The 271,557-nt window shown below is 38.9% G+C and overlaps 8 protein-coding genes across 11 annotated transcripts; 4 read left to right on the top strand and 4 right to left on the bottom strand.

Moving 5' to 3' along the window:
- The first annotated feature begins 9,939 nt into the window (after positions 1-9,939).
- LOC122396987 (putative gustatory receptor 28a) lies at positions 9,940-14,219 on the top strand. Its single transcript, XM_043395787.1, has 8 exons — positions 9,940-10,236; positions 10,436-10,608; positions 10,670-10,849; positions 11,169-11,418; positions 11,582-11,650; positions 11,890-11,979; positions 12,061-12,177; positions 14,211-14,219. The coding sequence occupies exons 1-8, from the start codon at positions 9,940-9,942 to the stop codon at positions 14,217-14,219; spliced, it is 1,185 nt and encodes a 394-aa protein (XP_043251722.1).
- Positions 14,220-14,669: 450 nt separating this feature from the next.
- On the bottom strand, positions 14,670-18,159 carry LOC122396756 (protein KRI1 homolog). 2 transcript variants are annotated; one of them, XM_043395408.1, is made up of 9 exons: positions 18,097-18,159; positions 17,773-17,968; positions 17,599-17,684; positions 17,130-17,531; positions 16,550-17,048; positions 16,208-16,467; positions 15,876-16,136; positions 15,646-15,803; positions 14,670-15,569 (listed from the first exon to the last, which is right to left on the bottom strand). In XM_043395408.1, the coding sequence occupies exons 2-9, from the start codon at positions 17,882-17,884 to the stop codon at positions 14,960-14,962; spliced, it is 2,388 nt and encodes a 795-aa protein (XP_043251343.1). In that variant the 5' UTR covers positions 17,885-17,968; positions 18,097-18,159; the 3' UTR covers positions 14,670-14,959. The 2 variants fall into 2 exon arrangements, with proteins under 2 accessions (XP_043251343.1, XP_043251342.1); XM_043395407.1 differs by having other exon boundaries at positions 17,773-18,126.
- A 300-nt stretch (positions 18,160-18,459) lies between these two features.
- Positions 18,460-20,166, bottom strand: LOC122396786 (DNA/RNA-binding protein KIN17). Its single transcript, XM_043395459.1, has 2 exons — positions 19,459-20,166; positions 18,460-19,354 (listed from the first exon to the last, which is right to left on the bottom strand). Exons 1-2 carry the CDS (start codon positions 19,862-19,864, stop codon positions 18,570-18,572), a joined length of 1,191 nt encoding a protein of 396 aa, XP_043251394.1. The 5' UTR covers positions 19,865-20,166; the 3' UTR covers positions 18,460-18,569.
- Positions 20,167-20,856: 690 nt separating this feature from the next.
- On the top strand, positions 20,857-25,109 carry LOC122397077 (transmembrane protein 214-A). The gene is made up of 9 exons (XM_043395939.1): positions 20,857-21,073; positions 21,267-21,460; positions 21,539-22,222; positions 22,300-22,510; positions 22,581-22,720; positions 23,915-24,041; positions 24,121-24,386; positions 24,451-24,602; positions 24,723-25,109. Exons 1-9 carry the CDS (start codon positions 20,947-20,949, stop codon positions 24,847-24,849), a joined length of 2,028 nt encoding a protein of 675 aa, XP_043251874.1. The 5' UTR covers positions 20,857-20,946; the 3' UTR covers positions 24,850-25,109.
- Positions 25,110-25,304: 195 nt separating this feature from the next.
- On the bottom strand, positions 25,305-28,072 carry LOC122397078 (putative deoxyribonuclease TATDN1). Of its 3 annotated transcripts, none has more exons than XM_043395940.1 (5): positions 27,956-28,072; positions 27,622-27,801; positions 26,774-27,167; positions 25,976-26,179; positions 25,305-25,874 (listed from the first exon to the last, which is right to left on the bottom strand). In XM_043395940.1, exons 1-5 carry the CDS (start codon positions 27,993-27,995, stop codon positions 25,769-25,771), a joined length of 924 nt encoding a protein of 307 aa, XP_043251875.1. In that variant the 5' UTR covers positions 27,996-28,072; the 3' UTR covers positions 25,305-25,768. The 3 variants fall into 3 exon arrangements, with proteins under 3 accessions (XP_043251875.1, XP_043251876.1, XP_043251877.1); XM_043395941.1 differs by having other exon boundaries at positions 25,976-26,125; XM_043395942.1 differs by having other exon boundaries at positions 27,622-27,856; positions 27,956-28,018.
- A 289-nt stretch (positions 28,073-28,361) lies between these two features.
- Positions 28,362-30,460, bottom strand: LOC122397079 (dolichyl-diphosphooligosaccharide--protein glycosyltransferase subunit 1). Its single transcript, XM_043395944.1, has one exon. It carries the CDS (start codon positions 30,323-30,325, stop codon positions 28,499-28,501), a length of 1,827 nt encoding a protein of 608 aa, XP_043251879.1. The 5' UTR covers positions 30,326-30,460; the 3' UTR covers positions 28,362-28,498.
- Positions 30,461-30,994: 534 nt separating this feature from the next.
- Positions 30,995-36,427, top strand: LOC122396986 (ATP-dependent RNA helicase DHX30-like). Its single transcript, XM_043395786.1, has 14 exons — positions 30,995-31,162; positions 31,222-31,293; positions 31,696-31,825; positions 31,918-31,965; positions 32,041-32,089; positions 32,210-32,601; positions 32,683-32,858; positions 33,120-34,109; positions 34,358-34,699; positions 34,771-34,976; positions 35,511-35,712; positions 35,791-35,980; positions 36,042-36,127; positions 36,202-36,427. The coding sequence occupies exons 2-14, from the start codon at positions 31,244-31,246 to the stop codon at positions 36,425-36,427; spliced, it is 3,087 nt and encodes a 1,028-aa protein (XP_043251721.1). The 5' UTR covers positions 30,995-31,162; positions 31,222-31,243.
- Positions 36,428-60,085: 23,658 nt separating this feature from the next.
- Positions 60,086-244,606, top strand: LOC122396800. Its single transcript, XM_043395487.1, has 14 exons — positions 60,086-60,272; positions 76,169-76,390; positions 125,132-125,207; positions 167,048-167,140; positions 211,746-211,807; positions 226,639-226,710; positions 226,803-227,006; positions 227,846-228,037; positions 228,657-228,891; positions 232,559-232,753; positions 233,318-233,420; positions 234,234-234,468; positions 235,686-235,864; positions 236,928-244,606. Exons 2-14 carry the CDS (start codon positions 76,346-76,348, stop codon positions 239,164-239,166), a joined length of 3,930 nt encoding a protein of 1,309 aa, XP_043251422.1. The 5' UTR covers positions 60,086-60,272; positions 76,169-76,345; the 3' UTR covers positions 239,167-244,606.
- Positions 244,607-271,557: the final 26,951 nt, after the last annotated feature.

Raw genomic sequence — 271,557 nt, 5'->3', positions numbered from 1 at the left:
TAAAAATGTTATACAATACAACGATTATCGATTTATTTCGCTTACGTGCCTTTTCATTTTTTCCTTCGGCAATTTCTTTATTCTATTAATATTGTAGAACTTACGTATCCAATTTTATTCCAATAAATTCATATTTTATTAATATGAATATATTAATTCATATAGATAAAAGATATTAAATATTTGTTTAGTATGAACGCAATTACTGCAAATGTTACGAACAAATTAATTGCCGTTTGAATTTTTTTCGAAATTCTAATCAGCAAATACATCAGAGTAAATGAATTGCCTTCGTATCGTATTTTACACACGCCTCTGGTACATTTTCTAATTACGCAAATGTTCCTGTAATGCTGATGGGCTTCCTATTTTCTAGTGCAAAGGAGAAAGGAAAACCAACGATATCGCACTTTGTACCATACGTCTAATTTATTTTATTCTGTAACGGTGTGACACGAAGTGTTTCTTAATTAACTGCGCCAAGTGATTAATAATTAATCGTCGCGTTCTTTCGATTGTTTCGAGCGGTCTTTCGCAATTAAAGAAGAAGGCTATCCAATGAAGATAAACAGTTTCGAGGATGCTACCGCCGTAGTAATTAGGGTTAATTCCATCGTGGCTCTACGGAACCCAGAAACTCCAGCGAACAAGAGGAGATTTCTACTCGTTTGGCTATACGACATTCTAATTCTATGCTCTATTATTTTGTGCAAGTTATGCATCGATGTACATTATTTGCCAATGGTAACTCAAAAAGATTCATTCGTGTTGTACATAATTTTGTCGATCATTTCCTATTTCACTTATGCGTGTACAATATCGTTAGGATTGTATCATTCGAAGGTGAGCGTCGAATATTTAACAATAATAACGTTGATTATATTCTGCAATTATACTAAACGTCATTCGACTACATTGACTCGTTTATTCTCCCTTTTAGGATACGTTGACGCTCAAGAAAACAATCGCCATAGTGGACGACATCTTGAGAGAACTAAAATCAGCGATTAATTATCGCAATATATTTAACCGTGTAATAGTAACTGGGATCATTTTCTCCTTTTATGGCATCTATCAGTTCGCATTATACATGGACAGAATATTACCAGGCGAGACGAGATTGATCTATTTTCTTTCCGTCTTTTTTTTCATTTTTTGTTTGAACAATGCTGCCATCGTCGTATTCGATTTCTTAACATATATATTGTACGTAATTATCCACAACTTTCTGGAGAACACTCGTGTACTTCATTAATTGAATCTAAGCGACTGTGCGACAACTGTGTTTTATATAAAACAATAAAAACTTGGACTATATTTCTTAGTTGGCTGGAACTGAGGTTCAAGCAAACGAACGATGTTCTGAAAACGTTCCACGTGGATGGTCGTAAAATTAAAACGTACGCGATTAAAGCTACAAGAAATCGTCATCGTCTTCCTAGGAATTTCAATGCGTACGCGTCTGAGTTTTTCTACAAAAAATCGCAAATCGTTCCACCGAATCGGTCCTCGAGTTTGGACGATGAATCACCAGTCGCGAAAAAAATACATTTCCTGCAAGAAATTAGGTAAATCTTGTCTTCTCCTAATTTCGAAGCTAGTTTAAACAACGATAAAAACGTAAAACTGGTTAACTGTTTCTTTACTTATAATGACTTATAATTAAAAGTAAATTAAAAAATTTGAACATGCAGCTATTTGTACATCAAAATATTTGTATTCTTTCAAGATTTGTGCATCTGCAACTATGCAACGTAGCAAAAATGGTGAACAAAATATTCAACGCGCAATTGATGCTTCAGTGTACCAGCACTATGATGTACCTCAGCGTGTTGCTATATTTGTGTTACATTGAAATCAGTACACAGTCTGGTAACGTCTTGCAACTTGTGAAAACAGTCTTGATGTATTTCATAGACTTAATAACTCATATCTGGAAATTCAGTCAGGCGAGCCTCTGCTGCGAACGGACAACAAAAGAGGTCTTCATTTCCTTTAATTTTTATTTATTTTCTCATTCAATTTAATATTTAAACGCTCAAGCCCGACACGCGAAGATATTCCATCTTGTTTTTAGGCGAACAAAATAAGAGAAACCATTCTCACGATGTCCGTGCACGAATTCGACGATGAGATCAAAGATGAGGTAAGAAACACCGAAGATACTGAAAGAAGAATTATTTTTTTATAGTCAAATATGCGAATGTTTTTTATACGACTCTTGTAAGTTCTCACCACACCCTTGTACGTATTAATACGTGCGATAAAGTATTAAAAAGTCTGACAAATTAAAGCCACGCAAACTTCTCGTCGTAGTTTCCCTTTATAGTGAAAATAGTTTCATTTAGAAATTGTGTGCTATGTGTACTGAGTTTAGATATAAATAACTTGATGTTAAAGAACTTGCTCTATCCGTAGATCCATCAATTTTCTTTGCAAATATCGCTCAATCAAGTATTAAACTCGAAGCCCAATTTCTTCCAGCTAAATTACTCCTTTGGACGACAGGTTAGTTGACTTTTGCGTTAAGGAAGTATATAAAATACTATTTTTCAATGTAACTAATTACACAAAACGTTGCTAATGCACCCAATTGTTACAGTGCTTAAGCTTTGTCATCACGTACTTGATCATTCTAATACAATGGGGCCCCAGCTTGCATCTCAATAATACAGACACGATTAAAAACGAAACCATCTATAATGGGAATCGAACTTTTCTGCAACGTTGAATTCAGTTTACAAAATATGGGTGGAAAAATTCTACAGTTTTATGGTATTTATGATGGACGAAATTTCAATAAGGACACTGCAATTTTGAATAAAAATGGCAAGAATTATCATATTAAAATGGTCTTTGTGATTTTGATTAATAAAACAAATCCAAATGTCTTCGTCTTTTTTCACTTCCGTCGTTTCTTATTTTCAAATTAATATTGTAGCAATCCATTTTATCCTGCGCTATTAATACCAGTGAACGTTCTTCGAGTGCTCGCCCAAAATGAAAGCAATTTTCCTAAATACTCTGGACAATTTAATCTTCCTTCGCATTTCCTCAATAATCATAATAGCCGGACAGTTCAAAGGAAATGAATTGCTTTGTAATGGTTTCCTGGGCACACACATCTCCCAAACTTTCCTAATTATGGAAACATATATACCAAGTTGGTGGCTTTCTTGTTCCTAGTACAAAAAAAGGAACCAAAAGCGACGATATCACAATTTATTTCATCCTCGATCGTTTCCAGTATTGTGTTTTTATGATTTTTAAAGAGAGTGGAGTACTCGGGGTATAACATTTTTATCATAATATAAAAAGAAGTGTCTCAAATCCATCGAGTTTTGAATTTTTGTCTTTCAACCGGAACATGCATCGATGTCACTAAAAATGACAACTATATTTTAGAATGTAACAATCTGTAGTATCCAAAAGAATTAAAAAAAAAGGAGAACCAAACTAGCCAATGAAAATAAATACCTTCGAAGAGGCTACCGCGGTGATAACTACCCTAAATTCCATCACAGGATTAAGGAACCTCGAGTATCCTGTAAACAGATGGAGATTTCTATTCACCTGGTTTTATGACATCCTAATCATATGCATGTTTAGTGCAACCATACTGGCCTTCGAGCCATATCATAATCAGCAATTATCGTTCCATTTAGAACGCATGACGTACATATTTCTAAACGCCCTGAACATGGTTAGTTTATTGTCCATGATAATTTTGGGTTTATACTACTCAAAGGTGAGAAACGAAAACATAAACTACACTTTGTTCACGAGTCACTCTTAAATATATAAAAAATTATTTAAGAATTAAATTTGGTAAATTGGTCGCTTCGAAAAACAGAGAAATAGCAATGTAAAGATAATTACTTTTTCTTCTTGGTTCATTAATCAATTTATTTTAGAATGTCCTCGTGAGCGAAAGAAAAGGAAATCATTTGTGAATTCATGACAGTATAATAAATAGTCTATCACCAAGCACGATTGATTGTCTAAATTGTTTCATTTTGTTTTTGTTTCAGGATACATTGGAGCTCAAGAAGAGAATCACGGAAGTGGACGAAAACTTGAAGAGACTAGGATCGACGACAAGTTATCGCGACTTATTTTACTGGGTAATAATTATTGGAACCCTCTGGACCTTTATTACGCTCATATCGTGTGGATTTTACGTGAACTGGTTGACACAACAAAATATGGGACTGTTGTCTGTAATTGCCATGGTTAATTACATCTATTCCACGAACATCGGTGCAATTATCCTTTACGAATTCGTAATATACGTATGGTATGTACATAATAAAATATGCTACTATAAAAATCGATAACAACCTAGACAATGTTTCTCAGTTGGCTGGGACTGAGGTTCAAGCAGGTGAACGATCTTCTGAAAACGTTTCTCGTGGATGGTACTCGAATTAAGACAGAAGAAAATCTTCATCAGTTTCCTAACAGCTTAAATAAACATGTGTTGGGGTATTATGTTCAACAATTGGAAATTTTCTCTCTAAATCCAGCTCCAAGTTTGGGATATGAAACGCAGGCTGCAAGGAGGGTGCACTTGCTGCGACAAATTAGGTAAATATTCTCGTTTTCGTAGCTTCGAAATTCGTTTGATATTTTTAAACAATCGATAATTTAAACGGATTATCTATTTTATATCGAATGGGGTAATTTATTATTTCCATCTACCCTCGTTCCAAAATTACTTCTATCCAAAAATAAAACTTCGTTAATCATTGAAGCAAGAAGCGACTTTACCCAGCAAAATTGGAAAAGAACGTTATTTTTATTCTATAATATTTTCATTTTCCAAGATTAGTACAACTACAGCTGTATAAAGTCGCAAAAATGGTGAACAGAATATTCAACACTCAATTGCTGATTTACTCCTTCATTACTGCACTCTTATTCACCATTGTTCTGTATTATATTTACGTTGAGATCCACAAAACGTCTTTCGGCTTCCTCACGGATTTGGGAATAGTTTTGATAAATCTCATCAATGTATTCTGCAGTAGTATGAAAATATGGCTGGCGGGTTACAATTGTGAAAATACCTCGAAAGAGGTAAGAACAAATTTCATAAAAATAACAACAATACACCAATTGGATACTAAAGATTTCATATTTTTAGGCAAACAAAATAAAAGAAATTATCCACGCGTCCACTGTGTACGAATTCGACACCGAAATGAACGATGAGGTAAAAAAAAAAACAGTTTATCGTGTTTACATGAAAATTTCTTTTGTTTACCTTTCACAGGTTCTCCAATTTTCATTACAAATATCGCTAAACCACCCCGGATGTTTCAAGTCTAATTTATTTCAATTGAGCTATGTCTACATACGGAGAGTTAGTGAACTTCTTTGCTAGTAAAAAATAATGAATACAGTGAGTCCTCGAGTTATGTGAATTTACAGATACGCGATACTTCTTTTCGTAAAGAAATTTAAACTGTATACTTACTTTATTGTAAAAAAAACCGAAATATCAGTCCTGTCTCACCCCATTTTGTATAATTCAATTTACACGGTATTAATCATGTAAGTTGAGGACTCACTGTATTATTTTTCATTGTCAGAGTTGAGCACATTTTACTAAAGGCTGACAAACACAAATTTTAAATTGATTCATAAACTAATATTCGTTTGTAAATTAAAATCTATTAACGAATATATTAGTTGGTTAATAATAAAATTCGTTCAGCTCTGTTCCTTCCAAACAAATGCACCAGTTGTTAAAACCATCCGTGATTCTTCCAGCACATAAGCTTCGTGGTATCGTACCTGGTCATTATGATACAATGGGGGCACTCTTATCAGTCGGAGAAACCACGTCTGATAAAAAACTGGACCAACTATAACTCGAAATAATCCTTTCTGGACTGTTAAATTCAGTCTAAGAACGTATTTAATCTGAGAACCGAAGAGGATGTGTGTTCGAGTGATGTACAACGATCTATATTTTTTAATATTTTGTAATCACATTACATGGAAGTGCGTTTTCGATTTTATACGAATATTGTACGAAATGAATGTTTATTACTATTTAATATACCTTTAAAAATGGTTAGTTCATCCACGCTATTAATATCGGTCGATATTCTCAAGCACACTTTTAAAGTGAACGATGTTTTCCAAATGTTACGTATAATCCATTCGTCACTCGCGTCTTTCTCAATCATCATAATCGTCTGGAAGTTTCAATCAAACGAATTGCCTTCTTATAGCTACCCGAGCTTAGACTCCATTGTAAATTTTTTATTTCGATACTGATGACCTTTCAGTGCAAGGAAGGAACCGAACGCGACAATATCACAAATTTTTAATGAGCAAAACTTTGACGGACACGTTTTGAAGAAAAGAATTTATTGAAGAAGAATGATCTCCCGCCTATAATATATTAATGAACAATCAGATACAACGATGAAACATTGCCAATACGTGCTTCGACAGTGCAGTTGTGTCGCTCGATGAGTAAAAAGCTCGTTCGAGTCTCGTCCAGCATAACTGTGAAGTTAGTTAAATCATTTGCATGCATACATTAATGAATAATCAGATACTATAATAAAACATTATCGGCACATGCTTCGACGGTGCAGTTGTCTCTTGTCAAATGGACCTTTATCGATATTTAAATTATAGAATTTGTATGTACGTTCAGCGCAAATAGAGAAAAATAGGAACAAGGCCAGACGATGAATAAAAACACTTTTAAAGACGTTTCAAGAGTGATAACTGCGATAAACTCCATTGTAGGACTACGGAACTTTAAGAATCCTGCAAACAAACAAAAATATCTCTGCACCTGGATCTATAACATCTCGGTTCTAGGCATCTATAGTATAGCCACATTAGTTTTGGATTTTATATACGTCCAACAGGCTACGTTTCGCGTGCAGGTTGTGATATACGTAGTCGGGGCGGTAGCATATATTCTGAGTTTCGCGTTTCTAATAATCGCAAATTGGTATTACTCCAAGGTAAGTCACAAAAGTGTTATGTCAACCATCACAGCGAAATTCTACACTTTTGAATCGATAGAGAGCCGTTTGAATAAAATTTTTGTTTTGGACTGTTCTACTTGTCGAGAGAATAAAAAAAGTCGTATCTTAAGTGTAAATTCACTTAAAGTATTCGAGGATGTCATAGCTTTTCAAACTTATATTTTGTTCGTACCATAAAATAAATAAGCAAAGATATATTCCTTCACAATTTATAACAAAAATCGTTTAATAATTAACAAAAGTATATCGTCGAGTGTCAGCTGTCAAGAACAATGACCTTACACGTCTACATTATTTCGTTTTCCTTTCAGGACACGTTGGCGCTCAGAGGGAAGATCACCAAACTGGACGAGAGCTTCAAAAGTCTAGGATCGGTGGAGAATAATTGCAATTTATTATATCGATTAATAATAATTGCAATCGTTTGGATCTGCAACGCGATACTACAGCTCGGATTGTACATAAACTGGTTGTTGCAACAGCAGATGGGAGTACCCAGTTTATATTACATCATTACGTACATTTATAGAAACAACACTGGTACAATCATCCTTTATGACTACTTATTACATGTAAAGTACGTTTCTTAAGTCTTCCTCTTCTGAGTATACGCATAAGAAAAACTATCGCTCAGAGTTCGAGAAATCTAATTCTCCGGAGAAGACTCTCGAGCGTTTCAGTAGTTTAATATGACTCTTTAACAACTATGGTAAAAATATAGACAATGTTTCTCAGCTGGCTGGAATTGAAATTCAAGCAAACGAACGATCTTTTGAAAACGACCCTCGTGGACGATCATCGAATCGAGACGGAAGAGTCGAAATACTCGATTAAACCTACGAGAAACCGCCATCAACAGTTTCTCAAAAGTTTCAATAAATACGCGCGCGACAATAAGTCTCATTTTCGACGGTTGCGAATTTTTCCACCGACTCACGCTTCGAATTTGAAGCAGGAATCGCAGACTGCGAAGAAAGTAAATTTACTGCAGCAAATTAGGTAATTCCTTCCTTTATTTAGTTTCGACTCTCGTTCAGTTAAAGCTAGTTTATTGTCTGTTCTGTTAATTATTACGCTTTGATCACCCCTCTCGTTTTGTCGCATTGTAATTACCAATGAAAAGTAAGATAAGAATCATCACTGATGTTTCACACCCTTTCATTCCGCGTAATTGGTAAAAAACGTTATTTTTATTTCTAACTGTTTCTCATTTTCCAAGGGTTATGCACCTACAACTGTGCAGGAACGCGAAAATGCTGAACAAAGTGTTTAACACGCAAGTGATGGTACTGTCATACACCGCTTTGTTGAACGTCTCCATGATTCTGTACGCTACGTACATTGAAATCTGCCTAGGGCCTGCCGGCTCCCTGATAAATTTCGTGATGGGTTTCTTAAAATCATTGTCTCTTGTCATTACATTGGCTACGACGAGCCACGACTGTGAACGTGCCGCCAGAGAGGTGAAAACTAATCATCATTCGATATCAATTTTACATTTCGTATAAAATCTATTATTATTTAGTACAATATTCGCGCTCTCGTTTGATCTGTGAAGCCATTCTGACCGATTTTTAGGCAAACAAAATAAGAGAGACTATCCACGGATTCTCTATGCACGATTTGGACAGCGAAATGAAAGATGAGGTAGGACAAAGATACTGTGTTCATAAAGATAATCGACTTTAGAATTAATAATCGACTCTGGAAAGTGCATTTCCTTGTTTCCGTAGATCTTCCAATTCTCTTTGCAAATATCCCTCTGCCAGTTCGGAACAGCGAAGCGCAATTCCTTTCTACTGAATTACGTCTTCATGCAAAAGGTTAGCGGATCTCTATGCTCCTGATAAATATAGAATATTATTTTTTATATAATCCCCTTTCTTTCAGTTCGTAAGCTTCGTAGTGACGTACCTGGTCGTTATGATACAATTCGGGCAATACTACTACTATACCTACATCAAACCGAAGAATATAGATCCAATGTTCCAAAACGAGACAGCTTCGATCTGAAATATCCCTTTCTAAAAAGTTGAATTCGATTATGTAATCCAAGAATTTAAGAGGAGATATATCGATGTATACAATAGTACTGTACGTCATCGTTTAGTGTTTCTGAGAAAAACAGGTTTAAAGATCCAATGATACTTTAAAATTGAATAAATAATTTTGACATTATGCCTTACACCGCTTGACTCAAACTTAATCTCGTTTACCAATAAATTCGACACTCCGATTTAACTGAATTGAAATTTGGCCCAGTAGAGATCAATTAGACAGCTTAGTAAAAAGAATTATTGCATTAATTTTTTTAGACTGAGCAATAATGGTTCCAAGTTATTATTAGTCCATTCGATACTACTTGAAAATAATAACATAACAATATGTGCCCAACATTCATTAAGTGAACGCGTTCTTCTTCTGCTATTATTAAAAGTATAATACGTTCAAATGAGTTAACGATAATGCATGGGTTTATTACACTTCACAGAAAGTTACTTAAATTTCAATGTCAGTAGATCGTAGATCTTATTCTTGTGACGTTTTCAACGCATTGTATTCCAACGATATCGTTTAAACTTAATTTTGCACCCATTTTCAAAGAACAACCGCGTATCGAGCTCTCTATTCTCCGATCCATCGTCTTAGATAATCCGGTAATAAGTGTCGTGCTGTGTACTAGAATATTAATCGTCAAATTGCTGACTGATAGAAACGTCATTGTGCAGGTACTCATAATAATTTCATCGTCGACGACGAGATCGACCCGGATGAGTCGCCAGTTCCTACTCGCCCATCAATCGACGCTGTTCAAGTACTACGCAAGGTATTAATTTGCTGAATAACGGACACGATAACCATCTGCCTCGATGCCGGATAGCGAAACGTCGTGGATAGTCGCGTTTCATTTCACTCCAGAATGTCCGAGCCGAAAACTATCAGACACGCCATTAGACCGTTTCTCGTGATAAATTTTGTTACTGGTTTGGGATGTTACGAGCTAAAGGAGAAACAACGGTTTAAGAACTGGATCAATATCGCGTATCCTACGAGCTTCGTGATCACTTTCAACTTTCTAGTCTACTACACAAACTCGTACTTCTGCAACTACCTGTACGATATATTCGGCCTTTATAAATCAATATTCTGGATGATCTTCTACTGCCACATGATCCTGATGACCTTGCTGATAATTACAGCAAACATGAAAATACAGGTACACGATCCTCCATTACTTATATTCGCGTTGAAGTATGCGCCATGCCTGTACAACGTATTTATCATTGTATTAAAAATCTTTTTATTGATCTCGTGACCAGACGTTTCGGGCCACCATCCAGCTTGTCGAAACGTGCGATCGACGAATGGAAACCATAGGGCTGCCGAAACGATATCGTATGCTTTACAAACGTCAGATTCGTATGTACGGAATCCTTGTGCTAATTCTTCTGGGATCCTTGGCGACGACTTACTGGTGGCAAATGGGGATAATCGCGCCGTCGATGGTGAAATTTTTAATCGCAGCCTCTCTGTCCATTCCAGTGGCCCTCATAGGAGTCTCCAATCTGTCTTTCATCTTCTGGATCAGGTACGAGGTTCAAGTTAAACGTCCGAAACATGAAATCGATTATAAAGTACAAAATGAACAGTTACACGAGAATGAAGTTCCATCAACTGAACAATCTGCTCCGAGCCATGTTGGCCAACACGCCAAACTCACCGATGCACAAGAGAATCGTCAAGATGATACACGATTACGACGGGAAGACGTTCAAAAACGAATCGATCCGCGGTGTCAACAGAAACGCGAACATGATGAGGGCGGTAAAGTGAGATTCAGCGGTGAGCGGTGAACGACAAAGCGTTTCCGCTCTCTTGGCTTTCCAAATGTATCTTCCCTTTTTAGCTTGATCAAATATTTAAATCCCCGTTGCAGCGGTTTTCAATCAAAAACGGTACAAAGTTATTTTTAAAAGGTTTGAGAGTCGCACGAAGTTTACTTTGCCTTTCAAAAATAAATTATTTCCTATTCACGGGCACCGGTGACCGTCGCTTCAGCATACGAAACTTGCAAATTTTTGAATATTTAGCTCCCGTCCCGTTGTTTAATTTTGTTGTTAATTTTGTATTCTTCCATTTTGAACAAAGACAAATTCACCTGGAGCTGATCAAGATCTCGAGAATCATGAACGACTTCTACGGAATACAGGTCCTCCTGACGATGTTCATTTCCCTCCTCTTGATCACCTGCCTTTTGTACGTCACTTACAGAATCATATGGCTCACTTTACCCGCCGATCAGTTTCTGCAACATATAGGTCCTCTGCTCTTCTGGTTGGTCCTCTACATGTTGAAGGTGTTCATCACGAACAACGAGTGCACCAAAACGTCCGCCGAGGTATCCAATTCGTTTCTATTACAGAATTACTTAACTCTATTCAGATTACAATTTATATCGATCCATAATGTTTTATCTAATCTTTTTGTTATTTGTTAGATCCGTTTAAAAAATTGTTCTCCCAGCGATGTAAGTTATTGTTCGTGTCTTTGATTTTCCGTAGGCAGCTGACACTGGCGATCTAATTTGCGAGCTTTACGAGCCATCGACCACCAAAGGATTTCGAGCAGAGGTAAGCTTTCACAATTTTAATTAATAATATTAACAATTTGACGTTGATCGACACTTAACACATTGACAACCTTTTGGAGAGGTTTTATTTAACAATATCGTATAATTATATTCAAAGGAATATTACTGAATACATTGATAACCTTCAGGAACTCGTCCAACGTCTGAATGTTTATAAAATGTTGAATTAAACAACTTCACGGAAACTTCAAAGTGTCAAGCGAGATACAATTGTTCTAGATTCGACACTTCACCCTGCAAATGATCCAGAACCCGTTAGTCTTTACAGCCTGCGGATTTTTTGACATGGATCACACATTTATCCAAGGAGTACATCAATCAAATCAATTGAAATCTAATTAAACCAGAATCCAATCTCGAAACATGTTACATTATCTCTATTTTGTTCAGGTTGTCGGAACGATCACCACGTATCTCGTGATTCTAATCCAGGTGGGTGATATTAGTCCATACGGTGACGGAAGCTCAACGGCGAATGCAACCAGTAATGCGACCGTATTGTCAATTGCAACCAAAAATATCTTTAATGATGTTAATAATTAAGGTAATTATAAAATATATAGTGTAAAAGTGTTAAAATATCGAGGAAATTAATTATATGTATAGAGTGTTGTATTTTAAAGTTTACTCGTAAGATAGACGATAAAACGCCCTTGAAAATGAATTTCGTTTCAAATCGATACCATAGTTAGTTAAAAAAAATACTGGCCAGTAACTATACAAATATTCTGCATACCAATTCAGTTTCACTTTCAATTAAATAAATAATTTTCAACCCAGTTTTATCGCACACCGGTCGTATAATCGAAAATAATTGCTGAAACTTCATTGGATATATAGCGTCAAAGTAAATTTCAAAATAAACATAGAAGATAATAAAAATTATAATAGCTGGTATAGTCATCGGATAGGGGATGAAATGCCCTTTAAAATGAGCGTTCGTACAAGTCGATAGCTCAATTAGTTCCGGAGATATGACAATTTTTGTTTCAAGTCGAGCGTCAAAGTAAATGTCAAAATAAACATAGAAGACAACATAAATAATAATTGTTTATATATTCATATGATAGGGGGTGAAATGCCCTTTAAAATGAGCGTTCGAACAAGTCGATAGCTCAATTGGTTCCGGAGATATAGCGATTTTAGTTTCAAGTCGATGCGGTGGCTAGTTCCGGAAATATAAGGGTTCGAAGCTTTGTTTACATTTCATTGCGCGCTCGCGAGCCAAAGAATTTCTACTACGGCCTCGGCAAGGTCGTTGACCGTACGTGCTCGTAGTACGTAGTGAATTCTTGGAAATACTACGCAACTGGGTCGCGTCAGTCACGACTCATGTGCGACAAGGAGGTACGACGCGTCAGACGGAGACAGAGATAGTGGACATCAAAAAATTACCCCTTCACATAAATTACGATATCTCGAAAACGAAAAGTCGGATCGACAAAAACCGAAAACCATTTCAAAGAGGAAGGTTTACCGCTTCTAACACTGGCTTAATAATTGATAAAACATTAGTAGTTTCGAAACTACACGCATGTAAAGTTTAACTATTTTTAGTACGCGTTAATAGGCTTTTCTAAGGCGGAAAGCGGAATTTGAAAAATTACCGTGAAATTTTTCGACAAAATTAAATAATTTCATATCGTTCTGGAGAAATTATTTTACAACGAGTTTCTTTTAACATTGCTCGACGTTTGAACCTTGTGCAACACAAGCGTCCACAGCTTCTCGGACACTCGCCCTAACAATTTTCCGCCAATTAGAACGTGGACAAGGATGATGCCTCAATTACACTATCCCGCTACACCCCATGCGATTCCAGATGGAGGCGTTAGCCCGTGAAATTCGGTAATCCTGAAACTCGATAGGTTGTAATTCGGCGAAGATCGTTCCTCCTTTGAAACGGTCCCTAACCGATTCTTAATTCGCGAAAATTATTCCGCTATGCAGCTCTAACGATCTAAACGGTATTCACGCTCGAACAGCGAACGAGAAACGGAACTAAAACTTGGTGTAAAATTTTTTTTAAATATCCACCCACGCGGACTCGTGCAATCTTGCGATTTATCTTCTCGACAGGGAGTACACGTTTGATCGCACGCGTGAAGAAATAAAAATTTTGACGAATCTGTGCATTATATTTTATTTATCAAAAATATTATTGCGATACCGTGACGACCACGCGGTTTCGTCGCATGACAACGCGATGGACGCACGACACGCGTTTACAACGAGTGTAACATTAATTGGGAATTAAGGGTGCGAACGACACTGGCCGTCAGGAGCCACCTGCTACTGTGGAACATTCACCGGGGAGGGGTAAGAAGAATTGATATATTGCACCCAAGGGAACAAAGAGTCTGTGTGCGGGCCAGTTTAGATGAGCGCAAGCATCCTTAATCCTCCCCCCTCTCGTTAACTAAAATTCGTAAGAGATACCGGCTTTATTGTCGATTAAATTATTCCAGTCACTGCAATTGCATCCCTGGTGCGGTAAGTGCATGTGTGCTGATAGAGATTTTCTATTTTCAATTGTTCAGGTTTACTAAATTGCAATCTTGTTTTTGAGTTTTCCATAATATATAGTAAAAATTAAACGCGATACTGTATTTAATAATTTACGCTCCATTAGTGCCGTACATGTTAAATAAACGGATAAAGTTTAAATGATAAACATTTATAAAATCTTGTGGGGAAGAAAATACTTAATTTTCCGAAACTGTTCCACAAAATTGCATTGAAGGTTCTAATCGCTTGTATTAACAAACATTTCTGAAATGCAAAAAATTATACTTGTCACTGGATTCATTGTCAATCGATATTCAAACATTTGTATCGGTGAAATGCTACTTTTAAATTAAATATTTATCCAGTAAAAGTAAAGAACTATTCGGCTAAAAGAACAGAAAGTAAGGCGAACTCAACGATTTTCCTGGCCAAAGCATATGGGTCGGATTAGAGATGGAGATTTTAGAGGAGTAAATGCAAACAGCTTGCTAGGATTCTAATAATCCGCAAACGTCGTTTATCATGTCGAAACGGATTTGCCCTAACAACATGGCCACTCCTACTCGAGGGTGTGGATATTCGATCATGTCGTATCCTCGCCGAACGTTTACCCCGTATGTTTATTGATATCAAATAGGGCGTGTTACGGTGCATCTCGCGTATTATGATTCAAAAAATAACATAAGAATGAAAAGATAACCAAACACGTCTGTATATTTAAAATCGACTATTACGATAGCACGTATGTACAGATTTGTATTTACAGGTGTATTGTTATTTATTACTGTTGCCTCTTTCCATACTTCAATTTATTTTTTAATTTCTTGGGATTTATTCCATACATCTTTAACCTTTCCGGATTTAACGAGGCAATACTGTCATCGGTTTCCCTCTGCTTAAAATCTTTACGCTTCATTTTGTTGAACTTCTTCTTCATTTTTCCTTCCACCTCCACCTTCTGTAAATGCTTGGAATTTGATTCATTCTGATTTCGATCATTGGCCTTTCTCTTTATCGAAGATTTTTTAGTTACAGTTTCTGTTTCCGAGCGTAATTTATTCCCCACGTTTAAACTCGTTTCTTGAATATTGTTAGTTTTATGTTTCTTCTTGGATGGCTGTTCACATTGTTCCTCAACTTGCTTTCGTTTTTCAGCTTTCGATTTTCTTTTTGACTCCTTCAATATCGCGTCTACATTATTTGGAATTTTCTCGTCATTTTCGTTATTCGCGAGTGCTTTATCATTAGTCTTAACATCGATAGGAACGTTATTAACTTCCTGTTTCTTTTTCTTCCTTCGACGCTTTTTCTTCGTTTCTGTATTTTCATCGTTAATAGTGGCGGCATTGTTCGCATTCTCGGGTTTATCCACCTCTTCATCCTCGGGATTACTGAAAAATATGAAATATATTACATTAAGTAATTTACATCAAATATAAAAAATATAACAATAAATTCTTTCCTTACGCGTATAAACTTCTAAGTGTCTTCATTTTGAGTGCTTCATTATTAGCTTTTTGCTTATACATTTGAACGTCATTTAATTCCGCATGTTTTGGTTTGTATTGAAGAGCTTTTTTTAAGGAACACCATTTGTTTAATTCTTTATCATCAGCCACGAGTATCTAATACAAAAATACATTTCTAAATATCATTATAAACAATTATTCGGCTCTAAACGTGATATTAAAATTAACCTCTTCGACACTCAAGCCATAATCATTTGGTACAACTTTCCTATACTTAAATCTACATGGTATATCTCCGATCATATCTTCGTAATCTAAGGAGTAGTATGTGTCAAAGTACTCCTTGTAAGATTTGTATTGTTTAGGATCAAATTTTGGCTTTTTTGTTGCTATGAGTTCAGCGAATTTTGATTTCCGCCTACGTCTTCGCTTCGTCGTACTTTCTACTTCATTCTGATCAATTTTTGATGGATCGTAATCCGCATCCATCTGAAATTATATAGATAAAATTATAGCATTTTACATGCAAGAAAAACAATGAAAAGCAATAAGTTACTGACATTAAAATCTGGATCCTCGCAGTGTGACCCTTTATATTCTTCTTTATCGTTCGTATCATAATTTTCTGCATTTGGATCGTAATTATCCCACGTGTCTTCAATTTCCAGTTCCTCATCAATATCCGGAAATTCAGGTTTAACATTTTCTTCGGGAGCTGCATAGTAATCATCGTTAAAAATTTCTATCATTTTTCGGTCGTATTCAGATGGATCAAAATCAGCATCCAAGCCAATATCATTCAATTTTATATCATCATTTCCTGCAATTATAATAATTTCAAAATATTTCTTCATTAAATTACATAGTATAATGTAGAAAGTAGATAACAAATGAAATTCTACCAGTAATCTCTTTTAACTTCATTAATTTCTCTTCAATTTCTTTCCTCTTCAATGCTTTTAATTGTTTCAGTTCTTCCTTCTTCTTTAGCTTCTCTTCTTCCTTTCTCATTTTCACTTCTGCTCTTTTCTGTGATCTCCGTGTATCTTTCCTTCGTATAGAATTTTCCATAGTACGAGGATATCTTTTAATAAATTCCTGATCTGGTTCTTCAAATCTAAAATTGTATTTATGTTCAAATTCCTCTTGCTTCTCTATATTTTTTTCATCCTCTGATAAATTTTCGTCGCTATCGTGAACTATATGCGCGTCATTTAAATCGAGACTTGAATATTCTTTATCTAAATATTTATTATTAAGCACGTAATCTCTTAAAAATTTCTCATTTGCATCCAAATTAGGATTGGACCAAAAATCACGCAGTGGTTTAAGCGCTTCTTGTTCTCTTTCGTTGATATTTGACTTTTGTCCTCTTAACCATTCTTTATAGTCTGCTTCTTCCTAAATATTCGAACATAAGTTCTATTTCGTACTTGAAAATCTAACTGAAAGTCTAACTGATAATAACTAAAAGTGACTTACTTTTTGTTTTTCGCTTTCAGACTTGGATTTTGGTTTTAACAACTCTACATTTTCCTCCTCCTCCTCTCCGTATAATACATCCTTAAAACTTTCTTTTAATTGTTTTTGTTCTTCTGCATATGTGAATTTATTGATTTCCCTTTTGTTCTTTTTTAACATATCCTCATCTTCGCCGTCACTGTATTTTCCTTCTCTGTCCACAATAATTTTGCGTTCATAATCTCTCAAATAGACAGCTTTCTCTTTCTTCGACTTAACAGTAGATTTCTTTTCGCTATGTAATTCCTGTGCCTTATTAGTATCGTCAAAAAATGTTACATTTTGTTCATAAATTTTTGGGTCCTTATTTTTCAAACAAGCTAAAGTTTTATAGAAATCTCTATCAAATTGCTCTACTACTTCCTGCAAAAATAGATGCAATTAAAATGCAATACAAAAACTTGTTACGCTTAGAAAATTATATGTGTACATTTTCTTCTTCCTCTGTTGAACTATCAGTATCAGAACTATCGTCTGATGTTGCATTTTCATTGATATCTCCATATTTTGTTTTCACTAAAATGCAAATATTTTCATTCAAAAACATTTTTTAATATGGTAAATAATAGAGATCCAAATTTAGCAGGTGTGCTCATATACATACATTTATTCAACTCCTCCCTTTGTCGCCAATTATCGTAATTTTTGGCATAGCCTGAGTTTATTTTTATTTCTCCATCCGAATCAGAATTATCTCCATTAAACAGCATGGACATGGTGTTAAATCATTCAATAGTTAAACAATCAACGACGTAAATATCGTGAGCAGATTTTTCAATTTTCAAAAATTCACACGACTTCTAATTGTATAAAAGAAATACCTTAGTTTTTATCAAATAAAAATTTGTAACTTTTGAAAAATAAACGTTCTTTCATTCTTTTCGTTGAATTACAAAATAGACTACAAAGGTTATAGCTCACAACTTACACGTGTGTTGTAACCCACATGTCATCTGTGTTGAATAGTGTTGAGTATCTTTTCGCATAAAACATTAATGCCATAAAATAATACTACATACACATTGTTAATACTTTTGACTTACTTTAATTGTATATAAACTATAAAGGGATTAAAATATAGTATTATTTTAATTCTACAAATTGATTTAGGTTATATAAAGTAATATGCTCATTGGTCATTTTTAAAAATGTTTAATTTATTTAAGAAATATCCTACACATAAAAAGAGTTGATGTTCTTTAAACATTTGACATAAATTTTGTACACAGATGCTCTCCTAGGTACATTAACGCCTATAAATAGGTATACAAATAATTTTTATTTATCGGTTAGTAAAGGTTAAAATACAGGGTACTTAAAAATAATTATATTTTATTTATTTAAAGTATCTTATTAAGAGATGCGGACAAATATACAATTTTCAGCCTCACGCGCAAACGATCATGTCACATATTTACACACTTGTTCATACGGTAGCTCTTTTTTAACAGACCTATCTTTTACAAGTTCTATATCTATACTATAATTTCCTATATGAAGTTTGTGCACTATTCCTTTCATGCCTTTGTATTTCCCCCACAGAATCATGACTTCTTTTCCAATTGCAGGTATTACTGTCTCTAAATATTCCTGATCAATCTTTACAACATGATTCTCAACTTCCTTGGGCGATTTTAATTTTACCTTCCCAACAAAGTTAGAGTTCTCCACAGACTGAATGACTCCTTTAGCTTTATAATATTTTTCACCAAGATTTTTTGTAATTATTTTCACCATTAAACCTTCCCTTAACCAACCTTCTACATTACTGTCATCATCTATGCGTTTAGATTTACGTTTTATTCCTTTATTTGTCAAACTTGTGTCTGGTTCTATATACTTATCACTTAATTTTTCTTGTTTTATACCAGAAATTATAGAACTTGATATAATGGTATTAGAACCTTCATCTTCAACCCTTTCCGATTTTATGACAATGGGAAGTAGCTTTGGTTTCTTGTTTATCTTCATTTCAAGAATTAGAGGTGCATCAGGATCTGTTCGCTTCAGTGGTTCTTTAAAAGTCTCCATTTGTTCATTGCCTTCTTGGTGACCCTTCTCTACTTGTTTTTCTATAAACTCCATCATACGTTCTTCATCATCTTTATCCATTTTTTGCTTCTTTGCTTTCTTTTCTTGAGCTGCCAATGTTTCTGGATCTCTGTCAATATATGTTACATACCAACCTATGAAAGACAGAAAAATAATTGAAATACAATTACAATCCATTGGAAATAGTCATGGGTATAGAATCATCAGATAAAATAAATATAACAACAATATTGATTACCCTTTTCTGTTTCATCGACAACGCATTGTCCAGAACGTCCGAGCCATTTAACAAATGCAGTCAAAGTAATCCAAATTGTAGCATTCATATGTATATGTCCTCTGTCTGAGATATATTCTTGATAAACACGATTAGCAGGCACACGTCTGGTGCCAAACTGTCTCTTTAATAAATTTAGATAACCATGCGAGAATTCCCTCGAAAATTGATCCATATAACGACTTGCATTGTCAGCAAACAGTAAAAGCTGTCGATGATGAGACTCTGACATAGTATGACACTTGAATCCATTTTCGTCCCTGCATTGTTTTTGACACATCTGACAATACCATCGTAATTTTTGCAAACCCTTAGCTTTAATTTTGTTTGCTATGTACTTTGGTGTTCCTACTTCGTGTTTACCCATTGTTAAAGAGACGCATGAACTGAGAAATCACTCCTTTAATGTTGATGAAATAGTACCTCAAATTAATTTTATTAAACAATAAATACTATCTCTTCAATTAATAACTTTACGTTACGAATCGTATATCGTAATTTAGCGACATTAAACTTTTTTCTTCTTCTTTCGACAAGACTGTATTACTGCCATTTAATTGTTCGTAATGTTTTTATTTCTAACCAAACTGTGTACACAGTGTGGCCAGATTTGTCATAATTGAGTGCATCGATGATCGACGGCGACACTAGTAACGACGAACTTCCACATGTTACTTTAGATCAGAACTTCACGCAACTTCGGGCAATCGATAAAAAAGACCCATGGCGAAATTTCAAATCGTTCTGAAAAAATTATTTTCGGTTGCGAGGGTCAATTGCAATCATTTTTGGTCAATAGACATACATTTTTCGTCTATAAGGAATTCATGATACGAAAATACTTTGAATAACAGATCTATTCTCTACTTTATCTGTGCCTAAATAATTAAATATCAACTGTCGACATAAATCTTTTTATCAACAGTGGCTATGATTCCAATCTATTAATTATTCTGTAAATAAAATGAAGTTACAATTAAAGTGTGGAAATACTTTTAAATATATCCTTAAAATAATGCAAACGTAAAATTATAAGATTGTACAATATAGAAACTGTTAAATGATTGACCAACAATTAGTCGAAATGAAGAGAAAGTTCGTTGCAAAGTGAAAGTAAAAAGTTCATGCTAACAGTAAGAAATTCTGAATGAATGGTATCTGTTAATAATCAGTGTTGTCTTTTAATAAGTAACCAAAAAGCATAGTATTATTCGAAGTTTCGAGATTATCTATGATATTTAAAATAAACTTTGCTCAAATAGTATATTTTCTGTCTATAAAAGGCCTGGCAAAAATACTGGACACGAGCAAAAATAGCGCGTGGCAAATTGTTAAATACGCGTGCGCGACCACGTATGATATTCGGTCACAACACAACTGCCAACAAACACTTTAGTGCCTTTCAGTAGTATTGATAAGTGTTAGTTTGTTTACTGCATTTATTACACTATGTCGTCCGGCGGCTGGGAATTAGTTGGAAGGAACAAAAAGGATAAAAGCAATGGAAAGATTAATAAACTCACTAAAACTGAAAAAAAGAAATTTATTGAAAATGCTCCAAAAGTAGAGGATTTTTGTAAGCTGTTACTTTTAACCTCAGTTAATCTTTTATTTTTAGTGAATATTGTTAATTAAAATTGTTACGATCAACAATCAGTATTGTTTAAATAAAAACACAATGCAAATATTTTTCTGGCACCAGAAAATGTTTAACATTGAGTTACGTTGTGGTTTAAAAGTCTATCACTGAAAGAATTTATACGTTTCAGTACCTCTGAGTCAAGTGAAGAGTTTGTACGATAATTTGGAAAACAAAGAAAATAAGAAATTGTCAAAGGAAAAAGAAAGTAAAACTAAAGAAAATGAAGAGAAGAAGAAGCAACAAAAACAACAACAATCAGAAAAAAAGAAACAAGAGCCTAAGGAGAAGCCTCCAAAATCTATAAAAGATGCATTAAATGCGGTATAAATACATACATTTTTAATATAATTTTTATCTAATTTGTGTAAAAATTTATCATTGGAGGTTCATTACCAACAGATTAATCCAGATGAGCTTAGTGATGTTTTGACTAGCGGTCAAACAATATTTCCAGAGGCACCATTAATTTGGCTAAAAAATCTTGCTGCATTTCTCAATGTAAAGTTACCTATTGACAAAGAAGATGCAATTTTCTCTGGGAAACCCAAAGATTATCCATTGAGTGTAGTACCTAAACCAATTTCTTCCACTTTAGAGAAAGCCATTGAGTTGGCAGGGAAAAGGACAGCACAACTTTTTTATGAAAATACTCTGACTGCAATGGCTACCGACATGGTAAGAAGATCAGCTGTTGTTGGCCACAAAATATTTTTACAACTTTTAGCATGTATTGACCCTGAAATGACTGTTGCTAACATTCCTAAACTAATCGCCGTGAGAAATTCCTATCAAAATAGAAAAACTATTGGATTATCTCTACTATGGGCTTTGTCACAAGCTGGTAGGGAAAACTTGGCTGTGGGTTTAAAAGTGTGGCACGAAGTAATGTCTCCCATGTTAGAAACAAAGAGTTACTCGAATTATGTAGCACAAATTCTTAATGATCTTGCTTTCAAGCATGAGAATTTCCATGATCTCAAACCAGAAATGTATCTTGACATTGTTGAAGATGTATATTCTGGAAAGCTTAATATACCTGTCACTGTAAGCAGAGAAATCGATAACAGTGTTGAAAGATTAAGAGTAAGTATTTAACATTTACGAATATTAGTAACTACTCCAAATTGTGAACTATAATATTTCTTGCATTCATTTTTCAGCTTATATTATTTAAAAATAAAAATATAAGTTACACAAAACTGTTTGAAATATTAATGGGTAAAGTTACACAAAAAGTACATGCAAACTATAGGGATGAATTAATTAAAGCTCTTGTAGCTTGTTTGACTACAGATCCTCTTTGTTTTTCTGTTTGGAGATCTCTTTATGCCAAGAATTTGTACCAGTCTCATCTAATTTTAACATACATCGGTAAGATTTAATAGCAGAAAATATGAACTTTCAGTTAACAAATTAAAAAAATTAAAACTTTATTTTTTAGATGCCAAATGGAGTATCTTACATACAGCTTTGGAAACAAAGTGTTTAAAAGAAACGTCTATAGTATTTCAGACAACTAATGAGAGGTGGAAAAAGGGCAAAGATGAAAGTCTTGCTGGTAGTTGCAGTAAAATATGCAAGGTAGGCACATAGAGAACATACTTTTAAGATCGGTATTTACATGCGAATACTTAAAAATTTTTAATTATTGCAATATAGCTGCTAATATGCATGGTATGCGAGCATTTGTTTAAAACTAAATTTTTATTTTGCTCTTTTATGAAGAAAACACATACAACGTTATTAGTAAATTATTAAAGTAAAACATCCCGTATTTTAGTTGGACATTAATCAATTAATTATTTTCAACTAATTAATTGATTAAACGATGCGATACAAAATTTAGTCGATTACTAAAATTCACGCCGAATGACGATTATATTAATCATTAATTGCTCACAACCTTTTTCTATGATACATTATTCTTATTGTCACTTGCGACAATCGTTGATTAAATTAATCAATCTAATGATTCATTATTCAATAAGAATAATGCAATTTTAGAAACATGAATGATTAATTCATTTTCGTGAGATCCATTTTGATTATCATGAATGATTAATAATTCGTTACAATCGCAGTCGTCAATCTTTACTTCGATTAAAATTTCATTAAACGCTATCCTGTACGGAGTTCATATCCAAAATTTTTTTAAATATCCCGCGTCTTGCTTGCTCGTAACGTTCTATGCTTCGTGTGCGCGCAACGACATTTAACAGAGTTACAATTTTCACGGAACGTGTAAGTTGCTTCTTGACTGATTGTGAAAAGGATTATTTGATCACGCATACAATTTTTAGTAACATCTATCGAAACGTTTATGTGGACATTGAACTCTCTATTGGAAACATTGCTTTCGAACATCTCGATAAATTCAAATCTCAGTTATAGCTTAGGTTAGGTAAGCTTGTTTTTTCGGGAGTAGCTATCGATCGCATATTGTCCCCTTTACACTACCAGTGACGACATTCATCGTTCATCGTCATCATAATTCTTTTTCAACGACAAATACGTATTTAAAATAATTGAAATAGAATAATTTAGAACACATACACCTACCGCATTGATTTCAGAGGTAAGAAATACGTATTCGCGAATCAGTAAATGTGTAAATTCATTTATTTAAATCGACGACGTAATAGTTTTCATAGTATTTATGGCAACCTTTAGTCCTTAAATTTGTTCTTAATGGAAACATTGTCAATGTTTTAAGCTATAAATAAATTGTCGCAGCGGTACATAGGTTTTTGTCAATATTATTTGACTGCTTTGCAGATTCTACTAGTGAAAATGACAGCTTCATCCAATAAGAAATTTCCCTGGGGAAAGGGAATTATTTTATTATTACTTCTGACTGGTGCTATTGTAGGTTACGATGTTTACCAACACGATAATTTTAAAGGTGACATAGAAAAGAAATATTTTTCTTGTTTAAACTGATTATTATTTAATAATAAATTATTAATATTGCGTTTGCACAGAGTCCAGTACAGGTAAGTTCTTGAATAGAAGTGGATTATCTGCACACGGACAAAAAACATGGACTACGGTGCAAGGATATTCTTTCAAGACGCTTCAATTTATAGAAGCTAGTTCACCAGAATACTACAAAGCAGCCATTGAAACATGTAAACCTTATATCAAACTAGCAGGAGACTTTTATCTTGTGATGAAAAATGTTTCTCTCAAAATTTATGATAATGCTGTGACGTATGTTAGAAAGAATCAGCCTGTGGTTCTGCAGACAGTACGTATCAAAAATTTGATGCAAGACGTGTATACATAATGTAATTACTTTATGTGGTTCGTAGATTGAATATTATACTCCAGGAATGTTAGATGAAATTCGTTTGCGGAGTAATCAGGGACTGGAACTTTTGAAAATTTATTCAAACATGTTCATGGAAAAATTTATTGAATATTCAAGTGCAACACTACGATGGTTAGAGTACAATGTTTTTGTGTAAGTATGAAAATCTGTTAAAAATTTAAATCATTGCGAATAAACTATAAAAATCTGACAAGCACAAAGAATTTATTGTGGCTTTAAATAGTATGTTTTATAAATCTGTTATTCTTTTAGCGGAAAATTAAGTCCAGAAAATTTGCAAAATTATGCCTTAAAGGCAATTGATACCACACAAACTTTGGCAAGTCAAACTTATAATTGGGTGTATGAAAAGGTGCAAACACTATCGAAAGTTCCGTAAATGAAATGTTTTGAATGATGCAACCAATTTTTTTAGTGATAAAAATCTCCTCCCACACCTCAGCATTTACTTTTATGATTCCAAAGTTGAACATTGTATATTTCCAAATGTATTGCGGCGGCCATTTCACCTGTGATATTTGAAGAATGTAACATGTTTCAATGAATCATGACATTTAAAAAATCAGAAAATTTGATCAGTGTTGATCTGTTTTTTTAAGTTACTGTTTCATGTCAAGCAAAGTAATTATTAAAGTAATATATAGACTACTCTCTACTAGTATCAAACTTGAATCTATTATTTTGTACATTTAATATATTTTCATTTAATGATCCTGGTATGTGGATTAAATAATAATATAACAAGTTAATGTGTGAATTGAACATATATTGAATAAAGTTATTTTTTTTTGGTATTTTTCTTATAAAAATAAAGGAGGAGTGGACAGTATAATTAATTTCTTAATATATGCAGAATATTAACATAATGCCATTGGATACATCAATAAGTATAACGATAGCGATGTTCATAGGAGTAGTAGAATAATGTTGATAAATATAGAAATAGTAATAATAATAATTATTATAATTATAAATATAGTAGCGCTAATGATGTAACTAATGGAGATGATTATGGTGGTAATGATAATTTTAACAAGAATATATTAAAGTTTTATATGGAAAGAGATCAATGGAATGTGACGCCAGTCACATCCATAGAACTATGTCACAGAGTAATATATGTTACTTTGTGGCTATGTATGTAAAAATGAGTATCGTAGTTTCCTTCCTTCTGAGAAATGAATTTGGTAGAAATTATCTTCCTTTCTTCCACTATATAGTTTTACAACATTCCTCCCTGATTATATGTGTGACCGTGCAACGTTAAAATGCACAATGGTTGTAAATATTAATTACAATTATAGTTCGTGAGGGAAAAAAACCTTCATTGTATTTTTATATATTTGATTGCATAGATATTCTTCTTCTTCATCCCTAATTCGTGCAAGTACTTCCAAAATCTGACTGTGAAAAGAGAAAGCAAACAATAATACACAAAACTAAAAACTAGATATTATTAATAGTTAAAATTATAATTAGATTTTCGACAGTTCATTAGTATTTACACTATAGTGCATGGTTCGTTCCTTCCTTTAACCATCCGATCGGGTTGCCACTTTTCTTTTTTAACAGACGGAAAGTTTGTAATTACATCTTTTGCAGAAGCATGAGTTGGTCTTATTTCACACCATGGACAATCAGTTTCTATCATCAACCTGTCCGAAGGAATTGTTGTAACGGAAAAAAGATTTTCCTCTGTTTTAAGAGAACTGCAGAATGTTATGAAAATCAGTTTTATTTTCATAAAAGGTTGCAAGTATATCGAGTAAATAACGTAACTTTATCATCTTAATTGTTTCCGAAATCACTAAATCAATTTGAATTATTTTTTTTCCCCGAAATTTTGATTCAAAGAGGTCTATAAGCCGATTATAATATTTTTGTAGATTAATTTTTTTCGAAGTTTCCATCGCTAGTTTGATTCTTTTTAAATAGAATGATAGTTATTTCATAGCTGAATTTAGTAGTAAAATTCTAGGAATGAAAGTGTTGGAGTATAATTTTTCAAGATATCTAGCTAGTAGGATATAATTTAACCCTGACTGACCATGAATCATGAATCACTGAACGCGTCCTCTTTTGAAAAGAATACTTCCTACAACAGCATTAGTATTATTATTTTGATAGTTGAATATCTCGAAAACTACTAAAACCATGAAAGAAAATTGATCTACAAAAAATGTACTATAATCGTTCTACTGAACCAGAATGTCGAAAAAAAGTTAATTGGTCTAGTAGTAACAAAAATAATTTAGGTGAACAAGTTATATTCACTCTATATACATATAATTTACTTGACATACCATCCATTAATGCCAATGTATAGTCCCATTTGTAATATAGAATTAGCTTCTTCTGGATTGCCATCAAAGGAGTGTACAACACCAGCTGTTAATGTGTCTTTGTGTTTTCTTAAAATTCTTACAAAATCTTCGCTAGCATTACGGCAGTGTAAAAACATTGGTAATTTTAAAGTAGAGCACAGTGATAACTGCATTTCAAAATACTTTTTTTGTACATCCTTTGAACAAAAGTGTAACCTATCATAATCTAGTCCCATTTCACCAATAGCAACGATCTTATCTTTATTATCTGCAGCTAAATCTGATAATGATTTGAGGTATGCTTCTGGATCACCACTTTCTTCAAATTCATTACAACGTGTTGGATGACAACCAATCGTTGAAAATAATCGTTCTGGAATATATCCAATGATCAATATGCAATGAAGTTTGATAGAATGCAAAAAATAATAACATAATATATACCTAGATATTTCCATTGACATGCATTTTTTGTTGTTGCAGTTATAGAACAGAATCACAGCAACCATTGCATCTCTCTTTCAGCGGTTTCTTCATATGCAATGATTGCATTACGATCTAATAAGACATAAATAAACAGTACATTATAATAATAAATTTTTACCCTCGCAGTTGAAAGCCTGCAAGGTTTATAAAACATTAAATGTTCCAAAATCATTGTACCCATTTAGAAAACGTCAATAGCTCTATTTAAAGAAAGAATTTAATAATTATAGACTACAGCTGCCCGTGATAGAGAGACGCGACAGTGACAATGTTTCGTTTGTTGAATTAATTTATATACATGTAATCTAATATTTCCAAATTTTTATATAAAATTATCTTACCATCTGTTCGTGCTATTTCAAGAGCCTTCTTACTCTCCTCTATATTACCGGCAGTAATTATAATTTTCGACAGATTGTTACTCCAACTTCGTTCTAATACTTTATCTAAATCCGGTTGATGTTTCTGCGCTCCATTGTAAATTCCTTGGTACATAGAATCCGACAAATTAGCCCCAATATCTGTATTAAAATTAACAACGGTAGAACGTATCAATCGTCAGTGTATAACCTCTCTCTAAATATTTGAAATCAACAGAAAAAATACGCTGCAGCATGTATAAAAATATCGAACACCGAAATGTTAACACAATTAACGAGGAAAGAGTTTGATTACCTATAAATTTTCGTAAATTACTCATTCTAGCTCCAAGCATTCGACGTATGAACGAAGTGACAGTTTTCAAGCACAGTAACTGTCTGAAAGGTTAGCAGGTGTCTTATTTAGCCGGCGTTGTGCACTGACACATGGGTTTATTGAATACTTGACGTTCCATGAGAATGGAAGTTATGTTTTCGTATTATTTACTATATGTGATAATTTTAAATTAAATTATCGTTTTCGTAATGTATTATCATTTTTATTCAGCTTATTAGATATTTCTATCCGTTTAATTCATATATACATATATATATATATATATATATATATTTAAATGTAACTTATATAATTCGAAAGTATAATTGCTTAAGACAATTAAATGTTATGATAGTGTTTAAATACATGAGAAACGTGTGGTGTATAATTTATACTTCTTTATTACAAATCTTAACTTATTATACAGGAAATGTTATGTTGTAATTTATTGTGAAAAATTGAGTAGGTAATTGTTTAAAATATTTTTATTAAGTCTCCTGCTTCCAAATTCGAAAAATTTCGTTATTGCATAGACTTGACAATAGAATTTATTTTTTCAATACATTCTTCTTTTTTCTTAGCAATGGCAGCTTCTGCTTCTACAAACTGCTGACGTCCAATTTTGCCTGGCACTAATTTGTCTACATAAAGTGCTTGCTGTTGATTATAAAGTTCTTTCAGTGTCCTATCATACTTCTGTAATTCCTGAACTCGATCGTAAACATCTCCAGATTCTCCTTTTAAGCGTTGCGCAATTTCTGCAACAGCGCTTGTTGCACTTTTGTAATCTTGATTAATGCCTTTAACAACTGACAAAAATGCATTGGCATCCTTATTCGATTTCAGATATGCTAACTGATCATCCAATTCATTGTAAGAAGTTACTCGTCTATCTTGAGCAGCTAAGATCTTTTCACATTGTCCAGCAATTCTCAATTTACTCTCTGAAATTTCATCTTTATCTATGGAAAAATCAAGCCTTACATAGGTAATTACTAATAAGAATAATAAGTATAATGCAGCTGCTACAAGTAATGGTTCTTGTAACATCAATATACGTGGAAATGTGTATTTAAGTTTGAAATTCTGAATATGATTTTCAACCAAGTTTTTCTTTGTGACAGCAATTACTGGACGGCCGGTAGTATCTAGATATGTGTAATGAAGAGAATCTGGCAAACGTGTTGCTGAATATGGGAGGATTAGTTCAATGTTCTTTGAACCCTCAGGTAAAATAATTTTTACAAGCAATTCGTCTACAATCATATCGTCAAACACATGATCCAGTAGTCTCATTTCCAAAGTGTACTGATCTCCAGAATGGAATAAATACTCATAGCTGGGTACATTGTATCCAACTATATATCGGGTTTTCCAACCACCAAAAAGTGGAAATCGTGGACGAAGATTCAACTCGACAGAATCTTTTTTAATACGTGTATGAGACGTTGAAATATTACCAATTTCATCCCTGTAATAAATATCAGAAGCAGCTGCTGGTAGAATAGTATCAAAGTTCTGAATACTAGCCTGTCCAGATTTTGATTCTCTCGTATATTCATAGCGTGAAAATGAACCTTTCAATAAAGCACCGGTATGCAATAAATCAATATGTTCTTCTACTGCTATATTTCCCCAATGAGATATTTCAATACTTCTTTCCAACCTAGTAACGGTCAGAAACTTGTTGTTGTTTTCAAAGTGTATGTTCAACTCTTCGTATGAGAAAGGAGGAAGTTTTTCATACAGACCATACGTGATCATTGAATCGCTTTGTAAAACTGGTTTAAACTTGGTATAACTTTCAACGTTGCGTGATGGTAGCGATACAGTGGTTGTTTGTTTCATTATATTGTACGGTGAATAAAGATAAATATTTCCTATATATTTTACTAATTGCTTCTCTTTCTGTGTGATCTCCTTAGGATGAGGTATCAGTTTGTGCGTCAATATTATTTCAATTTCAATAGACATAGTTCTACCAGGAGAAAGCGGATCCTTCAATTCAACTTGATAAAAAGTCTTATCTGGATGCGCGTTTACTTTCGTTTCAGTTAATTTTAGTTCAACTCGTACAGGTTCTCTGTAAGCAGCTATATAGCTGAGACTGTTTTTTTCTTCGGGTTCTAACGCAAAGAGAAAACTTCGTATGTGTCGATCTTTGCTTCCATTTCCCAATACAATTCTAGTTGTAATTTTTGTTAGCTGAGATTGCAAATCGATATGTTTGTCCACATTTTTAAGGTTTAGATCGGGATCAACGATGTCGGTAGCGGCGAGAGACTGGATATGTAAACCGAGTACCAACGAGGTACACCATATTAACGTAATTAATCTACACCGAGTCATATTCTCTCCTGTGAAAATTTCTTTTAATTTATATCACTTTTATCATTTAACCGTTTTAACTAACCGGTGAATGGATTACTGTTGTCGGCATATAATACAGACGTGGCGTTTATCCACGATCACCCATTACAAAGAGACAAGAAACTCGTGTGTCAGTATAGTCACAAAACACTCATGGTGGCTCATGCCCATTCCTGTTACTTTGTTATCCCCTAGAACAGTATTTTTTAAATTGTGGTTTGCGAACCCTTGGAAGAGGAAAAGAAGCATGTTATTTATACCTACATGGAATAAAAAATGCTGCCTTTTGTACTATTTTATTTTTATTAAAAATGTTCATTAGAAGATTTCTTACTGAAAATAGAAAAACCGATTTCATATGAAATGTATTCAAAAAGTTATCAATCACTCGCTTGGTCAGTGTTTGTCAGTCGAATTGTGTCTTTCAGTTATTCTGTCCTATTCTTTATTATATTTTTAAAAAATATAATGATTACATTTTGGCAATGATGTTAATAAAGTCATAAGTAAAGCGTATGAGCACAAGAAGGAAATTATACAGCGTTACAGTATAGTGGCTCATTTGAACCATGGGATATGCCTATCTAGAGAATTTATACACTCAACTCCACACATGCATGATATATTCAATATAAATACACGTACTCATTTACCGAATAACGTGGTTCTGTTTATTTTAAAAAATAATATTAAAGATCATAAGAAAGTTAATAATAAATGCAAGCAGCAATTTGTTCTTGCAGATACACAGCAGTCTAGTTTCGTATTATTTCTGGACAGTTGAATAATTATTACAAATTTTCGTCTTTAGAACAGGTATACATTTTTTGCATCTATTTTGTATAATTATAGTAACAGTATTTGTTTTGTTACAGATTTTTTATGTAGCGCAACAAAATGTTTCTACTTCAAGTGACATCTACTCTAAAAAAATCAATATGTAATTAGTAAGTAATATAAATATATTTGTTATTATATGTCGATCTTGCGCATGGTTTTAATGTATTTGTTGCCTTATAAGTAATAGAAGACACTTTATATTTTAATTTGGCAAGACAATACAAAATATACATGCAAAAAGTATAGTCGCTTAGCGTTTAATGATTAGCTCAATTAGATTGTTCATAGAAGAAACATGTATCAACGCCTGCAGTTATACAACTTGTTTTACGTTAAAGTTACTTTTACTTTCCTTGAAATATAACTCATTTATTGTTTGTAAGAATGGTGGCATGTTGCACAAAAACAGTACAATATATATGTTCATAGTAAAATTGTTTATTGTATTAAATCTAATGAAGAAATGTATGTGTAAAAGTATATAAACTAATGGTAGTTTTATTGGACAGTGTATTATTCCACCAAACGAGTAAGCTATGTAGAACATGTTTCAAAGAAATTTACATACATCCAGGAACGATTCATCGTTCTTATAGCAAAGAAACAGAAAGCCAGTTACAATCCAACATCGTTAATGACGTGAGATATTATAAATATTCATAAATTCGATATAAAAGTGTTATTCTATTTAAGATTAATTAAACTTAATAGAGTATTTTTCTGTTTTACAGTTAAAATTTAATGAGGAACAACAAACAGAAATAAATAATTCAAAAAATGTAGGTATAATAAATTTGATGAGTAGTAATGTATAAAATTAATAGATATAGTATTAATATAAATTAATGTAGCAGGAGTCTAAAACAAGGATTAACAACATATTTACATCTCATGATATAAATTGTAAGTACAATAAAACAATGATAATGATATACATAACATTACATGTTAATTATTTTACATGTAAAATATATGCTATCAGAATATTATGCTCTATAAATATTCTTCTATTATTCATTTTAGATATTGACAAATTGTTTCCAAATCCTGTAGGAAGCCTTACTAATATTTATACTATTGTGAATAATGAATTTAATTTAACAAATTCATTGTCCTACAATTATGAAATACATAAACAAAATTCCTCCAAGAAGCAGATGATTAAATGTACAATTAACATTTTATGGCCTTCGGAAATGTCTTTTACTAGTGTAGGACAAAACAGAAAGGCAGCTGTAACACATGCAGCAAAGACGTGTTTGAATTGGTTGCATGTTAATAAAAAAATTACAACATCGAGACCTATATTATATAGCAAAAAAGAAATTAATGAAAAAATGAATGAACTTGTCACGATAAATCTTGAATCAAACTTAAAAAATGAAATTAAAATTATAACAGACATATTTGACAATGTAAGTTTTATTAGCATTAGAAATGTACTTTTAATACTTTCGATTTCAATTTAACCTGCTATTCATAACAAATATTTCTAGGAAATAAAAGCCATAGTAACAACACAATCTACTGCTAATCCTGAAGAAAGTGTCTCAAAACAGGATAAAATGGGCAATTTTTTTGATTTTAAACGACTATCAAAAGATAATATACTTAAGAAAGAAAGACAATCCAACAGGGTAAATGATAAAGATTTGCCTATTGTTCACTACAAGTATGTAATAAAAATTCACGTATTATTAACTTCTTTAACAAAAAATTCATCCTTTACAAATATCTTTAATTTAATTGTTGGATTTTCCAAAGCAATATTTTGTTCTAATTTTTCAAAAGATAAAATATCGGAAAACTCAACTAGTTTTTGACAAATTAGAATAAAGCATTGTTATTGGTAAATTCACAATGGAACGAAAAGCAGTTTGTTTATTTCTCAAAGAAAAAAGAAACTTAATTTACATAATAAAATACTTTTCAGGAGAAACATTCTTTATGCATTAGAGCATAATCAGGTTCTTTTGATTAAAGGCGATACTGGTTGTGGTAAAAGTACCCAAGTACCACAATTCATAATTGATGAATATATAGTACAAAATAAAGTACATAAGTGTAATATACTCGTGTCAGAACCTCGTAGAATTTCAGCTATATCTTTGGCTAATTATGTTGCTGCTGAACGAAACGAGGATGTAGGCCAAACGATCGGTTATCAAGTACGACTCAAGCATATAATACCAAAGCTATCTGGTTCGATTTTGTTTTGCACAACTGGTATATTGTTACGAAGGATGCAGGCTAACCCTTCTTTGAGAGGAGTGTCGCACATAATTATGGACGAATCTCACGAGAGAACCTTGCAGATTGATATACTGCTTAATTTATTGAAAAAAGTGTTGAAGACTAATCCAGATTTGAAACTTATAATTATGTCTGCAACTATGAATGCAGAATTATTCCAGCAGTACTTTTCCTGCGTAGTCATTGACGTTCCTGGGAAAATGTATCCTGTAAAAATGCATTTTATGGATGATATTGATATCTTCAAAAGGCAATCGTTAAATGCTTTCAATTCGAAGAATATAGAAGTTCCTTTCAAAGAAACAATAGGGCTAATCCGCTGGATTTCCAAAAATAAACCACCTGGAGCTATTTTATGTTTCCTTCCAGGTTGGAAAGAAATTCAGTATGTCTATAACGGATTATACAAAAACTTTCATGATAGTGGTTCGTTAATATTACGACTTCATTCCAAACTGTCGCACAACGAACAGGACGAAATCTTTAATCCTGCTCCTCCAAATGTTCGAAAAATTATTTTAGCTACAGATATTGCCGAAAGTAGTATTACTATTAAAGATGTCAGTTATGTTATAGATACTGTGATTAAGAAGGAAACGTGCTGGAATAACACTAAGTGTTTATATGGTGTAAGCAATGTTTGGATATCACAGGCAAATATTTGTCAAAGGTAACTGTTGTCTTATTCAGGGAGTCGCATTTTAATTTTTCGACGTTATCTACGAGTCTTAAAAATGAACTTACTTGGAAAAAAGTGTACTGATCAAAACATCTCTCTAGAAACATTTTTTTGCAAACCACTAGATTTAGAGAGTGATGTGGACGGATTAAAATGGTACTCCTTGTATACAGTATTCTATGGTATTCTATCTAAAAAAAAAAAAACAAAAATTAACATATTTTTTTATTAACATTTAGAAAAGGAAGAGCTGGACGCGTTAAACCTGGTGAAAGTTACCATTTAATTTCGAAAGAAGCATACAATACATTACAGTTGTTTCCAGTGCCGGAAATAACTAGAACGGCGTTAGAGGGAGCAATTCTTATTAGTAAAATGTATAGCAATGAGAAAGTGCATGATTTCTTTAATAATATGATTGAAGTTCCTAATAAAACATCAGTAAATCAAGCTATACATAGTTTAGAACAACTTGATATTCTTGACGAGAATGAAAATCTCACAGCTTTAGGAAAACGTGTAATATATTTTTCACTGGAACCTAGGCTCAGTAGAGCACTGTTATTTGCTTGTGTATTTCAGTGAGTGGATATATGTTAATTTCAGTCAAGTTATATTACTTGTACTAAGTGATTTTTTTCACATTTTTTAGGTGTCTAAATCCTATTCTATCAATAGTTTCTCTGCATACTACCGATAATGAAATGTCTGCTACTTCGTTAAATGATAAATCTACCATGAGGGAAATGAAACAAAAGCTACACAACTCAAGCGATCATATCGCCATGTTGCAATATTATATGCAAAGCAAGAATTCTTTAAGTCGTAAATTGAATATGACTTTATATATACTATCAAGTAAGTGTATTAAATATTTACGGAATATATGTTAATTCTATCATAGGTTTCCACGTACGTCGAATTGTGTAAATACAATTATTTAAGAGATAATTAAAAATTAATAGGGTTATATGTACTGCTTTAGATGAACAAAACAAAAACTTTATTTAATATGTTATCACTAGACTGCGGATTTTTATGCAAATTCATATATTTATTAATAGAATTGATAAAATAAGAGCTTTCTAGAGGGTTGTTTCAACCCCTAAATACAATAATTCTTATCTTACTTGAAGTATTTGTTATATTTTTGCATATTAAGTGCATGCTATAGTTTTTTGACAATCTAAATTTCCCATAAATGCATAAATATCCGCAGTCTAGTTATCACAAATACGCGCGTGTGTGTACACAATTAATATAAATATACATATCTTGTACGTATACATATACAGGATATAAGTGGGAACACAACTGCGTATCTACGAAACTGTATAAATCCGCCGTATGATGTTTCATTTGATGTTTGAATTATCTATTATTTATTTGTAGAAATATGTGAATTACATTTAACTGAAGCAATAGATAGTGGTATAATTTCATTATCTCAGTCTGACGACATGAATACGAATTCTAAGCATAATGAGTTGATTCGGGCTATTTTATTTTCGGCTTCAAATCAGGTAATAAGGCAATCAAATTATGGATATAAAAATGGACATTTTACAACACATGAAAATACGCTAATATCTCAGTAAGTATAAGTTTTAAAATGTACATTAGTACATTATAGAATGAATAATCGCAATGTATGTATTTTATCTTTCTTCAGAGATAGGAAAAAAATTATTCTTTCAACAGACAGTGTAAATTATAAACGCAAATTATGGCCAAGTCCGTTTTTAACGTACCTTAATAAACTGGAGTACATTCAGCAACATATATGCGTGGTTCCCGATACAAGCATGATTTCACCTTTATCGGTTCTCTTATTTAACCAAAATGATGTTCGATGTTCGAAGGTATATTTCTTGCAATTGAATATCAATAGACAAAAGATTTGAATAATTATTATGTTTTCAGAGGGATCGAAATGATTTTGACAATGAGAATAGTGTTACCATTGAAATGAATAATTTGGAAAATGTACAGTTATGCTGTGACGAAGAGTTAGTAATTTTACATTCATTTTTTCCACGCTAAATTTGTGTAACATTTAATTCACATACAGACTCTTTTCCAGGACTGCAAACTTATTATTGAAGTTTCGAGATATTTTGTGGAATACTGTAAATTACATAATTCAATATGAGGGCGACGAGAAACAAACAGAAAATTTAAACACGGTTAAATCCTACAGAAGTAAATTGATGTCTGTACTAGTAAATTTATTAAGGGAATCGTCGAAAAATATAGACGCTTCCGAGGTATTATATAATTCAGTTAAATCAGAGACCAAAAATTTTTAATTGTAATGTATTGTTAGATATGTATTATAAATATAACTGTATTTAATATTGATAATCTTTTTAATTTTTAAACCATTATCAAATTTGTTCCTTATCGAAATACAGGCCTCGCGAGACATCGGAGCTTCTCCCACCTTGCTACCTAATTCGCGAGCGTCGCTGCGCACAGCGAGAGGTCCTCATTCGTCCTCTGAAAATTGAAGTAGTTAGACGTGTCGAGACGTACCGGCGTTTCGCGACCAACGTGGTGTATATTTCTAACCTGTTGCTATTTCGTTATTATTACTCCTCATGTTTACTTTCTATCGATGCTTTCGCACAATATTAATACATTTTTTATTATACATTCAATCGACATCGTGATAAATATTGAATTGGTTTCGTACTTCTTCTCCGATAGTCGACCGGTGTTAATTATTAACGTGTCCCTCTGAATTTAATTACTATCTCTTGCAATACAGTTTGAATTTAATTCTTACTCGATTCTAATAATCGTTCGTGCATTTTTAATTTGTTTCTTTTGCAGTCTTTTATTGGAATTCATCGAAATAGAAGCTTCGCGAGACAGCGAAGCCCCCCTCCCCTCTCCACCCGAATTCACGAAACGTGTTCAGACATGTCTAGACATGTCAAGACGTGTCGGCGTTTCGCGACCAACGAAGTACGTATTTCTGATCTTTTGATATTTCCTCATTATTAACAATTATTGTTTAATTATGATATATTTGATTTTAATTCTGTTGCAGTTTCCGATTGGAATTCGACGCCATGGAATGTTTTATTGGCGCGTAAACGACACCGCGATAGATGGCAATCAACTCGACAAACTTCGAAGGGATTATTGGTAAGTTTAAAATACTATAACCAAAATCGACATACATATTGATATTTCTATGTATATTTTTATCTAGTTATTGAGTTATTCGAGCATGATACACAATTTTATAAATATTAAAATCGTTAAAGAACTTTTTCAAAGTATGTACAAATGGCGTCGGTAATGGGACAATATTTTCGACGAAATTAAAAAATTTCAAATCATTCCGGAAAAATTATTTTCGGTTCCGGGGGTCGATTAGAATCATTTTTGGCGTATAGACATAACCCCGAAATCCTACAAATTTTCGAGAAAAAAATTCTTTGCTAGAACAATTTGAATGGAAGGTCGACACGTATACTTCGTATGAACTATGCGACTGAAACGCTAGATGGCGCCACTAGACGGTTTTATTAAAGTGCATCCCCCATTCGCGTCACCAGAGTACAGCAGTCTGTCTTTTTTGCAACTTTTCGCTCTTTTTTCGAGTACATATATCAGATTCGCCACTTTCCCTGTAAAATATATAGATCTCTGCAGAATTCCTAGGACTCATTGAATATTAGTAGTACTTTCTTAGAAGCTACCATACATTTTAATTGCTATCTAAAAATTCAAATGGAATAAAATTGGCCTAATTGGGATGACGAAGTAGACTCATTTCCCCACCACGATATTTCCTTATCCATGTTGGATCTGTGATATCCATTTCAGAATCTTCTCAGGAAGAAGAAGATCTATAAAAGGTTGGTATTCTAATATTGGTTAGGTGATTCTACTAGGTTTGTTCCTCGGTTAACAGGAGTATAGAATGGTAGTGGAGATATGAGAGAAACAGGACAGCTTAGAAACTTCCATCATACGATCCTATTGGATTTGCTTTGTTCATTACAGGAATATAGAATAACTACAGAGTCTTGGGAAGGAGGAAAGTATATGTGTAACTTAAATAAATATATAGCTTACTATGTTCGTGAAAAACTTAAACATTGAAACTTTTTTTTTATTTAATTTTTATTGTTGCATCAACCCATTAGGGTCATTAGCAACCATGATATCTTACAAACGATCGACATAGGAGTAGGTTAAATTAAATCAAAAATTTTATAAGCTTGATATAGAAACAGAGATTAAGTTAAATTAAATAAAATACTTTTATATGTTTAAGAAATTTTAGTACTCTTGAGCAAGAATCTGCAGTCAATTTTATTAATTTGTTTAATATTAAAGGTTTTAAAGAAGCAAAATTTGTGAATGCAGGGTAGAAAATGAGTTCACTAATTTTTTAACAAGATCATCCTATTGGGTCTAGATTTTTCATAACAGGAGCACAGAACTATAACTGTGTTTCTGATAGATAAGCATAGCAAATGATACAGATAATTTTGTATGACGTTATTATTGGACATATTGTTTAACAATTTATTATTTATTTATTATAATATAATCATCAGCTCGTGCATATTTACATATAATATTATAAAGCACAGTAGAATACAACTGCTTCGAGTAACACAGATATTACCTATGAATTTTTATCGCCTGTCGAGATTCGTTTACCGTAACAGCTTTTGGTTCCGATCAATCTTCGTCGTGGCTCCTATTGGCTTCGATCTGTCCTCGTCGTGGTATTTCTCAGCAACAATTCGTCTTTGTCAAAATTAAGAAGTATTACACCTGTGCATAATAGTCGCGTATATGAAACTAGCTGAAAGATACATCATTGCCGGAAGAACACTTTCGAGAAAACAACATATTAAATGGCGTGAAAAATAGAGAAGAGCGAGAAATTTATTTGTGGAACGTTTTAGCGCATAAAAATGTTAATCTAGCAGACAGGATTAATCAGAAAAGAAACGATATAGTACCGGTATTCTCGAAAAAGTTAGGATTACTCAAAAAGTAATGTTATTTTCGTAACAGCATTAGAAGGACTTGTAATATTACATTTATACAGGGTGTTCGGCCACCCTTGGGAAAAATTTTAATGGGAGATTCTTGGGACCAAAATAAGATGAAAATCAAGAATACCAATTTCTTGAATGAGGCTTCGTTAAAAAGTTATTAAAAAATTTAATGAAAAAATTTCAAACCAATCCGAAAAAATTATTTTCGGTTCCAGGGGTCAATTACAATCATTTTTTGTGAATAGACATACCCCCGAAATCCTATCCACTTTCGAGAAAAAAATTCGAGAAGGTGCCTACATTTTTCTACGAAATTGAAAAGTTTCAAAGCGTCCTGGAAAAATTATTTTCGGTTCCGGGGGTCAATTACAATAATTTTTGGTGAATAGACATACCCCCGAAATCCTATCCACTTTCGAGAAAAAAATTCGAGAAGGTGCCTAAATTTTTCGACGAAATTGAAAAGTTTCAAATCGTTCCGAAAAAATTATTTTCGGTTCCAGGGGTCAATTACAATCATTTTTGATGAATAGACATACCCCCGAAATCCTATCGACTTTCGGGGGAAAAATTCGAGAAGGTGCTTAAATTTTTCGACGAAATTGAAAAGTTTCAAATCAATCCGAAAAAATTATTTTCGGCTCCAGGGGTCAATTACAATCATTTTCGGTGAATAGACATACCCCCGAAATCCTATCGACTTTCGAGAAAAAAATTCGAGAAGGTGACTAAATTTTTCGACGAAATTGAAAAGTTTGAAATCGTGCCGAAAAAATTATTTTCGGCTCCAGGGGTCAATTACAATTATTTTTGGTGAATAGACATACCTCCGAAATCCTGCGCATTTTCGAGAAAAAAATTCAGTACGGGCGGAACTTAAAACGTTAATAAATTGTTAACGAAGCCATCTCCCATTATAATTTTTTCCAGGGTTGGCCGAATATGTATAAGGCATTACATTCTAGTAGCTGTAACGTGTCAGTCTTCAGGTTGTAGCAAGTTTATTTCACGCGTGACGTAATTAATCCATCTCATTACGCGTTCGTATATGGGGCACGGTTGTCTACACGGTTTGTTCAAGGAAATCTATGCATTAAAGATGAACAGGTGAGAATACTTACCCAATTTTTCACGAACGAAGTCGCGGCGCCTCTTGCATAAAAGATTTAAATTCATACGAAACGACACAGTTCTTTCGCTCTATTATCGCGGCAAAGTCTAACTTGTGCGATGAAATTTGATTTTTCTTACGTTACAAAGTCCTATATAATTTTACATTTATTTCATACCGTTTCGAGTAGCTATTGCAAGAAGGTCTATTTTAAAATCGATGGTCGAAGAATAGTTTTCGGTTTAGGAGAGTTTCTAAAATCTGGAAGAACCGTTAGCAGTTTGTAAACAGCATAACTCGCGTGTTTGCAAATATCTGAACTTTAACTTCAGAAATACTATACCGTGCAAGTACGGACATCGGTGTACTAAGTGCACCGGACCTGTTTAGATTGCAAACACTGACGTTACACCAGGATCCTTAATATCTCCGCAAACTGCGCTCTCAGCAACGCGTATACATATTACACGAAACATCGGCACCTAACAATGAGGAAATAGGCAACCTACGCGCACGTGAAATTAAACGAAACATCGAGCAATATAATAATTCTTTTAGTAGAAAAGTAAATATTGTTTCCTCCGCTGCTGTTAAATATAATTTGCATAGTATGTCATACGAGACAGGTAACGTGAACATAAAAACTTAAAAAAATTCAAAAACCGTACGTAATGTTTACCTACTCTATAATAAATTTCATCACTGGATTAATGGGAATCTCGTGAAATATAACTCAGAATAAAAATGTTAAATTATCTAAAGATTAAGCCCCCTTCGAAAGAACAATTAAATCTCCACGTTAAAGCAAATGTGTTTTAATATGAGGTATAAGTGTTTATAATTAATTAGAAGTTTTTGGAGAAGGAAGTAAAATGTGTTCGATAGGGTGTTAATATTTTTCATGAGGTATAGTGGTTGAAGAAAATTGTTGAAAATTTGAAAGTCAGTCGAGGGTAAATGGTTAAAGAACGTCGAGTTCTGAAGGCTTGGGGTTAAAGCGGATCTATGGGAAACGTACGCGACCATATTTACAGCTTTATAAATCTGCGGTGACTCATAGCGAATCCCTTTTCTTCCTGCGGTTTTCTCATCGAGAGAACTCCGGGAACGTTTTCTTGGCATTTCCTCGCGAAGGGTGCGCCGTGTCTCGCACGTGATCGAACACGCGTGTGTCCATGGAGATACATGAATATCTCGACACATGCATTCGCTGGCGCGGAGAAAGGAAATTTTCTAGAGATTCCAACGACGAATTTTACAATATTTCAAGCTACGATTACTACTTTGATATTAATAACGAAACATTTTAATTTCTATAATTATTAAATCCATGGAATTATGTAACGCGATGTTTATGTTCACAGTAAACGATTCATGAGTTATTTGAAGTCGTGTGTATTCGTTTATTTGGTTATAACTCGTTGTTCTAACTGTAAGATTTAGTAGCAGTCAAAATTCATTCATTTTCGTTTACAAACAAATATATGTTTATACGAACGGGCAAATGTTCCCTCGAAATGGGATTTCCAATGCTTCGAAAGGTACATTTCCGTAGTTTCGTAATTTGGTCCGAGTACTACGAACATCGATAATTAAATATATAATGCTGCAGTTGATAATTTACGATATATTGTACGTTCGGTGACCCGCGGTGATAATTTAACTGACCCGCGGTGAAAAATGGTTATTTATTTTTTTTTCCCTGTCGGATACCTAGCTCTGAACCGCTACGAAAATTTATTTCTTTTTATTCCCGACCATTTTTTATCCGGATTTATGAACAAGCTGAATAACAAGTATCATAGTTTATTCACTTTTTCAGTCGGGCAGCCTACAATGCAGTCTGATTTAAATCGGAACAAAGGCGCGTTAACGAATCCTCGAATGGCAAAATTGACCGTCTCATATAAAAGACTCTTACTCACCCACGCACAGAATAATGATGCAAACGATTGGCAACGATAATCCGTTTTCCTTAGCGTGGAATTTCCGTTTACTTTAGAATCGTTGATCCAATCTCCTAATTAAGAAATAAATAACTACAAAATAAGTTTCTCACGGTTCACTATTGAGTAATTTTCATAAATTTCAGTTTAACGTATAATTATATTACATCTTTGTGTAATTAGAGTTTCAGTTGTGAAATTGATAGAGCTAATGTAATTAGTATAATTTAACACCATACATATTTGGTGAATGCTCGATATTCAAGGAAGTATTAACAGATATTAATATTAGCTACATTTAACGATAATTTGAAAACGATATCGTCTTTGATCGTTAGTGACATAAACGTTCGACTTTATTCTCTGTGACGGTCACGTTACTGACAGTCAGAAGTTCGTTCACTTATGGTCGATAAATAAATATTTATGCAGAAGCCTTAAGAGTACATAATGCGACAGTTTTACGACTTCCATAGATGCGCGTTGAATTTGTAAAATCTTTAAGTTGCCCACTTTGCCAGCTAAATTGAATTATACTTATCCACATCAAACCGAAGAAACGAATGCTCCACATTTAAGAGACTTTGCGATCGTTTGCCATAATGAATCCATTGGTGTAGATGAAAAATTATTTCTACAGTAGGAAACACTGGAAACTATAAAGTGTTTTTTTGACATAGAACAACACTTTTCTCCAATCTTCTACAGTCTACCTTGTTAACCCATAATAGTCTACGTTTCCTCATCCAATCGACTAGAAGATGCTTCTTTTATGGTCGAACAGACTTTCTTTCGCATTTTACGAGCCTCTTGTGTACTATCGAGTCATGTACAATTACTCCAGCCTTGGTTAAATCTTACCGTAAATCGTAACTAGTTTCCCCGAGGTTTATTTCGTTATTTCTGATTAAAGAAGCTTCTTCTTTTTTCCTTCCACCAATTCAGTAATATTTCTAAGATAGTAGAGTATAATAAAAACTTATACTTTCATAATTAAAACGATAGAAAACATGTTCACATTGCCCGGGTCCTCGTCAAAACCAAGTTCGACTATACATTTACGTTCAAGCTCGTTCATCTTTCGGACCAAATTATTCTAAAAGCGTTCGAAGCGAATAAATGAAACTTTACGAAAGTTTCCCGTAAAAACTATGTCGCGAAGTTTTCAGAGAAAATCAACAGCAGTAAAAGCGCTCCCCGTAAATCGAGAAGAGCGAATAATTTGCTCCAAAACTTTCCTCGGGGGGGCTTTCAAAAGATTCGTTTTAATAATTCCTGACAAAATTCCATTAATCCTAAGAAACCATTACGAGGTTCCCCTCCGGAAGCTTCGAAGATGTTACGGTAGAAAATTGACGTTTTTAAAAATCTTTTTATTTCTTATTTCAACTAGAGAAGCGTCTCTCTATGGCGTAGCGTCGCAACTAACGTTTCTGAAAATATTTTCGACTCGACTACGCCGCTAGCCTCTTCCGTGCATCACCGACACACGACCATGGGGGTTGTCCAAGTACGAAACAATACCCGCATGGTTGTATAATGCGTAGGTGCACCCCGACACACGAACAATACCGATTCACTCGAACCACAGTCCCATCGAAGGGAGCGAGCACGGCGAACACCGTGCAAGCGGGCTTTGTGCGAACTGAGATCGTGTAGATGGAACATTGAGCCGACAATATGTCTGCTAAACCTTGTGTAACGCGATCACCTTGTTCCTATCTGTGTTTATGCATGTGCGCGAGACTGCATGCCGCCCGGAAATTGATCCTCCGATACGTTTTCCCCCCCGATTCCCCGTTTAGCGAAAGAAATCCATCTCCAACAATCTCGTTCGATGTGGAACCGCGTGCTTTTCGTTTAAAAGAGCCTACGATCAATAATATTCGATCCAGTTTGACAGCAACACTGACTCCGTGGTCGGACGTTTGATAGTTGCGTGACGTTTAATGTTAAAGTTACCGCTCGAGGCTTTCACTTTTCCTTTTTATCACGGACTCGATAAAGCGTGAATTACATCACGTTTTAACGAAGCAAACAAATCTTACTCCTGGAGTCAACTTTTATTTACAACGAGTGATTTTTTATTAAACGATCTTCTTCCACTTGGTCTCGCCTTGATTATTGGATGTTTCGTCTAATTAACGATTGAAACGAAACTTTGCACGAAGGATTTGAAAATTATTTGAGGAGAGTTTGAATACAAGTTTAGAGGTTTGAAGTACTTGCAATCATAGTTATGAAGATCGTTTAAAATCTACAGTTTAAACGCGTGACCTGTGCATGTAGCAAAGCGAGCGTATTACTTCCAACGTTCCAAGAGAATTTACAGTATCAGACATAGTTTAATTCGGACGATTTCAATAATTTAGAAGGATTTCACTCGACAGATTGAAGTTAACGTTGATGACCTTCTTCCACTTTTACAAATTTCTCCCCGGCGTTCTAACTCTGGTAATCCCTGACTTTCCAGAGGATTTGCCGCGCCAAAGGGGAAACGAAATTGCGCATCGCTTTGTCATTAATTAAACAAAAGTCTATAAATGTGGGACGAACGCGAAATGCATCTGGAATTAAAATTTAATAAAATTCTCGATCGCAAGATCAAAGAAACGTACGCCTTTTAAGTGCAATCAAAGGAAAAGAAATGTATATCTTATAAATCTGCAAGAAGTATTCTATTTTAACGATATGAAATTCTTCTATTTATATTATACGATAAATAGAAATTCTCTACGTAACGTTCACAAAATAGTTCTATGAAAGGAAACACATCTACAAGAAAAATTCTATTCGAATGATTTAAAATTACTGTAATGGAAAGAAACACATGGTACGTTGGATATTCCATGACCATTTCCCATTTGCATTACGTAGCAAAATAAAAATTTTGTGAACAATATTAACAGCACGTTTGCGAGGAAATTTCTATCCGAGCGATTACGGAAATTAAGAGGAAAATTAAGATTTTTCGGGTAGTATTGCAAGGAGAATGCCTGTAATGAAAATCAAGGCACAATATGGTGGATACTCCGCGAACTTTGCCCATTACCTCGCAGATATCTTCGTGCTTAAAACGAAGTAGGTGCCGGATAAAGTGACAGCAATGTGCACGGTATGTTAAAAACACCTGAGTGTGTGCATTCGGAGCATTGGACTCTGAATGTGTTTGCTAAAGGCTTCGTGCATGATATTTCCTCTCTTCAAAGGTGGCCTCAATGATGTATGGTAATCCTACAAAGGAAATGCGATATCGTACTAACGAATCCATTACTAAGAAGTACTATGCTCGTGCAGATCGACATTTTTGTACGCTCGATGAAGCGTCACGTGGTATTTTTATATTCAATTTTATAAGATTCTGTAGAAAATGTGTAAAAAATATTTAAATTCTGATCTTGATTCTGACGTCGAAAACGAGTGGCCATATACGTCTAAAATAAAAACATTCTCTAAGCAGCGTACCGAGACCTGTAATACGAGTTACGAGTTCTTCGAAAAGCACAGTTTCGTTTCTGGTCCGTTTGTTAGTACCTTAAAGTCACATACGATAAAAGAAAGCATTCGGGGACTGTAAATCACGGAAATAAGAAAACGTCTAACAGCGTGTTCAAAGAAACATTTGAAAATGACGTTATCAGCCAACGAGATCACGGTTACCTCGTACAAACTTTCTCCATTACGGCAACCAGCGATGTGCGTTCAGACGAAATAAGTGTCCATTGAAACGTGGAATGAAATGTAGGACGCATTAAGGACAACTGATTCAGGACGTTATACAGAAAATGTCTCCATTACGCCTTCCAGGACTTAGCGTTTAAAGTAAATTCCCGTAAGCTTATATTTCCAGCGCAGGACGAGCGATACTCTCTTGTGGCCATTCTGGTTATGGTGGTTAATGCCGAAATTTCTCGCGTTGAACAAACACTTTGTAAGAAGGCTTTACGCTTTACACCTGTTACAGCATAATGCTTGCGTTGATAACGGACCCTGCAACAGTCGAATTTCTGAGTAGTTAATCTCGTGCTTTGAATTTTGCATCATGTTCAAATTTCATGTTAATGTTCTAGAAATAGAGAACGTAAAGAAGAGTAATGTAACAGCTTCGTTTCTAGATTATGATACGTATATTTGTATCAAGAATTGATAGCAGCTCGGAACAAAGCACGAATAATTTACGTTTTAAAAAAGTCTCCGAGTGTTCAGTTTGCTTTATAATTGTATGCAAATGCCGTGTGAAAGGGTACTCGGAATGTTACATTTCTCTCAATTAACCTAGTATCAACAGCAAATTTAAGTTCTTTTTTAAAGCAGAAACACGGTCGGGGTGTGAAGTACGACGGGAGTAATATACAAAGGGCGCGAAATAAAAAATTAGAAGCGAGGTGGGTGTCAGAAAAGAAGTAATTCGGAGTAAAGAATTTTAGTAATGTTTTTGGTGAAACCACCTCGACCGAACGAGCTGAAAATTCGAGTCTCCTTTTTTGTTTGACACTGTCATTTTTAGTGTTCGAGTGTTTTTTTTAAATCAGAAACAGAGTCCTGAAAGAGAGCAATAAAACAGGGGGGCACGGAATAGAAAACGCGAAGCGAGATTGAAAGAAAAAGAGTAAGCGAACGGATAATAGTACATCTACCAATGAAGAAAACAAAAGACGCGGTCATTACTTAACAACTCGTGGAATCCGGTTGTCCTTCTGTCTCTAAGAATCTTGCACAAGCACGTTCCAGCACGGTTTTACTTTTTAAACGTCCTCCGGCTCATCGAGAGGACCTCCGAATTCCGTTCACGATTCCTTGTCGCGACAAAGACGAACGAGCTAGATCACGAACAAGGAAGGAAAGAAAGAGGGCTCCTTCCATCATGCATTATGCAAAATAACGTATTAATAATACGCAGCTTCCGAGCGGATTTTAAAGCGTATGCTAATCGACCAGGACGTTTGCTATGCCTTTTAATGTTCCGTGCGCGTAATACGTCGCGATATACAGCAAGGAACGCTGAAACTCGTGGGAAACGGCACAAAATTTCGAGAGACTGCGACATTTCTACACTCTGCACGCTAATCTTCGCGCGACGTTGAAAACATCCGTTCGTTCGTCCTACAGATTTTCGTTTCGTAAGTCTCTAGACTCGCATTTGGATCTCGAGTATTCAAATTGCTGTCGCGCGTTTTATTGTCTTCGCAAAGACTATACCCGGCAACTCCGAGATTATGATGCTCCTAATGGATACAGTGCAAGAGAGATGTTTAATGGGGCAACGAGAGAATGAGAAAGGGTGTCGAAAAATTGAGAGCTAGCGATGGGAACAAGGTCTTCAACATTTCAAATCAAAATAAGATACTTTTGACAAATTTCCGCGGAGGTTCTCCTTCAGAATTTTGAAATCGTACGGTTCTACAGAAAGTTGAAAAAGAATTAACGAATTAACATTTGTTTGGAATTATTTTTTCAACATTATGTTTTGGGAGAGTATGTTTGAAACCCATATTTTTCGTTGCTAAATATTGAAGTACGGCAGAACATGGATTAATGACTGGCACATATTGATTAGTAACAGATAATGAACGAAATATGTTACGAAAATTAACAGGGAATGATTGATGAGTTATAAAATAATCAATAGGTACTAATAGCCGTGCGCGGAGCGCAAGTTTACAAACCGTAAATTGACTAACGAAATTTAGAACTAACGAGCATAAACAGATACGCGCGACTAGACGATATTTGACATTCCTAATTTTGTATATCACTTCGTCGAGTATTTTTGACGTATTTTCAAAATATGCGAAAAGATCGTTAGAAATCCATTCCTTCTCCACTGCATCGACCGATGCATGTTCCGGGTGAACAATAATTTTATCGAAAATTTTGAATAATGCCTGTTTTGAATACCCATCGCTGACACTCGGGCGAAACACGCGATGTGCATCACCGTGAAAAAGCTTTCGACTCGACCATCCCGGATCTCGTCTATGGTTTCTTCGTCCCTCATACGAAGATAGTTATGTAAACGTATATATACGTTCTACTTGAATTGTTCCCCAACGACTAGACGTAAGATCGATTTAACATCTCCGCGAGTTCGCTTCGTCCTACGCGCTTCATCTCTGGCATTCCGTTCGTTGCATTAACATCGTTGGCGTCAATATCTACAGGACATTTTAATCTAGAATCATTGAAAAAAGCAAGCGACAATTTTTATACTCCTTGGTTCGTTCAATTTTACCCTGATTTACTATCTTTTCTATTGTATGTATCGTGAATTTGCAAATAAAAGTCGAGACCGTCGTTTTACAACGATATTGCTATTTTAATTACCGAATCTTCGTTAGTTAGTTTTATATCGATACTAGTAATGTGTTATGAGGAATCTAGTTGAGATTAGGTGTCCTATAACAGCATTTTTATTTGATATCTTGCACCTGAACATTTATATATCTCAGTTATGTTTTATCTTTGTAGACTATACAATGTTTCCCGTTAATTTTTGCAAGCTACTCCAAAATCTCAAGACAATACATGAAGGGAAGAAATAATAACCTTCCCTCTCCTATAACAACACCGTAACTCCCACAGTATTTCGTTATTCCGTACAACCAATCAATAACACACAATTTATGTTTACGTTAAGGGTTGGATTCACACTCCCCGAACAATTAGTCAAATAGACGGTACGCAAATATACTGAAAGATTCCTGAACCACGTGGAGCAAATAAAGTGTAACAAACTGTTTACTCAGGCATCGATGAAGATGTCGACTTCATTTTTGTTTTAAATTAAACGTTCCAAGGGGAGGGCTAATCTTTTCACGCGTAACAAATTCTTTTGGACTTTTAGGAGGGAAAAAGGGGAGCCCCTGCATGATTTATTAAGCGAAAGGTGATATAAATTGCGTGTTATTTAGGTACTTCGATCAGTTCTTTTATTATGTATAATTGAAGCATTGTGACAAACGATTAATATCTATTGTTGCTTGAATTTATCTATCGCTACCTGTTATTCTCCCATCATGTTTAATGCTCGACAATTATTAGTATTACAAAATTTATTTATACCAATGAATCAATCTTACGTTATTGGTCTGACCACGATAATTAATTCCTGCATCGTTGCGACAACGCGTGGCGAGATTTACGACCGCGCGAAATTCGTAACGAATTTATATTGTTATCTGCAGGTGTGTCCAAGCTGAGAGGGGCGATGTGTTCACGCAGCAGGCACGTAGATGATAATTTTTTAATTTTATTGCTTATCATTAATGCAATGATAAATGAGTTCGCGATTGTCCCAGTTCCATGTAGGCCTACGGCCTGTAGTATCGTGATCGTTATGCATTTTATTAATTCTTTTCATTGAAGTTCGACTTACTCAGAATTAAAAATATACACTATTTTCGCTGTAACGATTAAAAATCGTAAATCTGTCGTCCACGTATCGTTTGAACGAACTCGAAACCAAAAGAATGATGATTTAAACACCCCTAATTTTGTGTGGACCACATCACATATCAATTTCACCAAAATCCCTGACATTAAGTGCAGATGTGATCGCATCGGTGTCGAATGACCTCGTTACAGTATATAACAGAGCATGGCCATAACGCGGTTCGTGAACTTTTACGATGTGGTTCTTGAGGTTCAGAAACTACTTTTTTAAAGTGAGCAGTATTATAAATAAAGTAGCTTTTAGATTCTGGCAACTCTATTTTCATAATATGTACTTCGTTCTTACTAAGAGGATTATCAATCCGTGAAGTTAGTAAACTATATTTTTTACTATATTCTTGTTAGTTCGTCTGCTACATAATTTACTACGGCACTCGATGGCTCAAATATCCCTTTTATTTATTCATTCGTAATGAATTGTGGTACTCCAGTCGATCCAATCGTCAAAGTTCTTCTTGTTTTTTATTTAAGCAATTTTAATCGTTCTTGAGTTTTCAAAATATTTTATCATGTTTCCGTAATAACGGAATAAAGTATTCCCGTCTGTTTTCCTGTCTACGAGGTCGCAAAAGGGAAGGAAACAGGAATCCAAGCACACGTTTTTCCGGGTCCCGACGACCGTTTTGGGGATGCTCGACGACGATACGAATCCCTTTGTTCGCGACAGGAGATCGAAAGGAAGGTTTCAATAATGTTGCTGCGTTGCTTGGGGGCCGTCTCCATTCGGGCGCGAATAAATTTCCCAGCCAACTACTGTATCCATTACTTTCCTCTTATCGACGCGCGTTTCTTCGCCGTGAAAGAGCACGGCACGTGACCGTTTCACGGGGTCTCTGACGTTGCCGAAAAGTAAATAAGCCGTAAAATATTGCACCGTCGTGACGCGGGGCGTCGCGGCGCGTAGTAGCGTGACGCAAAGAGGGCGGCCTCTGACTGGATTTTCTTCGCGAAGGGTCGACCTTGCCTTCGGGGGGTTCCATGGTATCCATCATTAGGCCTGTCAAACCCACGTGGTATAAATGTAGCTTGTAAGACTCTCACGTCCCGGCGCTACAGCGTCGGGGTTTTCCTGTTACTTCGCCACTGTCCTGACGATTCGTGTTAATGACGCGTGGATATTATTTATGGCAGATGCTGTTGCTTTCAGCGTGGTCGTAACACCGCGTTGTTTCGTCTATTTGTCTTTTACGGGGAACGCGAACGCAGTGATTTATCGCGCAATGATCGCGGAGTGGATGTATCGGAGAATCAAAGCGTCGAGATTTTCTAATTACGGAAGAAAAACATTTTGAGTTGCTGTTACGAAAGATAGAAAAGCTGGTTGAACATTTTCTGTTTAATCCTTGGACGGTAGAACTTTTTTTTTTTAAAAGGTAGATATGTTTCAGTACATTAGAATTGCAAGTAAAATGTTCAACATTTATACACGAGACATGTTAAGATAACAATAGGGAAGAGAAAGATAATGTTGACGGGGCTAGTGTTTATTACAATACTTCTATGGTCCGTACATTGAAAAAAATTGTCGCTCGTCCTCGGGGTTGTTTAATTAATACCCGGGCACAGCGTGCGCGAGTTTCATTTTTTTTGTAATTTTAATTACTGCAGCATTCAGGCAGAGGTCGTATAAGCTAATATTTCATTCATGAGAATACACTAACATTCTTTTTCCCTGAAAATTCATTGTCTTGACTCTCGCAGTTAACACATTAGCGCCGTAACCCACGGAATAAACGAACAAGAGACGTATCTGCGTGTTTGTCGCAGCAGAAAATTAAACTTATCGTGGACGTGGAATATGTTAATTTATCGCTATGCTCGGATCAGTTAGAGAAACGGAACACTGTTTATGTTTCCGTGATATAATGAATTCTCGGTGTTTTCTTTATTTTCAGAAGACGCGGATGTTTCTCGTATTCCTTAAAAGTGCAACACACCTTTCTCGTTTTAGCGATGCTGAAAATATGTATGTTTCTGCAAAACGTGAAAGATGTACAAGGTAATTCGAAAAGTTTAACCGCGAAGCACTGTACGGACGCTAACTCAAGCAATGCGTCTTATTGTATAAGTTAGTTCGCGATGTTAGAGTCTTAAGTGCCCTCGTGTTTCTCAGTTACGTTACAACGATGAATCACAGATAACATTGGTGCACAGGTACAGTGTCTCCCGACAGGAGTTAGACATTCGACCATACTCTACAATTTCAGCCATTTCTACGAAACTCGTTTGTATGAATATGCATATTTGGCGGACCGCCGGAAATAGTATAGTTCGGGGAATTTCCTAATCTTGAACAGTAAAAGGTGAGTACACCAAACTTAAACTCTTTATACATTTCTATCGATAAATTTATTACAAAATTATGCGATGATAAAGCCAAGCATATTCTAGCTAGATCGTGCCAAAAAGAATTAACCGAGAGACAACTTTCTGTAAAGTAAAACAAAATTTACAAGTTCTCTAATTAGCCATGCGTAAACTTGATCTGTATCGTGTTTCCATAATTCTACAACACTCCTTACTTTATATCTCGTGGTATCCGTAAAGTTCCACAACAGCAGTCGTTCGACCCACTTACGTAACGCACATTGAACCCATTTATCGTTCTATCGGGAGCATAGGTAGTCGGCAATTTTTCCCCGCGAATGCAGTTAACTTTCGTGATATTTCTGCGAACAAACGCGCGGCTGGTACGCGATGTTTTACAGTAGGCGTGTCGTGCAAACAATCGTTGTCACGACAAGCCAGGGGAGGGAAAAGGAGAGAAAAAACAAGCAGAAAAATTGTAAATGTCAAGTGGAATGGTCGATCCCTGCAAATCCCAGGCACCGTGCGTGATGATAATAAAGAACGAATGTATACGAGTACGTAGGTTCGTAACTAGCCGAGTTGTTATGCTGTTTCGAGTACATCGATGAAAACTCATAAAGGAGAGATCGATATGCTGATATCAGGCGCAACTGGCACAATCTAGCGTATTAATGGCGTGCAATTTATAATCATTGCGAGCGGGCATAGTCCATAGACAGTTTCAATTCGTTTTCTTTTTCGGCGTGTACGCGGTGTCACTGCACTCGTGTCTATGAATGTTATTTCGGAACAACAAATTAAGTTAACCGGCGAAATATCGATACCAGAATTCGAAACAGTCGGCGTCGATATTTCGATGTTATAAAATGGGTGGACTGAATCACCATAAACATTCGTTTTTCGTTATTCAGTTACATTTGTGAAAATGACGTGTGCGAGTGAGATCACTTTACACGAATGTCATACAGCTGAATATACGGGGTGTTTCGTAATACGTGCTTCAGTGATGGATAGGAGACATAAAAACAATGAAAACAATTCGAACGTGTGGCTCGATTAACCCCGTTCCTAAATTATAGCCATTTTTATTTATGTTCTCTTCTTTCTTGAGCGTATTTCTGGTATTCGATGATTTATGTGGTTTTAATGGAGATCGTAAATAAGATTGTGAGGTAAATTTGCAACCATTAGTATGAGCTGAAATTCAAATTAAGCATTGTTTTCATTCATTCATTGCTAGATCGTCTAAAGTATATTAAATTATTATACTGTGCACATCGAACTTAAAACAAATTTCGAATTAAATCCCAAAACTTTGCAATTTTTATTTGTACGCTTTACGTGACAAAAATGAGAACATTCTTTGCTTTTTATATCAATGTTTTTATACCAAACAATTCTCCGCGTATAAAATATTGTGAAATTTTGAATAAGTTTCAAATGGAATGCAGAAAAACGTACTAACGCAATTAAGGCCAGCTAGTGATTCATAGCGCGTGTTTCTCTCGTTTTTATTTCGATATATTTTCAGCTCGGTTGACTTTCGTAAATTCGAGAAAGCAAGAATACGGCACCTCGTGTTCATGACTTGCGATTGTATTAAAAATAAATTGGAGAAAGTTCCCGCGCTGAAAGTGCACCTTACAAGCAAACGATTTTAGTTACGCACGTTCAAGGATGCAACGCGGATGTACCGTGAATTTTGTATATAGTAGACACAGTACAATTAAGGAAATTAATAAGAAATAATTTTTCATTTAAAAAATATAAATGACCTTACAACTTCGTAAAAATGGCCCAAGAAAAAGATTTGTCTATCGTTACACCCTTTAGATGCAATTTTCTTGTATAAAGTTTTTCATGCAATCATAAATAATGAATCTCGATAATTCTCATTTGTTCAAGCAACGTCAGTAAGTAGATTAACTACGCAAAGTATGCATTCGCGTCTCGACATCGGTACAAAGTAGTTTACTATTAAACGACGGAAGACTCGGAGTGTATACGTTCAAATTTGCATAATATGTGTATAACCTAACAGGAGGTAATAACCATACCTAACGGTGACGAAGTTGCGACATTTCAGGTTGACGCTCACGGCGATGCGATGGCTTTTGAACTGACGAGAGGCGTCGCATGCTTCGGGAGACGCCTCAAATTACTGACGTCGATTGCAGAGCGTTGTTTGGTTAACAAGTACATCAGAATTTCGGTTTATTATCTTCCAAGTTAGGTACATACACTGTTGTCTACAAGATACCAGCCACTTCCATGTTTGGCTTGGAAACTGCAAATAGGAAGAAAGATAAAATTTTTTCAAACAATCTTGTAACCTCGTTTTTTTATATTTATTTACGAGGGCTGTTCCACGATCGAAACTCCTAAATAATGATAAAATTCAAGTCGAATTTGAGCAATAATTGAGATTATATTTCGGTGAAGGTACAGGATCCGATTAACGTCACACGTAACACTCTAATGACGGTTTAATGTGCTCCAGATAGTTCGTATATACATGTACTGTCGTACTCATTCCAATGATTTCCCTAGAAAGCGGTGCACACTTCCTTGTTACCCTGTAAGAAACTGATATCCTTAATTTCATGGTAATTAAGTTCGAAAAGTATACGACCACTATTTCTAAGAACCCAGTATTTTATTCCTATTAGTTGGACGTGTGTCATTAAGTATCGGTATAATTGCCTTATAAATAATTTTCTGAATATAAATTCAGAACTTTTGGGAAACTGAAAATGCCACCAAACTATTCCATTTATCCTTTCCTTAATAGAAATTCTGGTAAATATTACCATACGGGTTCTTATTTTGTGGAAATTGATTTTATTATTGATTAGTACTGGCACATATATACAAGTACTAACGAACAAGAACAGCTCATATATTCTAGAAGTTATGCTTAGGTTAACATGATTTGCCTTGGAGCACTCATTGCTAAATTTAATGAAGCATAAGCAAGCCTAATCAGACTGAGTCACGAGCAACTCGCGTCGTCGCCTGCAGCGTTAACTCGTTGAAACGCGCCAAACGACTCCGTAAATTGCAACTCGACGCAGCTCGCGACGATCTTAGAGTTCCGTGAAATCATGGTTTATTCTACCGCGTCTCACAAAAGATGATTTTTTTTAATTAAGTGACGTGACTTCGAATGTACGCAGACAATCGAGAAATGTTTGAATCATTTGCCACGTTGCTACGTTAGTGCTTAATATGCATTGGTTTTGCTTTACAAGAAAAATAAATAAATATATGAAACTGGTTTGGTGATTATTGAATATTATATTCAGATAAATCATAAGTTAAAAGTAACTTGTTTCCTTCGAATCTAAAATTTCTTTTTCTCTTTCCTATGTAATCGATATTTCCGTTTTCGTGTCACATTCGCAATAAATTCTTCTTTTATTATTTTTTCCCCATCATGCATAATGTCGAATACACGTAGAACGAAGATTTATACGTTGGTTGGAGATTTCTTGTGCACGTGGTCTTTTGGTCTTCGAATCACATGCATAATACAGCTTTCTACTACTATTTTTCATTATTCAGGACGAGGTAGAATACATGTAGAATCAATATTTTTGTATTGCTTCGATATTCCTCCATTTCACGTAAAAGCAATGATAAATTAAGGTTTACTCCTCCCAGAATCGTACGAGGTTTACACGGTGCATGCTCAATTTATCACAAACAAGCACCGTTAAGCACAACCAAATACAAGCAAGTTTAATCAAGCTTGATCAGATGAAATTACGATTAACTCACATCGTTGCCTGGAGCATCAGTTCGGCTCATCGCATCGGATGACTCCGTAAATTCACCTAATTCGATGCGACGTGCAATTACTCAAAGTGTCTCACGAAGAGGACCGTGTTTGCTGACACGAATTCAAAACGTTGTAGGCATTATTTTGACCAGTATCATACTCCAATACTTTCAAAATAACGAATTCTTCTTTGTTAGATGTCGAGTTGTTACACAAATAACTACTATACTATTAAAATGCGCGACATTCGCGTGTAATACCGAGCAGAAGAAAGTCGTCGCGATGGAAAGAGTAATTCTTGACGCACTATAAACTATGCTTCTAAGCAAACACTTTCTTCGGTTCGATCTTACTTTCTTGTGTTGAATCTAACAGAAGGAGCTCTTCGAATAGGAATTATGCGAAATGTTGCGTATAAATCTTGAACGATACGACAGATACGCAAAGTGCTTCTTGACGATGCTCGTGAAATTCAAGTTCCGGAAAGAAAGTACGAATTATTTACCGGGGCAAATGGTGCACTCGAAAGATCGAAACAAAAAATGGGAAAACGCGTAAAGAATTCATAAAACGATTCTATTTCTTCGCCCTTTCGAAACGAGACAAATTTTTGAAAGAAAAAATATAAAATTTCATTGAACTTCATTTCAGTGAATTTCATTCGCTCTATTAGATAGTATATTAAAACGAAATTCCAAACTCTCGACGTCCGCGTAAAAAAATTTTGATTGAAAGTCCGATTATTCCTTTTTCAATCCGGACCCTTTGAGCGGAATCGTTCCAAAGGGCTGGACGGGAATTAAACAGGTTTGCAAGCGTTGGCGCGAGGACAATTGAAGAATTGAAATAAGTCACGATTAACGCGTGCAAGCGTGCTGGTACACGCCGAATGACTACGTAAATTGTAGTTCGATCCGATGCGTAACGAACCGATGTACCAGCCTCGGACCTGTTCGAAATGGTGTACGCACACGTCCCGCGCGTGTAATTAGGGAACATACGTGCTTCGCTTGACAGTTCGTTGTATTCGACGAAGTGTTTTCATGCCGATTCGCAAGGGAGGTTCCAATTCAAGCCGACCCTACAGAGTTCGCGCTCGTTTGCATAACCGATTGATCGAGATAAATTTTTTAAGGCTCCTCTGACGCAAAACGACAACAAATAGCGTTTAATTTCCTACATTCTTGGATTTACATTTATTCGTGTATTTACTTTGTTTCGCATTAATATAATACCTCTAACGAATGGAATTAATCTTTTAGCTACTGCTCCCGCCGTAGTACAAATTGCCATTTTAATATTTTCATGCCATTATCTCCGAATCTGTTTGTTCAACACGTGAAACGCGAAGCTAATTCTGTTTTACTTTCCATTTAAGCGGCGTGTAAATAGAGAAAATGCATTTGCGTGTAAACAAAAGACGAGCTGAAAACGGGTTTGGTTGAAATGTTTCGATGTAATCCATTGAAAATATGTAAACGTATTTTTTGATATCATATGAATATGAAAGTATAAATACCTAGGGAACGACGCGATTAAACATTTTCATCGAAATTTAAAACCCAAAATTCAGTTCGTTTTGGTCAGCCGTAATAATAAGTTAATAATAATAAAATAATAAGTTTAAAAGCACTTTAGAAATTTGAAGTATTAGTGGGTCGATACTGGCGCAGAATGCTTTCGATTCCATTTCTTTCAAGAAACTTTCATTTCAACTTATAATCGTGTCTACTTAAGAGGTTCCCAATAATGTGATGAAGTTTCAGCATTAAGAAAATAATCAGTTTTGAGAGAATACCGATAACTGCTTAAAAAAATTCCATTGAGACGGGTTTCACGGAAGTTGGTAAAAAATCATGAATTATTAATGGTTGAATGAAAGAGGTACCGAACTTTGAAATTAAAAGTTAAAGACGAGCGTCTGCTGGGAATTTTGGATATCATTAGTACAGTTTTTTCTTAATTAATTAATTTGTATAGGCGAAGGTCTCTATCCTTATTTTCTTCGACGATATTCTTTGCACGATTTTGTATAAATTTGTCGTCGTTGGAAAATGTAGAAATTTTACATGTAGTTACCGACTCCATTAGATTCGGAACACGACTAGGTGGAGATTGTGACAACCGGTTGAGAGGCTTATTCGACCTTCATTCCGGCCTTTACCACATTCCAACGAGAGCCAATGAATTCCAGTCCTCCTTTCGACGTGACCTCATAAACTTGAGGACATCTTCGGTCAATAGTGCCTTGAACTTAAACACTGACGATGGCGGATCAATGACACTGAAATAATTGGAGAACAGAGTAGAGTGGTACCAATTGCAATAATCCAATTTAAACAGTCACAACGCAATTACGGTGGAAGACTATTATAAATGGAAATATTTCTTTTCAATTTGCAAGTCCATTTATTTTTAAATATCTTCTCGAGTACAGAGAGAAATATGACTTTTGAAATACATTAGTGGCTAACATTGAAAGTTGCCACTATATTTGCCTTTCAAGTATTTTTTTACAAAACGTAACGTATAAATAGAATATTTTTTACATAAAAAAGCCGTATAATTGATAAAATATTGTATCCCTGGTTTTATCTTCGTCCACATGTTTTTCTTGCACGGTCTTTCATATCTTCCTCGGTTATCAGAAAAGAAGAAAAATTAATGACCTTTAAATGTCCTTGGCGTTTCCATCCAGAACCAAAAAAAACGTCTCCGCTCTATGTCTGCCATGAAATCAATCAACTGCTGCCTGAAACACTCTTTTCTATCTTTAAAAGTAAACGAGTTATCCGGCTGACTTGTCTTGAATACTCCACCCTATATATATAATATATATGTATATACAGGGGGTGATGCTACATGAAAAACCAAATAAAAAGTCAGGGATAATCATTTCATTTGAGGCTTCGTTTTTGTGATAATTGAATTTGAAAATTGAAGATCGAATACGAGTCGATCTGGCATGTCTGTCGCCGACTGACTGTTTCTACTTATGCTAAAGTCCAAGTCGTACGTTTTAACAAAATTATCTTCGAGTTTGAATGGATCTGCTTGGCTAAGTCAGATTCAATTACTATTGTTAAATTCAGTTATTTTTTAGGCATACTGTACAAACACACGTTGCAATCTTTTAACTTAGCATTGCCACGCAGTGCGTATGATCAAGTGAAACTTGATCGTTTCTAATAGTGCAAATTTCTCTTTTCGGTAATTTTTTATGTAACCAAACATGTGAAAGCGAATAATTATGAACTGTTCTGAAACAGATAAGGGTACTTACATTTCAGCATAGTTAATACACTGAAAAGAGTTACTTTGTATTTAATTTTAAGGCCAATATCAGCATAACTCAAAGAGATTTGTTATACGAGGAAAGATTTTAATTATATAATTTAAAGTCCTTTTTTGAGAGTGAAAAATTTAACAATACAACTTTTCATGTTTATTCAGAGTATTTTGGATATGCGATGTTTATTACATGACTATGTTTCGAACAGGAACATGGAAATAGTTTCTGAATTCATAATTAATCTCCCGGATAAATTAAACGTTCGGATCGCAACTTCACCACAACCGAGTATTTAATTTCTACAGGAAATTCTGCGTCACTTTGGTCGAAAGTTGTTACGCTATTTCAACTTCCATACACCTACACCTAAACGTGTAAACACGTACTCGCTTAAGTAAGAGATATAACATCGACGTTATAAACTTGAAGTTAGAAACCGTGAAAACGTAGTCACAAATCAGTGGGCACAAAACAATACATTGTGGCATTTGGCTAGCCAGATCCTCCACATATATACAAATAAAAAATTTTGACACAGATCTGAATTTGACTATTTTGCAAGTTCGTTTAGTATTGTTATTAGAGGCCAATAAATTCACGACTCTGAAATAGATAGATAGAAATCTGAATCCAGGGCCTGCTAGAAAATTGCAGAAGTGTCGTTTCCTGCGAACCTTAACGATAAACGTCAACGTTTGATGTACGCGCCACCGCACTCGTTGACAATCGCTCGAATATCGAAGGTGGCTGCAGAACGTTGAAAGTACCATTCACATTCGCATTGAAAGGTGTTGTCATCGAGCTATAGTTATCACAACATTATGCACAACGTCGTTGGCACAATATTTCGCGGGCCTGTAAAGTAAACGTGGTTTTGCAACGTGGTCGCGGCTGAATCCTTACGATCTCGCACGAGCGAAGCCCTTCGGCCGATTCGGCTAAAGTCGGCTGGCCTGCAGCGACTCTGCGACTCGGAACAGGTTTAGTCGCTCCGCGCGCGCCGTACTGTATGTGTTGTTTCTGTTCGTCAATCTGTCGTGGTCGGTCCGATCGTGAAAAACAGCGACTCTCGCGATCGTTTCGTGCGTTTATTGTTAACCGAACGTCCATTGTTTACGTGTGAGTTGTACGTGAATACGAAAACAGCGTGTTTTCATTATTGGTGATCGTAGTTTCATCGAGTTGCAAAGAGTTTATTTCGAACGTTCCGGCTCGGCCCATCGGCTGACGTGAGTATCGAAAACGCGCGATCTTTTTAAGATACGACGCAATTCGAACTGTACTCGTTTACGCCAAAACAATGCGTGCTTTTAACGTCGATTTCTATTATAGTGCTTACTTTGATTTTTCATGGATAATAACCGTAGAGCGATTTTGTAATAAATGTTAATAATTTGTGACGTTTTTAAAAAGTTCCGATTAGTATTTCTTTCTCTTGGCCATCGTCGTGGTCGTAGAGTTTCAGAAAATAATCACGGTGTTTTCATTTATTAGATTTGTTCGAGGCGAAAATGCTTTTATTTGGATTAAAAGTTATTGTGTATGTAACATTGTTGTAAGTGTGATGGTTCTCATCATTGGTTTTAAAAAATAAAATTGTGTTCGGGCAGGTAACTATATTCGCGATGTGATCGAAAATTTGAAAAATAATGAAATTTTCCTGTCACAGCGTTTGGTTTTTTTTTCACGCCATAACAATCTATCGTGTTGAACATGACGTGGAAATTTTGTAGAAAAATATTTAAAAAATAACTTTTTACTTTGTTTTGCCCATTCATATTTATATATTTTTAATAATTACACTTGTCATACGTACAGTAATAGGTTCAGTTGCAAATATGTAATGAGAAACAATTTTATGAGAAACTCTTTTCGGGTTATTAAACAGATATAAGATTTTTGCAAATATTTCTTTACAATACGATAGAAACAACGCGATTTTTGATCACAGTGTTCTATTGTAGAAGTAGGGATAAATACGAGTTTGATTTTTCACACTGAGTGTCCACTGACCATGAATTATTTGTATTTTATAAGGACATAAATTCTGTTTTGGCGCTGACGTTTGACAGTGTTCGATATATGTTCGGTTAGTTAGTTTTCCCCTGTGCCACTAATTTGGGGTTGTTGAACGTGTTTGGGGGAAAAATCGAAACCATCATTTTTGCAATACATCGTAATATTTTAAATATTGTCGGACATAAATTTAAAAAAATTTTTCTTTAGTGTACTTTCGCTGCATTCACATTTCTATAATATCATATTTTTACCACGGTATACATAATTTATCGTGATTACAATTGTCTAAATTTGAGTGATGAATCAAGGTTGTATCTGATAATAACTTTAGTAAATCTTGCGTTAAAGGGCGTAAAACTTTGAAAAGTTATATCCACCTCTCACGTACTGCAAGTAAATGTTTAGCTTTCATCTTCTTTCGCGTCCAGAAAGAAAGCACGAGACACGTAAAAGTTCGCTGGAATGATTGATAACTCGAGATAAAACGAAACAACGGAGTGGATTTCGCGTAAAGTTTCTATGTTTCTGGTTAATCGAAAAGAGCTTCTTATCGGGCAACGCAGAACCCGAAACTCAATTTCTGTCGAGTCACAATGCGAACTCGAGGTGCAGTTTACTTTTTGCAATCGCCTGTATTTCGAACTTGAAACTGTGCATTAATTTCTTTAGGAGTGAGTTATTTTGTCTGAGAGAAACAAAAATCCCAACTTATATTTACGATACCGACTAAATCCACGATATTTGTCAATCTTGTGTAACTTTCATGTTACAAGATTTAAAAAACTTAAAAACTGAACGTATTTGGGAGAATATCTCTGAATTGATTTAATTGTAGCTATCAGATATTTTGAGAAATGTTATTTAATTATTGGTTAGATGCTTAAAGAAGCTTAACAATAAATGAACTTTATCGAAGATTAAATTTTATTTGAAATGCAAATACAAAATGGAATTAAGACTCTAAAGTGGATGTTAATTCGTAGGAATATATTCCATATGAAAACAGAGTTAGAACAGTCGTACAAATATTTGGAAAGCAGAGTTGGGATTAATTATGAGCGTGCGATAATCAATATCGGATAATTTATGTTTCGATGTTCGAGGTCCCTGCTAAAAATACTAAAATGCTTTCATCAATTTAATGAAAAGCAGAAATTGTTGGTCTTAATATTTCTCTATTTCGTATCAGATATATATCGAACTATTATAGAATTTCCTTATAGCGTTTCTTTCACTAGTCGTCCAATAAAAACGTTTTTTATTTAATTTCTAAATATTCCAAGGCACGCATATATGTTTAAGAATATCTCCTGCGAATTGTACATTCCTCTATTTACTTTTATTTTTATTAGTTTCGTCATTAAACGTGGTTTCCCATGTTTATCTCGCGAATATTTTATAAAATTCCTATTCGAAGAATCGGAATCCGATTCCTCGAGATGTACAAAATAGTTTCCCTCTGTACCTGTCACTTCTTTATTTAATGGAGGTTTACGTTTAGCCAAGAATTCTTTCAACCCAAGGAACATAGAAAATTCTGTCGAAGGCATGTTATGGGAAAATAGGACACGCCGTTACCAATTCAAATCCGATTTCATGAATTTTCACTGTCGTCCGCATAATGCATTGTCGTGAGAAAATAATGCTGTCTTCTTTATCATGCCTCATATAAATCACCTCATTTTTTTTTTCTTTTGAAAAACAGCCCGCGTTGATAAATTTTCCTGAATCAAATTCAAAAAGCAGTGTGTCAAACGTAGATTTACTTTATGTTCGTGTTTAATTAGAAATGATCCATTATATTCTTCAAATTCACTTCAGGCAATGGAAGACCGAGTATAAAAAGTCGATGCACCGCTTGTGATATTTTGTTAGAGTATGTTTATGCATGTTTACGTGGAGTCAACGGTTCGTGTAGTTAAATACGCGGAGACTTATGAAATTAATATTTATTATACAAGTTTGCATCGATCGGAGCAAGTAGTAGTCAGAAGGCGCTAGGTCCGTTGAATGCACCGAGTGGGGTAAATCATCTCAGTCATGTTTCAACAACACGTTCTTGGTTAATCTCGCCACATGAGGTCTGGCATTGCCATGCGATAATTCGATCGGATGGCTATCATTCGCGTTGAATCCACTTTCTCTCGTTTTTAATCTTGACCGTTTCATTTAATAGAGTGGAAACTTGTGGTGTTATTTCTAACTGTTATGCAAGCTTCTTTTAAGAAAGAATTAATAAATCGTTCTTTCACATTTTGACAACAGTTTGTTTAATGAATACGACTAGAAGTTAAAGTTCTTTAAAGTTAATGAAGCCTCAATCAACAAATTAGTATCCTTGATTTTCGTCTTATTTTGGCCTCTAGAATCCCCCATTAAAATTTTTCCCAGGGGTGTATCTCAAATATTCCATATATATTATCAGAAATCAATGTAATATTATTATGCAGAATCACATTAAGATCGAAAGCGACCAACTTTCAATTAACGATGAGCGTTCTTTGTAAATGATTTTAAATTGGAATTGGATGTTCGACGTCCAGTTGCGAACAAGCCTCACCGAACATTTTTAAATCTTAAGAGTGTGGTTGGAGGGTAAGGCGGGTGCGTTAATAACGTAGCATCGGAGGCAACCCACAGGAGATTGCTTTTCCTATTTAGGAACGTCTTTTGAAGGCTTTTCTCGTCCCGCACTTTTTTGATTATGCAAATAAACCGTTGCACGAATATTACGTTTCGCTGTAAATAAGTACCCGACGTTTTAACTGATGACGTCTTAACTGGGAATTATCACCATGGACGGGGGAGGCTCCTTTTGACGCGATTGCTTTTAAGTTGAAAGCGCGCACCTGCGATTTTCATCGGCTTTCTTCGAGCCAACGGGTTTGGAATTTCGTACAATCGTCTCGTTGAAGGCAATTTAAGAATCTGAAAAGTGGTTTTTCGTTTAAGCGTGGCCACAGTTCCGAAGATTACACGTCCTGTTTTGCTTGTTTTTGCAATGCAATTGGAAGAGTTTCTTCCAATAGGCTGCGCAAACCCTTTTTCCCTGCGATAAAAAATTTATTTTGTTCGAGCGTGAAAAAGTTGGCGAACGAAGTTCTCCATCGTGGAACTTCAACGAAACTCCAAGCTCGCAGATTTTTATTAAAATAAAACATTTCTGTGAAGGAGGAGACTTGTTTTCAGTTTTTAAAATTAAGTTATTCTTATATAGATATCGATTGAAAAACATGTGCACAATGTTGTATTTTGTCCTTTTATATGGGATATTATTATTTTTTTTCTGTCGTGACCTACCAAAAAACGATAATTGAGATCGTTTTATTCGTCGCTTCGTACTTTAGTGCCCTCCCTTTCGAAGAAACACAATTGCACGTTCAAACTTGTTATTAGAAAAAACGCAATTTGCGCGATCCATTCCTACCGTGGTTGGTAAATTTATGTAGATCCCAGATCAAATTATGCTGGACCAGAAGTTGTTGAATGCAGACGACAGAACCGTGCATATTGCATTTACAGCGGCTCCATGAATAGCAATATAGTTTCAAAATGAAATCAAATTTTCTTATAAAGTGTAAAGTAGTTCGACTAGTTAATTCATGTTAAATTTTGAAGATATCGTATTGTATCAATTTGACTGATGACACCGAATCACATTTTTCACGATACAGACGAAGGCGTCAGGGCTTCTCATGTTCCTCGACAGTAAAACATTTGTATTTCAAACGTCCAGAGAACAATTTCCTTCGAGGTCGTATTCGTTCTCATCCGTACCCATTTTATCCCTTCGCGATTGTAATTTCCTTCCTTAACCAGAATGAATATTCGTTCTCATCGCGGTCTGTTTTATCGCTCCGAGGCCGTAATTTCCCCTCTTAAAGTATTATTGCATCGCTTCTAATCGCCGAATAATGGGAATAAAAACTATGGGCATAGTTATCCTTCCCCTTTTGTTTTTGCTACCGCGTGGTCTGCGGTTATTTCACGCTTTTTATAAAGAGAATTTCTCACCATAGTTTTCATAAAAATGTGTAAAAACGTCCATATTGGTAGATATTGCTAAACCCAGTAATTGTTCAAAGTAATAAGCATTATTGCGTTGTTCGATAGACCAAAAGTGAAATGAAAACAAATGTTTGTGACCCTTTGTCTCGAAGTGCTCTCGAACGTGTTTGTTTCAGCGGACCATTCGGTTCGGCGCGTGAAATGGGTGTTTCGTCCGTAACAGGCACGAAAACTGGTTGAAAAAAATCCGAAGGAACGTTAATCGAATGTTTTCGCTCTTAAGCCGATGTTGACCGAAACGTTTCGTACTCGAGTGCGGATCAGTTGCGGATTTATTTCATACGTTCGTGGGCATAAATCAAATCACGGTTGCTGTTATACGCGTGTTAGAATTGTTTCAGCTAGATATATCGCAGTGTGCGCTGCCAAACATGCAGGCGAATTGAAAAAATTTATGTCGGGCCACGGGTAAGCGGATTAAATATTCCGATCGTTGAGAAAACTAGGTGAGAATTTCAATTTGCGCCGGTTACGATTAAGGCATTACGAAAGTTTGAGCCAGTGGTAAGGTTGCAAATTTAAGACAAAAATTTAATAATGGTTTCAAACAAATTACAGAAATTACCAACATTTGAAACTTCCGATAGTAATGATAGTGTTCAGCGGGACATACATAAGCTCCAGTATAATAGTGCCTGATTAATTAATTGCGATCACATCGCGTTCGATTATTATCGATATCGTTTATACATCTTCCAGTTTTAAAATTGTTTACTGTATTCTAGCGGAAGCATTATCGCGTAACGAAATCGTACGAAATGTTCAAACAAGAAATATGAATAATTCAGATGATAGTTGCATTCGTGTCCAAAATTAACGCGAAACAATTTCATTTCCGTCGTGCTGTTCGGTAGTATAATTGAATTAGCTGTTTGCGTTGTGTGCAATTCGAGTTCGAAATAATGTGTAATCCTAATTAAAAGCTTCCGCGAAACTTTACAGTGTTCACGCTACTTATTGCTAGTTTCTTCATTTCATTACGGCATAATGCCAGAGCAGTGCGTACAGAGCAGAGTGCGTAAAAGTTGTCGGGTAACTCGAAAAACTCCCGTCAAGGAAATTGCACGTGGTTTTGTGTACATTGCTGTACGCTTTATGTTAATGGCGCAAAAAAATTCGTTTATGTAATTCTACTTACGTTTGCACGAGTTAAATTAATTTTTTATATAAAGTAAGCTTCGAGTTTAATTTCTTTGTGACTCTTAAGGATAATCACACTGAAGACTAGAGACGTGTATTTTTTTATTAGCCAATATTCGTGTTCAAGGGATGAAAGCTGCCCTCTTGATAGTAAAAGAAATACTTTGACCAGTTCAACTTTTAAGAAACTAATGAATGTGGTTTTTAAAGTGTTATTGCAACGTTTAATGATTTTGAAGATCAATAAAATTTACAGATATTATTAAATAATACAAAGATTGATTATCATGAAAAATTATTAGAGTTAATGTCATCACGAGGCTGTGCTTCTTTGTTGAAAATTTTAAAAGAAAGTCGTCGGTTCGAATGCGGGCATAATTATCACTTTTACTTTCGCGCGTCGTGAGCATGCACCGCGGATGCAACTGCACATATAGTGCATCGTCGCGATACTGTTCGTGCCTTTTCGTTCTCTTTTCCTTTGGAATTGAAACAAACAGAATATACGACGAACCTCTGGCAAGAATTGCGTAATTTAACTGCTTTAACGTGAACTCTCTGTTACCGTTTGTTTTCCTTACTCTCTCCCCATGTTTCCCTTTCGACGTTATTTTCCGCCGATTCCGCTTTCCCTCTCGTTTCTCCTGATCTTTTCACCATAGCGCAACAATATTCCCGACGCTTTTATGCTTTGCGAAGCAAATGATAATGCACCCTTTAAATGAAACCCGCGTTATCGATCCTCGTTCGAAGTCTGAGACTAGGCATTGATTGCGGCGAACATTCTTTTCTACCGCGTGCCACGAATTTTTGTCCACTGGAAACTGTTTTCCCCGCGTATAGACGACGCTGTCGAAGTTTCAAATTTATTATAGACGCAAAGTTTGCGTTTTTATTTTCGCCGTTGGATCGTTTCATAACTTTTTGCCAGCAAAAAGTATCGAACGCAAGAAGTATTAATTATTCATAGAGTGTTTATCTTCTTATATGATTTCAATCTTGTTTATCAAAAGTTAATAATAAACGATTATTTTTAGAGTTTTACAGATTACTTGGTTTTTTTAAACATTTGGTTTATACATAATTAGTCATTTCAAATGTATTATTATTTGAGTCACTGGAATACAATATTATCTCATACGAATTATTTATTTGATATAATAAATCGCAGCTTATTTCAAACAATTGATTATTTCGTGCATTGTTTATCAGTTATTGTTCAAATAGAAAGTTTAATCAAATTTGACAAAATGTTTCGCAGTACAGTTTGATCAGTGATGATAAATTATTTTTGTACGATACCTTCGTTTGCGATTTAAGTTAGCAGAACTTTTGTTCATGTATGCTTATAATGAAACGAAGGCTCGTATAGTTAAATACGCAAAGACTTAATATAATTGCCGAAAAATTAAAGTGGTCGCGGTGGTTATGCAAACTTTTGAAACCACTTTATAGTTACAGGAGCATTTAACTGTGTTCTGAACTTGTAATTAGTAAACGTTTCGAATACTTTTTCCTTCTAAAACGTAACACTTAAACCATACTGTAATTAGAGTTTTAAAAAGGAAAAGTTAAGATTATGTTTTTTTTATAGTTCACCCTTATTTAGAACGTACGGCTGTGATTTGCTTTCCGTATTATAACAAGCGTAAAGTTTTATTAGAGCATTTCAAGTTAATCACTTTAATGATCTATAATTGATGCTTATGGAGAGTACAATGAGTTTCTCTATAAAATTTATTTAATTGGGATAGTTTGGCGATAGTTTAAACGATTTAAAAAAAGCTAGGGCATAATATTCCTGAATGGGGAATTGTCTGAAATGTCAACATTACTTTTCGTTTAAATAATCCTTAAACAACTCGTCAAGATCTACGTATTAATCCGTACGACACGTTGAAAAGATGCTTTTTAACGTCCTATACTCTTCGCGTTAGTGTTACAAACTCCACGAAACATTCTTAGAATTCTTGGAATTTTAATTAACGGAATGAAACTTATCTCATCTCGCGGATCGCACGGAAAACGCTCGTTTTACGTTCTCACAATCTAACGGGTCTTCAGCATCGAATGTTACAAAGTCGTTTACCAGTCGCGTGATTATCGAAATTTGGAACGTTGGATCGTGGAAGACCTCGATCGTCGATCGACCAACACGATCGAAGGTCCTCCACGAACACTGAACTCGGTACGCCCACACGCAAGGGCCGCTGCAGGTGCATACACGTAGGTGAGGTCGTACACCACGAGCGTGTGTTACTGCCTGCAGGACATCAGGACCGTTTTATAACTGTTACGACAGAAGAGGCAGGACGACATTCCATCGTCGGCCCGATTTGAATGCGACCTCACAAACAAATCCCGATAATTCTCAACCGCGGCGCACCTTCCACATTATTTTCTCTCTCTCGCTTTGCGGATTCTTCTTCTCTCCGTGCTTGGCAAAAAACGTCATCGATCAGAATTTTCAACCGAATGTTTTTCATTTTCTATATCGTCGACGACGAGCCGCGCGAAAGAAGTTAGCCAGCGGCGCGCGATCAGGAATTTGTCCTGAATTCCACGAGGTACGCCTTTCTCACGGAAAAGAAGTGTTTTATCGGGTTTCTCGCAGAAAGTATCACCTCCGCTGTGCGCGGTGATACGGAAATCGTGTTTCCCAGCTTGGAAATTTATTGGACGTTCCTCTCTGTACGATCCGATTCTCCTCTTCTTTCCCAAATTGGTATTCCTATTTATTAATGCGACCATTCGTCTTCCAGACAACTCGAAAATTCGGTGGAATTCCTACGGAACGTTTAATTCAGGATAGGTCGTATCTCGCGCTTGTTTTATTGAACCTGCAGCGCACCTTTTTCCTCGAGTTACGTTTCAAGCCGTACGAGGCACAGAAATATTTATCGTGCCTTGGTCATCATTTTTATTTTCGTTGGAAAATTAGTGCTGTTAGTCACGGTGGTACTTTTTTCACTCTTTCTAAACTTTAGTGATTCGCTTTGTAGAATCTATTATTATTTAAATAATATTGATCTGGTTAATTACTAACTTTGTTATTAAATAAAAACGTAGCTAAATCTTCGAAATGCCTCCAGATACCACGCAATAAAAATTCATCCTTGGAGCCATGAACGCATAATTTACAAGGCATTCAAGGCGAACGCGTGTACAGCTCAGCCTGCGCATTATTACGTTTAGAAAATTGTTATTTTTAAAACATCGTACAGACGAGAAACGTTCGTAGCACGTTCGCGAGTAGATTTCATCTAAATCCGTCCGAAATAATTCAATCAGCGACCAACAGTTCCGATCCTACGCTGCGCTTTCGTTCTCTGAAACATTCTGGCCGAACGTTAGACTCTATTTGTTTCCTTCGACGAGCTGGAAAGAGTTTCTCCATTAATTTCTGCGCCGCGCGTTTCTACGCTGTCGAAAAATTCAGGCAAACAAATCGCGAGTGTGCTTTCCAACGAATTTCTCTAATTTTCTGTATTTTTTGCCCCGGAAGTTCTCGCTCCGATTGAATTTATTTCCATGGTCGCCGGGCAGCGTCTCGCACGTGCAACTACGACCGAACCCCGATGGAAATTCCGATTTTTCCGAAGTTTAGAATTTCCCTGCACCTTCGTTCACGCGTGTACGCGTGTATTTGAAACCGTGCGGTACGGGTTTGCGCACACATGCAAACGAGCGCGCGCATTGAACGCGCGCGCCGCCCCGCTCGACCAACAGGTTTACATTCTATAAATGCCGCAGGAATTACAAACTCATGGAATGTAACGGATACAGACGCAGTTGACGTCGTTTCAATTCAGCGATGCACCAGAGTTTACGTACGCGCCAAATAGAATGTGCCCGTCCCCATTGTCTTCGCGTGGACGTCGTCGCGTACGATACTAAGGGCATTATATTTTGATAGAGTTAGGTATTGTAAGGTAATATCTGTCGTTGCGTAATTCCCTTCACTCGTGTCGATTAAATTATAAACCGCGCGTTTCAAGGTAACCGAAACTTTATTTTTGTAACGCGTGGCACAGGTGTCCAGAGAAATTCTGATATTTCTCGTGCTGCACCTAATTCTGTGGTTATTTTAGTAAGGATTGTTTGTTCGTTAACACCAGTACATTTTCGAGAATTATTCCGGAGCAGTTTGTAAATTTGAATATTTTTGTGTCACGTGTTCTGGCTATTGAATTTGTACATTAAATTTTGGTATATTTCAGTCGTTGTCAACACTGCTTCGAAAATAAAAATTTGTTCAAAAGTAAACACGATGCAATCGCAAGATTTTAAGAAATAGGTATTCACCTTGTAGATAGCAGAAAGAAGTGGATACATATTTGTACAGCATTTTAATTGCGTACTCTCGATTGATTCGAGATATGACTTAATTTGTTCTCACGTTTAATATTAATAATTTATCACTTTGTATTGTTCACACGCAGGAAAGAAGAGCTTTCAGAGCATTTATAGGCGCGCAATATAGGAATGTATTTTACGATGACACTTTGTCAATATTTGACATCCTCGCAAATATGTACATAGTCTTTATCTTTAGGCTTGTTTGCACACGATATTAATTATCGCGTATTGTAAATATGAATTTTGGATATGTGTTTTACACTTTCACTTTGTTATATCTTTCCACTCCTTGAGCAATGCCCACTTTTATTTTATATTTCTGCTCGTAGAAACGAAAAATTATTCCTTCGTTTGGTAATTTCGTACAATCGTATAATTTATATAATTCAATATAAAAGTCTTTAATTTTAATAGTTTCATGTATTAATTTTTTGTATTTACGTTTAGAAAATAGCTGTATTCCTCTTAATATGTTAGAAGTGAAACGAAAAATTATTCAAGTTTCCCACATCAGCATCCACATAAAATTTCGTAGTCCAAGACTATTTTTACGATCGTTGCGTGAAAGTTTAACGCGTAGGTCATAAAATAGGCACGCGCATACGTTCATTTACCCGTTGAATTTTGAGTTTCGAACCAAACGTAGATTGTTTCCTGGTTCGTGAAAAAAATATTGCCAATATCGTCCCGCGTTGTGTAAATTCTTTAAACGCTCGAAGCACCGAACACTTTTTTCCCATTAAATTCCAAGCGATTATTTGTTCCGTAAAAACAGCGATTGTAACGCCGAGGCAACGCTGAATAGTACACGACGATTGATATGGCATAAAAGAATGCATTTCCTACACGGCTAATTTGTTAGAATGTCTAGAAAAATGACAAGGCTGAGTCGGCAAAGGATAGTGCGACGCTTGAGTCATTAATTTCCATAAAGTTGTCCGTTTTTGCATTTATTATTTCTCCTTAGCGGTTGTTTTGTTCGATCGAGCAGATACAATCGCGTCACGGGTTATTCTGTTCGAGTGCACTTTCCTCTCGCGACTGCATTCTTGCGCTCGCCTATGCGCGGCTTGGCACGCAAAGAGAAAGATATTGGTTATTTAACATTATGAAACGTCGAGAAGAGAAATTTATCCCTGACGGAGAAAGGTGGGGAACGCGTCTAGAAAAGTGAGAGCAGAGTGTGTTGATTTGAGAAGATACAGGTTATCGACCGCTCTAATAAATATATTCGCTCGCAGCACAGGTGACGTAACAATGATGCATTTCATAATGATGAAAGTAAAGAAAACAACACTCGTACGATACACTCTCGTGCAAGGCCTGGCGGGACTCCATGGCGTATCATTTGTTAGCGTCTTCAATAGTATTAATCATACATAAGGTTTATATATTTGCAACTTTTTGAATGGAAATAAACTTGCCTTCTCCATTGACTTTAAAGTAGATAGAATTGTACTCCTCAGGTTTCTGTAGTACATTATCCTTCGATTTCGTTAAATATTAATTTTTATTCAGGATTGATAGTCATTCTATAAACTATATAAAAGAACAAATATTATAGACTTATGATTTCTATATATGTTCGTGTATCTGAGAAAATGGCCGGCGATAAAGCCGGCGGAAAACCCTACGCTGCTAAAATTCTTGAGAGAACGAGGATTCTGCATTTTTCTTAGAATATATATTTTTCTCGTTCGTCTTCTTTTCGCGCGTGACTTTGTTTCGCTTCGATAAGCAAGCTTCTTTTCCTTCTCTAGGAGTTGGTCAATTTTTTAGATTCCATTTCCTCTCCGTTTATACATTCAATTTCCATTCTGCGGGCAGGGCGCGGTTAAATTCGTGCAACCGTATTTCGGGAAATTTATGGCCCGTAGAATCGCAAAGCCGCCGAAAGGCAGCTCGGTTTCTAGATCTCGCAACGAATTGAAATCATTTTTAAACGTTAACTGTATAAATTATTTTTGTAATTGTGTTTGTTTCGTTCGAAGAATTGCATAAAGTCTCTGTGGGATCTATTTTATTTATTAAACGGGATACGTTTCGGTGATGGCCGGCGACGTTGAATTTTTCCCTCGATAGAAGTACTTTTCGTTTGAACGGAAAGATATATACTTCATTCTTGCCAAACGAAATATTTCAAGTTCGGTACGAGGAAAACATCGAGCCGTCGCGCGCGTATCGAATGAAATTCCCAAAGTTTGTATCATACGTGGAACAAGCCTAGCACATGTGATTAGAGAGATTAAAGGGAAACATTTTATCGCAAACGTTTCGAGAGAATTTAATTCACCTGAAAGCTTTTAGAGGGTATCGCCACGTTTGGAAAGTTACTGCAAAATTCACTTTGCAACGGGGGAGTCGTGCAATTGAAATATATTCGATAGAACGATTGAGTTTTCGTGCTTTTATCGTATTCCGAACATAATTGAATCCATTCGACTTCGTTTTCCGCAAATGATCAAATCATCCAAAGTAAATACAACGCCAGTGATACAATTCGAAGTGTGTTCATTTACCAATTATAAAAATTCTATGCAGTCTTCGCAAGCTTGTTATTTTTATTGAGCTTTTGTCGAGCTGTATATTTTAAATATTTTTAAATGCACTAAAAATGGCCTTGCATGGGTATATAGTATCGAGAATTCTTCATTTAAGAGCCATATACTTATTTCTGAGTAGTTATTTCTAGTAGGTCACCTCATTAAACTTATCTGCCCAATATCATACACCTACGTGCGATTATTAATCTTTTATCTTGCTATTAGTCTCTTACACTTATCTTATCTCGTATTTATTTTACTTAAACTTTAATATATTGTCCTCCATATCTGATTCTTAAAATTTTAAGTACCAATGTTTATTTTTAAATATATCGAGAACCAATTTTCTCTCGGATAGAAATCTTTCACGAGTGAAATAACGCAGGGTCCATTGTGTGGTCTCTGAAATTTTTCCATGTCGTTGCAACTAAACTTTCAACCGGCTCCATTTTACTGATAACGCGAGTCGCAAGCGTACCGTGAGGAATTGGAGCACGGAACGTCTCGATTCCGATTTTAATTTTTTCGCTAACCGACGGATTGAAATAAACGAGAGTGAGGGAACCGTCCGCGGAAGGAGAATCGCAATAATTACAGCGGGGCCCGGCGTTAATTGAAATATCCGCGGGCACGTATTTATCGCGCGATCGACGCTGCGTTTCCGCGATCGTATTGCTCGGTCTCGCGCGGGAATATTAATCGAGAAATGTTTCCTATCTTCCGCGGGTGATCTTTTCTTCGTCATCGCTCGTGCGAGAAGTCACGCGACAATGAGCCGGTCTAGGACGAGAGAGGCGGGCAAAAACCAGAAAGAGACCATTAAATCTTCTTCGTCGTTGGCCGAAGCGCGCGACGGCGGCCATGCTTTCACGATTTCTCGATCTGGAACTGCTCTCGAATCAAGTTGAAAACCGAGCGAGTGACTCTCGATCGTCGATCCGTGACACCTTAAGCGTGCCTATGTGGACACACGCTTAGCACACATCCGCGTCGAGAAATAAAACGGCAAAGTTATGCCGCTTTTTCCGCCCTGCTCTCCCTCTGCGCGTTTACGGCGAACACATACCGGGTGTCCTTGCGGAATGAAAGTACCCTGGAAAACGTGACCTCTCCTTCCACCTATGAGTAATGCTAGCCGCGAGCCCCGTAGTCTCCGGTGCACGTTGTCGGATCGAGGCTGCCTCGAAGAAACACTCTCAGCTTTCTCGAATGGAAAAGTTTTGAGATTTTTTCCCCAACCGGATACGGTTCAATCGCGACCGTCCCGTGCACTTGAACTTTTTCATACTGTCAGAGTCTACTAATACTTTCCGCGCGATGAATCGCTAACGCCACGGTACTTCCGGGAGTGAAATTTGTTTGCATCGTTATGAAAACGAGCCGCACGAGAACGTTCAAGCAGAGATTCACCAAGTCCTATTTAGATAAAAGTTTATTTTAAAAGTTTGAATTTTTGATCGCACGTTTTAAAAAAATTATATTTTGTTCAAGTAAAATTCGAAACGGTAAACATTCAGGTTCAACCGAAGTAGCGATCCCATACTGAAATGCTAATGCAATTACGAGAAAGTGTGAGATAATTATACGTGTCAGACGTCATGCGCGTCCCCGATATACTAATCGTCGGTTCGATAACGCAATTCGTATTGATTGTAGCAGAAGAGGCGAATAATTTTCTCCTAAACAACAATACACTCGATACCGCCGCGAGACACGGTTTACGCTGGAATCGATGTCACCGATGAACGATCGAGGAACGAAAAAGGAAGTTGACACAAATGAGTCGCGCGATTCGAATTCGAACGGAGTTCTCCGCGAATGGCGAACGAAATTTGCAATGGCTACGTTCTTGCCACTCGTTTTCATTAAGCACGCAGTACGAGATGCTGCGAGTCCTTCACATTGTGCGATGAGAATGTTAATGCGATAGAATTAACATAAAAACATCGTAGAATTCGTCTCGTAGGATTTTGTAAATTGTTATTCTAAATGCGGCGGTTACACGTGAATTATGACGGCCAGTCTGGCGTCGCTGCAGAGATAATTCGTACAATATTATTGCCCTTTACGTACACCGACGAATAGCAGTTAAATTCACTTAGCGCTGTATCAGCTTGATGAATTAGCACCGTTGGCAACTGCTTCGACTTTTGTTAAGCCTCTTTATATTAATTTGAATACAGCGGGCTCCTCGTGAATCGCAATTTATGTACGGAGAACCGGCCGTTTCCATTTCACGGACTTTTTTCAAGATTTGTATAATTTGCGAGTTGCATAAAGTCGTCGAAATTGAATGGTCCGGTGCAACAATGAGCGAGAGAGAGTTCATTTATGAAATATTAATATTGTTTGAAAGAAGTGAAATTGTGGAAGGATAAATTTTTAAAAATTGAGGTCGTGGAACTCGACACTAAATATTCAAGGCCATTTCTAAACAATTCAGCTATACTTTAGTCATCATGAATTCTACCCAAGGATTGTCTCGATCCTACCTCAATTGGCATACGTCACAATCAAGAATACTCAATGACGTGTGCTATGCAGGAGTTAGGAATCACCAGATGTCTGTGGAATATACGAGAAGGCAATTGTTATGTTTACACAGTTTCTCGCGATACGTCTTAATTTTAAAGGTACTATAAAATTAATTAACAGAGATTATAGTACTTTGACTTGGAATTTAGATGCAGTTTTGAGTGTCCAACTCATCCAATTTTTTTGATAAGAAAATTCTTGGCTACTACTATTTTGTCATTCGTATCCTTGTATTGTTGTATGTACATTGATGGGATCCCTTTTAATGGAGCGTGTTTTGCTGTTAACATCGAAATTAATAGTGAATTATCGGCACTGACGTCAGAAGCGATCCGAACATGAATAAATTAGACACAATTGCCGTTTGATAGAACGTTTCAGCGCACTGGGACCGGTTTAATCGATCAAGATGGCGCATGATCCTCGTGAATGATTAAGCTAACGTTCCTCTTTAATTTCAGGTTCGGTCGAAACACAGAAGCGAATCAGAAGGAAACGTGTATTGGCTTCCGTTCTGAGACGGTCGACTTCGCGAAAGTGGAGCGACTACGTGAGATCCGGTTTCGGAAGGACGGAAAAATATGAGCATCTCGTAAAGTCGGTTAAAGTGCAGCTTTCAGACACCGAAGGGGTATACCATGGAAACCGAAGAACTCACTAGGCTCGTAGATGAGATCTACAAGGTAAGCGTCCAAACGTATCGATCGCGAGATCGCCTCACCTTGCCGGTATTGATCACGACATCGCTGGTTTCTCTTCCATCGTAACGCGAATAGAAATCAGACGCAGAAAAACTGGAAAGTTCTATCATACTTTCGACGAAATTAATCGATCGAATCGGAATTGCGTTAGGTTAACTGAGCAATTACGCGACAGTGTCGTCGATTAGAGCTGCTTCTTTCTGTGTCAGCGACGAACCAGTCGTGGTTTGTACTGGGAAGTGAAATTTGTGTTAACTCTACCTCCAACGATAGTATGGGAGAGGAAACTAGTAAATTTAGTCTTTGGCCTTTTCCATTGATAAAATTTTCTATTACGATAGTTTCGATTTAGAATCAATTGTCTTTTATTACTCTTAATAAAACGAGAATGAGAAATGTTTTGTACAACGGATCTCTGCTGTTGAAGACTTTGAAGCTTTTAGTTTTTAGATTCATTTTTCATGTTTTCACTACTGACGTTATGAAACTTTTTAACGAGTATTTTTAACAAACATAAAGTACTTCAGGAAGCATTCTGTTATATTCTGTTATATAATGTTATTTTAGTTTTAATTTGAAAGCTCGTATACCCCTACTAACACATTCGTGGACTCTCAAGTTTTATATTTAACGTAGACTCTCTTTTGTATATAACTTAAAGCTATTAAATTTTATACAATATATTTTTAACCAAAGGAAAATTATCGTAGTAACTTTATTAGAATCGTAGTCGATTTGTGTTTAACATAAAAGGCCTCGAATAAATAAAAATCTAGGCAAGGAACTTTAATAGTTTCTCCATATCATGCAAATGTTTGCGAACGTATGTTAATTTTCGCTTTGGAGTTCCAAATGGTATTTCAATGCTTTAGTAAAGAAACTCTGCGGAAGTTCTTTGGTACGCGAACTGTTTGTGTTTGCCTGTCCGCAACGGTGCAGGCTGAATCCTCGAAATTCGTTTTCTCCGTTCTAATTCCATTTTGGTACATGTTTTCTTCCGTCTCGCGGAGAAATGGGAATTGCCCTGACGCGAGTTTTGCCCCGTCCACGGATATCCTCGCGATTATTCTTTTGCCTCGGGCCAACGAATTTTCCACCGAGTTTCATCATGCGGACGGGAACATCCGTGTAAACACCAAGATATCTCGGTCACGTGTCACTCAATATACGCAGAATAATGAAAAATGGGTTTCCGCTCGTGTGCCTTCCCGTGGATACGAGCTTCCTTCCGAGTACACGCGTTTACTTTTCAAAAATTGGCATCGTAGATTTTTCCTCCAAGACTACGAAAACTGAGCTTCCTTGCGCGTGTATTTCCAAGCGTAATAAGTTATTATCTCATTAATCTGCTGCATTGTTTATCGAACGTGGACGATCTTTGCGTAAAATTGGCAAAAAAATTGAATGCAAAATCAACCCGTTACGCGACTGGTTCTTTTATTCAATGGAAAATATCTTCTTTTAATTTACTTTCGAATATGATTATCAATAAATAAAAAAAATAAGTATGGATATAATTGTAGAGAATAATTTGCTTCAAAATGTCATTTATACGTACACGTACGTTACCGTCGTGTCGAGGACGGTACCATAAATCCACAAGCAACAATTTTCAAAGGATTACAAGGGGAACGATTCGGGAATAAGAATTAACGTTCCCCGGCTAAACGCGGGGACCAGTTTCACTCGAAATTTATTTCCGGACGCGAAGCAGTCAATTTTCTTCACCCGTGACACAAATAATCCAGCAAGAAATACGAGCAGGACCGGTTTCCTTGCGTTTGAAAATCATAACGAAAAGCTCGATCCGGCTGAGTGTACAAGACTCCCTCGCGGTGCATCCCCGCAGTTAATCCATCTATTTACCCCGCCACTTATAAAGCTGTCTGTCTCGAAAATGCGCGTTTACGCGAAAGCCCCCCGTAGACACGTTTACCGCAGAATTTCCTGATAATTAGGTGTCGCCTCGGAAAATTATTCGTTGCGAATACAAACAGGGGCGAACGAGGCAGGGAAGAGAGGGTAAGAGAGATAGTCGTAAGTAGTGGATGGCGCTCACGGGAGCGAGAATGATTAGGCGGAAGGTAATCTTATTAGTCGTTCGGCAGTCAAGCTTTCCTTTAAACTCTGACGCCCTCCTCTTCACCCTTGTCCCGATCGTTCGCACTACGGAACTCCGGTCTCTCCCACTATCCCTACAGACTCACCCCCTTACGCAAATAACGACAGATATTTCGCGGAACATGCGAAAACTAACGCGTTTGAAGTGACTACTTCGTAATAACGACGGTCGACGACTTACGCAGCTTCCTGTTTTCGACGATTCGTTATTACAGACCTCACGATCACTCGTATCTCAGTACGATTAAAATTATTTCTTTACGTATTTGTGGCTTAATAAATTTGCCAGGACGTCCTAATATTATTAAAGTTACTCGCGAAGTCTCAAAGAAAAATACACTTAAAAAGTTGCAACGACGTTTTCTTGCCCATCCATAAAGATCACTGATTAAATTCCTCGTCAGGATTATCGAGGATTCTCTTGTACAATGTTTCGTTTATATTTTAATCTGTTTCAAGTAAATATTTGCATTGCCCAGGTATTAAAAGTTTTAGCGCCGACTGTGTTGTTTCCCCTCTTGAGCTTTCAACGGGGTTTTGAGCAGTGAATTGTGAGGTATTGATTATTGATGGGGCTGAACGTTGTAATTAAACCGATCGAGCTTTGAAGTCGATTTGAAGGTAAACATTGTTTTTGTTACTCTATTGAAATCTATTTAATGTTTATAAAGTCGACGACTGTTAGTGGCCAGTTATAGCGGCGAATGTAAACAAACGTTTTTTCGATCTCTGTATTTGCACTTGCTTAATGAATTCCGCTGAAGCAAGTTACTATATCGAGTTCTTTCGATTCTGCAAATAGTAACGGTACGATTACTGCAGCATATTAAAAGTTCGTAACGATTTGCGTATCGATAAATTGATGAAACTTCGTCGAAAATACAGTCCGGAGTTCTCGTTCGCGCGTTCCGTAATTCTCTGTGTACTTTTTTTTAGGAAACGATTCTTCAAGAATAAATTATGTAATAAAGTTATCGCGTAACTTGAATATTCCGCGAACTTTCGAGGCGTGAAATCGCTCGCTCTCTGATATGGTTTTAAACTTCGGGTTAATTTATCCCCGTCCACTTTCCCGGCGTTTTGCATTTCCGCGCGAATGTACTGTGCAATTTTAAAATTGATCCTGTAATTATTGCTCCAAATGCTACAAACGATTGGCGTCTCTCGGAAAAAAATATTTTTAATACATTAGTCTGTACAAGCAACGTGTAAAACTTTTTCAACTCCTACGATTGGGTCCTTTTCTCGATACTCGAATCTTATAATACTTTTGAACGTTTTAAGAATTTGCAGAAATAAAAAAGAATTATTTACATGTAGAGAGTCGGAACGATTCTTTGTTTTGCGTTAAGATGTCATAAAATTCTGTAACGTAAACGATGAAGGAAATGTGAGTCGCTTTGTAAATTTCGCAAGAAAAGATAATCAAACTCTGCAGTTAATACAGAATTTAATGGCTTGCCGAGTACGGCACGAACTTCGTTGCGATTTAAAGATGCAAGTCCAGCGAATCTTGAGTCGAGAAAAAGAACGTGCTGAAATAATGCCGAGGCCTTTCAGGACTCGCTTCGTCAGAAACAAGATTTGTATGGAGCTTATTATATTCTCTAACATAATAAGCAGTTCCACTTTGTCCGGCCAGGGAACGATATAAACCCTTCGAGCCAAAGAAAGCTTTTTTTCAACGTCTTTGAATAATCCTTTCGGAGCGTTTAATGCGAGGAACGAAATTATTTACAGTAATTGTTGTCTTCCATAATGAAGTTTCTTATTTACCGGCGTGTTGGTGTGTATCTTCGATGAAAAGAACGATTCTCAAACTATTAAACCGTTCTCTCATCTAAGCTATCAGGAGAAATGTTGTTGCGAGGGAGGATAATTCGGCGACAAAATATCTCATTTATTAGGTTCAAATATGTAGGTTTATTTATTAACAGTTTGAAATGCAAGCTCTATTAACTGATGTATTAAAATTAAAAATGCCCAATAAATAATTCTAAACTCGAGAGAGACGAAGAGTTTCGTTTTCCTCGATGAATCGAAAATCGTTAATAAACTTGGACAAATTAGGGGGACAGGACCTCGGGAAACTCACAGACCGTTCACTGAAATATGATCGAACGAATTAATGTCGCCACGAATAGCTTCATTAAGACGCCATTCCGGTCGAATTAGTAGCGCTGTTTCCCGTGCTTTCTCTATCTTTTCACTTTCTCCGGGACGGATCGCGAGGGTGGCACAGGGTACGCCATAAATTCAGCAACCGCTAAAGTTATTAAACGTAATTACCAGTGAAAAGCTCAAGGGTTGGCTGGACCGTGGTATGGACTCCCCCTTTCGCGTCCCGGTAATCGATCTAACGTTCGCCGGTGCTGCAGGAAATAAAGGATACAAATCGGTTTTCCTCGGTGCGTGGGCGGGGGAGGTTGGGGGAGGTTGCAGGCGTATTTGGACGTGTTGAAATTAAACTGCAGGCCGACGATCGCGGCCCGGTGGTTACGACGCTGTCGCCGCGCGTAATCCCGGATAATCCTTTAATTTTTGCGGATTCGATTTTGCTGGCCGGCTGCTGCGTGAGCCGCGTCCATACGAACAAGCTCGAACTTGCACACGACACCTCGTAAAGGCTTCTATTTGTATCTGCCGGCGCATATATTAATCATACGTGAAACCTGTTTGTACGAACACGTGCCCGTGCACGTGTATCGATACATAGATCGGCATAGATCGCGTATTGAGCCGTACGGGGAACGTGTATTGATCGTCGGACTGTGTTGTCCTGCACATCGTATCCCGGCCATATGTGTATCGGTGTGAGCAGAAATTTACAGGTGTACTCGTCGTCGTGTTGCGTCGACTTATTTGTGTACCGTACGCGCGGTCGGACGTTCGATGTTGTTACGCGATAATAATAAATGAGTACTGTTAATCAATGACGAAATTGCCGGATTACGAGTAACTTAATAGGTTCGGCATTATCACGGAGTAATCGTTTGCAGATCTCCTCGATCGATATCCATTAACGTTTCCGGTTGCTTTTATTTGAAAATTCTGATCCTGCGTATACCACGGTGGCAATTCAAGATATTTACATTAAATTTGTTCCAATACGATTAAGAGGATAAGAGTAGCAATGGATGTAATAGCTTTATTCCAATTTGGAATAATTTTATTTATTTATCTCTCGGCTATTCTCTCTTTGCTAAAATTCTTTGTAGAGGGTTGTCTCAACCATTAAATATAATAATTCGTATATATATTACCGCATATTTCACAGTATAGTTATTAATAGTACTTCTTTCGAGGTTTCTTAAAGCTCGCCACGTTAATAACGTCGGTTCCTTTCGCCGCGTGGGCGGAGAGTTAATTAAGAATTAATCAGCACCCTGTCTGCAGTTCCTTGGCCGGTGAACGGTCCGCAAAAATACCTCATTTGTGTCCGATTGGATTATTACAGTTTCGCGATAAATTACTTGCGTACTCGAGCACATTGATAATTGTCCAAACACCCGTACACTTCTACACACCGATACACATTGGCTAGGGGTTGTGACGCCTCGCGGGCACCTGTTTCGAGGGGTGTCTCGATGGTGGTCTCGATGTGGATCGGAAGCCAATTAATATCCACTGGCGTCCTCCCGTTTCCCTATGGTGAGCCACCGGAATATACCTCGTTGAAACATAACTGCGCGGCTCGTGATATACTCGTGCCATGGGGCTCACTTGTCGACGATAGGACCCCATAAACCCCGTCATGCGATAACAGCGTTAACCTGTAGTTACTTCGTTATTTTCTAACGGCCTCCGTCTCTGGGAAATCGAGATGGTAACAAGACGAGCGTTCCTTTTTCGTCTTCTTCTTTTCTTTCTGGAATCTTTCGTGTGATTTACTCCGGTCTGATTTATCGCGGCGATTTCCAAGGAAATTTATTAGCGCGCTCGCGGAGCCCGGGCTTCGCTTATTTCGTCTTATCGGCGCGATACGGATGCATAGAGTGTCGCGCGGATGGTTTATGAAATTTATTAGATGGCCTTCTTCTTTATTTAAAACGTACCGTATATCGTGGATTAAAGGGTCTTGAAGTTTCGCTACATCTCCTCTTCAAAACGGAATTTGGATAATAGTCTCGACGATAGGGAGGACTCTTACTGTTCTATTTACGCGAACGTTAGAAAAGAGTAACGTAAAAACAAATTTTTAATGAGAAGAAAAAATAATAGTATAATATTTTAAAACTCAACTTCCTCTTTCGATACACAGCTCAAGAAATTGATAAGAATATAAGCGTGCAATATTTTTAAATTTACTTTTGAAGACTTCCAACTCGTAAGCAGAGTACCAAACAATCGCGAGACGTTATTATCGCACTTTATCGGCCACACTTGATCCCGTATGGTGACACCGTTACGTCATCCTCGTCCATGAAACTAACGTCTCAGCGTTGCATTATTCGCACTCCCGTGCACTTCGCCATCTCAATTAAAAATCCGTTGCGATTAGCCGGTTCCCAGGGCGGAGGTTCCCAAAGCCGGCTGCTGCAACACCATTAATAATCTTTAAAAAGGTGAGCAGGCGCCACCGAGGCTGGTAAGCCACGACTAACGTGGTTTAGTTGGCCAAGTAAGTGCAGCACGTGTCCTAACGAGGGTCTGTTCATTGTGCATATTCATTAGGACGTTCATTACGACCACTTGTCGTCCACGACATCCCCTCTCCATCACGGTCGAAGGGATTCATTTTTAATATTCCCCGTGGCCGTCGGCGTGAAAGGAAGTCGTCTTGCGGCCACCCCGTTCCGGCTGTCCTGTCAACGTTTTGCTCCTCGTGATCAATTAATTTTGTTTCGCTTCCTTTTCATGCGCTGGTTCTCTCCTCCCCTCCCACTCCCCTCCGTCCCTGGTGAAAAAATTCATTACCATGTCGCAATATGGCACGTCGCCATTCGCGGGGAAGAAAATTCCTGGCCACCGACACAATGAAGGCGAACGATGTAATTCGGTAGGGCAGGGTTCGTCGCTGCTCGTTTATATCGAGGGATCTCTCCCTTCTCCCTTTTTAATAAAGCCGCTACCCGATTTAATTGTCCCCGGGCCCGTGACAGTGATAAGAAACATTTAGACGATCCCATTCGATGTTTATCTCACGAAACTGCGGCTTAGGCGGACAGTTAAGGACGATATTGAATTTTTAACGCCACGGGTTTCCCAGGAAAATACTATAGGATTCGGTAAAATATCTTTGGGGACAAAGAAAAATAGGTAACAAGAAGTAGAAAGTTTACTAAAGAGCTATCTGTTGGGTGTGAAATAAAGTATCTATTTGATTAATTGCACGGTCATAAATTCCATTGTATTCGTTGAAATCCTCACACGATCCTCCACGTGGCAAAAATTCACACGGTTGTCGGAGGGTTATGGAGACGCATTCGTTTTTATGAAAAAAATGTTGGAAATTGCTGGTTTAAAATTCTGAAAGCATCGATTGTACGATGATAATATATCGTAATAAAACGAGTAATCAATTTTGCAGTTAGTGGAATTATTTATCGAGTTGAGCGGAAGAGGCTCGCAGATATGCATAAGGTAATCGAAATCGCGTGGAAGAGGAATTAAAAACTGGTGGCTGATTGGTAAAAATAAATATTGCGGTTCAGTCTACTGGAAAAACAAGTCTCGCATCGTAAAATCTTGATACGGGAAAGGGTGCGCGTGCATTCGTTCCCAGCTGGGGAATAGTTAATAATGAAATCTCGATGCAATTTCGATAAAATATCTTCCTCGCGCCGGCAGGCTGCCCGGTTTCCTCGAACCCGCGCTATTTCTGTCCGATGGTTAATATCACGGATAATTTTTTCCGTTATCTCCTTCTAATGTGGTTCCGGCGACGTCGCGTCGTTAGCTGCGCAAGCTCGATTAATGAGTCGCGTATTTTTTAAAGAAGCAGACGCCGAAAGGCGTGTTTCGTGTCTCGATATTTTATGTCGTTAATGAGATAGAAATAGTAATGAAGCTCTATGGGTCTGCTAAGTACATCCCGCGAACGAGGGGAACGCGCATCTTTCTACTTTCGCTCCTGTTCTATTTATTCTTCTTTGAATCTTTTTCACAGGGTACTTATCGAGTTTTTCTAGCCTCCACCGGTTCTGTGCATCGTGCATCGTTACGATGTTTGGAGTATGTTAAAAAAGAGTTGCATAGAGGCGTGTTTTAGAGAGACTACGTTTCGAGACGGAATGGTTCATAATGATTATACACCGTACACCGACGAACAATTTGCGTTAATAATAAAAGTAAGAAATACATTGCATTTACTAATGGAGCAGAAGCAATACGCATAATTCGAATCTTGCAACAGAATTTCATTATCAATTTCGATTCAGAATTAATTAATCCAGGATATTTGAACGACGATTATTAATTTTGCGGAAACAATTTTCAAGAAATAATTTTCTTTATTTAATACACCGAATACATTTTCATCAACGTTGCTTTTACATCGTATAGTTAATTACGTTATACTTGATTGCAACCGGTTGTAAATTGCAATTAATAAATTCTTGTTATAATTCGGGATCAGTGGAACTAAATATAGACAACAACGTGAAAATTCATATTCCTCTCGTCGAAACGAATTATTCGATGACAAGCTTAATAATGTAACGATAACACGATGAAAATAAATCCTCCGTAATGCAGCTGATACGGAATTCAGAGTACAGCGTTTCCCTGCGCATCATTTTCAATGTTATTAATCTCATATTAGGATCCCATTAACGCGTTCTTCTCAAATTAAATGATGAGGTAATCGCTTTCGATTCACGTTACGAATATGCGATATCAGGGTCATCGGATTTATGAAAAATTGCAGATGATTTATCGAAGTTGTTTTAAAATTCCTTAAACTATAACCGATACATATCGATTATAATTTATCTTTGTATAACAGAAATTTCGTTCTAGAATTCGTAAATTTTTGGCGATGCTTTCGCGAATCATACTCTGTAACACGAAATTCCGTAGGTAATGTTTCGTAGATGATAGAGGAGGCACATGTTGAAATCGATGCGCATACCTGGCGTTTCGCGTTATCGTTCCGAGGCACATTGTCGTCAATCGAGAAGGATATAGATAGAGAAGGGAACTAGAAACGGCCAATTAAGGGCGAGGATACCCAGTTCTGGTGACTGCATACCTCTGCAAGTGGATACAAGCCGACAAATTCCACGGCGATGGTCGCGTCGATTTTTTTCCATCGATTCCACCTGGGAATGCCTGTAAATTGGTCTTCGATAGAATCGTCCGCAACTACTACAGATTGCTGTGTCGGATCTTTGAATTTGATTGCCTCGAATATGCCGTCGAAGACATAAAAATCGAAAAGGAATCTTTCTTGTCCCGCCTCGGTCGGCGGGAAGCTATAATGGGAAAAATTTAACCAACCAAAGCAAGACCAGGGAAAAATCCAGCCAACCGTGGCAAGGAACGACGCTTGTGTTTTTGCCAACCCTCCTCTTCGCGTGAATAATGCACAGGGACCGAGGTTTTAGTTTATACTGCGTTCGTAATTTTTTAACAAGAAAACCTTGTTCGTGACGCGCGAATCGAATATTTCTAAGCAGCAAATGGCCATATTTTTAATACTCGAGAGCCTATTTCCAGACCTCGTGTCTACGTCAGAATAAAATCTACGCGAGAAGAGCGAATGTCGCAGTTGTTTTATCATACTAAATTTCGATGCTTTTGTTCGAAACTCGTCGGGATTTTGCAGACATCAAAAGCTTGTTTCGAAATCCTCAACGTTTATGATACTTGCATACCGCGGCCCATGTGTTTTAGGCTTTCCCTGTTATTAATTGTCTACGTTTCCCAGTCATGTGTCCACGTGGAGAGCAGACTTGCAAGTGACGTTGCCACGGGCTTCGCGGGCGAAGTTCACGAACAGCCGCAAACATTCGGAAAAACGGAAACTAGCCCTCCACTCCCGTCGAGTGTACTAAATCCACCGTGAACGTGACCCTGACAAAGCAAACGCAATTCCTTCCGTATCGCGATACAGCCGCTCGATCCTCGGTTTTCACCAAAAATAACCGATCTTTATCGTTGTTTCCGTATAATGGTAAACCCAATTTGACGAGGATGTAGCCAACGGGTTATCTTATCTCGCTACAATCAGATTAACGGATTTATCGTTGATCGTTTCGACGATGACGAATAGACCCTGTCTGGTAAACGCGATTTACGGTTAAACTCTCTGCCTCGCGAACGTTAGATAAAAGCCGCGTGAAATTCTCGGCACGGTTTCAAGTTAACGGTTTTTCGAATCACCGGATGGCGCGTACCGCATCGCACAGTGGGACACATTTCTCGAAACGTGGTCGAAATTTCAACAATCGATTCATGAATATTCTTAATACGAACGCAATTATTTATTAACACAAACAACGCGGCAGTCGAAAATATAAATAGTAATATATTTCTCTGATTCGATTCTAAGAGGTCTTCGGTTTTTTGGGAAGCAACATAATTTCAGGGAAGACCTATTTCTCATACAGCGTGCAGGGTGACGCGAACAACTTGTGACAGGGTCTGTCGAAACGTGTGGCATGTGCAACAGATCATCGTTTGTAACTGTCGTTGTAGTTTACTAAGTGAAATTTCAGCAAAATTTTAGATCGTTTGTGGCATCCTGAGCTTCGTCAAATAAGTAAGAAAGTTTGAGATACGATGGCAGGGCAGACAAAGTATCTCATAAACAGGAACAGTCAAACAATAATTGGATTATCTTTTTGATGTAGGTTTCTTTGTCTAGTGGTAATAGCTGTAGAGTCTCTAAATATTGTAATCGAGTCGCTAAAGTTATCTTATCTGGGATCAATAATTCTATATCTCAGATAAAATAATGTGAATACTAATAATAAAAGTAACTTTTATATTATAAGAGTTTTCTCAGATATTTAACTATATGGAATTAAAACTTTTGTTCCCCCACAGACTACTTATATTTCCCTTTTTCCCAACGAATGCTTCGAATATTATCTATGACGGCGACTTTAATGTTAATAAACGTGGCTTCCTTGTATTACACATTCCTGCTTTGAGTATGGTATTTTTCAAGTTATGAACTATTTCGTATCTTGTTTGACTAGATTGACGTCCACGGTCTTGCTTTGGTGCTATTATTATACGTGAACGCCTGCATTACAAATTTCTGGTTTAATTGCAGTCAGAATTAGTCTCAACCGTTATAGAAGGACGTTGTAATAGCAGGAAGGATACATTATAAAGCGTGTTATGCGAACATTATATAGGTTTGCATAGTAAAAAATAAACCGTTCTCATCGACGTGTTCGTTATTTTGTATTTCGAGTTCTTTATTTCGCTTATTTCATGGACTAAACGCGGATATTAAATGCAGAGGTAAAACATCGTACGCTCGTTTATAAGTTCCTGATAAGGTATTATTTTATGCTCAGGAAATTATGTATTTACGACTTAAATAAAATTAAATATATACGAAATCTGTGTCACGAGGCATCCCTAAATTGATTTGGTATTTATGATAATTATTGCTCGTTAAAAAAGAAGCTTTTTTACAATAATTTCTGTTCATGATTAATCAAATTTCCTTTGTTTTTCTACTAGTTTTTCTACTGCTATATTACTGTATTTATTTCCTTTCTTCGTTCTATAAATTATACATTATCAAACTTGAACTTGAATTCATTAAAATGTAAAATTTTGTTATTCGTTAATTCGAATATTAAACGTTCTTATTGATCATCAGAGGGACATTCGACACTTTTGGCTAATATTTTGGGATTCGATATGTTACAAATATAAAATTGACCGGCATTTGAATTTGTAAAAGCCACGTTTCACCATCGGCTGGATTCTTTCGAACGGAACGGTCGTGGTACGCCGATTGAAATCAAAATTCGGGGCGGACATTGCGCGATCGAACGGGAATAAACGTCGCAGACGTTGGCCCGTGGCCAATTATAAATTTGCCTTTATGCAAAAGATGGCCCTGCGTGCGCGCCTCTTGATGCAAATTTCGAAGCGCAATGCCAAGCCGCCACCGGGGGTCCGGGGAAATTGTTGTCCGTCGACCTCGAGTGGAAAAAATCGGCGAACAACTACAGGAACAAAATGAGGAAAGACCTCTCTACAGTTTCGCGAAATCTGCCGAATACGCGTTCACCGTAGATTTGTTTCGATGAGGTCATCCGTATTCGCATTTTTTGTCTCCCCCCCTATCTTTGTTTCTCGTTTTTTTCCTTTTTTCTCCCTGGAACACGCGCGTTTTCTCGCGATCTATCCCAGAGATATTTTTCTGGAAAGTTCGTGGGCGAATCAACGTCCGCGCGGAAAGCAAATAAAAGAATACGGCGCTTCCGAGTAAGTGTGTAAATACGAACGATAGAATAGTATTCGGTTTACTTTCTGCTCCGCGACACCCGATTCTGTATATATTGGAATACGGAATCGATGTGGGAAGATTGATACTGGCGTGCATGGTAGAAAAAAAGCGTCGCGGATTATTTCTTTGTCGTGCACGAACGAATGAACGTTTTGTTATGTAGATTCGACGAAGGAAAACACAAGTTGTTCTTGTTGCCAGGATATACTGGACAAAAGAAACCAACAAACATTTTTTTATCAGTTTTTAATTAAAAGCTTCCCAGTGACGATTATTATTAAATTCTCTAAATTTTCTCATCTCGCTAATTGGATGATTTTCCTTAATTATTTCGGACCGACGAAGCTTTGCTACAATTCCTCGACATTTTAAGTACGAGTGGAAAGTATTTGAAGCTTTCAGGCGATTGAAGTATTTCCAGAATGATTTTTTCGCTACCGGTTTCGCGTTGTTGGAAGTACGTGTACGTGCAAGCATTTTGTTCGCAGTCGGCCGTGTCGCGAAAACAAGTAACAGAGTCAAACAAGAATGCGGAATATTTTTACAGGTCGTTGCGCGCGAAATTTTCTATCGTGGAAATACAGTTGGAAGGAACGGTACACGCGCGATTTGTCACAGGCCTCTCCCGAACGGTGCATCCGCGGCATTAAAATAGTCAGATAAATTTTACGACACATCATTGCGCGCGTTGTTTGGCAAATAAGAATACGCGTCGGTCGATTGTCGTAACTTGAATCTCTTTATAGCCCTGAATACGATGCTTCGCTTCTCGGAAGCTTAATAATATTAGTAGCGTTATCGATGCTTGGAACGAAACCGTTGCAATAATTTTTTAGATATCGCCGACAGGATGGTTCTTCCGTTTTGACTGATTACTCGAGGAGGATTGTTGAAAATGAATCGCACTAAAGAAGCAATTTTATCAAAAGCAATTAAAAAGGGTTAAATCTAAACCAGAGATTACTCTATTTTTATAGTTCAATCACTTTAAACATCGACGAAGTTTTATTCTTTAAAACACCTGCTATTTCAAATAAATCAATATTTCATTTACTTCGAACGGGAACTCTTGCAAATGAAAGACTGAAATGTTATTTCAAACAGTCACTTCGTATTTTCGTTTCGAATAAAGTCCATTTTCGCGTATGAAATCGTGGAAAAATATATCGGCTTTCGCAGTTACATTATATAGTCTGCAGCGCCTTTAAATTCGAGCCTTTTTCTACAATAATCGTGAAATCTCTTCTCAATATCTGTCACGGGGGTATCGGCTACGTTTTCGACGACGGTGTTACAGCCGATCAGGAATTGGCCTATGGTAATTTCTCTCGTTTCTCTTCATCGTTGAAGTCGTGCTGGGGTAGATCCCACCGTCTTTTTTTTCATTTGTCGTTCACGAAATTGCCGAATGCGGGGCGAGAAGGGGGGACACACGCGCGCGCTCTTCCAGGAATGGATGTTTTCCTGGCTTCAGGAATTCCGTATGAATATTTATGAGCGACCATCTCGACCTGGGCGCGGTGCATGGAATCTCTATTCCCGTCTCTGTCTACCTTTCACGGTTTCCTCCATGTTCGACGCGTCCTCTTCCTCCGGTGGTCGCACTGGCCTTCCACGTTTCTCTCTTTCTCTCTCCCTCTATCTATCTCCCTCTATCTCCCCTCGATCATTATAAAATCGTAGTTGTACATTTATAAATATCGTCGAAACCGAGATCGAAACAGTCGCTCCAGGGAGATGGAATTAACGGTAGAGCAGTTCGAGAGGTCTCGAAGCTTCTTCTTTTGCCTTTTCGTAGCTCATGAGATTTTTTGTCCCCCCCCCCAGCTTTATCTTTCTCGTGTATTAAAGGCGGACCTTTCTCGCGTGTTATCGAGGTATCGGTCAATTATGGATATCTCGGATGTGTTAGGCGATTTTCTTAATTGCCCGTCGATGGCACGTGTAGATAGCCAGCAAATATTGGATAGCGGGAAAGCATCGAGCAAGGGGCGGATTAACGCTGTATCTAAATCGAATTTTATCGATTCTTTGTGCTTTGTGTCGGAAATAATTGATACGCTCGCAATTAAGTTGATCACGCCGGGAGATGACACAATTTCTTCCAAGAATTTTATCTTCCGTTTCTCGTTGCTTTGTGCTCCGTGCTTTTGCGAGACGTTTAATTGGCTCCACGGCACCCCCCGACAGCGATAATTTATCTTGTTATTCTTATTCGATTGCCCCTGGAAATAAGTTTGTAAATCTCTGCTTAACGCAGCGGATTCGTAGGCTACTCTTATTGTTTATTAAGCGTTTTATTAGTTATCAAATGAGCACAAACGCGATCTAATTCAAAGTGTTTTTCTTTATTAATAATATCAATAATATAAACTTTTAATTTTATATTTTATTTATACTTCGAACGGTTTTCTTTAACCTTGAATATTGAATAAATAAATATTCCGAAAGAAACTCGTTCATTAAAGAAAAATAACGCTCTCGTTAAATTAATAGTTTTGCATGTTTTATTTATGCAGTAGCTTTATTGGATCGGGCTTGAAATTTAGAAAATGCGCGCAAGCAGTAAATCAAAACCGGAAGATCGTTTGATTATTATGAAAAATTAGATTCTCATCAAGTTTTCATTCGTTCGCTTCCGCGTTTTTCACTTTCTTTTTCACAGCCGTTGAAGAACCGGATGTTTTGAATTGATCGTTATACTTGAAGGGGTTACATACTTTCTCGACGCCAGAAAATTAATTACGTTTACGAAGTTCTCCTGGCAAATCTAATTAAAATATAAAAGGAGCAGGGAACTCGTAGGACTAATCTGTTTCTTCATATTCTTAATACTCTAAAGAACGATTTACAGTAAAAACACAAAATGATCCTTTAATTATTTGAAAGGTATGTAACCTCTTAAGCTTTTTAAGCGTATAACTCGATTTTCTACTCCTTGTCGATTTCCGCTTCTCTTGTTTCATTGACGTGTTCTTAGAACAACGTTCTCAGGAGGAAAATGGAACCTGCTCCACTTTCTTCTCCTCCGAAGAGACTGTAATTGTTTTACACCGAGCTCTTGTTTATAGTATAGGACGGTGGAATAATAAGGTTCCAATTTCCCATTTTCACCGATCTGGAATTAATATACTAATTATTTTTCACATTATTTGTAACTTTACCAATTTCAAGATAACGCGACGGTGGTTGGTATTCGATGTGGCAAATAATATGACATCCTCACTCGGATATGAAATCTGTCCGTGTGTCATATTTGGAACTGATATAAACTGCTCGAAGGCAATTCGGAAATAAAGCATCAGGGTCTTGTTTCCGTCGTGGGAAAAACTTTCGTTGATCCTCTTTTTACGACCGTCCTCCTGAAACTTATTTCCAGATATCGATCGAATTTTCAGCGTGTCGTTTTGCGAGTCTTTCCTACTGGATCCAGTTCGATTTCAAAACCACCGTAGCGGTATCAGTTTTTAGGTCACGAAAAGTTCGATGGAAAGTATCCGTCTTATCCGATCTCTTCCGGAAGAACCGTTCTGTCGTTTTTTCGGAGAAAATTTAGATAGCTTTTCTCATCCGCCATTTTACGAATCTCTCTTTACTTATCTCGACATGAAAATTTATTTTAATATCTCCTCTGATCGTACTGGATATAATTAAATAATTAATTCTTATTTCAATAAAAATAATTCTTGTTGAAAATAAAATTATTATATCACTGGTTTGCGAAGCCTAAATCAGTAAGGTTGACAAGTATTTTTTTACAAGACCTGCTCTATTTAAAAAAAACTTCGCATAGCTGCCAAGCACACTAGGTTCTCTTCGAACGAATTTTTCTGGCCTACTTCCGCTTATGTTTGCTCTAGAGTCTATTTCTCATTCAACTCAAAGCTGGATGTTCGCTGTGCTGGAAAATGTTCGTTCCGTTTCACTTGGTCCATGCAGAGGTAAATTCATAAAATTTAAGACGATCATGCTCTGCAATCTCCCTCAAATCGTGGGTAGAAAGCTGATCGTATTAATTTCGTTTTCACGGAAGGATACATTCCAATTTAATTCAGCTTTTATTTGCCACGGTAACGTATGGGCCAGTACCATATTCGGTAACCATATTTTTTCAATGTCCGACAAAAATTTGAAACTGAAAATCGACCTACGCGAAAACTAATTTCAACTGTTTTTGTTCGCGAGAGATCGAGGCGCAAACATTTCGGAATAAAATTGTAAACGTTCGAATGAAAATAAAGGATTCGAGTGACTCATTCGCATAGCATATCGATCGTGATAATGAAAACAACCTTTATTATGCTACCATGAAAGTGTTCGCGACGCTCGTAAAAAATATTACAACGTGAAAGCACATTTTACGTACACTCGGTGCGAGTTTAATTGCACACTTTCTACGCTTTAGAAAATTTTACCGCAGTTATCGCTAATAAGGGAAATGTAAAAAGTAATGCTTTAATCGCCGGTGAACACGTGTAAAAATAATGCATCGTGATAACAACGGGCGTTCGTATCAAAGCAGCGCTTTCGTGTGTGTTTTCGCCAGCGAGAGTCTGTTGAAGGAATAAGCTGAAAGTTACTATTCTCTTTATGCGCGAAGAATATAAAATTTTTACTGTTCCCGATGCTTAACATTTCGTAGCTTTCAATTAATAATATTTTTAAGCGTTTATTATCCATAATTTTAACGATACGTTACATTGTTAATTGAACGTTTTATTCGTGTAGATGTTAGTAGTTTCTATAAACGATTTGTCGTTCAAAAGTATAAGAATCGAAAACGTTAAATGTTTTATTAGAGACCACTCAAACATTTTATTACAATTGAAATTTTAATATTTCAGAATATATTATATTCAGCAATAATTTTCTGGCTTCTACCAATTTAAGGGCTTACACTTTACTTTATGGTTACAAGTTTATATACGGCAACAACCACTATAACTTCCGTAACATTGTTTTCTCGTTACCGGTTTGTTGTGTATTGCAAGTTTAAGTACAGGATGATCCGGGTAGTTCGAATTGCAAACGAACCGAACTTTCTTCTGACGCGTTTACCGTCGGTGCTTTCAGAACGAGAATCGAACATGCTGGCAGTTTAAATTCCGCGTTGTTATTGCTTGTTTTACCAAATTGTCCGTTTTAAAAAACTTCCCTATCGTTCATAATTTTCTGCGATAAAAAATAAAAACGCTATATTTTATTCGTTACATTTGTCAGTACTTCGATCTCGAAATCCTCCCGTACGTTGTAAGACGAAATACGTTCAGCGAGTAATAAAAATGTAGAAATAGCCGACTGAATGGATCGCCTCCGTGTTCCGTGAAGCAATAAAGGAAAGCAGCAGCGAGGAAAATAATAGAAAAAAAAAAGAGGAAAATCGTAGAAGGATCGAGGGAAGATAAGCGAGGTTACGTTGAACGAATCGAAGTGTAATTCAGCCGGTTAGCGCAGTAGAAAGTTGCGTAAATTTGCGGTCAAAGGCTTTGATCCAAGCGAGTTGCTCGGAGAAGAAACGATCTGCTCCCGGGGCGTTCGTTTTGAATTCTTTCGTTCTCTGGAAAATTGTATAGATGAGAGGGAAGAGGGAACTATTAAGGCTTATCACGAGTCGCCCCCGAATCCCGTGAAATTTTATACCGCCGTCTGCTTTTAAATGCCGCGGGTCGTCGGGCGAGGAACTCTTTTGAGGGCAAGAGGAACATCCAACCTTAATGGGAAATAATAAGGAACGTGGTCGTGCGCTCGATAGCGAGTACTTCGCGAGAGATACGAGCAGGGCCGTAGACAACCAATCTCCTGCCCTCACACGACGACGAAACTTGATTTTGCTCGATAAAGATAAATATTGATCGTCCGGAGGAAACGGTAAACGTGTCGATCGCACAGAGTGCTCCGTTATGCAATTTATTGCATACAAAAAATTTGGTATCGTTACGCGAAGCTTGTATTATACAGAGTGTTCGATCATCCCTGTCAAATATGAATTTGTTGATTGAGGCTTCGTTAAAAAGTTATTAAAAAATTTCAAATCGTTCTGGAAAAATTATTTTCGGTTGTGAGGGTCAATTGCAAGCATTTTTGGTGAATAGACATACCCCCGAAATCCTACACACTTTCGAGAAAGAAATTCTTTACCAAAAATATAATGTCTGACCAGGAACGTTCTACTGACACTTTTCGGCGAAAAAAAATTTTTTCAAATCGTTCTGAAAAAATTATTTTTAGCTGCGGGGGTCGATTACAATCATTTTTGGCCAATAGACATACCCCCGAAATCCTACGCACTTTCGAGAAAAAAATTCTTGACCAAAAATATACTGTGTGGCCGGAAATGTTTCTATAACTTTTTAACGAAGCCTCAATCAACAAATTAATATCCTTGATCTTTGTCGTATTTTATGGTTGAAGTACATAAAATGTTTATAATTATGATATCAATTTTACACTGATAGATAACATAGACTCGTAAAGTTCCTTCTGCTTAACCAAGCTCCGAATTTTTATTGTCTGTTGCTGTTTGTTCCGATTCTTAAATTCCATGAAATTGCGTAGGTTGTTATCGCTCGAATAAATTTAAACGGAGAGTCTTTATACTCTCCTGCGAAGTTTTTTATACCGTTTCGCAAAGAATCTCATGATAACACGTTTTATCTTGGAGAAGTCGCTGCTCATTGCCTCCTTTTATTACAATCGTAAAATTTGATCGATCGATTACTGAATATGGGCGCGCATCCATTTGGAAACCATGAACCTCGATAAGAACCCTTCTTCTTATTTATCTAGGAAAACCTTAAATATTATTTCAAATTATTAATTTCATATAACACTCAATTTCTCCTTTTGTTTTATTTTTTAATTTTATTTTTCTAAATTTGTTCAATTTCGTTATGGAACCGTGTCAATAGTAAGAACATTGCTCATATTTACGTCGATTGACGAATTTTGGTGTCGTTGTTGGAGTGAAGTTTCGGGGTTCAACGAACCGAGATTGCTCGATCTTGGGACGGATGAGGAAAATGATCAGAATTTCCGTTCGGTGCCAGTTTCGACGACGGCCCTGGACTTACGGTGCAGCGCGTTTTAATGCCCACGAGAAGTGGCCGATCTCCTCTCGAAGAGTTGAGCGAAAGCAACTTTCTCGCCGTGCCGCGTGATCTTTCGCTTCACGAGTTCCTCCGCGAACGACAATCCTACGCGATTTTCCATTCGGTGAACACGTAGTTTCAGGAAACGCAAGACCACCGCTGTTGCTCCGCGTTTAACATTTGCGTTCGTCGTTGCAGTGGAACAGTCGATCGTCGGAAACGCCGATCGCTCGAAGCTCAGTTACTCGAAGTAGGACTGAAACTGTACGAATAATTCGCGAATTTCAATATACTGTTATTATCAGTGATTTCGAATCCCCCATACAACAAGAATTTAGTATTACCTATAGAAATTTTGTAAGAAATAATTCGACTATCGATCATGCGAAAAACTGGTTGTCGAAACAGATTTATTTTCCTATTATTTTTCATTATTGATGATCCATTATATTTTCGCGCCATCGTGATTTTCATATCGTCAACACGGAGGTAATTAACTTTCCATCCGAATGCATTAATCACGCTGAGCCTATATCTCTCGTCGATCAATATATTTTTTCCCCGTTTAAAAAAAATGTCCAACTTTTTTGGATTATCGCTCGATAATCTTAGTCACGCTCGAGAGCAATAAAAACGCTTTTATCGCGAAAGGATAGGAAAATTTCCCCGACTTTTTAAAAGCAAAGATACCAATCGATGGTACGAAGATCTCGATAAATAAATTTCCGTTCTACTTTTCTTGTCGAAGATCCGTGCTGAAATCTCGTTGTATGTAATTGCTTTTCAGAACAAACCACTCAAAGTTCACGAGTAAAAATGTTTGCAATCCCAGTGGTTCGTTTTCACAGAGGAGAGAAGGGCGGAGTCCAAGTTCCAACCGAATTAAAATCTTGTTCTTTCTTTTTTGCAATCTCTTCTTTTACTTCTCCCCTCGAAGAAAACTTGGGAAACTTGTCGTTATTTGTCTCTGCGAAACCACGCCATCGGTCAAAACTGTTTCATCGTTTGTTACACGTGCGTTTGATAATAAAAGAAAACAATTGTTATTTGACAACTTTATTGTCATATTACATTTTATTAAATTTCTATTAAAGTATACGTATCTGTTTGACACGATCGAAGTATTTTATATTTTTTATATACTGTTATTATTGTATTATATGTTTGTCAGGATCGTGTTCGAATTTTTTTAAAATAAAGTTTGACACGCGTCGTAAATAGAACGAGTTGCAGTAGTTCCTCCAATCGTGACTTTGTAGCCACGTTGCACCGATGCAGTTGTGCAACCGGAGGTGCACCACTGCGTTGCTAGAAGGTCGTAGGTGCTCCCAGGTAGGTTAGTCGCCCAGCAGGTTTCTATCGTGACCAATGGTCTCCTGGAAACAGCGTGGAAAGTCCTCCGCTTGCCATTGGAGGATACTCGAGAATGTCTTCCGGTAAAGACGATCTCGCATAAATTTACGCTCGAGTGGAAACTCGTGGGAGACCCCATTTATAATACGAAGGGTTACGAGGAGATTATGCTCAGTGATCGTGCATCAACCTAGATATTTTATCAAGTTTCCAACGATCGATTTTATGATTACTGGTGGATCCATTACGGAAAATTAAATTAAAAATCTGATCATTACCAAACTGTTATATTAAAAGTATGTGTGACTTTAAACAATATTTACAAACTTTGTTCTAACTATTTTAGAAGTGAAACTAATTTCGAAAAACGAATTAATATTCCAGAGTGAATAAATATTTTACTAGTAATGAAAGATATATTTGCCTACAAAAATGGTGTGTTTTATGAACAGAAATAGAACGGTTCGTGTTAGTTTTCTCGGTCATGATTGTCGAATGTCGATTAACGTTGTGCAACCACGATTGCAATTCTTGCAGAAAGGTCTAAGGTACCTATTTGCAGCTAGGTTAGTCGACTGACGGGTTACTAACGCAATGATTTTCATGGAAGCAACGTGGGCGATCTCCACCTTAAAACGATGATGATTGTTCTTAGATAACGAATTACCTTCACAGTCGAAATTTTATTTCGTGGAATTTCTATTGTAATCACATTTTCCATTTCTTAATTTTACTATTGTTTGGTTCACCGATATTACTTTTCCCGAATAATTGCATCACAATTAATATTCCCTGTCCAATATGTCTCGAGCCCTCTGTTCCAGCGCGCGGTGCACCGGAATAAATCAAATCCAATAGGTTAGAATTCAAGTAGATTGATATAGGAGCGGGAACCGAGGCGTGAAGTAAGATTTATACCTATATAGAGCCCCGTTTCGTACACGCATATATCACGGGGACGAAGTTTCTTGGACCCTCGATACACACGTAACAGTGGAAATTTCAAAATTATCTGCTTCGCGCAAACTACGGTCTATGGAGATCAAACGATGTCTCGGCGATGTGCAAACCGGTTCACATAGGTACCACTGGTACCGAAGTAAGCCTCTTTTATAAATGACTAGACATAAAGCAGACACGAAAGGGCTGTAACATCCAATTAAGATTAAGTGCGCCGATACTGGCTCCGTTAACCAATTATGTTAACTTACGAGAAACCGGCGCATCTGAATATTTATTAGGGGGATTATTTATCGGTAGACATTTGTTTCGCTTCTTTGCTCGGTTTCTATCGATAACAATTTCCAATAAGATTCCCTTCTACTTCGTACAATCGGTGGATAGCTTTTCTCTAATTTAGAAACATTATTTTAACTACGCAGAACTGAATCCAATAAATTTTAGTGTCCAGTTTCGTTGTGCAAGATCCATTTTATTTTCCGTATTTTGCGTTACCGTGTTATACTTTTGTTATACTCAAGATACTCATTAATCTATCTATGTTAATAATGAATTTCAATTATATTTTTTTGTACATATTTGAAATATCAACTTCGTATATTTATTAAATCACGTACAATATGTTTACGCCATTAAGAAGTGGAATGAATATTTTAACGTTTCACAAAATTTCTCTGCACCTTTCATTCTTCTGTTATTCAACTACTGTATGTTGAATAATGGTTTCACAAGTAGACGAACCTGTTTCTCCCGCGAGATGGTTGTACGTTATTCTCGTGTGGTCTATTCTGAATCTTGTTCCAGACAGCTGGAGTTTTGCAGTGGAAATATTTTTTATAAATTCATACACAACAGATTGTACCATTCGATAAATTTTTAATTAAACGTTCAACCTGCAACGACTGGGTGGGCACTGTTTTTTTTCGTATATCGCGGTAGTATTTTCATATCTAGATCGCAGACATTATCTCTTGGACCACAGGCTCCATGGAGTCTATCCCTGGCGTGACAGAATTCCGGACAATGTCGTGGTTCGACCAGGGAACACCATGAATCCAAAGGATCATATAGATCGTGGTCTCGCTACGGGCGAATGCAATTAAGGATTACGCGGGCGAGCGTAATCGTTCGAACAATGCCGGACTTTTACTCCTGATATTATCACGCTATTGTACTATTGTATCCTGCGCGATACTAAATCGAGAGATAAAGGTAAAGGTTGAATGAAATGGGGAACTAGAGGTGGCAATGGCGAGAGCAGTTTTATAACACGCTTTGTATCCGTAAATCGTCGAAAAGTTGTCCCGCGGAAACGTTTGATCGCGTACATTTTGATTATTTCCGAAATCACTGTTTGAAAACTGTTGACTAGCGATACATTATTAAGTTTACATATCTCAGATAGATTTTATTTTTATACATGGGACGATACATCTAATCTATGTCTATTCAAAATCAAACTTTGTTCGGATTCGAGTCTTATGCCATTCGTTCATTGCGACATCTACATCTGTACACGCATCTTCGTAGTTTCTTCTAATCGTATTGGCAATCAGATGTGTCTCTCCTTGGTCTATAAATGTCAGTCAATCCAGAAAGTTGCCTCACTCCTTCGTTTCAAATTACTCCATCCTCAAACCTGGTTTAGCTCATTGTTGGAAATTCACGCAAGTTAATTGTAATTTTCAGGTCATATAAATTTATATAATTCTAAAATATTTGTTCGATATAACGGGCTAGTCAAATCAATGAATTTTTTAAATTTCATTAAATTTGATATCTGTCACAGGATCAAAAATAAAATAATAAATACGGGGGCGTAAGTTTCTAAATTTTATTTAGCAATAGAAGTATGTTGTGTCAATATTTCAATGTTTATCCTGCTATCTAGTAATGTCTCGAAGATAAAAATACATTGCAGTAGAATGGCGGGAAGCACAGAGAAAGGTAAACAGCGCGCACACGTATGTACTTAACATCATTCGAAGACGATTAATCCTTATATTATTGCATCAGTTTTCGCTGTGTACATGTTTCATAATCGATAACTATCATTCGATAAAATTGCCTGCCAAATTTTCATATCATAAATTTCTCATTATTCTTTCTGTCGATGGATTATTAAAAATGTTTTATTTTCCTATCGTTCCCTATAGTCGATACTCTACCATCCCTCGAAAAGTGTTTGTCTTTCAGTCTTCGAGGAACATTTAATTTTAGCAATCCGTTTTAGCCGTACAGTTAAATGGAGGCTACGTTAAGCAGATGTGACACGGTTTCCCTTCTGACTCTCTAATGTTACCTCGAAGAACCTTTCCGATTCCGAAAGACGTACAGATCAGCTTTCTACGAGTCCGTCACATTGTTCTCGATCGTTTTACCGACACGTCCGGGCCACTAGGCGTTTATCAAAAGAAAATCTATCCCAAGGAGTTATCGTATGTTATCGACAGCCGCTCCGACAAAGTGAATTCCTTCGATCGTTTGGTAGAAATGAAAACGTTATTGCAGGATTGTAATGGTCCCTTTGACAGCTGCATCTCTCAGACTTACCTACCACCGCTGTAAATTGACGCGAGCAGTTTGATATTGTTCCGAAATCGAAGTCGAACGGATCGGAGGCATTGTTGCTAGTTGGTAACCGTGGTTGTACAAACTTACTATCGAGCAAAGAGAACGAGGAACAGTGGCAGGAGAGTAGCAGGGAACTATAGAATGCGTGCAAGGGTGACGGGAGAACAAAGAGGAACAGAGAAGCAAACTCGCAAGAGAAGGGTATATCCCTTTCTCTAGCGATAGTAAAGTCTAGTTGCTCCAGGGCACTTAAACGGTTGCGTAATTCTGCCAGAGCATTCCACAGGTCCGCTGTTAGCAATCTGTCTGACTATCCGGATCACGATTGACCGATTGGCAAACACGGATAGGCACTGCTGTTCACTTTGTGTCCCAGGTCCTCCGAAGAATCTGTCGTTAAAGCAGAAAATCAAATAAAGAGCCGACGATCGAATGGTATGAAACAATAACGCAGCCGAACGATTCACTGTGAACACAATACGAGACAGAAATATTCGTATTCCCTTGACTGTTGACTTCGATTGGTTTGTATGAATTTAGAATCGATCGTGGAATTTTTATGGATGTAATATAAACTGCATTGATTTTAATCGATAGAAGACAACGGTCGAATGTAAAGTTTGTGAAATGATTCTGTATATGTAGAGTAGGATATTTGTTGCCTGTGCTCGAATCTATCGAATTTTTCTGTGATTGCGAATGAAAAAATTGAATTTCGACCGGATGCTTACCGTACGATTCACCAATATAGATAGAGAATAAATGTAGAATCGATTTTTCGAACATAACGAAATACTAACTTCGGCGTGATCTCGATAGTACGACACGGTACATAGAAGAACGCGTTCGCAGGGTTTTTTTTTCATCGTGCAGGGGTTAACTATCGTGTTTATTCGAACGTAGAAACCAGTGAAATTTTTGGAGCACAGTTGTTTTAAAATGATCGCCATACCTGTTCCGAATCAGGCACCGTGGCGCGTTTGAAATGCGAATAAACACGCGAATGGGAAACGATATTTATTCTCCAGTCGAAATTGACGCGATATTGTCGGTATAGATGTTTACACAAACAAAACAGCCCTCGCGCAATTGAATATTCTCTTGTTACAGTTTTATATCTTTTATTTACGCGTTTTTCATTGGACTGGAAACTGTGCTCCTATGTTTGCGGAATATGTTGGCGTACGTGAACGAAATAGAAAGCCGCGTGTTGATATAGAAGTAAGTGTCTGCATATTGCGCGCAACGAATAAGGCAGAAGATGTCGAAGAAAATGAAAAAGAAGGCGTATAAGAGACTTCGTTTTATCGGTAGTAATTTGTCTTCGAATAGAGAAGTTGTTACATGTTGCGTATTTAATCAATAAAAAGTGCATGACACTCAGTAGAGTTCCAATTATCCGGCAACTTTATATATATTATTTTTTATTAACAACTTGTATTATTGCATCATCCATGGTTGAGAACTTGCAAGCATGTACTTACGATTTTTAAAGATAGACCTTTTAGTTCCTTTTTCTTATATTATTTTAATTTAATTTCTTAATTTGAAATTGTTTCACACTAAAATATCAAGTAAATTACTCTTGAACATAATGGGTTTTCCATTCATAATACGGTATGAAAAATGTGGAAAAAGTACAGTGCTTTTTATTCAGGTCTCATTTGCATGCTTTAAACGTCAGATGATATTAAATTAAATTTTAATGCTAGTAAAGAAAGTTTTTATGAATATTTTCTAAATAGGACACTGGTACTTAACGCGTCGAGCGTCTGGTTGTTTTTACGTAACTTTCTATTCAGGCCACGTGTACTGCCGACGACATACGCTGGCGCATTAATTAAATGTGTTTACAACGTATAATTTACAATAGATTTAGGATCGAAAATGATATTATTATCAAAGTAAACAGATAGCGTGCAGTACACTGTACAACATAATCAATAAATTTCGTAGGATAATTTACTACTAAAGAGAAACATACGATGCTTTGGGGTAAATGCAATCACACAATATCGATATTAAACGGATCGAATGTTTCTATTCTAATAATTTGCTTAGGATACAAAATATTAGTTCAACGAAGAATAAGAAGACTTCCAAGTCTTTTACATTTAAAGGGTTAACTTTTCTCAGAATAAAATTTCCATTGTTCGAACCATTATTGCGAAGCATCGTTCAGTTAACAAGTTATTGTTTGACATTTTTCGAACGTTTCCAGCCCCAAAATATTACCTAACTGCTTCCGTCAAACGACCCCGCATACATAGGACACTCGAAACATTTCTTTGGCAATTTTTCACTCGACAGCGTTTTCTTGGCGCGCTCACGCGTCACTGATATTTATACTGCCTCTTTTCTCCCTTTCTGTTTCCTTCGAGTCGATCTTTTCGCCGGAGCCCCGTCAACGAGAGGAAAAATCCTAGCCCCGTTGAAGATGTGAAAATTCTCCGAACCGAAAGATCGCACAACGCGATTTCGTGACTAATTAATTGGCCACTTCTGGGCCTCGCAAAAAGTTGGCGATAATTAGCGCGCTGCCTGAGTAACCGACCGTCCGAAATTTGCCCGGTCAGCGCGCGAATTTAAGTACGGGTCTCCGGCAGTCGCGCTGTTTCGACTCGAGTGGTTGCTAATTTGCTTATCGCGTTTAAAGTTCGCCGAACGACACGCCTCCGCTGTCGATAGACGCGTAATTTACGCGGAAATCGACTTCGTGGCACCGACGATCGACGCCAAAGTTTGCCCCAATGTTTCGAAATACAGGAAAACGCGAATGCAATTACAATCGCCACGGCTGGTCCTGTTAATACGGTTTGAAAATCGGTTTCCACTGCTCCGATGCTTAAAGAATTCTAAGACTTGCCACGAATGAAAAAACTGTTGGAAATATTTTAGCAAATTACGTCTCAACAAAGTCTTACAGTGTTTTCTACGAGCACTCTAGAAACGTATGTATATTTTGTACTCGCTGTCCAACTGCTTATTCGCAATTCTAACGCGGAGGACACGATTTCGTGAATCCGATCGATCGATGGGGGAAAAATCGTGTGTCGTTAAACATCTCTAAATACCGTGTTGTACATTTTTACGGTAAAGGAACACATTTGGTACACGCTTAGATGACCGATAACGTCGTACTCGTCGAACTCGCTAGCGTGCAAGATCTTGGCATACTTTCCCTCCTTCATTGTTCTTTGTAGAGCATTACCGACGAATCGAAACCGCTGCTTCGAGAGTCTCGAGCTTCGTGATAAAATCGTCTACAGGCTTCGAGAATCTTGATGCCTTAAAAAAAAATCTGTACTTTGGTCAAGTGGTTTCCACTCTGTATACTGTTCTTCTGTTCATATTGCCCCTTTGGGGAATATCCAACTCGAACTTCTACGTTTTGCCGCGTTGAAACTTGAACAACCCAATGTCATGGCATGCACACGACTTGGTTCTCACGAGTTTAGATCTGCTTGCACTTGAACAGCATGGATTTATGATTTGATATTCGTGAGCAAGATCTCAATCGACTGCATCTACTGTTCTGATATCTTGAAACCCAACAAACCTAATAACCTACATAAAACACATTAGAAAGATTTGCATGAACTTAGGTCTTTTCTATCACCTAATATCAACAAATACTTAGAATAAACGAACCAAATTAGGAACATGTTGAAACTGTATTCATTATTCCGCAAACGATGGTTAAATCAAAAGAGTAAACATGTTATACTTGTCTGAGCAAATGCAGAGATCTGTTACGTTGACACGCGTCAAATAAGGAGACGTTTCTTGGCAGATGGTCGTATGGAAAACACTGAGTAATTCTTGATAAGAGTCTGCATCGCGACAAACGAAACAAAAGAAATAATACCAATCATAAAATAGGCCTCGTGTTAAGACAGAATGACACTAACAAATGGAACAACAGTACACAAGAGACCAGACGTATCGTTAAATGACAATGTAAATACGACGGTACTACTTCAGTGATATTTTGTTATTACACACGCATAATATCCAGACAATATGAATACTTCCATGGTTCGCAATGTTTATTATAATTGATGATCAAAAGGTCAAAGAAAAGTTTTGGATTTTGTCGAGTCCTCCTTTTCGAAATTAAGTAGTTTTTGTTATTGATATTTCTACTCCAGTTACTGCAGTACTATAAGGTTCTAACACGAAAGGTTTTGTGTAGAAAGGAAGTAACTGCGGCGTGAGCTTGGAGCAACGGTTTCGCAAGAACTTATTACCGCGGTCTTGCCGCAATTTATCTCCGCGACTTAAAATTGTCATGTATTTTGCAGTTGCCGTTGGCGTGGAAATGTAATTCCTTTAAAGCCGCGTGGCAAAACACCTGCTTTTTCATGCCGTCTCGCGCACCACGGAAAATTTATGTCACTTGGCCAACTCAAAACGATCCTCTCGCGTCTCCCGTCTTTTTCCCCCCCGTCGTTCCACCCGTCCGGAAACATAACAAAATAAGACCGTACGTCCATCCGAATCTGTTCTTTTCCGAATTTTATACCGTCCAATAGGCACGAGACCATGGAAAATTGTGAATACCGTATCGTATTTCTCGCGGAAAATGTCATTCTCGCGTGGTCCGATGTATAGCCTTCTTGGAGCACGAGATACGAGGCGCGGTAGAATTTTACCTCGCACGAGTAGAAAAATATCGACTGTCGTACGTCTTCTAAAATTATCTTCCGCGTAATACACTCGAGAGGCAAAATGAAATTCTTACTTTTCGCCGTGGAAACTCACATGGTGGCGTGGACTCGTATTTAAACAGTGTTTCACGTTTCATAAAGTAACAATTTTTTGCAAAACGTCACTGAGACTTTCTACTGACGATTTAAATCGTGGAAAGGTTGCTTTAATATTTGGAGCGATTAAAACCGTGATAGGTGAAGGATAAATGTCTTTCGCTATTTCCTCGAACGTCCGCGCACGAAGGAATTCTCCCGTGAAAACGAAACCTTGATTCCACTTCCGGCTGTCGCGAAAATGATTGCAAGGGCGCGGCACAGATCATTTATTACGAGCATTCTCCCGCGTAACTTTCCGTTGGCGTAAACGCGGCAGTAGCTCATCCTGAAGTCTCATAGGAGCCCCTCCGACGTTTCTTCGTTCGTTTCTGATATTAATTGCCATGTTAGCACCTTGTTCGCGAACTTTCGCAACGTCACTAACTTCCGGAAGCACGAAGAAAGGGTTGCCAGCTACTTTAGAAATTATTTTACCACCCGCGCCACGAAAGTAATTTAATTGATGCGTAAAAATATTTATTAGTTGGATATTCTGCAAAATACATTCAACATTTGTAGCGCAACATTAAAACGACTCGATGGAAACACGATTACGAAGGACAAATGTTAATACGAGTTTCTTTATTAGTTTTGGGTGCTGAAGTGAACAATGAAATTCGAAAGAAAATTTTATTGATGTCATCTCTGGAGAGGTGTGAAAGAGGAGTAATATGTTACAGTCTTTGTTTTGAGTAGAAGAAACTGAAAGGAATAGAGTAGAAGGATCAGCTGGTTCAGACGCATGAAGCTTTCAATGGTCTTTATCACCCTTGCCAAGGGTAGTAAAACACGGAGGTGAATCACGCAACATATAAACTGCCTGAAATAACAATCCCTCCTTTTTCGAAGGATTTGAGACTGTTGTGAGATTCCTTCCATTTGCGCTTTGTTCTTTTCGTTCATTTTGTTCTTTTACAAACGCGTATCTCTTTTGTAGCTTTCGATTTCTCGTCCAACGCGCAGGATAAAGTAGTCGGAAGGATGTGTACTTACATCGTACCTCGTGTTTCGTCTTTCTAGTGTTTTCGGTTTGCTTCGACAGCGAGTATTTACATAAAATATTTTGCAAAATACATTTGCTGCTTGTTCACATTCCTCCCTTCTCTTCCCCGTTACGTAATCCAGATTTTATGTAAACACGTTCCTGTTTGAAGTTGACTTGCTTCGCGATCCGTGAAGGGGGAACGCAAAGTCACGAAGTGGCAGGAATATTTTTGAATAAAATATAGGTGTATTCTCATGAGTTCTCTGTACAAATATCGATTGAATAAATTAACATAATTTTAATATTCCCATGACCAGGGACTGTAATCGAAATAACATATTAATTGTCCTCATAATTAAAAAAGGGCGATGTTATTTTATTTAATCAATCACTGTTTTCCCTTTCTTCTTCTAAATTCATTTACTGAACTTTAAAAAAATATTTCCTGATAAAAGAAATTGATTTTCTTTTAATCATAACGTTCTTCGATTCGTGAACAAATCGTGTGAATATATTTTCCACCATATATTTCAGGAACTTTGGAGTGCACTGAAAGAGTTCAAACAGTTTTTAATGAATGAAAACGTTAAAATCATAGATATCCCTATCAAAGGGTTTTTGCTCTACAATCGGAATGTTCCGATATCGGAATTATGGAACAGATTTTTTTCACTTTGACAACTGTGCTTGGGATTTTTGTACTTTGTGCGGCGTGATCGCCAGTCGTTTGAAGCTAGAATATAGACATCCTGTTTATTCTAACTTTTTATTCGCGGGTAAAAATTTTATTGATTAAGTATTCGCTGCAACAGGAGATAGTGAAACGTACTGCATAATTTACTAACTCTGTTACTGTCCTTTTCAATTATATGTTTGCCAATTATTGATTGTTGGTAATATTGTTGTATACCATAATTTTCGATGCAACGATTACCAAACGCAATGTCGAAATAAATTGATTTTCGAGGATAATTCAATTGCTCACGTGTGCACATCATATGGTTCAACCTGTTCAAGAATATTTTTCGGGTACTAAATGACATCATCGAATGACAAAATGAACTTAATAGTCCACTTTAACGTTTTACGAATATTTCGTTAAAAACATACAATAGGCACTTACGAACTTTACATATTTTTCTGATTAATACAGAAGTCTAGACTGAGTTCTTGTTTTTCTTTTTTTTAAAAAAAGCAATTCCTGCATGTTGTGAATCGTACACACCTAACAAAGAAGACAGAAAAAAATTCCTTTAACCCGTTGATTGCTACGTCATGCATATGTACGACCGACCATAATTATGAAACCATTTAATTACTATCCATATTTCTTACGGTGCATGCAGACTGATATTAATTCTGTAACAATTAAATTCTGTCTGCGTTTAATGCAAATATTTCATAATTATTTGATGAAACCCAGTTATTGCTAGATTATATATTTCGTTCACGGGCAATGGCACCGATCATAAACGTATTTCAGCATTTTTAATGGAAGAAATAAATTTGATGAGCAATTTGTATTTATAATAATGGTCGTTGATAATTTTTAAATGAAACAAGAAAAACGGAGACTCGTAAAGTAACCTGGTAAGTGGGAGAAGAGTGTTTCCCACCACCTCCACTCAACAAAGTAGACACCTTGAAATCTTTCGACAAGACCTCCCATTAGGTTGCAGCAACTACATAGTTTCTAGTTTATTATACCGATCTGCATTTTCCACGAGTGTCCGGATATCCTGAAAAAGGAGTTTCATACGCAGGAAAGAGTATAATTTTACACTTAATAAACTGTCGTTAATAAAGCCTCGCCAGTGAAATCTCGTTACACGGCTAACCATTTTCCTTATCCGTTCGATCTCTTTCTCCGCCCATATGGAACCGCTCATCGTTTCGCTCGAAATTATCACGTCTAGCTCCTAATAATGGACGCGTTCCTCGGAAGATTTTCAATCTCGATTTCGCGGACGCGTCATCGTGCTTCTTCAGTTTTTTTATTCCCACTATATCGATCAGTCACGCGTTATTAAATTCCACCGAAGTCGAAGAATAAAAGTGAAATAGTCGAACGAAGTTGACGGCCTTCAGACTCGGCTTTCAGGAACGAAGGATTCGAGCAAACTTCATAAATATGAACGCAACGATCCTCGCGGCGGAGTCATTCGTAGCTGGGACCGGTTAAAATAGAAATGGAGCAGTAACTTCTTCGCGTTAGTTGAATTTAATTAAAACTTTCCCAGGCCCGTTGGTCCGACGAGGATGGCGTCTAATCCGATAGAGACGTCTCTGGTATTCGGTGGCTAACCATCAACCAACGTGGAACAATCGGTTGTCGTTGGAGCACGAAGTCCAAGGAATAGTAATCCGCTGCTGTTTACGTTTATATTCATGCCATGTAAATTGGAGAAGCGATCTCTGGATCGTATTCGAGCTCCTCAATTTCGAAATTGCATAATTATAAGAAGATTGCTGGTCCACGGAGGTTATCGATTTTGGGAAACTTTTATAATTTGAAATTTATCCAATTCGGACTGGTAATTTGATTGATCATAGTAGGGACAGGTATACACGAAGTCTCGATGGATTTAGTGTTAAACAAACATAAAAATGTCGAGAATATAAAGGAGAAAGTGGCCGTGTTAATTGATAATCTCTGTATTAATATTCAGAATTCTGATTGCTTCTGTTCATGATTTATTTTCATTTGAAATTTCACTGGATGCATGATCATAATCGCCGTGTACTTGGATTCAAGGTTCCACGAATAGCTGGAATAGTGTTACACGACCGCGTTCTTCGCGATTAGCATAATTATTCATAAGCCGCATCGGCCAAGAGTAATCGGGCAGCCTCGAATTAGTTTTTCTCCAAGCGGTTTGTAATTCTAAACAGGCAACCATGTGTAATAACTTTATCATCAATATTTATGGAACAGCGGGCTGTGGATAATGCGCGTTAGGCATTTATCGATAAATCATTCAATTTGTTACCATATAAACCTGATAATAAATTCCGCAGATATTTGCGGCAAGTAAAAGAGGGACAGAAGGAATTAGCAACAGTATCTCGACGTTTCTCTTTTATCTGTTTGCAATTACTTAACTGTGGTATGCACGAGATAATCTGTTATTGTCTTCAATTACTACAATCTCGGTTTCCCAAAAATTCGACCGGTTTAACTAGTTGGATTTCCATGTTCCTAACGGTATATAGACTTCTTATCGTTTCTTTCGTTCCTTTTCCCTCCGCCGATCGTTCCAACCGAGTACACGAGAAAACGTACTTCCTTCTCTTTGATGTACAATCGACTTCTTTCATCAGTATGCCGTTTCTCGATAAAGGCGTTTCTCCTTTCACACATATTCCAGAACTACGAAATGCGTTCAAGGAGTCTGTCCAGTCCCGAGGTAAAATAATTCGACTTTTTCCCGTTGCATTTCCTTCAATTTTGCAAGTTGTAAAGCACTAATTTTTCTTATGGAAAAGAATAAATAGAACCAAACAGGCACGTTAATATAAGCGTGTCATACAATAAAGATATAAAATAACGTAATAAAGTAAATCCTAAGACCTTCGTATTGTCTCGAAGATCGAGGAGACAGATCTTTGTTCACGGATTTCGAAGATAAAGGGATTGTTTTCGTAATGCGCAACTGAGCCGCGGGCGATGGCGATCACCGAATACATTTGCATTAAACAGTTGATGCAATAATTAATTTTGCGGGTGCGGGCTGTTCCCAAGTTTATATTCGACTTCCCGTGGAATCGAGGCAGATGTTTCAAGATCTAAACAGGGTCGGCGCGCTAGTGTGTACGTTTCCTTCTAACTAACTTCAACAGCTTAGTTTAAGCGTTAAATGGAGTTTAGTCGTGAAGTCCTTAACGTTAAACGAAGTTTAACTGTGAGGTTCTTGGAGCTGATTGGCTGAGCTGTCAGTTAAACTCCGTTTGATACTTAAACCAAAGTACGGGAACTGCCATTGAGGCGAGTTGGATGGTAGTTTGTAATTGATTCGAATCTCGTACCGAAATTTATGATATATTATGCGTGTCTAAGGAATCGTTTCCTCCATCTGTGCATTGAAATCCAATGGGTGACGCGCTTAGAAAGTTCAGGAACCATTCCGAAGGATCGTTTAAATGTTATGACTTATCTGAAGCGACTTATTTTTCAATTTCTATTCACATATCGTTGATACAAACGAAGCCACTGAATTTCGTTTATGTACTACATTAGTTTGTCGACAGCCATTATAATCTCGCGTTAACAAAGGTAATTTCTTCTTGCAAGAACAAGTTGCTGAATAAGAAGCACGACGGATAACAGTAATAGCAAGGCGTATTCATATTCCACACATTCTCGATTACAGTAATGCACAGCAGTTTGCAATTAGACGAACGCAAAGCATCCTTACGGATGTAATTCTCGCCTAGGAACGTGTAAGAATTTAATTAATTACGTTCGTAATTACGAGTGTCTCGCCTTTATTCTTAGCGCTCGTTGCGGCGCGAAAGATTGCGTTAAACAGTTTATCCCTGGAATTTCTTAATTTTAGTCACTCGTGTCCCGTCTTCTAACTAATGATTTTCAACGAACAAGAGCGAGATTAAATAAAACGAGGAATCAAAACAAGCAGGGGCGAGCATAAAATTCCGGCCCTGAGGGAGACGTAATCCGCGTTTTATGACGACACCTCTTTTAAACTGTTCGGGAATCGCGTCGTCATTCATCGAGTAATCCTCACCAGGGTAGCAATTAACGGTAATTATATACTATATTAATTATATACCATATACTATATTACCCGCTACCCTCCTGGATGGATTATTTTGTCGTTCGAGTTTCGTTTCGTGTTCAGTTTTCACGCTGACGTTCAGCCTATTTAACCAAGTTTACATGTCTTTATTGCTAATTTGTTAGTTCCTTCTATCTATCGGAAAACTAGGACTGACTTCTCCCGAAAGACGAAAAGTAGTACATATTTTCCTTTATTTTGTTCTCGTTTGCAGCAAGGATAACGTAGCGAAGTTGTATTAATTATTCGATAGCTAAAGACTTTGGCACAGAGTAGTGCTCCAAGGCTTCGTTATTTCATTGTTTATGCGCTTGTTTCGCGTACTTGAAAACTTTTCCAGATTATAGCACGCGATCCTCATAATACACGCATGTTCGCATCGTTACGAACAGTATACAATTACAATTGAATTGTATAATGATATTACGAAAGAATCGTCCAGACAACTGGATCATAATTATCAATGTTAGTTTGGTTATGTCAGGCGGGAAGAATGAAATTTTAATCGCGCGTTTTCACTACAATCTTCCGAAAAAAGTTTACGAAACGTACAAACTTACAAGTATCGCGATTCATTCGTTACGAGTGTTTTAAGGGAACATTGTTCGTCTATGGCGATCACCATGGTCGTCAAGGTGTTAATTCGAGTTTACAGTACGGCATATTTGATACCCTGTAAAGAAGCACGAAAACTCGTAACTATAAACCCAGAATTTAAAAGTTTACTACCGTCTGCATAATATACTCGGGTACCGTAAGTCGAAAGTTAGCACGTTCGCAAGCAGTGCGTTAATGTTTTCACAGTTATTCTATACTTTCAACTACGGTAACTTTTTTCAATTAAAACCGCGGCGTAAATAGTTAAGAACTCAGCGCGCAGCTTTCCGGTATGAATTTTAGAAAGTTTCACGTCCTTTGTGCAGTCGCGTCAAAAAATACATTCTTTGGACGCGTCGATGCAGTGGAAAATTACGCCCGATAGTTTCCCGGGGATAGTTTCGAGCATTTTATAATCACGGCCCATTTTAGCGGCGACCGCGGGGTTGTAAATTACAGGCCGGGGAACTTTCGGAAGATTTATTTCGCGCGGACGGAACCCACGACAATCCCCTCTTTTCAAGTTGGAGGGGTCAAGAGGTCGTGCCCAGGAGACCCACATTTCTCTCTTCGTCTCTTTTACCGGTTTCCTTACCTCCTTTTTTCGCTGTCACCTTACATACCACCTTATCACGTTCGTCGACTCTTTCAGCTTCCACTTATCGTTAGTCCCGCATTTTAGGAACCGTTCCACTTATCTCTCTTCGTGTATTCATTCGATAATAATTATCAGGTTGGTGCATATCACATTTTTCAACGTTCATTTAAAATAAATTGTGTTAAATTATTATTTATAGACGAGTTCAAGTCATTAAGAGCCCCGAAAAATGTGTTTGCATTTTTAAAACATTTCGTGAAGAGTACGAAATTGTCAAATAATCGAATCAGAAAATAATAACGTTCCGCCGATTAAATGGAATACTTTTATTTTCATCGTGTTAATATAATTTCGTTTAGCGCCAAAGCGTCCCCACAGTTGTTCACCGTCCATCGATTCGTGTTCGCGGATATTTTATAAAGAAATAATGCGTTAGAGGGTGGCGGTGTTATATTAAACCTCTTGATCCCTGCTCAGTCTCGTTTCGGCAAATTCGTTCAAAGCCGCACGTCGGACTTGGCCCGTGCGCGTCCTTGTCGTTATTTAATTTAATTCCGAATTGGAGTTAGCCGGGACGGGTCGAGTAGAAATCGACGATGAGAAATTTCACGAACGTTCTCTGAAAGCCGCGCTGTTTCATGCAGACCGACGGATCGGTGAAATTGAAGAGGGTAATTAAGCGCTTCAGGCTTTTCCGTTTGACTGTGCTAAATTTCTGCAGCTTCGATAGAATTTATTTCCCATCGGGAATCGTATCTTCGAGCGTCGTAGAAAAATGGCGCCTTACTCTCTTACACGTACTCGCCCCGATGTAATTCGCGATTTACCGGATCGAACGTTTCTCGTGCACCCCGCACCGTGTAAATATAATAGTATTTTAATCAAAATTTCGTTATTTTTACCCGCGCGATTCTACAAAGCAAACTTAACGAGGGAATTGAGATACAATTTGGTTGATACAGGTTTGCGAACAAACATCGATGCGTATTTATTCTAGTAAAACCAATCGTAGCATATTCGAAAAACAAAATCGAAAATCTTTCATGTATACCTTGTTGAAAATATCATAGTGAAAATAAATTAATTCCCGTCGTGTTTGCTCGAGGAAGTTGGTTGCTTTAGAATTGCACGGATCCACATAGATGCTACACGCTAGTCGAATGGTGGTGCAGCTTTTTTTCTTCGTTTTTCCCCCGACGTTTTGCTTTTCTCATCCGTAATATGAATAGGAATCATTCCGATGCACGTTTTTCCGTACTTCGATATTTATGGGTACACAGCGCATTTCTCGCTGCGATTCGTTTTGTATCGCAGCTGCGAAGGACGGTTCCGCGAGGGTCAATTTTTATACCCGCGTTTTTTTTCGGCTTTCCTCTTCGTCTGAAAGCTTTCGCGCGTTTCGCGGAGGTAAAAGTCATTGTCGCGCGAAACTTCTGTATGTATTTGGCGTGAAATTGACGACGAAAGAAAGCCGGGAAACGAAGCCTGGGTCTCGTCGACTCGTCGTCGTTCGTTACGTTTCATCGTTCCGAGCCCGGTATTCGCACGTTCGGAAAATAGTGGAAATCAAACGGGGCGTGAAATCACACGACGGTGACCGTCGAAGTAGCTAATTTTATCAAACTGTAGTACAACGTATTTATGTTTCAATTTGTTTCGACGATACCGAAATTTTATACCCGACTGGAATAAATTTGATTTGAAACGAGAATGAGAGAACAACACTCAGAACAACGTTGCAAATATTTCGAATAAAGTTCGACGTATCGAATGTTCGAAATAAATTTTCAAATAACAATTTAATTAGAAGATATTTCAATCAACTTTGAGATAATTGGTATTTCAATTGGTTATTTAATATGTGTTTCATATAACGCATATTTCGAGTAATGAAACGATTTAATTATTCGGTACAACGAATATTGCAAATAAAATTTGAAACATCGAGTACTTTAAACGAAATTTTAGATAGTAAATATTTTAAGTAACGAAACTATTTATGCTTTATATCATTTTGGGAAAGGAAAGAAATAATAACAAATTATTATGTAAATGATTTTGTAAATATTTTCATCTCACAGTTTGGACAGTTTTACTCCTCGTTACTGTAGATAATCGTGGTTCTATTGTACGTAGATCGTATCGGTTCGTATTCGAAACTAGCTTCGACTGAATTTTCTTTAAACAAGAACCGGTTCATTTCTCTTTCTCCATAGGTCCTCGTTTTTCGTTTATAGTCCACGCGATAGCAAGTTTACGCCTTGCGTTACAAGATCGTAGAAGGGATTTGCTTCGAGTTTTCTTTGCTTAGACGGCTACAGACTGCGCCGTGAAACGTATTTCACGAATGCGTTTCTGGCCCGTTTGCGATTACGACTGTTTCTCGGCCAGCGGGATCACCTCGGCTGAATCGAGTTTACGAGGAAGAATGAATTTATACCACGAAATTTATTCAACATCGAAGGAAATCGACCGTCGGCGAGCCAGGCTACAGATTTTTCTGTAAAGAGCTTGACTCGGAACGTAATTGAAACGCATTCGTGCAGACTCTAATTCGTGTGCTCGGATTTTATTCTTCCAAACGGTTCGTTAGATTGTACTTTGAGCGGCGAGATGTGTTTAACTGCGCGATTTCTGGCGTTCTGTTTCAACTTTCTTAGAGTGTCTCTGAATTTAAGGGGATCTGATCGCGAAACTTCCATTCGAGAGAGAGAAATCGTATGTTAAATGCAATTGCTTGTATTGGAATAACAAAACGTTCCGGAGTTTACGATCTTACACAAGTAAATTTGTTATTTTATTTTAAAAAAGGGTGAACAAAAATGTGGCAGATAATAAAGGAAGAAAATTGCATTTTTTACTACATCGAACACTTTGTCTCGATAGAGACAATTTTCATTGCGAAACGTGCTGTCAATTATCGCGTGACTTAACGATTGGAAAGACAGGTCGAACGTAAGGATACTTTTATTTTATGTCGCGTGTTACTTGCAACACGTACAACTGGTTGCTCGTGTAAAAATTTCAGTAATTGACAACTTTCGTTTGCATAATGGCGTATTTACGAGCGCAGGCGACAGTGATCATTATAGAATATTGAACAGCTTTAATTTTAATTAACAGATAACGAATTAAACATCAGATATCGAGTCATAGACATAAAATTAATAAATCTATAACATGATTAGGGTCTTGGAGAAAATATTACAGTTTGAAAATTGACGGTAGATGGATTTTACGATAAAAAAGAGAAATGTTTACGTCGCTTTCGCGACGAGCATCGAATAAAGGGTGGTCCGTCAATGGTCGCGGTATAAAGCAGGAGATACCGTCGATGGCGGGAAAAGTTAATCCCAGAAAGTCCTTTTAACAGCTCGTAACTCATTCCCGGTTTATTGAGAAACGCGAAACCACAAAGGCGTACTGGCGTGTCGCATCTATCATCGCTATTATAACGGCAGCGAGCGACCGACACTCGAAAAATTACATTCGTTACGACTACCGCGCTGACAGATCATACGTTTCAAGCCCCGAACATTACTTACCGTAGCGCGGCTCGGGGAATCTGAAATTCAGATCGACCGATGGCGTTCACAGATAGTCAGGATGAATTCACGGATAGACAAACAGAGAATCGAGAAGCCCAACGGGAGAGAATCGGACGCAAAACGCGAGGAGAAAGACAAAACCTATGTATCAGCGATTCGTACACTCGGGATCGGTTCAACGATATGTATTTTCTTTCCTTTGAAACAAATAATCGAACCTTTGCAATAGCGGACATTTTAACATCGTACCATAATTATTTTTTACTCTCTAATGATTTCTTTTAGACTCGAAATCCTTGTAGTCCCTACACGTATCCATCATCGTTGAGACGTCCTGTATTCTTTCAATTTTTCGGTAACCTTCTCTGTCAGTAGTGCCTCGTTTTTCGTTGCCTCCTAAAATCATCAACCGCTCGTTAGAAAGCTGCAAGCTTGTCTCCTGTCGTTCCCATCTCTCAGACACTCGTTTGCGTATTTTAAAATTCAGTTTAACTCAGAGAAATTGACAGCAACTATTTCCTAACGTTGTAAGGCCATATCACTCATCATAATCGAATCCATCATCATCGAGGCAACAATTTGAGTCATGTTCCTCTACAGAAATCTCGTCAGATGTTTTCGAACAAGCAATGGCAATATATTACTCTTCCACCTAACAGTATCTGTCAATTCTTTTATTTTCCAATAAGAATCTATCTTTTTTGGCAAACGTTACGGGACAGCCTAGACGATGAGATTATCTTTGTTTCGAGCCGATAGTTTCTTACCATTGTGACAGCAGTTCCAAAATATCTGCTATCTACTTTTACACTTGTCGTACGGCATTCACAAAGTACGTTGAACGTGTATGCACGCACCGATACAACGGCGCGCATGATATTCATGCATCGCGTACCGTTAGTCGACATTCATTGGCTTCTTCATCTCCGCCTTCTAGCCGGGTTCAGCTTCGTTTTCTCTCTTCTCCTTCTCGCGCCGTCTTTCTCCGTCGTTTCTCTTTCCCTCTCCGTCTGCTTTTTATTCCAACCGAGACCAACTGGTTGCCAATAAGAGAAACCTTCCTGCTCCCTCGTGTTGCTTCCATTTCCTTGCTCAGCGCCGGTTAGGCAGCGAGCTCAGTTATGTGGACTATAACGGAATCGGTACCGGGTTAAATTTAACCTTGTTGCGCCCGGTATTGACCTTGTTTCTGCTCCTGCACCCCTTCCGGAGTCCTTGCAGAATTTCCAATTGGGCACGAACGTCTGCCATATACAGTCGCTTGCAAAAGTTCACGACCAGGCAGATTTCTCACCTTGCACAGCGATAATCTAAAAGGAGGGTAATTAATATCGAGTGCACGTGTGCGGGAAACGAAAGATATTTTCATTTATTAATCGCGGTAGCATGCACGTAAGTTTTCTGTTTCCTTTACAATTTTTAATTTTGTATTTTATCAAATTATGTTTACTCATCGGCAACGATAGAAGTTTCTGGTCGACCATGTGGATCATCATCGAGGCTCGCATTGTCAGAATGTAATTTAACCGTTTATTAACCGTGCTTTCACCGTGCATTCGAATTTCATGTTGCCCCGACTCCATTGTATCCACGTTTGAACTCATATAGGGGAATTACACGAATGTCGGTTTTATCCATTGTTCGCTTTAATCGATATTTAATTGCGTACGTGATTTTACGAACAGCGCAAAAGCAGTTTTTACGCTTCAAATTAATTAGGAATACTATCCGCTGACACAGTTATTCAAGTAATCACTAAAATACGCACAATTACAACGGAGATCGTAAACAACGCGTATTTAATATTAATTTCTCTGACGCGGTAATGGGACGCAGACGATTAACCAGCCACTTCTAATAAGTGGATAATTGTACGTAATGGAGCATTAACCCATTAAACCAGGTGTAAAAGTGCAACGGTGATCGTTCTCAAGAGAGCCTTCGTCTGAAAGTATTCATAAGACACGACGAGTTGCTCATCGCAGAGGAATGCAGGCACAGATACTTTAGATTGCCACATCGGATTATCGAATGTTTAATATCTGACGATAATATACGTCGTTCCTTCGCCTCGGAATTTTTGTGTCTTTTTTTTCCTCTCGATCGATACCCGTAACTCGGTCGAGTTCGTATATTTTTATAAAATATACTTTTGTGCGTTCGAGCGAACTTGGTCATACGTGATCTGTTTACCGGGGAATCGAAAGGGACCGGGGAAAGAAACACCAGGAAGCGGAAAGACACTTTTATTGCGGACAAAACGTTTTCAATGGAGGCCATTGTGCTCGGAGTATAACAGTCGTACTTGTAACGGTATTGCTTGAAACCGAAGTGTACTATTCAGTTCTGTTCCATTTGATTTCATAACGATCCGTGTTTTATTCGGTAACAGGAAGCACGACAGGCAATTTTAGTGAACGCTGAGATCCGTATTTCGTCGATATTTCTGACAGTAGACGTTTCTGCCGTGCAGTTGCGTTGCCGCGCGTACCACGGAATTGATTCGAAATGTTTTACATACTTTCGATATTTCAATCGCGGAAAAATATCACGCGCAACGGATTTTATTAAACCAGCGCAAGGGTTAAAATATGAGCCGGAGTTTTCTGTACGTCGCAGTGACGCGAGCGATACGTTGTCCCGTTTATAATATAAAATTTTGTCTAATGTTCGTAGTGGTAAAAAATAACTCGACGGTCCGACTAGCCGGTGAGATATTGCTCCATTACTTCACTGTTCCGGTTATTACAGAGATGTAATGGAACACGTCGTAAAAATACGTGTACCCATTTCTAACGCGAAATGATATTTTACGCGAAATTTGCGATGTCCAAATTTATGCGTTAGAATATTCTGAGATCGATGTTTCCTTTCTTTGGTTTGTTTTTTAAACCATAAATCATCCTGGGTTTGAATCTCCTCCAGAGGATTGAAATAATCGATTAGACAAAATGCAAGACTTCTTTTAAATTCCTTAATTTATCGTTAAAAGTATTTCACAAAAAGTGTCTTCTTCTCAGAAAGAATTTTTCATAATGTTTTCAGACGACACAAGGTTGCCTCCATCGATGGCTTTTTTAAATTCTGATATATTTCTCGCCAGGAATGCCATTTCTTGGATTTAGAAACGTCGTAAATAATTGTACACTTTTTTTCTGGGAGGCGTCCGTCGAGAAAAATAGGGCTATAAATTTGTATTGCCAGACGACATGGAACTTAGTGGTTATAACTGACGTACGGTACTTGGAGATATTTTTTAATGCTCGAGAGGTCAAGGATGATATGCTTACCGAGAGAACCGGTTTGATGAAAGGATCGCGAGTAAATTTGCCGACTCGCGTGGCAATTGACGTTTCACCGTCCAACGTATCCTGGAACTGTTTGCAATTCATCGTGCGATGCCAACGGCTTCGTAACTTTTTTCATCGGCCATATTTAATTGTTTAATGGCAAAGGTGCAGTAGAAACTCTTATGAAATATTGTAAAATTTTTAGCATCATCGTTATCAAAATCTTGTTTTTTCTTTTATACTAATAGCAATTTTTAATCAGCGTCTATTACATTTGACTCAAGTACTCGTAAACACACATTACACTATGTCCAGTTACAAAAAAATGATCCTCTGTTCACCTCTGGAAAAAAATTGTTTGGAAGACTCTAGAGTCCAAAATAAGACAAAAATTAAGAGTACCAATTTGTTGATTGAGGCTTCGTTAAAAAGTTATTAACGTTTAAAGTTCCATATCAATCGGAAAATTTTTCAACGAAAAAAAAATTTTCAAATATTTTTGAAAAAGTTATGTTTGGTTCCGGACGTCAATTACAATCATTTTTGGTGAATAGATATACCCCCGAATTCCTACGCACTTTCGAGAAAAAAATTCAAAAGGTACCTATAATTTGTCGGCGAAAATAAAAAATTTCAAATCGTTCTAAAAAAATTATTTCCAGTTACAGGGGTACATTACAATTATTTTTGGTCGTTAGACATACCCCCGAAATCCTACGCACTTTCGAGAAAAAAATTCATTACCGAAAATTACATGTCTGACCATACCGTTGATCTGTTTCACTGAAATTTCATGCGTATCTTTAAAACGTCATAACTTCTGAACGGATTGGACGATTTTAATTTTTAAAGGGGCAAACGACGCGTATTTTAATGGAGAATATGTAGAAATTCTGAGAATATTGGAAAAGTTGTTCCTTAACACCGTAAAGTTAGAAAAACCCCATAAAAGTGGTCCCAATAACCATTAACATACGATTTACACAGCTGAATTTGCCATAAGTCGTTTGATTGGTTTTGACATAACGGTTGAAGTGTAGAGCGATTAAATCTGGGATTTATAGCTCATCTACTACATCAGTGATCACTAATTGCTATAGGTATTCTCGTTTTGCAAGTAACCTATTAACGTAGTTTGCTTTGTACCGTTTCTGAGAGAATACGATATTGATTGTAATGGAGTTTCCAAGTACGAGCACGATACTCTAAGCGTGGCAAGACAACGGCACATAACTTCTTCAAAGTAGCGGGAATACGGAAATATGTGGATTTACGTATATGGTGGAACGATGTTTTAGCCTCTGATGCAGTTTACAAAGTTGCATGTGAAAATAAAATAATCTGAAGTTAATAAACGAAAGAAATGATGTTTATCGAGGTTTTGGTATGTTTCTTTTCAAGATAGAAAGAATATACGCGATAAACTATTTTTCATAATCATATTAGAAGTTTTTTCATATACACAAAGTTCCAATTCCGGTGTTTTAATCGTAGAAAAAGCGTGAGATCATTAACGTACAGTGAGAAAGCTTCAGATTTATCATTGCTGCAATTATTAAATAGAAGTGGATCAAACTGTGAGACTTGAAACGTCCAAGATGAAACATTAACGTGCCTGGAGAACAAGTTTGATCGTTTAACTAATTCTGTTCTATTCATAATGTCATTAGAAATCCAGGACGGTGAATTAACTTCAATTTCTAAGGCCTTTGGCTTACGAGTTACGATGGCTTTCACACACGAGCCATCGTGGCCTCTATGAAGCGTATACTACGCTCAATAAAATTTGTTTTACCCTTCGTAATTATTAGAATAAGAAGACACGTTGGTCTTAAAAGCAACGATCAGTGTTACGAGTGTTGCTCAGCCTTTTTTTGCCCGCGAACCACCCTTCATTACGAGACTTTTACTATCCACTAATTTATCTTCGTGGATCTCGCGTTTAATGATCGCTGCTCGTTGGTAAAAGTAATACTACGAACAGTGCATGCAACGTTTCAAATTTAGCACGATCTACCGAATAAGGTGAAAATTTCCAGTCACCGTTGGAAATGAACGTAATCGTAAGGTAAATTCGAACGCAAACAATGCTCTCGCCAAACAATACCTTTTATAAATGCTGCTCAATCGGTGGGATCGAATGTCAGCGAGCAAACAAGTCATTTCTCCGATGGCGATAGACCATTTGATATCTATACCAGCGTTCGCGTTCGCCTCGTATGCGTTCTTTGCCGATACTACTTTGCCGGAGGCCGATTCGAACGTTCGAACGAACAGTTTAGCGATCGTGCTCGCCATCGCGATTGTTTTTCGCCGCCGTCGATCTCCTCGAGCGGATTAATGGCCGTCGATCGAAATTCTCAATGCTTTAACGACTCTCGTGCAGCGGAATCACGTTTGACGTTCGAACGATTTACCATGTTTCCGTGAATTAAACGGATTCCCGTGAGCCACGGCAAATGTTTAGCTCATCGTTCCCGACAATTAATCCTCTTCTTTAACTGCGAGCAACATTTTCCCGCGAGCACGGACGCACAAATGGCGATTATATAAATAGTAGAAACGGGTTTGCAGCTCTCGAGCCGAACTATTCTTTTTAATTTTAATTTTTCGATCGAATTAACTGCAATTATAAGTTGTATCAGTCTCCGTGAGATCCGGGAACTATCGAAATGCCGATGCACTGATGCTCCCTTTACATTCGACTATAATCAGCTCCAGATCCTTTTCACCCAGCATCATTACCCAAATTCCAGATCACTTTGAGAGGCTGCATCCTCTGTGGAATATCATGGCATAACGCAGTTGACATAGGTACAATGAATTTAGGATCCCTCACGGATTAGGAAGTTTGAATTCAAGTCAGTCGATCGACGCACCGGAGGGACTGGCCACGCAAGTTCGGTCGGGCCTCTGATCATGTCACTGTTCTCGTTACTTCGTTTCCGGCCAAATTACATAACGGCGATAAGCAAAGACGCTTCCTGTCGTGGGACCCGCCTCGTTATTTTGTTGTGCGAGGGTCTGGGTGCCATTATCCGACTCGAGTCGCGTTCGTGTCGACCTTCGAACTCTGCGAGCCTTCCATCGTAATTTCGTTTCAACTTTGAACCGTACGGTCCACTTTCTACGATTCGATATAATAGCTCACTGATTTTAATATCTCCCAACGGTACATTGCGAGACTGACTTTTAAAATACGAAGGAAAATTTTATCAAAATCACCGTTAGTTTCTGAGAAAACAACTTGCAATTACGAGGTAAGTACATCCTGTATAGAACATAAAGTAATGTTTTATTTCTATTGGTTGCTTCTACGATGAACGAATATTATGAAATGGTCCAGTGACTTTTAAAATAGAAAAAATAAAGTTTTATTAATATTGGTTTCCGAGACAACAGCTTTGCAATAGTTTACGAGGCTCGGAGCATAAACACAGAGACTTTATGTATTTCAAGTTTCTCGATAAAATTTAATGGGAAACAACGACAGCGCTATCCGGTCCGCCCAATATAATGGACATACAAATCACATCCAGAGAGTCGTTTCTTCGCGAATCTGGAACAGTCGTCGACCGCCGGGAACGACTCTCATAACTACTCCGCGGAAGTCGTTGGACTTCCTTCCCAGGAAGGACCGAAGTTCCGCGAACCTGTTTGTTCCTGGCGTCGGTCGGTCCACTTTTCGAGTACACGGATCATTACTCACGGAGCAGCCCGTTATTAACATTCTGTCTGTGCCGATCGGTTCCTTTTCCACTTTGCGGGAGGACCGGTGGCGACAACGGACGATGGATGCCGCGGAGGATCAGTCGCATCGTGACAAATCGTCACCGGGTCCTTATTAGCCGTTAGAATTTCGGTGTTTTTGGGCGTTAAACGCGCGTCTCGCCAACCCTCGCAAAACACGGTCCCGTTGTCCCAAAGTCTTGAGATACCGAGCAGTCCGGTAGACCGTTGGCAGCCAAAAGGCGTCGCCTTGAACGCCGGTTGAAAGGGCCGCGTGGCGGGAGGAAGAGGGTAGTTGCAGGAAGAGATAGACGCAGGAAGACGACGGAGGTTCGTCCTCAAAGCTGGAATGCCGGAGGCGTTCGTACACGGTCTCGTGATAGCTCCAAGTCCCGCGCCATCTCTCGTTATTCGTCCTCCGGGGTCCTTCAGGAAAATCCTGTTTATTCGGCTATCTGTCCGCTATCAACTAGCCGCAAGTTTCCGGTGACATTGTTTCCGTTTACTTTTCGGCTCCGTTTGATGGTTTCTGCTTCTGGATGGCCGAGTACCGGACGATCCCGAGGGCAAAGTTCTCGAAACCGTGGCCAGGAGTCTGATATTTGGACCCCGGAGTTCGGGGACGGAGAATTGTTTTAGGATGAATTGGAGTTCGGTGAGGTTTCTTAGTTCTCGACGTTTTTTCGTGCTTCGTTTTGTAGGAGATTTCTCTCGAATGAGCGAAGACACGATTATTAAATGCTTGGAATTTGTTTGCCTTGAGGGGGTATACTGTGAACAGGGCGTATAAAAATGTTTCATGTCTCTGTATATATACAAGTACTACATAGATTTAAGTAATACGTTTAACGATAATGTGTAATGTATCGAGGCTGTCGTTAAAAACAGGTTGAAATTTGCAAGGACAACATTTACAAGTGACAAATGGGAGTTCCTTCGCGGACTATAAAAGTCGACCGCATTCCAAGACCGAAGGCTGACACGTATTCGAGCACGAGAGTCTAATTCGTCATAATGATGTAATCCGATTAGCTCATGCACGTTAACAGTCGCCAATACGGATAGGTATCGATCGGTGACGAACATGTCTCTGATTGTCTGTTTAAAGAGACTCTAAGAGATTATAATTGCGTGGATAATAATTGTTATATCAGACGAAATTATTAAGTATCGTAATATTAATTTTGTACATCAGTTATTTACTTCTTTTCCGGAATGAAAGACGCACAATGTTTCTTCATATGCAACCCAGCCACCGGAACCTGTTCTCGAATCCAAGTTTTTAAATGATGTTGTTCCGGGAAACCATCTTTCATACTTTACAGAACTTCCATAAAACAATTGCAATAATTTTTCTTTACATGCTGAAGCATCTACTTAGTTGCAAACTTGGGCGCAATAATTTATCGTTACTATTCCGGAGAGGCCACTGAGGACTATCTATACCTTTATCTCTTTGCATTCGTTGTTTCATAACGCGTACAGTTCGATGATTTAGCTGTCGAGTCACGCCAAATAAACCACAAATTTATTCGTAACATAACCGATATTCTAAACTCGTTAATAAACCTTAAGAAAGAGTACTATCATGATACGACTGAATATTTATGTTTAATTTCAGTAATTTTCGAGATAACGATTGAATAATACTGTTTCTGATTACCAAATTATGCTCTTCGTTGCTTACTCACTTTTTTGAAATTTTTTCGATTTCTGAAACGACCATTCTCTTAAGTATTTCAAACACTGATTTCAGTTCGAACCTATTCATTGCTTTTTATTTAAAATTATTTAATCAAGAGCTCATAAAGCAAGACGAACGAAACTCTAATCGCGTTGTGCTTTAATGATTGCAGAATATTCTGGACAAGTTCAACCCAGGAGCGAGGCAGCTGATCAATGCCGGGAAAGCATATTTGAAGGCCCTTCATGGTGAGTGAATTAAATTGAATCTTTAACAGCGTCAGACAGAGGCGCGGGGACAAAAAGAACGAGACGCTAGCGAGACAAATAGCGACAGACGAACGATCGTGAAGTGTCGAGCCGGGTTTGGGGGAGTTAAAACGAAGGAAGAAAGAACAAACGAGCCTGGAGTGAGCTTTATGCCGTCTCCTGGGTCCTGTTTCAGGATCGAATTGCCAGCTCGTCAGAATTGCACACCGGAGGGGTGTCAGCTTCTATTTCTTTCTCTCTTGTTCTTTGCGTGTCCGTTACCATACGTGCACTTCTTTTTCTGTTCTCTTCGACCTTTCCAGCTACGATCGATTCCTCTTTTTTTCCCCATCGAATTCCACGTCCGTCTCTTTTCGCGAGATACGTAAACAGGGTTTATTCAATCTGTCCCCGTCCCCTTCGCTTGGTCATTCAATCGAGCCCTTAAACTAACTTTTCTCTCGACGATTCCGACCGATCCAGATAAAATTATTAATCCCCGGCGGGTTTATTAAATTTAGAACTATCGTCTGGTTTCGTTCGTCTATGGGTGTTTCGTTTTGTCAATTTTTGGGGTTGTTCGTTAACCTTTAACAAGAGTTGCATTGCAGTTAATTTAATCACGGTTTTCAGTCGAACTTTCGAATCGAAAATTACTCACAGATTGTCTTTCACTATAAAAAAAAATACTATTATGTTAACGAATATACAGACGTGGAAAAATTTTATTTAGAGTAATGATAATAGAACGTTCTATGAGACAAATTCTATTTTCAGGAGGCCCTTCCGTCCTCCTTTTTTTATTTTCTTTTTTTCACGTTCACGATGAGCGGTTATTTTCGTGAATTAACCTACTGGCCTTGAAACCATTCCTGTTTCCAAGAGTGTAACGAAGAGAAATGCACTTGCCGCACTCTTCTTGAACTTGATTTTCCACTACCTCGAGCGAGATTAATCTTGAAACAGGTGCACGTAACAGAGAAGTATAACGGAACTCGAAATTGTTAGTGTTTTTAAGGCCGAAGTGGAAGACGTGTTCCTCACGGATAATTGAGTTTGGCGACAGTACTGCATTTTTCACAGAAACGGGGAAAAAAGCGAATAAAAGACACAATTGTTAAATGAAGATGAACAATTAAATTATAGAATTAAATATTTCATAATTTTTATTTTTTCAACTCACAATTTGGATAATGGTTCCTATATTCTTTTTTAAAACTGATATTTCTTTCGTATTGACAAACGTTCGACGATAAATGAACGAAACGTTTGAAATATTTTTATATTTAAATTGATATTTGTTTTTGCTTAATTTTTCCCTGCTTAATTGATATTCATCAAAATTGATTACATTCTTTCAAATTTCTATTTTTATAAAATCGTGCGAGCAGTGTAATATTCATGTACAATTTGTGTGTTAATTTGAGTAAAATAAACGCTGAAAAGAGAAACTCGGCGATGTATTGCGATGCACGCCGAGATACCTTGTTTCGACAAATTAATTCTTATAATTAACGGGTTATAAAGTTTCAAAATTGTGGGAAACTTTCGTTTGGAAATGCACTTACGAAACACCTAATAATAACTATGACAAAATTGTCTTGCGCTTTCTCTCTGAATCAATTCGGTCATCTTTCTCATACTTGCTGTGAACATAATACAATATCTTATTGGGAGAACATAAGGTACAAGATTAAGTAAAAAGGTAACATCTTTATCGGTATATTTGTTACATTCATAGAACAATAAGCATTTTTTTATTCCTCGAAGACTTTTTTTTCCGTACCAATTCGTTGGATTTTATTCGAACGGATCGTGAAGTCGAAGATATCGAATTCTCGATAAATCCGCGAAATCAGGTGAGATAGCAATCGACGATCGGATTCCGTGTAATCGTAACCTGACCGTTAGGTCCGAGCTCTAAAAACCGGGTAGAACTCGAACGATTTCGTTGAATCGCCGTATAATACGAGCCTAGCTATCGATGGGAAGGATCAATGCACCAAGATTGTAATACAACACCCGATCATTTATTCATTAATCTTGGAAACGAATTTCTAGATTTCCTGAAGTTTCAGTTTTCTTATCAAGCAAACCATGTCAATTATTCCAACGAGACAAATTCCACGGTAAACCCCTGATCATGAATCGAACATTGATCTCCTAACGCAAGTGATCGCCTAACATTGGCGTCCATACGAAGGCAGAATATCTTCGAAGATTCAAGAATCGCGTCGAACAGAAAATCTCAGGGCAAGTATCGGTTTCAGCGTAGCGCGGAGTTGTTGGGAAATATTTGGCGTGCAGACACAGTCTCGCATTACGAGACGCACAATGGACGCGGTCATTGGTATCTTTTTATTCGATGTTCGCGGGTACATCACGGTCGTCTCTCTAAATCTTCCTGTTCGGTTCGGTGCCGCGGAACGCAGTCTATTATGGCTGATAACAAAACGTCAGGGAGAGGAAAATCGTTATAGAGCAACGCGTTGCGAGCGGATCCCGGCGAATTCGAGCCAGCTGGAAAGCTCCGACTCGTAAGCGGAGCTTAAATCTGGCTTTGTCACGGTGAAAGCGCACACGTGGAATCGGGCGCCGGTCGAGAGGTGATGCTTGCACCCTGGGCGAACGACGGGGGTGGACGGTTCACTGGGTTGGGAATGTCTATGGCGTTTCCGAGCGATCGCGAAGGGTGAAGCCAAGGGGAGAGAAACTGAAGGGGGAGAACGGGGAGAAATGGATGTGGGGTGGGGTGGGAGTGTGGGCATAGGATTAGCGAAGGGAGATGCGTAGAGACACGGATGGGGAGAGAAAACGCGCGAGAGGGTGGAGTGGAATGTACAGAAACAAAGAGCAAAATGGGTTTGGATAAGGATAAAGAGAAACGGTGCTGGAAAGAATAATAAAACGTGTGGGTTGGTGTGTTTTAACTGTTAAGGAGGAACCAGCGGACGCGAAATAGAAGAATCCATCCCGAAAGTAAGGTACGATGTTTGGTGTGTTTTCTTTCGTTTATGTGTCGGGGTTTTCTCCAGCGGGTGTAACAAATTTCTGCCAACGTTTGCTCCACGCTTCGAAACATTTCTGATACTTTGGCTCGTTCGGTGAGCTTCGTTTTACGCCTCTGACGTGGTCCTTTCGTGGCTTTTTTCTTTCTTGGGTAGAGGAAACAGGGCGTCGAGGTATCTGGCGAATAGAGTGGTTAGGGTGTTATTTTTACGCGAAGATTTTAGGACAAAAGATGTCTTTTATTTTGTTAATGGTAGCCCAGTATATTTGGCTGGGTAGAAAACGAACGTAAACGAGGAATGATAGTGCTTGAAGAGTAGAAGAAGACTGCTAGCGAAGGAATAATGCAACAAATAAAAAAAAATCAATAGAGGAATATTTATATATGTTCTGAATTTTAGTGATTTCTGTGTTGTTATAATATTAAATACATGTGTCAGTATTGTTGATGATTTTTTGAAAGGCAAATTTTAAAAGTGACACAAAACATCTACAGTACTGGATTTTAAAGAAAGAAGGGGACAGACGTAATCAAATAGATAGTGGAATGAACAAAAAAGAAAAAGTGAACACAATGGAACGGGAAAAAGAGTTTAAAGGGTGTGCTGATGAGACAAACGAGAGAAAATAAAGGAAAACGGAAACCCTGTTGCAGGATATGGATCCGAGGAGAAGTGAATGGATCGAGAGAGGGTGGAAAAAAAGGGTATATATAGCGAAATATCAGGAATACAAGGTCGGGATTTAAGATTCAGCTGACGTCAACCAAAAATATAGATTACCAGTAAAATATTTTCGGACGAAAGTTAATAAAAAATAGAATTCCTCGTGCCATAGCCTGATACTTTTTCATACTCGTGTGTTCCAGAGCTGTAATCCGCGACACTTTCTATCTTTCTTAGCAGCTCGCTCGTAAATATCTTTCTTAAACGTTTCCCTTTCCAGTGTATTTACTCCGCAAACATACCTAATAAATTCAGATTGCACTTGTCCCGTTTTTGCGAATTCACCGTTCCGCCACGAAACGTTCGAAGTCACAACTGAAGTAAAGAGCAATAATATGTACCTAAATACACGAATAGCTTTTTGCTGGCATGACAACTTTTTCGAGTCCTCCATTTATTCAACGTGTCGCGGCACCTAATTGTCTTTCTCCTCCATTTCGCAGTTCCTTAACTTGGCTTCTGGCTTGAAACGCATTTCGCGAGTTTGCGATAAATTATGCAAAATGTGGAGCAACTACTTCGTAGTTTCCAACCTTGTTTCGCAAGCTCTTAATCGTAATTCCCGAAATTCTCCGAAAGAAGGGATATAAAGTCAGCGCGCGAAGGCATCGTGTCGCTATAGTAGGCTCTTCGCGGATCCAATTAGGCGACTCGGTTCTGTCCTCACGGAGTGATTTCGATTCGTTCCTTTCTCTTTCGACCCGCGGTCAAGGAAATCATTAGGCGGTTCCTGGGGACAGCGATATTTCAGAGAGCATTAATTAGAGAGCACTTTGTCAAAAGCGGTTTATGCAGCTATCGATCCTAGCCGAAGACGCTAGAAAAGATCCACAAGTTTGTTTCTTCATAAGTATTCAAATTTAATTTATCAAGAAACGATTACACATATTCTCTCTGACATCTCAAAAATGTATTACAACGATAATATTGGTCAGATTGTTCGTAAACGAAAAAGTGCAGAATATGAATTCTTCTTAAAGTTGAGAAAGATATTTATTAGTTGATCCTGATCTTTCAGGCGCCTTGCTGTTCGTCAATATTGAAAAAAAGCAGTTCAATCATAGTACACGAACGACAAAATACACATCCTACGTGAAATAAAATAAATACAAAGCTCGACGCTGCAAAATCTAATGGGTCGAACTGTGCGTTTGACATGTCTGCTCTGTGGGATAAAGGAAGTATACAGGGTGTTCATTCTAACGGCTACCTCGATTTTTTCGGCGTTCACGCTATTTTGGTGGAAAAATGTTTCCATCAAAAGTTATTCGGTGCTTCCATGACAACCAATTGCAACAATAAACGTTACCGAAAGATCTCTAGCGTGGTATTCTTTTTGTATTCGAACGAAGCTGTCGTCGATATCGGTTTAAATGTAAAAGCGAAAGATACAATTTTGTCAACTCACGAATCAGACTTATTGCATTCGGATTAGTGCTCGATAAATCGTTGCAATAAATTAACGAACAAGAAAAAACAATTAATAGACGTAGGAGGGGTGTAAAACTTTGGCGCGTAGGCGACGACGAAGTGGGAAAGATGGAGGCTCGCCACTGTATCAGCAGACTAACAGAGATAGCCCTGTGTAAGCGTCCCCCGTTCGCGTCGGGCTCTCGAATCCAATTGCGTCCTTTGAATCCTGCATCTTGTCTTTGTCCTCGAGTTTTCGTCCTTACGGAATTAATTCATTCCGTTCCTTCCTTTACCAGTCGGAAGGAACTTCGCGATAGAGGATCCCAACCCCTCGATCTTCTCCTCCGCGCCATTACGTCGCGTTTCTGTGGAATCCAAGACGGAGCAGTCGACGGCAATTTATAACGAGTCGTTGAGCTACTTTGAGGGCTCTCAGCCGATCGTCCTCGAACCTTTTCGAACTTGGATCATCCGCTGATCCGTTAGACGCGATCTATTCGCTGCGACGTCACTTACCGCGGAATTTTTCTACGCCTGTGGTCGTGGCGATTGCGCTCATGCACGCACCACGCATAGGAGGCTCCCTTTTAACGAGCTCATTAAATTCTTTGAACGGTCGGACCAGCGATCCCAATACTTTTCGAAGATATTTCACGTTCGTCGTTTTTTATTTGTCTTTTTTTTTAATACCCCGGGGGAAACATCTCGACGTTAATTGGGTAGTTTGCGAGATATATTTCCCTACAAATTAATTTTTGATTTCATTTTTTTACGAGCACTTTGCCTCCCCGCTTGCGAATCTATATTGCTCCGTGTGTAGCATAATATTTATTTATATTAAAATTATATTTCACTAGGTAATTTTAGGCAAGTTTAACGATCATCGAAGCGATCTTGTAATCTTGTCAAAGCGTTCCCTTGGCCCGCAATAGCAAACAGAAGAGTTTCATGAATAAAATTTCGCCGTGCACGAGAAACGTGTCGCGTTACTTTGCGTACAGGGAATTAACACGGCGAACTTTTTCAGTTCGCTGTAACACTTTAAACCCATCGTCTCGCTTGCATTGCCATTATCGCGGCACGCAGCAACGCCGTTAAAAGTCTAAAATGCCATCGTACAAAAGCGACGTGCCCGTCGAATGGCAGTTTACGTTCTAACGACGCACTCGGCACGACTCATAGCACTTTCATATTCAAAGCGCGAAAGACTTTCCGCGCTGGGTGGAGAACTTCGCGCCAAAAAGTCCTCCTTAGGCGTTAAGTATGCAGAATCTTCGCGGGCTTAAAAGGAGATTGGAAACGCATTTAGGGCAGCATCTAGGAGCGCGTTGGCTCCGTTTCAGTCGTTGGAACTGCTGCTGGGTTCATCGTCGCAAATTAGGCTCGCGATTTCATCGGAAAGTTCAGGGATATTGCTGGTAGAAACGATTTTGTGTTAGATTAATTCGATAATATTTTTGTATAATCCAAAATTTGTCTTAGTATTTGCATTCGTAACCTCGCTGGAGTTCATTGATCTTGTTAAATTTATTTTTTTCGACGTCTCAAGTTGAGAATTAGTTTTTTATTAATTAGTGACGTACCAACCAAAGTGTTAAATACCTACCGAGTGAAAATACTAACTTTGCATAATAAATGTTGTAAACAATTCATTTTGACTCGATTGTGTTAAGAAACACACACCTGAAATGTGCATCCGCGTTCAACGCAAATCTTTTAGTTCTCGATCAGAGTACCGTCCCTTCTCACAGATCGTAGACGAAAGATTTGCATTGCAATTGCGAAAGCAATGCATCGTGACGGCTGTAAATAAAATACAACGCGTGCAAATCGAACTCGTTTAACGAAAGACGAACGATCCTCGATCAGACGGGAGATAATAACGTGATTCATGATTCTCGCGCGTCATGGAACGTCGCCCCTGAGAAGGGTAACTTTATCAACAACGAATACGTTCAACGATCAACGCTCGATCAGTATTTATCCGGACGCGATAGAAAGAGGTCGAGTCGGGAAGGGTGGGACTCGGTCGGACAGCGTTATTCCCGAATTGGAAAATTGCGTCTGTCTGGGAGGACCAGCCGCAAGGAGGGTGCGCGACGGAGGAGTCGGATAGATGTCAGAGCCAGATACAAACTGTTAACACCGGTGAAACACCGAAACCGTAATTACTGCGGCCCGTTAAAACAGCGAAACTGACTTTTCTATTTGGACGGACACTCGTCCCGATTCTCTGTTCTCGTTCCAGCTCTCCGCGCTACCCTCTTTTGCCGCCTGCAATTCGCGTCCTCGGTCACGCAGGTCGTCGCCATTTTCCGGCCGTAGCGTTTTACGCGTTGTACACACTTTTTTCTGACGTTTTCGTGCGCGTGCAGGGGAAAAAAGTAGGCTGGTAATTTGGGGCGGCGACCGTGCCGTTATTTCGGATTCGCTCGACGGCTAAATGGTTTCGCGCTTTGACCGGTGGACCGGCCGCAGCGATAAATGGATTCTTTCGTCCTTTTGACCCTTTCGAAAGGCGCTCGACTCGTGCGGATAATTGGAGGACTACCCCTATGTTTTCTTTCGCTCTTTACCGGTTGTCATAATTCTTTTGGTCGGACGAGCGCTCGAGAAGAGCGTCAGGAACAGAGCCGCGGCATTATTTCGATAAAATTATTTCACGGTGTCCGTTTCGGGCGGAATTTAATATTTTACGAATTTAATCCTCGTTTGTATTCGGGTCTTTTCGGATTTATTGCTAGAAGGCGTCTAAATTAAAATACCAAACATTATGGAGGTTCTATATTGATTGAAAACATCAATCGTTTGGAATTTATTATAGTATAAAATTCGAGTATATTAATACATATTAATTTTCGTGACTCAATAACGAATGATAATAAAATTATTTCAATAACAACGTACTACTTAAAGCTATCATACTTATTGAATCGTTTCCTTGTCGGTCGTTCTAGACAATTTGTAAAATTATATTAAAATAACGAGAAAAGTGAATCCGACTAAAATGAATATTCGGTTCCATTAAAAAAAGTGTGCCTGCACTTTGCAGGTGCATCAGTGCACCGACGAAAAAAGTGACGTTATAGAAAGGTGCATGTTATACCGTTCAACTTTTTCCTTTGCCATTTTTTCTATCTTCGTCAAAACGAGAGCCACGAATCCTATAAATTGCGCGTCACATCCTGCACGCAAATTTAATCTCGCGCGTCGTTCTAATGTAATTAGAACAGTTGTCCATTCTCGACGCTCCTTTTATCGTGCTTTGAAGCCAACCTTGTTTCGGGCGAGGGGTGACGATGCAATGACGTCATAGTTAGTTTCGCGTCAAACTTCGTTTATTCAACCAGTTTGCTCACAATCTATTTCAAAAATTTAATTTTGTCTGCGTGTGTCTTCAAACTAACCGTGGGATAAAAAAATTCAGATATATTTTAAAATGTAGAAGGCAGGTTCACTACGGATGGTGATCATTTCCAGTTAAATGAACAATTCATAATTCAGTTTTATCGTACACCAGTCAATAGAAATTGTCCAAACTTATTGCGGTGCATAGTGTCAAAGTAAATGTGAAATTAAACTTAGAAAACAGCATAAATTAGAATAGTTTTTACATTCATCAGATAGGGGATGATACACCTTTTAAAATGAGCGTTTGTACGAGTCGATAGCTTTATTAGTTCCGGAGATATAGCGATTTTAGTTTCAAGTCGAGCATCAAAGTAAACTTCGAAATAAACATGGAAAATAACATAAATTATACTAGGTGATATGATCATTAGATAGGGGATGAAATGCCCATTAAAATGAGCGTTTGTACGAGTCGATAGCTTTATTAGTTCCGGAGATATGGCGTTTTTAATTTCAAGTCGATGCGGTGGCTAGTTTCGGAGATATGAGGGTCCGAAGCTTTGTTTACTACGGCCTTGTCAAGGCCGTTGACCGCACGTGACCGTAGTAAATAGTAAACGTGACGTCACTCATTCATTCGGTCAGTGGGTCAACGTGCGACAAGGAGGTCCGACGCGACGCATTAGACGGAGACAGCGATAATCGAATTAAGAAAAATTACCTTTTACATAAATTACGATATCTCGAAAACGGGAAGTCCGATCGACAAAAACAAAAAAGCATTTTAAAGGGGAGGCTTTACCGCTGCTAATGATTGCTTAATAATAGAGAAAACACTAGTAGTTTGGGAACTGCACGCATCTAAAGTTTTAGTATTTTTAATACGCGTTAATGGGCTTTCGTAAGGCCCCGAGCGGAATTAAAAAAATTACCCCTTTACATAAATTACGATATCTTCAAAACGAAAAGTCGGATCGACAAAAACCAAAAGCCATTTTAAAGGGGAATGTTTACCGCTTCTAATAGTGGTTCGATTATTGATAAAACACTAGTACTTTTGGAACTACAGGCATCTAAAGTTTAACTATTTTTATACCCGTTTTAAACCGTTCTAGGACAGTGGGCACTGAAGATTATCTTTTTTCACCTTCGCTATATATTTCCTGCTTACATCGGAAGCTAACCAGAGTTTGATACCATATTTTTGACTAGATATTTTTTACAGAAAACAAACATTAAGAATAAAAGTGAATTTTGAAGAATTCATTATACGTGTCTCATAAAAAAAGTCGTGGTAGGTTTAATGTAAAGTTGTCGCGCGACTGAAAGAAGCGTCAGCCATTTTCCAATGCGTGAAATAGGGTTGAAATCGTTTCGCGATGCCTCTCTGGTATCTGCGTCCCCAGCGGTTCGCGCTATCCTCTTTTTCGCCGTCGTTACGTTACGAGAAACATGGAAAAGTCCTCGAGATCCAACCGCACGCGGTCCGTTTGTTGTTCCGCGAGCACCGACGAATCGTAATTTGACACTCCCCGATATTTTCCTAGGGTCGGAGTGGAAATCGATCGCGCGCAGGGTTAACAGAGAGGGTGGTAACGCCACTACTAGGGATTTGGGGGGAGAGACTGCTAGTGGATTCGATTGAAATTGCCGAGCCGGACCAGGTGGAACGGAAAAGGGGACCAAAGGCAGCGAAACGATGGAAAAATTGAGCGTTTTACCTGCGCGGATTCCATAATTAAAATCAGTTGTGCGTCCGTCATTGTTCCCGCCACCAGTCGTCCACTTTGCCTCTGTCCGCGGACGTTCGGCGTCCCGTGAACGCGCACCGTTCGCGTTTCACGCAATTTAACGAGAAAACTTTCCAAATTACATTTTACGTCTGCTATCCCCTCCCGCGAACTGCTCTTCCTGTCAACTTTTTTCTTCATTTTCCTTCGCCGCTGTTATCCACCCTTCTTTTCACGTCCGTCTTGCTCCCTTACGCTCGCGGTGCACGCTTCGAGATTTATCCGCGAACTTGCCTGCTTATGATAAATCTCATTTGTTCGCGAAGGTGTAATAAGGTAAATCCCCGTAGCCGGGGGAACCGGATAAGTGTTTTCGAGAGTTTCGCCACGAGAATCCTTTCCTCGAGAGGCGAACGAGAGGATCGAATCGGTTGCAACAGGGGGGGGCGGTCTGTTTGCTCATAATTAGTTATCGAGATATCTTGTTTCGGTCGATTTCCCGGATCACGGACGAGTGGCTCTGATTTCCAGGGAATCGTGGAAATCCTCGTGCTCGTCGGCGCGTCGCGAATCTGGCCTAGTTTCGCTAACGGGATAATTTCGCGCTGTAACTTTATTTGTTTTCTGTTTATTCGCGAAGTTGAACGGGAATTTCAAAATATCGTTCGGGCTGAGTGGTTGGTTAGTTCGTACAGGCACGGAGCACTTGAGGTAATTAAAAAAATTCAATCTTGTTGCTCTGTATTCCAGTGCTGGAAGGACATTTAATTTCGAAAATTAATTCATAATTTTGGTAATTACTTTCATGCTAGAATATTTAAAATAATTCTTCTCTCTGAGTTTAAGTTATTATGAGAAGGTTTAAAATAACAAATTTTTTAATTGATATTACAATTTACTTAAATATCACGCGATTTTTGGAGTAAGTTATTTAGTTTAAAATTGACAACAGTTTTTAAATAAACGTAAAATGTCGAGTGTGCTCGTTTCGAAACTGTATTTAAATAGTGGTATAACACTATTTCAAGATCCTTGAAACGATATTCTTTAAAACGTAGTATGCTTTCTCGGAAAGTACACCTTTGACCGCACTGACGTTTCATTCGAATAAAATATAAATTTATTGTGGAGATAGAGGTTAAATGTAAATATACGGCGGACTCGTCTTCCAATTTTGCCGGTGCCGGCCCGGGGATTTCTTGTAACATGCAAATGTGCTGGAAATGGAAATTTTGATTCGGAAAATGTAGCAAACTCGAACGTCATGCGCATTCGGTGAACTTTATGCACGAAAGTATTTAATCCGATATTAAAGGCGGACCGAAAATTGGGTGGCTGTAATTGTTTAAATAATAATAATTGTTTTGAATATAACGAAGAACATTTCACTTCTTCGACCCTTGTTTAATTAGATCGGTACTTGAAACGAAGACATTGTCTCTAGCGTAGCAGAAAGTTCCAAAGAATTTATGGGCTGAAATTCCGGTATTTAGTGAACATTTTGAACGGTGATGATAGAGGCATGTAGCTCTCGCGGACTTAATTAGAATCGCCGCTAGACGTGGATGGTCTGATTAGTCATAAGTGATCGATCTATGGACGTGCGTGGAATCGGTGTTCATAATGATTCCATTAGTACATCTGGTATGCGCGTTGGATGATATATGTGGCTACGAATATGTAAGGTATTCGGGATTAACCGAAATTGAAGCAGATTCCTAAACCGTTGCATTGGATTGAGACTTTGATGGCGTTGCGTAAAAGCTTTGCCAGTTGGTCGGAAATTTCGATCACGGTGAAGCAATTTTTCTTTCTTGTAAGAAATAAAGTCACAGTAGTAGTTTTTCTCCTCAAAATGATTCCAAATATTCACGTGAAATTACATTTTGTATACTATTATTAATTCTTTGTAAATTTTCATTTTTTACAAATATTTTTTCTTATTTATGTTTAATTGAAATGCTGTCATTTATGGTTATTTAGTTTCTGTATTAAATTTAGTTACTTAATAGGAGCGGAAGAAAATCGATGGTAATATTATTTGATTAATTATACTCAGTGGGAGACAAAACATCAACCTGTTGCACTACGTCTTTTGAAGCAACAAAAGCAATTTATTTCTTTACGTGAAGTATTTTATGACACGTTGATAGAATTTAGATCCATAAATTTGTCGAACGTTTTACAGAAATACTTATTACGATTCCTTTACTTAATCTAATTACAGGATCGACGCATTAATTAATGCTTCTATTTTATCCGGCATGTTTGCCCTCCCCGGTTCTGAGAAATCGACTAGATGAAGTAAACATAATTAAAAGTGATTTCCTTCTGGCAACGAGCTCCCAGAAAGAGAGTGAAATATTGACTACTGTCTTTCCGGAAGTATTTGTTCAGAGCTTGTTGGAGCTAAGAGGGCCGAGGGGAGGAAGAAGAGAAGCAGCACTGGAAAAGTAAGACGATTCGTTCCTGGCCAGAAGTTCTCGATTCACACGTAAGAAAGTTCGAAAGAGGTTCTCGAAATTATCGGTAATACTTTTTTAATGATATCGAAAGTCGTAGTTCTCGTACTCGTGAAAAGAATTCCGTTATGAATTTTATGGAACTGGATTTTCATCGTTAATTTCAACGTGAAATATGATACCGTCCTAGTTATGAATTGTTTATAATTTTTACGTCGTTCCAAAGATTTCTTTCGTTTATTAAAATTTCACGCGGGCTGTCTCTGTTCTACGGGGCTGCTGAGATCTTTGCTGGCGAGCGAAGGATTTCTTAGAAACAATTTTATCCTTTTTTCCGAATCCATCGAACGTCTGAATTTTCTCTGATTTCTTCGCTACGTCCCCGCCCCCCCCCTTCCACCACGATCAGAAAAAAGGGCCAAGTATCAGCTACCGCTTTCGACGAAGTATTTATCCGAATCGGGAGGGTGAACGTGCGAGGGTTGAAATGTAAAAGCAATCAGTCGCTTTAAAAGATTCAAGAACGTCCAAAGGGATTCCAAGATGCGCCATTATAGATTCTATTATGCTCGGTTTTGAAGGGAGTTAAAGACCATAAATAATTCTACCTGTACGAACGTGTAGACGGAGAAAATGTTTAGTACCTTTTTCCATTATCGACGCTTTCCTCCAGTTTCCATGCGCAGCTCCTCTTTTCTCGACAATTTCGTTCTATGTAACGATTCCGGAATACTTTCACGGTGTTTACGATATTATGTTGATTTAATAAAATAGTTAGTCGCAGAAACGGCGCACGAAACTTCGTTATTCGCAGCGTTCCGATAAAATGTATCGATAATGCAATTTCATAAATTGTTTTTACTATCGAAGATATATTTTGTGGAGCATTCGACTCGGTTGTGGCGCAAAATTAGTGCATCGATCGAGTTTGTTCGTTGTCCGAGTAGTTTGTGACGGCCAAAAGAATAATCGTGGTTCGTTTAACAATGGAGATGTCCTTTCTGTCGCTTTCATGCGGCAATACTCAACGCTTATCCGTTATACTCATTCGAGTGTTTGTCCGCTGTCTGAGGGAATCGAGTCCACAGGGGTGGAAACCTCGGAGTGGAAGCACGTTTCCACAAAGGGTTTGAGAGTAACCAATAAGTAGTGAGGATTCAATTATGTTCGGTCGGTGAACACTTCAAAGTGGCCTTTTTCATCGCCAGAAGAGGCGAAAGATTCGTACCATATCCGGGTCTCATCCCCGCGAGCGATGAAAGAAACCCAGCTTTTGATTCCGTACGGCGGTTCTCTCTTGACACAAAGAGCTATTTTAGCGGAAGATCTATTATTTCTTACTGACAATATTGCATTGTTGCTAGGCATTACACTACGAATAATGCTTTCCATTCCTTTCTTTCGGCAATCGGATTACCCCGATCAAATCAAAATTATTTCAGCGACCACAAGATGCTTCAGGCACGTTCCATTGTGTATTTTATTTCGATTTATTTATTTCGATTTTGGACTTGGTATGAACATTATAACTATTTTTGCTATCTCTATTAAATTGTTTGTGCACAATGGTTGGATAATTCTTTGCCTTTTTAAACGAAAAATATTGTATCGGTATCTTTAAAAAAAGAAATTATAAATTATTCTAAAGGACGAATTTATTCGTCTAAAAGACTACCCGGTGTATTCCATATAACGTCAAGATAAATTCAAGAGTGTACACGATCTTGAAGTTTTCTTGAACTTTGGAATTTCGAAGCAAATCACGAGACTTTTAAGACCCAGAGTGCAGTACTATGTTCCTAAAAACTCGATCCTCGACGTTCAAAGTAGTTTATCAATCGAGAAACGCGTTTCGCCACGAATTACGCGAAGGCAGATAAAGTGAATCCGGTTATACAAAAATCCATTTCCTGATTGAAATTATTCAGTTCTCCGATGTACTTCGATTTAATGGAAAAATAAAAACTCTCTTATAACGAACGATCCGTTGCGTTTTCACGCTCTCGTTGCTTGAAAATAAATTCCTACCGATTTCACGAATGTTCATAAATAATTCAAATGTATCGTCGATTGAAAGACTGGAAATTACCTTTCGAAATATTCAATCGCCTCTTTTCACTTGATCTTATTTTTCTACGAAACGACGAATGAAAGTTGCAGAAAATTTCATTAGTTTTGTCCGTTCGTCGCGTCCTCGTTTTCTCATCAAACTATTTAATTACCGACTGATTTTACGTATCTCTTTAAAACTGCTTCCTTTGTGATTCGGGATCGTTAAACGAGTACTTGCCGGCGGTGCTGTCTGATTCGGATTACAAAACCGGGAAGAAAGAAACGTATTTTCATTTACGTAGCTTCTGTCACGATAGATCGATTTCGTTCGCGTGTATTTGCAGTACGTCGCCGAACGACTGTTAATTGATACATTCGGGACACTGGTTCGTTTAATTGAACTACGGGGCAACGCGCGGACGTTTAGCAAATTAACATTTAATTACCGGATTCGGGTGGCTCGCTGTTTCTTTCCCTCCGAAACTTTCTCTGCTTCTTAACTGGTATAAAGTGCACGCCATTCAATTAGATTGCAATTCGTTTGGACGTTCATCAAGACATCGGGGAATTAAACTGTCCTTTTCCCATTGTGCTACTTCAGATTTCGCGTGAATTCTTATTATTCAGAAGAATCAATACAACTGCAAACTGGATCGAGTTTAGACGGCGTACCATTGAAATATTTTATTTTCAATTTATTTTTATATAAATAAAAAGAAACCAACCAACGTTGCTACATCTCGAAATCAAGTTTGTAATCGCACAAATTGAACATTTGTATTCAGAGAACAGAACTTCCAGTGAATTGTGACTCATGTCCAAAGGATTAAATCGTCTCGAGGTAAATCGATATCGATCGATCAGATTTATTGGAATTAATTCGAATTTCTTGGACAGTGTTCAGCGTCCAGGTTGTCAAACGTTCGCGAAACAAGGTTCTTCGTGACAATGGGCTGCTCGAACGTCGCGTAAAATGGCGAAAGGATCCTTTGTTCGTTCGTCTCGTGCGACGATTGCTTCCACCGCATATTTACGGAATGCGAAAGCTCTTTTTGAAGAACGCTTTGGCGGTGTTTTCCTTTCGCCGTGTCCGCGGGTACTCGGCTACATTATGATAAAGCGACGAAAGGTATTTCCCAGCCCTTTGTTCACTCAATCCTATGATAATTTGTTTAATTCGAATAATTGTTGTTGCTCTCGTCTCGTCGTTTCTGTCTCTCTTATTAAATCTGTTCCGTCGACGAGACGCCCTTTGTCACGTGCTGCTAAACGATGTTAAGTAAATTGAACGTTGCGGAGGGTCGTTTAGCCGACTGTGAATTTATTTTCGTAGAAACATTCGTTCGCGCCTTCGATCGCGTCGTAGGAATTCGTCGCGCGAGCGACTTTTGTCGTTGTAATTGATTTATCGATCGCCGGTGCGTCAAAGTGATCGGACGCAGGTACAATTTAATTTCGTTATAATTTTCTTTTGAGAGCACGCGCCTCGTTCCTGTGTAACTCGTTATAAAAATTTCTTTGCCCGACATTGTCTATCATGCTTTTTCCCCCCACAAAGAAGCTATTAACTTGTCAGATATCAAAGTTTCTTCATCGCGGAGTACAGCTTCCTCCTTGCTTGACAAACTGCTAGACCATGAGATTAAAAATCCCGGGGCGAATATAAAAAAATCTTTTAAATTTCCTATCTGTATAACACCGTGGGATTTTTTTAAGGGCCGTGCATATCATTAACTTTTATGAAACTTAAATGCACGTTCGCTTTAATTTGCATTCTCGATGTAATGAAATATACTTATTCATTTTCAAGTTTAAGAGTTAATAATTTCATGTTAGATTTTTGTGAGATAAATTGTATTGTTTTATTCGAATATATCGATTGGATGATAATAGATCGAAACAACGTGAATTTCTTTTTCAAGCAGGACGGTTTCGAGGGCTGGTTCTTCTTTCGATCTTCTCGTTCCTTCGCGAGATACTGTTTCTTCCCTTTTTCATTACGCAGACCCTTGAGCGATTAAGCTCGGCAGAGGAGACGAGTGGTATAACGCCGAATATCGCCGGGAATGTGACGGGAAAACGATTTTGATTCTTCGTCTTTTTAGCGAGTTAAAGCGACTTCCAATGGCAGCCGACTCTCTTCGCAGACACGATTAAACGAGCCGATAAATTTGCCGCGGAAAATTCTCAGGCATGCAAATTAAAGGCGGGTACGATCTTGGAGACATTTCTTCACAACATCGTCTCCCAACACTTTAAAATAATTTTAACGCAATCGTGCTTTCTTAGCCTAAAAAACTATAAAATTGGGCTCTTCTTGTCCTATTACTTCTTTCATTTTGTAATTCGTAGTTCAGCAAAGGTAGCAAGGTAGTCCGGAATGTCCGTAAAAGCGGTATATTTAATTTTTAAGAAAAATCGACAGGAGGCAGATGGACAAATTTTTCGGGGAAATTAAAAAATTTCAAATCATCCTGAAAAAATTATGTTCGGTTGCAGGGGTCAATAACAATCATTTTTGGTGAATAGACATACCCCCGAATTCCTACGCAGTTTCGAGAAAAAAATTCATTACCGAAAATTACATGTCTGACCATACCGTTGATATGTTTCACTGAAATTTCATGCTTAACTTTAAAACGTCATAACTTTTGAACGGATTGGACGATTTTAATTTTTCAAAAGGCATACAACGCGTATTTTAATGAAGAATATGTGGAAATTTTAAGAATATTGAAAAAGTTGTTCCTTGACCCCGTAAAGTGAGAAAAACCCCATAAACGTGACTGAAACTTCAAACGACCATGACTCCTACAATAGTGAGTATATTTCAATGAAACTTTTTTCTGAACTAGACCTCATGAGTACTTACAAAAACGTATTAGACAAAATTTCTGTACAGTGTCAAACAAATGTATCAAAAATCAAAAACTAATTTAGGTGCCTACTTTTTCGTCAAAAACAAATTTTTTCAAATCGTTCTAAAAAAATTATTTTTGATAGCGGGGGTCAATTCCAATAATTTTTGGTCATTACACATACCCCCGAAATCCTACGCAATTTCAAGAAAAAAATTCCTTCAGGCTGGTAGAGGAACGATAACAAAATTTCTGAATACTCTGTTTAAGAAATTTATTCAAACATTAATAAACACATTGTAATTAAATCGACACATTAACCTAGATCGTTTAAATAAATAACAAAACGAGTGGAGCGAATCGAAGGGCTGAATGCGTAGGAAGATACCGTTCCCTCGAGCGTCGAGACAATTAACTCGTTTCAATCGTCTCTTTCTTCAGCCTCTTTCGAGTAAACCTTTATCCATCCTTGAACAAAGAGTAAGGCAACAATTACGGTTTAAAATAACCCTGCATCCGCTGCACGAGGGTTAAGAAAGGGAATCCAGTGCCCTTGGGCGCCCCGACCAGAAGGCGACTCGTAATTTGTCGGGCCGATTAAACTGATTTGTCGATCGCGATTGCCTTCGAGACGCGGAGGCACATCCCACGCCGCGCCGCAAAAGGAGCAAATTGCGGCAACGACAAACAGACGAAGGCTGGTGACGTCGTGCAGTGGCGTCGGGGGGGGGGGGAGATAACGAAATTAAAAGCATCTCCTGTCGTAGTCTAGCGAGGGTTGCTTCGGGGCTACCCGGTAAAGCCTGACGGTTCGGTGAAAATAATAGAATAGCACCACCGACTGGCAGCATTGTCCAGAATAAAGTTTACGTTCCGTCCATCGTTGTCGTCGTCGTCGTCGTCGTCGCCCTCTCGCGACACTTTTTCCTTTTTCCTGGTCTTTGTCGCCACACTTTCCTCGGAACAGGACTGTACAGACGACTCCCGAACCCTTCGTCTAATATTTCTGTTCTTTCCCCCGCGGTGTTTTCCACCGCGTCCCACCTTTGTCGGCGGGAGAGCTCTTCCTTTTCTTAGCGGTCGGGCATAGCCGCGAAACTCCGACGGGAATGCTGTTCCGTGGGAATAATAAAGGAATGGAATGACTTTAAAGCAGACGGGAGGAAAGAGCCGCGACGAGATTCCTCGTTTCGTTGCTCGTTTCGGGCAGATATGTTTTTCCCGGCACGGTTCCGGACCGCCGGAATCCGCCAGCGCGTCTTTTGTTGGACGGTTTAGACGCGCTAGTGGATTCACGCGCTAAATTATGGAGTCCCGCAGGTTTGCCCCCGAAGTTGTTGCGGCGACACAGGAATCTGGCGCGTTGCGCGCGGTCTGCGTTGTTCGCGGACGATGGTAGAACTTCTTAAACCTCACGTTAAAGTTGTACCGTTGCAGCGCTATGGAAATATATAGAACACCGAATTTTGATGGAATCTCGATTACTTCAGGAAATCGGGAAATGGTTGCAGTTATCAAGGTTATTCGAGTTAGGAATCGAGGTGAAGAATCATCAAATGACCGTTTTTAAAATTTTGTTTACACTTTACGTAGACAATGAATCTTTTAATATTCACTTCTATTCTTATTGTTTGTTTTCTGTGAAAAATATGTAGTCACTATTTTTCTATCCGTCTTAGGACAGTCTAACAACAATTATCTCAATATCGATGACTTGAAGCGTCAAACAAAGGGTATATTTTATACATTCACGCGAGAAAAGATACTTGCAGTTCGATCATTTGACAGGTGTTTTTCCCCCCGCTTAAAATCAGACGCGAAACGTCGCCCAATTAAAATACAAATAGAGCATTAACAAGCCGATACCAGCGAACGATCAGCAAATAAATCTCGAGCTCGTTACGAGACAATTCGTGGAAAAAGCAGGAAGAAGGGAAGAAAGACGGGGGATGATTCATCGATTTCGCGTGACAGTTTACTCGCAAGTGAATGCGAATGTAACGATATTACTGGGAACTCCACAATTGCGGTATTGTTAGGCTCTCAGGGTACAATGAGTAGACTCACAAATAATGTGGGGGGGGAAACGTTCGTATGGTAAAGCGTGTATGCACAGGGTCCTATAGAAACCAGACGAGGGTGGAAAAGTACAATTTCGTCGTATATATGTTCTATGCTAGATACCCGACACCGTGACGGGAAGGTCAGGGGGTGTAAAGTGATTCGAAATGGAGAAAGAATGGCAGACATTTCGGGGCTCCGATACGCGAGATACTAATGGCGTTAGACGAGGCTTTTTGCCAGGGCTTTAGTGGCTCTGCAACGCGCTAGGGGAGTTTACATGAGTCGCAGTCAAGAAATTGATTTTCGTTGGAACTTCGGATAACTTTGGCCGTGATAAAGCGAACGATGACTGTTCCGTTTAAGTCGCAGGGAAGGAGCGCTTGAAAACTGGAGAAAATCAGTTTTCTTCTGTGAAAAGTCTGCGTAGAAACTTCGACATTTTATCAATAATGAATAGAAGTTTTTGATAATAACAAACTTTAGTTCGAACGATAATCGTGTAAAATAATAATAGAAATTTCTTTTTTTGTTTGTCGGTTAAGATAATGGGCTTTTATATTGTGATATATTTAGTGGTTTATCACATTGAAATTATTACATATGAAATGTTAGGAACGTTCCAAATCGGATGTCGAATGAATTGGTTTCCGTGAACGATATATCGTCTTACAAACGTTGGTCGAAGTTCAAGATGAGAACGGGAAGCACGAAGTCACGAGTCTGGAATAGGGGATGATTTAAGATTTCCCTTCGCTACTTCGATCCCACCCTCGAGCACGATATGCATATTATCGCGCACAACACGTTACGCCAGCAAATTACCGTTTTTAGGTTCGAATCGTCGATTGATATAAAAAAAATTAAAAATCGAAAATTTTCATACTGCTCTTCACCATTGCACACTGTCAATGATATATAAATCCGAATAAAAGCTTGGATATTTTTTCCATAAAACGATTCTTTTATTGCATCTGCTGAATCACAGCATTACGATGGAAATTATACTCACAAATGTGTGATAATTATTGACAATTATGTGCATCTCTCGGTAAAAAATTATCGAGCATTCCAAGTATTCCGAACAGAGAGATCGTCGTTCAAAGTTTCTGAAAAGACCCGACGAACAAACGAATCGAGCAGAAACGTCCGTAAAGGCAGAATTTATTCGCAGAACGAATTCATTTATTATTTCGTTCTCTCTTCCACGCTCGATCTTACGTCACATAAATTTCTGAATAGACCCCGTCGACAGAGCGTATTTAGCGAAATTTATTCATACCCGATCCACCAGTCATCGGCAAAGAGTACAAGTAACGTTCCCTGGCTGGAACGCCATCGGAAGTGTTCGTAGGGCAGCGAGTACGTACCCCGAATATTAATTGGTCTTAATTATGCGCGACGGAGGGCTCGTTTTAACACCGGCAAAGTTTTTCGCGGCCCCCAAACCCCTTCAAACCTCTTTCTCCTTCTTTCATGGACCCTTCGTTGATGCAAGAGTACATGGAAGGCTTTAAAGGAAGTTAGACGGCGCGGGATGAAAATGGTCCCTTGACGAGTTTTGCCATTGTGGTTTATCGAATTTTCTCTTCTTCCGCGAGAAGTTTCGAGTACCGGATCGCAGTTACGCTCGGGACGGACAAATTTCAATTAACGTCCGGTTCTTTTAGAAATCCCTGAATAACTTTGCCGCCTGTCGATTAATGAATGATGATCGAACGGGGATCGAGGGAACTTTGACGCAAGCTACGATGATTCTTTCAACATTACCCTTTATCCGGAACTTTGATTATCCGAAGATATTTATTTTCAAATTGATAAAACTTCAAGTTTGAGACGATCCAGAGTCTTGCAGATTGTATTTACACTATAGATAATATGTTGCAGAATTGTGTATCGAAAATATTTTTGAAATTTGCAGAATGTACGCTTTTTTTTCTGGTTAGAAACGGGGGTAGGTTCTGAACTGCTCGCTTGCCTGGTTTGTTTTTTCTGGCGTTTGGCGGTCGTTTTCATAGCACGGGAGCGTCTTTTTTTTCCGCGTAGAAAAGCCTATTTAGCGAGCACGCGGATACGATGTAAATGCGACAAGTTACGGGAGTGGCTCTCGAAAGTTCCAATCTCCCGAGGCGAGAAGGAATGCGATTAAGCGTTGATGGCTTCCTAAATGCAAACAACCCCCGAAACCGTAATCACCGGAGACAATCACGACGCGACAAAGGGTAGACGGTGTTTTACCGTAGAAGAATAAATGACAGAAGCAGTCAGGGAGGATGTCAATTAAGCGACACCTTTGAATTTCCAGTCCCCCCCCTCGGGAAAACAGGGTCCTTTATCGATGTAACCGTTTGATCAGCACTTTCAATAGAAATGACCCACTTTGAAACTTTTTCTACTTTCGACCGATCGCTCGGAGAAAGTAACACGCACGCTACGGATCTCGAGTCTTAGGAAAGTTACTACATTTCACGTTAGGCTGAGCAGAATTGTGTAACCGCTGAGATCTTTAGAGAAACACCGTTTCAGGTTTTCTGGGGTAAAAGATGCATAGGATTACGTGTTTTAATATTTTAGCAAAACTTTTGTCTTTATTCCAATATTCTTTTCCGTGGCTCATCGAAAGAATATTCAAATATAAATGATAACGATCCCGAATTTAATCGTGAATCACACACGTGGTCCACAGAGACGCGAGGATAATTAGTGAATTATGAATTCTCCTCGTGCTTCAGTGTCTACGTGTTGGTCGATTTATATCGGTATTCAAGGTAAAATTTAAAATCATTATCGTTTTAATCATAGTATTATCTTCTAAAGAGGACCACGGAACGTGGTTGAAACGTAAAGAGGAATACATTAATTTTCTCATATCCAGTGATTTTTCGAGCGAACCATGTGAATTTCTAATTAAATTATTAAATGAATCATTATCACATACCAGTTAAACCAAATACTAGAGTTTTATTAAAAACGGTAAATGTCCCGGTGCATATTGATAAAACTATCTCATTTCGCTTGGAGTTACTTCATTCCTTCACTGAGTGAATGAAGAGTTATATAAGGAGAAGTTGAACGAAGAAATGACTGTTTGAGGAAATGCGAAGAAATTTTGATTTAATGGGAAAAGTATGCACGTTCTAGAAACGAATGGCTAAACGAGATTTTCTGTCTTTAACCCAGCATGAAAGTGAGTTTCTTTTCTGCGAAGGACTTTACCATAATTTTCTGCGTGACGTTCGCTGTAACTACTATTAAGCATTTCAGAAAGATCCACTTCTATAGAGTTTCTGAAAGTATTCCGGCGAATTTTCAAGCCGACTGCCGCGAGATTTCTTCAGCCACAGCTATGAAACTTTTCACTATCGAAGCGCATTCTGCGAATGCTTAAACGCTCTAAGTGAGTCCGGTAAACTTGCATCCCCATTCACTGGGGGGCACCTATACATAGAAATTAAAATATTGAGGTCGTATAGGACTAACTACTATTTAATGAAAGAAAGATATTTTTAGAACGTTTAATTCTTTAGGAAAATAATTAAAAAGAAAATTTTAAATTTTAATGCTGTTACACGAGAATCCTCCCCTAAGCAACGAGACAATTAAGTCGTTTCTGTGGAGTGTGGACACTGATTGCGTCTCTGTATCAGATTACATAGACGGGAAACGATGGAAAGGCGCCATCGTATGTGATGTTGCGTATGATATGCTCGACTGTGCAGCGTAGCTTATCGTCAGCCGGAAGGAGGAGGGTGGCTGGAATTCGTGGGTTACTTGGTCTCTCCCTTGAACGTCGCGCAGCATTTCCCGACGTGGCGGCATTCAGCCCCGACCACCGACATCGAGGTCTTCGTCCTCGTCGTTGTCCTTATGCCGCGGCATCGCGACCCCTATATTAAAGCCGGGCCACCCCTCGTGACGAAGTCGAACCACCCACCGTGTCCAATTCACGTCTACGTGCCAGGAGTGACTTATAGATAGTCGGAAGGGTGTTTGGTGTTTCCGCGCGTAGAAGCCTCCGCTCGCGGTTTCTTTGCACAGGCTCGTTCGTTTTTAGTGCTGTTATTTGAAACACTTTGCCCCGCGCCGGCGGAGGAGACGGTAAATATTGTAGAATATTTCGAGTCGCGTCGGAAATCAGTTTGAATTTAATATGCGAACGGTGCCTGGGAAGCATCTCTCGCGCCGCGGAAACTCTAACTTTTCTTGGGTAGTAACAGCGAAATCTTAGAAGCACTCTGTTTCCATTAACGGGCTGAAAATATTTAAATTAAATTTTAACGTTTCCTCGAAGAAATCTAGATTTCATGAGTGCAATTGTGTTTTTAAAAATTGTTATTATCCAACTGAATCTAGTTTTTGTTGGATGATGAACGACGAAAAAAATTATTTATGTGATTGTAGTAATTAGAAATAGTAACATAAATATAGTAGAGGTTGCAAGGATGTAGTAATACGGTACAGAGTATTTAAAACAAAACTAGTGGAATTTACTTCGCCGCAGGCAAGCTAATATTGGCTCAAAAACGGAGGAAGCTTTTGCCCCTCTTTCTGTTTGCAGACTTGTTCATACATATCGTTCTTCGCGATCTTCCTCGAAGCGGAAGCTCTTTGACTAGAAAGAAAGGCTGTAAATATTACAGAATATCCAGAATACGATAGGGAAACAGACAAGGGTTACGAGAATCTGTTTGGGGGCAGATTTTAAGGTCACGAGCCTAGTTTCACCCTCGCGAAAATTCAATTAAACTGTACATCTTGTACGATTTGTCTATATTTGATAAACAAACATTTCGTATAACATTTTTCTTCGACTTCAAAAGCAAACCGGAGATATTCAAACGTTCTTTATATACAATTTAACGAAAATAATACGCTTTGGAGGTCTGTGTAAACTCAATTTGCGGGTACACGGTGCATCGATCTTGCAACTTTTAATCGTTAATTAGATTCAAGATGTTTATGTCGTAAAGTAAACGTCCGAAGTTCGGATTCTCAATCGCGAGAGAATGGCCGTGGTTAGCGAAGTAATAAGAGAAGTTTTTGGTATCGAAGATTTCCATTAATCTGCATTAATCCGGCGCGGAAACCGCGAACCAGCGTCCCGGTCGACGGTTGAACAGCCCGTGGCAAGCCACGATCAACACGACGATAAGTAATTAAGTCGTTTAGAAGCTCCTTAGGGATTTCTTGCTCGTTTGTTATCCTCACTTTCTAATCAACGCTCTACGAGCGTACACGCGATGATAAACGACGCGCGCCCGGTGAAATTATGCTTTTGCGCTCGGAGCCGCTCGAAATCGCTAAATCCGAGAAAAATGAAGCTACTCGCGGCTGCATCAGAGCGGTGTTGGGGCTCGAAACTTACGATCATTACTCTTTATATTGAATTACCGGAGCTTCGACTGTACTCCGTATTAATCCCCTGCAGCCGGCTCGCGGAACGTATTAAATTGGAAGAAGTTACTTCGAGCAAGATGATGAATTTTCGTGAATTAGGACAGGTGATTGTGAAGTTTTCAAGAACAGGCATCGCTGTTTGCGGAAAGCTCTTGCGAGAAATGGAGTCTTAATTCGGTAATGGGGGAATCTTTGTTACAGAGTACTTGGGCTTTCTCTTATATTTTTCTGAAAAGACGTTAATGTATATTCAAGTAAATATCTGCTTGTAATTAGCGTCGGACTTAAACCAAAATTGTTCTCTGTTGCTAACTCGATTTTTACTTTTTTTGTTCCAGGTAAGTCACGACAACGTAACATAGACAATCACTGATCGATTTGCAATTGAATGTATCAGGTATTCTTTTTTTTAACTTTCATACTATTTTAGGTAAAGTTCGATTATTTTTTAGACTTTAATAAAATTTTCTATCCAATTTCGGTATTTTTATTATTAGTCTCCGTATTAAAATCTTTACGGGCTGTTGGAAAAGCATACTTCGAAGGCGAAGTGTGAACTTTCTCACGCGTTCTTTCATCGTTCACGGAACGTCTTTTAAAACAAGGGGGCCCTTTCATCCCCCCGTTACGGTGTTTTATTACGCTCGCGGTACGTTTTACGGTCCTCTTCACTTATTATTTCTCCCATAAGCCGCGTGGCTCTCGAGCGTGCACACGTATGCGCCATAGACGCGTTTCATATCCGAATTTTACGATTCCGGATTTCGCTACGGCATCAAAGCGCCCCGTTTGCCAGCTGTTGCCAGCCTGTCGCGCGTCTCGATCGTGTCCCAAGATCCCGGTGCCCGTATTAAATCGTGAAAAATGGATTTTTTTTTCTTTTGACACGAAGTACGACAGATCGCCAGAACTTCGTTAGCCTCTCGTTCGCGTGGGTGATTTATGGGACTCGCGTATCGAGTGTATTACAGAAAAAAACAATATCGGCTATCCGGCGTGACTCGCGTCGTGCGTGCGCGAGTAGAAATTCAACGGATACGGAAGTTTTTCAGGGTGTCGTTAATTCTGAAGTTTCTTGCCAGCGCGGAGAGATTTATGAGAATCGAATTGCCGGTTGACTTAGGTAGAAAGTATCGATTTATTAACTCTTTGCGAGCCTACGTCGTGTTCGACTCGATGCGCGGCGAAGCACTCCGCATGCCAAACGCGGTGAAACACGACTGAAATCATATACCTGTCCATGTGCGTCTTGTTTTTTCGTTCTATGGTGTTTTTCACTTTCTCCTGTTACGATTCCATCGATATTATTGTTCTTTTCCCTCTATATGAAGTAACACAACAGTGTCAAAATATATGTATTTTAAAGTTCTGCGTGGAAAGGGAACAAGAATTATTATTTACTATTAGATCGGGGTTTCACAGTTTTAAATGAAGAGGAAAAATGGATTGACATGGATCGATAAAAATTTGTGTTACACTTAGTTCACACATATCAAATTCTATCTTTTTTACCCTTTTTATTTTAGCTTTCTGGGCCATAACAATACAATCTAGTCACTTTCAGCTATCCTTAAATACAAAAATACGAATATTTAACTTGCTGAAATTTTACAGTATTTTTTGATCAGATAATTAAAATTATCCTGTTTCATTGGGTCACGAACTATGTCGTCCATGATTCAGAAGGTTTTATCGCATCATTCTTAAGCTTTTGACTTGGTTGAAATTATTTTATTTAAAAAAAAGTCGTTTCCGAAGCGCTCAGATAGAAATGGTAGGAAAGATTGATTCGAACAACGACGTATGATCGTTTACCCGCGGGAATTCGAATCGCCAGGAACCCTCGAACTGCTCTTCGCGTTGGCGCTAGACATCAGCGGCTTAGCTTGCCAATCAACGACCGAGTCGCGTTGTTTTTTCGATCCAGCCGCAGGAAATCGATATCCCCGACCATCGTATCCACAGTGCATCGACGGTCGTTGCTCGACGGAATTGAGAAGGGAAAACGAGTGTGACGGATCGGGGAGGAGACAGGACCGAATAAAAGGGCGAAAGAAAAAAAAAACGCACGCACACACACGTACCGCCGCCATTTATTTCCGCGAAAGTTTCGTGCTTGAGGAATGGCTCTCGTTATGCAGCCACCGAACACGTCAACGTTTTCAATTGTACCTTTCGTCGATACTCGCGGGTTTTTATTTCGTCGGCGAGCGTTCACCCGCGAAATTGAAGTGTTATAACCGTGCGTCTCGATCCGAACGGTGGAAAATCTGTTGCCAGCAGAGCGAATCGGTTTTTGCCCATCGTGTATAATCGATCTTGCTCGAGTCGCGTGTCATTCCATCGTTCGCTCGTCGACGATAGTCCATTTCAGGAAGATCCTCAGGCTCGGGAGAAGCGTCTCTCGAAACGTGTATCGAATTCTCGTCGGGCGTTTCTGGTATTCGATATTTCGGAGGGCTCGATTCGCGAACAACGTTTCGGCTTTCACGATTTCGAGTCGAAGGAAATCTGCACCGGATCACTGGGGGATTTTTTTTTTTTTATTTATCGATCATTTTTCAAACTGTAGACGAGTATTTTTATTTTCCGATGCATAAGTGGTGGTAGTCGCGCATAAACATTTCTCTGCGAATTGTTGCGAATTTTTCGTCGAAAAAGCGGCAATTCGTTGACACGAGCAACTGCATAGTAACGGAAGAAAACAGTGTCGAAGTAAAAACAAGTAGGTCAACGATTCTTAACTACCGTGGCGCATCGTCATAAATCTAACTACACCGTGTCGCGAATCTTCCTCGATGATCTGTTGAATTTTTGTCGTTTATAGTTTTTTAAATTCTTACCGTAATTATTCGTGGTTAACAGCTGTGCCACGCTTTTTGTCCAAACTGCGGCGTTAGCTCCGAGAGATTAAAAGGCTTCTTGCAAACTGTGTTGTAAGCTTAAAAAGGTTAAGAGCCACTGAACTAGATAATCGACCGCCGGAAGAAACCTATTCAGCAAAATGATCAGACTCGCTACTTTAGGTCTCCGCGAGGAATAGCGGTTAGTAAACGTTTCGTGTTTCTTTAAAAATTATATACGATATGCGATTTTTCACAGCTAATAGCCTTTTAACGCGAAAGGGTACAATTTTCAATAAAATGAGGGCATATCTATAAAAGATTTTTAATTTTATATGAAAATTGAGATGAAAATTCAAGTAGCAGAAATGGAAATAATTCATGGATTATAGCTATTTCGACATTCTGATTAAACTTTAGAATTTTTTGTAAGAAAATGAGATGTTGACTCGGAGAGTAATCGAAACAAATGGTCGACGCGTAAAGAGATAAGAGTTACCTTATGCTTATAAATGTGTCGTATCGAATTGATCTGTTCGGCGGAGATGGACGAGCGTGGCATTGACAAATTGCCGTGAACAGAAGAGAATACCGAAGTGGGCGGACGATATTGCGTGTTTGAGATATCGTAGGAGTGTGACAGAATTGTTCATGCAACGACTGTGCCCCTTTCAATATATTGGAACCTTTGTGTGTTTCTCGCTGCAGGCAGAACGGTACACCAAAAACGAGGATCAGTAGAGTCTGCAGTTTTTGTTCATAAAACTGTCGGTCCCTTTATTTTTACACCGCAATCCTTTTTCCTATCATTTCTGTATCGAAGACAGAACATCTAGCAATTATAACTTAGCATTTTTAATGTATTACTATTAATTTAACGGTACCCCTTTGTTAAAGTAAAAGATAGTATAAAATACAGAGCAGCTAGCAATACAAAAAGAATTATAGAAAATTATAGTTTTTATTTGTTCGATGAACAAATCGATCTTTATACAATTTTTTTTTTCTTTTTTAAATACTCAGGACGGTAGGACGTAAATAATACTTACTGTCGGACTTATTCGCGTCAACCCTTCTCCTTCTAAAGCCTCGGACGTTTTCTACGTTTCTGCAGGGAATAAAATGGACGAGCGATTTTCACCTTGGCGTTTCTACGGTGAATTTACGACGTACGATTTAATTCCAAATAATTTTTCAACCGTTTAATTTTGTTTAAATTTGTTCGTACAAGGAACGATCACGAAAAAGTATAGATTAAAATTAATATGTAAAACTCGATAACAAACCAGTAGTTTCGTGATCGTGAAACTTTCACTTCTCAGTTATCTACCCAGGTAAAAACATTGCCTCGTCTCTAAGAGAAAAACGCGAAAAAACGTCTGTTTAGCTTCGTCTCCGCGGAGGCAGGTGCGTCCAAGGATTCCAGCGTTCTCCAAAACGTTGGCAGAAAATTTGCAGAAACAATTTCCCTCCGTTTCGATGCCCCCCCCCCGGTTTCCAGACCGCTCAATTTCCAGACGCATTCGAAATCGACGTGCACCGCTCGGAATGGCATTCGATTAGACTCCCCGGCCTAAGAATGCAACAATGCCACCCGTAAGCGTCGCGATTTCGCGTACAATTTTCGCATACCGAACGTCGGTTGCGAATTCCCGGGACTCGATATCGAAACGTCTCCCGTGGAAGATGGCCAGTCGCGATTGGCGGTTGATCCATCAGGCCAGGACACGTCCGTTCCAGGGCGGCGAAAGTTTGCCGATAGTTGAAGACAGACGAACGAAGACGAAGGATGATTGGTTGGCTTTGGGAACAACTCGGGGACGCGGCTCGAAGACAGTGTCCACGGACCCATATACAGCTCTCGTAACTTCCGAACGGAGGGGAGGGAGGAATCGCTCACATTCGTACCGATTCCAATTCCTGATTCCTTTGCTCCCCCGTCAGCCCTCCGACGCTCGGCGGAACCACCCTTCGCTGAGTTTGCCGCAAACAAGGAGGAGGGGCAATTTCGGGGTTGCTCAGCGTTTCTACCCCGTTGGATCGTTTCAGAGAACCGCTCTGGCTCTCTCGTTCCTTGTAATCTAGCCCTCAGCCGTCCCTCTTTCTCGTGATCAACCGCAATGCTACCGACCAGATGCTCCCTTCCGCATTCCTCGAGGACGAGAACTTCATTGGCGTTCGTTGCGAACGGATCCTACTGATTTCCAAACTCGATCGACGTCACGACTCGTTGGACCCCTTATGACATCAGGGTCGAACCTTTTTTGGAGTACTCGATTCAGGGTCACGCGATCTGGCCGATTCTCCACGAGTGGCAAGTTTCGAACGATTTTAGTTAATTCGTTGGGAAGGAAATTTCTGTTATTCGTAGGTGAAAAGCATCTATAGGAAAATTCGTGCCTCCTGGTGTTTACACTTTTGATGTGTCTTTCTTTCTGTGTGTTTTCTAGTAATTTCTCCAATAACACGAGAAAAAGATTCTAATACTATCTACACATGACTCCTGAAAATTTCAATAAAATATATTAATTATAAAAATACAATCGTAGTAAAAATACTTTTTGGGAAAGCATGGAAAATAAAATAGGACCTTTGGGTCTTTATTAAAGTTCCATTATTTAGTCTTTCAACCAAATTGTACTGAATTCATTAATTTACCACATCGTGCAATTAATTCAATCGAACTGTAAGTGCACGACGAACATTGTCGTTGCCGGAAAGGTGCTTTTTTTACGACGCAATAAAAATAGTCGGAGAGGATGGCGCTTAGAAATAATTCGGAACAGTTGCGGCACAGTCGGAGCCATTTTCACGTTAGACCTGTACGCTGTAGCCACCGTCTGTGGATTATTCTGTTGGTGCAAGTGTACCGGAAACCCTGCCACCGTTCGTGTTCCGGGCCTTAACGTTTATTGTTATCCAGGTTAATACCTAAGCTCCGTGTTGTGGAAACTCACGAAATCCCAACGTGGCGTCTGGCAGCAGCTTTGTATCTTCTGTTTTCCGTGTCTATTTCTCGTTTTCTATTCTCTCGGTTCCCCTGGCCTCTTTCCCGCCGTTTCAATCGCGCGACTCGCTTTTCCCGCCACCATTGTAGCACTTTGTCGGGAAAGGGGTGGGGGATAAAGGAAATTAAAGGGAGGATGTTGCGACAACAGCATTATCGAAGGCGTCGGAAGAAGTTAATCCAATGTAATCTCCTCCGGAACACTTAAAAATCTGCAACACCTGACTTCGCGACGAGTGGAATATATTTCGAGCAAGACAACAGGAGAATTGCGCGAGATTATGGTTGCACGATACTGTGTAAATAGTAATCTTTCGATCATTAAAGATTCTCGAGTGTGTTGCTCGGTATTTACAAAATTTTATTCTAACTTTTACAGTAAAAAAGTCAATTTAAAAGTGTTTAAAAGTACGTTCAAAGTTTTAGTTCCGTTTATAAATGCATTACAAAGTTTGTAAAGTCTGTTATGTTTTCTATTGCACCCCAAGACAGCCTTAGAGTTGTTTCTTAAATCCTGCGACGTCTTCGTGTTCTGTTACGTGAAATCCATAGGAACGTTGGCATTGCACTAGGAAACAAGTCCATAAATTCTGTCCTTTTGTCTTGTAAGGGCTTACGGCGTGTCAGTTGCAATGGAAACTGGCATGCGAGGACTATGTTCCTCGAGAAACTGCTAACTGGTATTTTTCAAGCATTTTCCAAGCACAAGTCTAGTCATGTATCTTCGAATAAACATTAACAAATTCAAATGTTATCAGGAATTTAACTTTATTTAGATAGGTATGTCGATATATTTCTAATATAAATCAACAGGAAATACGATTGTTTCGATAGAAAACATTCTTTTTATCTTTAACGTAAAAATAGTACAATTTATTGTCTCATTTTTGTAGATATCGCCCGTAATAATTCGTGTTCATCCTATTTTATAGAGGCTAGATTAAATATAATAAAGTGGTGGAATTTGGTGTGTCCTGTTTGGTCAGTAAAGTATCGTCCATCTTGTGATCGTATAAAGTAAAAGAGGAACGCTTTGAGCCCACAAAATACGGTGCAACATTGCGATTCTTGTTGTTTTATATCCCGATGTTTATCGTTGGACGGGCTAACCCTGTGAAAAATGTAACGGTCGCATTTTGTACGTTCTTTATTTACGCTATACTCCTTACTTCACTTCCTTCCGGTCGATAAATAACATGTTTTAAAGCGCGCTGAAAAAAATCGGCGAAGCAATCAGAAAGATGCTTTCAGTCAACGAAAGGTACGGAAATAATGCTATGAAATATTGATACTGATTCTTCTCTGTTCCATGAACGTGATCATGATTATTTATTTATTGTAAAAGCTACCTTTTCTTCGTTCGTTTAACTTAACTTGTTGCAACAATTTATTCGAATGGATTTTTGCAAATATTTATTTCAACTATCTATCGTGTTAATTTCTTGGGTACAAATAAATACACCACGATTGTCAATAGTTCTAGTGTTCCATCGCCTTGAAAAATTTCATTAAAATCGGTAAGGGTCGTCCGAGACATCGCTCGTCAAACTGTCGCTTTTTCCCCCATAAAGCACGATCCGTCAATGGAACAGCTGACGACTGTCAAATCGCTAAAATTAATTTCGTCGAACGGTCAGATTAAAGATGAAACTTTGACGCTACATGACAGACACGGAAGCTAGAATTTCAACTCGTGTAAAGCATCGACTAAACTAAATTTCTCATGGTCAGTGCTGGTTACAGCGAGCAAAGAAACAACGCGTCGCTTCGAAGCGACGAAGGGCAGGTACGTTTCCTCCATTTCCCTCATCTGGTCTCCTCTTTCCTTGGCGCCCATTTGCCCCTTTGTCTCCCTTCCGTTCTCCATCTATCTCGTTCCGTCTCTTTCCTCGTCCAAACGGCTTTTCGCGCTGCTAAACGTTAAGTTTCCTGGTTCGCGGGGGTGGAAGGAGAAACGGAAAAAGAGACAAAAAGAAGGGAAGGCGCGGCTGAATTTATGCTTCATTCGTACACGTTAGGTATACACGAGGAGGAAACGAGTGGAGCGTAAATTATGGTACTCTTGAACGCGAACTCGCCCCCGCGCGCCCCGACCTTCTGTACTTCAACCTCAACCGGGCGTTCTCGTTGCGAGAGGGCCTGTTGTCGGATAGGGGGGGTGGGGGGTGGCAGATGGGAGCGGTGGGACGACGGTGTGCGTGTCTTTTATTTATTGTTCCCGGGCAGGCTGCGCGAAACCACCCTTCCGTCTCTCCGACAGCGCGAGAAATTTAATTTTAAAAAATGCCACCGTCTTTTCCTCTCCGACCCGCGGACGCGTCTTCGTTCCGTCTCCCTTTGCTCGCCTTCTCGCTTCTTTTTTTTTCTTTCTCCTCTTTTTTCAGCTCGCCAATGAACACTTATCACCCGACTTCACCGCGCGCGCGCGCGAAAGAGAAGAGAAGCCCGCGGCGAGTAACCCTCTTCTTTTATTTTTCATCTCACCGGGTTCCACTTCGACTCTCTTAGACCCTCGTTCCGGAGCATCTCACTAGGCTGTTAATAGACAGACGAGCTCGGCTCGTGAATTGGAACGGTCCTGAAAGGCGTTCACGCGCCCGTTCTCATCCTCGAGCGCGATTTGACGCGCCGCGCTTTTGTATCGAATTAACGCCTGCAGTGGAGCTTTTTCCACCGGGGTTATCCGAACGACGTGTTTCATGGTTCCAGCGTATACTTTGTATATACGATTTGATCGCGATGCAACACAATTTCGAGCCGGAAACACGGATTTCGCAACCTCGAGATGACGAATTACTCGGTTGTCTGTGTACTTTTTTTCCATTGGTATCGAATTTTAATGAGCTGCAAAAATGGGCAGGTGATTTACGTCGAGCGTTGCAATTCTAATTAATTTTCGCAGTGTGCTAGTTAAAAGAAAGTTTTATATTAAATGCCTAATAATTTCTAAAAATAAATATAATATTTATGTCATTTTGCATTACAATGAAAATGAATGCTATAGTATTCATGTCCATGAATGTGTTAATAACGTTCACAAGATCGTGAAATAATGAATGAGGCGTAATTCATTTTTCCAAGTAATCCAGTTTAGTCTCTTAGCTGCGTATAACTTCGCTAGGGAAACTATATTTTAACTATTTAATAAATAAATAAACCTTCTACGACACGAAATATAATTCCAGACAATTACAGATAAAAATAATCCGCGTAACTGTTCTACCTCGTTAAATTTACGAAGTAAAATTCGTGTTCCGTTCGGAAATTTTCCATCGAACATCGGAGACTGAAAATATCTTGGTTTTCGCGATATTCGCAATTCTTCGCCTTGGAAGTCGAGCAAGAAATCGTCACAGTCGTCGACATCGTTCTTAAATAGCTCGATGGAAAAGCTGGTATTTTCGAGACGGCTTTCCTCCCCCTCAGGAAGCGGGGGAGCAATGGTGCGGGCGAGTTTTTCTCGCGTCGCTCGACAGAATAGCGAGAGGAAAGCACTAATTGACTGGCTCCGTTGCCTCCGGTTTTTGAAACGAATTAGTCGACGACGAATCCGATTCAGTCGCATCCTTTCAGACCCACCCTTCCCCCGTCGTGTTTACCCCCTCGTCTTTATGGTGACAGGGCTACGATTTTCAGACCCCGCGCCTCGTTACGGTGTTCACGGATAGACGGTTGGCAGCGATGAGAATGGGCGGAAGGTTTTTGTCAAGCCATCGAGAGAATACGAGTTAATTCGTCCCTCCCGAAGTCGGAACGAGCGCATTACACGGTATGGGACTATGCTTAATTAGCCCGCCATCGAGCACACGATTTAATACGAGTTCCCCATGGGAATGGTTCGCGTTACGCGTCTGTGTTCTACGAGTCCATCCAAAGCATCTCAAATTACGACAGGTGAAAACAAATTCCAACGTTTTTCGCGGTCGATCTTGTTTCGGGTCTCGTTTACTTTTTATCTGGTGAACGTGCAATATTCGTTTCTCCGACCGGAGATTGGAATTCACTGGTTTCAGGCATTATTTTGGTTGTACGAAGTCCTTGAAATTAAGAGTTGGAACGTTTATATTATCACTGTATATTCATTTATGTATAAACTATATTTAATATATCTATAGCTTATTTATATACCGTAGTCACACGCCAGAAACAAATTTCTACTCGTTGAAATTACTGTTTTGTTGAATAGGTAATTCTAATTTCGTGTATAAGAATGATAATTTCTTTACATTGTTAAATGGGGTTTCACAATTCCATTATTTTATATTATTTTAATAAGATACGCAGGGATTGATAATTTTGTTAACTGTTTTCACAGACAGTTTATATTTTTCTCCTCGAATCAGCGACTCCTTTGGGTCGTTTCTGCGATTCTTTGCAGACACGCCCTGAAGGTGAGGGCAATGGGGTGTCGAAATCTGAACCCCTGAGTTTTACGAGAGCGGTTCGGTCATAAACCTGTAGGCTAAAAGCCTAAAATCGCGATATATTTTCTGCGAAGAAAGTATTTGTTAAAGCAGACGTTTCAAGACGTGAATTTTATTTGCTGATGCTTGAAAATAAATTCGTTCAGGGTTCCTGGTACGTACTTGCTCGAAAATTTGACAATATAAATTTAACAAAGAATCTATCACCTGCTCACATTCAACAATTTTGTACAATAGATTTCACTTCCCTTTTTAAGAACTGTGAATAACTTTAGAAGGAAACATTTAACATCATATAAATTTCCAATTAGTTTGAGTACTCAATTTTCATATTTCATAATGTCAGTTTAGACTTCGTCTTTTCTTAAATGTATTTTCATAAAGAATCTAAGAGATTAATAAAGCGTAATTAAATATACAAATAATTGTGCATCGTTTCAGGAATCGCTTCGCTGTCAATAGGGAGAAATTAAGTGGCGTCACGGTTTAAGGAAACAATTTGCACGATGTTTCGATGTAAATGGTTCGATTGATCTCTTCGAGAGGGGTGGGCAGAAGTTCGTAGCAGCAGACGTCGTATTTACATTCGTTGAAACGAATATCGAACGGTAATCGAAGAATTGTATTCACCGAAAGTTTGTCGCGAAGCTTAATTTTCAATTATCGGCCGATATTTGAAAGCGAACGAGATGAAATTGTAACGAATCCGTACGCGAATCAATCTTTCCGTGATTCGATCTTTTTCAACGTAAATTAAATTCCGACGAATTATATTCTGGAGCGATATAATTCTGTGAATTGAATTAACTTCGTTCGAGTTTAATAAGTAGAGATTAAAATAATAACACTTCGTAGATAATAATGGAAAATACGTATCTTCAATTTTTTAAAAGCTCTATTTCACTATTTCTATGTGCACAATATACAGGAGCATTATCTTTGAATAACAATGATTTTGTGCTTGAAACGTTAAAACAGAAACATTTCGCAGATAGTAATATGAAATACATTAATTATTAAATCATCGTTCTGTCTTGTTTCGAATGTATTTAATAATCACAAAAATGTGCTGTTCAGATGTTTCTGAAAATAACAGAATTAGATATTTCCAAGTGGATCACTTTTTATAGGGTTAAATGTGCCCTTCGAGCATAATGGCATTAATTTTTCAAATTGTGGAGTCAATTTTGCCCGGATCAGGTCTGTAATAAACACAGTTATCGGTGAATCTAACTACCGCGGTGGCCAGACGGGTTTTCATGCCGGGGATTCGCGAGCAGGGGAAACCAAATGCGCGGTTGAAAGGAAGGAATCAGAGGGGTAGGTGCAAAAAGAGGAAAGATCGCTGAACCCCACCCTCCCCCAAGTCTGAAGCATTCACGCAGCGACTCCGTGTAAAGTCAGAATCCTCCGGTGCGTCTGTTATAAAAGACGCGTGGAGCTGTCGGTGGTTATTGAAGGGGTTACTAATACTCTGAAAATCCGCTCCCTCCGCGTCATATGTGAAACTTCCCGATATCGGGCACCCTCTTCGAAATTCCGCGTCGACATCCGCTTGATTACACGCGTCCCTCTTCCGCTTCATTTCCGAAGAGGGACCACCGGCTGTCGCGGAAAATTTCTTCGCCCGCGCCACCTTTTCAGGATCTCGAGCCTTCCGGATCGAATCCTGAACGGTTTCCCTTAAACGATCCCTCTTCATGGAAACCGATTTCGCGGCGCGCGCGGATCGGAACTGAATTTCTCCGGAGAAATTCTCTGTCATTAAAGGATTCTTTGCTTCCCCCGCGGTTCCACGAATTATCGACAACATAAATAAAGCTCGAGACGCGATTTCTCAGCGGTTCTCTTCGAGGCTGGTAGCATTTTGTATGGACGAAATTGGAGAATTCCCCTTACAGGAATTAAATAATAAACCAACTTAATTTGATATATAATTTTTTCTCTTTGTGTACAATTTAAAATAATACGTAAGGCAAAATTGTATACTGTTGTATATATTTTTAAACGTGCATTCGAATTTATGGACTGACATACATTTGAAATTAATAGAATTTCTTTGATGTACTGTTCCCAGTCGATCACGCTATGTAAGATTTATCAGTAATAAAAGAAATTCTTTCCTAAATAAAAAGTAGACCGTTACATCTTTCCAAGCATAATTGAAGTTTTCAAATCACGGAGTTAATTTTGCGTGAATCGGTCGATGGAAGCTGGTTTCGCGATATAAACGGGAATTAATTTCTCCAGAGGAATTCACTGCCATTAAAGTTTTTTTGTTTTCGTGGTGGTCATTTGAATTATCGATAATTTCTATCTTTTCAGAGATTGGAAATCCACAGCGTACGATATAACCAATTTTAAAACTATTTTTTTGGTGTACGTATGAATACCAAATCCGATTCTATTAGAATAAATTATAGACGCATTCGAATGATACGAATAAATTTCGAAAATTAGAATAATTATGTATCGTTATTGATATTCGTTTGTTATTATTCCGATTGAACGTAACGTGGATTACCCCCCGAAGCATAGTTTAGTAATCAAAGCATTAACAGAAATCAATTTTTATTCGTAATATAAATTATTGCAGTGGATATTGGCAGTAGAATTTTCGGAGAATTTCGTAATAAATCGTCAGTATGATCAGTGCCTCCGTTATTTTCTCGATAATAAATCCTAGAATACTTGTGACTTTAAAGATAACCTTTGAAATTAAATGAGAATTTCGCAAGCAATCGATAACTAATTTCGTATCACCGAATACTCGTTCGAAATCCTGGGAAACAGCAACCCCGGGCACTGGTCTCCCGGTGTTGCACACTCGAAGGCGAATAAGGTCTTTGCTCGTGGTACAGAGTGTAATTACCGGGAACGACCGAGAATAACAATTAACACCGCAACGGGCGAGGGTAGCCTCCCCGTCAACCAAAGCGTTTCGGACAAGTACCACTAAACAGGACGAAGAATGAGTCTGCGATAGACGTTATATGCTTCAAGGTCGTTTGAATTTCCACACGTTTTACACGGGTATGATTTCCGAAAACATAATTAACGCGTGTATCCCGCACACTTCGAGGGGAAGAAAAGTAACACGATTAATGCTTAACCAAGGAACGTAATCAGGAAAGTAATACGGTTTGCGTTGATAGCTTAATCGAGAATGTAATAAAGAAAATTATTATTGCATTTTACTTGAAGGAATTTCAGTGTTATTTTTTGTATTTCGCTTTTTCGAAGTTCCGAGCGAAATATCAATGTTTTGACCATTTAATTTTCATCGAAGAATGGCACGAAGAATATTTAGGAGGGAGATGAAATTTTTGTACGGTTTAAGTAGTTAGCAAGTTCTAATCCGCGGTGTGTTCGCAATTAATGCAATTTCTCGGGACAAAACAGTATGGATTAAAGCAGAGAATGCGACTTAACGCCAAAGCTTTTCGGTTGCTTAGCGCATTGGTATTCGGACGGGGCGCTCGTCTAATGCCCTGCTTTTGTCTCAGAACGGTGAATGGGAAGGACAGACGATTTTCTTCAAGGAGAACGTAATGGACAGACCGGATCAGTCTTTTCGTGCTTTTTTATTCTCCATTCTAGCGGAAAGTCCTTCGGGAAAGAATTTCACTGCTGCGAAAGGATGGAACAAGATAGGATACGATTTATCCCGTCGTTTGAAAAATCTCGAACAACATTTCAAAAAATTACAACTATTTCCACGATTTTAGTACATTATTTTACAAATTGTACCTCATAAATTATTACAAAGTTTCAACCTGGCAAATTTGCGGGGGCCAATTACAATCATTTTTGGTGAATAGACATACCCCCAAAATCCTACGCAGTTTCGAGAAAAAAATTCGTGTAAATGTTGATATTTTTCGACAAAATTAAAAAATTTCAAATCGTTCTAAAAAAATTATTTTCAGTTACAAGGGTCTATTACAATCATTTTTGGTCATTAGACATAACCCCGAAATCCTACGGACTTTCGAGAAAAAAATTCCTTACCGAAAATATAATGTCTGACCATACCGTTGATATGTTTCCCTTAAATTTCAGGCGTATCTTTAAAACGTTATAACTTCTGAACGGATTGGACGATTTTAATTTTTGAAACGGCAAATAACGCGTATTTTAGTGTAGAATATGTAGAAATTATAAAAATATTGAAAAAGTTGTTTCTTAATAGCGTAGTAGTTAGAAAAATTGTAATTTATTTATCGTGTAATTCAAAGGCGAAGAAATGACCAGTCTCGTAGACTCCAAAGTTTTCAAATATTGACATTCTATAAAATTACACGTTTTCGCGGAAAACGGCGATAATGCGTTTCCGCGAGGCGTTTCATATTCTCGAAATAATTTTCCGCGTATTAAACTTTCTCGAATATTGAACGAGGCGAAGGGTCGAGCGCGTCGAGTATGTTTTTACTACTTTTCATGGAAACGCGAACGACGTTGGAAGGTTATTGTAACCATGTACGACTCCCACCTTCCCCGGTTGCTCCACAAACATAATTCATAGCAGATTCCTTTAACGTCGCAAAATAGCGTTTACGTTACCAACCTTTTTATGTCCGTTTATTAATTTTTGTTTTTAGTTCCTACACACCATACTCGATTAACGTTCGCTCGAACGAACAGTCGACGAAGAAATCCGCGTTTTCGATTCGAGAAAATTTGAAACAAAGCCCGTGGAGATTCCCCGATTCCTCGTCTAGTTTGAACAAAGCTTCAAACGCTTTCTGTCCTGGGTCTTTCGTTACAGTTAAATCCGAAGTGTCCACTTTTGCCTCGGATGAACATACTGTGATCTTGAGAGGACAGCCGGAGAACGATCTGCTCGTAGTTCGCCATAAAACAACCCCCAGGCTTTTATACAAGTTCGTTCGTTTCGAGATACACCACGCTTCTACCCTGCACCACTCGTCCGAGCTCTCCTCCTTCTTTCGTCCTCTTTTCTCCCATCACACGATAGCCAGTTACGTACTATACAACTCCTGTATTTATGAGGGATTCTTCGAAGGAGGAAACAGAGGAGAGTACACACCACCAATTTCCACCGAACCCGCCCCGCCAGCCTCGCCCTCCCATTTCCTTGTTCGCCGCAGGACCGTCCCAATTTTTCTGCCCCATAGGTTTTAACGAGGAGCTTTCGTGGGAAATGATCGTTCTTTATTGATAACCGTGGGTACTTCGAACAGCGTTTTTATTCTTCAGCCTCTTTGGCGCGAGCCGCGCTTTTTGCTCGACGTTTTCGTTATACCGTGAACGAGTGTGTTGTTCCCGGCGCGCAGAAAAAGTTAATGAAGTTTTTTGCAGTCTGTAGTTACGCCACTGAGTCACTCGTTATTTTTCGTTTAAAAAGAAGCTATCGGCGCATTGGTGTCGCGAAATTTCATATATTCGGATCGATATGCACACTCGTAACGGTACAAAAAGTTTGCGAAAAATGAACAAGGATTTTTATATTATAGGATGTTAATATATACTTTTGTACCGTCTTTTGTCGAAATATATCTACGTTCACTTTGTCATTTAATTTACCATTCTAGATGGTCTAATTAACATTCAATAATTTTCAAGCAAACAGAATTAATTATACTGCAGAATTATTGAGAATTTATTAGCTCTCATCAAACTAAATAATATTGCCTTGAATCGTCATTTTGCTTTCCTATAAATACGTTTAAAGATATAATAAAAGGGGTCACGATAAAAGAAAAAGATTCAGTTAAGAATATGAAAAGAAATATCTTTATTAGTTTCTGATAATTTGTGAAGTTGAATTACACGGGTAGACACCGACGAATTTATTAACGGTCCAATAAATCGATAAGAAACAAACGGACACTCCTCTCATTACATTTCACATATTTGCATCTCCTGAAAGTTAATTTCTCCGCGAGCGTTATTTAAACGTTCTCTTTCCGATAAATAAACCTCATGTTTAATCAATTCCGATCATTAACCCACAAGCGTAGGTTTATAGACTTAATAAGCGGGTAAAAGTATATTACAAAAGCGATTTAAATTAAAACAAACTGTGCACGATCGTAGATAGAGCACCGCCGGGGGTCGGAGAAGGTATAATTAATGATTCCCGAGAGAAAATTAATAAATTCTCTCGATCGTTGGCCTGCATACGCGGCTCGATCGAAAGGAGTACGTTCGGAACGTTGAATATTCATCGATTAAAGAAATGAGGGTATTATAAACGCTTAGAAAACATTATCATTAACGCGCGTTCGCGTAATTAAGGATTGAAGGCTAAAAGTCGTCGATTGCTAACGATTCCCGGCAGAAATTGAAACGCCGGGTCCCTTTTTCGCGCGAATCGATAAAATTTCCAAGCGATTAAGACTCGCCACGGGTCCACCCCTCTTTAATTAAATAGAACGCGGCGTGCCGGTTGAATTATCGCCGAAGGAAAATGAGAAAAGATAGAGAATCGCGATACACCTGCTGTTCGGCTGCTACAATCGCAATGTGTTTCATTATTTTCCAGGTGCCGCAGCCGCATCCCGCGTCTACGTGGACGCATTGTCTCGATTAGCACGCCAGGCACAACTGGGGACATGGGGTGGTTCCAAGGATGTCGGTAAGTTTCGCAATTTTCTTATTATCGCTCGCGCGGAACTTCCTCCCGTTGTTTCTCGTTGTCCCGCGGGATATAAAAACCCGGAAACTCTCGTTTAGAGGGAACACCGCCACGGAGGTTTTAGAGAATCGATTTTCTTGCATCTTAATATGCGCATCGTACACTGTACCCGCGTGCAACCTCGATTCCCCCACGTTTTCGTAAAATATATTTAAAACGGGGTAAACAAATTATTTGGCACGGTATTTTATCCGATAAAACATTCGTGCAATCATTTCTCGAACGATGATGCTTGAAAACATGAATTACCATTTGTATTATTTTTTCAAAAAAAACCTACAGTTTGTCCTACATTTTAGAATCGTTCTGTTAATGGATGAAACCAGTATTTTTGGGAATTTATCCTTTTCAAAATTTCTTACGCGGTATTATTTCACATATTAATATCCTTTAAATAAACAAAAGACTTTTACTGTACGCCGGAATGCACGGTCGAGCTTGAAATAAAAAATTTAAAGCATTTTCATTAATATGAGTGTAACAATGGATTTGGTGCAAAAAAGCAGTCACTCGCTTTTATGAATTTATCTCTGATACGATTTTGCGAAACAAACAATCGTTACGCGAAACGATAGACATTTTCGTTGTTAAATATTGGTTAAAATTTCAAATTAATCGGATAGCTTTCGAAACATCCATCGAACGAGTGCTATGGTTTTGTGAAAAACCCTTTTAAAATTTCACCGGCAATCCGACGCGCTCCGCAAAAACGTTTGTATCGTCTCGTCGATTTTAGTCCGATACGAATAAAATATTAGAATATTTTCGAAACTGCTGCAGGTTTTCTCTGCCCGCGATCGCGTCCCATCGCGATAATTACGGTGAATTAATTAAAATTTGTCACGTAATTATCGGCGAACGGAACGGGAACCGGTCGATTCTTAAACGGCCGACCGCGTCACGCGGGGTTAATTAATTAGCGTTCCGCGCATCATTAGACGCGCGAATAAATCGTCGCGTCGCGGCGAGACCGTCGCCGGAAAATTTTGTTTGTCCCGATCGACGTTTCTGTTCGACGATCCGCGGCGAATTTAGAATCGGGAGTTTTTCAGTTTTGTCCCGCGGCCCGATTTTTGTCTTCGTTCTCGGCGCGTCCCTTAATTACCAGATCGCCCGCGTCGCGTGGTGATCATTTCAATCGGGCGCGATCGTGACATTCGTTGTAAATTAACGAAGAACCCGGGCGCAATTAAAATCGACCGCTCGCGATTTAAATATCGCGAGTTTTTAATTGCTCTCGGTAATTTTAACGATTGACAACGGAAGATAGTTCCGCAGATAATGGGAACGTCGGGGCTAATCTTCGTAAGAATGTTTTACTATAAAGAATCTTGAAATGGCTCGAGTTCGAATAACCGTGACCCCAATTTTTTTTTTTAAATTTCCATTTAAAAAATATAGAATGTCTCCCGTGGTTATACTATTTGAAAATCCTCTGAAATAACGAGCTCGACGCGATTCGACCAAATCCAACCGACTCTTTCGGGGTCTTCGTCAAACGGTCTGCTTTATGGCCAAGCGACCTGTCCGCTTTCAAGCAAATATCGTGTCTGCGGGAGCGCACTCGTCTTCCTTCGACCCGGGAAATAAATTAGCGTCCGTCGGGCTAATTTTCGAGGGGTCGTCTCGCGCTTTTTTTTTTATCATTCTGCTTTGGGCAAAGTTTGACCCGTCGACGCGAGGATACCGCGAACGGGAGAGCACTCTCGTGGCTTCCAAAGCCAATAAAGGTTCGCTCGTTTTTATCGTCTCTCTTTTTCCGTCTATCTTACGGTCGCAACGGCGGGTGGGGCAGGAGGGGGAGGGGGAACGGAAAGGGGTAGAAAAAAGTTGCTAACAGGATCATTGCAGCGTGATAAGTGTACGTATTAAGTTCGGGTCGGCGGCCTCCGTGGCCGAGCTCGCAAGTTTCGAGACAAGAAAGGAACACTGGGCGAAAAGGAGTCTTAGGAAGCCCCGGCCAAGTGCGACGGAAGTTTTATTTGTTTCTCAAGCGGAAAGAGAAAATCCCCGGGTTCGATACGAAACGAATCGCGGGGGTATTTCGGTCGGTATTTTCCTCGCGAGGATCCCGTGCGCTTTGTGCCGGCTGAATGTTTAGCGCGGGAGTTTTCTCGCTGCTCGCTGTGCCTCTGCTCTCCTTTGACCGCGAGACGCCGTTGCAGGATGAGAAACGTCGAGTTCGATTCTAATTTAATAAATAATTTTGCTTCCGACACATGGTTGGGACTGGTTTCAGATAATTCATCCATCTGGAACAATGTTCACCATCAGATTCCTGCACAGAATACACGACTTTATGTTTATACTTACAACTTTTATGTACATAAAGTTATTTTGATTTTTCTTCTTTTTTGTTAAAGAATATAGAATAATGAATGAAAAGAAACAAAAAGTTTCAGTTTACCTCTATTTACTACTTCACAATTTGCGTTTGAATAGAGGTCTATTTTTGGGCTGTCAAAGGTGTCTAACCCCCTTAATGCGTTGGAAGGTTTCGAGCAAATAGCAGAGTACTCGTTGGAATTTTCTGTGAATCTTTTGAAAAACTCCTCGTAAATCGAACGGATCTTCAAAGATTCGAGGAGGAGGATTCTCGTGGACACGGTCCTCGAAAGCATTGTTCGATTTTGCTCGTTGTCGAGAGCGAAGCCTCTCTAACCAGTACGACAAATCTGTCTATGGCTGCAACTTCGCTAGATATTTCAATTTTGATACACTCGTTTCACTCGATACTATGAATTTTTAAATAAATTCACTTCTCCGAATCGAATTACGAATATCTGTAATTTTTGTTGATATTCAGAACGTCTTAAACTAGCAAAGAGTACTGTTATTACTAGACTGCGGATCTTTATGCAAATCTTCCAGCGATGTAACCACGATTGCGTGGATAGGAGGCAGTAATTAAAGGGAAAGATTTGCACGAGGATATTTTGAAAGATAATACAAAACGAGTTCCGGGGCATGCCTACACCGCATCATCCCCCATTTGGATCGTGGCCGAAGTTAACTGCAATCGATGGTTGGGTAGAATGTCCGAGACTTGGATATAGCCCTTGTTAACTGCATACGAGACGCCCTGGGGCACCTTCCAATTTAAACTCTGCCCTGTAAGCTCGAAATAGGGTTACCGTATTATTATTTGTCGTCCCGAACCAGTCTCGGGTAAGAATAAAGCGGATAAATTATTGTTCCGGGCAACCTCGTTGCTATTTCACAGCGAGCGACGTGTAATTAGTTTATTTCTTCGTCCTCCTTTCTAACTGCAGTTAGCTAAATTCAAATTTTTCCATCGTCGATTAATCTTAATTTGTGGTGGTTAATAACCGACCGTAATGAAACTGTAGTTAACGAAGTAGTGCGTGAAATTACATTTTACCTTTCGTATATATTTCTCTTGGTCAAATCGAGTAAACGTTGAAGCAGATCCTTTCGAAACAATATATAGACTGTAGAGGAATTTATCAAAATATTACGTAGGTATTTATTAAAATTCGATGTATACATTTTGTTAATTTTTATTAAAAAAAAATCATAATTCAATGGTTATTGGACGTAGTAGCGAGGTTTTGTTATTTATTAAGTGAGATACACTTATAACAAGCGATAGCGAAGGAAATTCCTGGAAAATTGACTCTCATCAGGAAAGTGTTACACTTGGAAGACACTTGGGGGCTTCTTACAACAATCGATGGGTAGCGGACTGGAATATCTTATTACCTCTATTCGGCCGTTTGGCAGTTTTCCAGTGTACGCCAATTTGCACTCGTTAAAGAGACGCCTCTGAAACTTTTCGTGCAGACGGTGTTGACTAAACGTTCACCCCTTTGCAGAACTCAATTTTCATTACGGGCACGTAGTTCTATATCAGAATTTAGCATATCCAATCTTATTATTTTATTTAGGGCACGAGCATTCGTGTCATTTTTCTTCTTAATTCCCTTAACAGCCTTTCCTTTAATTTTTTAGATGCTAGGGGACAGTAAATGAGACGAACGAACCTCTTTCTAATAATTCATGTAAAATAGAAAAATTTGATAATCTTAATGTTCAGAATTTCAACGATTATTCACAGAAATACAGAAATAAAATTACAAAATTGATTACAAAGAAGTAAAATGTTTGCTAACTAAATGGAGATCGCTTTGAATATTTGCCGTCGAGATACGTAACAATTTAAAGCAATCGTATTTTGGAAACAAAAGGTTTGCAAACCGATGTTTATCGGAGCGTTTTGCCCAACTTTAAGACGCGCAATATCAACAGCAAAACTTTATGAAAACACTTTTGTATCGCAGCCCCGAGTACGGCATTGTTATCATTTCGTATTGTTGACCGATTCGCCGTGAAAACGATAAAATGTTTCGACGATACTTAACCGATACCAGTCTCCACCCTTCAATTATCGCGCGGTAACTTTTCCCGATTGCTTCGTTGTTGCGCTTTTCCAATTTGTACGCAACTGTTTTTTGTTTTCCATTGTTCGGGGCAGCCCTTCGAAACCTGACAGTTTCCCGGCGGCTACCAGGTGTATTCGTGTCGATCGGGTAATACAAACTTTCGAAATGTTGTAACACGCTTAACGGGTTACGAATCGATTAATAACAACAAACGTTATCTATCGTCTCTGTGGATTCTCTGCCATACTCGATCTCCGCGCGATATATTTTTGAAACACGGCCTTTTCTGGTTGGGGAAATATGTACTATAACTGGACCAACAAATTTGCCAGTTGGTCGCGATATTAATGTTTAATTAATTCCATTTATTTGTTATTTGGTCCCTGCTCGAGTAACGATATTAATATGTGAAATTAGTGCAGAAACGTGATGAACATTTTCAATCTGACTGACGAGATACTTTGTGGCCTTCAGAATTACTATTTCAACTATCTTTTATTGACTCAATTTTTCCAAAATATCTTCAAAAAATTTAAATTCTTACTATTCATATAATAAACATATTTGCAGTCAACAATGTAGTTTTAATTTAATGAAGAATGACTTTATTCAAGTTGAGTTCGAGCAGGGATTCGTGAAACTTTTCGCAGCATTTTAAACGACATTCTGTTCAACGTATTCGACGTTGTATCGATTACTTTCGATTTACCCAGTTGACTAATCAGATGCCTCGAGGTTTTGGGGACACGTGTTTCAGTTTGTGTCGAGAGTTTGTCGCCGAGTGACGTTTTCCCGAATAGAGCAAGGATTGCCTTTGCCGTTGGGACGAATTTTTCGAACTTGCTCGTCGAGGAATACGAGGACCCGAGTTTAAATCGACAGACTTTTGTCAACTGCGAAAACGACACACGTAGACGTGCAAACTCGTTCAATTTAGGCACGACGTTTTCTAGTTTCCAGACTCGTCCAAACTAAATTAAACTTTTAATTATTTCACTGGACCCGGGGAAAAGAACGAATCGGTAACTCTTTCCATCGGCGTTGACCAAACACATTCTTCATGTAACGCTCCTACATTATCCGTTTCTTTGAACGGAGAAGGGTTGAATTGTTTTTTTAAATAATTCATTTATATCGAGAGCTATCTTGTTTAATTTATTTAAAACGTAAACTATCGTTCTACGAAGTGTTTCTGACGCTAAAATTTCATCTATTTGTTTATTGATTCCCTGTAATAAATATGTACGGAGTGCTCGGGATGAACATTAATTTCTCAAGATTGATGGGAATCGATACATGCATATTCGAAGAGGAAATATTGAACTGGCTGTAGCAGGCTAACTGCATTCGATAAGGGAATCCTGTGATAAGACGTATTTACCGAATCCAAGTGAACTGAATAGTCAAAGCTCGTAATATTGTTCCGTATTTACCATAAAATTATCATCCACGATTCCTGTTGTTGATCATAATAAGCGTCGTTGTAGATTTCGTTGAAAATTTTAATATCAGTCTTTGTAAATTATAATAGATTTAGTGAATGAACAAAATCTAATGTTTTCTTTTCACAGTAAAGAAAATAACTGTAAATTTCTTCTAAAAAATTCTGTTTCCAATTATTCAATTGCTGAAATAATTATTCTCTGCAAGGAGTCGATCAAGTTACATTATTCGAATTTTATTATTACACGCGTGTAGTTGAATATCTTTTTAAAGGCCTAGATTCGATCAGATCCCTTTGACAACCAACACAGGATTTTTTTCCAAACAGTTTCTCACTGATATTCCATGAAAGGTCAGATTCTAATAGTCAATATTTCCTGACGTCTTTTACACTCGAAGAAGGAGGCCACGATTTCCATAAGTAAATCGACAAATTCAAATACTACAGATTTTGGGGATCTTTTCCGGAGTTCGTTTGCCAATAGACCCGACAATGGAAGGTTAAACGCAGTGTAGTGGCCGGACTGGTTGTGAGCTTTTCAGTAAATCAAGTTACTATAATACGCGGTTCGATTTCGAGGTACTCCAAACTCGGGCATATCAGGCTCAGCACAGTGGCTTGTAGTCGATATCGATCACTTGAATTTGTAATTTGGCTGACACGGCTCGTTCAGACGGAAATTTCTCAACTCGACACGTTTTAATAACGTGATTGCCCGATCGTCGCTTAATGGCGCAAATTAAAACAATTTAATTACTCCCGAAAATGTATTTCATTAAAACGAAGTGTACCAAAGTTCTTCTTTAGTCTGCACATTCTACAAACAATTTCGGGAAACTGGTTTCAAAAGTGGTGCACGTTGATATTCCGTATGCAATTTTTATTTGTATGTTTGGTTTCAAACCATTGAAACCCTTTAAAATATTGTACACCATAAAGAATACGTCTAAAACCATATCGATATTTCACCCAGAATTTTAGTATTCTTCTTTTTTAATAAAATACATACAAGGAATTAAATGTTCCTTTTTACATTATAGAATCACGTTAACTTAATAAAGGAATATAGTTTGGATAGCGAGTACGGAACGTTCAAATTGTGGTGTAACGCGAAAATTTTCAGTGGAATGATAACGATCGGGACGCATTAGCGTTTCCCTCAGTGGGCCACTCGATTCAATCAGCATGCCAGTGCCCAGTCACCCCCGTCAGTGAGATTTAGCGATGCCCGACGCGATCCAACATCCATCGTTTGATTCGTTAATCCTTTCTAATCCTAACTCTGAGTCAGCTCTCGGATTTCCTGGCAGCGGTCCCTTCTTGGGGCTTCGCTCGATCTCGATGGGTGGCTCGCAATCTAGGTGCGTGCAGGAGATTGGAAAGTTGTGTTCGACTGATCGATAAGTCGTCGATCAAGAACCCACCCTTCTTTGAATACCTTCCTCCTGACCTCGATTATGGGGGCAGTCCACTTTACCGCCTGGCCTTTTATCGCGTTCCTTAAACGATACCTTTCAGCGGTTTCCATTTGAAACAAAGAGCGGACTGGTTACTCTGTTATTACAGTCTCCTTGGCGATTCGTGGCCTGTAACGGTAACACCACTTTGCGGAACGTCTTTTTGTAATGAACTTCGAGCTTTCAAACAAACAATTATCGATCCAAAGGCGAGACAGAGAAAACGAATATTATGAGGAAGATATTACAGCGAGGTTTCGAATTTATTTTTCAATGAAAAATAGTATATAGATGAATTCTGTTAAAATAAAATCGGTAATACTGTTGCGATACATTAATTTCTATTCGTTGCGCCAACGATGTTTGCAATTTCGTTAAAAATTTCAGCCTTCCTCGGTTTATTCATGATATTAAGATTTACACAAATGCGTCTACAATTTCGGAATTTACCGTCGCGTATTTACATTATAAATTATGTTATCGCGGGTTTATCTGGAATTTTGTTAGCAAAATACACTGGTTCGCTGAATATGTCTAAATTTTATTTAATTATGGACCGGGTCTGTGTCCAAATTATTTGTTGCATAAATATTTATTATTCGATGCATTGTTTGCACGCAATGTGCTACTATGTTCGGCCGAAGTTCGAATACTTTATCTATGGTTGTGGTTTTCCCACAACACGATTAAAATCTTTAATTATTCGCAACGACTCGTTCGGTATTTTCTGTATTTTCTTCCGTAATTATCGCAAATGTATTCTACAAATAAAACAAAAGCATAATATATTGATCTATTTTAACACAAATTATTGCTTCTAATATTTGTGCTACCTCGATGGAAAAACCTGACAGATATTAATATTTGATCACTCGTGTTTAAAATTATCAAATAATTAACGTGATATTTTGCACAAAAGTAGGCGAATGGTTTCAGTTATTCCACGAGGGGGACATAATCTCGGATCGAGACCGTAACTATCGACGTACGTTTTTCCTACAGCCGATAGAAAACAGGTCAGGGGCTTTCCATAATTCTCCGGATCGAGCATACGTCGAGACGAAAATCCTGTGAAACGTCTCACGCGCGGTTACCATAACATAACGCATCGGGGAACGCGTGTAGCAAGGCAGAGGGCGATGATAGCGAGGAAAATTCGTCCTGGCCCCTCTTCTTCCGGCTGGGTGACGAGCGTAAAACGAAAATTCGATGCTCACGATGTTAGCGCAGGGTGGTGCCCGAAATGAAAGCGTGATAGCGAAATTGGCAATATCGCGACTTTTCCCTCCCGCGTTTCTCTTTCTCTCTCTCTCTCTCTTCCTTGGAATCGATCGGCGGTGCCTCCTTTTCAACGGCGGTGAATTTCCTTCAGTTGAAAACCCGTTCAAACCGCCCTTCGAAGGCGTAACGAGATTGTCGTCAGAGATTCGATATTAATTCTTAGAACTACAGGAAATTCCCTGTCGTCGGCTGGCAAATTGTTATTTACATTTCGCGGAGGCGGGAGACTTTGATTCCCGCGGATGGAAGATAAGTGGTCCTTGGCGGGATACTGTCACTCGCGCTAGTCTTCATCCGTCTAATGTGCCATGAAAATTTTAAAGATCCTGGCAAGATTGTTTATACTTAGAAAGGAAGACAGAGTATTAATGATGGAAACGATTTTTTATACACTTCAGTACGAAATGTTAAATGAAAATATGTAGAATGTCTTAGTATCGATGGTAGAATACAGTACGGGTTGATGGTACGCGAAATAATAAGTCGAAAATGTACAGTAATACTTGTCCCCTGATGCTTCGTTTTCGACATAATTGAATCTGAATATTTGTGTCGCGTGCGATTGAATACGATTTGGCTGGCGCGTCTGACCATTCGTATCCTTTTCTACTCGCGCTGCAAGCCAAGTCGTGCTCTATTGCATACCCCATATGTAATAATAATTTTTTATCAATTTTATTATACTAGTAGTTATTTTTTAGAGAATCGTAGCTTCTATTTAACAATGAAACTCGCTGGGAGATATTTTTATCCACCATAATGAAATTTCTGTTTATTTTGTGATGGTACTTTATATTTTTAGATACACATTTCTTTCTTTAAGAAAATTATTTATGAATTCTTCTCTTATTCATTCGGTTTCTTCGCAGTCGGTAAAATCTAATACAATTACAAAATTGTTATGTATTTTTTTGATTCTTCTGACAGTCGTCCAGATCTTGTTTCGTGTTTCTTAACGCGCGTAGGAAGCACGCGTGCGAAACTATTGCTGTGACGCGTCTGTCATCCACAGTGGTCGGGAAGAGATTGTGTTGATTTATTGATAATGTTTATTTGCAACAAACACGAAACTCTGTTGGCAAACGTTCAATGGTTATTTGAAAGTTCACGCTGGTCTCGTTTGCTTGCTTTTCTCTACAATTGGCCCATCGCGGATTGCCGTGTAACAAGGGGACAAACAATCAGTGTACGCTGAGTAATTTCATTAATAGCAAATTATTGTAAATTCGCCCGCTGTGATACGCTTAACGAGCTACCGGGATTTCGCTAAAAATCCACCTGCCTCGCGTACGTCGCGACCTGTTAAAAATAATATGCATGGCATTAAAATTGAGCTAAAATTAATAACACGTTTTAAATTATTGCCATTCATTTTAATAATTTGTTAATTTTTTGTAGAGATTTTGTTGAAAGTATCGTAGAATTTTGTCGTATCAACACACGTGAAAACTCTTATAGTTTTATTAGTGTATATTTTTAACGAGTTTAAGATTAATATTATCAATGAAGATTATGTTCTAAATAAGCTCTATCGGATAATAATGGATTACTAAATGGGGAACGTATTCTCAAACAAGTCTGTAGTAAACATAGACAACGGTAATCTCGCCGAAGAGAATCAGGATAGATTGTGTATTGATGACTAACGGAATCCACATTGAATGCGGATGGTCTTAATAGGGTAAATTGAAGCATAGCCGCGACAATCCGATCGAACCCTTTCTGTATAGAGAAGTAGGGGATTCGAGACGTGTTTGAGATCGAGACAATACGCATTAACGGGGTCTACTGTTGCATACGTGAATATTTAGTGGTAACTTACTGACGCGTTAACGCGTATGGTTGCAAAGTCAAGTGTTTCCTTTCTGTTCAAACCTCTCCTTTACGAGCCCATGAAACTTAATTAGCAATATTGAAACGAACAATCAGATATTCCAGGAAGTCCTTCCTTTCTCATTCGATCGTGAATATTGATATTTAATTTCGTTTACTGTGAATTTTCAATATTCGAATCATTTCAAAGATGTTTCAACAAACTACAAAATTAGACGAACCATAATAATATTTATTATTTATAAAATAATTATTAATCTATAATTTATCTTTTTTTCTATAATATAACTAAGATAATTGTATATAATATAAATATTTATTAATATATAAATATAAAATTTATTGTTAATAAATTATGACCTATATATTAATAGATAATTTATTTATTTGATGAAATCATAGATATTTATCGTTATAATCATTGTACTCTTAACATTAATTCTATTTTACTTCTTCGTTTTTATTTTATGTATTTTCATTATCATCTTTGCTATTGTATCTTCATTACGTTCTTTTTTCAACTCTGTAATTTTCCCCCTTTCAGTGTGTAAGTATTATGTATCTCAAAAGGGTACCAAGGACGTCGACCGAAACTTAAATAAAGGATTCGTTCACAAACGTAAGGTCCCCTGCCATTAAATATTGATGCTCTCAAATATTAATAAGAATAACAGTGTTGGCTTGTCTGGACTATTCGCTCGGTTATTTGTATTTTAAGAGCAAACGTAACGAAAAATGTCGATTTTAAGTTGCATTGAAATCCCAGCGAATATTTGAACAGAAAGTTAAAATATTTAATACGAATAATACAACATAAATTATGAATAATATTTTAGAACCGTGCATGTTTATTTGCCGAGAAAAATAAATTTAATAGTTCTCGAATCAAACGGTGACGCCTGTGCGTGATATCGAAATCGACGATCGATAGGAGTGGACGAGCTGCCAGACTTAGTATATTGAAAATATTATAAAATGTTTCGTCTGTTCAAATATCGCGTGAAAACTTCTTTTCCCGTTTATCAAACTGATGGTATACTCTGCTACACATCGTGCATACACCCCACGCGAAACACAAACATCGCTGTGCATCGAAAACCTCGTCTACCCAGCGCCCGACCGAACCATCGAAAATACGTGCGCAGTAAACAAGAAGGGCCTCGCGAGCATTCGAAGCACAGGGTGGGATTATTCGGACGCATTGGATTGATCGATGAATTCTCACAGATTTATTACTGGTCGTCGAATTTTTTGCTTTAAAGTAATCTCCACTCAAGCTGGATTCCTTGTATTAATTCTGTTCTAAAAAATGAAGTCCACCTTTAAATTACAAATCTCTATAAATAGTTTATAATTTGTCATTTGTCAGAAAAATATTTTTCTAGTAAACGTGTATGGTTTGGCCACCCTCTAGAGGAGAGAATCTAAAAAGATATGTTATTAAACTTCATGGAATAATATTGTAGAATTTCTATAATATACTGTATTTATTATTGAGGTTTATGGTATAGTATTTTTCTGGAATTTTTTCTAAAGAAGACCACATATTATTTAAAAGAGATCATTTCTTTTATCAAGAATAATTTATTATTACTCTATGAATAAAATGAGCCATTGGTGTGTTAGTAGAATAATAAAGTCCTCTTAGAAACGACGTTGAGTGAGGCTTCTTCATTACCAAAGAACTTTGGACTTGTTTTACATTTAATAATTCGCGAGGGCTCGTCGACGAACGGAATACTTCACAGGTGAGGCAGGCCGCGTCGTAATCGGTGCTCGTTTAAACCGTCCACCCGATAATTTGGCCACTGTCCTCGTAATTTTATGCAATTATGCGTATTACCCCGGCCACGCAGGTTTGTACGTTTGTACGCGGACAGACGCGAATGGTGAAACGCAGCTGGAATTCAAGGGGCGGATTTCAGTGTCCACGTGTTCGCTATCCTCCGTGAACCCCTCCCCTCGTCCACTCCCCGCTTCTCTGGTGACCGTGTGCCGCGTCCCTGACGATCACCGTCGCCCCGACGTTGGAAATGCCGCGTCGCCTCGTTTCACGGTAAAGTGACCGCGCGTTAACTCCCATTCGTTACGCGTTTACATTATTATTAAAGCGCATTTACACGGCCGTTGACACGAGCACCTCGTGGAATTTTAATTTCCAAGTACGTGCGGCCGTGTTTCCTATCTTCGACCCACCGCGGACGGGATTAAACGTCGCCCAGACTCTGGAATTTCACTCCCCTTGCATTGTAGTCCGGATCATTCTTCGTTGCGTTTGTGGTTTCTTGTGAAACGATAACACACGCGTGCTTTCTTTTTAATAATTAAATAATTGACAATTGGTCGATGTAGAGAACATTGTAGCTCGAGTGCTCTTAAACAAGTTATTTTCAAGAGTTTATAAAAAATTATTGAAATACAGAAAGATAAGGAATACAGGAAATCTGTTTGAATTATTTACGAAAAAATGCTGGCTAATAATTAAGCAAATATCCTGTATTCAAACTTAAATTTGTTTTCAATTTATAATCTACGTTTATCGCACACCAGAATTGTTGAAACTCTTTCGGGTGCATAGTGTTACAGCAAATGTGAAAATAAACATAGAAGACAGCATAAATTAGAATAGTTTTTATATTCATCAGATAGGGGAGGAAACACCCTTTAAAATGAGCGTTTGTACGAGTCGATAGCTTTATTAGTTCCGGAGATATGGCGATTTTAATTTCAAGTCGATGCGGTGGCTAGTTTCGGAGATATGAGGGTCCGAAGCTTTGTTTACTACGGCCTTGTCAAGGCCGTTGACCGCACGTGACCGTAGTAAATAGTAAACGTGACGTCACTCATTCATTCGGTCAGTGGGTCAACGTGCGACAAGGAGGTCCGACGCGACGCGTTAGACGAAGACAGCGATAGTCGAATTAAGAAAAATTACCTTTTACATAAATTACGATATCTCGAAAACGGGAAGTCCGATCGGCAAAAACAAAAAAGCATTTTAAAGAGGAGGCTTTACCGCTGCTAATGATTGCTTAATAATAGAGAAAACACTAGTAGTTTCGGAACTGCACGCATCTAAAGTTTTAGTATTTTTAATACGCGTTAATGGGCTTTCGTAAGGCCCCGAGCGGAATTTAAAAAATTACCCCTTCATATAAATTACGATATCTCGAAAACGGAAAGTCCGATCGACAAAACCCAAAAGCCATTTTAAAGGGGAAGGTTCACCGCTTTTAACGATGCCTCAATTATTAATAAAACACTAGTAATTTCCGAACTGCACGCATCCAAAGTTTGACTATTTTTAACGCATTATTAGATCGTTCTAAGACGGATAGAAAGATAGTGGAACTATTAAACAAGACTACATATATTTCTCAGAAAACAAACAATAGGTATAGAATATTGAAAAATTCATTTTACGTACACTATAAGAAAAGTCGTGAAATTGAATGGTGCTAAAATGACATTGCATATTAAAAATTCTAATGGTAATTTTAAAAGCTGTTCACCGGACATGGTGAACTTTTAAGGTTTACTTTTAAGGGTTAATAAATTGAATTTCTTTACCAATGTACCGTGAAACTTTATATGGGATTTACTAGCAATTATTCGCCGTTGAAACGAAATTTTGGAAACTTTGTTACGTTTGAGACTCTCGAGTGTACTTTAGGGAATAAATTAGAATTGCAGTAAAAATCATTACGTTTAATCTCGCAGAATGTATTACGCAACGCGTCGCCTTGCTTGCCTCCGCAAAGTTGCAGCACGAGTAAACTTGCATTTGTCACGCGTTTGCATTATCTTTAAAGCGGATTTGCTCGGAACAGGGCTCGAGCGCTTTACACAATTTTAATTCCGCACTTAACATCCAGGGGTACTTTTCATCAACGGATATCTCTGAAGAACAGCCGTTCTTAAGCACTTGATATACAAAGTGTTACGAGTATTACTTAGGTTTCTTTGTTCCGTCGCCTCCGGTATTGTACTCTCTTAACGTTATCACCTTAACATTTGATGATAATAGTCAAATATTGACCGATATCGGTGAGCCATATTTTCTAGTTAAAATCGCAATTCAAATGTATTACGAAATTAACTGAAATGATTTCTACTAGCAGTGAAATTCAAAAACATAAATTTTCCTTACAGAATATTTCGTATGTATATTTAATATGTAAAGTATCTTCAATTCGATCGGAATACCATTACTATCACGTGTGACTGATAATTTCGGCTATAGTCGTTGTACAATCGGTTCTCGAAATAATTCCAGTCGCGTCAGTAATGTTCAGCGTTTACCAACGTGCTGGAAATAATTGTAATTTGTCGTTGGTCCGATCGTCGAAAAATATACCTAGCCGGTGAGAAAATTGGAAACCCGACGAATTTGAATCGCAAAGTGCCGTTAACGCTTCTACAAATGAATCCACGTATCATTCGTCGATATTTCCAAATCAAACGAAATCAGAGTTACCTTTGATCGCGGTGAAATCATTATCCTCGATCACGTTGCGCATTCATCGCGTTCTGCGAGGATCCTTTAACGTCGTTCCATACTGTTAATCGAACAGAAGCACGAAACTGATACTGGACGTAAAATCAAAGCGGATAACGATCGGGCCCACACGACCGACCGAAATAAAGTACATCGCATAGAGAACTTCCCTGGAATTCTCAGTGATACCGGTCAGCATTCACACGGAGCTGAATAGTCACGCCGCAATTAACTCGTATTCAACACTTTGATGTTGCAACCCCTGCATTATGGGCGTCGTCTCAATTGCGGTGGTGATCTGAGCCACCGAAAGGATCGTCCGATGGTTGCAGCTAACCTGCAGACATGGCCGTGTTTATCGAACGCTTTTGGATACCTGCACTCGGATCGAATATTGGCTCTCAGGCGAAATCGATGTGCAGCCGCACGTTGCACAGGTTTCAGCATTGTTAGTCCGCCAATTCCGTTCTTCCTATTTGGTAGTCAATGCGAGCTAGTTGGGTAGCTGATGCCTACGAATTGGAACTTTGCTTCAATCTGAAAATTCGAATACTTAATGACATTTTCTGGTTGAAGGACCTTCCTTTCTACAAAGAAACTGTTTCATATCTATACAAGGTGTTCGACCACCCCAGGGAAACATTTTAAAGAGAGATTCCACAGGCCAAAATAAGACGAAAATCAAGAATATCAATTTTTCAATTCAGGCTTCGTTAAAAAGTTATTAAAAATTAAATTAAAAAATTTTAAATCATTCTGGAAAAATTATTCTCAGTTGCAACGATCAATTACAATTATTTTAGGTGAATAGACATACCCTCGAATTCCTACGCACTTTCGAGAAAAAATTCGAGAAGCTGAGAAATTTTTCGACAAAATTAAAAAATTTCAAATCGTTCTGGAAAAATTATTCTCAGTTCGAGGGGTCAATTACAATTATTTTTGGTGAGTAGTCATACCCTCGAATTCCCACGCACTTTCGAGAAAAAAATTCGAGAAGCTGAGAAATTTTTCGACAAAATTAAAAAATTTCAAATCGTTCTAGAAAAATTATTTTCGATTGCAGGGGTCAATTACAATTATTTTTGGTGAATAGACATTCCGCCGAAATCCTACGCACTTTCGAGAAAAAAATTTCTTACCAAAAATGTAATGTTTGACCATACATTGACATGTTTCCCTGAAATTTTTCGGCGAAAAACAATTTTTTCAAATCGTTTTGAAAAAATTATTTTCGATTGTAGGGGTCAATTACAATCATGTTTAGTCAATAGACATACCCCCGAAATCCTACCCATTTTCTAGAAAAAAATTCGAGAATGTGACATTTTTTCACAAAATTAAAAAATTTCAAATCGTTCTGGAAAAATTATTCTCAGTTACAAGGGTCAATTACAATGATTTTTGGTGAATAGACATACCCCCGAAATCCTACCCATTTTCTAGAAAAAAATTCGAGAAGCTGAGAAATTTTTCGACAAAATTAAAAAATTTCAAATCGTTCTGGAAAAATTATTTTTGGTTGCAGTGGTCAATTACAATCATTTTTTATGAATACACATTGGTACGTCGTCGTGTGATCGGTACTTTGAATGCATCCGTACATATAAATGCATTCGAGTGACGTCAGTTAATTGTACGATACTTTGCCACGCTCTCGCCGGAAGCACACTTAATATTTAGCTTTTCTTTTCGAGGCTCGTAACGTGTGCGACAAACAGAAAGCACGCGCACACCTGAGCATCACTTTGTTCGCTGGTCTAGACGCTCGTAACGATTTCAGTATTGTTTATCGAGCCATGCTAGAAACACTGTCGAGTCGAGTAGCTCGGCAGAATAACCAGAAGTAGGAGTGTACTCCGACCGCGTCAGTTGCACTGAAAATTTTTGTTATCAAAGCACAGCGTCCGCAACCTCTGATTATATGAATTAGAATTTCCCTTCTATAAGTTGTTCTTCATTTATAAATATTTCTATTGAAAATAATAGAAAGTGATAATACGTAGATCGTTCTTTTATTTGTTTAAATGCATATAGTAAATGTAAACAAATGTTTCAAATTTGAAATCATTCAGATAATCAAGATCTCGGTTAATAATATTTTTTTAAATATAATCTTGTTACATTCGCTTAATATTACGATACCACTTTACGGTATGCATAGTTGGAATACTACCTTAATTCGATAGTAAAACTTGATAACCACTAATTGATATTTCACGTCATGGTGGAGATTTAATTTCCATGGAATTTCGATAACGATGTGAAAAACAGAATGTGTAAAACTTCTAAACTTCATTGATCGGCCGTTGGAGCAAAACGTTACGCGCGGTATTTTAATTAAGAGAGTTCTATCGAAATATCAGCGAAACAAATTTTCAAAAAATCGTCGATGCTAAATTAAAAACGAAAAAAAATATTTCACCCGGCGAGTAATTGCAACGTTCGAGAATTTTATTGGATAATTAACGTATATAAATTCGCTCTTTTCGCGTGTAAGTAATTAGTTCGTTTTATTTACAAACTTGTTTATCGAGGAGGCTAACTTTGTTCGTGGCAACGCGAACACTTGCACGCGATTCGAAATTCGTACTGCGTTAAACTATTCAACGGAAAACGAAACGGTTGAGCAGTTGCTACGTCCTCGATCGGCCACTCGAGGTAGTTTGTCGTTCTGGTCGCGAGCTGAAGTAGTACAAACCTGTGCATAGTCAGCCAGTAAGTAGTTCCAACCCGAACGCGGCCGAACAATGTCCAACGGCGGAGACTCGCTGATATTTAAGTATTCGAGATTCGTGCCAAATTGTTTCGCTGCGACATTTCCTACATAATGCCCACGGTTAGATAGAATTTAGATTTCAAATAAACTTTTCGACCGTTCGCTGCGGTAAATGTGTTTCCCTTGAAACTTTAACGAACGCAGTTTAACGAAAAGTGTTTGCTCGGGGCTGTGCACGAGAAAAAAAAACGATTAAGAATGGACGTGGTTCCAGTATATTGCAAATTGAAGTATAAATTGTACTTGCACGGAAATTGAAATGCAACGTAAAGTCTCGATAATTCACGAATAAAGTAACGAAGTTAATTCGAAGCTGAGCGACGCACACTTGACCTCTTCGACTTGAAATATACTTTTTTAACGCGACTGCAATTTGTTTTTCTTTCCATTACATTCCGTTGCCTTGTTCTATCGTTTAATTAATTCTTGCAGTATGCATAGAGAGTATTGAATTTTTAATTTTGATAAACCTATTAATTTCGAGTTCGTTTTCCTTAGACTTGAAACGCAGAAGTTAGCTACTTAATTAAGTATTCTTCTTCTGGAAAATATTGTCAAAGACAATTCTGATCGTTTCTCGATAGAGGAATGTCTGCTTTTATATGGAAAGGTTAAATAATTTTAAAATTTATTTATTTTTTCATAGGAACATTTAATGATTGTAGAGTTTAGTTTGCACGAAATACACAGAGGTTATCAATAGATTTTGGTCGATTTCGTTCTGAAGGAAGGGACACGACGCATTTGGAAACGCAAATCCCGTTTATTATCCTTCTTAGGACAGATCAGGGCTCGAAGTCTACTCCCGACCGCTCGTCCGTTGTTTCCAAAGTAAATAACGTTTCGAATGCAGAGCGTGAGCAAACAAATCAAGGAATTTACAGTGGCACCGGTGTACCGGAATCGTTGACCGTCCAGGGGCTACGACGATTCTGGTAGCCGCGTTCGGCCAGACAACAGGATCCGTTTGACACGTCAGAAACAGTGGAGCCATCGTGCAATAGAGTCGAGCGAGACCTAGTCGGACCATAAAGGATATCGGCTGCGTCCTTGCTCCTGGCACGTTCCACCAGAAACCCAGCGAGATCCTTCCGTGGAACGAGAATGCTATCTGGTGGTGGTTCGAGGCCCACTTAATTACGTCTGGCCAGCATTGCACGTATAATGGGCCAACCGTGCCGGGGGTGGTCGACTGCCTTGGCAGATAAGGCTGCCAGAAATGACCAGCCACGCGAAAGGGACGAGTGCAGATTCGTTCCTTCGTTGCTCAGTTCGTTCGTTCCGACGTTGTCCTCGTGCCTGTCCCGGCAAATCCGACGCGAATGCTAGTTTTGCCAACCGAAACCCACTGTTCCGCTGACTTTGGTCTCCCGGTGGCTTTGTTCTCACGGCTCTCTTCTTGCTTTCTTTTATCTTCCTGGACGCTGACCTCCTTTTTTCGTTCCCTCGTTAATAGCCCCCGTTCGTTCTATTTTGGAATCGATATTCTTTTATGTTCAACCCATAACGGGGGCAAGGATTGGTCGTGCAAAGCAAAGAAATATAAAATAGCTTTCGAAAAATCTGTATAAAATTTATTTTTTCAATCTGTCTTACAAGAATCCTCGTCTTCTAAGATTTCGGGCGACGTAGAAACGAGTTTCGTGTCCCGAAAAATTTGATAAAAGCTACGATAAGAATCCTTGCTACCCACTGGTTGCAACGCGTATTGTTTTGACTTTTGTTGCACGCGGTTTAAAGTAACGAATAATCAGTATGATTTAGCATTCCCGTTCCCAGCGAACAACAAGTCCAGAGGAGGCGAGGGCGTAGAAATTGGTCGGGCGTGTGACCGGATTGTGGCCAGAACCCCAAAACCATCCCTCTGCCGGGTCCCTAGGGATGCCGGACGCCTCTCTCACGGCCGCTTTTAATCCACGTAAATGACTGGCCTATCCCACTACCGTGAACGTTGTTTAAAGCCTCGATTTAGCGCTTTCGCGTTCATTCGTGTGCCTGCCGCGGAAAAAGAGCATTTTTTCCTGGTTCGTCGCGACCGTGCGTTCCTAAAACTGCCAGTTTCGACGATTCTACAATTTCACTTCCTTTTTCATCCCGCATTCTTCGATGGGCGAACGCGATGAAGGTTTCAAGGGGCCAAGGTAACGCGAGAACAGCCCGCGATCGCGTTTCGTGTCCGTTTCACGCGGTCCGTTTAACGTTTCGAGCTGATGAATTGTTAATCGCGAGCCTCGTGCATTATTCCTCTACCGCTATACATCGTTATTCCATCTGTACGATTCGTTCAGATTTTTCAAACCTTTTCCTTTCATTTATTTAGCTTCGCAATTTCGAGCCTTGCAAATCGAAAGAGAATTTTTAAACGTATCAATATTTTTTCATTGGTTCGATCAACTGTTATGGAAGATTACACCCTAAGTTTCGCTTGTCGGGCATTCTTGTAGCTTCCTGCAGTGACCGGTCTTCCGATACAGCAAACTCGATTGGTCAATACGTAAGGCAGACCGATGAGGCGTCGCCAAACATCGTACGATCCCCTTAACGCTTCGTCGATCGCTCAGAAGACGGTAACTGAACACCCAGTACAGCGAGAACGGAGTATTGGAGGAAAGAAGTCCCGGAAACGTGATCTCAAAGGACCCTCGATTACGTTATTTGACCCGGAGTCCAATGTAACCCGGAAGGTCGATTTCCTCCCCGGGAATGAAAAAGGCAAACATGGGATGGTCGTTAGAATATAAGACGGCTGTACGTGATCGAGGGTTCGTGGGGGCAGTCGTGGTCGAGTTATGGAAGTCACAGACGTTACAATTTATCGCACGACGGGACGACAATTTGCACAGGTAGTTGAATTGTATGTTGTTTTCCTCGTTGACGTAACAACCTGTTGTCGAACACCGGAAAGCAAGACCTGGGATGTTGAGTATATAATTAATTTTCGTCAAAAGTCGTCTTTGATTAAATGAGTGTACTAATAGATGAGAAGAACATAAAAAGTGGGATTTAATCGTATTTTATAAAAAAATGTGTAATTTTTTTTCTAGTACATGTACAAAAGTGCTGTCAATCTTAAATACTTTGTGTAATGTTTGTGAAACTATTATTTGAAATTAATCCTTGGTGTTCAAATATTCTAAAGTCTGTTTTAGCAAAGTTTTGCTATAGTTGACACTGTGTCCCTGAGCAGTAGGTAAATATTTATTGTACACGCTATGCGTGGCGTATACAAGATGTCTGAAATTTTGGAAGCCCCTCGCCGCAAAGACAAACAGTGGAATCTGTCAGGCTGACTCGGCAGTAAACCATCTCACGGTTCCTCCATTCGTCCGTGGCGCAAGGGAAGCAAATTACTCGCGGATGGCAATTAATAAAGCTCGTAATAGCGTTCGCGTCGGTATCGTACTATCCACATTCTCCTGCTCGTTAATCACATTAACGATTGCTTTTGTTAATGCCGTTTTGACGTCACCCCTAGCCTCTCCTAGCTCGTGCTACCTGCTGAGGAACTGGAAGTCACTATTTTCCAAACAACATCTGTCGTTTCGTTCCTCGTTATATTAATCTATGTTCACTTTGTCTAAATCCATTATTAAACACGTGGTACTATTCTTAAACAAATTTTTATTTTGCCTTTGCTTATCGTTTAGAAATTTATAAAAAAAAAATATTTAATGACATTGTGTTTTTTTTTATAATTGATATTATTCGTATTCCAATGTGCTAGTTTCAAGTTTGATTTATCCCTTGACGAATGTGACAAAATTAAATTGTTTTTACTTTAAAATAGACAAGTTAATGAACACGATGTCGTTAATTAAGCATTCTGTAATTTGTGTTTTTTGACTTTTGAAATACCCTTGTGCAAAGGGATTAACGCATTGTGTAATACAATCCTCTCAGTTCCCCGTTCGCATTGTAAATTTCCCTTCTGGCGCCAACATCCCTTTGATCGAATATCGCGAAAGTTTGTAACTCTGTATTTGTTACATTCGCTGGCGTTTGTTTACACTTTCGCGTCAGCCGATAATAAGATTTTTATGATATTTGATTAAAGGGGTCGGTTTCAACGCGTATCAATACGCGGTCGTTAGAATTGAATTCGAAAAGTACGGACAAAAGTGTGCCGCTGAATGAATGAAAAAGAGGAATATATTGAAACTGCTGACAAAATAACGAAAATAAAAATTTGATGAATCGAACCTTTTAGCAATATTACAAACAAGTTGTTCATTTTGGGGAATTTAAAGCGTACGTTGAAAATATTAAAAATTTTTGACAAGTGTACTTTCTTTTGTACCATTCGTGTATTCTCATCGTAACATACTCGTCTTCATTATCGCAAATTACGCGGTTCCAGGTAACCCACGCAACCGCAGGAAGCATGAAACGTATTATAGCTAGCATTTAATGGCTAGCCTGATAGAATACACTCGCGTTATAAGCGACACTTCGCTATAAACGTTTTCGGTAAAGTGATATATTTGGGATTGAAACCGTTCCATTGTAATTTAAATGGAATTCTCTCTGTATTTCAGTATTGCCTTCAACGTACTCGTTTAATTCAAATTCGAAGTCCAACGATTCGCATCGATCAAATTATTTTACGATGTCTGCTTTTACATACTCTTTGAACAGTTCAATTATTATTGAAATACAATATCTTATCCTTAGATCGTAACTCAAGTGGCCATTGTAAAATTTACTATAATTTGTTCAGTTTTCAAATTCTTAAACTTTTACTTTTTAAATATTATCCAATTTAATAATACGAAAAATGTTTCCACTTGTTTTGGCAAGTGTAATTCGATTTGACTCAGTGATTATTATTTGAGAATTGATCTCGTTTCGAAATTCGCAGCTGATCAACGAATGAAGCGAAGATATTGATTATGGTTGTCTTCGAAATTGCGTCTATTATAACGGAATGCGCGTGGTGTGTTCGATTCAAACACGGCGCTGGGCGCGGCAAAACCGTTCAGTCAGAAGCGTAATTGATTCGGAATTATTGCACTCGACATTTGTACGCGCGTCGACGCAATCGTGTTAGAGCGAAAAACTGCGCGTCACTGTTATTCGAAGGGAAGAAAGAAGTAAAACAGCCGGTGGGCCAGGGATCGCGGCATTGTGTTCGGTTTATTTGATTATAAAATCGAACCAGCGCGATCCACTGTTACGGAAATTGTTTTAATCTTGTTCCATAAGCACGTTGATTGGCGTCGAACTGCTCTCGCAAGCAAAGCTAACGTTATTGCGTTGACTTTATTCCGCCATCTTCTGGCACAAATACACTTTGCTTCAGCATGGATGGAACAGATAAATCTCATAGTCTTGATTTCTTATCAATTTCGAGAAATTAAGGTAAATTCAGTAGGTGCTGAAATTTTCCGGCGAAAAAAAAATTTCAAATCGTTCTAAAAAAATTATATACGGTTGTGAGGGTCCATTACAATCATTTTTGGTGAATAGACATACTCCCGAATTCCTACGCAGTTTCGAGAAAAAAATTCCTTACCGAATGTCTGACCATACATTGATATGTTTCCCTGAAATTTCATGCGTTTGTTTAAAACATAACTTCTGAACGAATCGAAGAATTTTAGTGTTTCGAAATGCAAGTTGTGGTGTGAAGGAGAGTAAGAAAGACACTATTAGGACACTGTAATAAATATTTAAGGGTTCTTTAGTGACACATGAGACCCTATTCGACTTACGTTGGCACTTTTCCACGGCAATTATTTTTTCAAGCTCGTCTGCTCCCAGTTGTAAAAAATGTGTATAAATTCCAGTCTGTCCAAGTGTGTTGTGGCGTGAAGGAGAGTGAAACACATCACCATAGTGAGGTTGCAGCGACACGTTACGACGAGACCGAGTAACGCGCTCATCTTCTCTTCATGTTCCCCTCGGGGTCCCTAAATTTTTGCCGCGCCACGATAAAAATCGCGAGTCCGGGCTAATGGCGCAGAATCGAGGAAAGGAGGGAAATACGAGGCCGGATGCGCGACTAGCATTCGACCCTTGGAATTTATGCGATCGCGATAAACGATTCGCGCGTCGACCAAAACTCGTACGTAATCCTTCGTGCAACGACAACGAGCCCGAAAGCGGTCGCGACGCCATACCCAGAATTTTCCTCGACGTTGTCCCGGGCAACAAACGCCCCCTCGTTGCTCTCGAACAAACCGGAACGTCAGACCCGTCCACCGTGGCAGGATCAAAGGCGCGCGCGAATGGAAAAAGGTAAAAGCGGGAAAGAAAGAAATTATTCCGGATTAATTATGCCCAAGTCGGGACACCGTAAACGTACTACGGAGCACGGGGCTTTCCCCTTTGGATAGAGGCGTCTCGTCTTCGCGTGTCCCCCTTTTGTTCTTTCGCTTTTTTGCGGACGTGGCCGAACGTAACAAGGGACGGGGACCAGTTAATTTAACTGGGAATCAGAAGCGAGTGCAGTGGATGCAGGGGAAGTTAATTATATCACTTGTAATTATTTCGTCCCACGTTTAACCATGACACGGTATTTGGCTCGTATCGTAAACTATCCAGTCATTCTGATAAAAAAGATTACGGGTGACTAAATTTCCTGAAAATTTTTTTTAACAAAATGGGAGGACAGAATAACTCTTTTCAAACGTATTTGATTATCAAGTTTCAGGAAATGCAGTCTTGCGGTTCCATTGTAGTTTTCTGAGGTACAAAATGTTTTCTACAGGTATGCATTTGTGCATTGAAATTTATGTATTAAACGTTTGGCAACAGGTATTCGAAACGTTAACTTTCCAGACATTGTTTTTGAGATAATTAAATTTGAGTTGTGCTGGAATTCCAAACCGTCCTCCATTGGTCCTCCTGTTTTACAGTTAATCCGTTATTATGTAGACGATATGCATTTTCCTCTGATTAAACACGTAAATTAAAATTTACTCGAATCAAAACAAAAACTTCTCCTCGTATATTGCATTTAAATTAATTCATATCATTTTCGAGCTTCCTCTTTTGCTTATTCTCACCCACTCGAGACGTCCAACCCGCTTCAGACGATGAAACTTTATAAGATCGCATCTGTGACAGGCCCTTGATGAAACTTCCCGTCATCGTTCGTCGACACATCTGGTCCTGCGATGCTCACGTGCGCAATCCGTTTCAATTGACTTAATGACACCATTATGTCGGGAAAGTAATTACCGTCGGTTGTTCAGCGCATTTTCATTCGGTGAAAAATTCGCGTAACAGAGTCCGTTGTCCAACCGTGATAAAACCGCGGGATCAATCCACGCGCGATACAGTTTCATCGACATATTTTAACGTATTGCAATCGGCGTGCGTGTTGCACAGTTGGACCCTTCGCGGATGAGTGAAACTGATCTAAATAGACGGCGCTGTTTCGTGATAAATCCGAACGCGTTACACGGGAGCGACGGAATAATTCCGGAATATAAAATTTATAACATTTTAATGCATGGAAAAGTATTCCCGGCGCGCTCATGAAAATTTACCGGTTCGAGACAAACGTGGAAACAAATTCATGCTCGAGTCTGGGTTGTTTCCTTTGGATAAAAAATGCATTCTCTGTGTATGCAGTCAAATTATGTATTTCAATTCGCGTCGTTTGAACGATGACTCGAAGTCATTTGACCAACGTGAATTTTTATTATTTTATTTGACTCGAGATGTTCTTTCAAATGTCGAGTAAAGTTCTTTCGACTTTCCTTGGTTTCCAAATGTGTTTGAATTTGAATTGCATCCAGAGTCACCCTCTCCGGTATATTTGTCACAAGGGTAACCAGTTATGAGTCCTCGATAGGACGGATCACTGTGTGCTTACAGAATAGTTAACAGGATCGTACACAGGGCACAAAACGTTGTTTGTAAACATCCGTGTGGAGTCAATTACACTGGGGCAAGCACCACATCAACCAGTCACTCAAAGCCACTTCTCCGACTTTGAGTAGCGCTCTACTTGCTCAGTCACAGTGTGGCTACTAATTTGATCCCTTGTTAGATCAGTAATCGCCAATTTTCGATCAGGCAGGACAGTAGTTCTCAACATTTTCCACCCTCCACCCTCTCAGAAATTATCCAAGCGCAATATATTAAACTGTTCAAAAAACAGAAAAAAAACAGTTCTTACTATTATAAAACTATCTATGTTCACGAGAAATTAATTCTTAGATATAAACTCCAGAGTTCACTGATTAAAAACATACGAATCAACGAGCTAGTAAACTTCTATATTTCTCCCGAGATATTGAATATCACAGCACTTAGAAGTACACCTGAAACCTATTTGATTTCCCTTTTCACTGTCATATTTCCTTTCTCAGTCCCGAAGGTGTCCGTTCCACTATGCTGACATCTCCGTTTCTTTCCTCCAGCCTTGAAAACAACTTCCAGAGTGGATTGGACTCATCCTGAAAGAAGGGTAGACAGCTGCGGAATAGATAAACGGTATATTAGGATTTACCTTTCAGCGGTCTTAAATCGGGCGGTGTTTTTAGCGGTCGTTTTAACTACGGAATTATTGGAACGCGCAAACATTTATTGCTTCTCGAGGCTGTCTCTGGTCTTTGAAGCGGTTGCTGTTTATCGCGAGAGTACATAATTTCCCCTCCAATCGTTCGATTTATCCTCGACTGGTGGCAAAAACGGCAGACGCATCCGAGATATTATCAACGGATTCTTCTCAGCCGTGTACCAAACAGAATGCAATCGCGCAAAAATCTCGCTCGATGGAAAAAACAACTGGGGTGTGCGCCCGTAGACCGATAATTACAGCAAAACCGTCTGCTCAATCGACAAAAACGTTTCACCCCGCGCCGTGGAATCGTCTGGAGAAGCGTGGAAACCTTACTTTCCAAAACGAGATAGGTAACAGGGGGTGGCGAGGACGGTACCAAGGGGTGTTCACGAGGGGTGGCGAGCCGGTTGCTTCGGAATTTAATCTAAAGTAGAATCACACTCCCCCGAGGAAAGCTCGCTTACACTTTATTTTATTTCGCTTTATACCTTTTTGCGTGCCCGGAATGGTAGTTCCTCTGTATATTTCTCTAATATCCAGCTGCTACGAGAACCGGTGTGTTCGGGACCACACACCGACGCAATCCGTCGGGACGCACTTAAGGAAACGTTGTCACGGCCGTTTCCCGACGTCCTCGGCGATCCCTGATGGGTCGACATTGCAAAACTTCTCGCGATAGAATTTGGTGATTTCGTACGGGAACTTTCGGGATTCTTTGCATTCTCGAATCGTAGATATTAAAATTGGGTTCCTGTTTCTCTAGGTTAAAGCAGATTCGAGATCGAAACTACTTCTTTTTGGAGATGCAACTGATAAAAAAGCTCTCTCCATTTCGGTGAATCGATTTTTATGAAATCGTGTCCAATTCTTGTTAAACTTGTTTAACTTGCGCCAATCGTTTTCGCATTTCTCTGCGTTCGAATAAACACCCTTTGACGTAAAAATAAAATTGCGCTCGGTTCGCTCCAACGGGCAACAAAATCTATTCGATCCTAAACGCCCGATGACAACTATCAATTTCATAAACCCTCCGCGCGGACGAGCTAAATCCGCGAATCCCACGGAAACCCGACGCTCGATGCCGGTTTTAGCGAAACGAGTTCGAGCACGCCGCGTTGCGGCGAGATTCGTTCGTACCGATCCACCGTCGTTCTCGTTTCTCTGTCTGCGCGAGAAGAGACACAGGGAAATTTGCATGAAGAAATGCATAGTCATACAGGAGCCCGAGCGTACGCGTCAACGCGGAAAGCATAGGTAAAGCAAACACGCGTGGCAAAGACGCAACAACAGCGACCGGAAGTTTCGGGACAAATGGTTACGCAGACAAAGAGGGACCCGGTGAACGCGTTACACGGCGTTGAATAACGAAACACACGAGAGAGGCGGCACGCGCGCCCTCCATCCCTCTTCCTGACAGCTCTATCTCGCGTTTATCCGGCGAATCCACCTTCCGTCTTCCACGGGGATACGTCCTACGACCTCCCGCCTTATGAACCATTACTCCCGCGGAATACCGAAATCTTTCGCGGGGCTTGATTTTCGACGGAGTTCCAGGATCACGCCGCCTCCCCCCTCACCTCCCACGACGAGAAAGAAAAATTGTGCCTCGGTGGATTCTCGAGGCCCGGTGCATACGTGACGAGGAATGAAAATGTAACGAGCCACGATCGCGGCGTTTCGCCGGATTTATCGAGCCCGGATACGATAAATTATTCGCGGACGCAATTCACGCCTGAATCGTGATTTCGTTTCACGCGATCCGCTCAGAATGATATCGCCCACGTGGTGTTGTCTTGGCCCTTAAGTTTAAATATTCACGTAATTATTGGTGAAATTATGTCCTGAACATACGTTGACTGCCAGAGCAAACTCCTCAAATTCTCCACGAAAACGGAACTTCTCAACACCAATAATTTGTTATTATTTTTACAGACATGTTAAAATTCAAGAGTCCTATCTGGATTTAGTTTCTTTAACATTTGGTTTTGAGAATTAATTATCTTAGCTCCTTAGTATAAAAATCGTGTCATCCATATATGGATGACCCAGTCAATGTGTTGATATTATACGTGGAGCTCATTTTGTAGATCGATATGGTTTGTTGACGATACAAATTCTTTTTTGGAACATTTGGAACAATATACAGATCTATTAAGTGTACAAAGAAATATTATTTTGCACGTCAAACTGCAATATTATTCATTTGGATTATAAAAACGTTCAAACTATATTTCTTCTTCTCATCTTCCGTATAGCTAAATATTCGTTGAATTGTTATAACTCTTTACCACGTTCATAATGTAAATAATGCTTCTATCATCGCATTACGAGAGACATAGGGCTACATATAAGAGTATATTTGTTTCCCACCGCACGGACGTGCCCATGTGTGTTTACTGCTTCAATTATCTGGCTAATGCTTCCCGAGCAACGTCGAGCCACAGCTGACCTGCTCTCCGTATTACGAACTAATCAATCAACCGATTACGTATCTTAATATTCCGCAGGAAATTGGTTCTCATTTTCTCTTTCTCGTAATACCTCGTTGAACCGCGGTAAATTTAATCGCCTAAATCGAACCTTCATTCGCGTAAAGTGATTTCATAATACCCTTTGATTGTTCCTGCAATTTTCTTTGTTATTTACGTTCCCTTGCTTTTCCTTCTCCTTACACTAATTCTTTTGCATCAAAGGGCACGTATCCATTGTCGCGCTTGTCTTGCATAACGTACCCGGAAACCAGTTTCCATTCACATACGTTTAACACAATGGCCCTTCTAATCGTTTTAGTAGATCATTGCTTGGAAAGACCACGAACGAGCGTGCAGGCGACCTTTCCGTCAGGAAATGATAAAAGTTGATCACCTTCGGTGGTTCTAAATAGAGAACACAGTTTGAATAAACAGAGCGGATTAATGTCGCTGGTCTATCGTTTTTATATCGTGATATGTAATCACTGACGTTTCGAAACTGGAACTCGAGCAAAATCATTTTGTTATAATTTGTACAACGACTTCTTACTTTTACTCTGAACGCGTTGACGCGGTTTTATCGCAGGATATATCGCGCAATAAACTTCCAGCGCCTTTCTAGTTTCCGTCCGAGCTGTGTGTAACTGACTAATTGAGCTTAATATAGTTTGCGAGTACACAGTCGCGGCTGAAGAAGGCTCGCCTGGTATTTATGTTTGGTTCCGTTGCATGTTCCGTGTCGTGGTTGCAGCTAAGTGCATCTCGGTGTTGCGTTCCACGTGCGAAAACATTCGCAACGAGAGAGATGGGAATTTGCTTGGCCGAGCGGGCGAGCTTCTTCGAGCTCTCAATCGTACGGCTACGAGTTTTAGCACTTTGGTGATTAATCTCGCTGGACGCTAAATAAATTTAGACAATGAAACGTTGCTTCGTTGGAGCTAATGAAACAATGTGTTGAGATTTCAATTTTGTTGAAAACACGAGTGATTTAACCATCTTTCCAGACGCGAGCATATCGAGAACGGAACGTGGCTTTATTCAAGGTGTAATCATCGGGTTATTTTATCTTGTAAACGTTTTCGCTCGCAGGCATCCGCCAATTAGGGTGAGGTAACTTTCTTGATGTCTCTCGCTTATCGCTGGGATCTTATCTCCGTGCAATAAAATGGGGAAGTACCGACGTTTCGAATCGACATTCCCCTACCACCGATCCGATAATGAGATAAGGAATTCAGCGTAACTGTGCACTGCGAAATTGCTTTCCCGAGAACTGAGCAATACTTTATCGCGATGCCGGCGTGTCTCGTCGTTTGGCTGAAATAATTTGATGCTCGGATGCGTCTCTTTATACGCGAAAAATATCACGAGGGAAAGTCTGGGGATGAAAAGCAATAAAAATGGGCATGCAAATAAGAGGTCGTTTTTAATTCGTATTCATAAATACATTTGTACGTTCTATCGATCGGTACAATAATTAATAAATAATTCAAAGTGATCGTAAAAAATATTTAATGTTCAACGTTTCCGATAAAATATTTAAAGCAGCGACCGTTATATACGCGAATATCACAGCCATTAACTCCTTGATGTACGAATTAATTACCAGTAATTTTTCAACCGTGTACTATTCAATTTTGTTTAATTTTATTCGTACAGTTTTATGATACACCAGTCGTATAATCGATAGGAGCTGCTGAAACTTCTTTGGGTGTGTAGTGTCAAAGTAAATGTGAAATTAGACATAGAAGACAGCATAAATTAGAATAGTTTTTATATTCATCAGATAGGGGAGGAAACACCCTTTAAAATGAGCGTTTGTACGAGTCGATAGCTTTATTAGTTCCGGAGATATAGCGATTTTAGTTTCAAGTCGATATAAGTGTCCGAAGCATTGTTTACTACGGCCTTGTCAAGGCCGTTGACCGCACGTGACCGTAGTAAATAGTAAACGTGACGTCACTCATTCATTCGGTCAGTGGGTCAACGTGCGACAAGGAGGTCCGACGCGACGCGTTAGACGAAGACAGCGATAGTCGAATTAAGAAAAATTACCTTTTACATAAATTACGATATCTCGAAAACGGAAAGTCCGATCGGCAAAAACAAAAAAGCATTTTAAAGGGGAGTCTTTACCGCTGCTAATGATTGCTTAATAATAGGGAAAACACTAGTAGTTTGGGAACTGCACACATCTAAAGTTTTAGTATTTTTAATACGCGTTAATGGGCTTTCGTAAGGCCCCGAGCGGAATTTAAAAAATTACCCCTTTACATAAATTACGATATCTCGAAAACGGAGTGTCCGATCGACAAAAACCAAAAGCCATTTTAAAGGGGAAGGTTCACCGCTTCTAACGATGGCTTAATTATTAATAAAATACTAGTAATTTCCGAACTGCACGCATCTGAAGTTTGACTATTTTTAATACGCGTTGTTAGCTTAGACAGTGAAAAGTGCAGATTCTTTTCATTCACCTTTGCTATATATTTCCTATTCACATCGGGAGCTAACCAGAATTTGATCCCAATTTATTGTGTCTCTATTATTTAACATTTCAAACGATGCACGCGTATAGACTGTATTTTAACGGTGTTAGGTAGCATCTGTAGGTAATCCAAGAGGTCCAGAATCACAGGTCGAAGATTTCGCTCTTCCCAACCTCCTATCGTTTCGATTCGAAGTCTAGGTTCGAGTAGTCCTCCAGAAGCAGTTCAACCCTCTACTAAACCCTCTCCGTGGACACTCGACGCGGTATCGACCCCTAATAGCACTCCAGGTCAATTATTCTCGGTAATGGGAGTCCGGCAGAATACCTGTCCCTTCGCCCCTCCCCCTCCCCGTCCTTTCCCCTTTTCCGTTTTCGCGTATTCCTTGACACGTTGCCAGGGGTAATGCGATACTTTTGGCGTCCGAGAAGTCGCTCCTTCGCTGGGATTCCGTAACAAAGGAGAGAACCGAGAGGACGCGTACGTGTTCTTCGGTCTTCGGAGTTGCGCAGGCGAGGGGGGACGAGAAGAGGGACGTGAAACCCAAGATGGCGCCATCGTGTCGCAGCGAGTTATGAAACAAAAGGGTGGCGCGAGTCGCTAGCGAGAAACTAGGGGCCCGCTGCCGGCGTCGAGATACAGAGGCGTCGTTGTCGTCGTCGACGGAATCTTAGGGTGCATTTCCATTTCAAATGCGCTGATACGGGAACAGCGACGAAACACCCACTCGTGTTACTATTTATTCGCGCGAGCCGAGATCCTCCCGCTTCGCTTGCTCACCCTAGCCTCGATAGAGCCCCACCCCCGCGTCACCGTTTCCCTTTCGTTGGCTCGTTCTCCTTCGATGGAACGGAAAGGAAATGCAATTCGACGTAATGAAATGTTTTACCGCCGAGGGAACGGACCAACACGGCCGCGTCGAGGACGCGAGACAGTTTTCTGGGAACCCTTAATGGTTATGGAGCTGATTAGAAGGGCGTCGCTCAGGGATTTCATTTAAAATTTGTCGCGCATAAGTTGAGGCCTTCGTTCGTGTTCCTGGTATTCGTTTGGGAGTGTACGAAACTCAATAATAGTTATAGATTTTTTAATTTGTCGAGTGCAAACGATGCTCCATCTTTGTTTCATTCGGCGTCAAATTTTAATTGCACTGGTCACTTACATTCTAACGATCGGGGAGTCGAAATGGATTTCGTGATATACAGAGTATTCGGCCAACATAAGATGAAAATCAAGAACACCAATTTGTTGATTGAGGCTTCGTTAAAAATGTATTAACATTTAAAATGCCATAGCGACCGGAAAATTTTTCGGCGAAATTAAAAACTTTCAAATCGTTATGAAAAAATTATTTTCAGTTGCAATGGTCAATTACAATTATTTTTGGTGAACAGACATACCCCCGAAATCCCACGCACTTTCGAGGAAAAAATTCGTATAGGTGGACAAATTTAATTAATCATTTTTAACAGTAATTTTGTTAATAACTTTTCAACGAAGCCTCAATCAACAAATTGATATTCTTGATTTTCGTCTTGTTTTGGCCTCTAAAATCTCTCATTAAAATTTTTCCCTGGGGTGACCGACCACCCTCTATATGTATCCGTGATATCAAGATAAAACAGTGATGTAATGAAAGCACGGGGAACGAAATTAAATCACTCCTTATCTTCCCTCGACACGAGACTCGCTCGCGTTTCTATACTCTGGGAACGTGATGTTTTAATATATTTTTCGTGGAAAATAATACAGTTCGATAGTTTCTATATCAGAGTAGTTAAAAAAATATTCCTGTAAAAATACATATTTCTGTATCTACACGATCGATTTTATTTATTTCCTCCAAAGTTATTTTCAATTATAGAGTATCGTCAATTGGGAAAATTTCGTGAACAGAAGGGACGGGATCGTGACAATCGCGTTGAGCCTTGAGGAATACATTAAAACCGTCGTACGATAATTGCTAGTGCCAAGGAAACATATCAAGTACAGCGTCAACACTCTTATCAGCCAATTCCATTACCAAGATTACATCATCCACTCGTTCCATTTGAAGGGGTAGTTTCCCCAGACGATCGGAGGCGGTCTGTTCGGCGGGGTAATCCCTCAGTTTTCGCGGCGCGGCTTTTATTCGACCACGTGCAACTGGGTGCTCCTGTCCCACGTTAATTAGTTCGAGACGGTCGAGCCGGATGAAAACTGTTTGCCTTACCCTTCTTCCTGCGCGTAGGACCTAGCTAGCCGCCGGGGATAACTCGCGCGCGATTGTTGTTTCATCTCTCGCTCTCGGTTTCTCTCTTTTCACGATCTGGCTTTCGCGAGGGGGTCGGTTACCGCCGAGGGGTTGCCACCGTTTTCTCTGCGGATCGCGGGCACAGATGCGGAAAACTATCCACCCCCCGTCGTCGAGAGGCAACTTTCGGGCTCTCGAACTCGAGAACCGGTCATTTTCTCCACCCCTCGCCTTCCCGTTTCGAGAGAAAGGGTTACGGGATACCTATCCCTTTCTAATCGAGGGATGAACGGGGATATCACGGTGATTTGAGCAGGAATCAAATAGCCGCGGGGCAAATTGATGTCGTTCCTTGGTTAACCTGGGTGATTGATGCTTGTCGATGTTCGATAATCGGATTTCCCTTATTTTATCTACGGCTGGAAAGTTTGCACGACGATAAATTCTATTTTGTTTCCTGGTTTACTTTGCCTGTTTGATCAACTTCTAATTTTCGCCCTCGATAATCCTAATCGTAACGAAGAACCTCTCACAATTTATTTCTTCGTATATTAATAAATATCGTATTTAGTATGTTCGTAACAGGCAAGTAGACGTTATATTTTAATGAATTTTAACGACCAACATTTTTAATAAAATAACGATAAAAATTTCTTAGCATTCTTGACCGTCAAATATTTTTTTAACACATTAACTTCATTTGAATTTAATTAATATTACACATTTATGTTGTTTTACTTTCGATTTTATTTTGGAAATAGCACTACAGTATTACGAATAACAGTTATTTCCATCGACCATGTTTTTTGTGTTAAATGCGATTACAGTGCTTTGTGCATAATGTGTATCGAGTTTCGTTGCAACGGAACCGGTAGTGAATTTCATAGAACAATGTTCCATTAAATCGATTCGGTAATTACAAACGATAATCAAATAGCTTTCCGGCTTAAACAACCTTGTTTACTGTAATACGCGTTTAAGATACGACCATAAATTATCTAGAAACAATTATTTCGTCTTTGCGCGATCGTTGTTTCAATTATACCTCCTTTCAAACGCGCCGTATTATTTATTAATTATAAAAGCATTCGTACGAAAACTGTTTGTCTCGTGCATCTCGTTAAAAAGCTTTAATTAATACAACTGTTCGTACTGAGTTTTAAAAGTGTCGTCGCGATTGTAGTATCCGGTGAACGTGGTCGTAGAAAATAAAATGAATTACATCTAAAATAAAACATCCTTTGGCGCAATCGTTATTGTTATTTCATTTCTGACGATACACATCCACCCACATGGGTAGTTAGCAACTTCGTTAATTTTTGAAAGCTTCAGCTTTCATTGACGTAGCAAGGGTATCAATTGATATTCTTCTATCGATTATAAGAATAAATCGGTACAATGTCGATCGTTTATCAATCAACGTTGGAATTGTTTAATCTGTAAACTTCAAACGTTTGCGTTTGCTTTCGATGTCGCTGTCTCCTCGTTCCCGTTTCATCTTTCTTAAAGTCAATTAAAACGTTCTCGACTATCGCCACTTTGCAGCCCACGCGGTACAGCGATAGACGTACATTCCGGCTGATTCATTAATTAAGTGTTCCGGAGACGTTTCGTGTTTACGCAGTGCTCGGGTCTCCCGCGTTTCGTTTCTCGTGTTTTGCTTGCCTCATCTCCACTCGTCATCAGACGGTCGCGTAATTTTGTTTGTCTTCGTCTTTAGTTTTCGCGAAGGCCCTCGCGAAATCGTTCTTAATTAGTAGCACCGGAGGCTACATCAAAAAGAATAAAGTTGCCCGACCGATGGAGAAACTGTTTGACTTGGAGTTTGAAGGACACGTTTTCAATTGCTTCATCGAATGCACCCGTTTGCGCTCGAGTGTGTCAGCCAGCACTTTTCTCAACTCACTTACGACCGAGTCGTCGAATGCTCGATGGAGAATCTGAAAAATATGGATACTATTGGGGGGAACGTTGAGTGGTACCATCCATTAGAAATACGACTGGTTGTGAAACTTAACGATGATGAAAAAAATTGGAATACTAAGTTATTTTCACGTTTCTATAATTCGAAATTAAAATAAATTTATTTGACATCAATTTTCTATATAGTAATATCTAATTTTGGAAGAAATTATAACAGTAAGAGGATATTAGATACAAAGCTGTAAATAAATAATGAAATTTATAGAAAGCAATTCGAGCAAGTGATATTAATTTAATAGAAAACAGTTCTGTTCTTTATTGGAAAAATTAATGGTCGAAACGTGGGAATTAAATAATTGGTTACTCGTTAACGAATCAACAGTTCGTGTTTATTGTGAAATTCTCCGTCCATTGCAATTTCATCGACACGTTGACTTTTCCGAGTTTGTGCTTCGCTGTATAGTTGGGCGATAGTTTCGTTGTATTTATCCGTGATTCAATTTTCCAAGGATTATATTAATTAATTCGAAGATGCTAAGAGGATACAGAAGGGAGGCTCCTTTCAAGATTAATGACAAATCCTCTTAAATAGTTCCCGAACTGTGTGCATTTAATAATTAAGTGTTCCACGCTCATGTAAAACACGAGCGTCCTGGCCTGAATTTACGGAAGGATGTCAGCTGTAATTTCTTGAGAATATTCCAATTAGTGCAGTAGGAAATGTTTGCATCGTAAAATATAATGTTACGAATTTCTGCGTCGGAATTTCGTCGTGAAGACGCTGTAAAATTAATTTAATCCTTTGCTAACGGTGTTTCTCTCAAACGATGATACTTTTTGAGTAAGAAGATATCCTTCGAAATGGAGATAAAGAAAAACGTAGTGATAACAAAAAGACGCTGAAACAAGTTCATTTTACTTGTAAGACGATCAACGGGATTTTGAGAGAGTAATTCAATGAAATAAATAAATAGTAGGATATTGGATATGCAGAAAAAATAAAATGACGTCTATATTCATGCTCTATTAAATTGTCAGTATGAGGCACGATAAAGTTTTCGTATCTCGAACGTTGATGCATGGCATACGATGTAGAAGGCACATGGAAACATCTATAACGTGCAGCACATGTCGATAGGAGTTATTTTCAACGGTATGTTATACTTGAAGAGGAACATTCAACTTTATGTTCGAAACGTCGCGTATAAAGAACTAAATTAATGACAAAGTGTCAGTTTTATGTAACGTACGATTTTTCTATCGAGTCTGTCTTGTGTACGAATAAAAGGAAGAAAGAATAACTCAGTTTAAGGAGGTTGGTCAGTTATTCAATAAAAATATCTTGGATGAAGAGATAAAACACACGTATATCAATTATAAGAAAATTGAAAGTAGGAGCATTCGATGTTAAGAAACTATGTAAGAATTACAGATTGTAATATATCCAGAAATTGTATTTTTAGAAATAGAAATTCGATATCGAGAGAAATTCGTACTCTTCGAAGGATATCCAATTTTGAATACGATTCTGACCGAGAAAACCGGGCCATTCAATTTTCAACAAAATGAAGAGAAGGATAGAAGGGGCGATACGGTACACTGGGACTCAAACGGAATGAACGATTTCCGATTCAGGAGGACAAAACGGAAGGGTGCAGGATCGAAGGCGGATGCAAGCAACCAATATTGAACCGCTTTGGATAAACAGAATTTGTTTACGGCCTTGTTGGTTCGTGTGCACCGATTTATCGATAAACAGGAAATCCCTAATACACGGCAATTGTAATATACGCTCAATGAAGGGCGAACATATTATGGAAATCGAGGTTTCCAATATTATGCGAGATACAGAATTTCGTCGACATTCCTTTTCTATTGATTCGAATCAATGAATTACCAAATTTACATACAAGATGTATAAATGAAAAAACTGTATAAAAATATGAGCTTTGTTAGATCTTGGTCTGCGATTATAACGATTTCATTGAATTTGTTTCCACGAAAGAAATCAAAAGAGTTGTAATTAAACTGGGCTTACATGGAGATTACTTATTCGCGAGTGGACACGTACAAAAGGCTGTGCGGTTCAGGTACACGCGTAAAACGAAATATCGATGTTGTTTCGCTCCTTTAAACACTCAAATAGCCCGTAGAAAATTACACGATGGGAAATGAATTGCCGTGGCGTCTCGTGACAAATTCGTGCACGACAACAGAGAAATTCGATGGAACAACACTGGGGAAAAGAATTGATGGCCGCTCGAATAGTGGATCCTTCGACGCAAAACTGTGTATCCTCCGGTAAAAATACGATACGTTCCAGACATTATGCAATCAATGACGAGTTCCGTTTTACAGTCACCTGCTTACTTTCGACGCTTTTCACACGCTCGTTTCACAAATTTATATCCAAAATTCTCTTTTTCACACGTAGCTGTCATGTTTCGTAACTTCATTAAATTCTGAGAGACGAAGTTTAAACTCTCGTGTTACCAATATAACAAATGCTTCTACTATAGTTGCATTTTTTAATTTTTTGTATATCATTTATTTTAAAACTTATTTAGATCGAATAACAGTTTGATCAAAGACACTCTTTTTCGCGTTTGGACGTTCCTCGATTGTTCATAAATGTAAACATCGCTTACTTGGTGAAACACGCGTAGGAAAGTTTCACGGGAAACCGAGATACGTCGAGGAGAAGCAAAGTTTGACCGCTGAAAGGTGGAAAGCTTGGCGTCCGGCGAACTTTCTTTGGGAATTCCTCAGCGACGGAAGTTCGGACGGTTTGGTCGTGGTGGACATCCGGTTGTCAGCGTGGATCGACGCAGGATGCTCTCGGGACATCAAATATTCAATCCCGTTCCTCCCTTTTATAGGCTGCACGTCTCTTCTTTTACGACGTCTTAAATTCCTTTTGCGCATTTTTCTTTTTTTTTTTTCACAGAACGCCAAGTCACGTTCAACGCTACGTTTTACGTGGCCATTTCGCAAAGTCGCGGGTAACGGTCATGGAGGGGCTTAAATGTTGGCTCCCGGATGAATATGTTTATGATCTTGGCTCGAGAAACACCGGAAGCACGGCGGCGGAGAGGAACTGACAAAGCCGCGCTGCTTACTTTTGACTCGTTGCTGTTTCATATTTATTCTGTCGTGTCGGACAAGGGCTTTTAGGGTGCGTCGTTTGGGGAAAAACGATGGGAACGGTCGGGCGGCGCTGCGAATTTTCCAGTCGCTTCGTTACTCCCTCCCTCGACCCGGGAATTCAGTCGAGTAAAGTGTTTGCTACTGCTTTTTACCGTCTGCGTTTGAAACGGGGATACACTTTTCGGAAAATATGTATTCACCGCGCAGAGAATGTTTTACGAGTTAATTCGCTGCGGTGGACGTAAAACAAATGTGTAAAGTTGGCTGTTTTCCTCGAAATCCTCGTAATACGAGGTGTCACGGACAACTGAGGAAACCCGTATCTCTAAAACAATCAGAGATACTAAATAATTTCATAGGGTGATATTAAACGATATCAAACTATGTTGAAACTGAATGCAATTTTATTCATCTCTAATTCTTATATTTAAAGAATCAAAACTAGACTGTGTATGTTTACACATGTACGGGAAATTTTAATTCTCAGAGAACTACAGAATGCTCTTAACAAGCAAAAATATAAGAAATACTTGTGAGATATCGTTTCATCAATTCCATTAATAAAAATATGAATCTGCACAAAGATCCGCAGTCTGATCATAACTTAAGAATTTAAAGAATTATTCTACGAAATAGTCGTGAAACGAAAATATAGTTTCGTGGCGAAATGGTTAAAAGATTCGGTTGTTCCGACACCTCGGGCTCGAATAACATCGCTTATTTTTGTCACGCAAGGAACCCGATTCTGTCCCCCGTCGTACGTGGTTGGCTGTGCACGCTGCACCCCCCTTCGTTGCACCGTTGGTTCGGTTAACAACTACACGGCGCGCCTAATCCAATGAACCGTGTCCTGGGCGGAAGTGACCGTCGTATTTTCCCAGCAAGTGTCCAAGAGCGGCGTGGTTCTTCTTTGTGTCGATGGCGCGGGATCGGAAGTGCGGTCGGACGCGGCACCTCGCGCCGTCGTCACGGGGTTTTCGCAAGCACAGTCGGTTGTCTGGTCGGTTGCCATAGGTCCGCTGTTGCTGTTTACGTTACGCGTTAAACCCTCCCGCGTCGAGCATTAAACCCGACCCACCGAAGCCGCACATCGACAGCTAAAGCCCCATAAGCATCGTTACGCCGCGTTACATGCCCCCCCCCCGCCCCGTACTGTCAAAATTACTGACACCTATGTACGCGAATGTGCCCACTGGAACTCCGTCTGTGTCGCGTACAGCGCGAACTACCAGTTTTCGACGTAAATTGGCCCCGTTAAGGATCAAAAAGGGCAATCATTCACCTTCTGATCTCAATTCTTTTATCTGTGTTTTGGACTCTCAATTCCAACTGAATTATTTCACTTAATGTTAATTTTTATCAAATTGGTAAATGGAAATCAACTTTCCTTTAAAGCATTTATACATATAATAAATATACTAATAATTCACTTAAGGATTAAACAGAATAATTCCAGATGATGTTTTCTTCTGTATACGCGTCACTCGTTAGGTAACTTGTTATTTAATTTATCGTTCTGTGTCTGTTAGGTATTTTTCAATGCTGAGTCTTGTTCTTATTTTAAACGCCTATTATACATTCTCTACTCGAGAGAAAACTGTGAATCTTTATGCAAGTATAGTACGTCAAAATGTGCAAAATATGTATATACAAAATAAATACAAGGAATAAGTAGAATATAATGCCACATATTTACCAAATATTAAATATATTTTATTTATTACAATTTACATTACAATATGCCTCTTTTCTGTTCGAATTAATTTGCATGCTGAAAAAATCTTAACGTTTAATATTTTCTTAAAATGTACATTTTTTGTTTCGACGTAGCTTCAATCTTTCCTTGGAATTTTTACCTCGCGATCGCCTGGTGTATTTTTCGAATTTTCACGAGTCTCTTTACACGTTACAAACGACAGAAATCACTGCTGCTTTTCTTCTTAGACTCTGCAAATCTACCAATACAGACGTCTACGCGTGCACAGTCGGCTGAAGTATACAGCGGACTTACATGTAAACGAGATTCCCCGTTCGAAGCTTTACGTATGGCGGGGATTACGATATTGTACTGCTGAGATACTCTGCTGGAACGCTTAGATAGCTCGCGTTCCCTTTGTCTGCTTGGTTTCTCCCTCTTTTGTGTTCGTACGTGCCACTCCTAGCTACTGCCTTTCCTTTCAACCCTCTCGATTTAGGTGCACCTTCAGCGTTTAGCTGTTCTTCTCGCCTTCGAACTTACGCGCCACTCGATTCTCGATCTTCCCCCGTCCCCGTGTTCGAATCAACAATTCTCGAGATTTTCTAACCCTTAGTCAATTTATATCTATTTCCTATGCAATTTTTATTTTCCACCTGTACATCGTTACATCGTACACTGGTTTGCAATCAAAGATTTGTAGTTTGTTCCATGATAGATCAAAGCTATTATTTTTCATTCATTTTCTTTCCTCGAAACGATCCGTTTTAACATTAATATTATTAATTTCTTTTACTCAAACATCGTGTTTAAATCAGTTACTTTATTTCTTGGCGTTCGAAGAAGTTTCTCAGCGTTTGCACTATTGTTTCTCTCCTCGTTCCTTTATATAATTGATTACAAGAAAAATACGATGCACGTAACGGTTGATTCTGTTATAAATTATTGAGATTCTCGAGACTTTTCGAACGTGTCTTTCCACGAACCGGCTCCTGGATCTCCCAAACGCCGGGAAACAAATAATCCCGGGGAAACACAATCGTTAATCGAGAGTTCGTTCGTGGCTGGTGATTCACCGACGGTCTGATGAAACCAGGAATGGTAAGTAGCTGTCGTCTAGTCGACGTGAATGTTAATACGGAAGAGCAAAGATCTTGTGGCTTTGCGGCCCGCCTGTGATCTTGAAACTGTGTTGAGGCTGTGTGTTGGAGGTGGTTTGCCAGCGACGCGTTCTCAGCCAGCGTAACTGTCGCACTGGGGTGCATCGTCGATTTAGTCCTCGAGGAGTGATTCATGAATATTATATTCGTTATGGATGACTCTGATAAGATGATAGGCTGGCACGGTGCACGAGGATGGGGCAGGAAGTTTACGAAATTGAGGGGATACCAAGCTTGGAAGATTTTTAACGCAATAGTTCCATTATGCAACTCGTTACAACTATAAATACAATTTTTCATCTTCATTGTGCAATCAGTCTTAAATTATCGAAAATGTCTTAAACTCGTGTCGATTTAGTTCTATTCTTTTCTAATTCTTTTGTTGTCATTGACAAAGTAGTAGCTTCTGTTGGTATTATTTAAAAATTTCTATTTAGTCAAATTGTAACATATGTCTTGCAAATCTGACGTTAAACTCGAATTTCATACAGTAACCAAAGTTTACATTTGTCATATGATTTTACAATAGTCGTATCATTTATATTGTCTGATTAAAATTTACCATTTATGTTCTTCGTTTTAAAAATATTTTCAAATTCGCGGTTGCAATAAAACACGTGCGCTTAATGCATGCCTATTAATTAGTTTTAGAAGCCTCTTGCTTGGAGAGCTTCAGCCAAGTTGTCTGGGTATATTCGTTACAAGGACGAAGCCCTCTATGGTTCATACGAGGTTAAATGTAACGGGGGAAAGAAAATCCCATATGTCGAGAAGTCCCACTGGGTAACCCCTGTTCCACATATATTAACTCCAGAATTGAAGGGGACTGAAGAGACAAGTCCTTGACAAGATTTTGATCTTCTTGATCCTTTCCATTGTACTTTCATGACCCTCTCACCAACGATTTATTCCTGCCATCTTTTTACGTATGCAACATATACAAATTAAGCAGACACCATAAATAAAATTAAAATAAAATTAATCCCTTAGAGCCCTCGTTTAAAACAGAAATATAATTCTTATAATATTTGCATGCAAATTACATACAAGATGGTTTAAACAAAGTAAAAAAATTCCAACTTGTGTCGATTATTAAAATAGCTCTTTTAACTCCATCGCATGGAGTAGGAATTGTTTAAGGATCCAAGCAATGGTATTAGTTTCCTAGATGGATTTAAAGCGAACTTGAAAATGGTACCTGACTAGCATCTGACAATGAGATATTAACCGTTCTATGGGTTTAGTCGAGTCACGTTGAAGTATTTATGCGCTAGGAGAAAAAAAATGAAGGCAAATGTATCTTGACTCTACATTAAAGCTGACGTTGACGTAGAGGCAAAAGGACGAGAGGGATGCAAAAAGATTCACTGAACGGAGCATTAGCGAAACAGCGCATTCTCGAAAAGAAGCCGCAACTGGAACACGGAAATTTAATACCAGCGTTAATTAAACATTTAAAAAAGCAATGAGACGGCTACAAGTGTTGATCTATCGTTCAGATTTTATGCGCTACGATTCGTTTCTACTTCATTTATTCTACTACACGAGAACTGGATTCCAATGAATTTCTATGTGACAGATAATGCCAGAAACCAGAATCCATTCCCTGGCTGGGCAGAAAGTTTCTTGAATTTTATTTCGGATACCTTAATAAACTAATTTAAACTTATACGTGATCGACGTTCATCTAACTTAATTAAAAGTTTAATTAGTCGATCCAACTCGAGGATCTTTTACTCCTTTTTATATTTCCATCTTGTTCAACGCCGTGCAATTTTTCGCTCACGCGTCATCGTAACTTGGTGGATGCCCAGAAGGAACAGGAATTCCCGTCAGCATTTCGATATGGAAACATAACGTTAAGTGTGTAGTGGTTAGACTGTAATTAATGAGATCGAGCCGTCGTGACGTAATTAGTAATTATTATAAAACGCTTGATTCTCATTTGAGCTGTAATTAAATGTTTTCAATAAATAAAAGTTTGTCATTGTGCATAATATTCAGGCTATTGAAACTAAAGTTTGTTATTAACTTTTATTCGCCTCAATAATTTTCAACGTATGAATGCTTTAATCAAAAATAATATAAATATGAAATATAATACATAAAAAATTAAAAACATATTACTGAATGAATTGCTTTAAAATTTGAACATTGTATAAAATCCACTATGGAATACTGTAGAGACTTTTCCAACATCTTCCACGTAAGAACACAAACTGAAAGACCAGATCAAAGGATTAAACAACTAAAATAGAATAAAACCAAGTGTAATGTAGCAAATATGTATAAATTTTTTGGATGAGATTTAAAATTATGCGAAAGAATTGAAAGAGTAACTTGTCTTTTCTATAGATGGTTCTGTCAATACACAATTGCCCCAGAATTTGAGAGCCACGGTAGAAAATATGCAAACGCGGCGATAATTGGTCCGCTGTCTGAATAGGGTGTAGTTACCTTAACCGTATATTGCACATAAAATAACCGTAAAATGAACCTAAGTGTAGTAAGGTAATTACCTTTTTCCTGGGTATTCTCCCTCGTAAACAACTCGCTTCCGACCTCGCAACACGTTCTTTTCCCTCTCGCGAAAAAGTATCTCTGAAATTATTCTCACCCCGAAACTCTTCATCGCATTCCTTCCACGGTTCATACATACGTAACGTACCGAGCAAACGTGGCGTCAGAATGTTTGTTCCAGAGCCCAGGGACCTCTTTCGGAGGTGGAACTATTGCGGGAAAGGCGGAAAAGTTTTCGCGAGACCGGCCAGGAACACGAAACTTTTGTCGTAGTCCCGCGCCACGACTTCTGCGAAGCGTCGCGATCGCGGTTTTCCGTTGTTCCTTTCGTTGTTGTTTTTTTTTATTCAAAATTTTTCTTCTTTTTTTCCGACGCGTGCTTTAGCGGAGCTTTCGGGAGCTTTTCGCGTAAAGTCGCTTGAAAATCAGCCGCAACCACTGGAATGCGACGCTTCGTAACGCCCGCGGTCTCTTCGGTTTCAACACCCCCTTTTTCCCCTCTTTCTATCCCTCTCTCTTTCTCTCCCTCTTGCCATCAGCAGCGTGGATTAAAGTATCGACGACACCCAGCCACGTCTGAATAATTCAGGACGAAAGTTTTAACCGCGAAAGCTCCGACGGGCTTCGACGCGAATCCCTGCTTGCGTGTTGTTAGCGAGACGCCGCTCGAAACCGATCGAAATACGCTTTGTGTTACAGGATTCGCGCTGATGAGGATCGTCGAGGTGTACAAGGAGATCCAGGAGCAGGAAATGAATATCGTGAGTACCATCCATGCAGCGAAATTGCGTATCAGAATTTTCTAAACGCGACACGTTCGCTCGTTCGAACGCCCAACGCGAATCGAATTTCTCCAGGGTTCGAGTCCTCGATTAACAATATATTATTTCGTATGGAAATTGGATTTCGCGTGGAACAGGAAACAATTTGGAGACACTTAATTTAGGGCTTAAATTTAATTAAAAAATGTCTGACACATCATGAATTGTTGATGTCGAGTTTCATAATCATGAGGCTTCTCTCTAGTTATCAAGTCTTACATATATTAAAATCAATACGTTTTTATATTTATGATGTATTCGTAAAACAAATCACAATCTTAAATAGTCTGCGTTTGAAGAATTATTTGGAATTAAATTAAAAATATATTATATAAACAATTTTATATGAAATCGAAGATGAATTAGAAACTAAAAACGATCTACTTCAAGAATAATACTTGATTATTATCATTTCTAATTGCCAAGAAAATATTCACGAGGACATCGAAATAAGTGAAATGGACGGTTCTGTTTTCCAAACGGTGCACAGACCACAGGATTAAGGGAAATATTTTCAATTTTTAATCGCATCACGCTACTCGATTCTTTGCAGAGTCGCTGTTACAGGGTCATACAAATCCTCCCACAGGCTACTCGTGCATTTCGAAGTATCCTCCGCGACCCTTGTAGATTTCCCCGAGATAAATTGCATCGAGTCGCGGGCGGCAACCCTTGAAAATCAAACCTGAATAGTTCATAAGAACGATTCGCAGGAGGGCGGACATTCGTAACGAGCTTAGGTGGCCAATACCAAGGATGGTGTCAAGGAGCACCAGGAATAAATCGTCCCTCGGGCGGCCCGCGGACTGTTCGCGTTCGAATTATTTAAATAAACGACCGCGGCCAACGCAATTAAAGGCGGGGGAGATTTATGCGGGGCGCGCGAGAAACCGAGATGCACGGGGCGGCGGATTCGGCACGGAAGTTTCAACCCCGACGGAATATTAATTGGAAAGTTAAAAGAGAGTTTTGGTCATTTATCCCCCCGCGTACCCTGTATCTCGTTCTCTTCTTCTCTAATCGCAAACTTCGTTCCTCCTTTGCGTCGTTCTCGTTACCGCTGGATCTTCGTATCTTTTTCTACCCGTCGTCCAGAAACACATGAAAATCTCTTTGATCCTCGCGCGACCCTCTGTTGCCTTAGGAGCGACATTACGCACTTGCGAACGTCTCTTTTGAGGGTGAAAATTCGTTCCAGACCGTACGGACGCGTTATTACGATTTCGTTCTGCGGACGGCCGCGATACCGAGTCCTGTGTTCCCAAAAATCTCATCTCCAGAATGTCTGCCGCGAACTTTGGATCACACGCGGCGGAATTTAAAGGATAGGTCAGATCGTCGCTACGTTCCAAGAAATATGACGGGTCAATCGAGTCATTTTACTCCGTGGATATTCTTTTTGAGCATCTCACATTGTTACTCTCAAAATTTCTTGATACTATCCAAATACCTTCATGTTTTCAAAGGTAAATATTGTTCACTCTCACAGATTTAATGGAGCTACGATTTGAGTTCAGGAATTCTTTAGATATTTTTATATTATCACTTTCATAATAGCTTAGTGCTATTCAAATGCATCGTAATGTGAAATATTAATAATTTAGAAATCTCCATGTTCCCAAAGACGTAATGTCATTGCATCCCGCGACGTAACAGTTTCCATTTTCTGGTTAACAACGCCAAGCGGGATCGTAACAATGCGCGTCGCGAGGATCGTGCCTTCGGCCTGTTTATCCTCGCGTAGCTTTCGCGTTTTGCCCGGCGTACCGCCCACGCCCGTCGAAATATATTCCCGTCGCGTGATCCTGTTCTCCTTTATGGAGAATATTCCCAACAATGATCCCCGTGGCCGTTATGAGCGATCCTCCGGTGCACCCGGAGTCGTCGCCGGCATCGTTTTCCGGGGAACGTTAAAGTTTCGAAGATTGAGCCCCTTTGATCCCCCGTAGCCCGCGCGGCGGGGGCGCGTCTTTCGAAGCGAACGAAGAACAATGTTTCCGGCAATAACGGAGGGCCGTTATTGCCCGAGTGTTCTCGCGGAATTGCGGCCACCGTATCGAGTAAACCCATACTTTGCCCGACGACCGCCCGCAGACGTGGAAACCGCTCCGCTGGGAACGCGGATCGACCATTCTCGGATTCGACCGAACTAATTGTTTCTTACGTGACCGTGGTCGATAACTTCCGCCACTGACACCTAGGAAGTAATTTGTTGCTTCGTCGACCGACGTTTTACAGCTCCTGGAAGCCACGGTTCACGGAGACCCTCGGATATCGAATGGTTTACTCTTTGCCTCTGTGCCTCTTCGTGTTCGAAAACTGCGATCTAGAAAAATTGTATTTCGCTTTAAAAGTGCATAAATCCTTCGAAACAAGCTTACGAACGATCATTGACACTGTTAACATTAATTCTGCTTGATAATTATTTAATGAAAGAAAAAAACGAAATACATTTATTATGAAAGTTTCACTGCTGAAATAATAGAAAATAGGGACAATGAGAATAAGATTCGTCGACTTTGAAGATACGTTATTAAAAAAGTAGCAAATAGTATATTAGAAAAACACGTGTCTTTCCAGCTTGAGTTGTCCAGTCGAATCGAGGGACGAATTTTTTTGTACGACTATACTAAATTTAGGCGAGCGTCAAGAATTTAAATTTCTTTCGCTCTTACGGATTCACGATGGTTGAACAAAGCTCGTGCAGATAATTCGCCCTGGTCGGAATAATTGGAAACTTTCTTCTCTGTGCGTCGCGAACGCTTTCCTTTCGGTTCATGTTTTCTGTTTACGGTTTCCACGCACGTCTCCCAACTTGTGTTCCCTTTTCTCTGCACTTCTCGCGGGGTCCCTCGGCCTCGAGACTGTTTCCACCGCGCCTCGTATATTATAGGAAACGCATATCCGAAGCCATTCACGCACTAAAGGTCGTTGTCTCGGTCCGACGCGCACACGTCGTTTCGCTATCTCCCTTTACCCTCTGGTTTCCTCGCGTTTCGCCTTCTTTTTCATCCCCCATTCCCGTAGATTACGTCAGACGTTGGTCTCGTCTGGCAACATTCGTAAAGATGTCCTTTCGCGCTACCCTAGCCTCGCACCTCCTTCGCCAAGCCTAATCGCGTGGAAATATACAGTGGAGGAACAATTTGGTCCAGTCGTTGAATCAGTTTTATGGGTTTAAAGACGAACGACAAGGGGGGCGCTGGAAGTAACGAGATTAGGGTTGCGGTCGCCGAGAGTTATCAGAATCGATTGCTTCCACGAAGTCGTCGACACACGTATGGAAAATCTGGTGATCGAGTACGCCGATACAAATATTTATTCTACCATAGCAATCGTAATAAATTCGTTTTTATTTGTATTTGTTTTTCTTTTTACACGGTACGTAAAAAAATCTAGAAACAGCGACTGCTGGACTTTGAACTGCCGTGTGTATGTATTTAACAAATTGTAAAAAAAGGTATCACGTAGGGGTTGGTTACAGAAAGCCTTTCTGCGCGAAAAATTGTCGGCTGGTGTTGTAAAAAATACATAAAAGGCCAGGGTATTCGAAAAATGTCGAAATAACAGGCCAAAAGTGACCTACTGCGTACAGATTGGTCGAATTTTGAAACATAGACCCGAATACTGTTGACAAGTAAATAGGAACCTTCAAATATGGTGTTTGATCGAATCAGAAAACAAAAAAAAATATTTTCTAGGATTGTAAACGTAAATAATTTTTGCCAGAATATTTAAACTTGAAAGTCAGATTTTTTAAAAGTCTAAGTTAATACCGAAGTCTAATGTATTCTCAAACATTTTTTTATTTCGTTTTAATCAATTTTAAAGAAGTTAACTCTGCACCGATTGGAAAATCATCGATAGCTTCGAACGTTTAATTTTTCGTCTACTCTTGGACGTTCAGGGTGTTTTTTATCGTCAATATCTACCCCCGCTGCGCTCGACCAGCCGTCTAAGATAAACGACGCCGTTCCCTTCCTCTTGGTCGACGGGACTAATTCAATTTAGAAGGGTAATACCTGGAAAGCTTCAGACGCATTATCGCATTTTTCTTCGCGACTAAAAATCGACTACGATGTAAGACGATCGAGCAAGCGGTGGCTGAAACAAGAACACCAGGGGCTGGGAATGGAAGGAGGTCAAATTGGCTCTCAGTCTTCAAGGCCACGGGCAGATAGCTATTACGTCTGTAATGAGAAAAAATCCTTTTGAATATTTCTCGACCGAAATATCCCTTTACTCGAACAGCTTTAGTAAAACTATCTATTATTACACGTATGAACTTCGTGGTTGTTAACTAACGATACGATCATATTAATCTGATACAGATTTTTCTAAATTTTTTGTCGAATACGAATATTTAGTCCCTAAACCCTTTCCTTGATTTTAAGAATGCATGGAAAATTCCCAATTCGGTTAAATTAATTTTTATTTTTTATTTTACGAATTATATCACTATTCGAATAATAAATAAATCGATCGGATGGTTGAGCATTTCGGATAACGGAGATTCCGCGATAAAAGTTTCTTTTAATAACTTTCAATTTCGAAAGGTTCTACTCGTTATCGTTGCTACTACGAGCGCATGCGATCGTGTAATTCATAAAAACATAATATTACCAATTGGCCGATGCGAGAGACGATAGGAGGAACAGCCAATTATTCGATTTCACGAATTTTCAGCGGAATATTCGTTCTCGTTAGTTTCATTAGCTTCCGTGGCGGAGAGAACGAAAAAAACAGTTGATGAAACGTCTGGTGTCGCTTGGACCATTTTTGTTGCCTCTTCATTGTTAGAAAAAAGTACCCGTCGTCGATTGATCGGGTGTTGCCGGGTCGAATGGCCCCGTTTGTTTCTCCGGGGAGCGTTGCGAGAGGGAAACTTTTGAGTTATGGTCCCTGTGACGTGTAATTCGTAGCCGCGATCACTGGCGTGGCAGCGTGGGAAAAACGGGAGACGAGAGAAAAAGCACGGAAGCCCGGCTCGATACGTAGTTACTTTCGGAACGTACGAGCGACTTCCCAGAGGAAAAGTCGACCAGCGATGAAAACTATCAGCCCGGGCGCGTCGAACCTTTTCCAGCCACGCTGTCGACCTAGTTCAACGGAATGACGAGAATGCACCCGCGGATTATTCGGAACTTGCCTGTAACGACTAATGAGACGACGTTGACGCAGTTTTCCCCCCTCTCGGAAACTCGATCTCGAACTCTTTCTTCCCCGGAACATACTAATGACGCTTTCGTGCTCGTCGAGTTCCAACGAAGTGGATTTTCCGCGTTTTCGATCTATCGCACGACTTTGATACGATTCTCGACTTTCGTGGAACAGCGCAGGCTAACTGACCCAATAATTAGGCGATTAAGAAGAAATACAATGTTTCATACCTCGGAAATTAAGTAAAATAATTGTTTTTTTACTTTCGTTTTTATAAGATATTTTTGGTTGCCACAAACTAATAATTTAGTGGTCGATATCTTCCTCTGCCATGGAAGGACGTTTCCCAGGCAGGGAGGTTTCAGGTTTGTTTTCGCCGTGTAATTACTGAATGAAACCAGCTTAAATAGTTATCTCGAGATCCCACTGTTGCGAAGTACTTTAATTCTTCTCAGATTAGCTATCGAGGTTCGTTACGGTAGCGTGATACCTTGTAATATAATAACGTTTCTATACTTAAAAGACCGGAGAAAATTTGATAGAAAATCTCGCTATCTTTCTATCCGTCTTAGAACGATTTAATAACGCGTGTTAAAAATACTAAAACTTTAGATGCGTGCAGTTCGGAAACTACTAGTGTTTTATTAATAATTGAGGCATCGTTGGAAGAAGTAAAGCCTCCCCTTTAAAATGGCTTTTGGTTTTTGTCGATGGGACACTCCGTTTTGGAGATATCGTAATTTATATGAAGGGGTAATTTTTTAAATTTCGCTCAGCGCCTTACGAAAGCCCATTAACGCGTATTAAAAATAGTAAAACTTTAGATGCGTGCAGTTCCGAAACTACTAGTGTTTTCTCTATTATTAAGCAATCATTAGCAGCGGTAAAGCCTCCCCTTTAAAATGCGTTTTTGTTTTTGCCGATCGGACTTTCCGTTTTCGAGATATCGTAATTTATGTAAAAGGTAATTTTTCTTAATTCGACTATCGCTGTCTTCGTCTAACGCGTCGCGTCGGACCTCCTTGTCGCACGTTGACCCACTGACCGAATGAATGAGTGACGTCACGTTTACTATTTACTACGGTCACGTGCGGCCAACGGCCTTGACAAGGCCGTAGTAAACAAAGCTTCGGACCCTTATATCTCCGAAACTAGCCACCGCGTCGACTTGAAATTAAAATCGCTATATCTCCGGAACTAATAAAGCTATCGACTCGTTCGAACGCTCATTTTAAAGGGTGTTTCATCCCCTATCTGATGAATGTAAAAACTATTTTAATTTATGTTATTTTCCATGTTTATTTTGAAGTTTACTTTGACGCTCGACTTGAAACAAAATATGTCATATCTCCGGAACTAATATGCCCAGATATGTTAGTATGGGCTTGACTAGTATCACGATTCAGGACTTTGCATACTTTTAAGTATCTGGAGGTACTTTTAAGGTAGAAGAGTCTGGATTAACTTCTAAATTATATATGCTCATTTGACTTTGAGTATCAATGTGGTTGAAATATTTTAAATCAAATCAAGAGCTATTTATCTTTCAGATAAGAATTTTTCTCGTCTCCTCGCGGTGGACGAGAGTTTGTAACGCTTCGCTTGTCCCGTCAAAACGCATTCTTACGCTCTGATGGTCACGGTGGATATTGCATCTATAACAACCGCAGATCTGTCACATTATTTATTTCACAATGAACAGCCGCTAAAATTTTATCATAGACCTAAGTCGACACTTGCGAATTCCCTTGTTCCTTGGCCCCTTCTTAAGTGGAAGTTGTCGGAACTCCACGAAACGGAGGGATCGTTCGTGAAACCACGACAATGATTTACGATCGAGGACAGGGTCGAGGCATTTCCATCGATCATACGCGAAGCTTTCGGGGGGTTTGCTATTTCCGATTTTGGAAGCCTCATCTCGAGAAAGAAAACATTCGCCCGCTGAGCAGCTTTATGTTCTTAAGTGGATTGCCGAAGTGGCGAGAGAAAGGATTTCATAGAATAGAGAAAGGGGTACGAAACGAAGATGAATCCTTCGAGTGGTCTGGCTCAAATTCGAGCGGGCTCGCATTACCTTTTGAACCTTTTGAAGCCATTGCGTTTCGCTGAAACGATCGTCTGCGAAAAGAGGAAGGGCCGATGGACCCTTTCGCGCAGATTAAAGATGAATCCAATGGGTCACGGTGAAAGGTCGCGACGCGGGAGGGTCTTCCATGGTGTTCAATGATGGATATTCACAACGACCCTATGGAAATTTTTCAATCGAACCATTCTTCACGTACAAAACGACTTGACTGCTTGTTTGTTCGATGTTAAAAATATATTTCTTTGATCCTGCGTGAAAAAAAAAATCCAGGGGAGCAAAATCATTACTCAAATTCGAGATCGTCAGCTTCTCCGTGCAGCGATTAAAGAATGCGCGTTAAAGCATTTAAATCAAATAAAAATTGTTAAAGTGTGAATACATTTCTTTCAAAATCAATTTAAAATTACATTTAAAGAACAAGACTCTCTAGGAACTTCGTTTCGAATCTTGTTTCATTTTTTCAGCTTGTATCTGTATTGGAATAATCGTAGATGAAAATGAAAGGGTCGTCGACAGTGACCCTTCCAGCAACAAGTCGCGAATTTAATGATCGCCGTTTCTGAAAGGTTTCAAAGCGTCCTCCCGAACTTGTCGCGAACGTCTGGAAGTTCCGCGCGTCTGCAAACTCCGCGGAAAAGTAAAAGTTTCCAAGATACCAGGACGAACTTCATTATAAACACTGGCACCTTTGTCGTATCCGTTTCAATGATCGATGCTCGACGTTACGCGACACTTTTCCAGCGAACAGACACCTAGAGAGGCCTGCTGCCGCGTTTTCGTAATCTCGTTAATCGGTTTTTGGACGAGCGAGTCCCGGCGATATGAATCAGCGAAAGGAGCGTGCCGATATATTACAAAGTCGCCGGTTTTTTGCCAAGCGAAAGGTATAATACGGGAGGCTTTTTGTTTCCCTGGTTGCCGAAGGATCTCCGCTGCTGGAAGGGAGCCAATCGTCGATGCCTTGTTTTACCTTTTTATCGCGAACGGCGTCGCGAGACGTGGCAATCCAATCGAAACCGTTGACGGGGACGCTCTTAAAAAACTCCTCCGTGCATATGGAAGTCGAACGAAATAAATTGGAACCGAATATCATGCGCGATATTGAATTTAAGAGTATGAATTTTTATCGAAGCGTAGAAGAAGTGTAAAAGTTTCTCATATTTTCTTATAGTATTAAATTCCATTTAAATGTTAACGAAGGTAGAAAACGTGTAATATTAATTTTAATGCAGCATTTTTATTTGCTTCTGGATGTTTACTCATTTATTTTAATAGCTAACTGATTTGATATGATTGCTGAATTTTCATTTAAACGATACTTTTGTGGCTTTGTATCAACAATTTATGAATGGAAATTGAAACTTAATGATCGTTTAGAGATTATGAGATATAGCATCCATTGAAATTCTCAGATTTGTCGTTTCGCAATGATTTTATTCTTGTACAAATCTACGGTAAATTTACAATACGATAAAGATACTAAATGTTCCCGTAGAACAGTACTAATTTCCGCTAATTGTGTTTTCTGAAAATCGGGAATGCAGAGAATGTTGAATCGTTCCAACACATATATCGTGTTGAATTCTGCGCTCGTGCGAGGACAAAGACGCATGAAATCTCTCGTTGCACAGGTAGAACCGTTTCACTGGCGTAATACAAATTGCATTAAGTCAGATTTGCCGAAGGGATTAAAGCGAAAAGCTTATCACTAATTCCCTCTTTAGTATGATAATTACCATAAAGACAGACGTGAATTGAATTGCGAAATATGTGTAACTTCTCTACTACCTAAACGAGATTAACCGAGTGTTACTTGAAATACTACGTCGCTATTTCCTCGTGTCCGCCTTCTACGTAATGTGACTGACACGAGCTGGGAAATACGAAAGTCAACGGAAAAAGAACCGCTGCAACGTGTTAAATAGTCGAATAGATGACGTGAAAAGAAGGTAAAAAAGTTTGCAATGTTACGAAGTTACAAAGGTTACAAAGGTAGCCTCGATCAGAGGGCTCTTTTTAAAAATTAAAAATCTCTGATCACACAGGAACTTGGACAGGTACGCAAAGTATCCCCAACTCTGTGCAACACAAAATAGTTTGTGACTTTAAAAATAAACAAAACTGAAACTAAACACGTAGAGGTAATTTTAAATGTACACGATTCCTACTAAAAATTGTGACTCGATATTTAAGGCATTTCTTCATATATTATCCAATGACCCATTTGCAAGAGATTGGAGACAACTCAGCAACGTCACCCAATTTTACGATGGTCGTGTTGTTCTCTAAAAAGAGAAACCTTTGATCTTATTTACCGGTCCGTCTATTCGATTGTGAGGGATTAAATCAACTCTGTCGCCACTTATCGCGCCGCGTTACGTCGGCTGGCCAGCTGAAAAGGCGGGAATAACAAGGGGTGAAATTTTTCCCGGTATTCCGTCTAATGAATATTGAAACGCGGACGGCGGGGCTCGCGCTCCGCAACGTTAGACGTTCCCATTGACGCACGGGACCCGGAAGTGCCCAGGATTCGACTCTATGAAAGCGAACCATCCGGTTCAGTCCGCTAGACGTCGAGTAGTGGAGCGGGCGGAGGTGAAAAGGGGCTGCTACGGTGGGCGCTGACGCGAGTTTTCAGCCGTTCGAATTTGCACACAGAGGGTGAGATCCGGAGAATGAGAAAGAGACAGGGATGTTTGCCCCGGCGCTTCGCCGGCTTGGAAGGTCCGTGACTTTGCTGGCTTTTTATACTGGATTTCCACATCCGTCTTGAAAAGCCCAGCGTTCCCGGATCCATCCTTTAACTCGCGTTTCGCGCGGGAGAAGGCAGAAGAAAGAGTGTTAGCAGAGAGGCGGGATGCTGCGCGAAATCTTGGCACCAGGCACCGAGAAACGCAACGTCGAAACATTTTGGACGAACGGATGCATTCCTGCGTTGGAAAAACGCTGTTACCGTGAATCCATTACCTGGGTTCGCGAGTTTCCCCCCCAGTCACGCGTATCAGCGGTTTTCCTTTTTATTGTTTCGAGTACACGAACGACGCAATAGATAATAAGATACCGTCGCTGCGAATTTACAGCGGCTCGCTCGTAGTTATTCCATCCAATTAATCCGAGCATCGATTTTAATCGACAAATCAACACCTGGGATTATTACGGGGCGCAATTAACGGGCGCAAAATATTTTTTAAAACACTGATCTCTATCGTTGCACTTCTCGATTTCCATAGGAATGTTCTTATTTGCAATATTTACGCAACGTTTATCTGAGACGAGGGATTTAATATGCAGCGATAACGAAAGTGAAAGTGGACTTAGCTGGTTGTTAAAGGTTTAATTACTTCTTGTTTCGGGTCAATGTTGCATAAACATGGTGCACGGAAGAATATTTGTGTGGAGAGTGAGAAGCTGAAATGAACTGAGAAAGTTCGACGAAAGACAGTTTTTGTGTAGCAATCGTTTTACTATTGGTGTGTGTTTTTTAAAATAAGTTAGGTAGCGAGTGGTTTACAGGGAATTCGTAGTAAAATCGGACACCGTGCGTAATTACTAAGAATCTTAATTACACATGCGGTTTGCAGGCTTAATTTGGTAGCTCGGCGAAATTTTGACATTCATTCATTACTAATCTGTCGGATTATTGGACAGAATTAATGAGCTGGCGAGCGAATTAAATTACACAGTGGAAACAATGATGTTATAACGATGATGTAACGGACAATTTGGTAGAGTAGTTATTTGATATATAATGGAAATAATGGTCGATTAATTGCGCGGGAGAATTACAAATATTATGTATACGATCATCGAGCACAGTTGATGTATCATATTATGCGCGTGATAAGCACACTGAATTAAAACAAGCATTCTTCTTGCTAGTACTTTAAACTATTTTCTTTCCAGAAATTTATAATCCTCCAACAGTTGCAATTGCATTATTCTTGTCGCGTTCGAATCTGTTGCAACGATGCAACTGCACGAAAGAATAGTAAACATTTTCTTCACTCGTCCATAACTCGAAAAGTATGCTGTGTAAGACACTTTTTGAGAATTTTAGCGCGCGTCGAGAGGAAGCCTACTGTATTGAAAAAAAAGAAATTTAGAATCGTCTGTCTCTCGGTCAGTTTTCAAACGTCGATGGTTCGAACGCATTGATCCAACTCCGTGCTATTACCTTCGATGTTATTCCTCGTTGTATCCCAAAATCCGTAAAAAAAACGCCACGAGTTTCTGCTTTTAACGCGAATCGGTACGTACCTGACACGGGATCGCGCGGTGAACAAAGGCGCAATACCGGATTCCTCTTTCGTCGGTTTCGCAACTGTGAAAAGGGAGCGAACAATGAAATAAGCAACTCGACGCTGAACCCGGAAACAGATCGTAAAGTCGGTTGTAAAAGTTTCGCGCGCGCGCGGCATTAAAATTGCACGCTGCTTTTTCGCGGGCAGCGGGCTCTCGACGTGCTTAATTAAATCCGAGAGTTTGCGGATCAAAACACGTTTACGGGAACGAAATTTCGTGCGGTTTTGCCGGATGGGAGGGGAAGGGGGAGGGGCGCACAGTTTCCGCGAGGAAAAGTTTTTCGACAAATTCGCTTTCGATCGGCTCGTAAACAAAACAATAAAAGAGCAGAGGCGGAATAACACGGACGGAAGAAAAAGAAACGCCACGGCGAATAAATAACGCGGCGTATTTCTATGCTGCGACGAGAAAGCCTGAACGTAAAGCTGTCAAACGCCTAAATAAAATCGGTCGCGCGACGCTTCAAAAAGAGTTACACGCGGGATTCGAGCCGCGAGACCGCCGCGGAAAATATTCGTGATTTGTTTCGCGTTCGGTCCGCGATGCGTGAATAATGTTGTTTCGAAATATTTTACATCGACGATTTTAAAGTTTGGTTTCCATCAAGTACTTTATATCGTTTACGAATTGTTTAGACACGCTGTTTACAGGTCGGGAATTCCACCGTACCGCGGATGGCAAATATATTTTCGCGTAAATGCAAAGTATCGATGTTTATACATATTTCATGCCGTTTGGGGACCCCGAATATTTATTTATTTATTCGTTTATTCGAACGAGAATCTTGTCGCCCGGAGTAATATATTACAATTGGTATTTTTGGAGGATAACACAGAAAACTATTTTATGTCTACATTTTCTTCAAATAAGTAGTAACAATTCTTGTAATAGCATTACTCGGAGAAAATGAGAAATAGTAAATGAAATCTCTTTACCAATGCGTCGTTTAAATGTTTATTTAGTCGCAAACGTTAAAAAAACAAACGGATTTCTTCCGTTTCGTGTTATCCCTGCTTTTATAAAATATAATGTATTCTTTTACATTTTTAAATTTCAAATTGGATGTTGGGTCGTGAATATTTATTTTCCTAGTCAACGAAACGTTTTGCGTGTATATTAATTTACGCAGACGAGTGTATAATACGCAACGTGCACTGAAATTCTCGAGATGGCGAAAAATCTTCCTCATTCTTGAAAATACTTTCCTCCGGAGACGGGAGCAGAAATTTGCTAAACAATCCCGAGAATTTTCGTGACAGGATTCTCACATATTCTAATTTACAGGATACCAACGAGTTGTGAAGATTATGAGAGATTAGGGGGCGAATGAAATAAATAGTGACGTGTATGAATGATATGGTAGATATGTAAAATATGAAAAATTTCATCAAGAAGTTACCTTATTGACGCTGACGAGAGAAACGTCATCTCGTTACATGGAACATGGATATATTCGATTCGAGGTTATTGACTGTGCATCAGGTTTTAAGTATATGTAAATCGAATCGAGGAATTTGAATTTCGGCTTCAGGGATAACTTCGTAGAATAATTTTAAATCATCTGCGGGGAATTTACATAGAAAACGTTGCTTTGGAGCTCGTTAATAAAAATAAGAGAAAATAATGAACGTGGATGAAACTGAATGATTTGTGTCCTGTCTCAGCTGCATAAGCCACGTGTTGTGGTATCAGAAGCTTCTTTAAAATCCTTAATGACAACGTCTTAGCTTGTCATTATGCTCAGGTACTAAGAAATTAATAATTAATAATAAGTTTATTAAACAGCTGACAACTGTCACGATTTGGTAACTTTTCAAAGTTTCTCGCGAGACCTTCGCCACCATCGTGTCTGTGCTCTAATTATAACCGATAATAACAAGCTGGGAACGTTCGTTCGAAGACGAAGCGGGAGTTTTTATTCGCGAGCATGCGTGCTCTTGGAGGGAGATCCTCGACCGTGCAAAATGCATCGAGGATGCACCGGGCCCTTTCGAACGCATCAACAGTGCCACTTCAACTCGTATTTCTCTTCCCTTTCACAGTCGCTTTTCACTGGCAGCGATCGACTACGGCGGTAGAAGGTTGCCCATTCGCGGAAACGTATTTCTGATCGAAATGCTGCCTCTAATCAATGTCCATTAAGCCGCGAAAGAAATGATCCGATCAACCCATGTCCCGTCGCTTGTCCACGGCCAACACCAGCCACGCGGATTTCGTTCCGCCGACGAGCCTCGACGGATGGATTTTCTGATTTTTATTTCAACGTACAGTCGGACAGATTGACCCCTCCGCGACGCAGGAACGTCAAACGCGACGTATTCGATTGTTATTACGAGCGGTCCATTTTCTTTTCTCTTTTCGAAATTTTTGGCAAAATTAGATAACAGCGAATATCGCGCACGAGGCTCGGTTCAAACGACTTCGTAAATGGTCAGACGATTCAAATAAATTCACCATGCAACCGATATGGGCAGAGTCCACCAATTAAGAAACACGAGTTTACGTTTTCTATAATATTTTTTCCCTCGTCGTTGGCGAGCAAATTTGTTACATAAGAATGGGAATAATTCTTTTTTTGAGTGAATTTGACGCTAGAAAAATAGGGGTGAGTTTATGTACTATGCAATTCATATGTGATATTGATAAAATTGGAAGAATGAAGAGTGAAATATTTTTGGAAAAGATACAGATTCAATTTCTGTATGAATTGTAATATATTTCAATTAATAATTATATATTATAATAAAATGTGGTTTGTAGAATAATATTGTACAAAAGATACGCCATTTCTCTAGGCTGAATAGATGTTTAAGAAAATATATATTCTATCTCCAACTTCGAGGGTTGTTTTCATCCCTTAAATACAAACCATTGTCAACTATTTTTCCAAAATCTATATTATTTGTCATGATTGTTGCGTAGTCTTTTTCAAGATTTCTATCTTTGCTGAAGCACCTAAAGAATTTAAAGATTCCCCGGCTGGAAAGCACGACTGCATTTCCCGGGGTTGAATCCAGTTTAGAAACAGGTCAGACAACAAGCTCGTAAAGTTGTCGGCAGCGTTGCGAACAAAGGTAGCGATAGCCCTTTCGCATCCGCACGGAAAATGTTAAAAGTCCCTCATTACCTAAGCTCGTTTAGCGTTCACTCCCCGTGCTTCCGTGCATTAAAATCTTCCGAGTTCTTGAACCTCGCTACAGCGCGGCCGTTTGCTTGCTTTCAGCTGAAGGCGTTCTACGTCGACCTACTGGTTCCCCTCGAGACGAACCTGGAGAAAGACACCAAGGTCGTTCAGGTAAGCGTTCCCGAAACCAACCCCTCCCGCCTCGACGTGGATATCAGTCACCCGACGGGGCCCTGAATAATGCAATAATACTCTTTCCTCAGAGCGAACAGAAAAAGTTTCTTCAGCAGCACAAGACCAGGTCCGAAACGTACAGCAAAGCGGCAGCCACGATGAAGAAGCAAAGGAAAAAGTCAAGGGGCGCCAGCAAGAGTGGACTCGCTATGGACAAAGAGTTGAAGAACATGCAGATTCTCGAGGAAGAGAAGTCAAAGCTGGACGCCTTTTGCGAGCAGAGCTTGAAGAACGTAAGTGTACGATGACTAGACCTCTGAGCCTGGAGTGGAACGGAAGGCGTCGAGTTACGGAGAACGCGTAAAAATCGTCAAACGATCCGTCGCTGTCGTAACCCTTCCCGTTTATTGCGATATAAACGCTTTATTTCCAATCGTTTTTCAATTCACTTTCACTCTCGATTCAAACGTTTCGACTCTAAAGTTTCAGTCGGCTTCTGTACTCTATTGAAAACAGAAGATTGTACAAAATTGTTATAGAGACGGAGAAATAAGTTTTGAAATTGATTAAACGAATTCTATCGAATTTTTAATCTTCCACAGGAACGTACATGATATCCTAATATTAATATCGATGGTCGAAGTAAAGCACGTGTACATAGGTACTGCAGTATGGCTATCGGTAACGGTAATTGCCTTCTCCTTGGGGAGGGGTCGTCTGCTGTGTAATGTGGCATGTGACGTATAGACACACGTGACTGTTCTTGTGTCTGGTGTGGGACACGTTAAATGTACATGGCGCAGAAATGGTAAAATAAGTAGATAAGAAAACAAGGGAAGTTAGCCAAAGGAGAAAACTTACTCTATCAGAAATTGGATTTTTTCTTTTACATCGATAACCAGACTTGCCTGTAACTCTCACGATACTTATATCACATTAGATAATGCTTTGAAATATTTTAACGAATTGCTAATTAGTCGGGAATTCGCGTAATTTACTTTGAAGCGAGCGAAACGGCGACGATCCGCGTATTGGTTTGAATAAATTAACCAAATGAGGTTAACGACTTGAGGAAATAGGGTTAACGACTATGCATGATTAGGTTTTCGAGCCCCTTAACACCTTTTTCCAGGCGATGACCCAGGAACGAAGAAGGTACGGCTTTGTTCTCGAGCGACAATGCTCCTTGGCGAAACATTATGCGAGTTTCCATGAGGTCGCGTTAGCTGCTCTTCATCCCTCGATTGATAAGTGGCGCGAGGTAGCTGCTACCAGGGAATACTTACCCCAATCCGTGGAAGATATGTTCGCCTCCAGACTTAGGGTGAGTGATGACACGAATATCTCACTGTTGCGCTGTGCTTTCTTCAAAATTCATACGACGCTTGGGGCATACGTCAACCTTTTAACAACGCACGCAACGAATTAGTGTTGAAGTAATAACTTTTAAAAAATGATGGAAGATCGCTATTTCAGTGCACGAATATCTACGTACTCGAATGATTAATAATCTCATGTCCTTGTTGTGCCAAGATTATGTACAACGAGAGACGAGATACGATCAAATGAAACGAAGAAATTAACGTATTTAAGTTGGACAAATTTTATTCGCGAATACATAATGTGGAAAAATAATAAGTAAACCAAATTGAATATCAAGTATACTTTTCTTAGAGTAGATTTTGTAGGCAGCTGGGAGTGGAACGCTTATAAGGAATAAAAGTTTTAGATTCGTTCGTAACTTAGCTTTTGCCTGAAGCTTTGCTAGTCTGGATATCGATTTAAAGAATTCATAATTAATTTACAAACGAAAGGTAAGCTGAAGGAAATTTATCCAACTTAAGTATGCTCTCAATAACTTCGAATACAGTTTAATAATTTGTATTTAATTATCCTGATGGATCTTTGTACCAACATTTTTCTCGTTTCGTCATTCTGTTCAGCAAGTTTCATTTTGGCCCGAGGACGAAGAAAATGGCGGATCGGAGCTTACGATGAGCTCGCAACTGAGGAAGACCAGAAGCATGGATAGCTCTTGCTTGGAGCTTCGACCTGGACCGCCTTCCGGAAACATGTCGAGCACCACTTATCAAGGTCCATCCTCGCACCTATCAACTGTTCTGTCTAGAGCAAGGTCGGAGGCCAACCTCCACGCTTCGACGTTATCTTTAGATCCGGGTAAGTCATATTCCCTAACAGAATTTTGTATTAAAATTCTTCAAAGTCTTTACCGTGTTGGCTCGCTACATCTTGAACAAGATCTTATTAAAAATATGGAAGAATGTTCACGATAAAGATTCGATCCAACGCAATTTACCCTGAAATTAGCATAAAATATTTGAAGGACACAATTTTTCTAACAACAATACTAATGAAACTATTTTTCTATCTTGCTATTAAGCTCTTCAAAAAGAACATTATCAATTAAAAGAAAATTATATAAATGCAACTCGATTACACCTACATGTTGATTGAAAATACAAACGTCATATTCTACACAATTTCTGTTTGTTTTACTGTCGAGGAAATGAAAAAGGAGAATTTCTTTAAATTTGAAAAGCTTTAAAAATAGTTAAAAAGAAAACCTGTTTCCTTGAAAACCGGACAAACAATTCGAAATACAAGTACAAATTTATTTCCACGTGTTTTGTTCCATTCTTTCTACGTGTCTGTTTCCTGTTATTCGAAGTATCGAATAGGGCATAAATTCAATTGTAATCGAACACGGTGGATAGAAATTTCATGTACCAGTTTTCAACATTGGGGTTATGAATGTAGAAATGGAATTGCGCGCTGAAATATGACGTCGAGCCGCAATAAAACCTAAATACAGAAAGAGAAAAAGCGAATCCTCCACTGATTGAAGTACTTTATTGTTCCTAACAATTTTCTGTATTCAATTGTTGCAAATTTTATACAATTATTAATGCTCCCCGTCCAGATCCATTATATTTATCGAATTCTTTTCCTGCACCAGCGGAAATTCATAAACCCGAATCAATTAATAATGCTTCACATTTAATTCTAGAAAATAAATGCATACAGTCGTATGTATTATGTATCAGGCGAATTGTGAACGATATTCAATTTCAGTATTAAATTCCATCGAACAGAAGCATATAATTAGGATAGTCCCTTTGAAATTTTTAACGAAATTAATCCGTCGACGTACTTTTCTGCATCCTAATTTAATTCTAGAAACGCATTCCGCGTCTTTAACGTAAGCCCATTGAATTTTTGATCATATTTAATTTTACACAAAATTTCAATATTCATTTATAGATTAAATTTTCCAACGAATGTACATTTACACGTAATTCTCACTCGAAGGGATAATGATTATATCGCCATTTATTACGAAATTATTCATCGTTCTAAATTGAACATTATGACTAAAGGATTATGTTTATATTATCGTTAATTAATTTTACAAAATATTTTAATTTATTTAAAGACGATTATTCTCTTCGTTAGTCTCGTTTTATTATGACTAAAGAATTCATCCAATATTTCTTCTGTCGGTGTACGGTCCGTCAAGATAGAGTTTCCCTCGTTTCGGCTAATTATTTCCGCGACTCTGGCCCTTGGAAAAACGTGAATCGATCGCGACGTTCCGCCACAAGCTCAGACGTCAAAAAACCAAAACTTTTATTCGATTTTGCACCCGTGAGCGACACCGGGGTTCGTAGATTCCCGACAGCGGCGCAGAAAGCGATAACGCGACACCATGGGTCGTTTTTATTGTAGCCAATCCGAGTGGTTGAGTACGTTCCCGGCAAGTCGACATCGGGGTTGAACACGTAACAAACGGATGCAACACGACTGGGCGGAGAAGTGCTCGCAAAACATTTGGAGGGTACCGAGAGAGTTCGCTGTATCGAATATCGAATTCCACTTGTCGACCGCTCCGCGCCGTCGAGAATTTTACAATTTTACCATTACCCTGGCAGGCACAAATCGCATTTACCGAAACCTTTATTGATCTCTGCACAACACTAATGCGCAATTTTCGTATTAAATGGGGAAAAGTCGTTTAACGAAAATCGATCGTCGTGAATCAATATTAAAAAAATTTACATCTCTGGTCCATTACTTCGTCTGTCATACACAAACATCTGCTTTTGTAACATTTATTTATGAAATTGAAGTAAAATTTTAACTTCACAAAAATTTGATTAATGTTTGAAGCATTTCAAGCCCTTAGAAAAATTGAAGTTTCTCTTTTTTATCAAATGACTTTGAAATTATTAGTAGAACCAACCTAGAAAATTCATAATTATTAGACTGTGTTTAACTAGCTAAAGTTTACACTCTCCTGAATTGATATTATTCATAATACATGCATCGTGACATTCTTTTACTTCGAAATAAAATCAGGAAAAAATTACTCAAGAACAAAGCTCTAACTATATCTCTTGTACGCTTTTGAATAGAAGTTAAATTAAATATTTAACAAATAAAAATCTTTTGGAGCTTCCGTGAAGTCTATCGGTAGATTCGCCTGCTCATTTGCATTAACGCTAACTCTGCCACGGTATGCGGTTTATTTTTCCGAATGGCCTTCTAAATAATACAAAACTTTCCGTTTTCGTGGCGCGGAGGATTCCCTAAAGCGGTGCTCTTGCGTGCTGGCCAAGTGTATAAATTCGTTGGTAATAACGCGAGAGCAAAATGGATCGAGGGAAATAAGAAAAATAACCAGATACTTCGTAAAAATATTCTAGTAAGCGAGCTGTTTGAAATGCCGCGGTTTTTGGCCGAAAGCCATTCTTCTGGCCGGAACAGAGTGCGGTAAAACAGAAATGGTCGTGCGAGAGCTGCAAAAGCTGCGCCAGGTGCGGCTAGATCGTGGAACGAGTGTAGTCGGGAAAATGGAAATGCGGGAACTGGGATCAACGCGGTAGGAAAACGCAATAGCTTGCGTGAAACAAACTGTTTGTACATGTCGTTGCACCTTGGCTCTGAATCAGCGAAATCTTCTCCACGCAATCATCGTCATCGTCATATTTATCGTGTCTGCCTACAATTTTGTCTTCACGGTTCCTGTCCTTATTTATCGTAAATTTATTCTCATCAGGTGCATGGTGGTAATTTGTAAATAATTTCAGAAACGTTAAGAAATCTTCAAACATGGAAATAACAGTAGATACCAATTATCTTTAGCTTTTGTTATTTCATAATCAATAGAGTGCTTTGATTATCGTTAATTCCTCCAAAAGTATAAATTTCTGTTTTAACTGAAGTTGTTTTTGGCAAGCAGTCATCGATTTTAACACTCAGCATGTTACGATAGAAATAGGCTGAATTAATCGAAAATTGGACCATTTTTATGGAGTTTTTCTAACTTCACGGGGTTAATAAACAACTTTTTCAATATTCTTAGAATTTGTACATATTCTTGACTAAAATACGCGTTGTTTGCCTTTTGAGACATTAAAATCGTCCACTCCGTTCAGGAGTTATGATGTTTTGAACATACGCATGAAATTTCAGTAGAATATTCCATTCCTGGTCAGACTTTATATTTTCAGTAAGGAATTTTTTTCTCGAAACCGCGTAGGATTTCGGGGGTATGTCTATTCACGAAAAATGATTGCAATTGACCCCCACAACCAATAATATTTTTTTCAAAACGATTTGAAATTTTTTTCATTTCTTTTAAATTATGTCCTTGTATACCCAAATTAATTCCTCCAAAAGTACAAATTTCTGTATGAAGTGAAGTTGTACATGTCCAAAATCCTGAGATTGAAATTTCTTTTTGTCAAGCAAGCGTTGATTTTAATATTCAGCATGTTACGATAGAGATAGGCTGAATTGAACGAATCTCTGTTGGTTTACGCAGAGGTTCCAGAAACCCCACCAAGGCCGAGGTCCATGGCGCCTCCAGTATCACGCAGCAGCGGCAGCGGGGGCGGGGGTGGCAGTGGTACAGGGGTGAGTTGGGGGGATACATCCCTCGCGAGGGCTCTCTTTGCCTATTTGAGCTCCGGGGAAAATCAGCTGAGTTTCCTGGAGGGCGATCACATCGCGCTGATGGGTGAGTGCTGGACGCCCGGACTGGCGTCCGTCTCGTGAAACAAACCGTACCCGTCTGGCCAGAACACGTGGCATTTTCATGTCGGATTAATGTTTTGGATAACCACGGTTGGCGTTCGTATCAATTTTAACAACCTGGTCACGCGATATCTTCCACTTGATTTGTTTGATACGTACGAAAATAGATATTTGGCTAGATAAAATTGGTTACACCGTGAAATTTTCTCGCTTTTAACAGTGGTAGCTTCCGAACGAAAGATATTACGACGCGGATAGAAAATTTATTTTATTCTATACGTAGATTTTATCGGGTACATAAAATATCTCAATTTCGTTCCTCTCAGCCAGCTAACGTATACTCTCCCCTATTAAGTCATCCTTTTAACAAGGAATAATGTCCGCTATAAATCAACCGTGACCACAGTAAACCCGAATCAGTCCCGCGGTAATATTTCAATCCATAAAATGCCCCGAAAATATAGCTCCTTATTAGTCACCGTGCCCTTTCTATCCAGCGGACCAGCACCGTAAACGTTATTTCTGTTTCACGAAACTGCCTTATTAGGAGATCGCCAAAAGGGCTGGCAGTTTGGGGAGAATCTCCGCACACAGAGCACCGGTTGGTTCCCGCTGGCGTATACAGAAATTATTCTCGACGATACTCTTGGGTAAGTTAACAGAGTCGGGAAAGTCTGGGTCTCTCGGTGGACCCGAACAATATCACAACAGATCTTGTTACGGTATTCGTTGCTAACAATTCCACGGGTCGAATGCAATTACGGTAATCTAGAACGGTAACGGGCAATGGCCATCGTCGATGCAGCCGTTCCCATTAAACGTAGTCGTCTTGGTGTTATTGTTGCATCTGCACTTCTAACTCCTATTATTCCGATCGTCGATTTAGAGCGCGACGATAGAAATTTTATATCAAAGCCTCTTAAACCGTGATTCACCGTGTCGAATGGCTGCACCGGATCGCGATCGCATAAAAATTTTAATGGGGTTCTTAATCATTCGAACGGTCATCCGATAAGAGATTATAGCTCCGCGAGAGCGTTTCTAATAGCCGAATTAATGAAAAATTTATTCCTCGAGCGGAGAATATAGTTTTCTCAAATAGAATTTAGTGTAAGAAGTTACGTCTGACGTTGGAAATTTGTCAATGGAGATTTTTTTCTTGGCCTTTGATTTCTCGAACTTGATTTCTCTTTTTGAAGTTGTAATATATTTAGTGAATATTGGTCTTCATATTACGAAAAAGATACCTCTCTTCAATTCGTGCAAATAGCAAATGACTGCTTTAAAATTCGATGTAACCTTTACGATAACAGGAATTTCTCTATGAAGAAAATAATTATATCGTATGTTGCTATAATTGTTTTGACAAATAACCGTTGCTCCCTTGAGAGTTTTCAACGATCAAGACGCAGTCAGTACGGCTTACCTTATCACTGAAGTTAATGGTACGATAATACGCAAAGATCGCCGAGTCACGGAACAAATAATGGTCGTGCTACGGAGCCGCAGGCAGTTCCACCCTGCAAGCCGCCACCCTCTCGGCCACCAGTGACACCTAGCAGCATGGACGAAGTGTCGAGTGGTTTCCACGGAGTAGGGAACAACAGTGTCAACAACAACAGCGGTACACCTACTAATGTACCGAACAGTAACAGTTCTCACAATCTGGCAACACCCACTGCGCGTCAATCTAAACCGGTGGGTATAGTTACATATCACGTGAAAGTTTGTTCAATTACAGTAAAATTGCGATTATCCACCTTACTGTACAATTGGACACTATAATTGAACTATACCTTCATATGGAGTGATGAAAACATTCCTGTCCTCACATTATATTTTCGGTAATTAATTTTTTTCTCGAAACTGCGTAGGATTTTGGGAGTATGTCTATTCACGAAAAATGATTGTAATTTACCCATGCAACAGAAAATAATTTTTCCAGAACGATTTGAAAAAATTTTTCTTAAAAATATATTTTTGATTTTTAATAAATTTGTTTGACGATCTACGAAAAAGTTGGTTAGTACTTTTTTGTAGGTATCCATTAGCTTTACTTTCATGCTAAATTTCATTGAAATATATTCACTATTGTAGGAGTTACGGACGTTTGAAATTTCGACCACGTTTATGGGGTTTTTCTAACTTTATGGGGTCAAGGAACAATTTTTACAATATTCTTAGAATTTCTACATATTCTCCGTTAAAATACGCGTTGATTGCCTGTTGAAAAATTAAAATCGTCCAATCCGTTCAGAAGTTATGACGTTTTAAAGATACGCCTGAAATTTCAGTGAAACAGATCAACGGTATGGTCAGACATATAATTTTCGGTAATGAATTTTTTTCTCAAAACTGCGTAGGATTTCGGGGGTATGTCTATTCACAAAAAATGATTGTTATTAACCTCTGCAATCGAAAATAATTTTTTTAGGACGATTTGAAATTTTTTTTTCGCCAAAAAATTTCACACCTTCTCGAATTTTTTTCTCTAAAGTGGGTAGGATTTCAGTAGTATATCTATTGACCAAAAATGATTGTAATGGACCACTGTGATTGAAAATAATTTTTTTAGAACGATTTGAAATCTTTTTTTTCCTGCGAAAAATTTCACACTTCTCGAATTTTTTTCTCGAAAGTGGGTAGGGTTTCAGTGGTATGTCTATTGGCCAAAACTGATTGTAATGGACCCCTGTAACTGGAAATGATTTTTTTAGGACGATTTGAATTTTTTTAATTTTGTCAAAAAATTTGGGCACCTATCCCTTGCGGATTGTTTCAAAAAGAAATTTCTTGGTTACTTCTACTTTACGATTACGGACTAAAATGGAAAATTAGAGGAAGCTTAATCAATTCTGTGCTCGTAAAATAAAAAGGTAAATTGTAAACGCGATAAATCTCTATATGTTTCTTAGATCCGTCCATCGGGCACGCTGCCGACCGTTTTGGCCGGTGGCCGCAGGATACAGCCACCTGCTCCGCCAGTTCCGCCACCTCAAGTTGTGACGTCCCTTCACAGCAGCAACGACAGTGGTTTCTCAAACGAGCCCCCGGCTCAGCCTGATATCGACTACAGCGACGACGAGGCCATGAGGTAAGCGATCTCCATGAAATTTCATCGAAGGTACTTTGGAAACTCTCTAATTGAATTTCGACGGAGGCAGTCGATGACCGTTGCCAAAACCTGTAGAAACGCTTGTGCCTGACTGAATCGTGACCTCGGAGCTTTGTATTTTATTCCCGCTCTCAGTAATTTCGCTACCCCCTGGTTCTCGGTACCCCTCTAAAATTACAACGTAGAACCTATTATCTTCTAAATCTAACGGCCCTCTCATCAAATAGTTCTATCTTAATTCTTCATTTGCACGGAATTCTCGACGAACTGTACATTATTTGCATGCGTATAATTTAGAAGTTATATCAGTTCGATGATGCCAAATTACATTAACTGGGCGTTTAGAACAATGTATACAGAGTGTCTTACTTGGCTCGAACGCCTCCGATATCTCTGTTGCTTTGCAAGACGTGTCATTGTTTCTCGTATTTTAAGACTATCGGGGATATTCGAGGCGTTGGTTTCAAGTTGGACAATCCTCTGTATCTAATTCCACGACTTTGGAAAGAACTGCTTGCTTAGATTAGCAAAGTACTCGAAGCGACGTACGAATATCGGGGTCCCTGGCATACCCAGTTGAAAGAATCACTGACAAATAAAGTAAACGTCTAATTTTATTTCTTCCCTCCTCCATAACGACGCGGTCACGGCCAACATCCAGCGATACCCGATCAGTAGGCTTGTATCCGGAGTCACGATGTTGTTTTCTCTCCTGATTTGTAGATTCCGCATGCGTTATCGCGGTCGATGGAAATAAAATACGGCGTGGTGGTGGCTCATTCACCTCTCTCCGGGCTCCTGCGATGCCAGCAGCCATATTCCCCATCCCTGCATTTCGCAAAGTCCGCGACCACAAAGCTCGACAGCCGCATAACTAATCCCTGTCCAAGTACTTGGCTCTTGGTTTTCTCTTCGTGCTCTGCACTATCTTCTTTTACTATTATCTCTCTCTCTTTCTTTCTTTCTCTCTCTCTCTCTCTTTCTCTCTCTTTCTCTCTCTTTCGCTCTTTTTTACTCATCCCGAGCCCGAACGAAAACACAGACAACGCCGAAGAAAGCCACGCGCCGATAGAATAGCCGAGGCAGCGAAGCAGCAGCAGCACCAGCAACAGAAGGACGAGAAATCCGCCGCCAAGGACTGGGAGAACGACTCCTGGAAGACGATACCCAGGGACGAGAAGAGCTGGCACCTTTACAGAACCGCGATGGACCTGTGGGCGGAATCGAACGCGAACCAGAGCAACGAGAACGGCGAGACCAGGTACGCGCCGAATCGCCATTACGACAGTCAGGATCGCAAGAACGAGAGGGATTATTCCGAACGGAAGAACGACAGGGACTACTCGGACCGCGGTACCATGGAGAACGGACCTACGCGAAAGTCCGTGAAGAAACCGCCGGAGAAGCCGCAGAAGAACGAGTACGATAATCGAAGCCGTGGGAATTCGAATCGCAAGAGCAAGGGTATGAACAACGAGGAGCAGTCGAGGAACTCGTCCAGGAGGAACAACGAGCAGGCTGAGCAGGATCGTCGCGAGGCGAAGAGGGCGAAGGAGCACGTGGAGACCGAGGAGGACGAGATCGAGCTGGAGGACGAGGAGGAGGACACCTACAGCGCAAGGATGGATTACCAGAAGTACGAGGGAAAGAAGTATTACGGTGATAGATCCGACGGACAGGAGCGCAATTCCAGGCGCGGTTATCGTCCGGTGGAGCAGGAGGAGCCGAAATACGAGAACGAGAAGACCTCGTCCGCCTCGTCGTCGGGCACGGACGACGAGAGCACCATCACCATTCCGGAAACTGGCAGGAAAGTGGAGCACATCGCGCAGAAGTTGGAGCAAACCGCCCAGAAATACGCCAGGGAGCACAGCCCGCCGAAATTCATCGAGCGCAGGAACGAGTACAGGAGCCTCGAGCGCAGGGAGGAGAAACAACCGCCCCCGCCGTACGAGAGATACAACGATTGCGAGAGGAACCGGGGACCGCAGAGGTTCGAGCGCGAGAGGGATCGTTACTTCGAGAAATCGCCACCCACGTCGCAGAAGACCTCCACTTATGAGAGAGAGAGAACGTTCGAGAAGAACCCGGACAGGAACAGGAACATCGAACGAGCGTCGAGTCGTCGGTTCGAGCGACCGAGACCGCCGTCGGAGGAAGCCCCTGAGAGACCCACGGAGCCCAGAAACTCGTACAGGGAGCGTAGGTACTCCGACAAGGAGGAGGCGATCTATGGAGAGACCAGGTTCGTTCGCGAGGTGTCCGTGGACAAGGAGCGCGGTTACGAGTCGAACTTCGAGACGAAGCTGGAGAGAACGAAGGTGATCGAGAGGCATGGTTACCAGAACGTCGACCAGGGAAATCTACAGAAGTTCCAGAGGAACGGGCCCCAAAGTCTGGAGAAGAACGACACGAACAATAACACGCTGAAGGATGAGAACAGGAAACCGTTGCTGCCTAGGCAGACCACCGCGGTTGGACACTTGATACAAACTGGCCGAGCTTTCGATGTTGATTCGAAGAGTCCCAAGCTGGTGAAGAGGACGAAATCTTTTTGGAGGTTTAGGAGAGACTCCGACGTGTTGGAGGGCATGGCGCTCTGGCAGCACAGATCTTTGGTCGATATACCGAAGATGATAAAGAAGGAAGTGAAGGATGGGAACACGAGTACGGAGGAGATCAAGAAACAGAGTCCAGAGGGCAGTCCCACGTCTCGACAGAGTTTCGAGACGAGGACCAGCGACGTGACCATCACCAACGAGACCCGCCAGGACGAACCCAAGCCCGCGGAGAGGATCCACGTGCCGGATAAGTCTGATTATTTCGAGGACTTCCCCACTCCGGCTGAGAGGCCCAAGGCTGTCGAGAGGTCGGAGTATAGGATGCACCAGGAGGAGAGGTCCTATTTTATGGGGAACGTTTCGCGGAAAGCCATCATCGAGAAGGAGCGAAAGCGTAGCTTGGAGGCCAAACGGAACCTCATCGTGGCCGAGCTGAAGGAGAACAACGAGGCCAAGAGACACGAGAGGAGGAAAAAGTACACGGACGACGAGGACGGCTTGACACAGAACTTCAGCGAGACGGAGGCGTCCGACGAGGAGTCCACGTACAGCTGCATCGTGGTCAAGGACCAGTCGGTGTCTGAGAAAACTCTGCTCCCCAGGACCAAGCTTCGAAGGGACTCTGATCGCGAAAGGGACAAGAACACGTGCGGACCTTGGTACGATCTCTGGGGAGTGGATGCGTCGGTGAACAAGAAGAAGAAGAAGAAACAGCAGTAAATCTATTAAAAACTATCTTGTATTTTCCGTTTTTCGTCCATTCCAGTGTCGCTGTTTTGGGGCTCTTTTTGTTTTTTTTTTTTATCGAACAGAATCAAAGAGCTGGTCAAACCGAAGCTGAGACAATCGAAACGCGTGCCGTTTTATGATTTCGTCCTCATGATTTTGTTCGTTTTTACATTCCAATTTGATCGCCATTGCCCACCCATTGCGATTCGTATCATCGAACGACCCGTCCGCCAGTCTTTCACCGTAGCTCTTCCCATTGCTTTCTTTGGAGTGTCCACACGCCTGTCTTACTTTGCATAGTTAACGTTTGCGCTTTCGTCGACGCTAGCTCGGAATCAAATCGACGTGTTGACGTTAAGCGAGCGCATGGAGTGAATCGAAACGCGAGTCGACGAGCGGTTTGTATCGCGACAGAGAAAACAACGTTATGGATGGTGATTCAATCATAACTCTTGTTGGATCTGTCGTCACAGGATACTGTTGTAATTCGTTGGCACTCTATTGCTCCCATAAAGTGGCACGTACAATAATTCTTGATAGAATGTCGTAGTTGTTTCTCTTGATATATTTGTTCCCGTCTGTTGACAGATTTTATTGGCAACCATTTTGCACGATTACGTATCAAAACTGTTCGACGTTTCTCCGCGCGTTGGATCGGAGAAATTTACGTGTTTAAAAATAAAGTCTTTCGAAGGAATAACGAACCGATGCGGAATTAAACAAATTTCGCGCACCAACGATTTAAATTAACGTGTAATTTCCTACGAATTCTGTCTGCCAATCGCCAACGAATGCGTAAATAATCACATGCAGTCACGTCGTTCAAGAACGACCGTGCGAAACCTGTTTTTCCGTTAACGATCCAAATACGAGATTTAATCTGCAAACATTCACTTCTTAATCGTGTAAATTGGTTTCCGGTGTTGTTTGTTTGAATTTAAATGTTGCACGTAGGTGTCGTGGAAAGTTCAATTCCCCGTTCCCACGGTATTTTATATACAATACGCAGTTTATCGGTACGCGTTTGATATTTGAGAATACATTTTTGGTTATAATTAAATCGCGGTTCCCGTATTTTTGTTCATATTTTTTTTTTTTGTCCACAACGCTACATCGTTAAATCGTTTCACACGTATTTAATTGTTTTGTTTACTTCTACGCAGCTCGAGAATTAATTTCAGCGATCGCGAATATTTTGTTTTCGTAAGGTACACAGAGCAATTTACTTGTTTTATTTGTAACCGTTACACTTTCATGTTCACGTTTTATTACGGTGTGTGTGATGCAAGTTTATAATAGCAGGTTCGTAGACGTTCGTTTCGTACACATTCCACTGGTTTCTTTTGCGAGTTTTGCGTAGTGCTGTACAAAGTAATAGAGTAATTTTTCTACTCCACGTTTAGAAAAGAAGCGTCAGTTTAAAGTAGGGCTGGGACTGTTCGAACAGATTATTCGAATTGTATTTGATCAGTGTACAAAATATTCAAATAGTATTTAACTTATATTTTCAATGACTAGTCTCAGCTCTAATTTAAAGTCGTTACGAAGACTTAGTAGAAGTTGTTTTGTAATAATTCAAGATGCTGTCCGATTACTGAATCATCTTCTTAATTTTTAATAAGAAGAAGAGAAAATTTATTCAGAAAATAAATTTATTTATTCTCTTGAAACGCTTGAATTGTTACACTGTAACTGCAGAATATTTCGAAACGATGCAGTTGGTTAATTAATCGAAATTCCAGTTCCGTTCGGTGTATTAAATTCCCCTCACCGTTACGTTCTTCTAGGACAAACATATTCGCAACAGTAAAGCTGCGCAAAACGAAGACGAACGATCGCTCAGCGCCGGCGTTGTCATGAGATAAGCTCTTCATCTAGATTACTTTCCTCGTGTGATGTTAGATGTACCGACAAAGAGGGTGTCTCTCAGTTCGAGAGACAACAGTTCCTTTCATGCAAAAGCTTCTGAAGCGAGTGCTTCAGGGATCTTCTTCACACGGCGCGGGTGTCCGTCCAACGAACACATCTGACTTTAATCCTCTATGACTATTCTGCCCAAAGAGCCTACACACAGATTCGAGTACTCGGCGCGATCGAAGTCTGCATCATTCCGAGAATTCTGATGCATCCGCGAAAGAACCTTTTAGATGACGTAACGCGAACTTTTAGGGACCATTTTGCGATCAATGGCTATACGATACGTCTCGCGATTATATCCGACTTTTGTCACATTTCTTAGTCATAGAGGATTGAAGTATAGTCCTCGAACCGAAGAACCATAAACTTGTCTGCTTCGTCCAGGTAAGACATTCGTAAAACACTTCCTCTGTACTTTATTTTTGTCGATCGTTTCTTTCCAAAATTATTATTATTTTCTGCTCTCGAACGGTTCTACTTTGTTTTATCTTGGGAATTATTTCGCTTCATTTGTAGTTAATTTTCGTTACTTCGAAGCAATCTTAAGGTCAATAACATTAGCAGAACGTATGTTATCTTCCACGATAGTTTCCCCTGTAATTTCCTTTGCACAACGCGCCCAGGATTACTTTGTTTCGCAGACTTTTAGCTAATTCCTTCTGTTTTTTCCTACGCCTATTACAGACGTTTTCTTTCCTGTTTACTTTTTAAGTTATAAAATTTATTAACACGTTAGCCACGTCATTCGCCGAGGAATGATATTTTCTGTATCTGTATCAAATAATAATTTTTATTCTCCACAACTGCGACTGTTCGAAGAGATCATTCGATCGTTCGCATCTATTCCTCTCGGTTTTATTTCCCACCCCGTCGACGGTCGGTCTACGAACGATCAACACGCGACTATTCGTTATTTTTATCCATCGATACACCCTCGTACGGCCGTTTATTTCCGTGCAAGTTAATCCCCGACGTCGTTTCTTCTTTGACGACACCGTGTCGCGTCGAAACTTTCATTCGTGACGTCGTAAAGCTGTTTTACATTCTCGTTCGCGGGTTAACGCTCGTTGAATTTCACTTGTCACCTTTCTTCGTGTTTACGTGTCGCGAGATATTTTCCTAGGCGACCGTCGACTCGTTCGACCGTGAAAAGTAAACCTAGGCGAGAGTGGGGGAAGCCTGGATCTTTCCTTGCTCGTCGTGTGGCTCAGATAACGTTATCCGCCTATCGAGGATAGGCTCGTTTCGAGTTCCGCGAGTTTCGCTAACTCTCCGTCCGGTTCCAAGCCAACGACACGGTTCGTTTTTATTCGTACTTCCGTATTTTCCGGTAACACTGTACCGAAGAGCTGGAGGGAATGGATGGGATTCAGATTTGGCGATCAGAAGTTCGAGGAAATATTTCAGTGTTGGTGAGTACTTCGTCTGTTATCAAAACTCAGTCCATGTACGAATTTAATACTCGATTGTATTTTTACGGAATGGTAGATCACAGATCCGTTTTGCTAGGTAAATAATATTAGGTGTAATAATGGATTGAAAGACAATTGACATTTAAATTATTTGATTTAACATGAGAAAAAGATGTCTGTACGTGTTATTGTTATTTGTTATAAAATGAATGTCATGTGATTATCTATAACACTCTTGATTTAGTTCATGAACGATAAATTTTAGTACTCGTCTCGCAAGATATTACGTGTCGTCATAATAAGAACACGAACCGTATTAGGTAGCATTACCTTAATAAATCATAGGGGCATAAGGTATCTTCCTCCTATTCCATCTCCATTAATTTCGTTGTCATTCTGGTAGCCCTAAAAAATCTTAGATCCGTCCTTGGGAAGCAATTTGAAATTTTGCTTACTCCCTTCTTCGTATTCCATATTCATCTTGACATCCATTTCTCATAAACTTGTTCTTCTTGTAATCTTCCTCTTCGAGTTTCACGATATTATAATATGGTCTTTATCCTTCTCCTCGCCTTGTCTCCAGAGTTTCGTGAAACTCTAAACACTGGGTCTCCGTCCTATATCAAATTTTAACAATATTGTCATGTTTAGGGATCTGTTGTCTATCGTTCTACGAAAATAGCTTTAAATCTGAAGGGACATTCTCTGCAGCTTCTCGTGGTGCAATTGTATGCGTTTTTGATTCCGTTGAATGCGAACGCGAAAGGTCGAGTAGTCGCGGCGAACAGTTCGACGAGAAAATGATGAAAAATGGGATCGAAAGGGCTCCCATCGGCGAAGTACGATAGTCGTGAAACATCGATCAACCCCCTTAAGCAGTTAGATCAAATAGACGCTCCGGCAATGGGAAACTCGAGCGACAATTAATTCCACGGTAATCCCCAGGCGTCGCGAGACGCGCGATTGTAAATATTAATTCGTAACTCCTTGAACACACGTATTACCGTTCTTCCACTTTGACATGTATTGTTAGACACCGACACGTGTACTCAGAGAGCGTACAGGTAGGGCTGGGATCTCCAAAAGAGCCAATCGGAACGCGCCTGAGAAAATAAACCATTCCAGGGAATGAACATTTCTTTCCGGACCTCTGCGTTTATTATTACCGATATTATTAACACTTTTTCATTGTTTCTCATTGATTAACACTGCCACGTCATACGTATACATATATGCAACACTAATGTTTGGTTCATCGTAGCCTAATTTTTCTTTTAACGTCATGTAACAACGCAACGGGTAAAAGTATCGCCTGTGCGGAGAGTTTCGTTTAAATGTTATCATTATTAAACGTCTTTCTTACGCATATACGAAAGCACGTGCATCAATATACATACAAGACGAATAATATAACTAGAATATGTATGTGTGCAAGAAGCGTGATACGGCTGAGAATGCTATCATAAACGTAACCTTAAGTAAAGTTAAAAGTGTATATTGCGAAGAGACTTTGGAAACTGTCGTGCGGCCTGCTTCACTGCCAGCATGTTGATTATCGATCTTTCACGAAAGAGACGCGTTTACATGGCTGTATTGTCGTCACGGGAATAGATCCATCGAGACATGAAATTTGTCGAGGTTTCTATTTTTATCCGGAAGACGATTTTTAGCCCTTTTGGGCGTAAGTAATTGCTCTTGTAATTTTCCTTGCACGGGATGGGCAATTCCTTTGCTCGTTTTGGTGATCCCCCGATGTAAATTACATAGCTTCGGAAGGAAATTACGAAAATAGTAAAAAAAACAAAAAAAAACAAAAATAATAATAAAAGGTTTAGGGCAATTTCTTTTGTAACAGCGTTAGATAAGCGATGAGCATACAGGCGAGTCCAGAAAAGATGATGTTAATATACTATAAGTATACATATTATATTGGTGAGTGTACCGGAAGTTGAGGTAAATGTAACGAAGCCAGCTCGTTCCGCGATGGAAGTTCTTTCGCGAGCGTATTTTTCGTCAGTGGAACGAGACGGATTCGACTGCCGCTTCCGGTGACTCTTTGTGGGTAGTATAGGGAAAAATGAAATGATGAAATTGTTGTAATAAGAACCATGTATACATGCATATACGTTATATATATTATTGTTATTATATTAACGTTTTTTGTGCATCCCCCGTGTACGATTATTCATTCATACGCCACCCTCTGCCACTATTTCAGGTGCAATTTATGAATTCTGGAATTACGGGAATGTACTGGAAAGACGTAACGTTTATTATTTTTCAAAACTGTTTCACGTGGCAGGTACACGCGATATGTAACTTTCGGACAGAATTTTATGGAGAATTTTTATTCTTTCTTACATCGATTTTATTTTTCGTTTATTTCTAGTTTGGACATATTGTGCCTCCCTTAAACGATACATTTGAATTAAGCGAGATACACGCCCTCGTTCTGTAATGCAATTTCAATTACTTCGTGGATAGACGTTGATCCAGTATACACGCGAGATAGGATACCATCCCGCGCCTTCCAATCACGAAAGAAGGAAGACAGTGCTTATCCCTTGGACACAGTAATACCATAGATGAGATTGTGACTTCACCAGGTAGGTGTTCTATCCATGTAATATTGTTCAGTTAAGGCTAATAGATGTGCATCGCGAGAAAAATAAAAGGATGAGAACTCGAAGAACAACGGAAGCTATTCGTTTTCCAAATTACAAGGAATTATATAGGAGCATAGACGAGTGATTAATTGATATAAAATTCCATTATGTTTACCATTCGTAATGGAACTTTGAAATCAGAAAATAGTAGTTTCGAAATTATAATAACGAACATTTGCCCAAAGTTTCACGGAACGTCGACGTCCGACAGTTCCGCAGCCCTCCCTCGAGGGGTGTTAATCAATTTCTGTTTCGTTGAAATTTTTACGACCATCGATCGTTTCCGGGAGCTCCCTTCAGAGCACAAGAGCACGAAGGGTGCACATTGTATCACGAATCATTCACGAACGTCGCGTTAGCCCCAGAGAATGGTCGCGAAATCTGGCTGCGAAAGTAGCCTAATCTACTTTTTTCGATCCCCCGTGAGTTGTAACGATTAAGCCGGTAACTCGATGGACGTCGGCGTTACGGCCGGCGTCGAAGAGAGGGAGACAACGGAGCAGATGATTAAACACGGGGGGATACGTTTGTTTCGCTTTCGCCCGGAGGAATCTGCAAATACGCGAAATTGTGCCTCGCCAGTCGGCTGGACGATCGGTCCCGTCGTTGCGAAAAATTTCGTTTTCGAGCAGCGACGACGAACGATATCGCGCGTTGCACTTTTTCCTAGGATCGTTTGACTGGACTTGGATTTACCATCTAGCGAGGTAAACCAAAAAAGTATCGTCCTTCATTTTTTTGCAGGGTTTCAATATGCTGTACCTTGAAAGATATATTTGTATAAAATTTTATTTAAATATTCTGTGTGTGTGTGTGTGTGTGTGTGTTTCACGATACGAGGGTATACTAACGAACTAACATAGCAGGTAAAATCCAATAATCCACTGGATGTTTCCAGATTTAGAACTGGTAGAAATTATGTCAGATATTCTAATTCTAATTGAATATAAAAATTCCCTTTCAAAGGGAATTAAGATACAAAAATACATGTGGTTTTTTGAGTATTACAGGATGACGTTTTATGAAACTCTCTGTTTAGCAAAGAAATTATTATTAGAGGCTCAGTGTGAATAATAGTAAGTCAGAATTGTATGGTTTGGCATTAAACTCAAGGCATGATATATTTGCACTGACGTCTGTGTGTACAAGGTGGAACGGGGAGGGTGGTTCCATCTAGCGGGGTATGGTACACGTGTAAAAATAGACCAATATTGAATAACGATTTTTTGTATGAAGCTTCGTTTCCGGGAGAATCGAATTTGAAAATTCATGCGGTACGCAAGCACTCGTCTAACTCTTTAACGAGTCTCGGCTGGAGGCTTCTATTTCATCTCACTGACGTGCTTATTTATTAATTTACTAGACCATCGGGAACGGTGAAGCACACAAAAAAGAAAAAAATTACAGTTTAGAACGTTTGGGGTTAAATTCACACGACGTGTTAATAAAGTCGAGCGTGGGAATGCTCGTTTAATAATAACTCGATTTTTTCTTATGGATCCTGATAGGTTCCTCTTTAGAGTTTTCGATATTACAAAAGAAAATAATAAAAAGTTATAGATATAGACATGGAGTATTAGATGGAAAGAAGTTATTAACATCAATATACAGGGTGTTCGGTTACCCCTGGAAAAAATTTTAATGGGAGATTCTAGAGGCCAAAATAAGACGAAAATCAAAAATTTCAAATCATTCTGAAAAAATTATTTTTGGTTGCGGGAGTCAATTACAATCATTTTTGGTCAATAGACATACCATCGAAATCCTGAGCACTTTCGAGAAAAAAATTCTTTACCGAATATGTCTGACCATACATTGACATGTTTCCCTGAAATTTTTCGGCGAAAAAAAATTTTTTCAAATCGTTTTGGAAAAATTATTTTCGATTGCAGGGGTCAATTACAACCATGTTTAGTCAATAGGTATACCCTCGAAATCCTACCCATTTTCTAGAAAAAAATTCGAGAAGCTGAGAAATTTTTCGACAAAATTAATAAATTTCAAACCGTTCTGGAAAAATTATTTTCGGTTGCGGGGGTCAATTACAATAATTTTTGGTGAATAGACGTACCCCCGAATTCCTACCCACTTTCTAGATAAAAATTACAGTACAGGTGGAAATTTAAACGATAATAACTTTTTAACGAAGCCTCAATCAACAAATTGATACTCTTGATTTTTGTTTTATTTTGGAGCCTCTAGAATCTCCCATTAAAATTTTTCAATGAAATTTTATTTTATATAAAAAGTGGCTAGAACTTGGACCTAATATTTAACACGAATGGGAAAATTGCGATCGTCGACGAGGATGATTAGTGATTTCATAATCGACGTATGCAGCCTGTCTGCGAACGTTCATTACGCACGGTACACGCAGCATCCCTTACCGCGGCTGTATAGCGGTGTTTGCTTTACTTTGAACCATCGAAGTCCGTATCCAGGTTTTTGGCTTATGGAATGCACCAAAGCCGAGCCTATTTGCGAAGCGGTTAATTATCATTCGCGTTTTCGCTCCCCTTTATTCTCGACGAGCGACGGTTGTGTTCCGGACTGACAAAGCCAGCGTGTGCAATCGACGAGGCACCCGCGATCGTTATTACTCACCTCTTAATTAGTTCGCCGATTTTTGCGCGAATCGTCTTCCGGAGAAAATGCAGCCATGCGTCTGGCATGTAATCGATGGCGGATTCCATTTCACAGAGGGTCGTTGATTGTTAATTTCATAACCTTTGTAATCGTTCGAGTGGCCTCTTTTTTTTATTCTAGGAATTTTCAAACGAAAAATGTAGAATCAAAATTTTTTTATTCGTAGATCGTCAATTTGGTATTAGGCTTTTATTTTTGCACGGACAGACCTCTAAGGTTGGACTTGTGAATTTTGTTCATAAATTTTAATGATACTAAATTTATTTATCAATTTTAAAAATTGCATCGTCAGTAACGCGTAGATTGCTCGACCGTGTTATAATTCTCCGTTTGTAGGTAGGTTCAATTTTTCGAATGGCCTGGTCCATAGAGTCCTTCAACAGGAATACAAACAGTTTTCGTAGGAGGGTGGATGGTAGCGTACGTAGTGGTGTGCGTTTATAAATATGCTAGCAGGCTTCAAAATCAATTCGTCTGCCCGATATTTTTTTAAATCGAAATTTACGCGTGCAGTCCGTTGCTTTAAGAGTTAAAAAAAACAAAATATATAAGCTGCATATTTAATATTATTCGTTAACTGTAATCCAAAAATGTCGCGATTTTGTTTCCCCTTTGCGTGGAAAAACTCGTATTCGTACATTATAATGGTAATTCGCTATAAATGAAAAAAAGGCTTGTTTCTTATGAATTGAATTTTCGAAACTTGTACCATTTGTTACCATTGTTTGCGTTCGAATAAATTAAAAGCAAAATTTGCCAACGATCACGCCACGTTGAAAGCACCGGTTCTCGTCCGATCACCGAAGTTAAGCAACGTTGGGCGCGGTGTGCATCACCGCGTATTGTTGGCATAATATTGCTCTTCACAAACAGATGTAACAGAGTGCAATAAATAACATTCGATGAAAAATAAATGGAAAGAATTCACGAGAAACAAGTTTCATTTCATTTCATAGCGAATCACTGTACGAACACGAGTAACTGTGAACCGAAGAATTTGATATAATATGATACACAAGTGAGAAATAAATCTCCCTAGAATTCAAAGTGAAAATCGCTGGTGGCCCTCGTAACGCGTCCATAAAAAGCCAGTCACCCGTCATCATTGGCGGTATCGTCTACGTCAACGTATTCAATATCGCGATTTAGCGGTGTACCCTTAAAAAAAAACGCGGCCACGAGGACGGACACAACGGGCAGGGAAGAAGGGAAGGTAAATCTCGTCGGTCGTCGCACATGTCGCCCCGGGGAGGGTCGTAAAAAAGATGCCCTCGAGGTATTTTATTGGCCCATGCCAGGTACACGGGCGTTAGGAACTCGATGTTTCGCTTTTTTCGCCGCGTGTACGGGGGTTGTAAAATGTGCACGTGGCGTCCCGAGATAGCGCACGTTCGCGCAAACAGCGGGACGAAAGTTTCCGGAAATTTTCGAATAAAAACCGATAGCGGGGGCTTCCGTTCGCAATATCGCCGCTGGCGTAAAAAGTGTCGAGCGAAGAAGCGCGCTAGGCAAGGGGTGTGGCGGGGAGGGGGTCACGTTTCTCAAATTCATTTGCTGGAACCGTCACCCTGTGAAAGTTTACCCTTTTACGACGCGCCACGGTCGTGTAAAATGAAAATACTGTCGCTGGTGGGTACCCGGTATCGATTGCTAAATATATTGCTCTGTAAAACTTATTTACCTTAGCTGTTACCGTGAGAGTACGAGGGCTCGTGTAAAAATCCTCCGTTGCATTCGGAATTTATCGTTACGATGGACGGTGATCAAGTTTGATTCTCGGTGATTCGAGTTTCGTTTCAAACGCCCTTACCGTATCAAAAATAGATAACACTCTTACGGGGCACACATTTAGCGAATGGAAGGTGTTCAAATAACTTGTTCAGGGTGAAATAACTTCGTACACACTAATATTTATTGTATAAGAAGAAAATAAAATAAAATACATGTGTGAAGGATCACGTTCGACGCGTATGGATCGAGATCGACATCATAACGTTCTATGAGTTTGATATTACCTGAAAAATTCTAAGTAGAACCAACGAAGCTACAAGTGTACCAGTATGAAGAATAATCTCTCTCGAAAATTGTTTGCTTCCACTGTATGGAGTTCTATGAATCCCACTTTTAGAAAAGTACGCAGGATACTTTCGCAACGTCTGTTGACGCGTTCGAAGACTTCTGAAACTTTTTAAATTTTTACGACGCTATCCACTTGGAATTTTCGCGATCGAGGACCGACGCAAACGGAATACGCAACCCCAAGTTGGAAAGTTGCATCGCGTGGGCGTCCGTCGAAGGCAAAAGGCAGAACTTAGGCGAAACGAACGCGACACGCGTGTGTGGCAGCGTTGCGTTCGCTTCGCGGAAGTTGCTGTAAATTTAATAAAAGGAGCGTTAACTCCGGCCCGGGCGCGTTGAATTAAATTTATGTTTTCGACGGTCTGATTTATTTCGACGATGAATTCTCCCCGGGTAATTTCGCGCCGGCGTGGGAATCGCCGGTAGAACAAATTCGATAAATTCGTCGGTTTTCTCGAAAAAGAGAGGCCGCGAAGGTAAATTTTTATTGCCGGAAAGAACGCAACACCGTGCAACGATGGGCTCCAGCGCGATCATTGAGTATAATTTTACCTTGGTTCTGTTTTTTGGTCTTATTTTCGTTGAGGAACAGCGCCGGGGAAACTGAGACGCGGGGAAATTTATTGCTTCGTTGAACGAGAAATAATACACTGCGCCGGGAGCAATAAAACGGCTCGTATGACTCGCTCGATCGAGGAATAAAGCAACTAGCGCGCTCGCGGTAATCGTATCGAGTTTAAATTTCGATCGGAGATTAAATTTTTATCGCGACGGTCACGTGGACCGTTATTTATAGGTAACAGGGGATGACACGAATATGAAACTCTCGTATTTTAATAATAATTATCTCGGTGTATTTTAAACATTACGTTAATGTTTCAAGCGTATGAATATTCGAGTTTATAAAAGGGAACTGCTACCAATCGTGTAAACATTGCGGCTGGTAAATGTATTATCCAAAGGAAAGTTCGTATCATGTTTCGCGTTTTCGTAAAATTTACGACGTGCGAAAGCGTCTGAATTAGTGGCCAAATTTTGCTTAAATTTAGTACGTTTACGTATCCTTTGTGACCAGAACCTGTCGCTAAAAAGGTTGCGTATGTTTTCGAGTATGATATAATATTAATACGAAACAAAGTACCGTGGTAAAAGCATAAATTACACATACTCGACTACAAAGAGTGCAACTGGCGAATCGTACTTTCTAAGTAATTAGGCGTTTACAGCACCTCTTATCAGGTCGATCGAACGACGTGTTAATGATAATAGTGATCGTCAAATTACTTTGCCTGGTCGGCAGGAAAACGATTCCAATAAAGGAAAAATCATAAACAGATTTCACGAGCAGTCACTCTGTGATCGACTTTCGAACAAGTGTACATCGTTTGGCGGGATTTACGCTGGCCGAGCCGACGAGCATCCAGTTAAAAACCAATCAAAAGCAATCCGTAGATCCCCGCGATTAATAACCGTTGACCATGCTGGTCTTGGTAAGAAATTTATGCGCGCAGCATCGCGCGTAACGTCACGTAATGGGCGTTTTCGAGAACCGAATTACTCGCGTCGATTAACGTCAGATTTAAATATGCAGATGCGCGCGATCGGGTCGGGTCGAAAAATGGTCGATTTTCCGCAGTCCAAAAACGTATGTTTGCTTGCGCAAACATTTTGTAAGAACTCCATAATCCTGAACCCCAAAAAGCAGAAGCCAATTAGCAAAATACTTGGAGCAGATTATTTGAAATAGTCTCAGAGAAGTTATTTAGAACGGGGTTTCAAATGTGTGTGGGAGGATGTTTAGAACGTATTTATTATAACTGTATAACGTTGGTAAAAACTATTTTACAAGAAATCGATTCAACAACAATGATTTGCCTCTTTTGTTCACTCTTCAATCATAAAGTATACAAACTATTTAGACCATTCACTCGTGTCACACTCATCTCTCATACAAAATATCACTCACTTCATATCTATGACAACCAGTACCACAATGTGAAGACGATTTTATCTTATTAAACAGTCTATTATATTTTCATCGAGATAAACAACAAATGGGTGTTAATTTGAATAGTGTAGTACATTTCACAAGGTATACAGGATATAGTTATTTCGCAGGGAAGGCAAAGAAGCCTTTTTCAGTTGTAAATACCAGAACACTACTACCCCGATGTAGATTGCTTTGTTTGTTCTATCAGCGTGCCTCTGGTTTAGTATCGTGACTCCGAATTCATTATTTTCCCTGTCAACTCGGTACTGATAAATACCCGACACGCGATGGCGACGACAGATATTGCGCGTTTCGCGGTCACGCGGCAACATCCGTCCTCCTATCATTGAAAATAAAAATTTCCCGCGAGCTCGTTAAAGCTTATCACGGCCGGACAGTAATTCCCCCGACGCTTACGAAACGCTTCGCCGATAATACACCGCCATTTTTATGATAATACCGTCAAGGTAAAGAGCCTCCCCTAACCCCTGATAATTATCGCACAATGGTCCCCCCCCCCTCCGAAAGTTTTTGCAAGACGAACTTTCTTGGCTGGCTGCCCCTTTGAGAGATTACCCTTTGGGAATATTGCTATTTACTTCGGTGCCCATTATGAACGTGTCACGCCTTGCTACGACGCAAACCCTAAAACCTGATCGATCCTTCCTTTCTCGTACGAGGCTTTTAGTAATAAAATATATTATTTAATTGGGATCATTAACGAACGGGTTTTGGTAAGAAAAGTTACCTTTAATGTTAGAGAACATCTTTAACACGTTCACTGATCAAAACCGTATAATATTCTGAAAAAGTAAAATTTTGATTTTAGACAACTCTAAGCTACATAACCTTTTGTTTCACTACTTATTTTTGTAACCTTGTTAACACGTTGACTGCCAGACCAATCCCCTAAAATTAAAAGGAAAATTAAATTTTGTTTTTAGACAATTGGAAACTAGCCAAGAATTTGTCATGGAATTTATTTTCACAGACTCGTTAAAATTCAAGGGCCCCACCTAGCTTTATTTTCTTTTACATCTAATCTTGAGAATTAATTTTTTTAACTCTTTGGTGAAAAGTCGTGTCATCCATATGTAGGTGACGTGGCAGTCAATGTGTTAAAATTCACAAATTCTATCTAAATTTATTTCCTTCAACGTCTTAATTTGAGAAGCAATTTTTCTAGTATCATAGTAGTAAATCCTGTCACCCATATATGGTGGACGATTGTAGAGATAACGCTTTCTAATAGAAAAGAAAGAATAACAGGTTGATAGAATACAGAGAAACGTACGAAAAAGTATAAGTTCGTTCCATTTTTTTTATGCATTTTCTAAACTATAAACCCTTGAAATAAGAATGACGGGGACATCTTTTAATTGTCGTGCTGTAGGAAATGTGTTGATTTATTGACAAGATAAAATTCAGAATAGGGTAAGCAATAAAATAATAACGTGTCTTTTGATCACCGAATTCTGCTTAATTATCGAGAATCCTCGTACTCCAGGCCGGTTCTATGATCGTGTATACAAACCGAAATTGTCACCGAGAAGTTCGCAGAGGGGGTTAAAGGTCCTGTATCGTTGGGTGCATAATTCAAGTGCACGCGTCGCTGGACAACCGAGTGTCCCGCGAGTAAACGCGCGAGCTCGCCTCGATTATTAACGCCGGTAATTCCGTTTTATCGACGATTGCCACTCTCGAGGCGAAGCCGGATTCTCCTACCACCATGAGAGGCCCCATGAGTAATCTGCGAGCGTCGGCTAATACGGTGAAATATTGAGTGGGTCAGCCAACTGTTTTTCTGAAGGTGTTCCGCAGCCAGTGGAGGATCACGAGCCAGACACACGGATGGCCAAATCTCTTTCTTCCACCATCTTTCCACTTTTATAATTCTAGATATTGTATCAGCTGTACCAAAAAATTGTTAAATTTTATGTACTATATCAGCTGTACGGTTTCTTATTCAATTTGTTATTCAACACATACTCTAACGATTAATTCGAGTCCTTCTAATGTATCACTATTTCCAAGTTAAACATTCTTGAAATTTACACTCCTGAAATTTTTATAAATTATACAAATATATTCTGTGTTTAAGTCAGTGTTGTTTTTTTATAATATTATATCAGGTATGTCAAAGAATAGTAAAAGGTGTTTTATTTTTTAATTTATTATTCATCAACACATATTCTGATAATTAATTCGAGTCCTTCTAATATATCACTATTTCCAAGTTAAACATTCTTGAAATTTACACTCCTCTTGCAAAAAGGTGTGACTGAAATTTGTATAAAATATTCAAATATATTCTGTGTTTAAGTCAGTGTTGTTTTTTTATAATATTATATCAGGTATGTCAAATAATAGTAAAAGGTGATTTATTTTTTATTTAATTTATTATCTGATAATTAATTCGAGTACTTCTAATATATCACTATTTCCAAGTTAAATATTCTTGAAACACTTCCGTTAAAAGGAAGTCTGACCAAAATTTGTATAAACTGACAAGTGTAAATTAATTTTCCACGAGCACGAAAAAGGGCATACTATAATAATTAAATGGCACAGAAAATGCACTAAAGTCCGAGTTTGATGCAGGATAAGAGTCTTGCTTGTTGCAGTAATATGCAATACGTTTTATGGAAGGATCCCGTCGTACAGTTTTTCATAACACAGCTGTATAAATTCGGGGACCGACGGTGGGGGGCATAATGAAATTCCAAGCGGACCGCAGGGACGAGAAAATTTCGCAACTGCGTTTTCCTCGGGTTTAATTAAAATTTTTGTCCGCTCGGTTTCTCCATGCGTTTTTCATTTTGCGGGCGAGAGGCGTCTCGGTCTTTTCGCGGAGCAAATTGAGGTCGTGGGAGGATCAAACGTGGGTTCGAGAGAATTCTTCTATTGGGAATATTCGTGTTATGTTGAATTATTGTTATTGGCACCGGGGGGTTGAAACGACCGGGGGTTGTATTTCGACATCGAGCGCGTCGGAGAGAGAGAGAGAGGGAGACCGTATCGAAACCGTTTCTGCTCGTGGAGAATCCCTTTCCCCGTCGTCCCGTGATGAAGATGCTCGTTCCTACTCGAGAAGCTCAGACGCTTCGTGCATTCCGCTATCCATAATGCAGCCTACGAAGCTGCACAAAAACGTTCTCTCCTCGCGCGAAATAATTAGACGAAGTGTAAGAAAGCGAGCTGCCGGTCGAGGAGGGAGGAGCTCGTCCTCTTTGCCACCCTCCAGTCGACGACGTGGTTGCCAAGGAAGGGAAAAAATTACTGGAATGAATGTTGCGTGTGATACGTAGCGGTGCAATTGTTAATATATTGCTAATATAGTGTCGCTAAATTTGTTGAAACGGTCGGTATTAGTTCAAAAAATATTTTTATACTGATGTCTATTACCCGTCATGCCTCTGAGATTGATTAGCACGCTTGAATATTGATTTATTAAGAGTAATAAAAAAATTGAAAGTCGTATCTGAGGCTGAAAACAAATAATTATTGAGAAATTCTCATTTTCCACGTAATCGTTTTTTAGTTGATTTTTTGATAATTATTTGTAAGTAGTATTATAGATATTAAAAAATGGTTCAATTTTTGTGTGAACTTTTTTTCGATATCTCGCACCGTTTAGAAAATACTCCACGCGAAAGAAAAGTCTATATTTTTACCATCTTAATTTCACACAAATGGAAAGTTCACTTCAATCATTAAGAAGGAATAATTTATTCCTGCTGGTTTTTAGTTTTGATAGTTTTGAGCTAAGTAAAACTATGATAAAATTGGTATACGTTAACTTGAATTACTTGTTAGCCTCGTTATTGTGGCTTTTATTCATTTACGTTTGTGTGACACCTGTCCCGCGTCTTCAACGTGAATATTCGCGACGAAAATCTTATTTTTATGACAGGAGCGTAAAATCGTAGAGAAGGTTGGTTAAGGTCAAGAATGGGAAAAAATATAAAAAGACATTAGATATCAGATTTCACGATTTCGGGTCATGCACGCCTACAATAAATGCTCCTCTGGTAATAGGAGCATAGCAAAACGGTGGAGGTCGCAGTAGAAAGAGAGAGGAATCGTGGAAAAGGAAAAGTTTATTACCGACTTTCCCTATGTTTCCATACGAGATACGGTACGCTGGAAACAGGAGCCTAGAAGGTTGACGATGGATAGACGAGACGTATCCATTCTATACTAATTTTATGTGGTGTTATTATAATTAATCATTTTCCAAACAATTCTTCGTTACGTCGATCGACCTATTAATTAATACTTCGACAAACGGTACGTGTACATTAACACAGGATAATGGAGATTGTGAACAATAGGTCAGATAATAAAAAACGAGGCTGTAGTTAATCAAAACCCAACTGCATTTGTCAGTGCATTTTCGCTGTTCCAAAGTTCCATGGATTCGTGCCAGAACACAGTCGGCCAAAATCTCTAAAAGCTGGCCAAAAGTGTCCTCTCGAACTTGAAATTCCAATGTTAAAAATCCCATAAATACATTAATAAGAGTCCAATTACCTTTTACACTTTCGTCACTACGTACGTATAATGTTTTCCATTATAATTAATATGCAAAATCGGTTGTTATTTGTCCCGAAACTGATGGGAATTAAATTAGTTATCCCAGTGATTATTGGAACGTGTCTACGCGTAGATGAGGGGGATTAGAAGTAGATTAGATAGAATCTTATATTTGATTCCGTTTCGTTCATTATTTTGACAATCGATATAATTTTTAAATAGAAAGGGAATTTTATATTCATAGCTCCCTATTAATTTCGAAAATTCAGTTAAAAGACATGTCTGATGTTACGGGAAATGATATTAAATCATTTATAATGGTTCGAGGCAAAACTGCTTCACTCTGCAGATCCACGTTAATTACATAGACGCATCTTGGCTGATTTAATTAATTCCAACTGGAAACGGATACTTTTGACAAATTCTTTGGATCCCTCAATCGTTCCGCGCTGATACCTGATCCTTCCATTAGGGGTATTGAATTTCCGCTGCGCCTTTTGGCTCACCCTCGCGGTCCGTGTACCAGCAGCGATCGGACCATCCAACCTGGGCTAACCAGATCCTCCGAGACACGATTGTACGAGCGGGCTGGCGGTGGTCGCCCTCCGCGAGGACCACTTTCAATTCGGTGTCGAATAGGAAATTCGATCGTTGTTGGGGGGGTGGAACGGGGGGAAGGAACACGCGGGAACCGAGAACGTGTTTAATCAATTGTTACTGAAAGGACAATTGTTGCTTTTTCCTTGACCGGTCAGATCCTTCGATCCCTCGTTGCTTACAGTCTCTCCGTTCTCCTTTTGCGTACTGCTTCTCAGTAATTCTGACTCTTTTATATTTCTTGCTGATGGAAACACTTTGGAAAAACGTAATATAAAATAAAATACAAATATACAGTTACAAATATATTTATGGAAAAGAGATCCTTGGATCCCTCGTTGCTTACAGTCTCTCGGTTCTCCTTTTGCATACTGCTTCTCAGTAATTCTGACTCTTTTATATTCCTTGCTGATGGAAGCACTTTGAAAAAAAGGAAATTAAAAAAAAATACAAATATATTTGTAAAAAATAATTATTTTAAAATCGTTTACGAAAGAATTCGATCAAGTGCTGCAAAAGTAGATGCTTTGCTCTTCAAACCGAGCAAAAGTATACTTCTGTGCTGTATTTTTTTACAAAGTTAGGGGAATTGAAAGATCAACAATTTTCCGGGCCAAAATTAGCGATTCCTTAATGGCGACCAGTATTTATATTTGCACCGATGTGGATTTCGCGCGAAACGCCGCGAAATTAACAGTTAAACCGTAGAGCCCTGTACGAGAAACGGAAGCACGGAAATAACTCAGTTTTCCAACTTTTTTCGACGTTTTCCAACTCCGGGACGGAGCTCATTCGCGCGAAACGGAATGCAAATTTTCGAGCTCCGGCTAATTTCCTACCACGCTGTGCGACTGTTAAACCGAAAATCAACGTGTCTAAACTGAGACTCACCCGTTGCCCCGAGCATTTTGACTCCCGAAATTCTGTTCACCCTTGGCCCCCTCCCCTCCCCTCCTCTCGCAGGGGTGAGGATGAAAACTAGCTCGCGCGTGAAACACGTAGGATCGCGGAAGAGACAGGTGAGTGACGTGGCGGAGTAAAGGCGCAATTCGAGGAAAGCGATTAGCTGACATTCTGTCAAACGCATGCATCGCATACTGCCCGTGGAACGTCGCCTTTGTAACAATCGACGCCGATAAAGCGAGCGAATTAATCGAAAACCGACGTAATTACGGATGGCTCGATTAATTTTCGACACTCAGACACAGTATTGCGTTCCTCGAAATCAGATAGCGTACGAGAGAATGGCTGAAAGCTTCGTGCATAGCCTCTTAATAAAATAAGCGTCTCGCGAAAAATTAACAGCTAAGATCTGCTGCAAATTATGCAAAATTATATGCTTGGAAATTGAGAGATTTTGTCAAATTGCCTCACCTACATCGAAAGTTATTTATAATAATTTCTTAGCGCAGAATGAAGGGTTTGTTCGCAATTTTTGATCGAATTCTTGTGAACGATGCAACTACTATAGTGTGGCTAGCTATCGATGAACGCGTTCACTGTGTTATCAGTGCGGATATGTTAACGCAGCTGCATAAATCCAGACTGATGAATCGGTAAACTTTGCCTCCTTACTTATTTACGAGATTGCTATTTGGCAAGTTAATACGCCAAACAGCCACTAATTGCCACTCGACCAACAAATGTGATCCAATTAACTCCGTCCAGCATTACAGTTTAGAGATTGAACCACTGTTTTCGCGTGCCATGCTACATCGCTAGCATGGAACCATCATTGTCTGTGTAATTATTTGTACTAAATTCTACGTATAGTTTCCCTAGAATTTCACTATAACCGCAGAACATATAGTTCGAACGAAATCGAAACCGCCACGTTCGAATGGATCTATTCCGAACATTTGAACATTTCTTGCATCAAAAATCAACCAAAGAACAAATTCCTGACCCCCTGCACCTTAATAACTTTTTATTTTGAATTCGATAGACTTTCGAATGGCATAATTAAACGTTGCACGTGATAGTTAAAAAACTCAAGGTGTCCGTCGTATTTTTATAAAAAAGAGTTAAATGACTCGCTCTGCGAGTGTTAACGAAAATGTGGGACTTTATTCAGGGTCAGTTCCCCGTGCTGGTACAAATCGGAATGTACCGTGCCGTTTTGCAATGAGAGGATTCGTTATCACGCGTGGATGCACGGTCCGATGCATCCGAGCCGTTGTCGGTGCACTCGAAATGCACTTCCGTGGATTTCGCTACATTTAATATATTTTCCCAACGATTCGACAAATTTTTCGCCCGGTGATGCCACGCGTTTCTTACATTTTAAAAAATGCAAAAGGTCGTGGAACAGAATGGAAAAATACGCTTAATATTCTCGTAACGAAAATCGAACGAACTTGTCAGGCGGATCTATCGTTTCATATCGAAATCGATCCCGTCGCTGGTCCCGAAGCTGACAATTCGTACGCGGTGTTAATCAATCGGTGCACGTGCTGTATGCCAGAAGCGTTTACAGCACCTACGTCACACAGTGCGAACGTACATTAGTTAACGCGAGTATTATTAAACGTAAACGCAATTGACGGTATTTAGACGAGCATTCGGGGCCAGTTGACGACCACACACGAGCGTGGGAGTCACTTTCAGCGGTAGATTTGATACACAAAACCAATGGAAATAATTGGAGTGCTACACGTGTACGTGCGAATCGTTTTTGTTGATAAATAACTAAAAAGTGGGTGATGCGCGTTTCGATACGCACTATATTTCGGATAACAACGTTCCAACGGCGAACGGTGGAATATTTTCCGCGGAATAAATGTAATGCCGGCAATTAACCGACGAAACGACGGGAATGATAGCGAATTTGCGGCCCCGTTGTTTATTCGACGGCGGCAAATAAACGGGGGATCCTGTTATTATGCGCGCCGCGATATTTCGGCATCTGGTCGATCGTAAAACGTTCTGTCCGTATCGGTGGAACCGGCGATGATTTATCGCGACCGGTGTCAGCAGTCTTTGAAGTCACGCGTCCGGGGTTGTTTAGCCATCGCGGATTGATTAATTGTGAATCGGGGATCCCGACGACTCGATGGCGCTGCTTTTTCCCCACCGACGAGAAGGGTTAGTGGAAAGTCGAGGCGTTGGGAAAAAATTAGTTCCATTCCCAGCGTGATATATTAATTAATTAACTCAGAAATTACCACGTGATCTTACTAAAATCGATACCCAGAACTGATCTATCGATTTTTCTACCTTGAATTCTATTTCAATCAAAGACAATTTTGTATTTAGTTTTAATTACTGTAGTTATCGATCGTACCACTCCTTTAAGAGAATCAATATAACATTATACCAGATTGTTCATTGGGAAAAATTTTAATGCGAGATTCTAGAGGCCAAAATAAGACGGAAATCAAGAATATCAATTTTTCAATTGAGGCTTCGTTAAAAAGTTATTAAAAAATTTCAAATCATTCTGAAAAAATTATTTTCGGTTGCGGGGGTCCATTACAATCGTTTTTAGTGAATAGACATACCCTCGAAATCCTACGCATTATAGAGAAAAAAAATTCCTTATCGAAGATGTAATGTCTGACCATACATTGATATGTTTCCCTGAAATTTTTTGGCGATAAAAAATTTTTTCAAATCGTTTTGAAAAAATTATTTTAGATTGCAGGGGTCAATTACAATCATGTTTAGTCAATAGACATACCCCCGAAATCCTAACCATTTTCTAGAAAAAAATTCGGGAATGTGACATTTTTCCACAAAATTAAAAAATTTCAAATCGTTTTGAAAAAATTATTTTCGGTTGCGGGGGTCAATTACAATCATGTTTAGTCAATAGTCATATCCCCGAATTCCTAACCGTTTTCGAGAAAAAAATTCCTTACCGAAAATGTAATGTCTGACCACATATTGACTAGTTTCCCTGAAATTTTTCGACAAAATTAAAAAATTTAAAATCGTTCTGAAAAAATTATTTTCGGTTGCAGGGGTCCATTACAATCGTTTTTGGCCAATAGACATGCCCCCGAAATCCTACCCATTTTCTAGAAAAAAATTCGAGAATGTGAAATTTTTTCGAGAAAATTAAAAAATTTCAAATCGTTCTGGAAAAATTATTTTCAGTTGCTGAGGTCAATTGCAATTATTTTTGGTGAATAGACATACCCTCGAAATCCTGCGCATTTTCGAGAAAAAAATTCAGTACCGGCGAGACTTTAAATATTAATAACTTTTTAACAAAGCCTCCATCGACAAATTGGTATTCTTGATTTTCGTCTTATTTTGGCCTCTAGAATCTCCCATGATTGTTTGTGCTTAAGAAATTAACATCTATTGCAACGAGCGAAATGTTTATCTTCGTTTCAGAAACCAGTGAATTTCATTGTAATTTAGTAGTTATTAAATATCGATACACGCGTTTGAAATTGAATTCATCTATGGTATTAAACGATCGTGGTAATTACATTCATAATTATCAGTATGTACACAGTATCAGAAATAGATAACAGATCCTGTACGGTAGTTTATCATGTAACGCGTGAACATACGGTAATGCGATCCAGACTAGCGTTACGCAATAAATCGAGACTCGTTTGCGCGTATTTTACATGATGCTCGTTCTGCCTGATTTTACCCTGGATGCTGGAAAATACAATAATTCTCTGCAGGCTGGAATTTATGGCCCGTGCAGCATTGAAATGGCGGGATTTTTGCAATCAAATTGCACAGTTTTATTATACGGCTGAGCCGTGCTGTTCAGTGAATTGTAATGGAATCCGTTGTACTGTATTAAATGAAGTCAAATAATAAAAAAAAAAAAAAAAAAAAAAAAACGAGAAACGACAAAGGACTGCACACTCCGCAGTACAGACGCGAAATTTTTTAGTTAAAATCAAAGCCGAAGAGACCGTATCAATGCCGCGAGAAATAATATCGACGAGTTTAATCATTCAAAAAGATTATCTGTCGAAATAGTAAATGAAATTCGTAATACATATTTATCTCTTTTAAACAAATACAATTTTTTAAAATTGCATACGAAACAACAGAAATAGTGTTTGCAACATACAAAAGAAATTTTTATATTAAAATAGGAATCGTTTATCATAGTAATATAAATGCTTCGAATTATTCAAAAATTATACTATTGTGGGATCCGGAATGTATTGCAATGTTAAAAAAAAATTTAATCGTGGAAATTGATAGCAAACAAAATGACGATGCATCGACTCAACATTGATGCTCGTTGGATTATAGCCTCCAAGGAAAATGGGAAACCTCGCGTATCGACCATTTGCTGTAATGAACTGCAACGACGAACGTTTCAAAATAGGGAGTCCCGATTTCACGAATAACAGCGAACATTCGTCCCCTGCAGAAAACCCGAGAAATCCACTCTTTTTTAATGCAACGATCAGCGTCGCGCGAAATTATGCTCGAGCTTGCATTCCAGCCACAGCCACCTGCGCTCTTTATTAAAATCGCGGGCTACGGGTTAAAAATTTCATCCCTCCGCTCGATCGCGTTACGTGATTTTTCAAGATGAATACTCGAACGAAAGATACAGCAACACGAAAAGGAGGATGCTTGAACGGAAGTCGACGAATGTCTGAGTGAGACAATCGATTGGGGGTTGCGGAAGATCGCGACAGAGGATTATTCGGGGAACGTTCGTATCTTCCTGCATCTGGTTTCTGGTTGAAACAGGGCATTACGATGCTATCTGTGTCACCGAGCAACGTGCGTGGAGAGAGCATACGCGATCACGCGCGCATACTCCATCGGCAGGAAAACAAGAGGGCGAACTGGAGGGTAAGGGGTGGAGTTTCCGGGGAACGCGCTGACTTTAAGACACTCGCGTATAAATATTTATAAGGGGTTTCGAAGTTCAGGGAGTTTAGTTCGTTTCGCGTTAGCTTGCATCCTCGACGATATCCCCATCCCCTTTGCTTTTCGTTCTGCTTCTGCTTTTAATAGCAATAGTGCATCAAAGAAATTGTTATTATTTATACGACGGGGCAGAGTTTCCCAAGGCACTCGGATGTATGAAAATTTCATACATTTTGCGGGTTTGGGAATCGTCACAATATATATTGAAAGACATTGAGCTACATCAAATTATATCGGAGAATTTCATTACAAAATGTGGGAATATCAAAATATAGATCATATTGTACAGTATATTTTAATCAAACGGTTAAAATTAGTTAATATTTGTTTAACTCTCATTTAGTTTGTCCGTGATGATCCCTGTCTATGAGTTAAAGAAAGCGTGACCCATCGGTGGTACACGATTTACACAGTCATCTACGGCAAACCGCCCAACTTTGTAGTGGAATAGTTCGTTATTTTCAGCGATAGATGGCGCTCATTTTCGACCTCAAACCCTCTGGTGCTAAAACGTCCAAGTTTGTCGTGGAATAGTTCGTCACCTTCAACGCTAGATGGCGCTTATTTATCGACCTTATAGCCGTAGTAAATTAGAACATATGTACGACTCTCAGTTTTATTCTTATAAAATCTTTTAACAAACTCCTACCCGTCTCCTAGCGATCAAAAACAAAAAACATTAACATTAACTTTTTCTTATAACAACAGAGGGTTTGAGGTCGGAAAATGAGCGCCATCTATCGCTGAAAATAACGAAATATTCCACTGCAAACTTGGGCGGTTTGCCGTAGATGACTGTGTAAATCATGTACCACCGAGATGATTTTAGCGGCCTCTTCTCATGGATGGCGGTCAGTTGGGAAACTCACTGAATTAGTGTGATAGGCAGCAGACTAGTCGCGTGTAAATGCATACGAGTTGAAAAGTACGAATTATTCGCGTTTCCTTGACTAGTTAAAGTTGTAAATAATTTGCTAAAATCAGTCTAACCGCGGTTTTTACCTGAGGCATCCCTCGGGTTCGTAATATCACAGACGAGGTATACGAGTAGACCTTTCACCTAATGTATTTTTTCGGCCCGTTTCTCTGGGGTCCCGGGACCCCATTACCATTTTCGTGTCACTCGCAACGTTATCAACAGATTTAGAAATGAATTTTAATCCCTTTCATAGCCAACTCACATGGATTTACGCAAAACTACAGCTGTTTGCCTATCAATACTAATTCAGTGAATAATTTCTCAACTGACCGCCATCCATGAGAAGAGGACACCTCCGAATTTTTCGCTCAGTATGACAATTGTTCGAACTGACGTACAAAAAGACAAAAATTAACGAGATACACTCTTCCAAAATGGAACAAAATGTTAAAAAGATCATGCATCAAATTGTAAGGGAATCCTCGTAAGAAGGCTTTAATCTTCGTAATGGTTTTAATGGGTCGATGATCAACAAGATCAAGAGGTGGGACCAATCGAAATAGTTTCTTTGTAGACGAGACAGTCTTACCTGTTATCTTCAACTTTGGCTCTGACTGGTCTCCCCACCCTTTCATCACCTTAGTCATATAAGCAGGGTCACTGCGAAGATTTCTTCAGTCGCGTCGCGAATTCGGGAGTGGGCAAATAGCCAAAAGCGAACCGGGGACCGCTGCTGACCCCTGCTGGCCGTTGCTGACCACTACTGGCCAGCGCTGACCACAGCTGACCATGGCTGACCAATGCTGATTCGCGTTCCTGCCACTACTGACCACTACTGACCACTACTGACCAGTGCCGGACGGTGATGACCAACGGTAAGAACTGTTTAAAAATTCTCTCCCCTCTTCTATTCTATCATTTGATGCCAATTTTGCTTCAATGAACTGATTTTGCCTTGTTTATCTAACTGATGTTGCTATAATATGAATATTTTCTTACTTTACAGCTGGCCCTTATGGTAACTACCCTATGTACTGACAACAAGTAGTAAGTCCACTCCACTTATTTATATTTTATTATTTTTATTTGTTTGTTTGATGTGAATTCAACTGTATTTATCTATCTGATTTTATTTGGTTATTATGAATGTTCCTTTTCTATGTTTCTACTTTTACATCGTTTGTCGAATTTATGTGAATGCTTTGATATGTATAGTATTGCAGGATATAATAATGTAGTATTGTTTTCAATCATATACTATATTCGTTTCTACACGATTCCATGAATTTTTATTTTCACCTTCTTGCTCGAATTCTCGTAATATTCTGCGGAGGTACTTCCTTTGATTCTTCCATTTCGTTTGACTGTTTGGTATTGATTCAATTTGGTGTCTCGATCCAAGTTCCTATCGTTGTTACGAATGGTCGTTTTGAGTTGTATCACATTGCGTCGATGTATACACTGTATTCGTTTCGTTGATACCGATCATTAGAAGAATGTTCGGTTTGATACGTAAAACATGGTGTCGATGGATATGCCATATTTGTTTCGATGGCACTGATCAATATAAGATTTCTATTTTTACGTTTAGCCCCTTTAGCTAGGTGATAGATTATTTTTAAGTGTTTATTAAATTTCCTACCATGTCTCACTAATATAAATATTAGTTTTGATTTCAGTTTAAATTTGGATTGATCGCAAGGACACCGAGGGAGAACGCCGCGCCCGCCGAGGGACTTTTAATTCCGAGTTGATTAGTCTTAAGCTTCGTCGCGAGTATTAAAATTAAAGTCGAAGCCTTCTTTATTATACGTGTCTCCGTGTCCTACCAAGCAATTATTCAATAAGTAGATTGTGTCTCTCGCTCGTTCCCTCGTTCCTAGCTTCGGTCACCGCTGTTTCATCGATTGAGACATGTGATCGGCCGTGTAGCTGGCCCGACAGATCTAACCGCCTTCCCTTGGTAGCTCGATCCAGGGAAAATGGTACTCTGCTGGAAGGTGTGGAGTTTCCGTATCCTGCGGAAACGCATACCTTCCAGCGGAAGTCGACACTGAAACAGAGGTACTCTCTCTTTGTCAGACAACTTGAGTCGGGTCCTTCGGGCTCCCGGCGGGTTGCGTTGGAGCAATGGAGACTTTAGATTCGGAGTCGCAGCCGTCCGTTATCCTGTAGAGATCTAGTTAGCAAGGGCAGTAGGTTCGATCCTCGGATCCGCTGCACGGTTCAGCTTCGCGTCGCGTCGTGTCGCGTCGCGTGTCCCTCAAATTAACTTCGTCCCTCTTTTTAACCAAATAATTGCTTGGTACATCCAAGGAACTTTGTTTCCTTCTATCGTCCGAATTTTAGTTTCAACTTGACCAGACTCGAGCTTCGACGTTAATTTTAAGTCCCTATCGTACGCGTCTCCCAATATTTCCAAGTAATTATTTAACAAGTAGCTTCTCTCGACTCGTTCTCTGGTTCCTAGCTTCGATCACCGCTGTTTCATCGATCGAAACATGTGATCGGCCGTCCAGTTTGTCCGAAAGATCTAGTCGCCTACCCATGATAGATCGATTGCTAGAAATAGGAATCAATCTACCAAGGGCAGTGTTGATTCGATCCGAAGATCTGCTGCACGGTTCAGCATCGCGTCGCGTCGCGTATCCCATAATTTAGCTTCATCCCTTTTTAAACGAAATAATTACTTGGTAGCTAAGCTTAGCTAAAAGGGAGATCGATGGAACATTGATTCCATCTATCTCCCTTCGGGTCTCCACTCGCAGCAACCTCCACGTGGTGAGACCTGGGTCATATTATTTAGTATGTAATTAATACAATTATTAATTACATAGGAAATAATATGAGCTAATGGCTGCGTTCTTCTTATAGTTCCACATACCTTGTTCGTCCTGGTGTGCGGTCTAATAACACTGATTTCGAGTCGCAAATACGTTTTTGCCGAGTTAGTTTTTAAATAAATAATATATTACAATTTACAATAAAAAATAGAGGATTTGCGGTGTATTTATCAATGAGATCCTTACGTATTTTAATAATTTTGAAATCTTTAAATAATCTCGATCGATTGGTTATTCCAATGAAATTAATCGATCGATGCTCAATTCTGGACCGTACAGCTTTCATTCCGTTAAAAAATAATAAAATTTATGTAATTTTATTTTCCGTCTCACTTCCTCTTGTGTTAATTTCTAAATCTGTTGATAACGTTGCGAGTGACACGAAAATGGTAATGGTGTCCCGGGACCCCAGAAACTCCGGCCGAAAAATTACATTAGGTGAAAGGTCTATTCATATACCTCGTCTGTGCTGAAAGACAGGGACCATCACGGACAAACTAAACGAAAATTTAAGTAGACAAGAATGCAGTCACTTTATGTAGACACTACTGTAGTTATTATAATAATAATAAGCTTTGGACACTGTTTATTAATTAAACTGAAGTACATATAGTCTCAAGTTAAAGTGTATTATGCTTGATGTGTTGAGAAACCGTGTATTTACTCAAAGAAACGCAGAGACTAGGAATATGTGTAATTCGAGGGGCAATATTATTTTTTAAAATTCAGAATAGTATTGTAATCATAGTTTTTAATTTTCTTAAAGATTACATTAAATTCCTTTAATGTCAGCGAAGAGATTAATTGTAGAAACGTGGCTAGCACCGCGATTATTTGCGATTACGGTGTAACAATTTCCAGGGAAAATCGGCGACGCTTATTTCGGCATTATACCGATGAGCGGAAACCAACTTGCAACACGTGTGATTTATTGCATGCATTCCCACGTACCGGATGAACGATATGTGTCAATACGCATCTGTGCTGCATCGCGATAATTTCCTCGCCAAGAATGCGTCGCGACGCGTCTATTACGTGCCCTTGCATTAGTTACACTTCCGGGACGCACTCGACTCTTAACTGTTCCGTCTAAATTTATATTTCGATTCGAAACTTTATTCGATCCGATGACACGTGTGCAATATCGACAGTTCAGAAAAATAGATCGTTCCGAGAGATATTTTAAATGCAAACTACGAGTCTCGATTGCAGGATTAATTATTACAAGGCGCACACCGATATTTTGAATATTTTATCGAACACAGGGCACAAATAATTTGCTATTTACTCAATTTGATGGGAATTCCAACCCTCATTTAGTTAATATTAGTTTTAAATTACTTGATTAGCAATTTGGCAAGTATCTTAGGGTACAAAGTAAATTGCCGTAATATTAAGCCGTTAAAAACACCGTATTTTGGGACCATACCTGCCAAATACCCTTGGGACCATGGACACCCAACCCCTGCACCACCCTCAGTGGGTGGGAGTTTGTATTCGTATCTTTAATGGTATATCTTCGGGTTCATAATTCCCTAGTGACGCTACAAGGGGGTTTGGATCGATTGGAAAGTCGTTCGAGGAATATATATATATAGCAACCGAGGGGTCAGTCGAGTGCTTGCGAGAGCGCGAGCCCTCTAGTGGCGAGCGTGGGAGGCGACGCCACAACGTTATTTGAGAGCATGAAAATGATATTTCCAGTGCATTCTGTCGTAGTAGTCCAAATTACGTTCGTCGTTATCGTTTGAAAAGACAGTCTCCACTGATCCCTCTTATCCCCGCAAAAAAGGTATAAGAACGACGAGTATGCAATACTCATGCGTACCTTCGTAGCATAAAAAAAAAGAAAAAATGATACGAACGTAAGCGAGGCGTGTCTTAAAATGTCTCGAATAAATCCGCCATGATACGAGCTTTTTTCTGTCAGGCAAGTAAGTGGATACGTAGCCGGCATGGACCGTAATAACTTGCAACATTTCCCGAACTAAATTATTTATTATCCAGCAGGATACAAGGCTCCCCTGGGCGAGGACGACACAGGATGGAAGATATTATACGTCAACAATGCTCCCAGGGCGTTGTATAACGTTTTGCGTTACGCGTGCACAGGTGAAATCTTTTTACTGGCAAATTGGCGAATCCGTGAAACTGTTTCTCATTCTAATTTGTTTCGCCGGTCTCGCTCCGTGGAGAGAAATACGATCGCGATGGCTGAATAAAATTGTTGAGGGGTTGTCTGTCTTCGTGTTAGAATATTTCAGTGCCCCTGTTTACGACGCAGACACACGGGACGCAATATTTTTGACAAATATCTGTCGGTAGTACTGTTACGTAAAATTTGTAGGTGCAGAAATTTTTCGGCGAAAAAAAAATTTCAAATCGTTTTGGAAAATTTATGTTCGGTTGCAGGGGTCAATTACAATCATGTTTGGTCAATAGACATATCCCCGAAATCCTAACCATTTTCTAGAAAAAAATTCGAGAAGGTGTGAAATTTTTCGACTAAATCAAAAAATTTCAAATCGTTCTGAAAAAATTATTTTTGATCCTGGGGGTCAATTGCAATCGTTTTTGGTGAATAGGCATACCTCCGAATTCCTATCCATTTTCGAGAAAAAAATTCCTTACTGAAAATGTCTGACCACATATTGACATGTTTCCCTGAAATTATTCGGGGGGGGGGAAAAAAATTTCGAATCGTTTTGGAAAAATTATTTTCGTTTGCAGGGGTCAATTACAATCATTTTCGGTGAATAGACATACCCCCGAAATTTTGCGCATTTTCGAGAAAAAAATTCAGTACGGGCGGAACTTTGAACGTTAATAACTTTTTAACAAAGCCTTCATCGACTAATTGGTATTCTTCATTTTCGTCTTATTTTGGCCTCTGGAATCTTGCATTATAATTTGTCCTAGGGGTGGCCGAACACCCTGTATATTATCAACGATTGCAATTTTTGGTAGAAACTAAAATAAAGGGAAGCTTCGTTCGATCAGTTGTTTGACAATTTACGAGGCAGTACAAACACTTGTCAGTGATATCGTTTCGTGAGAGCAGTGAAACGCGGCGTGAAATCGCAGGGGTGGATATCTCGATTGCCCAAACTCGCTGACTTTTATTGGTACTCGGGTCCGCCATTCGAACAAAGAAATCATCCCTTCGTCTTCCCTTTTTCCTACGGGCGCTAAAGGGTCACTCGTGCTTCCGTTACCTTTAAATCACCGATCGAATTCTCGACTTTTCTTACGGCGGTACATCGTGTTCGAATTTACCCGCAGCCCCAAGAATAGTCTCGTGAAAATTACCCCGTAGGGGGGGACGCGAAAATCCCCAGGGATGAATTTGCCCTCTCACACGCGGCCACGCTTGACAACGGATATCGGAGAACCATCTCGAGCGCTCGGAGGCAGCCATCGAAAGATTTCGACGCTTGTGAAGATATTATTCTTGACTCTAGTGGAATTTCGTGAAACCACCAGACATTACATAAAAGAACATTGTTCTTTACTATTTGCATGGAGTCGCGAAAATACAATGGCATTGCACATACTTTTATCGAACATCGTCGTGTTGACAATTACATCAAAATGCAGGTGTTCTTTTAATTAAAATCCAATTCAAATTTTACGACTAATTGGTCATCTCGACTCAATTGAGACTATTAAAAAACCACGAAATTTGCAAAACGACTGAAACTTTAACACCATTCAATGGTAATACCGAATGGTCATTAAATTCAGGATACTGATCCATATTTCCATTCACTTTCTACCGTGCAGAAGTCGACCGTGTATTTTTTCACTATGGTCAGCGGACGGAAGTTTCACGAGAAAACTTTTCACATAAAATTCTATCCGTGTCGGCTTTGAATAGATACGAAAATGACTTCGGAAAGTTTGCAGACGTGAAGGTAAATTCGGGGAAAAGGTGAGAAACGTGAGAAAATAATATGGAAACCGTTTTCCAGTGGTCAAAGCTGGCCAGCACAATGGTGTCCAAAGATATATCCGTAAGGGAAGCAGTCCATCCTTATTTAAACGCGTCCCCTTTCCTCTTCTTATTTTTCATATTCACGGTCTCACCTGGCCCACTGAATAAATCTCGTGGAATACGTAAAATTGTCTGGCAACCGTAGACAGCGCCGCGAGGGGCAGCCGTGTCTTCCAGCTTGTTATCTGTCTTGCAGAATCGTGGAAAGCCTTGTAAAGATCGTTTCGTTTCTCGTTTTAAACTGATATCAACTTTAGAACACTGTTACTGTTAATCATCAAGGGGAAAAATAGTGACAATGTTTCTTGAAATCAATAAATTCTTCTTTAATACGTTGACTGCCAGACAAAAACTGTACAATTTTTTACGGGACGAAAACTTTGGTTTTAGACAATCGTAAACTATATAAGTTAAAATTTGTCTTGGCACTTATTTTCGTAACCTCACCAAAATTCATGAATCCTATTCAAATTTCGACTTTAACATTTCATCCTGAGAATTAATTGTTCTGGTTCCATAGTCAAAAATCCTGTCACCCATATGTGGATGACGTGGCAGTCAAAGTGTTAATGGAGGCTCGGTAAGTTTGCTGACAAAGTACAAATAAAATAATATCGACCACTTTTGTGTTTTCAAAGACTTTAATCTTCCAATTAAATTTATCAAAGCACTCGAGCTAGAACCAGGTTCAATGTTACATTGATCTCGTAAAAATATTAGTGCGAAATAGAGTGGCCCCGATAGTAGCACAGTTTCAAGGAACTTTGGAGCTTCTATCGCCTTTTTTCCTTTCCGAGCTTTAAGGGTACACATACCACATGTCCTTTCCCCAACCTTTCTGGGAAAGAAGCGCCATAAAAATGCCCAGGATTCCACGGTAACTCTCGTTTCTGGCCAAGCATGAGACCCAACCTCGAT

The sequence above is a fragment of the Colletes gigas genome, unplaced genomic scaffold (genome assembly GCF_013123115.1).
Source record: "Colletes gigas isolate AHSC1104 unplaced genomic scaffold, ASM1312311v1 Colletes_gigas_Sc00008, whole genome shotgun sequence".
Classification (NCBI taxonomy): Eukaryota; Metazoa; Arthropoda; class Insecta; order Hymenoptera; family Colletidae; genus Colletes; species Colletes gigas.
This window is presented reverse-complemented; position numbering and strand designations above follow the sequence as displayed.

Excerpts from the sequence above, each read along its gene's own strand:
- LOC122396987 (XM_043395787.1), top strand. The coding sequence starts at position 9,940 with ATGTCCGAGCCGAAAACTATCAGACACGCCATTAGACCGTTTCTCGTG. Across the intron at positions 10,609-10,669 it reads TCTTTCATCTTCTGGATCAG|TTACACGAGAATGAAGTTCC; the intron begins GTACGAGGTTCA and ends CAAAATGAACAG. Across the intron at positions 10,850-11,168 it reads AACATGATGAGGGCGGTAAA|ACAAATTCACCTGGAGCTGA; the intron begins GTGAGATTCAGC and ends TTTTGAACAAAG.
- LOC122396756 (XM_043395408.1), bottom strand. The coding sequence starts at position 17,884 with ATGTCCATGCTGTTTAATGGAGATAATTCTGATTCGGATGGAGAAATA. Across the intron at positions 17,532-17,598 it reads CAACAGAGGAAGAAGAAAAT|GAAGTAGTAGAGCAATTTGA; the intron begins GTACACATATAA and ends CTATTTTTGCAG. Across the intron at positions 16,137-16,207 it reads GCGAGGATCCAGATTTTAAT|ATGGATGCGGATTACGATCC; the intron begins GTCAGTAACTTA and ends ATATAATTTCAG.
- LOC122396786 (XM_043395459.1), bottom strand. The coding sequence starts at position 19,864 with ATGGGTAAACACGAAGTAGGAACACCAAAGTACATAGCAAACAAAATT. Across the intron at positions 19,355-19,458 it reads TGTCGATGAAACAGAAAAGG|GTTGGTATGTAACATATATT; the intron begins GTAATCAATATT and ends TGTCTTTCATAG.
- LOC122397077 (XM_043395939.1), top strand. The coding sequence starts at position 20,947 with ATGTCGTCCGGCGGCTGGGAATTAGTTGGAAGGAACAAAAAGGATAAA. Across the intron at positions 22,511-22,580 it reads TCTAATTTTAACATACATCG|ATGCCAAATGGAGTATCTTA; the intron begins GTAAGATTTAAT and ends TTTATTTTTTAG. Across the intron at positions 22,721-23,914 it reads GTTGCAGTAAAATATGCAAG|ATTCTACTAGTGAAAATGAC; the intron begins GTAGGCACATAG and ends ACTGCTTTGCAG.
- LOC122397078 (XM_043395940.1), bottom strand. The coding sequence starts at position 27,995 with ATGCTTGGAGCTAGAATGAGTAATTTACGAAAATTTATAG. Across the intron at positions 27,168-27,621 it reads TGAAATAGCACGAACAGATG|AACGATTATTTTCAACGATT; the intron begins GTAAGATAATTT and ends GATATATTCCAG. Across the intron at positions 26,180-26,773 it reads TACATTGGCATTAATGGATG|TTCTCTTAAAACAGAGGAAA; the intron begins GTATGTCAAGTA and ends AACATTCTGCAG.
- LOC122397079 (XM_043395944.1), bottom strand. The coding sequence starts at position 30,325 with ATGACTCGGTGTAGATTAATTACGTTAATATGGTGTACCTCGTTGGTA.
- LOC122396986 (XM_043395786.1), top strand. The coding sequence starts at position 31,244 with ATGTTTCTACTTCAAGTGACATCTACTCTAAAAAAATCAATATGTAAT. Across the intron at positions 32,602-32,682 it reads TAACAGACATATTTGACAAT|GAAATAAAAGCCATAGTAAC; the intron begins GTAAGTTTTATT and ends AAATATTTCTAG. Across the intron at positions 34,110-34,357 it reads CAGGCAAATATTTGTCAAAG|AAAAGGAAGAGCTGGACGCG; the intron begins GTAACTGTTGTC and ends ATTAACATTTAG.
- LOC122396800 (XM_043395487.1), top strand. The coding sequence starts at position 76,346 with ATGGAAACCGAAGAACTCACTAGGCTCGTAGATGAGATCTACAAG. Across the intron at positions 232,754-233,317 it reads CGATCACATCGCGCTGATGG|GAGATCGCCAAAAGGGCTGG; the intron begins GTGAGTGCTGGA and ends CTGCCTTATTAG. Across the intron at positions 235,865-236,927 it reads AGCGACGACGAGGCCATGAG|ACAACGCCGAAGAAAGCCAC; the intron begins GTAAGCGATCTC and ends ACGAAAACACAG.